General features: G+C 41.9%; 2 protein-coding genes and 1 pseudogene across 10 annotated transcripts; 1 reads left to right on the plus strand and 2 right to left on the minus strand.

Moving 5' to 3' along the window:
• Positions 1-6,736: 6,736 nt before the first annotated feature.
• STARD9 (StAR related lipid transfer domain containing 9) lies at positions 6,737-188,151 on the plus strand. 4 transcript variants are annotated; one of them, XM_058294016.2, is made up of 33 exons: positions 6,772-6,939; positions 10,336-10,405; positions 12,403-12,519; positions 78,686-78,802; positions 80,469-80,501; positions 80,591-80,652; positions 82,691-82,803; positions 96,958-97,027; positions 98,531-98,603; positions 106,661-106,728; positions 108,024-108,121; positions 108,505-108,717; positions 108,897-108,994; positions 110,275-110,352; positions 110,847-110,918; positions 114,022-114,201; positions 117,987-118,038; positions 118,341-118,478; positions 119,167-119,249; positions 119,395-119,498; positions 133,024-133,214; positions 133,701-134,166; positions 136,333-146,430; positions 146,613-146,810; positions 147,273-147,456; positions 147,849-147,986; positions 183,399-183,516; positions 183,706-183,827; positions 184,078-184,142; positions 184,316-184,518; positions 185,093-185,172; positions 185,395-185,553; positions 186,683-188,151. In XM_058294016.2, exons 1-33 carry the CDS (start codon positions 6,893-6,895, stop codon positions 186,782-186,784), a joined length of 14,010 nt encoding a protein of 4,669 aa, XP_058149999.1. In that variant the 5' UTR covers positions 6,772-6,892; the 3' UTR covers positions 186,785-188,151. The 4 variants fall into 4 exon arrangements, 3 of the variants coding, with proteins under 3 accessions (XP_071070238.1, XP_058149999.1, XP_071070237.1); XM_071214137.1 differs by lacking the exon at positions 96,958-97,027 and having other exon boundaries at positions 6,737-6,939; XR_011648416.1 differs by lacking the exons at positions 184,316-184,518; positions 185,093-185,172 and having other exon boundaries at positions 186,683-187,308.
• On the minus strand, positions 87,815-92,845 carry LOC139438186 (U3 small nucleolar RNA-associated protein 14 homolog A-like; annotated as a pseudogene).
• Positions 188,152-189,797: 1,646 nt separating the features above from the next.
• Positions 189,798-202,096, minus strand: CDAN1 (codanin 1). Of its 6 annotated transcripts, none has more exons than XR_011648417.1 (28): positions 201,996-202,096; positions 201,305-201,795; positions 200,876-201,082; positions 200,507-200,676; positions 200,262-200,366; positions 200,095-200,173; positions 199,537-199,657; positions 199,250-199,359; positions 198,760-198,849; positions 198,081-198,156; positions 197,390-197,586; positions 196,954-197,074; positions 196,684-196,830; positions 196,364-196,530; positions 195,730-195,817; positions 195,395-195,484; positions 195,156-195,210; positions 194,818-194,951; positions 194,607-194,710; positions 194,215-194,373; positions 193,792-193,855; positions 193,538-193,616; positions 193,258-193,359; positions 192,044-192,151; positions 191,844-191,907; positions 191,497-191,678; positions 191,105-191,212; positions 189,798-190,509 (listed from the first exon to the last, which is right to left on the minus strand). XR_011648417.1 is itself a non-coding variant. In XM_012528332.4 (28 exons), the coding sequence occupies exons 1-28, from the start codon at positions 202,083-202,085 to the stop codon at positions 190,384-190,386; spliced, it is 3,066 nt and encodes a 1,021-aa protein (XP_012383786.1). In that variant the 5' UTR covers positions 202,086-202,096; the 3' UTR covers positions 189,798-190,383. The 6 variants fall into 6 exon arrangements, 5 of the variants coding, with proteins under 5 accessions (XP_012383786.1, XP_012383784.1, XP_012383785.1 ...); XM_012528332.4 differs by lacking the exon at positions 201,305-201,795 and having other exon boundaries at positions 193,211-193,359; positions 200,876-200,921; positions 201,046-201,082; XM_012528330.4 differs by having other exon boundaries at positions 193,211-193,359; positions 200,876-201,079.
• Between the last annotated feature and the right edge of the window lie 226 nt (positions 202,097-202,322).

A 202,322-nucleotide genomic window follows, 5' to 3' on the forward strand; every position in this document is an offset into this window, starting at 1 on the left:
TTACCAGAAGACATCCCCTATAGGGAATGCTAAAGAGAGTCCTTCACACTGTAATAAAAGGATAATAGAAAGAAATTCAAAGTTATAAAAGAAATAAAGGACATTGGTAGATATAAAATCCTATATTATTTTACTTTTGGCTTACAATTGCTCCCCTCATACCCCGAAATGCCTTAACAGGCAAATTTGTAAAAAAAAAAAATGTTAATCTATGTTAATGGGCATACAATGTATAAAGTTGTAATATGAGGCAATAACAATATAGAGGGGGAGGGACAGAGATCTGTAAGATACAGAGTTTGTATACTATGAAATAGGTTGGTAGTAGTTGACCTACTTTGTTACTAATTAAAATGCTTATTACATTAAGATGTACATTGTAATTTACAGTGTTCACCACTAAGAAAAAATATAGAGAAAAGGGAAGAAGAAAGGAATAAAAATGCAACACTACAAATAAAACCCAACTAAATTTAAAAAGGTGGTAAAGGAGTAATTGAGGCAAAAAAAAACCCAAACAAGACATAAGAAAAAATGCTAAATGGCAGAAGTAAGTCCTTTCTTCTCAGTTAGTACCTTAATTGTCAATGGAATAAACTCCCCTTTTAAAAGACAGAGATGGGGGAAGTAGATATGGCTCAAGTGATTGGGTTTCTGCCTACCATATGGGAGGATCCAGGTTCCATCCCTGGGGCCTCTTGGTAAAAAAAAAAAAAGCATGCCAGTGCAGCGAGCCAGTGCCCGTGCAAGTGAGTCACACAGCAAGATGATGACACAACAAAAGAGAGATGAAGGGGAGAGTCACGGTGAGGTACAAAAGAAACCAGGAACTGAGGTTGCGCTAGTGACAGGGAATCTCTCTCCACATCAGAGGTCCCCAGGATTCAATCCCAGTGATTCCTAGAGGAAAAAAAAGGAGAAGAGAAGACAAAAAGAGAAAGAGACAGAAGATCACACAGTGAATGGACACAGACAGCAAAAACCAGCAAGGTGATGGGGGAGGGAAAAAAGGCAGAAATAGGCAAATAGAATGAAATAGCATCTGTGCTGTCTATAAGAGACTCACTTTAGGTACAAAGACAATAAGAGATTGAAAGTAAAAGGTGGAAAAGATACTCCATTAAAACAATAATCAAAAGAGAGCAGGAGAAAGTGGAAGTGAGTCAAAGAGATTGGGCTCCCATCTACCACATGGGAAATCCTGGGTTGGTTCCTGGGGCTTTCTGGTGAAGGTGAGCTGGCCCGCACAGCAAGCTGATGCAACAAGATGACAGAAAAGAAACACAGAAGAAAGGCAATGAGAGGGAAGCAGACTTGGCCCAATGGACAGGGCGTCTGCCTACCACATGGGAGGTCCGCAGTTCAAACCCCAGGCCTCCTTGACCCATGTGGAGCTGGCCCATGCGCAGTGCTGATGCGTGCAATGAGTGCAGGGTCACACGGGGGTGTCCCCGGCATAGGGGAGCCCCACACACAAGGAGTGTGCCCCGTAAGGAGAGCTGCCCAGGGTGAAAGTGCAGCCTGCCCAAGAATGGCGCCGCACACACGGAGAGCTGACACAAGATGACACAACAAAAAACCCCACAGATTCCCGGTGCTGCTGATAAGAAGAGGTCACAGAAAAACACACAGCGAATGGACACAGAGAGCAGACAACTGGGGGTGGGGGTGGGGGTGGAGAGAAATAAATTTAAAAAATAAATCTTTAAAAAAAAAAAAAAGGCAATGAGAGACACAACAAACCATGGAGCTGAGGTGGTTTAAGCAATTGAGTGCCTCTCTCCCATGTCGGAAAGTGCTGGGCTTGGTTCCTGGTGCCTCCTAAAAAGAAGACAAGCAAACACAGAAGAACGTGCAGTGAATGGAATCAGAGAGCAGACAGCAAGCACAAGTGGCAAAGGTGGGTGGGAAATAAATAATAAATCTTTTAAAAAAAGAAAAGAGAGCTGGAATGGCAATACTATTGTCAGATGACATTGGCTTTAAGTAAAAAATATTATGAGACTAAAAAGGGTTTATATACTGATAAAAGTTCCAACCCAGCAAGAATATGAGTATAAACTTATACCTCAGAACAGAGCTGCACAATGTATAAAGCAAAATAGACAGAATTGAGGGAGAAATAGATAGTTCTGTAATAATAGTTGGGGACTTGTATATATCATTTTCTTTTTTTATTTTTATTTTTAAAGAAGATTTAGTTTACATAAATGTTACATTAAAAGTATAGAGGATTCCCATATGCCCGACCTTCTCCCTTCCTACATTTTCCCACAATATCAACAACCTTCACTAGTGTGGTACGTTTGCTAAAATTGATGAACATATATTAAAGCATTGCTACTAACCATGGACTATAGTTTACATTATAGTTTATACTCTCTCCCACACGGTTTTGTAGGTTATGACAAAATATACAATGGCCTATATCTGTCATTGCAATGTCATGCGGGACAATTCCAATGTCCTGAAAATTCCCCCATATTATACATATTCTTCCCTCTTTCTCACCTTAGAACCTCTGGTAGCCACTGCCTTTATATCAGTGATAAAAGTTCTTCCTTTGCCAGAATAACAATAAGTCTATAATAGAATAATAATAAGTCTACTATAGTCAATCGTTTATTTCCCAATCTTGAGAATTTTGGCATGCTGATGCCCACTCTGTTTCTAATTGAGAGGGAGCCTAGGTCCCATGAAGCTACATACCATTTTCAATTTGATAGAACGGTTAAACAGAAAGCAAGTAAGGAAATAAAGGGTTATTAACCAATTAGATCATATATATGACATCCACCCCAAAACAGCAGAATACACATTTTTTTTAAGTGCACATGGTATATTTTCCAGGATAGACCCAACATTAAATCATGTATCAAATCTTTATATAAATTTAAATATATTGAAATCATACAAAGTATCTTCTCAGACCACAGTTTAAGAAAGGTAGAAATCAATGACAGAAAGAAAACAAGAAAATTTACAAATAGGTGGAAATTAAACAATACCCTGTTATACAACCAATGGGTCAAAGAAGAAATCACAGGAGAAATTAGAAAATATCTTGAGCTGAACAAAAACAAAATATGATATACCAAAAACTTATGGGGTGCTGTGAAGGCATGCTCAGAGTGAAATTTATAGCTCTAACTGCCTAGATTGACAAAGAAGAAAGATCACAAATCAATAACTTACCTTCACACCTAAAGAAACTAGAATAAGAAGAGCAAAGTTAACCCTAAGTTAGTAAAGAAAGGAAATAGAAAAGATTAGAGCAGAGAGAAATGAAACAGAGAATAGAAAAATAGGGAGAATATTTATTTATTTTACCCCCTTCCCATCCTCCCGCCCTGCTGTTTTTTGCTGTCTGTGTTGTCGGCTCTTCTCATTTTCTCTCCTCTAGGATTCACAGGATTAGGTTCTGGGGACCTCTGATGTGGAGAGAGGTTCCCTATCAATTGTGCCACCTCAGTTCCTGGTTTCTGCTGCGCTTCACCTTGACTCTCCCCTTGTCTCTCTTTCTGAGTCATCATCTTGCTGCATGACTTATTTGCATGACTGGCTCACCACGCAGGCACTTGCGTGGGCACTGGCTCACCATGTGGGCACGCTTTCCTTTCTTCTTTTTCACCAGGAGGCCCCAGGGATCAAACCCAGGTCCTCCCATATGGTAGGAGGAAGCTCTATCACTTGAGCCACATCCACTTCCCCAAAGGTTATTTTTTAAAAAGTCGGTAAAATTGACAAACCTTTGGTTATTCTTACAAATGAAGAAAGAGAGTGGACACAACCAAAATTGGGAATGAAAATGGGGACATTCATACTAACCTTACAGAAAGAAAAAGCACTAGAAAAGGGTACTTTGAACATTATATACCAACAAATTAGGAAATCTAGATGAAATGGACAAATTCTTTTTTTAAAAAAGATTTATTTATTTTATTTCTCTCCCTCCCCGCCCCACCCCAGTTGTCTGTTCTCTGTATCTATCTGCTGCATGTTCTTCTTTGTCTGCTTCTGTTGTTGTCAGTGGCACAGTGTTTCTTCTTGTTGCGTCATCTTGTTGTGTCAGCTCTCCGTGTGTGCGGTGCCATTTCTGGGCAGGCTGAACTTTCTTTCGCGCTGGGCGGCTCTCCTTACAGGGCGCACTCCTTGTGTGTGGGGCTCCCCTACGCAGGGGACACCTCTGCGTGTCACAGCACTCTTTGCGAGTATCAGCACTGCGTATGGGCCAGCTCCACATGGGTCAAGGAGGCCCTGGGGTTTGAACTGCGGACCTTCCATGTGGTAGATGGACGCCCTAACTGCTAGGCCAAGTCTGCTTCCCCCAAAAATTCTTAGAAACATACAAATCATCTAATCTGATGCAAAAAACCCCAGAAAATCTCAACAATCTATAGAAAATCTATAACAAGTAAAGAGATTGAATCAGTAATTTAAATCCTCCAAAAAAATCTACAACCAGTTGATTTCATTGCTGAATTCTATCAAACATTTAAAGATTTAACACCAATCTCTTCAGACTTTAAAAAAAAAAAAAGAGGAAAGATTACTTCCTTTCTCATTCTATGAGACCAACATCACTCTGGTACCAAAGCCAGATAAAGATATCACAAGAAAAAATTAGAGACCAATATCCATTATGAATATAGATGCAATAATCCTCAACAAAATACTAGCAAAATGAATTCAACAGTATATTAAAAGGGTTTACACCATGATCAAGTGGAAGTTATTCCAGGACTGCAAGGATGGTTTAATATAAGAAAACCAGTCAATGTGATGTACCACTTTAATAGAATGAAGGGAAAAAAACCACATGATCATCTCAATTGATGCAGAAGAGGCATTTAAAAATTCAATGTCTTTTTTTTTTATCCCCCCCTCCTTGCAGCTTTTTGAGGGCTGTCTGGTCTCTGTGTCCACTCACTGTGAGTTCTTCTGTGTCTGTATTTATTTATTTATTTTTATTTATCCCCCCCCCCACCTTTGTGGCTTGCTTGTTGTCTGTTCTCTGTGTCCATTCACTGTACTCTCTTCGTTTTTTGCTTGTCTCCCTTTTTGTTGCGTCACTTTGCTGAGTCAGCTCTCTGCAGTACTTGCGGGCCAGGCGGCACTCCAAGGTACTTGCAGGTCAGACAGCGCTCCACAGCACTTGTGGGCGAGACTGCTTTCACAAGGAGACCCCAGGACATGAACCCAGGGCCTCCCATATGGTAGATGGGAGCCCAACTGATTGAGCCATAGCCACTTCCCTCAACATCTTTTTATGATAAAAACACTCAGAAAACTAGGAATAGAAGGGAACTTTCTCAATGTGGTAAAGGGCATTTATGAAAAATCAACTTCAAATATCATACTCAGTGTTTAAAGACTGAAAGATTTCCCCCCAATATCAGGAAAAATACAAGGATGTCCTCTGTCATACTACCTGACACCCACTAGAATGGCTACTTTAAAGACAGACGAAAAAAACAAAAAACCCTGAAAATAAGTGTTTGTGGAGATTTGGAGAAATTGGAATCCTTGTGCATTGCTGGTGGGAATGTAAAATGGTGAAGCTGCCTTGGAAAGCTGTTTTGTGATTCCTCAGAAATTTAAACATAGATTTAACTTATGACCTGGCAATTCCACTCCTGCGTATATACTCCAAAGAATTGAAAGCTGGGACTCAAACAGATATTTACACAAAGTTGTTCATAGCAGCATTGTTCATGATAGCCAAAAGGTGGAAGCAACTCAGGTGTCCATTAACAAATGAATGGGTAAACAAAATTGGTCTATCCATAAAATGTGATATTATTCAGCCCTAAAAAGCAGTGAGGTGCTGGCACGTGCTATATTATGGATGTATCTTGAAGACCTGTTGGAGTAAAATAAGCCAGACAGAAAAGGACAAATATTTTACAACTTCTCTTATATGAAATTCTTCGAATCATCAAATTCATTGAGACAGAAAGAACAATAGTGACTACCAGAGGTGGGATAGGGGAAAACAGGAAGTAATTGGTAAACAAGTTTTGGTTTGGGATGATGAAGTCTGAAAATAGATAGTGGTGAATGTTACACAATAATGTCACCTAATGACATATGTAATGTCAATAATAATTGTCCACTTAAAATGGTAAAAATGTTTTTGTTATTTATGTTTTACCATAATTAAAAAGAATTAAATTAATTACTAACATGAAGGGCAAATGTTTGATTTCACTTTTGAAATAACTAGAATATGCAAATTCACAGAGGCAAAAAGAATCCAGGTTATCATGGGGCGTTCATGCTTAATGGGCTTAGTTTCTGTTTGGGGCGATCGAAAAGTTTTGGTAGTGGGTGAAGGTGATGCTAGCACAACACTTTTAATGCAGTTTAATACATGCGGAATTTAATGTTGCATACGTGACCACAATAAAAGTTAGAAATAGTGTTTTAAAAAATTAACGAACTTACTTCAATTTATATAACATTCACAAGACAGCTCGAGAAGAAAGGGAAACTAAAAGCTAGCGGTCTCCCGGGCTCCGCCACACCAGGCGGGATTTGGGACTACGTCCTTCCCGGCGAGGTTGGGGTTGGGATTGGCCGTGGCTCGGCCCGCACCGCCCAGACCAGCTGCTGAACGCTCTCGGGCACTGCTGCCCGGGGCGGGGCTCTGGAAGGAGGCGGGTGGGTGTGGCTGGGCGTCGTCCCACCCACGAGGCTCAGGATTGGCTGTGCCGGGCCAGGCCCCGCCCTGCCCAGGCTGAGGCGCGCGCTCGGGCGGGGCTGTGCGCTCGGGCGGCGCTGTGCGGGAGGCGCGTGGGGCGGGTGGGGCCGGCCTCCGGCTGTGGCTCAGGGCTGGGGCGGGGGATGCAGCTGCTGAGCGGACCTGCTGGGTCTGGGCGGTGTCCCGGAGATGGCGAACATGCGAGTCGCCGTGAGGGTCCGGCCTCTCAGCAACAAGTGAGTCTGGTGGAAGGGGGCATCTGAGGCGTCAGCTGAGCTGCAAGGAGCCGGAGGTCCCTGCTTCTTCCTCAAATAATTGTGGCGCGGAGGAATCAGAGACAAAGTGACCGGGATGGGTGGGGGCACCCAAGGTCTGGGAACCGAAAAGGTCTGGCTGGACGGGATTTAGGATCGACTTCCGCGTCCTGTCCCGGGGGGTGGCGGTTCCTGGTTACCTCCCCGGTGGGCTGCTTTGTGTCGGGGTCCCTGGCGTTTCGCCAGTCGGAGCTTCGGGGTCCGTGTCTGCGGAGGCACAGGGCTGGGCCTTTCCCACCGACACCTTGAACGGCTTCTGGGGAAGCGTCTTCGGGGAGAGGGCTCCGCCGTCTCTCTCTTCTTCGTGACTCTGGAGTACCTGTGAGGTCTGAGGCGGAATTAGATGTGTTCCTGGGTGCACTTTTCTCTGTGAAGATGCCGCGAAAGGCAGATTGCAAGGGCGTGAGAGGGAAATTGAGGCCCAAAGAGAGCGCGGTTTCGTCCTGTGCCCGACAGCTGTGAAGTGGGGGGCCTTATACTAACCCCTTCCCTCGACGTCGTCAGTGCCCATGTCCTCATAGGTGAGTCTGATCCTGAATCTTTTAGTTCTTGAGGCATCCGGTGTTTAGTCCCATAATTTCTTCCCTTTTCCACTAATTTTCTACTATAAATTTTGGAATGTCAGGCAAGGTTTCTCAGAAGGATTAGTATTTGAATCGTTTTTTAAAGATCGGCTGGAGTTCGCTGACAGGTGGAGAAAATAAAATGTAAAGAGCAAGAACATCAAGAGCAAAGGACTTAGGCTTTTAGGGAACAGAAATAAGTTCTGGTCGCGGAGGAGGTGGTGGAGGGCAGTGAGGGATAGAAGATAAAACTGGCAAGGTGTATTTGGGAACCAGAAGACACATATTAGAATAAATGGGAAGTTTAAAGATTTCCAGGGCATATGATGGATTGATAATTGGGCAGAAAGGTGAAGAAAGGCAATATCTCCCAGGACAAAGTTTGGTACAAATGGGGATTATGATTGTCCTAACAGGGGGATGATTGACATGTGATTGACAGAATAATGAGAGAGGTAAAGAAGGAGAGAAATGTAATGGCAGAAAAACCAAGGAAAACAAAGAAGAGAATAGGAGAATGCAAAGGAAGTACAATGAAGAAAAAAGAAAAGCAACCTGTGCCTGGACTGCTGTGTTTTGGGACATTTGGCTTCTGCACAACTGGATGTGGTGGCTTCAGGGCTGGGGGATTTTCATAGATGTAGTTGTTTCCCTGGAGGAAGTTCCTCTTTTTGCAAAACTGTTCTTTTAGGGAAAAGATTGTCATTGGGATAACAACTTTGACCACTCTTAACAGTAACTTCTCATTTCCTTGGGGAGAGGAACAAGAAACCTGTAAGAGCATAGATTAGATTAAGAAAATGATATTGGGGAGCAGGTGTAGCACAGTTGCCTGAGTGCCTGCTTCCCATGTACAAGGTCCTGGGTTCAATCCCCAGTACCTGCTTAAAAAAAAAGATATTGAAATTGGGTTATTTTCAGCCACTGTAGAGAATAACATATCTTATCAAACAAAGGGTGTGAGGAGAAAACGACTACAAAAGCATATTTACTTTTAGCTCAAGGTAAGAGCCTTGTGCAACAAGTGGTAGAAAGCCACCATGGGTGAGTAGATTGTAGCAGGTTGGAGATTCAGAAGCATAGATTTGGGAGCAGATATGGGTAAATACAGTGGGACCCCAGCTAAGAAGTCCAGACTACTCCCCTCTCTTCACAGATTCCTGAGGAGATGGCAGCTATACTTCAGAGGTTGTTAACTTCCACTCATCTGAATGTAGGGAATCTGATTATATGGTTTGTTCCAACTTTCAAATAAGTCATTGGCACAGACTCAGTTAAAATTGTTGCATCTGATGTTGTACTTGGGAAGAAATCTTAGAAATCATCTGGTCCAAGCCTCTAGTTTTGTATTTTTTTTTTCCCAGACAAGGAAGTGGTTCTGACTGGGGAATTGTCTGAGGTCTAAGAGTAGGGAGTCAAGATTTGGTTCACCAGACCACACTGGTGGTCTCCTTGAGAATACGGAAAAGTTGCACTTTCTCAATATAAGCTTTGTTTCCTCAGTAGGACTAGAATTGATCCTGTGTAAAATGTTAATATAGGAAATGGTTTTGATGTCCTTCCCTCTATCTCACAGTTGTTTCCCATGATCAGAAATTCCATGTCTCAATATGAAATGCTTGTCTATCCAAAATCATTCATCTTTAAGATAACATGTCCTATTCTACCACCACTATAGGCTCTGGAGCACTTTCCTCTGTCCTGTCAAAACTTATACTTTATGTTCCCTCTGCATTTTTTTTTTAAGTCTGTAAATAGAGATACCTATCTAAACGGTTTTTGTGAAGATTAAATGAAATAATACATTAAAAATACTTAGAGCCTGACTCAATTTAAGTGGCCAATCCATGTTATCTATATGATTTTTTCTTTTTAAAAATTTTTTATTGTGGTAACATATATAAAATTTACCATTTTTAAGTGTATAATTCAGTGGCATTAATTATATTTACAGTATTGTGTTATAATCACAGTTCATTAACAGAACATTTTCATTGTCTAAAATAGAAACTCTGTACCCATTAAGCAATGATACTCCATTCTTACTGCCCCCTGCCTCCCCTCAGCACTTGGTAATTTCTCTAATCTGCTTTCTATTTCTGGATTTGCTTATTCTAGGTATTTTATATAAATGGAATCATGTAATCCTTTTGTGTCTGCCTTATTTTTCTTGGCATAATATTGTCAAGTTCATCCATGTTGTAGCATTATCAGAACTTCATTTCTTTTTATGGTGAATAATATTCCTTTGTATGGATATACCCCATTTCGCTTTAATATTTATCTATTGATGGACACTTGGGTTGTTTCTACGTTTTGTCTATTGTGCACAAAGCTGCTGTGAACCTTGTTTACAAGTATCTTTTTGAGTCCCTATCTTCAATTCTTTGGGGGTATATTCCTAAGAGTGGAATTGCCACTCTTATATATAGGGTAATTCTATACTTAACTTTCTAATGAACTGCCAAACTGTTTTCCATAGTGGCTGCACTACTTTACATTCCTACCAGCAATGCAGGAGGGTTCCAGTTTCTCTACATCCCCACCAACACTTGTTATTTTCTATTTCTTAATAATAGCTAGGAGACTGTTTGATGTGATGCTTGCACCTATTTTTGGAGACAGACACTCCAGTTATGGGTATGGTAGTAGGGAGATATTTTGTCCCATTATTGCTGGTCACTTTCTCCCTAAGCTTCTCTTTTCTAAATTAAAAAAAAAAGTTTCTTCTGATATGGGTTTGGTCTTGTTTCAGGGAGACCAAAGATGGGGGAAGAATTATTGTGGAAGTTGATGGCAAAGTGGCAAAAATCAGAAATTTAAAGGTAAGCTTGAAATTGTTTTCCCTTTTGTTTCCACTGAGGCCCTACTATTATCATTGGATCTTTTGAGTGAATGTGTTCAGAGTAGGAGAGTGAAAGAGTAAAGGGAGTATAAGGGGAATTGTGGGAAGAGTGTGGACCAATCATAAGCAAGTATAAAAACAATCCAGGAAAGAAGTTTAGGGGATGTGGCTGCTGTAGCATAAGTTCTATCAAACATGTTGCAGCTGTTTTGACAACTGGTCACTAGCTGCAAAGGAAGTAAATATAACAGCATGGCTGTTAGCCCCACTGAGACCTTGACCTTGAAGTCCCTGTTGGTACTCTTTCCAGGCCAAGGGGAGGCCCCAGATAATTCCAAACAGGCCTCCCCATTGGTCCTGGATAACCCCAAACAAAAGGTCTTTGGTGGGGTAACCAATAGCAGCATTAGCAAGGGGAGGAATAATAGCTTAAAAGGTGACCACACAAGCCAAAGCCTGCTCTCTTGGCCTAGAGGAGCCTGCATCAAATCTTGGTGTGTATTTCCGTCCTTCTCTCACATTTCTCAGCAAGCTCTGTTCTTTCCCCCCATTGCCTAATACATTCTTTTTACTGGTCTGACTAGGAAGAAAAAAAAAAGAAAGTATGGAGCCATAGGTAGCTTAACTTAATGCTGGGGGCAGGGCAATCCATGAATATGTTGAATTCATTTGAACACCATTTAGATTTGTGCCAAGCTTCTCAATTGATATCACTTCATCTGGAGGCATTTTTGGCAATTTTAGCTCCTAGTGCAGGAATCATTTTGGCCATGTAGTTCAATTCTGATGCCAAAAGGGTTACTAGCCTGTCTGGTAACAAATTCTTTTTCAAAGATCTGGCTGAACACTAAGTCATAACTGGACAAACATTGGAACCTCCCCCCTGCCCCCAAACCCCATTCCAGTGCTATTTTTTTCCCATTCCATTATTCCATTTATCAGGCCAGCATAAGGGGACTTGGGGAGTGACGAGAGACAAGGGAAGCTGGCCATGTGATTACTTCTAAAGTCAACTTGCAGGTCCTGAGAGCTGAGGAAGCTAACTGGAAGAAATGAGTATTACCTGGACTCCAGGCCTCCAGCCATGCCCACTTCAAGTGATCTATTTCCTTTTGTCAGTAGGTCTTTGCTAAAAAGAGAATGGGAACTGCCAAACTTTTAACAGGAGCTCCTCTGGGATAAAGAACCTTTTATTCTTTGCCATCTCTTGTTTATATCTCTGTTGCCTAATCATTTCAGCTGCTTTATTCTGAGAGCTCATATTTTATAAGAATTTTATAAGAATTTATAAATAAATCCTGGCCAAGATTAGACTCTAATCTGCCCCTTACACATCTCCTAATTTCCCTGAGGTCAGTTATCCATTAAGAATATCTTGGTCATTCTGATAGCCTTGTGCTTCTGCAGTTTATGGTGGCTGGTGACAGGGATGATCTCTCTCTATCTAGGGTCTAAATTTTAAATAGTAAGCAAAGCATTTCTATGAATAATGCCATTGTTCCCAATACCTGAGGTTAATGTGGTTCCAAACTCTGGCTCTACCCTTATCTACCCTGGGCAGTTGGACTGGTCCTGGCCTTTCTGTCGAACCCAGTTTCTAATTCACTTGGGGTAGATAGCCCAGGGGCCTCTGTGAAACCCCTAGACCCAGGACTCCAAGTATCCTCTGCAGAGTTTGTTAGAGAAGAAATGGTAGTGATAGGAAGATGCCCAGAGAGGAAAAGTCTTTCTCACCCAAGCTATCCTATACCTCATATAGTTGGTTCATATGTAGGCAGACCAACACAATTAGTTCTCTGCAGCTCTATTTGCTTCTAATAAGATGGGACAAAAGTTATCTTTTTTCTTTCAGTTAGATATCAAAAACATTGTCATGACCAGTATAGGCCTCTGTAGCTACAACATAGGAATCAAATGCCTCTGGCCAGATTCTAACATTATAATAGAGAAGACACTGAATCCTATGTTCATTTTTAGGTGAATAATCGACCAGATGGCTTTGGGGACTCCCGGGAGAAGGTTGTGGCATTTGGCTTTGATTACTGCTACTGGTCAGTCAATCCAGATGATCCCCAGTATGCATCTCAAGATGTGGTAATATAATTTGTTACTTTACTTTCATTATCCTCAGTTCTTTATAACTGGATAATTATTGGGAAATGAACATGGAATCTGGGTCTTGGCTCTTAGGATATTTTGATCAGAAATTAATGATTTTTTGGTTTGAGAAATGGTAGGAGAGGCATCTGTTCCAGAAAGAGCAAAAGAGGTGGGAAAAGACTCCTTGTTCAGGACATAGAAGTTGGTTAATATTCATTTAGAATTGGGCCTTAGTATGATTCACATGGATTCAAGTTAGCATAGGTCGTGTTTTGCTCCTATGGTGGGTAGAGTGCTCACTTCAAGCTTGCTTTTATGTTACATGCATCAGAAGGACCCAGGAGGGAAGCGGACTTGGCCCAATGGATAGGGTGTCTGCTTACCACATGGGAGGTCCGCGGTTTAAACCCTGGGCCTCCTTGACCCATGTGGAGCTGGCCCACGTGCAGTGCTGATGTGCGCAAGGAGTGCCCTGCCACGCAAGGATGTCCCCCGCATAGGGGAGCCCCACACGCAAGGAGTGCGCCCTGTAAGGAGAACCGCCCAGCGTGAAAGAAAGTGCAGCCTGCCCAAGAATGGTGCTGCACACACGGAGCTGACACAACAAGATGATGCAACAAAAAGAAACACAGATTCCCGGTGCTGCTGATAAGGATAGAAGCGGTCACAGAAGAACAGCAAATGGACACAGAGAGCAGACAACTGGAGGGGTTGGGGGAGGGGGAGAGAAATAAATAAATAAATATTAAAAAAAAAAAGAAAAAAGAAGGACCCAGGAATCTTAGAGGCCGGTATCCTCTTTGAGCCTTATGCTTGCTCTTGTACTTCTAGGCTGAGCGTGAAAGGGTCAGACAGTATGAAAGTTATGTAGGAGGTGAATTCCATTGAATTTCTATGTAAGGATTGAGAGGACCAGCTAAGGCTTTGCCAGCTGAGGCTTCTGGATGTGAAGGCAACTTCGGTTCTGGTAGTTCTGCTTAGCTCTGTCACAAATTTCTGAGGCAGCAGTTCTGGTCAAGTAGGTCTTCAGAACTACTGTCTCTTTCTGTGAAGCAGCAGCATTGTTTTCCAGGTCAAATGTTCTGGCTTTAGCACTGTCGATGGTCATGTATTCAGTCCCCATCATGGCCAATAAACCTTGCTTTATTCAATTCTGTAGGCACAGACAGTAGCCCTCATGAGCCCCACTAGCCACTAGGGTACTCTGAGGAAATCCATCCCTGAAATTAGAAAAACTTTATTTGGCCTTTGGTGGGTCAGTATCATCATATTTACATATGAAAAAAAAAAACAAAAAACATTACAGGAATGTGTTCTTAGCAAATACCATTGGAAATGAAAATATTTTGGGGAGAACCTTGAATAATCATTGCCTATCACTGATAAACCTTTGAATAAAAAGCCAAAGTGAATTTTCTGCCAAATATTTTAGTCTTTTATAAAACTTTTTCTAATTATGCTGAAAGAGTAATGTCAAGTTTGAGTGACTTAGAGGAGAAAATACTGATTTTTTTGCTGATACAGATTTCTGAAGATGACTGAATAGTTCCAAACTACTGAAGTATAATTCCCCCACTCTTCTCTTCTGAGTGAAACATGTAGAAAGAAGACCCCAGTCCATGTGGAACCTGTCGTCTCTGTGGGTCCCTTCTGCTGTAGCATGAGCACTCACCTTCATTGTCACAGTGTGTTCGCTATGACTAGTCTTCTACCTACCTAGTCTTCTCTGTCCTTTGAAATATGAGGGCTCTGGCAGGTCCGGGCTTGTCTTATGGCTCTTGATTTTTAACTAGCACTTGAGTGTAAGTGAGGGATCTGGTTGCTGGAATTTGTAACTGTTCCACTGAGATCCCCCACAAAAAGCCTGGAAAAGAATTGCCCTAAAAGAGAGGATGGGACTCCTACAGCAGTTCACAATTGTGAATGTATTGTAACATAGAAGATAATGGGCTTTCTATTAGCAAAAACTATGAGCATTCTGGTTGATGTTTTTGGGCCTCCCAGGTCCTAGCATATACCTATAAGAAGAATTAACTATTTTGTGTAATATTTGCTAGGTCAGTATTCTGGGAGGTGTATGTGTGTTGTTAAAAAAAAATATATCAACAAACTTGGTTATGAATTTAGTGTGGAGCTCATGTTTTACATTTATATAGCGTATAAGTATATAAAAATAATCTAGTGAGTCCAGTAGGTCTTTCTTCTATTGCCTCATTTGAACTTTAATGGAAAGAGTTAATGAGATCCAGACAGGAAGCCTGTGCAGAAAGATAAAAACCAATGTCTCCTGAGGGTTATTCTGGCCTGTCTATTAATTGTTTGAGGTCCTCAAGGGGAGGAGGAGTCAGGTCAGGAGAAAGAAAGAAGGGAACCTCTGTCACAGGCTGGGGCAGGGCCAGAGGTTATGGAATGGTGACAGAATCAATATCCACATGATGTGGACTGAGGGTCTTATCACTTTAATTCAGAAATTGGAGCCCAGGCTTAACCCTAATCACTACAGCACTGAGGCCACCAGGGTTAGGAGAGGCAAAATGCCATAAAATCATAGGACTTGGAGTGGGAAAGAATTCAGATATCATTCATTTCATCCTTTCTCAAAGTATAGAAATCCTCTCTGCAGCATTGGTGAGCACATTTTTGAGAGTGTGTGTGTAGGATCAGTCTTTTTGAGGTATACTGTATATAGAGTAAAATTCATATGACATATGGAGTCATGTAGCTAGCACCACAGTCAAGATATAAAACAGTTCATTTGACCCCTACCTCCACCCCAAATTCCTTCATGGTCCTTTGTAGTGACACTCTTTCTTCCCTATCCTGGGTCCTGGAAACTACTGATCTGTTTTCTGTCCCTATAGTTTTCTGTTTAAGAAAGTCATATAAATGGAATCATACAGTATGTATCCTTTTGAGTCTTGGCTTCTTTTACTTAGCATGATGCATTTGAGGTTCATCTATGCTGTTGTGGTTATTGCATCTTCTTTTCACCTGGATACTGACTTGTTTAAATCTTAAACCATCTCTCCCAAAAGCAGTTTCATGGCTTTGGAAATGCCAATTCTAACTGCAAAGAGTGAGGGACCAACTGGAGAAGGAGGACAGTGCCTCTTTCATTCCTGGGACTCTTCCTGGAGTAAAGAGACAACTGCTGTCATTCTTAGAAGTATAGCACTGATTTTAGAATATCTGTATACTTGAGGGAAATTTTTTCCTCACTGCCCTTAGGGAGATTTTGAGCAGTGTCACAAGAAGCCATTTATAGATGGATAATGACAAGAATGTCACCTTAATCAGTTTTGGCTCTAGTCTTCTAGAATGTGAGAGCTTGAAGGGACCTTAGCAGACATATAGGCCAGGGTTTCCAATGTTAGCACTATTGATATTTTGGGCTGGGTAATTCTTTATTGTGGGGGGCTGGCCTGTGTGTCCTTAGCCTCTACTCAATATATGCTAGTAGCAAGTCCCCAATTGGGACTCTCAAAAATGTCTCTAGGGAAGTAGATGTGGCTCAAGTGATTGGGCTTCTGTCTACCATATGGGAGGACCTGGGTTTGATTCTTGGGGCCTCCTGGTGAAAAAGAAGAAGAGAAAGTGTGCCTGTCTGGTGAGCCGGTGCCCGTGTGTTGAGCCAAGTGCCTCTGCGGTGAGCTGAGGGCCTGCGTGAGTGCCCGCGTAGTGAGCCAAGTCCCTGCGTGGTGAGAAAGTGCCTGCATGGTGAGCCAAGTGCCTGTGTGAGCGTCCGCGCAATGAGCTGAGTACCGATGCAGTGAGCCAGTGTCCACGTGAGTCACTGAGCAAGATGATAACACAATAAAAGAGAGATGAAGGGGGAGAGTCAGGGTGAAGCGCAGCAGACACCAGGCTGTCATGGCTGTCATGGCTGACAGGGAACCTCTCTCCACATCAGAGGTCCTCAGGATCAAATCCTGGTGAATCCTAGAGGAGGAAAAATGAGAAGAGGAGACAAAAAGAGAAATAGAAGATCACACAGTGACTGAACACTGACAGCAAGAACAGCAGGGCAGGGGGAGGGGGAGGGGAAGGGGAAGGGAAAAGGAAGGGGGAAAATAAGTTAATAAATACATCTTTAGGGAAACGGACTTGGCCCAGTAGTTAGGGCATCCGTCTACCACATGGGAGGTCTGCGGTTCAAACCCTGGGCCTCCTTGACCCGTGTGGAGCTGGCTCATGCACAGTGCTGATGCGCGCAAGGAGTGCCGTGCCACGCAGGGGTGTCCCCCGCATAGGGGAGCCCCACGCGCAAGGAGTGCGCCCCGTAAGGAGAGCCGCCCAGCGCGAAAGAAAGTGCAGCCTGCCCAGGAATGGCGCCACCCACACTTCCCGTGCTGCTGACGATAACAGAAGCGGACAAAGAAACAAGACGCAGCAAATAGACACAGAGAACAGACAACCGGGGTGGGGTTGGGGGGGGGAGTTAAATAAATAAATAAATAAATACATAAATCTAAAAAAAAAAAAAATCTTTAAAAAAAAGTCCCTAGACATTGCCAATTGATCTAGGTTTACCCCCTCATGTTAGAGATACAGCCATATGACTTATATTGGGTTATACAGGCAATTAATGCCCAAGCAGGACTGTCTCAGGACTGTCTCATGTTCTCATGTTTCTTAATAGGTGGTCTTCATTATGCTGTAATGTGCTACCTTCCTCATTTCATACTGATTTTACAGCCTCAGAACATAGGTTCAAGATTAAAATTCCTTGATGCTTCTGGTAGTTCCCAGTCATTAGTAGTGACATATCTGATTAAACAGATCAAGTGTCAGTAGCCATGGGCCGCTAGAGGACCAGTCAGCTACCAAGCTGTACTGATAGGCTCAAGAGAATAACATATGACCACAATGGTAATAATAATAATAAAAATACTAGGAACTGTGTTTATTAATACTTATTGATGATTGGATAAAATTTTAAATGTTTATCATCTCATTTGGCTGTCCCCCAAAATATATTAGATCTATATTATTTACTCCATTTTATAAATAAGGAAAATGAAGTACAAAATTGTTCCAAGGGAAGCAGATTTGCCTTAATGGATAGAGCGTCCACCTACCACATGGGAGGTCCAGGGTTCAAACCCAGAGCCTCCTGACCCGTGTGATGAGCTGGCCCATACGCAGTGCTGATGCGCACAAGGAGTACTATGCCACGTGGTGGTGTCCCTGGGTAGGGGAGCCCCACGCACAAGGAGTGTGTCCTGTAAGGAGAGCCGCCCAGTGTGAAAAAAGCACAGCCTGCCCAGGAGTGGCACCGCACACAAGGAGAGCTGATGCAGCAAGATGACGCAACAAAAAGAGACACAAATTCTGGGTGCCGGTGACAAGAATACAAGCGGACACAGAACACACAGTGAATGGACACAGAACAGACAACTGGGGGGGGGGGGCAGGAAGGGGAGAGAAATAAATGGAAAAAATAAAATCTTAAAAAAAATAATTGTTCCAGGACCTGCCCCCCAATTACTTAGCCATTAAGTGATGGAGCAGGGATTCAATCCAAGACTGTCCAATTCTAAATTGCATGCCATTTCTTCTAAGCCTCACTTACTTTCAAAGTTTAAAGAAATCCCATTTAGTATAATACTGACCTGTTGGTCTCTTTAAAATATTATCTGATATAACCTTCAACAAACTGAGAAGTAAAGGACTTGATCCCTCTTGTATTTCAAGAAATTTAATGGAGTTCAGTGCCATGTCAGTTGGCCCTTCTTTGGAGTTGGTGTTTCTGTGTGATGGAGCTGGACTCAGATGTGATCTCTTTTCACAAGCCTTTCCTGTTATTTTACGAGAATTGTAGTTGGTGCTGGGGTTTAATATATACCCAGGGGATCTGAATCTCTGGACTGACCATATGATAGCCAGGCCCTGAGCCTCAACAGACTTCAGCTCCTACACTCTGGTTTATTGGACTTACTCACTCAGCTAACATGGAGTTGAAGAATGTCAACCACCACACCGTGGAGCCAAGAGTGCCTACAACAGAAAGCAGGAGGATTGCATCCAGCATCCATGTGGAATCTAAGCCCCCTCTTGACATAGATGTGGAATGGACACAACCAATCCAAGGTCCACAGGAGGGAGGAATAGAATATGGATTAGAGTGGACCTACTGATATTCTATTCATGAACTACTGTGGTTAGTAATAGAAGAAAATGTGGCATTGGTGTGGAGAAAGTGGCCATGGTGGCTGCTGGGTGTGGGGAATGGGAGGAAGAGATGACATGTGGAGGCATTTTGGGGATTTGGAGTTGTCCTCGGTGGCGCTGCAGGGACAATTACAGGACATTGTAGGTCCTCCCATGGCCCACTGGATGGAACGTGGGAGAGTGTGGGCTATGATGTGGACCATTGACCATGAGGTGCAGCAATGCTCAGAGATGTATTCACCAAATGCAATGAATGTCTCATGATGATGGAGGAGAATGTTGCTATGGGGGGAGGAGTGGGGTGAGGGGGGTGGGAGGTATATGGGGACCTCATATTTTTTTAATGTAATATTAAAAAAATGAATAAAGACAAAAAATTTTTTAAAAAATTTAGGTTTAGAGAGGTTACATGGCCTGCCCAAGGTCACACAATAAGAAATGTGTCTTGGATTTGAACACAGTAATATCTGAATGTAAAGTTCATATTCTTGCCTACATGACAGTATAAAAAGGAAAAAAAGGGAGTAGGAGAAAAGGGAGAGATGTGAAGTTGGGGAAGAGAAGAAAGGGGAAAGGGAAAGAAAAAGTATGAAAAGACTATAGTAGGTGATCACACCACATATCTTGTCTGTTACCCCATGTCTTTGGTGTCATCAGCTCCCCATTGTTAAGGCAGGTCATAATTGGTCTAAACTGTGTGTTCAGTCTTTGATAATATTTGGACTTGCAGTTGAGGCTTTTCTTCAAAATTCACCTATATTTTACCTGGTTTGAGTCTGTATTAAAGTTAATCTAAGGAAGCAGACTTGGCCCAGTGGTAGGGCGTCCGCCTACCACATAGGAGGTCCACAGTTCAAACCCTGGGCCTCCTTGACCTGTGTGGAGCTGGCCCATGCGCAGTGCTGATGCGCGCAAGGAGTGCCCTGCCACGCAGGGGTGTCCCCCACGTAGGGGAGCCCCACGCGCAAGGAGTGCACCCCGTAGGGAGAGCCACCCAGTGCGAAAGAAAGTGCAGCCTGCCCAGGAATGGCGCCACACACATGGAGAACTGACACAACAAGATGACACAACAAAAAGAAGCACAGATTCATGGTTCCGCTGTTAAGGATAGAAGCGGTCACAGAAGAACACACAGCGATTGGACAGAGAGAGCAGACAAGGGAGGGTGGGGAGGGAAGGGGAGAGAAAAAAAAAAGTTAATCTAGGAGCGCATGTGGCCCAGTGGTTGAGAATAGCATTTCACATGTACAAGGTCCCAGGTTCTATCCCTGCTGCCTCCTTAAAAAAAGTTAATCTCTTCCTCTGAAGTTAAACTTGGATTTGAATTTTGGCATCATCACTTATTAGCTGATTCACTTTGGATAAGTCACCTCTCTGAGTCCTAGTTTCTTCCTCCTTCAGAGGAAATATAAAGTGCCCAGCTCAGCCCCTGGTACCTAGAAAGTTGAGTGATTTCATGAGTGCTGTGGATTGGGTCCCTGTTTAATTACCATAAGCACAATAGTAGAAAAGTGAGGCCCATACTTTTTCTAAGAGCTGAACTAGATCTGAAAAATCTATTCTCTGAATTTGATTGTGTTCCCTTCTAGGACCAGCATCCTCAACTTGGAAAACTAACTTCCCTCCCTTTATTCTGGTCTGGAACATTTGTTGGAGCAGGAGTCCTCTGCTCAAGTGTATTGTATTTGGATTAATTCTATGTTTGTAAAACTTTCCATGAGGAGTATTACATCAGCTTTACCACCAAGGACTGTAAGAGACTGTTGAAAACAAGTGCAGACTGAGTCAACACAAACCATTTTCAGGAACAAAAAGCTACCCAGCATTTTGTGGAAAGCAAGTGTTCCTATTGTCCTGGGTTTATTACTTGGCTAAAACACAATTTTATCTTTGCCAGATTAAAAAGAAATTGTGTGAGTGGATTTCCTCCCCACAGCTTCGGAATCTAAAACTGAAATTATAGCAGTAATGTGATTGTGCTTGTTGTTGTTTTAATGTTTGTTTTGTTTCTAAAGTACTCTGAACACCAAACAATACACAGAATACATCCATTGCTTACTGTCAAAGAACCTGAAAGTATGTGTATGTGTCTATGTTACAGATTCTTTTGTATTTTTTCCTGTTCTCAACGTCAACTTGAGAATATTAGGAACATGCACACACTAAATAATTAAAGGGCTGGATTGCAGGAATCAAGAGAAAGCCTCTACTAGTGTAGTACACCTCATGGGCATTCTGCATGTGATTATTTAATGAAAGAATGCTGGTGCAGAGATGGGAAGACAGAGGGGTGATAATAATGTTCTGTAAGTACAGAACATGATAAGTTTTACAGTTTATGGAACATGGGAACCAGCAGGTCTTCAATTCCACTAGGATAAAATATAGGATTCCAAATTGAATTGCAGAGGAGTGTAGGTAATTAGGACACAAAGAGTAACTTGTGCAGAATTTTAAAAATCTGGTAGGTGGTAATTAAATAGTTTGACTTTAGAATTCCAGAATGTTAATATTGAAAGAAATGCTAGAGACCATTCTAGTCTGTTGTTTTAAAGATGGAGAAACGGGCACCCAGAGAGACAAAATAACAGTTACAGCAATGTTTTTTTTTTCTTTTTGCTAGTTCAGATTGTACTTGACATTATAGAAAAATGCCAGTTACTTATTCTAGTGATAGGGACCATGAATTACAGGAAGTTTCCAGTTGGGGCAGGAAGTGTGCTGCTTAGCAGAATCCTAAGGCATGATGTTGTTCTTTAGATCAGACCCATCTCTTATTCTGTATTCAGTCCAGAGAAAGTAGTTGTTCTATTGTCATGTGGTCATATGGAGGCGTATGGAGTGCCTATTGTGGGTTCTCCAATGTAACTAGGCTGTGATTAGTGACTTCTGCCAGAGAAGCTGCATTTCTTTCTGGGGTCCCAGTCCATTACAAGATGAAGAAAAGTGATCTGTTACCTGCTGCCTCAGAAAGTAAGGGGGTGAGGTAGAGAGAAGGAATATGACTTTTATTCCTCCTCTTTTTTATCTTTTGAACTTAGAGTATAGGTAAAGACTTTGGGGAAAGAGTAAAGAAGGTGAAACAGTTACTGAAACTGAGGAGGAACTTTGGAGGACCAAGAAAAGAGGGAAATATGAAGAAGAAATTAAGATGGGGAGGAATTTGAGCATTCACAGAGGGTAGATACTGTTAGGATTATATTACTTTTTACAGTAGATATTATCTCCATTTAAAGGATAGGAACAGACTCAGATGGTTTGAGTAGCTTCCTTAAGGTTACACAACCAAGTGATGAAAATAGCATTCAAACCCTTGACTCTGTGACTCCAAGGTCCAGGCTCCAAACGCTACCCCTCCACACCTCTCTTCATTCTTGTATTTCTGGTGCTGAACCAGATTCATTCACTCATTTAATTGTTGGATAGGACTCTACCTCTCTGAATCTGGCTGTCTGCTCTGAGAAGGCCCAACACTTTGCCCAAATTTGAGATCCACAAATGTCTGTCATCTTCCCTGTTTGTGCAGTACCATTCCCTAATGCATGTAAGCACTTGGGGAGTTGGGGAGCATGTGGGCGTCAAAGCATTTTCTCATGAATATTTGCAGAGTAGTGTACATTCCATCACTAGTGCTGTTTCTTCCCAACCAAGATGGAGACAGCAGTAGACGGGAGAAAAGTTTATAAGAAAAAGGCTTTTTGTGCAATAATTTAATGGGGCTCTGTGGGCCTGAGTGGGGGAAGGGATATTACCATGAGTGTTTCATTTCAGCATGTTCCCTCTGCCAGCAGCACAGCTGCTCCACTCCGTAAGTATGTCCATGGATTGGATTTTAAAGGAATAAGATCATTCTTTTGGCTTCATCTAACTCCTTTTTCCCCTCTCTAGAAACTTCATTGTGACTCTTTAAAGAGTAGCTTTAAGACTCATACGAAAATATGATGGACTGACATCCTTAACACATGATTTTGCTGCTGGTGCCAAATACTCATTAAAAAATGAACAATGGGAACTAGAAAAGGATTTTAAAATGCAAAAGCTGTTTCTTTTTGTTTGTTTTTTCCTGTGAGCCAAGGTAGCTTTTTAATCTTTACCCTTCTAATAGAGAGACATAGAATCTTATTCCTAATTTACTTTTCTTTTACTATTATTGAGGTTGAACATCTTTTCCTTTTTCTTGGCCATTTGTATCTTTTCTAAGAATTACCTCTTCATTTTTCCACCCCCCCTCCCATTGTTCTATTATATTTTTCATCTTTTCCTTACTTATTTTTTCCTTTAGTTTCTTTTTTTCCCTTAAATGTTTTTTCGAAATAATTTCAAACTTGCAGGACGGTTGCAGAAATACTATAAAGCCCATCAGAAAACTCCAACATGCCCTCCTCCCATATGCAGATACATCAGTTTTAACATTTTATCTGTTTTCTAAACATTTGTTGTCTATATCATGTACCGTGAACACATAATTCCTTGTACATTTCTTTAGAACAAGGATATGCACTTTTGTAACCACCTTAAGTATAGTTACTAAGATAAAAAAATTTATTATTGATATAAACCTCATAGTTTTTATTTCGTTTTTTTCATACATCCCAGCAATGTCCTTTTGAGCCTGGGGTTTATAGGGTACATTTCAAACTTATCATAGTCTCCCTTCAAATGAAAATATACCAATTCCTTTGTTAAATAAGATTGCAATAGAATACTTCTATTTCTCTTCTCACAGCCTTTATTCTCCTTGGTTATACATTTTACTTCTACATATGTTATAATATGGTAATATTTTGTTTAAACAATTATCTTTTTAAAATAAAATTTTATTGAAGTATTCATACATGAACATACATAATAAGTATATAGTAAAAGTTGTGAACTTAAAAAACACACATGCATATCATCACACAAGGTTCCCATACATCAACCCATCACCAGAACCTTGCATTGATGTGAAACATTTGTTATAAGCTATGAAAGAGCATTGTCAAAATATTTCTATTAACTATAGCTCATATCTTACATTTGGTGTATTTCCCCCCTACTACCCAATTATTAACACCCTGTATTAGAATTATACATTTATTATAGTTCATGAGAGAGCGTTCTCTTATTTGTCCTGTTAACCACGGTCAGTTGTCTACCACTCGATTCCCTGTGTTATACAGTCCCAGTTTTTGTGTAATCCATTCAGTGTCTACACTCAGTGGCTTTCGTTTTCATCACAGAGTTGTACTGTCATTACTTCAGTCAGTTTTAGAACATTTTCATTACTCTAAAAGGAAAGCTCCCATACACCTTTATACCCCCTATAATTGTCTCTTAGAATTGATTTATCTTCTTTGCCATTGCTGTAAAAATATTAAAATATTACTGCTAATTATCATCTATAAGTCACCTTAGTTGTAATTTTCCTGTGTATCACTGTGATCTTAACTCTTTGTAAAATAGCATTCTTATATTTATACTATTAACCACAGTTTTCATCCACCACCAAAATCACTGTTATACATATCTTAGATTATTCCCTACTTTCCTGTCAATTGACATTTCTGTCCACAAACTACCCCTTTCAGCCACAATCTCATTTATAAATCAGCAGTGTTATACTCACTATAATATGTTATCATCAACTATATTCATTTCCACACTTTTACAATAAAACCTTTTAAAAAATTCTACATACATTGAGCTTCAGCTCCCATTCTCAACTCACATTCTATTTCCTAGTATCCTCTACTTTAGAGTTTACCTCTGGGAATTTACTTATTGTATTTAGTTCGTATTATTGAGACCATACAATATTTGTCCTTTTGTGTCTGACTTATTTCACTCAACATAATATCCTAAAGGTGCAGCCATGTTGTTATATGCATCCCAATTTCATTTCTTCTTACAGCTGAATAGTATTCCATTGTATGTGTATACCCCATTTTGTTTAGCCAGTCATTAGTTGATAGACACTTGGGCTGCTTCCATATTTTAGTAATTGTGAACATTGCTATGAATACCAGTATGCAAATGGCAGTTCTTGTCCTTGCTTTCAATTCTTCTGAATATATTCCTAGTAACAGGATTGCTGGATCATATGGCAGGAATATTCAGCCGCTTGAGGTACTGCCACATGGACTTCTACAGAGGCTACACTATTCTACATTCCTACCAAACAGTGAAGGAGTGTTCTTACTTCTCCACATCCTCTCCAGCACTTGTAGTTTTCTGTTGTTGTTGTTGTTGATGGCCAGTCTATAAGGTGTGAAATGGTATCTCATTGTAGTATTGATCTGCCTTTCCCTAATAGCTAGTGATGTTTTGAACATTTTTTCATGTGCCTTTTGGCCATTTGTATTTCCTCTTTGGCAAAATGTCTGTTCAAGTCTTTAGCCCATTTTTAAGTTGGGTTCCTTGTCTTTTTATTTTTGAGGTGTATGATCTCTACGTAACATGGATATCAACCCCTTGTCAGATAATGTGGTTTCCAAATATTTTCTCCAATAGAATGTGTTGACTTACTTTGTTCACAAAGTCTTTTGAAGTACAAAAGTGCTTAATTTTTAAGTATTTTTTAAAATATTTATTTATTTCTCTTTCATACCCCTCCCCCACTGGTTGTCTGCTCTCTGTGTCCATTCGCTGTGTGTTCTTTTGTGTCTGCCTGCATTCTTTTTTTTAAAGATTTATTTTATTTATTTCTCTCCCCCCACACACTTGTCTGTTCTCTGTGTCCATTTGCTGCATGTTCTTTGTCTGCTTCTTTTGTTGTCAGCGGCACAGGAATCTGTGTTTCTTTTTGTTGTGTCATCTTGCTGCATCAGCTCTGTGTGTGTGTGGCACCATTCCTGGGCAGGCTGCACTTTCTTTTGTGCTGGGTGGCTCTCCTTATGGGGCGCACTCCTTGCATGTGGGGCTCCCCTATGCAGGGGGCACCTCTGTGTGGCAGGGCACTCCTTGCGCGCATCAGCACTGTGCGTGGGCCAGCTCCACATGGGTCAAGGAGACCCGGGGTTGGAACCGCGGACCTCCCATGTGGTAGACGGATGCCCTATCCACTGAGCCAAGTCCACTTCCCTCTCCTTGCATTCTTGTGGCACCGGGAATCTGTGTCTCTTTTTGTTGTGTCATCTTGCTGAGTCAGCTCTCTGTGTGTGTGGCGCCACTCCTGAGCAGGCTGCACTTTTTTTGTGTGGAGCGGCTTTCCTTGAGGGGCGCACTCCTTGCATGTGGAGCTCCCCTACACAGGGGACACACCTGCGTGGCATGGCGCTTGTTGTGTGTGGCAGCACCAGCGCACCACATGAGCCAGGAGGCCCTGGGTTTGAACCTTGGACCGCCCATATGGTAGGTGGACACTATCATTTGAGCCATGTTTGCTTCCCAAAAAGTGCTTAACTTTGAGGAGGCTTCATTTATCTATTTTTTCTTTTGTTGCTTGTAAAGGTTTAAGAAAATACTTCCTACCACAAGATCTTGTAAATATTTCCATTCGTTTTCTTCTAGAAACTTAATGGTTGTGGCTTTTATATTTAGGTCCTTGATCCATTTTGTGTTAATTTCTGTAAGAGGTATGAGATAGGGATCCCCTTTCTTTCTTTTGGATATGTATAGCCATTTTTCCCAGCACCATTTGTTGAATATACCATTCTGTCGCAGCTTGGTGGGCTTGACTGCCTTGTCAAAAATCACTTGATTGTGCATACGAGGATCTATTTCTGAGTTCTTGGTTTGGTTCCATAGGTGAATCTGTCTATCTTTATGTCAGTACCATGATGTTTTTTACCACTATAGTTAAGTACTATGCTTTAAAGTCAGGAAGTGAGAATTCTACAACTTCATTCTTCTTTTTAAAGATGTTTTGGCTATTCAGGGCCCCTTACCCTTCCAAATAAATTTGATAATTGGCTTTGCCATTTCCACAAAGTAGGGTGTTAGAATTTTTATTGGGTTTGCATTGAATCTGTAAATCAGTTTGGATAGAATTGACATCTTAACGATATTTAGTCTTCCAATCCATGGTTGTAGAATGCCCTTCCATTTATTTATATCTTCTTTGGTTTCTTTAACAATATTTTGTAGTTTTCTAAATATAGGTCCTTTATGTCTTTGCTTAAGTTCATTCTTAAATATTTGATTCTTTTAGTTGCTACTTTAAAACGAATTTTTTTTCTGACTTCCTCCTCTGATTGCTCATCAGTCTTGTGTAGAAACACTACTGATTTTTGCTTAATCTTGTATCCAACGGCTTTGCTGACCTTGTCTATTAGTTCTATAAGAATAACTTTGCTGAGGATTTTGTGGGATTTTTTTTAGATATATGATATCATCAGCGAATAGCAAAAGTTTTACTTCTTCCTTTCCTATTTGGGTAACTTTTATATTTTTATCTTGCCTACTTGCTCTAACTAGAACCTTTTCTTGTTCCCAGTCTCAGCGGGAAAGCTTTCAGTCTTTCACCATTGAGTACAATACTAGCTATGGGTTTTTCATATATGCACTTTACCATGTTGAGAAAGCATCCTTCTCTTCCTGTCTTTTGGAGTGTTTTTATCAAGAGAGGATGCTGTATTTTTTCAAATGCCTTTACTGCATCAATTGAGAAGATCATGTGGTTTTTCTCCTTCAATTTATTAATGTGGTTCATTACACTAATTGATTTCCTTGTGTTAAACCATCCTCACATACATGGGATAAACCCTCTTGATCATGGTATATAATTCTTTTAATGTGCTTTTGTTTGGTTTTCGAGTATTTTGTTGGGAATTTTTACATCTATATTCATTAGAGAAATTGATCTGTAATTTTCTTTCTTTGTAATATCTTTACCTGGTTTTGGTATTAAGGTGATGTTTGCTTCATAGAATGACTTTGGTAGTGGTTTTTCCTGTTCAAATTTTTATAAGAGTTTGAGCAATATTTGTATTGTCTTTGAATGATGGGTAGAATTCACCTGTGCAGCCATCAGGTCCTGGGCTTTTCATCTTTGTGAGGCTTTTGATATCTGTTTTGATCTCTTTACTTGTGATTTGTTTGTTGAGATCTTTTGTTTCTTCTAGGGTCAGTGTAGTTTGTTTGTGCGTTTTTAGGATTTTGTCCATTTTATCTACATTGTCTAGTTTGTCTCTCTTATTTCTGCGAATTTAGTGCTAAGGTTTCCCCTCTCCTTTCTCATTTATTTATTTGCATCTTCTCTCTTCTTTTCTTTGTCAGTCTGGCTAATAAGGGTTTGTCGATTTTGTTGATCTTCTTTAAGAACCAACTTTTGGTTTTGTTGATTCTTTTTACTGTGTCTTTTGTTCTCAGTTTACTTTTTCTGCTCTGATTTTTATATCTCTTCCTTTGGCTTGGTTTGGGATTAGTTTGCTGTTCTTTTTCTTATTCTTCTAGAAGTGCAGTTAGATCTTTGATTTTAGCTCTTTCATCTTTTTTAATGTAAGCATTAAATGCTATGAATTTCCCTCTCAGCACTGCCTTTTCCATAGCCCATTAGTTGATATGTGTTGTTCTCATTTTCATTTGTCTCAATATATTTACTTATTCCTCTTTTAATTTCTTCTTTGACCCACTCATTATTTTAGTGTGTTGTTTCATCTCCATATGAGTGTGAATTTTCCCTTTTTCTGCTCATTATTGATTTCCAGCTTCATTGCATTATGATCAGAGAAAGTGCTTTATATAATTTCAGTCTTCTTCCCTTTTTTTTTTTTTTGGGGGAGGTACTGGGGAATGAACCTGGAACCTCGTACATTGGAAGCAGGTACTCAACCATCTGAAGCTATACCTGCTTCCTTAATTTCAGTCTTTTTAAATTTATTGAGACCTGTCTTCTGACCCAACATGTGACTTATCCTGGAGAAGGATCTATGAGCTCTTGAAAATAATGTATATCCTGCTGTTTTGGGGTTTAATGCTCCATATATATCTGTTAGGACTAGTTGATTTATCATATTATTCAAGTGCTCTGTTTCCTTATTTATCCTCTGTCCAGATAGTCTATCCAATTCTAAGACAGGTGACTTGAAGTCTCCAACTATTATTGTAGAACATTTACTTCTCACTTCAGTTTTGCCATTGTGTGCCTCATGTATCTTGGGGCACCCAGGTTAGGTACATAAATATTTGTTATAGTTACTTCTTTTTTGTGAGTTTCCCTTTTTATTAATATATAATGACCTTCTTCATCTCTTATAACAGTTTTGCATTTAAAACCTATTTTGTTCAATATTACTATCACAATTCCAGATTTCTTTTGATTACTGTTTACATGAATATCTTTTTCCAACCTTTCACTTTCAACTTGGTTGTATCCTTACGTCTAAAGTGAATCTCTTATAGACAGCATAAAGATATTTTTTTGTTCATTCTGTCCATTTATGTCTTTTGATTGGGGAATTTAATCCATTAATGTTCAGTGTTATTATTGTAAAGGCATTACTTACTTCATCTATTTTATCCTTTGCCTTTCCATTGTTATGTCTGTTTCCCTCTCAGTTGCCTGCAGTGAGTCATGTGTTTTATTCAGGCTGTTCATCTTGAGGATGGGGGATGGGAATCATCCCAGGCACTGTGGCTAGTAACTAATGGTTTTCATTTCGGCTTCTTCATCTCTCTGTCTCTTGTCCTCCTTGGGGCTGCTCAGCACTCTCCTGGTCTGCGGAGCCCCAGGGCAGGCTCCTTGGACAACTTTTTGACCTCTGTTATTTTTGTAAGTTGAACCTTGCCTACCTATTCTAACTCCATCTTCCTGGAAGTTATCTATGTTTTTTTTTAGAGAAGTTGTGGTTTACAGAAGAATCAAGCAGAAATAATCAGTTCTCACAGTTTCCCTTATTATCAACACTTTGCATTACTGTGGTACCTTTGTTAAAATTGATAAAATAATATTATTACAATTTATACTATTAACTGTAGTCCATAGTTTAAGGTTCTTTTAAAGGTTTTTGTTTTATATTGTATATGCAACCTAAAATTTCCCAGTTTCAGACTTGTAGTTCAGAGGTGTTAATTACATTCACAATGTTGTGCTACCATCACTGTCATCAATTACCAAAAATTTTCCACCTTGCCAAACAGAAACTCTGTACCAATTAAGAATTAACTACCCATTCCCCAACCCTACCCTGACCTCTGGTACCCTATATTTTAGTTTCTGACTATGAATTTGCATATTCTAATTATTTAATGTAAGTGAGATCCTACAATATTTGTCCTTTTTGTGAAAGGCTTATTTCACTCAACATGATGTCTTCAGGGTTCATCCTAACATGATACTAGGTTGTTGCATGTACCAGAAGTTCTATTCTTTTATGGCTGAATAATATTTCATTGTGTGGATATACCACAGTTTTTTACCCAGTCTTCTTTTGATGGACACTTGGATTGTTTCCATCTTTTGGCAGTTGTGAATAATGCTACTATGAAAATCAGTGTGCACATATCTACTTTCAATTCTTTTGGATATATACCTAGAAGTGGGATTGCTGGGTTATGTGGTAATTCTATATTTGACTTTCTGAGGAACCACCAAACTGATCTCCACCATGGCTGTACCATTTTACATTCCTACCAACAATGAATGAGTTTTCCACTTATAGTCCTTTCTATTTCTTTGGGATTGGGAGTTGTCCTCCCTCCCCCATTTCATTTTTTTTTTTTTAAGATTTATTTTATTTATTTCTCCCCACCTCCTTGTTGTTTTTACTTGCTGTGTCTGTTCATCTTCTTATTTCTTTAGGCAGCACTGGGAACCAAACCTGGGACTTTGGATTGTAAGAGGGAGGTGCCTAATTGCTTGAGCCACCTCTGCTCCCTGCTTTGTTGTGTCACTCATGTTTTTCTTCTAGTGTCTTTTACTGCATGAGATCGCTGCACCTGCTTATCGTGCCAGCTTGCTGTCTTCTTTAGGAGGCACTGGGAACCAAACCAGGGACCTCCCAGGTGGCAGGTGGGAGCCCAGTTGCTTGAGCCACATCCACTTCCCCTCATTTCAATTCTGATTTTAGTTCTTTGCATCCTTTTTCTTTTCTTTTATTTGGTCTAGCTAAAGTTTTGTTGATTTTATTGATCTTTTCAAAGAATCTTTTGGTATCGTTGATTCTCTCTATTCTCTATGTCATTTATCTCCATTATAGTCTCTATTTCCTTCCTTTTGCTCACTTTGGGTTTAGCTTGTTCTTGTTTTTCTAGATCCTCCAGTTGTGAGGTTAGGTCTCTGATTTCTTCTTTTTTGGAAAGAACTAAAATCAGAGACTTAATTTTTTTTTTTTAGACCTATAAATTTCCCTCTTGGCACTGCCTTTGCTGCATCCCTTAAGTTCTGATATGTGGTGTTTCCATTTTCATTTACCTCAAGATATTTCATAATTTCCCCTGTGATTCCTTCTTTGACTCATTTGTTGTTTAAGAATATACTGTTTAATTTCCACATATTTGTGAATTTTCCATTTCTATCTCTTACTGATTTCTAGCTTTGTTCCATTGTGATCAGAGAAGATACATTATATGATTTCAATATTTTCAAATTTATTGAGACTTGTTTTGTGACCTAAGATATGGTCTTTCCTAGAGAATGTTCCATGTGCATATGAGAAGACTGTTTATTCTGCTGTTGCATGAAGTGTTCTGTATGTGCCTGTTATATCTAGTTGGTTTAGAGTATAATTCAATTCTTTTATTTCTTTATTGATTTTCTGCCTGGATGTCTTATCCATTATAGAAAATGGTGCACTGAAGTCTCCTACTACTAATATAGAACCATCCTATATCTCTCTTCAAATCTGTCAGTATTTGCTTCATATATTTTGGGGTTCTGTGGTTTGATGCTTATATATTTATAATTGTCTTTTTAAATTGACCCTTTTATCAGTATATATTGAATTTCTTTGTCTCTTGTAACAGTTGTTAGCTTGAAATCTATTTTGTCTGATATTAACATGACTATCCCATCTCTCTTTTGATTACTGTTTACCTAGTATAGATTTTTTTTCATTGGGTCATGCTTTGTTATCTGTTCTGCCAAATTCTGTCTTTTGAATGGATTTAAATGTACATTTAAAGTAACTACTGGGAGGCGGATGTGGTTCAACTGATAGAGCTTCTGTCTACCATATGGAGGGTCCAGGGTTCCATCCCCAGGGCCTCCTGACCCTTGTGGTGAGCTGGCCCATGTGTAGTACAGCTGCACACTAAGAGTGCTGTGCCACACGGGTGCCCCTGTGTAGGAGTGCCCCATGTACAAGGAGTGCACCGTGCATGGAAAGCCGCCCCATGTGAAAAAAGTGCATCCCGCCCAGGAGTGATGACGCGCATACAGAGAGCTGACGCAGCAAGATGATGCAACAAAAAGGAGACACAATTTCCCAGTGCTGCTGAATAATGCAAGCGGACACAGAAGAACACACAGCAAATGGACACAGAGAGCAGACAACCGGGGGGCGGGGGGACGGGGAGAGAAATAAATAAAATAAATCTTCAAAAAAATAAAAAAATAAAGTAAGTACTGATAATGCAGGACTTTCTTCTCATTTTACTATTTGGTCTTTGTAAGTTTTATTCCTTTTTTATTTTTTCCAGAGAAGTTGTGGGTATACTGAAAAATCATGCCTAAAAGTAAAGAGTTCCCGTATTGTTACTACACCCTGTTATTAATACCTTGCCTTAGTGTGATACATTTGTTACAGTTTATGAAAGAACATTTTTAATAGTCGTACTATTATAATCCATCAATTAAAATAGGGTTCAATGTTTGTATTGTATAGTCCTAATTTCTAAAAAATAATTAATTTCAGTAACATATATAAAACCTAAAATTTCCCTTTTTAACCACATTCATATATATAACTCATTTCTGTTAATTACATTCACAGTGTTGTTCTACTGTCACTACTTTTCATCACCAAAACTTTATAAATCAACCCAAATAGAAACTCTGTACAATTTAAGCGTTAACTCCCCATTCCCTATCTATACCTCGGCCCCTGCTAACCTAACTTACAGTCTATATTCTGACTCTCTGATTTTGCTTAATTATTTCATATCAGTCATAGAATATATGTCCTTTTGTATCTGGTTTACTTCGCTCAATATGATGTTTTCAAGATTCATCCATGTTGTTTCGTGTGTCAGAACTTTATTCCTTTTTATGGTTAAGTAATATTCCATTATATGTATATACCACATTTTAATTATGCATTCATTTGTTGATGGACACTTAGATTCTTCCATCTTTTGGCAATGGTGAATAAAGCCACCATGAACATTGATGTACAAATAACTGTTTGAGTCCCTGCTTTTAAATATTTTGGTTATATACCTAGGCAGTGGGATTGCCAGGTCATAAGGTATTTCTATACTTAACTATCCAAGGCACTGCCAAACTGTCTTCCACAGCAGCTGCACCGTTTTACATTCCCAGCAGCAATGAATGAGTGTTCCAGTTTTTCCACTCCAACACTTGTAATTTTCTGCCTTTTTTTATTTTTTGTTTTAATAATAGCCATTCTAGAGAGTGTGAAATGGTATCTCATTGTGGTTTTGGTTTGCATTTCCCTAATTGCTAAAAGTTGTTGAACATCTTTTCATGTGCTTTTTAGCCATTCATATATTCTCTTTGGAGAACTGTCTATTCAAGTCTTCTGCCTGTTTTTAAAATATTGGTTTTTATTGATGAGTTTTAGGATTTCTTTATATATCTGGATATTAAACCTTTATTGTATATATGGTTTCCAGATATTTTCTCCTGTGAGTAGGTTGTCTTTTCACTTTCATGATAAGTCTTTTGATGCACAAGTGTTTTTTTTTTAAGATTTATTTTTTCCCCCTTCCCCTCCCTCTTCTCCCAGCCTGCTGTTTTTGCTGTTTGTGCCCATGTGTGATCTTCTGTATCTATTTCTCTTTTTGTCTTCTCTTCTCATTTTTTCCTCCTCTAAGATTCACTGGAATTTGGTCCTGGGAACCTCTGATGTGGAGAGAGGTTCCCTGTCAGCTGTACCACCTCATTTCCTGGTTTCTGCTGTGTTTCACTTTGATTTTCCCTTTCATCTCTCTTTTGTTGCATTATCATCTTGCTGCATGACTCACTTGCATAGGCTCTGGCTTGCCGCAAGGGTCCTGACTCGCCACATGGGCACTTTTCGGGCACTCATGTGGGCACTTGGCTCTCCACACAGGCACTCAGCTCACCACGCGGGCATTGGCTTGTCATGTAGGTACTCTTTCTCCTTTTTCGCTAGGAGGACCCAGGAATTGAACCCAGTGCAAAGCCCTATCACTTGAGCCATATCTGCTTCCCCAAAAGTTTTTAATTTTGATGAGGTCCTATTTATCTGTGCTTTCTTTTCTTGCTTGTGCTTTGGATGCAATTCCTGAGAAACATACTTAACACAAGATCCTGAAGATGCTTCCCTTTGTTTTCTTCTAGGAGATTACAGTTCTGGTACTTATAGTTAGGTCTTTGATCTATTTTGAGTTAATTTTTATATATGGTGTGAGATTGGGGTTTCCCTTCATTCTTTTGCCTATGGGTATCCACTTTTCCCAGCACCATTTGTTGAAGAGACTATTCTTTCCTGATTGAATGGACTTGGCAACCTTGTCAGAAATCAGTTGGCCAGGGAAGCAGATGTGGCTCAACAGATAGAGCATCTGCCTACCATATGGGAGGTCCAAGGGTTCGATACCCAGGGTCTCCTGGCTTGTGTGGCGAGCTGGCCCACATGCAGTGCTGCTGTGTGGAAGGAGTGCTGGCCCACGCAGGGATACCCCTCTGTAAGGGTGCCCCCCATGCAAGGAGTGGCCCTTGTGCAAGGAGAGCTACCCCATGCAAAACTGCAACCTGCCCAGGAGTGGTACTACACACACAGAGAGCTCACACAGCCGGATGACACAACAAAAAGAGACACAGATCCCCAGTGCTGCCTAATGAGAATACAAGCGCACACAGAAAAACACACAGTGAATGGACACAGAGAGCAGACAACAGGGGGTGGGGGGAGACATAAATAAATCAATCTGTAAAAGGAAATAAAATAAAATAATTAAAACAAAATCAGTTGGCCAGGGGAGCAGGTTCAGTGTAGTGGTTTGAGTGCCTTCTTCCCTAATACGAGGTCCTGGGTTCAATCCCCTGGAAACTCCTTAAAAAAAAAAAAAAAAGCACTTGGCCATAAATTCTGAATGCTTAATTTGATTCTATTGCTTTATGTATCTATCTTTGTGCCAGTACCATGTTTTTTTAAAATATTTATTTATTTCTCTCCCCTCCCCCCCACCCCAGTTGTCTGTTCTCTGTATCTCTTTTGCTGCGTTGTCTTCTTTGTCTGCTTCTGTTGTTGTCAGCAGCATGGGAATCTGTGTCTCTTTTTTTGTTGTGTCATCTTGTTGCATCAGCTCTCCATGTGTGTGGCGCCATTCTTAGGCAGGCTGCACTTTCTTTCGCGCTGGGCGGCCCTCCTTACAGGGCTCACTCCTTGCACGTGGGGCTCCCCTACGCGGCGGACACCCCTGCATGGCAGGGCACTCCTTGTGCACATCAGCACTGCGCATGGGCCAGCTCCACACGGGTCAAGGAGGCCCAGGGTTTGAACCGCGGACCTCCCATGTGGTAGACCGATGCCCTAACTACTGGGCCAAGTCCGCTTCCCAGTACCATGTTGTTTTGACCACTGTAACTTTGTAACAAGTGTTAAAGTAGGAAGTATGAGTCCTCCAACTTTATTGTTCTTTTCAAAATTGGTTTGGCTATTTGAAACCCCTTACCCTTCCAAATAAGCTTGATGATTGGCTCTTCTGTTTCTGCAAAAAAGTCTGTTGGAATTTTGATTGGGATTGTGTTGCATCTGTAAATAATTTGGGTAGAATTGATGGCTTAACAATATTTAGTCTTCTAGTCCAGAAGTATAAGATGTCCTTCCATTTATTTAGATCTTCTTTGATTTTTTTTTTTTAGGTACTAGGGTGGGGGATTGAACCTGGGACCTTGTATGTGGGAGTTGGCACTCAACAACTGAGCTGTGTCAGCTCTCCTGAGTTGTTTTTTGTGTTTATTTGCTTGTTGTTTGTTTTTGTTTTTAGGAGATACTGGTGACTGAACCCAGGACCTCCCATGTGGGAAGCAGACATTCAAGCACTTGAGCCACATCTGCTCCCCTTCTTTGATTTTTTGTAGCAAAGTTTTGTAGTTTTTTGCATATAAGTCCTTTACTTCCTTAGTTAAATTTATTTTGAGATATTTGATTCTTTTAGTTGCTATTGTAAATGGAATTTTTTTCTTGATTTTCTCCTCAGGCTGCTCATTAGTGTGTGGAAATACTACTGATTTTTGAGTTTTGATCTTGTTCCCCTCCACTATGCTTAATGTATTTATTAGCTCTAGTAGCTTTGTTCTAGAGTGTTCAGAACTTTCTATATATAGGATCATGTAGTCTGCAAATAGGGAAAGTTCTACTACTTTGTTTCCAATTTGGATGCCTTTTATTTGTTTTTTCTTACCTAATTGCTCTGACTAGAACTTCAGGTATAATGTTGATTGAATAACAGTGGTGACAGTGGGCATCCCTGTCTTGTTCCTGATCTTAGAGGGAAACCTTTCAATCTTTCACCATTTTCTTTCTATTCCAGTTTTCTAACTTTTTAAAAACTTAAGAATCATTCTAGATATTGTCAAGTGCCTTTTCTTCATCAATTGAGATGATCATGTGGTTTTTTTCCTTCATTTTGATAATGTGGTATATTACATTAATTGATTTTCTTATTTTGAACCACTTTTACATACCTTGGATAAATCCCACTGGATCATGGTGTATATTTCTTTTTTCCCCCAAAGATTTATCTATTTACTTTATTATTATTATTTTATTTATCTCCCCCTCCCCTAGATGGTTCTCTTGTCTCTCTGCTCATTGTTTACTCGCCTTCTCCAGGAGGCACCAGGAACTGGTCATCCCACATGGGAAGTGAGTGCCCAATAGCCAGAGCCACATCCACTCCCTGCAGGCTGTGGTGTCTGCTGGCTTGTGGCATCTGCTCGTTTAGGCATCTGCTCATTGTGGTGGATGTGGCATCTAGCTCATTGCTATGGGTGTGGTGTTTGCGGTGTTTGCTCATCTTCTTTAGGAGGCACCAGGACCCAAACCCAGGACCTCCCATGTGGTAAGCATGTCCCTAACTGGTTGAACCACCTGTGTTTCCTATATTTCTTTTAATGTGCTGTTTGATTTGATTTGCTAGTATTTTCTTGAGGATTTTGCATCTGTCCTCCTGAGAGAAATGCCTGTAATATCTTTTCTTGTAGTGTATGGTAATAGGGTGTTATTCGCCTCATAGGATGAGTTAAGGATTGTTCTCTTCAGTATTTTGGAAGAGTTTGAGAGCAGTGGTATTAATTCTTCTTGGAATGTTTGGTAGAATTCACCAGTGAAGCCATCTCTTCTTGGGCTGTTCTTTGTTGGGAGGTTTTTAGCAACTGATTCAATCTCTTTTAACTGTAATTGGCCTGCTGAGATCTTCTCTTTCCTCTAGAGTCGGTGTGAGTGGTTCATGGGTTTCTAGGAATTTGTCCATTTCGTCTAGGTTGTCTAATTTCTTGTTATACAGTTCTTCATAGTATCCTCTTATGATTCTTTTCTTTATCTCTGGGGGTCAGTATTAATGTTCCCTCTCTCATTTATGACTTTATTTCTTTGTGTCCTCTTGCTTTTTTCTTTGTCAGTCTAGCTAAAAGTTTGGCAAATTTGTTGATCTTTTCTTTTCCTTTTTTTTTGGTTCAGTGATCTCTTTATTTTTTTTTTTAATGTTACATTAAAAAAATATGAGGTTCCCATATACCCCCCTTCACCCCCTCACCCCACTCCTCCCACATCAACAACCTCTTACATCATTTTGGCACATTCATTGCATTTGGTGAATACATTTTGGAGCACTGCTGCACCACATGGATAATAGTTTACATTGTAGTATACACTCTCCCCCCAGTCCATTCAGTGGGTTATGGCAGGATATATAATGTCCTGCATCTGTCTCTGCAATATCATTTAGACAACTCCAAGTCCCAAAAATGCTCCCACATCACATCTTTTCTTTCCTCTCGCTGCACTCAGCAACTGCTGTGGCTACTTTCTCCAGATCAATGCTACAGTTTCTTCTATTACTAGTCACAATAGTTCTATAGTAGAATAAAAGTAAGTCCACTCTAATCCATATTTTATTCCTCCATCCTGTTTACCCTGGGATGGTGATGTCCACTCCACCTCTATATCGAGAGGGGGCTTAGATTCCACATGGATGATGGATGCAATTCTCCTGCTTAGAGTTGTAGGCACTCTCAGTTCCCTGGTGTGGTGGTTACCTCCCTGTTAGCTGACCTGGGTAAGTTCAACGAAGCAGAGGGTAGGAACTGCAACACCGCTGAGGCCCAGGGACAGCCAGCACATGGCCAGTCCAGAGATTCAAGTTTCCTGAGTATACACCAACCCTAGCACCAACCACAGGTTCAGTAAAAGTGACAGAAGAGGCATGTGTAGAAAGGTCACATCTGAGTCCAACTCCATCACACTCAGGAACACAAATTCCAAAGTAGGGCCAACTGACACAGCACTGAACTCTAGAGCCATTTGTCATGACCATAGAATCTGTGGGTCTCTGTAGCTCTCAGGAGACCAGTACCTGGGGTTGTGTCTACTTTGGCTGTCTCTGGGGTCCTGCCGAGGCATGTGTAAGCATGACCCTTCTGATGACCTCCTGACTCTTTTGAAGACTCCTAGTCATATAAACTCATTAGTCTTTGCCATTTCTCCCGTTTATTCAAGGTCAAAAAGAAGTGTTTAACACATGATCCTACACGTAAGCTGAGATATTCTGCTGATCTGAGTTGACCCTTTTATTCAAGGTCTTTTTCTAGTTACATCACCAGCTGGTGCTTGGTAACAATCCCTTGGCACCAGAGATGCTCATCCCCGGAGTTATGTTCCATGTTGGGGGGAAAGTAATGCGTTTACATGCTGAGTTTGGCTTAGAGAGTGGCCACATTTGAGCAACATGGAGGCTCTCAGGAGATAACTCTTAGGCACCCTGCAGCTCTAGGCCTAGTTGAAATTTCAAGCACACAGGCCCATAAGTATAGTCATCAGTATCAAGGGCCCATCATTGGACCATCCTTCTTCACTGGTCTTTGCCCTTGCACTTGGGGGATTGTTGCTGTTCCACTGAGGAATGTGATAGAGCTCCTCTGGCTAGTAACTCAGCACTCCCTCAATTGTTTGTAACTTTCACTACTATGAAAATACCCAACATATATGCAAACATTTTTATATCCCTATATACGTGCCCTGGAGAACTCACTCCCAACCATATGCCTCCCATCAATAACACCCCATACCATTTTTCCTCCCCTGCCATAGTTGAACCTCTCTGTGGTCCAAAACTTCTTCAAAAATGAAGCCTAATATATTGCCAAATTCAATTAATAGGAAAATGAAAAATAATGATGGGTTTAAAGATGAGAAATAGAATATGTACTAATTTAGAAAAGCTAAAATAAAGTAAAAATAAATTGGGGCATTAAAAAATGAAAAATACTATAAAGCTTTGTTTTTGATATTTTACCTTTCATCACTGCAATAGGTGTTGCCCTGTATGTACAGTGGCAAGGCAATTTCTTTCATTTCTTACTCAGTGTCTACATTGTTTCTTTCTTTTTTTTTCTGATTTTTAATTTTGTGTTTACAATAGTTTTAGATCACAGTAATTGACATATACAATATAGGGGACTCCCATATATCCAACATCAAACACTTTTCCCCCTACCCTATCAATGATCTTTTACCATTTTCCTGTTATATTTGCTGCAGCTGTTGTACAGATATTGAAACATAGCTTTCAAACATGGTTCCATTTTGATTTGCATTATGGTTTATATTTTAGACTGTATAATTTTCTAAATTTTTAGTTACCTTATGTTTTACATTATGGTTTACATTTTAGCCTGTAGACTTTTATACATTTTTGGTATAATTTAACATGTCCTATATCCATCATTGCAAGATCTTGTGGAACACTTCCATTGCCCATCAGTAAGCCTGATTCCATCTATTCTATACCTCTCTCCCCTCCCCTCAGGGCCCACAGTGACAATCTTCATTACTTGAAGGACCAGATTCACAGATACTTGCAACAATGCTGAGGGCTTGACATACTAGACTGCCCTAACCCATTTGGAGCTAGTTCTCTTGAGAGACTCAGTTCCCTCTGTTTGAAAACATCAGGTCTCCCCAGGATGTGGGTACACCTTCGCACTCATTGTATGGGTCTCCACCCAATGATATAACACACTATGACAAAATGAGCACTCATGCACCCCCTAGAAGCCTGCTCTTGTGCCAGATATGATCTTTTCAAAGAAGCAATTTTTTTTTTTGTTAATGCTCTCTACTGTTTTTTTATTCTCAATTTCATTTATTTCTGCTCTGATTTTTTTGGTTATTTCTTTCCTTCTGCTTGCTTTGTGCTTAATTTGTTCTTTTCCTAGGTCCTGTAGCTGTGCAATTAGGTCTTTGATTTTAGCTTTCTTTTTTTTCTTTTAACATTATTTTGTACATTTAATAATTGAAAATAAAAACAATGAAAAACTAAAAAGAAAACACAGTTGAATAAAAACACACATTTCTCAATTAAATGTACTGGATACCTATAAAATTTTTTTTGAATCATACAATAAGTTACACAATACATTTGGTTTGTAGTAATACAATCATACAGTATTTGTCCTTTTGTGTCCTGCTTGCTTTGCTAAATATAATGTCCTCCAGGTGCATCCATGTTTTCACATGCTTTACGACTTCATTTCTTCTTACAGCTGCATAATATACCATCATGTGAATAGACCACAATTTGTTTATCCATTCCTCTGTTGATGGACACCTGGGTTGTTTCCATCTTTTGGCAACTGTGAATAATGTCGCTGTGAACATTGGTGTGCAGTCTTTTTTTTTAAGTATGCATTTAGGGCTATACATTTCCCTCTCAGCCTTGCCTTTGCTGCATCCCATAGTTTTTGTATGTGGTGTTCTTGTTTCCATTCATCTCAATAAAATATTTACTAATTTCCCTTGTGATTTTTCTTTAACCCATTGGTTGCTTAAGAGTGTGCTCTTTAACTTATATATGCTTGCAGTTTTCTAGTTCTCTGCCTGTTTTTTTTTTTAAGATTTATTTATTTCTTTATTTCTCTCCCCTTCCCCCCCACCCCTGTCTGTTCTCTGTGTCTATTTGTTGCGTCTTCTTTGTCTGCTTCTGTTATTGTCAGCGGCATGGGAATCTGTATTTCTTTTTGCTGCGTCATCTTGTTGTGTCAGCTTTCCGTGTGTGTGCGGCTCCATTCTGGGGCAGGCTGCACTTTCTTTGCACTCGGCAGCTCTCCTTACGGGTGCGCTCCTTGGGCGTGGGGCTCCCCTATGCGGGGGACACCCCTGCGTGGCAGGGCACTCCTTGCGCGCATCAGCACTGCGCATGGGCCAGCTCCACATGGGTCAAGGAGGCCGGGGGTTTGAACCGTGGACCTCCCATGTGGTAGACGGATGCCCTAACCACTGGGCCAAGTCTGCGGCGCTCTCCCTGTTATTTATTCCAGCTTCATTCCATTATGGCCAGAGAAGATACTTTGTATAAATTTCATCTTTTTAAATTTATTGTTTTGCTACCCATGTTCACTTATGAAGTATGTGTATCCTGATGATTTGGGGAGACTTATATGTATATGTCTGTTAGGTCTAGTTTATTGTATTATTCAAGTTCTGTTTATTGATCTGTCTATTCTCTCTACTGATGTAAGTGGCATCTTGAAGTCTCCAACAATTATTGTATTGGGGTCTTTTCTCCCTTCAGTTTTGCCAGTGTTTGCCTCATATGTTTTGGTGCGCCATGGTTAGGTACATAAATATTTATGGTTGCTATTTATTTCATTAAGTCTTAATATCCTTCTTTGTCTCTGTAACAGCTTTTGATTAAAGTCTATTTTGTCCAGTAATTAATATAACTACTCCAGGTGACTTTTTGTTATTATTTGCATGGGTTATCTTTTTCCATCCTTTCATTTACAACCTATTTGTATTTTTGGGTGTAAGCTGAATCTTTTATAAACAATGTATAGTTGGATCAGCCTTCTTTATGGTTTTTTTTTTCCTTATCTATTTATTTAGTTTTTAGATCATGCTTTTTTAAAATCCGTTCTGCTAATCTGTATCTTTTGACTGGGGAGATTAACCCCATAACATTTAGTGTTATTACTGTAAAGGCTTTACTTCATTTTGGTCTTTGTTTTTCATGTTTTATATCTTTTTTTGCCTCTCTTTTCCCTTATTAGGGAATATTATTAGGTATAGTTGATCTTTTGTGATATATTTGACTGATCCCTTTCTCATTTTTGTTTCTGTATATTTTAAAAATACTTTCTTTATGGTTACTCTGGTGTTTGTATTACACTAACTATATCTATAACCTACTATTTGAAAAATAATTAAATTCAATAGCATATATGTTCTCTGCTCCCATATCCCTCTATTCCACATTACCACTTTATAGTTTGTATGTTCATTAACAGGAAGTATGAATTCTTCTTATTTAATTTTAGTCTAAATTAAATAATAGAATTATATATGGAGGATACAATACTATTGGATTTCGCATTCACCCATTTAGTTACCTTTACTCAAGATACTCACTTCTTCACACTACTCCAAGCCATTCTCCACTGTCTTTTCCTTTCAACCTGCAGAACTCCCTTTAGCAGTTCCTGTAGAGTACATCTTTTGATGATTATCTCTCTCAGTTTCTGTTTTTCTGTGAGTATTTTAAACTCTCCCTCGTATTTGAAGAACAGTTTTGCTGGATAATGAATCTTTGGCTTTCAGTTTTTCTCTTTCAGTAACTTAAATATATCATACCACTGCCTACTTGCCTCCATGGTTTCTGATGAGAAATCTGCATTTAGTCTTTTTTCATTTTTTTCATTTTTTAATTTTTATTTCGGTTTTCACTTAGTCTTATTCAATACCCCTTGTATGTGGTAAGTTGCTTTTCTCTTGCTGCTCTCAGAATTCTCTCTTTATCTTTGGCATTTTACATTCTGATTAGTATGTATTGCAGAGTAGGTCTATTAGGGTTTATTCTGTTTGGAGCATGTTGCACTTCTTGGGCATGTGTATTTATGTCTTTCATGAGTTGGAAAATTTTTGAACATTATTTCCTCACATTTTCTTTCTGTCCCTTTCCCTTCTTTTCTCTTTCTGGGATCCCCCTTATGCATATGTTGGTATGTGCTGTGCTTTCACTCAAGTCCCTTAGATAGTGCTCAGTATTTTTCTATTATTTTTTCTATCTGTTCTTCTGACTGATTTTGATTAACCTGTCATCTAGTTCACTGATTCATCTCCCTGTTCAAATCTTCTCTTGTATGCCTCTTGTGTATTTTTAATCTCCACTATTGTGTCTTTCATTCCTTAATTTCTATTATGTTTCTGTAAAACTTTTTCTTTTTTCTTTTTGGTCAATATTGTCTTCTTCATATCCTTTAACTCTATATCCACCATTAGTTTATTTCTATCCATAATTTCCTTTATCATCTTGACTTGCTTTAGAAGATTCATTTTTGAACTTCTTTGATTAGTTTTTCTAAAGTCTGTGTCTTCTCTGAAGTTTTAATTTGTTCCTTTGACTGAGCTACATCTTCCTTTTTTTTAGTATGACTTGTAATTCTTTGCTGATATCTAGGCATCTGATTATTTTGTTGTGCTAATTCTGAAGGTCTATTTCTACCAGTTGCCTAGGGACTTATTATTGATTGGCTTTGTGTTAAGTCTTTTCTTTGATGCTTGTTCCAGTTTATTCTGGACCTTTAGAGTAGCCCGTGTTTACCTGCTCAAAATTTTCTCAGGTGTTCTGCACCTGATTCTTGCCCTGGACATGCAGTACAACTTTTAAGATTGTCCTTTTATGTGCACTTGTTTCACCACAAGGAGAAAGCTCCTTTCTCTGGAAATGCTGATCTGTTCTGCATGTTTATGTGTTGGATTTCTTCCTAGCATCTATGATTTACCTTCTCTCCCTTACTCAGTGCTCTTTGCATTACACTTTTTAGTTCTGGAACCCATCCTTCCTTATAGCAGTTTAATTTCCCCCTTCCCCCCCTTTTTTCCCTGTGAGGTTTGTCTGCCTCCATTTACTTCCCCATTAGGGTATCCTGTCCAGTCTCTGTTGTCCTCTCTAATTCCAAGCAAGTGGGATTCGTTCTTTATACCCATATGGTTACCTTACCAGAGGCCTTTAATTTTTATGACCCTTGATCCATTGTCTAGTGTCCTTTCCTTTCAGTTGGAAGAACTCCCTTTAGCATTAATGGTATGGCAGGTCTAGTGGTGATGAATTCCTTCAGCTTTTGTTTATCTGGGAATGTGTTAATTTCTTCCTTACTTTTGAAAGTAAGTCTCACCAGATATAAAATTTTTGGTTCACAATTGTTTTCTTTCAGCACTTTAAATATTTCATAACACTTCCCTCTTTAATGGAAAACAGAAATTGGTACTTTATCTTATTTTGATTTTCCTGTACACAACATATTGCTTTTCTCTTGGCAGTGTTCAGAATATTCTCTTATCCTTGGTATTTGGCAGTTTGATTGTTGTGTGTCTAGGCATGGTTTTGTTCAAATTCGTCCTGTTTCAGGTTTGTTTGGATTCTTGAATGTACATAGTCATGTCTTCCATTAAATTTGGGAAATTTTTTCTGCCATTATTTCTTTGACTGTTCCTTCTGTATTTCTCTTTCTGGGACTCCCATAATGTAGTACGCTTGATGATCTTTTAGGTTCTGTTCTCTTTTCTCTTAAAAAGATTTATTTATTTACTTACCCCCCCCCCCCCCCGGTCATCTCTCTATTTCTATTTGCTGTGTGTTCTTCTGTGTCTGCTTGTCTTCTCTTTAGTTAGCACTGGGAACCAATTCTGAGACCTTCTGGAGTGGGAGAGAGGTGCTCAAACACTTGTGCCACTTCAGCTCCCTGGTCTGCTGTTTCTCTTATGTTTTTCCTCTGTGTCTCTTTTTGCTGTGTCATCTTGCTATGCCAGCTTTCTGCGTGGGCCAGCACTCCTGTGTGGGCCAGCATTCCTGTGTGGGTCAGCACTCTGCTTGGGCCAGCTTGTCTTCACCAGGAAGCCCCGGGAATCGAATCCTGGACCTCTCATATGGTAGATGGGAACTCAATTGCTTGAGCCACATCCACTTCCCTGTTCCCTTTTTTTTCATTCTTTTTTCTTTCTTTTCCTCAACCTGAATCTTGTTTTTGCGTTTGCTGGTTCTTTTTTCTGACAGCTCCAATTTGCTTTAGAAATTCTTTAGGGAGTTTTCCATCCCAGGTATTATGATCTTCTTCTCCAGTGTTACTGTTTGATTACTTTTAAAAATTTCTGTCTCTTTATTGAAATTCTCATATTTTTCGCTTATTGTTTTCCTGATAGCCTTAGTTTTTTTCCTCATGTTTTCCTTTATTTCCTCGAACTTTTTTTTATTTTAAGGATTTATTTTTATTTATTACCCCCCCCCTTGTTGTTTACAGTTGCTGTCTGCTCTCTGTGCCCATTTGCTGTGTGCTTTCTGTGTCTGCTCATCTTCTCTTTACGAGGAACTGGGAACCAAACCTGGTACCTCCCATTTGGGAGAGAGGCATTCAATGGCTTGATCCACCTCAGCTCCCTGATTTGTTTTGTCTCTTATTGACTTTCCTCTTTGTGTCTCTTTGTTGCGTCAGCTCACTGTGCCTGCCTGTCTTGCCAGCTCGCCTTCTCCAGGAAGCACTGGAAACTGAACCCAGGACCTCCCATGTGGTGGGTGGAAACACAGTCACTTGGGCCATATCCTCTTTCCTCAAGCATTTTTTAAGAAGTCTTTGTTTAGTATGTCTAAAGTCTGGTCTTCATCCTGGATGGTTTCTGGATTTTTATCTTGTTCCTTTGGATGGGCCATCATTTCTTGTTTTTTTGTCTTGTAAATCTTTGTTGCACATAGTACATTTTAATATTTTAAAGAACTAATTCTCAGCTTTAGTCCTTGATATGTCTGTTCCTTAAGTTTGTATCCAGCTAGTGATTTGGCAGTGAATACCTTGAATGCCAGGAGCTAACAAAGCAAACCAATGCAAAAAGTATCTTTCATAGTTTTTGTAAATTGTGTGCTTTGGCTGGTGCCCTTCCTCAAAGTTTAACCCTCTTACCAAGAAGGCCAGCTTGAAGCAAATACATATTGCAATGTCCCCTGGGTCTTTTCTGAGCCTGTGTCTTATCCTGGGTTTGGGCTGTTTCATGGCCTTAGGAATGTACCCATTTCCAGAAATTCGAATATCCCCCATACTCCCTATCATACACTTTCATTGTTTTAGCTGTCCTCAAGCTGCTTCTGCCTTCAGGAAAGTTGTAGGATGACAAGCCAAAGAAGAGTTTTCTGGTTTAGTCTTTCAAGCTGCCACCTAATAGATTTGCACTAACATACAGGCACCCCAGTGTACACATTTATTCTCTTCCCTCTGGAATAGGGCTAGGGACCTACAGTGGGAGCACAGCCTGGCTCCATACCACATTGGGGATGGATAGTTTGTAGGAGAGGCCTGCAAGGGCTCCAGTGAGCTTCTCTCAATGTTTTTTAAAGCTGTGTTTTCTTGATTGGCACTCTCCCAGTCACTATAACCCTTTAACTGTTTTTTGGGGTTCTGAGAAAGGTGGCTCTGACAGTCTTTGCTAGTTGTTCAAAGATTCTGTGGGGTAATGGTACCCTGGAGCATCTTACACTACTGTCTTGATCAATGGGAAATCTTCAATTATCTTTTTTTTTAAAGATTTATTTTTTATTTATTTTTCTCCCCTTCCCCCGTTCCCCCCAGTTGTCTGCTCTCTGTGTCCATTTGCTGTGTGTTCTTCTGTGTCTGCTTGTATTCTTGTCTGTGGCACCGGGAATCTGTGTCTCATTTTGTTACATCATCTTGCTGTGTCAGCTCTCCGTGTGTGCAGTGACATTCCTGGGCAGGCTGCACTTTTTTCATGCTGGGTGGCTCTCCTTATGGGGCACACTCCTTGTGCATGGGGTTCTCCTACATATGGGACACCCCTGCGTTGGCAGGGCACTCCTTGCCCACATCAGCTCTGCTCATGGGCCATCTCACCACACGAGTCAGAAGGCTCTGGGTTTGAACCCTGGACCTCCCATGTGGTAGGTGGATGCTCTATCTGTTGAGCCAAATTCACTTCCCTTTGATTATCTTTTAAAGAGATTGAAATAATAAGGAAATATTTATCTTTGTAATTATATTTTATATTTATATTTATATTTATCTTTGTAATGATAAGTTCAGGTAATCTTTTTTTTAGGTCCATATTTCTAACTGGTGTAATTTTCTGTTTGTTAAATATGCTATTTAACTAATTTCAGCTGTCCTATTTTGAACAATGCAAAGATGGCAATTGTATTTGATTTATAACCCAGAAACCACGTACCTTAAGCATGGTGTCAGCAGATGATTTACAGTGGTTTGTGATTTGCTCTAGGGACTCTAACAGAGTAAATTTTAATTTAACATTTGTCACCTAAACCAAAGGCAGTCAGGTAAAATGAGAGTACACTGTGGCTTCTAGAGCATGGCCAGGTGTTTTTTTCTTTTATTCTTAAGGCAACTAAAGTCAGAAATCAGTCATTTATCGTGAAACATTTTGGAGCACTTCCAGTACTAGAACTTGGTTATACAACATGGTTCCTTTTTACTGTCTGCTGCTCCTTCTGAATAGCATTTCTTGGGACAGGATTTTGACTTCTTATTTTCTTTTATAGTATCTGAAGTCTGGATTGTTGTTACAGTAAGTGCCTCTAATTATTTGGAGGTTTACAGAAGCTTAACTTCCAGAAAAAACAGACTTTTTATAATTCTGGGCATGTGTGGGGATGAAAAGAATCTTTATATATCTTTGTTCTGTCTACTTCTACTTGGTTCCCCCCTGTTCTTTAAACCCATCCTTAAATCAACATCAAATCTGACGTTTCTCTTATTTGTAAAAGCTCATTAAGCACATATAATATGTGATTATTCTACCTTCATTCATTCATTCAACATACATTCATTGAAAAATATGCCAAGAATTTTGCTGAGCATTGGAAGTAAACAATGAAAACTGGACATTGTACATGCCCCGTAAAACCTCAACATTTTGGGGAGTAGACGTAGCTCCAGTGGTTGAGCGCCTCTTTCACATGTATGAGATCCCAGTTTGATTTCTGATACCTCCTAAAACAAAACAAACAAATGAAAAAGCCAACTCTCATTGGGGAGTGGCTGTAGCTCAGTGGTTAAGCACCTGCTTCCCATGTATGAGGTCCAATCCCCAGTACCTCCTAAAACAAACAAACGAACAAAAAACCCAAACAACCAACTCAACATCTTGAGAGAGAGATACTTGAAGAAATAATCACTGCACAGTATGGAGAATATTATAATAAATATTTTAATCAAGTGTTTGAAATCTTGAAGAGAGCAGGAGGGGGCTTTTACTGTCAGGGATGAGTGACTGTTATAAAATATGTAGTTTAGGGAAGTGGATGGCTTAAGTGATTGAGCTCCCACCTACCACATGGGAGATCCCGCGTTCAGTTCCCGGTGACTCCTGAAGAAGAAGAGCAAGACGGCAAACTGGCACAATGGGCTGGCGCAGTGAGCCGACACAAGATGAGGCCACCAGCAGACATAAAGAGGAAGCGCAATGAGGACTCAACAAAGCTGGGAGCCGAGGTGGCTCAGGTGATTGAGCACCTCTCTCCCATGAGGGAGGTCCTGGGTTCAATTCCCGGTGCCTCCTAAAGAAAAGACGAGAGCACACAGCAAATGAACACAGAGAATAGACAGCAAGGACAAACAACAAGGGGGGAATAAATAAATTATTTAAATTTAAAAAAATAGTTGACAACATGATAGCTCTATTCAGGATTGAACAGGATTTCAGCTTTGCAGGTTTGCCTTCAAAAGCAAGAGGCATGTTTATTCTTACTACTTGAAGGCAGTGCTTCACATAAATTGGTTTGACCACAGAGTTTTGTAAGTTTCCATAAAAGACAGTGAATGCTCAAAGCATCATATTCATAAATCCTAACTTGGATCTTCTTGGGTTTCATTCTAGACATTGCTTAGTTCTATAATAAAATAGATGCATGAGTCTTATGGTTGAGGCTGACCAATATTAACTTAATGCATTTTTTTATTATGGAGGGAGCTGGGTTCAGATGATAAAACTTTAGGGAAAACCTCTTTTCTTTTGCAGGAAAGGCATAGTTAAGGGCCTCATTTTTCAAGTATGAGGTAGAGGAATGTGAACTATTTATAGACTCATTTCTCCCACAACTAAACACAATAGGTGCCTGAAATCAAATGGTGACCAGATGTGCCTAGACATCCACCACTCTGTATTTAGAAGCTATAAAAGGCAGAGCCCCTGGGAAGCTACTCTCAGGACAGAAACAGTTATACTCAGGCCCACAAATCATTTTCTGATATACAGACACTACCGTACAGCTGATTGTCAGGAGTGGAAGAGGTAAACAGAAGAATGTGCTGTAATTCATTTTTCTTTAGAAGTTGGGGATATTCCTTTGTCAGTCATTTCATTGCTTGATTTGTTTCTGTAGACATTTAGAGAAGATACAAATGCTTTTTGGGGATATGTGCTCAATTGATGTAAGAGGAAGAATTATTAGAACTTCCATGCAGTTGGTAGTAATAGTTTTCTAACTGAGATGAGAAGAAATATGACAGGAATGGAAACCTTTAATTATTTTTTCTCCTTTGTTATTTCTTCCTTATTAAACCAATCTCATATTATTTGTGGTGGTGGTTTAGTGATATTTAAAACACAAACATATAGTGGGTTTTGGCTCGTTTTGCTTTTCCCTTTTCCCACAGCAGAGATTTTCAGAAAATAGAAACAACTTCCTCCTTCCATAATAATCTGGAAACATTCCCATAGAGTTTGGTGATTTAATTTCAGGATTTGGAAAAGTTGAACTGCATTTTGAAAAAATGTTCTTATGACCAACTCACTTAATGGGAAAGGAGAAAGAAAATAGCATCTATTAATTTCCAGGTCCTGACGTGGGTATTGTTTTATATTATCTCATTGACATCTCATAACAACCCTATATAAATTAGCATTTTATACAGACATGAAAGCTGAGGTTAGATAACTTGTCTATGGTCATACTAGTAGGCAGTGGAGCCCAGATTTAAACCCAGGTCTGTTCTGCTACCCGCTGCTACTTGCTGAATGAGCTCACCACTTCTGTCTATGTACTTGCCTCTCATATTTGCAGTATGATTTGAATTAGCCAGTCATAAAATGTTGGACTGTTAAATCTTTTTTTTTTTTTTTGAGGTTTGTGCCTTCCTTTTCCTCTTGCTATTTCTTTTTTTTTTTAATTAATTAATTATTTATTTTTTTAAATTACATTATGAAAAATATGAGGTCCCATTCAACCCCACCGCCCCCGCCCCCCACTCCCCCCACAGCAACACTCTCTCCCATCATCATGACACATCCATTGCACCTGGTAAGTTCATCTCTGAGCATCACTGCACCCCATAGTCAATGGTCCACATCATAGCCCAGACTCTCTCACGTTCCATCCAGTGGGCCCTGGGGGGATCTATAATGTCCCGTAATTGTCCATGAAGCACTATCCAGGACAACTCCACGTCCCGAAAACGCCTCCACATCTCATCTCTTCCTCCCGTTCCCCACACCCAGCAGCCACCATGGCTACTGTTCCCACACCCATTCCACATTTCCTCTGTGGACATTGGATTGGTTGTGTCCATTGCACATCTATGTCAAGTGAGGGCTTAGATTCCATATGGGTACTGGATGCACTCCTCCCGCTTCCAGTTGTAGACACTCTAGGCTCCATGTTGTGGTGGTTGACCTTCTTCAACTCCATGTTAGCTGAGTGGAGTAAGCCCAATAAATCAAAGTGTAGGAGCTGAAGTCTGTTGAGGCTCTGGGCCTGGGTGTCATATTATCAGTCCAGAGATTCGAATCCCCTACATATATCTTAAACCCAGCACCGACTACAATTCCAATAAAGTAGCATGCAAGTCTTGTGAAAAGAGATCCCCTCTGAGTCCAATTCCATCACGCAGAAACACCAGCTCCAAAGAAGGGCTATCTGTCATGGCAGTGAACCCCTTCTGCCATGACCATAGAACCCATGGGTCTCTTTATCCCTCAAAAGAACCAATACCTGGGGTTGTATCTACCTTATCTGTCTCTTAGACTCTGTTCAGTTGTACATAGGGGTATTCCTTCTGACAACCTCGAGACTCTTTTTTAGAGACTCACAGCCTTATAATCTCATTTCTCCTTTCCATTTCCCCCTTACATTAGGTCAAACAGCTTCCCGAAGTCATGTCATTATATGTAGACAGGTATATTCTGCTGTTCCGCATTGAATCTTTAATTCAAGGTCATTTTCTAGTTGCTTCTTCAGCTGGTATGTGGTAGTGATCCCTCGGTGCCAGGGAGGCTCATCCCCGGGTGTCATGTCCCACGCTGGGGGGAATGCATCGCATCTACACGCTGAGTTTGGCTGTGAGAGTGGCCACATTTGAGTAACATGCAGGCTGTCAGGAGGAAACCCCCAGGCACAATGCTACTCTAGGCCTTGTTCTTATTGCAGGTGTATAGGCTCAAAAGTGTAACCATTAGTATCACGAGCCCACTGTTGGGCCCTCCTTCCTTCCTGGTTCTTGCCGTTGCACCTGGAGGATTGCCGCTGCTCTCCCAGGGCCCACAACAGTGACCCCCCGGCCAGGAGCCCAGTACCCCCCCAGCTGTTGTTTTTGTTTCCACTATGAGTATATATAGACATTACCATATACCCTGGGCATATGCCCTGTATAACTCCCTGTCAACCATATATATCCTGTCAATAACATCCCATATCAGTATTCCTCCGCTGCCATTGTTGAACCACTCTGTGATCCAAAACTTCCCGTAAAGTGAATCCCAACATAATGTCAGCTTCAGAAGATGGACTGTTAAATCTTACATTTAATCTAGGACAGGACCCAAGAGTCATGAATAAGGAACATGAGTTCTCAAGCCTCTGCTTTGACTCCTTTCTCTGAGATATGGAGAATCTTCACCTTTTTTAGTTTTGTATCTGTACCAAGTGCTGAAGCAGGGGCAATTAGGGTGCTTTGTTGAATCCCTGACTAGTCCTAATTGACCCAAGCCATTCTCTGAGAAATAATAAATAACTCATACTTCATAGCAAATGGATATTTCATTTGGTGCATTCTGACCCAGGAGCCAGGTCTTGAAGGGCACTTTAAAAGTGATGAAACATAATTAGAGATGCCCATGTAGAAGTATGACGTCTCTCTACTAACCCTGAGTGCTACTGTGCTGCTTTTCCTTCCCAGCAAAGCTCAGCATTTCTTTTTTCTATGTAAGTCCTTTCTCAACTGTAAAGTATGCCAGGTGCCCAGTTTCATATTAGGGAAAGAAAGAATGAATGCAGAACTTCACACTAAATCCAGAAGAATCTTAATATATGTTTTTTTAAAGAATTTAATTAAACCCTGTATTGTTTTCTTAGGTTATCCTAAAATCCACCTGTGTAAATTTCCAAGTATATTTTTCAGCAATAATGAACCTCATCTGCTCAGTATCTTTCACATAGAAGCATTTATAAACCAGAGAGAATGACTCCATTAGATATCTGTCAGCTCCTTTAAGATTTTTAGAGACATATTAAATATATATCATTGAAAATCAGCCCTAAGTTACTGAGTGACTATCTGGGTTTGTGTCAGGCATTTCTCAGTTGTCACCAGCAGACATTTGTTGAGTTGAGTGCTCACTGCAGTCAGGTTCTTTTCTCTCATTTTATTGTTTGTCGTTTTTATTATTTTTTTTAATTGTCTTTTTTTTTTTTTTAAGATACATAGATCACAAATAATGTTACATTAAAAAATGTAAGAAGTTCCCTTATACCCACACCCCACCCCACCCCTACTCCTCCCACATCAACAACCTCTTTCATCATCGTGGCACATTCATTGCATTTAGTGAACACATTTTGGAGCGCTATGGCACCACATGGATTATAGTTTACATTGTAGTTTACACTCTTTCTCAGTCCATTCAGTGGGTTATGGCAGAATATATAATGTCCTGCATCTGTCCCTGCAATATCATTTAGGACAACTCCAAGTCCCGAAAATGCCCCCACATCACATCTCTTCTTCCCTCTCCCTGCCCTCAGCAATTACCGTGGCCACTACCTTCACATCAATGATACAATTTCTTCCATTGCTAGAGTCACAATAGTTTTATAGTAAAATACCAGTAAGTCCCTCTAATCCATGTATTTTTTTCTTTTTTTTTAGGAATAGTCCTAGGAATTTTATTTATTTTTTTAGCATTCTTTTATTTATATATATATGTTTTTAATTAAAGTTAATAGATCACAAGATATGTTACATTAAAAAACATAAAAAAAACAAAAAATATAAGAGGTTCCCGTATAGCCCACTCCCCACCCCCCACCACATCATTTTTGTAAATTGTAATTTTTTAAAGATATATGCATCACAAAAAAAATGTTACATTAAAAAAATATGAGGTGGCAGACTTGGCCCAGTGGTTAGGGCGTCCGTCTACCACATGGGAGGTCCGCGGTTCACACCCCAACCCTCCTTGATCCGTGTGGAGCTGGCCCATGCTCAGTGTTGATGCGCACAAGGAGTGCCGTGCCACACAGGGGTGTCCCCCACATAGGGGAGCCCCACACCCAAGGAGTGCACCCATAAGGAGAGCCACCCAGCACGAAAGAAAGGGCAGCCTGCCTAGGAATGGTGCCGCACACATGGAGAGCTGACACAACAAGATGATGCAGCAAAAAGAAACACAGATTCCTGTGCCGCTGACAACAACAAAAGCAGACAAAGAAGACGCAGCAAATAGACACAGAGAACAGACAACTGGGGTGGGAGGGAAGGGGAGAGAAATAAATAAATCTTTTTTTTTTTAAAAAAAAAAAGAGGTTCCTGTATTCTAATCCATATTTTATTCCTTCATCCTGTGGACCGTGGGATGGTGATGTCCACTCCGCCTCTATATCAAGAGGGGGCTTAGATCCCACATGGCTGATGGATGCAATTCTCCTGCTTAGAGTTGTAGGCACTCTCAGTTCCCTGGTGTGGTGGTTGACCATCTTCACCTCCCTGTTAGCTGACCTAGGTAAGTCCAACGAACCGGAGAGTAGAAGTTGCAACACTGGTGAGGCTCAGGGACCAGCTGGCACATGGCTAGTCCAGAGATTCAAGTCTCCTGAGTATACACCAACCCCAGGGCCAACCACAGGTTCAGTAAAAGTGACAGAAGAGGCATGTGTAGAAAGGTCACATCTGAGTCCAACTCTTTCACATTCAGGAGCACAAATTCCAAAGTAGGGCCCACTGACAAGGCACTGAACTCCAGAGCCATCTGCCATGACCATAGAACCTGTGTGTCTCCGTAGCCCTCAGGAGCACCAGTACCTGGGGTTGTATCTACTTTGGAGAGCCTCCGTGTTGCTCAAATGTGACCACTCTCTAAGCCAAACTCAGCATGTAAATGCATTACCTTCCCCCCAGTGTGGGACACGACTTCTGGGGATGAGCCTCCCTGGCGCTCAGGGATTACTACCAATCACCAGCTGGTGATGCAACTAGAGTTTATATTCTAAGAGACTTCAAAATGAATTGGGAGGACATCAGAAGGGGGCACTCTTATGCATGTCTCAGCAGGATCCCAGAGACAGCCAAAGTAGATCTTGTTTGTCTTTTGCGTGCACTTTGGTAAATGGCTGAGACCATCCTGAGAAGTGCGTTTGTACTAGTGCCGTTGGCTAAGGTGGAATCAGGCTTAGTTTACTTAATAGAATTGACTTGATATGAAAGGATGAGGCAGAGAAAGAGCCACAAGACCAATGTGGTTAGAGATCTTGTGACTCTTACACAGTGCTTCTCTTCTGCAAGCTATTCTTCAAGGTTCAAGAAGGGAAATGTGACTCAAGAGAGGAAGATACCCTGCCAGTGGATGCATCAGGCAAATGCTGCTCAAATCAACACAGAACTAATCTCTTTCAGTAGACTCTAGATTGCTGAGAATGATATGGGGTTCATCTTGGCTGGCTGAACCCAAATATGAAAGCAGAATTGACTCAGGAGCTCAGGTCATTTGTGTCTCCAGCTTTAAAATTGATTTTGATAGAACCATTCAGACTAAACAATACTAAAAACAGGAAATTTGCTCCTAGCAGCATGATTGCAATAAAACATTTTCCGCCTAGACAAGAATGAGAGTTAAAAACACAGGCTACATCCTCTAGTCTTGTTTTCTTCATATATAAAAGTATTAGCAACTTAACAATTTTATGTACTTGACTACTATCGGAGTGTTGCCTGATTGACCTATTACAAAAAAGGTTATGGTAGTGAGCCTGCATGAACACATGGAAAAATATGAAAACAGTGCTTTGAGGATACTGACCTCGTGATGTTCATCTTGGCCGAAGATCAAATATGTTGAAATTAGAACAGGCAGGGTTTAGGGGAAACTTAGAGAACAGCCATAAATTTAATTTTATTCAATACATTTATTGTGAGTATTCTGTATTCCATCCAAAGAGTATGCATTCATTTAATCAGTCAATGATTGCTGTTATGCACTGTGTTGTCCATGGGTGTGCCATGTTCCAGCTTCAGCTTTAGATGTGTGATATTCTCTTTCCTCTTTAAATATATCTCAAGAACCTGCTAGGGTTTGCTCGAGACAGTCAGCCTAGGGCATTCCTGGATCTAGAGATCCAATTCCTGGAACTGTTTCTTTTACAAAGTTTGCTGTTGAGGATAGTGGGGGGTAGACAGAGGGCGTTTTGAAAGAAAGGAGAAGGAACAAAGAGGAAGATGAATGCTTGTGGATGGGTCTTTCATCTCAGTTCAAGAGTGTCTCTCATCATGCTGCTTCCTAGTAGACCCAGTAAGGGTCTTGTAAAAATGATCTGAGGAAAGTCTTTGCCTTTCTTCAGACCCTGTTGGATGCCACAGTGCATCAAGGTGGTAAGGTTTGGTGGTAGAGGTTACTCTTACATGTAGTTTAGGAGTGTGCCTGATGAAGAAAGGCTGAAACACTGCTACACACTGTGTAAATAGACAGCAAGGGAAACCAGGGTGGTTCCTAAAAGTGCCTAAGAATATGAATGGATAGAAAGTCTGGATGTAGGTATAATTCCTCCACTTTCTATTAATAATTTGTTTGTGTGACATTGAGCAAAATCTGCTCCTTTCTGAACCTCAGTAATATCCCTGACTAACCAGTTAATTTCTGAGTCTAAGAAAGGGCAGACACAGACCAAACATAACCCTATCAGGCTTTCTCCTCAACCTTTCCTTCTGACTTCCAGGACTGTGTGTGGACTAGTTGAATGACCTTTGCTAAGACCGAAGGTCCAAGGTGATGCCCCTCATCTTCTCTCTCTCTCTGCTTTATTTCTTCTACTTTATGTAAAGTCTAAGGGGTTTGACAGAGCTGTTAGTACCCAATTAACTTCCTTACATCCAGCCTTGGGTGGATTTCTAGCTATGTGGATTGATTTTAGTTTGCCTCTACTATGTGTTAAACTTATAAAATATACTGAAATTTTAAAAAGTGTTTCTTTAACAAATTTATATGTATTGTAGAATATCTTCACAGTAGAGTAAATCAGAATGTTTTAGTTCGTTTTCTATTTATTACCTTATCTCAGTTTTGATACTGTTCAAATCGAGTACATGCCATATTTAAAGGTTGTATGTAGGACTATATTCCAGCCCAGCACTGTTAGTTATTACCCACATCCATGCAAAGCAGCTGGCAAGCTTAATGGGGAGTATTCTGTGTGCTTTGGGGTCATTCCAAGCATGATCCATCCCTATGTTCCACATAAGAATGAAATCTATGTATACAGAGGGGAGCCAAAGAGAAGATTGTAGAGTTTCAATTTTAAAATGGGGCAGAGTTTTATCCACCATGCTATAAAGGTTTTAGTTAAGACTGTGGACTGTAGAGCCAAACTGCCATGGTTTGAATCCTCCCCTCCTCTCCCCCCCGCCATTTACTAGCTATATGACTCTGGGCAACTTTCTTAACAGCTCTATGATTCAGTTGCCTTATCTATAATATGGAGGTGAAAATATCTACTCTTTTGGGTTATTTTCAGGAATAAATGATGTAACATGTATAAAGTGCTTAGAACATTACCTAGCATATCCTAAATATTGAAGAAATTGTTGATCTTGTTGTTGTTTTGACATCAGTTATGACACCACACTGGTGACTGCCAGAGCTTAATTTTTACTAAAAGTTTAACCCCATATAAGAGGATTTTTTTCTGAAACACTTCTTTTTAAAAATATATATTGTAGTAATTTATAAAACACAAAAATTTCCATTTTAAATAGTTTTCATGTATACAGTTCAGTGATACTAATTACATTCACAATATTGTGCTATCAACATCACCATACAATTTCAAACCTTTTTCATGACCCAAGACAGAAACTCTCTACCCATTAAGCAATAACTCCTCATTCCCACCTGTACATCCTAGCCTCTGCTAATCTATAATCTGCTTTCTGTCTCTACTAATTTGCTTATTCTAGGAATTTCATGTAAGTGAAATCATAAAATTTTGTCCCTTTTTCATTGGTTAAGGGCTCGCCCTAGAACTTCTAACTCTCAAAAGGAGTGCCAGCTGCCTGAAGGCAGCCCTCCAACGTCTAGACAAGGAGACATAAAAATTGATTTTTTTAAAATGCAGTTTTATTGATATATATTCACATTCCATATAATCCATACAAAGTGTACAATCATGGCTTTTATTATAATCACAGGGTTGTGGATTCATCACCACAAAAAATTTTAGAACAATTTCATTACTCCAAAAAGAAAAACTCCACAACCCTTAGCGGTCATCTCTCAATCCCTGTATCTTCCCAGCCCTACATAATCACTAATCTAATTGCTTCTTTATAAATTGATTTATATTTACATTTTATATAAATGAAATCATACAGTATGCAGTACTCTGTGTCTGGTTTCTTTCACTTAGCAACATTTTTTTTGCCTGCTATTAACATCTTGTAACATTAACATACATTTTGTTCAGTTTCAAAGAAAAACCATCTTATATGTGCAGTATTACTCATATTCATATTTCACTTGAGGTTTTACTATTCTCTACAGTCCCATGCTACATTTTTAGCTTTCCTTATACATGACCTTAAACTTTTTCTTTCAACCACTATCACACACATAAAATAGCATTGCTAGTTACAAATCTGTGTTGTGCTTTCACCTTTTCTATTCATTTCCAAAGAATAACAACCTTTTTACAGTTCTGCACAGATTAACCCTCAGCTTTCCATTCTCTAATCTCATTCTATTTTCTGATGATCTATATTCTAGTAATTTACTCCAGGAGTTTATGCAATATATTCAGTTCATAACAGCGCATTAGTACAGTATTTGTCCTTTTGTGTTTAGCCTGTTTCATACAACATAATGTCTTCCAGGTTCATCCATGTTATCATATGCTTCATGACTTTATTTCTTCTTACAGCTGCATAATATTCCATCGTGTGTGTACACCAAAGTTTGTTTATCCACTCTTCAGTTGATGGACACCTGGTTGTTTCCATCTTTTGGCAATTATGAATAATGCTACTATGAGCATAGGTGTGCAGTGTCTGTTCATGTCACTGCTTTTAGTTCTTCTAGGTTTATACCTAGTAGTAGTATAGCTGGGTCACATGACAAATTTATATTCAATTTCCTTAGGAACTGCCAAACAGTACTTCACAGTGGCCATACCATTCTACGTTCTCACCAACAGTGAATAAGCATTCCAACCTCTCCACATCCTCTCCACCACTCGTAGTTTTCCATCTTTTCAATAGTGGCCATTCTGATAGGTGTGAAATGATATCTCATTGTGACTTTGATTTGCATTTCCCTAATTGGTAGTGATGTTGAATGTTTTTTCATGTGTTTTTTCACCATTTGTATTTCTTCTTTGGACAAATTTCTGTTCATGTCTTCTGTCCTTTGTCAAAAACCAGTTAGCTGTAGAGGTGTAAGGGTTTATTTCTGGACTCTCAATTCTATTCCATTGATCAATATCTTTATGTCAGTACCATGATTTTTTATTTTAGGCGGTACTAGAGATTGAACTAGGACTTAATCACTTGAGCTACATTTGTTCCCTACCATGCTGTTTTGACCACTATAGCTTTGTAATATGTTTCATTGTCAGGCAGTAAAATACCTCCCATGTTGTTCTTTTTCAGAATGCTTTTGGCTATTCAGGTGCACTTTCCCTTCCAAATGAATTTGGTAATTGCCTTTTCCATTTCTGTGAAGTAGGCTGTTGAAATTTTGATTGATACTGTACTAAATCTCTAAATCAGTTTGGGTAGGATTGATATCTTCATGATATTTAGTCTTCCAATCCGTGAATATGGGGTATCTTTCCATTTGTTTAGGTCTTTATTGATTTCTTTTAGCATTGTTTTGTAGTTTTCTGAATATAGGTCCTGTACTTCTTTGGTTAAATTGATTCTTAGGTATTTGAGTCTTTTTGTTTGCTATTGTAAATGGAAATTTCCCCCCTGATTTCCTCCACAGATTGTTCAATACTAGTTGTTGTGGGAAACTGGCTTACCTGTTCCTTCTTGTAAATGTTACACATGTTTTATTGTAGATGTTGCAGTTGTTAGATGTTGGAGTTGTTCCCTATTATAGATGATGTTGCAGTTCTGATAACAAACAGCTGCTTGGTAGTTTCAAATAAATACAAGGTGGAAACTAGGGTCAAGGTTCTCAGTTCCAGGAGCTTTGAGTCCCCTGGTCCCATCTTTATCTCCTCTCTTGTGTGTGTCTCTCTCTGTCCTTTATTTTGTAAAGTTCTGCATTGCCTTCCCTTTGAGCCAACCTATTGTGAGCTAATTGCAGCAACTAGTGTACAAAAAATTACAGATTTTTGCATGTTTCTCTTGCATCCTGCCACTTGCTGAACTCCTTCATTAGCTCAAGTAGCTTTGTTGTAGACATTTCAGAATTTCTAAATACAGGATCATGTCATCTGCAAATGGTGAGAATTTTACTTCCTCTTTTCCAATTTGGATGCCCTTATTTGTTTATTTTTTTGTCTAATTACTCTAGCTAGAACTTCTAGTACAATGTTGAATAACAGTGGTGACAGTGGGCATTCTTGTTTGTTCCCTATCTTAGAGGGAAGGCTTTCTACCTTTCCCCATTGAATATGGTGTTGGCTGTGGGTTTTTCATATATGCCCTTTATCATATCGAGGCATTTTCCTTCTATTCCTATCTTTCTAAGTGTTTTTATTATGTTGATTGATTTTCTTTTGTTGAACTAGCCTTGCATACCAGGAATATATCCAGCTTTGTCATGATGTATGTCTTTTGATATGCTGTTGGATTCTATTTACAGGCATTTTATTGAGATATTTTGTATCTATATTCATTAGATTGGTCTGTAGTTTTCTTTTCTGATAGTATATTTATCTGGCTTTGGTATTGGCTTCCTTAAATGTGTTGGATAATTCCCCCCCCTTCAGTGTTTTAGAAGAGTTTAAACAGGATTGGTGTTAATTTTTTTCAAAATTTCAGAATTGGTAGAATTCACCTATAAAACCATTTAGTACTGAACTTCTCTTTGTTGGGAGATTTTTTTTTTCCTTTTTGAAAATTTTATTGAAGTATATCAGTCATACATAAACATACATAAACAATAAGTGTGTAGTAATAGTTGTGAACTTAGAAAACAAACATACATAACATCAAACAGGGCTCTCATATCTCACTCAACCACCAGTGCCTTGCATCATTGTGAAACATTTTTAACCAGTGATTAAAGAGCATCCTCAAAATATTACTACTATCAAAGTATTTTCCCTTAACCCACTCAATGATATTATTTTTCTATCATTTATATATAAACATACATAAACAATAAGTGAATAATAATAGTTGTGAATTTACAAAGCAAACATACATAACATCATACAAAGGTCCATTGCATCAACCCACCACCAACACCTTGTATTGTTGTGGGACATTTGTTACAACTTATAAAAGAATATTGTCAGACTCTTACTACTAACTATAGTCCCCATCTTATATCTGGTATATTCCTACCCCAACCCACAACACTATTATCCTTTAAATATATTTCCATGACAGAAATTGTAAACACACAAAACAATCATGCCCATGTGCAGAATTCCTACACAACACCCCTCCATCAACACACCACACAGGTGTTCCACCTGCCACAGCCCACAAGACAACATCATCAGACTACCACCAGGTGTATAGTGATATACTGACATATACTCCCCACACTCCCCCATCATCAACACAGTATATCTTTGGCATAGATGCATGCATATTACATTATTACTGTTAACCACAGTCCATAGGTCACTCCGGTTGTATTTTTTCCATGCTTCTCCATGTTCCCACCACCCTGCAATAGTGATGCACATCTGCTCTGGCTCACAAAGAACACTCTTGCATCTGTACCATCAAACACAATTCTCATCCACCTCTGGGTTAACTGTGCAATTCAGTCCCTAGATTATTCTCTAGCTTACTGTCAATTGGTATTTACATCCCTAGACTACCATTTTTAGCCACATTCCCATTTATAAACCAGCTGTTACTTATTATAATGTGTTACCATCAACTCTGTACATTTCCATGTTTTACAGTAAAGTTAATTAAAATTTCTACATACATTTAATATCAGTAGTCCATCTCAGTCCTCCTCTTTTCTCCTTTAAGCATCCACCACCAACTACCAGGTCTTGAAGATATTTTCCTACATTTTCTTCTAGAAGCTTTATGGTTCTTGCTTTTATATTTAGGGTTTTTATCAATTTTGAGTTAATTTTTGTATCACGTGTGAGATAGGGGTCCTCTTTCCTTCTTTTGGCTATGGATATCCAGTTTTCTCCATACCATTTGTTAAATGGACTGTTCTGCCTGAGCTGGGTGGGTTTGACAGGCTAGTAAACAATCAGTTAACCATAGATGTGAGGGTCTGTTTCTGAACTGTCAGTCTGGTTCCATTGGTCTGTGTGTCTATCTTTATGCCAGTACTATGCTGTTTTTTATCACTGTAGCTAGGTAATATGATTTGAAGTGTGGAAATGAGAGTCGTCCAACTTTGCTTGTTTTCATAAAACCTTTAGGCAATTATTTGAATTTGGATAAAGACAGGGGCAAAGTAACATGCTGTTGTTTTTCCTCACAAGCCACAGAGTTCACTTCGTTCACATGTGTATGAAATAAGATAGAAATAAGAAATAAATTAGATCTATTAATAAATGTGGCTGTGCTCTGCCTGTACCTCTGTTTCCACCTCATGCTTGGGCACTAGAAAGGATTGAGACTTGTGGAAGATTTTCCAGCTAAAAAATGAATGGTAGCTAACTCAGTGTTCTGAACAGAAATGTACTCCTCTGTATTAGCCAAAGGGGTGCTTATGCAAAATACCAGAAATTGGTTGGTTTTTATAAAGGGTATTTATTAGGGGTTGAAGCTTACAATAGGCCATAAAGCATAAGTTACTTTTTTCACCAAAGTCTGCTGCCATGTGTTGGAGCAAGATGGCTGCTGACATCTGCAAGGGTTCAGTCTTCTCTTCCTCTTAAGGCTCTGTGGCCCCAGCTTCTTCCAGTATTAGCTGTAGGCTGGGATAAATCCCGTCTCTCTCCTGGGGGTCATTTCTGTCTGGGCTCAGCTGCTCTGTTCTCTCCACAAAGTCAGCTGTAGGCTATCAGGCTCTCTAGGCTTTGTCTCTCTCCCCAGGGCTCAATTCTCTCCAGGCTCAGTTGTTATGCTCTTTCCACAAGGCTAGCTGTAAACTATCAGGCAAACAGCTCGTAACTCTTCCTGGGGTCTCTGCTGTGTCTAATGGAGGCTTCTCTCTTTGCTCAAGTATCTGCTTCTCTGTGTGTTTACTTCCTGGGGCTCCAGCATCAAAAACCCCAACTCTCTCCTCTGCCATGTTGTTTTCTCTGCCCCTTGGTGGGCAGGGACTTAACGCCCTATGATGTGACCCAATCGAAGCCCTAATCATAATTTAATCAATTAAAAGTGAAACCTCTGAAGTTAATACAATCTAATACACCCAGAGGAACAGACCAGTTTACAAACATCAATGAACAAAACATAAATAGTTTATTGGCCAAGAATTAGCTGCAGCTGAGCATAGAAATGTAGTGTAGTCTTGATTCAGCAACTCCTATCTTATCCCTAGTTATGTGTATTATCTCCCTTAATCTTCACAACAGATTTGTGATATAGATACAATTATTCTCTTAATTTTACAGTTAAAGGAACTGAGACTTATGAAGATTAAGTAAACAAAAACTGAGGGAGTTTTTCACCACTAGACTGGTCCTACAAGAGATGCTAAAGAGAGTTGAAAGGAAAGGACAATAGACAATAGATTGAAGCAGAATAAAGAAATAAAAGTCTCTGGTGAGGGTACATCTAAATGCCAGTACTTTTCTGTTTGGTTTGTAATTCCACTTTTTATCCTACAGAATATAAAAGGCAAAATCACAAAATGTAATGATAAATCACCAATTTTGGACTCTTAATCTGTAATTTGTGACAAGTACGCCATAAAAACGGTGGGATAGAGAGAGATAAGAACATAGTTTGTGCATACTATTGAAGTTAAGTCGGTATCAAAGCAAACAAGATTGTCCAAGATTGTCCACGATTTAGGATGTTAAAATTAAGTCCCAAGATAACTAAAAAGAAAATACTAAAGAATATGCAAGCTTATAGAGACAGAAATTATAGAGTACAGGTTGCCAGGGCAGGGGGTAGGGGGAGAATGGGGAATTAATGCATAATGGGTGTATGGGGAGATGGGTAAGTTTTAGTAATGAAAGGTGGTGAGGGTTCTGCAAAATTGTGAATGTAATTAATCCCATTAAACCTCTTGAAATCGTTGATGTGGGAAAGTTCCTATTATATGTATGTTCCCACAATTTTAAGAAATGCAACTAAAGAGACAATGACAATTAAATGCAAAACGTGATCCTGGATGGGATTTAGTGAGGAAGGAATAAGGCTCATAGGGACATTATTGGGACATCTTTAAAAACTAGAATATAGACTGTGAGCTTTATATTAATGTTAAATTTATTCAACTTGATAACTGCACTTAAGGAGGTTACAAAAGTGAATATCTTTGTTCTTAGAAAATGCATATGACAGTATTAAGTGTTCAAGAAGCATGATGTGTACAGCTTACATTCAGGTGCTCAGAAAATGGTTGGATGAATAGCTGGATAATTAGATAGATGGAATAATAAAGCAGATGTGGAAAAATGAAGAAATAATGTGCATGTCCTCCCGTTCTGTTCTCTGACTAAGATCTTAGAGCTTTTTCTAGCAAAGAACACAGAGGCTAAACAAGGACACTCTACCTTTGGAGTTGCTGTTTTTGTGTGATCCAAGGATCATTGTTTTTTTAAATAATATTCACTTTATCTAGCTCATTATTTTATCAAATCTGCAAGAATTTAAAAATTAAATCAAATGAACAAATATTTTTGATCTCTTACTGTAACAGGCTCCTTTACTAAGACTATACATTTTTGTACTTAATGTATATGTGGGTGTGTGTGCTGAAAATGTGTTGAAATCGTGTGCATTAGGAGCACCTAAATGATTGGGATTTAGAAGGAGTATTTTCAGTAAGTATGATCCATGCCCATTTGCTTAATGAATATTTTTGTTCTTTATTTTCTTAATCACTTTCTGGTAACCAACCACTCCTTCCTTTGTGCCATCCCAGCACTTATAACACTTTACTTCACTAATGTGCTTGGATGGTTCTGCCCTTCTCCTAGACTCTCTTTGCCTTTAGATTGGGACTACATCATATTTGTATCTTCAGTGTCTAACATTGTACCCAGCATATAGAGGCACTTTAAAAATATTAGAATGAATAAGTGAATTTTCTTTTGCCATCTTTATTTTTTTTTCATTAAAAAAAATTTATTGAAATATATCACTCATACATAAACATGCATAAACAATCAGTGTATAGTAATAGTTGTGCACTCACAAAACAAACATACATAGCAGCATACAGGACTCTCATAACTCACCCTACCACCAATACCTTGCATTGTTGTTAAACATTTTAAACTAATGATTAAAGAGCATTGTCAAAATATTACTATTAAAGTATTTTCCCCCAACCCACCCTATTATTATCTTTATATCATTTATATATGAACATACATAAACAATAAGTATATAGTAAAAATTGTAGACTTACAAAGCAAACATGCATAACATTATACAGGGGTCCCCTTGATCAACCCTCCACCAACACCTTGAATTGTGAGAAATCTGCTACAGATTATGAAAGAATATTGTCAAAATCTTATTACTAATTATAGTCCTTATCTTACATTTGGTGCATTTTTCACCAAATATATTTTGTAAATATATATTTTTTATGACAGAAGTTGTAAACTTATAAAACAATCATGCACATATGCAGAATTTCCTAACATCCATCTATCAATACACCACACTGTGGTGGAACACTTATTACAGATAAAATAATATCATCTGATTGTTACCACATCTATAATGTACATTTGGCACACATTCTCCATACTGCCCCATTATCAACACAGTACATCTTTGGCATAGATGCAAGAATATTACATTATTACTGCTAACCACAGTCCATAGGTCACTCCAGTTGTTTTTTTCCCATGCTTCTCCACATTCCTGCCACCCTGCAGTAGTGATGTACATTTGCTCTAGCTCACAAAGTACACTCTTGCATCTGTACCATCAACCACAATTCTCATCCACCTCTTGGTTTCCTGTGCCATTCAGTTCCTAGATTATTCTCTAGCATTCTGTCAGTTGACATTTACATCCCTAGACTACCATTTTCAGCCACATCCTCATTTATAAATTAGCTGTTACTCACTATTTGTTACCATCTACTCTATACATTTCCACACTTTTACATTAAAGCTAATTAAAACTTCTACATACATTAAATATCAGTAGTCCATCTCAGTCCTCCTCTTATCTTCTTTAAGAATCCACCACCTACCACCAGGGCTTCAAGATATTTTCCTACAATTTCTTTGAAAGCTATGGTTCTTCCTTTTATTTTTAGGTTTTTTATCCATTTCGAGTTAATTTTTGGGTAAGGTGTTAGAAAGGGGTCCTCTTTCCTTCTTTTGGCTATGGATATCCAGTTCTTTCAGCACCATTTGTTGAATGGACTATTTTGCCTGAGCTGTGTGGCTTTGTCAGGCTAGTCAAAAATCACTTGACTGTACATGTGAGGGTCTATTTCTGAACCATAAATTTGGTTCTATTTGTCTGTCTTTATGCCAATACCATGTTGTTTTTACCACTACAGCTAGGTAATATAATTTAAAGTCTGGAGATGAGAGTTTGCTTTTCCTTTTTAAGATGTTTCTGGCTATTCAGGACCCCTTACCCTTTCAAATAAATTAGATAATTTTGTTTTCAATTTTAAAAAGTGCTAGTGGAATTTTTATTGGGATTGCATTGAATCTGTATATCAATTTGAGTAGAATTGACGTTTTAATAATATTTAGTCTTCTAATCCATGAGCATTGAATGTTCTTCCAGTTATTATTTTTTTTTAAAATATTTATTTATTATTATTATTTTTTAATTACATTAAAAAATATATATGAGGTCCCATTCAACCCCACCGCCCCCGCCCCCCACTCCCCCCACAGCAACACTCTCTCCCATCATCGTGATACATCCATTGCACCTGGTAAGTTCATCTCTGAGCATCACTGCACCCCATAGTCAATGGTCCACATCATAGCCCAGACTCTCTCACGTTCCATCCAGTGGGCCCTGGGGGGATCTACAGTGTCCCGTAATTGTCCGTGAAGCACTATCCAGGACAACTCCACGTCCCGAAAACGCCTCCACATCTCATCTCTTCCTCCCGTTCCCCACACCCAGCAGCCCCCATGGCTACCGTTCCCACACCCATTTCACATTTCCTCTGTGGACATTGGATTGGTTGTGTCCATTGCACACCTATGTCAAGTGAGGGCTTAGATTCCACATGGGTACTGGATGCACTCTTCCCGCTTCTAGTTGTAGACACTCTAGGCTCCATGCTGTGGTGGTTGACCTTCTTCAACTCCATGTTAGCTGAGTGGAGTAAGTCCAATAAGTCAAAGTGTAGGAGCTGAAGTCTGTTGAGGCTCTGGGCCTGGGTGTCATATTATCAGTCCAGAGATTCAAATCCCCTACATATATCTTAAACTCAGCACCAACTACAATTCCAATAAAGTAGCATGCAAGTCTTGTGAAAAGAGATCCCCTCTGAGTCCATTTCCATCACGCAGAAACACCAGCTCCAAAGAAGGGCCATCTGTCATGGCAGTGAACCCCTTCTGCCATGACCATAGAACCCGTGGGTCTCTTTATCCCTCAAAAGAACCAATACCTGGGGTTGTATCTACCTTATCTGTCTCTTAGACTCTGTTAAGTTGTACATAGGGCTATTCCTTCTGACAACCTCCAGACTCTTTTTTAGAGACTCACAGCCTTATAATCTCATTTCTCCTTTCCATTTCCCCCTTACATTAGGTCAAACCGCTTCCCGAAGTCATGTTATTATATGTAGACAGGTATATTCTGCTGTTCCGCATTGAATCTTTAATTCAAGGTCATTTTCTAGTTGCTTCTTCAGCTGGTATGTGGTAGTGATCCCTCGGTGCCAGGGAGGCTCATCCCCGGGTGTCGTGTCCCACGCTGGGGGGAATGCATCACATCTACACGCTGAGTTTGGCTGTGAGAGTGGCCACATTTGAGTAACATGCAGGCTGTCAGGAGGAAACCCCCAGGCACAATGCTACTCTAGGCCTTGTTCTTATTGCAGGTGCATAGGCTCAAAAGTGTAGCCATTAATATCAAGGGCCCACTGTTGGGCCCTCCTTCCTTCCTGGTTCTTGCCGTTGCACCTGGAGGATTGCCGCTGCTCTCCCAGGACCCACAACAGTGACCCCCCGGCCAGGAGCCCAGTACCCCCCCAGCTGTTGTTTTTAATTGTTTCCACTATGAGTATATATAGACATTACCATATACCCTGGGCATATGCCCTGTATAACTCCCTGTCAACCATATATATCCTGTCAATAACATCCCATATCAGTATTCCTCCGCTGCCATTGTTGAACCACTCTGTGATCCAAAACTTCCCGTAAAGTGAATCCCAACATAATGTCAGCTTCAGAAGAGTCTTAGATCACCAAAATTCATATATACAATATACAGTATTTCCCCAGATCCACCATAAAACCTTTTCCCTTCCACAGCAATAATCTTTTAACTTATTCATATCATATTTCCTGAAACTGATGTACAGATTCCGAAACTATAGTTTTCAAACAAGGTAACATTTGTGCTTACTATGTGGTCCATACTTTAGGTTGTACAGTTTTCTAAATTTTTTAGTTATCCTATGTTTTGTCTTATGGTTTTCATTATTAGTCTGTCGTCCCCTATATGTTTTTGGTGTAATATTAGCTGTTTTATATTCATCCTCGTGTACTCTCACATAACTCCTCTTTTGCCCCCTTATTTACCTTTGTTCTATCCATTGCACGTCCATTTTCCCCTCCCCTTAGGGCCCACAACGCCTGCCAATCTAATGCCCTGGGAGCCGTCCTTTCTCACGAGAGATACAGTTCTCTCTATTCGACGGCATTAGTCTTCCCCAGGATATGGGTCCACCCCACCCAATGGTAGAACCCACCTTGGCAAAATGAGCCTTCAGCTATTCCCTCCGGAGTCCGTCCCGCATCAGACCATACCCCCTGAGCGTCCTAACCAGGTGACCCTCCTACTTATACTTTGATACGTTTTACTCAACATTTAGTTCTCAACAAACTTCTGGCACTCTCCCATGTTTGTATGTTGCCCCTCCCTCCCACCTATTTCTTGGACCATATTACCCCTCTTCCCATCCCCAGCCCCCCTCAAACCCAGAAAACCCCACCCGAAGGTAACCCCTTGCCCCCATTTTGTCCCTTCTTTGTGCTCATACTTACCCCCAGCTCATCACAGATTCCACCCCTACAGACATTAACTCACATCCTTCCTCCACCCCCTGATTTCCAGTAAGCCACTTTTCCAGACTCTAGCTCTCTGAGGCAGTTAACTTATTTCATATCATTGAGGTCATATAGTATTTGTCCTTCAATGCCTGGGTTGCTTCACTTAACATAAGATTCTCAAGGTTCATCCATGTTATCACGTGCGATTGTAGTGTATTGGTTCTTACAGCTGAGTAGTATTCCATTGTGTGTATATACCACATTTTATTGATCCACTCATCTGTTGATGGACTTTTGGGTTGATTCCAACTTTTGGCGATGGTGAACAATGCTGCTATGAACATTGGTGTACATATATCGGTTTGTGTCCTTGTTTTCAGATCTGATGGGTATATACCCAGCAGTGGTATTGCTAAGTCATATGGCAAATCTATGGATAATTTTTTGAGAAACTGCCAAACTGTCCTCCAGAATGGTTGGATCCTTCTGCATTCCCACCAGCAATGGATGAGTGTTCCCCTTTCTTCACATCCTCTCCAGCATTTGTATTCTACTGTTTTTTTCATGGCTGCCAATCTTATGGGAGTAAGATGGTATCTCATTGTAGTTTTGATTTGCATTTCCCTGATAGCTAGGGATTTGGAGCATTTTTTCATGTGCTTTTTAGCCATTTGTATTTCTTCTTTGGAGAAGTGTCTGTTTAAATCTTTTTCCCATTTTTTAAATGGGTTGTTTATCTTTTTGTTTTCGAGATATATGAGTTCTTTATATATGCAAGTTATAAGTCTCTTATCAGATATATGGTTGCCAAATATTTTCTCCCATTGTGTGGGTTACCTTTTTACTTTCTTGACAAACTCCTTTGAGGTGCAGAAGGCTTTAATTTTGAGGTAGTCCCATTTATCTATTTGTTCTTTTGCTGCTCGTGCTTTTGGTGTGATATTCATGAAGCCATTTCCTATTACAAGGTCCTGTAGATGTTTCCCTACACTGCTTTCTAAGGTCTTTATGGTCTTGGCTCTTATATTTAGGTCTTTGATCCATCTAGAGTTGATCTTTGTATAAGGTGTGAGATGGTAATCCTCTTTCATTCTTCTACATATGGCTATCCAGTTCTCCAGGCACCATTTGTTGAATAGGCCATTCTCTCCCAGTTGAGAGGGTTTGGTGGCTTTATCGAATATTATATGGCTATATACATGAGGTTCTATATCTGAACTTTCAATTCGATTCCATTGGTCTGTGTGTCTCTCCTTATGCCAGTACCATGCTGTTTTCACTACTGTAGCTTTGTAGTATGTTTTGAAGTCAGGAAGTATGATTCCTCCTATTTCGTTTTTCTTTTTCAATATGTCTTTGGCTATTTGGGGCCTCTTTTTATTCCAAATAAATTTCATAGTTAGTTTTTCTAGTTCCTTAAAGAAGGCTGTGTTGATTTTTATTGGGATTGCATTGAATGTGTAGATCAGTTTTGGTAGGATAGACATCTTAATAATATTCAGTCTTCCTATCCATGAACAGGGAATATTCTTCCATTTATTTAGGTCTTCTTTGATTTCCTTGAACAATCTTGTATAGTTCTCGATGTATAAGTTTTTTACCTCTTTAGTTAAATTTATTCCTAAGTATTTGATTTTTTTATTTACTATTGTGAATGGTATTTGTTTCTTGATTTCCTCCTGATCTTGCTCATTATTGGTGTATAGAAATGCTACTGATTTTTGCGCTTTGATCTTATAACCTGCGACTTTGCTAAACTCATTTATGAGTTCTAGGAGCTTTGTTGAAGATCTCTCAGGGTTTTCTATATATAGGATCATGTCATCTGCAAATAATGAAATTTTGACTTCTTCCCTTCCAATTTGAATGCCTTTTATATCTGGTTCTTGTCTCAGTGCTCGAGCCAGTACTTCCAAGACAATGTTAAATAGGAGCGGAGACAATGGGCATCCTTGTCTTGTTCCTGATTTTAGAGGGAAGGATTTCAGGATTTCGCCATTGTAAACAATGTTGGCTTTAGGTTTTTCATATATACTCTTTATCATGTTCAAAAAGTTTCCTTGTATTCCGATCTTTTGGAGTGTTTTTATCAGGAAGGGGTGCTGTATTTTGTCAAATGCCTTTTCTGCATCTATAGATATAGTCATGTGGTTTTTTTCTCTCAATCTGTTTATATGGTGTATTACATTGATTGATTTTCTTATGTTGAACCATCCTTGCATACCTGGGATAAATCCCACTTGGTCATGGTGTATAATTCGTTTAATGTGTTGTTGAATACGATTAGCAAGTATTTTGTTAAGTATTTTTGCGTCTAGGTTCATTAGAGAAATTGGTCTGTAATTTTCCTTTCTTGTGGTGTCTTTGTTTGGCTTTGGTACTAGGGTAATGTTGGCATCATAGAAGGAATTAGGCAGTGTTCCTTCTGTTTCGATTTTTTGGAATAGTTTCAACAGGATTGGTGTTAGTTCTTTCCGGAATGTTTTGTAGAATTCACCTGTGAAGCCGTCTGGCCCTGGGCTCTTCTTAGTTGGGAGATTTTTAATGACTGATTCTATCTCTTTGCTTGTGATTGGTTTGTTAAGATCATCAATTTCTTCTTTCGTCAGTATGGGCTGCTTATGTATTTCTAGGAATTTGTCCATTTCCTCTAAATTGTCATTTTTGTTGGAATATAGTTTTTCAAAGTATCCTCTTATGATAGTCTTTATTTCTGTGGGGTCAGTGGTGATATCACCTTTCTCATTTCTTATTTTGTGTATTTGCATCTTTTCTCTTTTTTTCTTTATTAGTCTCGCTAAAGGTTTGTCAATTTTGTTGATCTTCTCAAAAAACCAGCTCTTGGTCTTGTTTATTTTTTCAAGTGCTTTCTTATTTTCTATTTCATTTAGTTCTGCTCTTATCTTTGTTATTTCCTTCCTTCTTCTTCCTGTTGGGTTACTTTGTTGTTGTTTTTCTAATTCCTTCAAATGTGCAGTTAATTCTTCAATTTCTGCTCTTTCTTCTTTTTTGATATATGAATTTATGGCTATAAATTTCCCTCTCAGTACCGCTTTTGCTGTATCCCATAAATTTTGGTATGTTGTGTTATCATTATCATTTATTTCAAGGTAGTCATTGATTTCTTTTGAGAGTTCCTCTTTGACCCACTGTTTTTCTAATAGTGTGCTGTTTAATTTCCAAATTGTCGTGTGAAGTCTGGGTCTCTGTCCCTTGCAAATTTCCAGCTTGACTCCACTGTGGTCAGAGATATTGTTTTGTATGATTTCGATCTTTCTGAATTCATTAAGCCTTTCTTTGTGGCCTAGCATATGGTCAATCTTGGAGAATGTTCCATGTGCGCTTGAGAAAAATGTATATCCTGCTGTGTTTGGGTGTAATGATCTATATATGTCTATTAGATCCAGCTCTTCTAATATACTGTTCAAATGTTTTGTTTCTTTAGTGATTCTCTTTTGAGATGTTCTGTCCAGAGTTGATAGTGGTGTATTAAAATCCCCCACTATAATTGTAGATGCATCTATTCTTTCTCTTAGTTTTTCCAGCGTTTGCCTCACATATTTAGAGGCGCCCTTGTTAGGAGCATAAATATTTATGATTGTTCGATCTTCTTGACAAATTGTCCCTTTCACTAAAATATAGTATCCTTCTTTGTCTCTCACAATTGTTTCGCATTTAAAGTCTATTTTGTCTGATATTAATATAGCTACTCCTGCCTTTTTTTGGTTGTTGTTTGCTTGTATGATTGTTTTCCAGCCATTCACTTTCAACCTCCATGAGTCTCTGGGTCTAAGATGTGTCTCTTGTAGGCAGCATATAGATGGGTCGTATTTCCTTATCCAGTGTCCCAGTCTGAATCTTTTGATAGGTGAGTTTAATCCGTTGACATTCAGTGTTATTACATTTAGAGAGTTATTTATGGTAGCCATATTTTGGTTGGATTTGTGTTTGTTATATTTTGTTTGTATTATTTTATTTTCCCCTTCTATTTTTGTCTTTCTTGTTGCTTTTACACTCTCCTCCATCTCTGACTGTCCTGTTTTTTCCTTTCTTCCTGCAGAATTCCCTTAAGAATTTCTTGAAGGGGAGGTTTCTTGTTGATATACTCTTTCAGTTTCTGTTTATCTGTGAATATTTTGAACTCTCCATCATTTTTGAATGCTAGTTTAGCTGGATAGAGTATTCTTGGTTGGAGATTTTTTTCCTTTAGTACCTTGACTATATCATACCACTGCCTTCTTGCCTCCATCGTTTCAGATGAGAAATCAGCACTTAATCTTATGGAGTTTCCCTTGTATGTGATGGTTTTCTTTTCTCTTGCTGCTTTTAGAATTTTTTCTTTGTCTTGAGCATTGGATAATTTGACAAGTATATGTCTTGGGGTGGGCCTGTTGGGGTTTATGACCAGTGGAGTGCGCTGTGCTTCTTGGATATGTACATCTGTCTCTTTCAGTAGATTTGGGAAGTTTTCATTCATTATTTCCTGCAACACTCCTTCTGACCCCTTTCCCTTCTCTTCTCCTTCTGGAATGCCTATAATACGTATGTTTGAGCGTTTTGCATTATCATTCAGGTCCCTAAGTCCTATCTGGATTTTTTCTACCTTTTTATTGACCACTTCTACTATCTGTTTGATTTCCAATGCACTGTCTTCCACATCACTAATTCTCTGCTCTGCCTCTTCTAGTCTGCTGATATTTGCTGCAAGTGTATTTTTGATTTCTTGAATTGTGGTGTTCATTTCCATCATATCTGTTATTTTTTTGCGCATGTCTGCAATTTCCCCTCCAAGTGTTGTCTTCACGCTGTTAACCTCTTTCATTACTTCATCAAATTTGTCGGTGATAAATGTTCTGAGATCTTTCATTGCTTGTGCGAAGTCCTGCCCCCCTTCCTGATTTTCAGTTTGTTGATTGGATTCAGCCATGTTTTCCTGATTACTGGTTTGGTTTGTAGATTTTTGTTGCTGTCTTGTCAACATTTTTTCTTGACGGGTTTAATCAGTTCCTTAGCTTCTTTGTCTAGTCTTGGAGATTAATTAGCTGTTGTTTTTGCGTAAGTGTTATATCTTCTCTTTGTCACTTTGTTCTTCTTATTCCAATTTCTTATTGCTAGTTAAGCTCACTTTAAAGGAAAGTATTAGTGCTGGGGAAAGTCAATTGTGTAAGGAAGGAAAAAGTGTGAAGTAGTATTGGTGATATATGTTTACAAAGCAACAATATGAGTTCTGGGAGGATGGAGGTTAGATCATGTAAATTGTGTAGAGTTATAGTAGTAGGAAAGTACGTATAATGAGGTAGACGACTGAATATGGGAGGAATGTGGTACGTACTAAGAGGCTATTGTTTTCATGAGAGAGGGAAAGAGAAAAGAAAGGTAATAGTTTCAGGGACGAATACCAGATGGAAAACTAAACAAAGGTATTAGAAATTAAGAGTTAGACACTTTGTGGATCAAAGAAAGGGAGATGGAATATAGGAGAGATAGCAGATGGTGGAGGATATCAAGTTGTAGGGGAAAGGGGATAGTGTAGATAGGCTAAATCTATTCACAGAGAAATGAGGCAGTGGAGGGTGAGGAAACCCAGCAAATGTGAGGTATTTCCTGTAGGACCTACTGTATTGTTAAGGTAAAATAGTATAAGAAGAATATTGGGGACAAGAAAGAGAGGATTGAAAACAAAAAAAGAACAACAAGAACAACAACAACAACAAAAAATAAAAAATAAAAAAACAATAAAAAAACAAAACAAAACAAAGAACAGAAACCCCGCCGCCAGGCTCGGCTGGGCTCAACTGGGCTCCGGTCCCCCGCCCGCCGCGGCTCGGCTGGGCTCGGCTGAGCTCGGCTTTCCCGCCCGCCGCCCGTCGCGGCGTGGCTGGGCTTGGCCCCCCCGCCCGCTGCGGCTCAGCCGGGCTCGGCCGGACTCGGCCGGACTCGGCTTCCCCGCCCACCGCCCGCCGCCGCGGCGCAGCGCGGCTCGGCTCTCCCGCCCGCCGCCCGCCGCGGCACGGCTAGGCTCGGCTGGGCTTGTCTCCTTCGCCCGCCGCCCGCCGCGGCACAGCGCGGCTCGGCTCTCCCGCCCACCACCCGCCGCGGTGCTAGCTGCCTTGGCTCCGCCTACCCAAGGAGGGAGTCCTCCACAGGTAGCTGGGATCTCCGTGTATATTTCACAGATGGATCCTCTCTGTTACCTTCCCTCCAAATCGATGTCCAGACACCTCCGGACCAGGAAAAATCCCGAGACAGCCGGTCCCAAAGAGTCTCCGACGCCTCCCAGCCGATTCCCCCCAGGAGCTAGTAACCGGGAAGTTCACTCAGCCGCCATCTTGCCTCCCCCTCCTGAAAAGTCCCAAATTATATCTTATAGACCAGTCCTTTCCGTTACCTTCCCACCAAATCGATGTCCAGACACTTCCTGCCCTGAAAAAATCCTGAAAAAGCCTGGTCCCGGAGAACCTCCAGCGGTGCCCAGCTGCCTCTTCCCAGGAGAGACGGCAAGGCAAGCTCACTCAGCCACCATCTTGCCGGAAGTCCCTCTTCCAGTTATTTAGGTCTTTTTTTCTTTTAACATTAACTTGCAGTTTCCTGAATACAAGTGCTTTACATTTTTGGTTAAGTTTATTCTTCTTTGAGTTTTATCTGTCATATTTTATTTTCCCCACTCTTTTGACACTTTTGATTACTTTTATTGATACAATCTTTATTTCTAGACTCTTTTCGAGGCCTTTCTCTCCTGTATTTTCTTTTCAGGCTCTAGTAAACCCTTTAACATTTCCTGAAAATCTGGTCTCTTGGTTAGAAATTCTCTCAGCTGCTGTTTGTCTGTCAATATTCTAATCTTACCCTCATTTTTGAAAGACAGTCTTGCTGGATATAAGATTCTTGGCTCGAAGCTTTTTTCTTGTAGTATCTTAAATATATCAGACCACTGTCTTCTTGCCTCCATGGTTTCTGGTGAGAAATCAGCACTTAATCTTATTGGGTATCCCTTATATGTTATGCATTGCTTTTCTCCTGCTGTTCTCAGAATTCTCTCTTTGTCTTTGGCATTTGACATTCTGATTAGTATGTATATTAGTCAGCCAAAGGGGTGCTGATGCAAAATACCAGAAATCGGTTGGTTTTTATAAAGGGTATTTATTTGGGGTAGGAGCTTACAGATACCAGGCCGTAGAGCATAAGTCGATTCCCTCACCAAAGTCTATTTTCATGTGTTGGAGCAAGATGGCTGTTGACGTCTGCAAGGGCTCAGGCTCCCTGGGTTCCTCCCTTCCTGGGGCTTGCTTCTCTTTCCTCTGTGTGCTTAGTTCCTGCGGCTCCAGCTTAAGGCTTCAGCATCATACTCCAACATCAAGGCTCCAACATCAAAAACCCTCAACTCTTTCTTTTGCCATGCCTTTTATCTGCAAGTCCCCACCCACCAAGGGGCAGGTACTCAATGCTATACTGAATCCAATAAAATCTCATATTACCAGAGGAAAAGAACAGTTTAGAAACATGATCCAGTATTTCTTTTTGGAAATCATCAATAATATCGGACTGCTACAATATGTGTCTTGGAGTTGGTCTATTAGGATTTTTTTTTGATGGGAGTATGTTGTGCTTCTTGGACATGGATATCTGTGTCCTTCAGTAGGGTTGGGAAATTTTCTACCATTATTTCTTCAAATATTCCTTCTGCCCCTTTTCCCTTTTCTTCTCCTTCTGGGACACTCATGACACATATGTTTGCACATCTTTTGCTGTCATTTAGTTCCTTGAGACCTTGTTCAATTTTTTCCATTCCTTATCTGTTCTTTTGTATCTATCACAGGCCATTTTTTCAAGCTCACTAATCCTTTCTTCTGCCTCCTCGAATCTGCTATTTTATGATTCCAATGTTTTTAAAATTTCATTTATTGTGCCTTTCATTCCCAAAGATCTGCTATTTTTCTTTGTGCTCATCCAGTGTCTTCTTAATATCCTTTATCTCTTTAGTCATCTCATTGAATTTATTTGTTTGAACATCTATAATTAGTTGTCTCAACTCCTTTATGTCATCTGGAAGTATATCTTGTTCCTTTAACTAGGCCATATCTTCTTGTGTCTTGGTGTGGATTGTAATTTTTTGTTGGTGACTTGGCATCTGGTTTACCAGAGTATTTATTCTGAGTGCAGTGTTTCTCTTTAGTTTGGGGCTTCCTGCCCTTTCTCCCTTGCTGGTTGCGTAGTAGGAGCCAAGCATGTAGTTGGTGCTATAAGCTGTGGAGGCTCAAGCTGCCCTCATTGCCCCAGGGACTGATGAAGCTTCTCCCAACTTTCTCCTTTGCCAGGAATAGGACAGAGTCACAGCTGTGTAGAATAATTCAAGTTGTGCAGGCCTAGATTGTAGTTCCCCAGAGAGACTAATGAGGCTTTATGCCCCTTTCTCCCCTGCCTGGGGTAAGGATGGAGTTGTAGGTCTGGGTAGCAGTCTACGCAGTGCATGTCCAAGATGACCACGGTTGCCCCAGTAGACTTCTGATTATTCAGTGTGTGTCAGCCAAAGGTACCTGCAGTTACTTTGATAGGCTGGTGCAGGGCCAGTCAGCCTCCTACCTGCCAGAGGAGGAGCTGAAGCCTAGGCTAGTGCTGCATGCTGATCTTGGTTAAAGAAACCAGCTCCTCCTGTCACTTTAATTTTTGGTCCTGGCTTCCTTTCAAGCTAGGTGCTGGGTCAAAATAGTGGCTACTGGCCTCGTTCTGACTTGGACAGATTCACACCCTAGCTGTTTCTAGGGTTGTACCTTAGCCAGCTGAGTCTACTAATCAGTAGCCAGAATCAGTGGCCAGCCATCTCCTCCTCCCCTGTTTTTTGGAAATGGAGCTTCCAATTCCAGACATAGAATAGCTCCTGGGACTTCTTGCACTGCCAAAGTAGGACAATTACCAGCCTCCACGTCTTGGCGAGTAATTTCATGGAGAGGCTGGCACAGGTTCCCACAACTTCCTCCCTCCCAGAGGTGGGTCTGGGACTTATGCTAGACTTGTAATCTGATCTGGATGGAAAGAAGCCAGTCCCTACCAGCACTGTGATTTTCAGTCTGCCCTGCTTCCCCTCATGCCAGGCATGGAGTTAAGATGGCGGCTACTGGCCTCTTCCTTACTTGAACAGGTTCAGCCTTTAGCTGTTCTCAGGAGTATACTTTAGCCTGCTGAATTTACTCATTAGTAGTTGAAGCTGGTGCCCAACTATCTCTTCTTCCCCCGTTTTTTTGAAGTAGAACTTTCAATTCCAGCCTCAGAACAGCTCCCGAGATGTATGTGCTTCCAGTGGAGGGTGGGCACCCACCTCTGTGGCGTGGAGCACTCTACTTAAGAATCTTCTCTGCAGGTGGGCAGCCTCCTTCTTCCATTCCTTCAAGGATGTGGCTGGGTGCTCTTCTGGTCTCCTTGAGCCCCTAAACAGATGATTCAGCTAGCTCCAAATAGCTCTGACTGCCCTGTAGCAGGAGCTGACTCTAGGAGTTCCTCACTCCACTGCCATCTTGCTGGTTGTCCCTTCATTTTTTTTTGAAGCTTAATTGTTTCTTTTGAAATGGTGGAGAATTTATAGTCATGTATGTTTGTAATATTTTAAACTTTTTGTTAGTCATGTATGCTTAAAATACTTTCAATGTTTTTTACGTTCTAAATCTAATATTAGAAGGACTACAGTGATGTATTCTTTGCTTTGTTATTATAGGTGTTCCAGGATTTGGGGACTGAAGTGCTATCTGGAGCTGCCAAAGGCTATAACATATGTCTTTTTGCCTATGGACAGACAGGCTCTGGGAAGACATATACCATGCTGGGGACCCCAGTGAGTGATTTTGTAATATAATGAAATATCTTCCTAATGCCACAGTAATATAATGAAATTATCTTCCTAATGAATCTCGATTTGACTGACCTGTCCTTGCCAGTGAGAAATAGAATGTGAGTTCCATAGTCGGTCAACTTTAACAAGGTATAATGGGCTTCTTCTGTGTGCTAATTAAGAAGGGGTTTCTGAACATTATAGTTGAAAAGTTAACTTCAAAAAAAAAATCACTTCTTTTTTAGCCATCTCTTCAAAGAACTTTAATTTTTACAACTCCCTTTGATGAAGTAGACCTTGTCAGTCCTACTGAATTTCTCACATTATTTCCAAGTTCACTGCTTGAAGCTTTTTAACAGTGTGCATCTTTGATGTGGACAAGACCTGGACTGAATCTTAAATGCTGGCTAGGGTTGTGCAGGAATGGCATTATTATGGCTGTGTTCAAAAGCTGCATGTTTTCGACTTGTGTGTTAGAAGAAAGCAGGAAAGCTAGCTACTATGCTGGGGGCTTTCAAAAATGTATAGAAGCTTTTCTTTATCATGGAAAGTTAGGAAGGTGGGAGTCCTTAAGAATACATTTGTCTTAGGTTTAGAATTACCCTGGTAGGGAAGCGGATGTGGCTCAAATGATGGAGCTTTTGCCTACCATATGGGAGGACCTGGGTTCAATCCCTGGGGCCTCCTGGTGAAAGGGAAGAAAAGAAAGCATGCCTGCATGGCTCAAGCCAGTGCCTGTGTGAGTGCCCGTGCAGTGAGCCAGTGCCCTGTGCAAGTGAGTCACACAGCAGGATGATGATGCATCAAAAGAGAGACAAGGGGAGAGTCAAGGTGAAGCACAGCAGAAAGCAGGAAATGAGGTGGTGCAATTGACAGGGAACCTCTCTCCCTATCAGAAGTCTCCAGGATCAAATCCTGGTGAATCCTAGAGGAGGGAAAATGAGAAGAAAAGACAACACAGACAGCAAAAGCAGCAGGATGGGAGGAGGGGAAGGGGGGAATAAATAAATCTTAAAAAAAAAAAATTACCCTGGTGAGATGAATTGGTGGGGTGAGTGATAAATAGATGCTACATATGGATGTTCTCTAGGGCTTTTCCTCCTAAAGGTTATCACTGCTGCCCTGGGCTAAGCTCATTGCTTACTTTACTTTGTCCATGTTTAGTGTGATTTCACATATTTGAAATTAAGAAAATGCTCACCAAATCAGGGGTAAAGCACTTAATCTGAGTATCACTGGATCCTAGAGAAGAAAGAAGCGGTTTCTTTCAAAATGTGTATTTTTAACATCCATGTCCTCAGTCCTCCTTTTAGTGCAGGAATAGAAGGTAGAGTCCTGGGAGTTTACCACTGTGGTAAAGTGGGTCTATCCAAGAAGAATATAACCTTCATTGCATGAAAGCAAGTATCTGGGTTTGATAGCTTTTCCTCTTTTCCTTCTTATGGTGGTGGTCTGCCTCTCCTCTGCTACATTTCTCCCGTAAGTGTTCTCTTGAGAGCACTGGCAAATAGAAGTGTTCTACATACTTCAGTGAAAATACCTAAAGTGAAGAACCTAGTATAAGGAGTCCATGTGTATATCTCCCATGTTAAGGATTGTTCCTGGGTATTGGTGAGGGAGAGTATCACCATGAGTGAACAGTAACGCTTTCCTTTCTTCTGTTCTCCAGGCCTCGATAGGGCTGATGCCGCGGATATGTGAGGTATAGACCCTTTTTTGGCTGGATCCTCTCAAAGTAGGTCTCCTTTATATAATTTGTTTAATGAAACCCCAACTTTCTGGTTCATGCAGGGTCTGTTCGACAGGGAGGATGACTATGCCTCACTGCCTTCCTCCTGTAGGATAAAAGTAAGGTAGGAACCTGTCAAGCCCCTGGGCCTAAAATGTTTCTATTTCCACTCCAAATTTTGTCATGCTGAGCTGGCTTTTCTTTACTTCCACAATCACCCAGAGAGATGGAGAAAAGCTACACCAGAAATATCTTGCCTTATAGGAATTTGAGAAACACAATTAGGTCCTTGGGTTTTGGGAAACCTAACTTCCTATCTTTAGGCTTAATAATCAGTTGTCTCCTACGGACAAGCTTAGTGAAACTGTTAGGTTTCTCTTTCCTTCACTTTCTTTATAGTTTCATACTAGCTTTTGGAATTGCTCGTCCAGCCCCCTACTAAGTTATTCTTCAGGTCAGTAGTTACCCAACTCTAGTTCCCAGACTAGTGCTGATTATTTCAAGATAAAATTTTAGCCAGTCTGTAGGGAAAATGGTATAAGGTTACCAACTGCCCTTTATTCTAGACTATGGCCTTCCTACTTTTTTGTGTTCAAGTGTCCTTTTCTTTTTTTTTTTTTAAAAGAGATATTTCACATGCCATAAAATTCACCTTTTAAAAATATAAAATCAGTGAGTTTTAGTACATTCACAAGGTTGTATAATGATCACCTCTATCTAATTCCGTAGTATTTTTATCACCCCCAAAGAATACATGTCCTTTGTAAAAATTAAATTATTATAAAAATTACCTTTACAATTTTAAGTTTGCAAAATAAAAATTTGCAAACCAGTACTAATATATGTATGTATGCATGTGTATGTATATATATATGTATGCAATACATATTTATATATGTATATATTTTTAAATAGTGTTTTACTATCCATGAAATATGGGGACCCCTACTCTTTGAGACAGCTGGAGTTTCTGTGTCCAGGAATGAGAAGGTTAGGGAGAAAAAGTTTTATGAGAAGAATGTGGATTTGAGCTGGAACCATTTTTTTCTGGCTGCTGACTCCATTGGCAAGCATTGGTGTTCTGGTGGGGAAGACGTTTCTGTGAAGAGTCTACTATCTTGTTTAACAAATTCTTTACAGATTTTAATAATGAATTATAGCTTTCTTATTTAACAACGAAAGGATTCAAATGCCAGTAGATATCTGTAAGAAGGAGTATGTCTGAATCAGAATCCCAATCTAGAAAACAGATGAAATGAGAACTGTCCTACTTAGAAGTATGCGTAGGGGAGCGGATTTGGCCCAATGGATAGGGCGTCTGCCTACCACATGGGAGGTCCAGTGTTCAAACCCAGGGCCTCCTTGATCCATGTGGAGCTGGCCCACGCTCAATGCTGATGCGCTCAAGGAGTGCCACACGGGGGTGTCCCCTGAGTAGGGGAGCCCCACGCGCAAGGAGTGCACCCCGTAAGGAGAGCCCCCCAGTGCGAAAAAAGTGCAGCCTGCCCAGGAATGGTGCTGCACACACGGAGAGCTGACGCAGCATGATGCCACAACAAAAAATGACACACAGATTCTGGGTGCCACTGACGAAAATACAAGCGGACACAGAAGAATACACAGTGAATGGACACAGAGAGCAGACAAGTGGGGGGTGGGGAAGGGGAGAGGGAAAAAAAAAGGTAGGGTTGGGAACTAGAACCCTTTTCACTTAGTTTTCCTCATTGCTCAGAAGTGGCCCTTGAGATGCCCTCATAGAACAATAGAGCTCAAGGAACACATTTGAAAATTACTTAAAGAAACAAGCTATGATGCTATGGTGGCTTGAGCAAGGCACAACCTGGTAGTATAATACTCTAAGAACTGCTAAATTAGCCTTGTGAAGGCTAAACTTGAATCAGCATTGACATTACAAATCTAAAACTGTAAGTGACTGATCAGCACTGACATTGTAAACTTAAAACTGTAAATGGTGACAGGCAATGCTAAAAACACTTTTAGAAAGATTTAAGATGGGACAGTGGCTTGATCAAGGTCTCAGATTATCAGAAGTAGAAATGGAATAAGAACTAGGACCTTCTGATACTTGGCTTAGTGTTTTTCCCACAAGACTTCACCATTTTTCCAAATTAATTATGTTGCCTTTTTCTACTTGTTTCTAGTTTCCTGGAAATCTATAATGAACAGGTACGGGATCTCTTGAAGCAATCTGATCAGAAGAAGTCTTATACCCTGCGGGTCCGGGAACACCCAGAGATGGGACCATATGTACAAGGTGAGCCACTGTGGCCCTGGAAGTCTGAGAGCAAGCTGAAGCCTTAGAAACTTTCCTAATGTTCATTAGTTCATTCAACAAATGTGTTTTGTTTGCCAGATACTATACTGAATGGTGTGCCAGGTATTGTACTGAGTAGTGCCAGGTACTATACTGAGTGATAGATCTATACTAATAAAGTGCACAAGCAAACTTACAGTCTAGTGGGAGGTAAATCAGAAAACAAATACTTGATTATGAGTTGTGATATGGGCTAATAAAAAATATAAACTTGTGGAGTGATAGAAAAGAATATGGGGAAGTGAGGTAACCCATCTGCATGGGATGGTCAGGAAAGGCTTCTCTGAGGAGTTGATGTTGAAGAGACTTGAGGTGAGTATAGAATCGAATCAGGTAAAGAATGGTGCAGTGAGAGGAAGAGTGTTTCAGAGAGAGGGAAAAGCATGAGCTAGAGCCTGAGGGAAGAACTTGGTGTTTTCAAGAAGGCCAGTGTGATTAAAGTATACCATATGAGGGAGGAAGTGGTGTGGAATAAGTGAGGGTCTGCAGGTGCCAGATCTGGCAGGACCTAACTGATTCCTAGGTCAGTTGGTCTCCTTCCAGGTTACATTCTTTTCCATTGGTAGTGAGAGTCAGAGAGGGTAGGAGAGATGGTGTCTTATCTGCCTCCATGTCAAGCACTTATTTTTCAAAGTATTTAGTATCATGCATCCTATTTCATTAGGCTAGGTCCTGCTATTAAGTAGGAACAGTTGGATTCTTTTGTGGAGGAAGTTTTTATCTTTCAGGCCACTCATAAGAAGTAATATATATGATGCTTATGTTCTCAGAGCAGTATTATAATTTAAACCCTGACAAGAGAGGGACATGAGAGATCAAGAGCTGCTCTTCTCTGATCAAAGTATGGTCAATGGGTGACCCAGTGTGTGTGTCCAGCAACTGACTCTGCTACCTATGACTTTTCTGAATGCCACCATCATAAATGACAGATGGAAATACAACAAATATGAAACTTACTTTGCTGGGGGCCAGGTTGAGTTTCATATAGAAAACTGTTTGGACATGCATTTCTGCGTGGGTCAGTCCAGAGCAGTGCTTTGAAGGCAGACCATAAGTTGATGTAGGAGTATCACAACTTCTCATCTTAAAATATCTTTTGTGTGTGTGTGTGTGTGCGCGCGCGCGTGCGCTTGCATGTGTGTAGGGGAATAACTATAGGAAACCTCAGGCATAGATAAATGAAAATAAAACAAAGTCTGGAAGAATTTAAGGGACTCGCCTAAAGACACGCAACTAGTTGAGGCAGGGCTGGAACCAGGAACCCTGCCTAGGATTGGGAGAGAGGAATGGTACAGAATCTTGTACATCGTAAGTCAGGAGAAGACCTAGGATCATAGATTGTATGATCAGCATAGTACCTGAAACCTAGAGAGGATATGTACTCACTCAGGGTCATACAGCTTATAACATAGACACAAGGTCAGCCACAGGGTCAGTTCTAAAATCCAGGGCTCATGATATGAAGCTTACGACTCTTTGTTGTGGATACTGTTATGGAGTGAACTTTTTTGGGGATGGGGGTATTTGGTAGGAAATAAATTCTGAACCAGCAATGTCTCTTATGTATCCATGTTGTTCCATGGGTCCTTTATGCTCTGCTCACTTTTTTTCATTCTTCTCTCCATCTGCTCTTCAGACTGTATGATTTTGATTATCCTATCCTTTAGTTTGCTGATTTTGTCAAGCCTATTCCAATCTGGTATTGAGCACCTCTAGTGTATATATGTGTGTGTGTGTGTATATTTTTTTTTTGAAGATTTATTTTTATTTATTTATTTGCCCACTGCTTGTTGTTTTCTGCCCACTGTCTGCTCTCAGCTCTTGGCAGTGGTGTGGGCCAGCTTGCCTTCATCAGGAGGCCCCAGGAATCAAACCCAGGGCCTCCCATATGGTAGACTGGAGCCCAATCGCTTGAGCCACATCCGCTTCCCTTTAGTATGTTTTTAATCTGTTATTGCATTTTTTTTATCCCTTTAAGTTCTGTTATAATCCTTTTAAATTTTCTAATTCTTCTCTTTGTTCATGCCTGATTTTCTTGATACCCTTTAGTTCTGTATCCATATTTTCCTTTAGTTCATTGAACTGATTTAGGATATTTGACTGAACATCTTTGTTTCGTTGTTCCAGTGTCTGTACTTCCTCTGTTGTTTTTACTTTTTTCCCTTGAATGCACCATCTCTTCCTGTTTCTTTGTATGACTCGTGATCTTTTGTTGAAGTCTAAGCATTTGATTTTTTTTTTAAGATTTATTTATTTACTTTCTTTTTTTATTTATTTCCCCACCCCCAGATAGTTTTCTCTTCTGTCTGTTCATTGTTTGCTCACCTTCTCCAGAAGGTACCCGGAACTGAACCCAGGACCTCCCACATGAGAGGCAAGTGCCCAATGGCCTGAGCCACATCCGCTGTGGGTTGTAGTGTCTGCTGGCTTGTAGCACCTGCTTGTTGCAACGGAGGCAGTGTCTAGGTCATTGCAGCAGGAGCGGTATCTCCTTGTCTTTTAGGAGGAACTGGGACCCAAACGGGACCTCCCATGTGGTAGGCAGGCACCCAACTGGGAGCCACATCTATTTCCCCATTTGATTATTTTGATATGCTAACTATGGGAGTCAGTCTCTCCCTTTTGCCTAAGGTTTTAGTGTAGTTTGGCTGTGTGTTAAGGCTCTTCAATGCTTAGTTCAGTTTATATTGATCCTTCAGAGCAGCCTGTGACTAACGGTTCATTTTTTCTTTGGTCTTTCTGCACCTGCATCTTACTCTGGGCAAGTGCAGTAACTTTCAAGTTACCCTGGTATTTGTGACTGTTTCCCTCCCCTCCAAGAGAGAATCTTCTTTTCTTTGTTCCTCCTTTAGGAGTCCTGGGTGGTTGTTTTTGTATACTAACTTTCCTCCCAGGGGTCTGTGATTTACTCAATTCCTATCCTGTACTCTGGGCTGCCCTTTCACTCCAGCTTTCTGCCTTGAGTCCACTTTGTCATTTAGCAGCCCAGTTTCCCCTTCCTGTGAGGCTTTTCTTCCGTGAGTAACTTTCATGTTAGGGAATCCTGACCCACAGAGCCATATGGGGGTCAGTCTTCAAAGACATCCAACTTTTTGACTTAGGTGCACTAGCAATTAGGATCTGGGCTGGGAGTGTGTACAGCTTGCCAAATTTCCCCTGTGGTTCACTCTGATTTCCCAGGGGCTGCTTTGAATGTGAGTGTGGCCTGAGTGCTAAGGTTCCACCATGGGCATTGGGTCCCCATACCTGGATGTGTGTGGACTTGGAGTCACTGCTGTGGTGCTGTGGGTGGCTTTGTGGTCAGTGCCATGACAGGACGTTCCCAGGCTGGTGAACACTGTTGTCTGTGTCTTAAGAAGCTCAGATATGAGCATGGGGTAGTTGTCCAGACTGGCAAGTCTGCCTTGCTGTTCTCATGCCATTTTTCCCCTCCCCCCCACCCTGCTGTTTTTGCTGGCTGTGTCCATTCACTGTGTGATCTTCTGTGTCTTTTTCTCTTTTTGTCCTCTCTTGTTTTCTCCTCTAGGATTCACTGGGATTCAATCCTGGGGACCTCTGATGTGGAGAGAGGTTCCCTGTCACTTGTGCCACCTCAGTTCCTGGTTTCTGTTGTGTCTCATCTTAACCCTCCCCTTCGTCTCTCTTTTTGTTGCAACATTATCTTGCAGTGTGGCTCACCGTGTGCTCACTGGCTTGCTGCTTGGGCGTGCCTTTACGAGGAGGCCCCAGGGATTGAACCTTGGTCCTCACGTATGGTAGATGGAAGCCCAATCACTTGAGCCACATCTGCTTCCCTCTCGTGCCTTTTTTTTTGTTTTTAAGATTTTAAAATTTCTCTCCCCTCCCCCCACATCCCACGTTGTCTGCTCTCTGTGTGTTCTTCTGTGTCTGCTTGTATTCTTGTGAGCGGCACCGGAAATCTGTCTCTTTTTGTTGCGTCATCTTACTGCATCAGGTCTCTATGTGTGAGGTACCACTTCTGGGCAGGCTGCATTTTTTTTTTTTTACGCAGACCAGCTCTCCTTGTGGGGTACACTCCTTGTGCATGGAGCTCCCCTACACAGGGGACACCCCTGTATGGCATGGCACTCCTTGAGCACATCAGCACTGTGCATGGGCCAGCTCACCACCTGGGTCAGGAGGCCCTGGGTTTTTGTTTTGTTTTTTTTTTAAAGATTTATTTTTTTACTTTATGTCTCTCCCCTTCCCCGTCCCCCCAATTGTCTGCTCTCTGTGTCCATTCTCTGTGTGTTCTTCTGTGCCCACTTGTATTCTTGTCAGCGGCACCTAGAATCTGTGTCTCGTTTTGTTGAGTCATCTAGCTCCGTCAGTTCTCCCTGTGTGCAGCGCCATTCCTGGGCAGGCTGCACTTTTCTCGCACTGGGGGGTTCTCCTTACAGGGTGCACTCCTTGTGCATGGGGCTCCCCTATGCGGGGGACACCCCTGTGTGGCACGGCACTCCTTGCACGCATCAGCACTGCGCGTGGGCCAGCTCATCACACAGGTCAGGAGGGCCTGGGTTTGAACCTTGGACCTCCCATGTGGTAGGCGGATGCTCTATCAGTTGAGTCAAATCCACTTCCCTCTCGTGCCATTTTTTAATGTTTTGTTTTGTTCTTCTCTCAGGTCAGTGTTTTTAGAGTTATTCACCAGTCTTGATTGCCCTTCGGAGTTCTAAGAGAGTTGAATCTGTCTATTAGGGAAAACTCTCCTGGGAATGTCTTATGCTGCCATCTTGATGATGTCACTCATGTCACTCAACAGCCTTTTAAAAAAATTCTTTTGTTTTTTTTTTTGATAAAAAAGAAGTGCCGTTATTTCTAAAATGAGGGTTAACCACAATGTGCTAAGCCAGTTTTCAAAATGATCCTGCAGCTCAGAATAAAACTGGGCCAAATGAGAAGTCAGGGCTCCTGGTCCCAAGCACCAAGATGGAACTTCTCCAGCAACTCAGTCTATTGAGTTTTTCTCCAGCTGTTTTTTTGTGATGAATTGTTTTGGTTTCCTCTGTATGATAGAGTGGTCAGACCTTGAGGAAGACCAGTAGCCCACGTCCTCTGCCTATGTAGGCTTAATGATATGGCCTGGCTTGGTGACAACCTTGGGAGTGGTCAGCTTTTGGAAGGCTGTTCCACGTAGATCCTCTAGGGGTCTGGATGGTCCTTTCAAATTGCTGATGGTGGGTGAGTGGGTATAGAAGCACACACTCCTGAAGAGCTGCTGCATGGATGTTGCACTTTTCATTGATAATCAATTTGGCAAATTCTTGTCTTTTCTTGTAGAACCCCCAGGGGTTTTCATGAGAAAATGGCATCTTTTCTTGGCACTGGGTTTTAGGCCTGTGCCACCGCACTTGACCCAGCCAGGCAATGTCAGGTCCACATCCCTGGGCTTGCTTGCTTCCACAGCTTCCCTTTTTTCTTTCAAGTCTCTAATGACACCATCCCCAGCAAAAGCTTCCTTTATCATTTGCTTTTGCTCTGCCTCGCCTTTATCTTCCAACTCCTCTGTCATGTGGGAACTGCCAAAAACTTAACAGAAGGAGACTTTGTGATTAGGAGGCTCCTTAGATCAATCATTTGCTCCTTTTTCTTCTCCTTAGGGGCACCTGGTTGATCATTTGAGATCCTTTCTTATGGTTGCCCTTCTAACACAGGTGTGGGGAACTCCTTATTTTGAAATCACCTTTCTTTGCCCAGTTTTTCTAGCTCTTCCAGAATTTGTACTCTCTCCAGCCTCTGTAGCAACAGGGGCTCCTCGGACTCTTCCTGGACAGGTTTCTCTCTCTGAACTAGATGAATAGTCCCCACTGAGTTCACTTTGACTCCCTCAACTAGTGATTTTCCTTGTTGAGATTCCAGGACAGTGCCCTCAATTCAAACAGCACCTCCTGGGTGCTAGGATCTTTTGTTTCTTGACTACCCAGCAACTCAGAATCCTGGTTAAGCTCAGACCTTTTTCTAAAGACTCACCTTTCTGCAAATTCTTTCAACAAAATCTCTTCTTTGGTTTCCGCTGGTCTTTCCCTCTCCCTCATTTTCAGAATCTTCATGGGCCAATGGCTCTGGCAGCTGTTCAGGGTACTTCTGGACTTGGCCTCTTCTGTATCACTGGTCCAACTTCTGAGCATCCAGGGATTCAGTCCATCTGTATTCATTTGTACTTCATTTACTACATCAGGGACCAGGAATCCATCTTCTTCTTCAACTCCCTCCTCTTCCTCATTCTCAGATGCTGCCTGGAGTTCCTGTGTCAGTTCTTTGTTCTTGGCCAGTTGTTCCTGCTTAGCTTGGTGAACCTCCAGGTCATATCTGGTCATAATTACCCTTGGGTTGGCCCATTTCTCACTCTTCTGGTGCTTAAGCCTCATTTGCTCCATTATTCTGGCCTTTCAGATTTTCTTCAATTTTTCTAATGCTGCAGTAGGATCACCCATAATTTCTCAAAATCTTTTAGAGCTTTCTTGGTCTTTCCTTTCTTCAGAACTTTGTCATAGTTTTTGCTTTTGATTTTCTTCTCTCTTCAAGCCTTAGCCTCATGTCAGACTGTGGGCCCAGGGTCCTCTGAAGTTCTGCTCAGCACATCTTAGCCTCTTTCAGGCTTTGAGGCCTTTTTCACTGGAGTCAGTATGGCCTTTATTTTTAGTAGATACTTTTTTTCTCTCTCTATTTTTTTTTAAATGTTACATTAAAAAAATTGAGGTCTCCCTATACCCCCCACTCCCCTCACCCCACTTGTCCCATATCAACAACCTCTTTCATCATCATGGGACATTCACTGCATTTGGTGAATACATTTTGGAGCATTGCTGTACCACATGGATAATGGTTTACATTGTAGTTTACACTCTCCCTTAGTCCACCCAGTGGACCATGGCAAGACATACAACATTCAGCATCTGTCCCTGCAATACCACCGAGGACAACTCCAAGTTCTGAAAATGCCCCCACATCATTTCTCTTCTTCCCTTTCCCTACCCTTAGCAGCTACCATGGCTACTTTTTTCACATCAATACTACAGTTTCTTCCATTACTAATCACAATAGTTCCGTAGTAGAATATCAGTAAGTCCACTCTAATCCATACTCTATTCCTCTATCCTGTGGACCCTGGGATGGTTATGTCCACTCCACCTCTATATCGAGAGGGGGCTTAAATTCCACATGGATGATGGATGCAATTCTCCTGCTTGCAGTTGTAGGCACTCTTGGCTCCCTGGTGTGGTGGCTGACCTTCTTCACCTCCCTGTAAGCTCGCCTGTGTAAGTCCAATAAATCAGAGGGTAAGAGTTGCAATTCTGCTGAGGCTTAGGGCCTGGCTGTCACATGGACAGTCTAGAGATTCGGGTCTCCTGACTATACACCAACCCCAGTGCCAACCACAGGTCCGGTAAAAGTTAAGAAGAGGCATGTGTAGAAAGGTCACATCTGAGTCCAACTCCATCACACTCAGGAACACAAACTCCAAAGTAGGGCCAGCTGACATGGCACTGAACTCCAGAGCCATCTGCTATGACCATAGAACCTGTGTGTCTCCGTAGCCCTCAGGAGAACCAGGACCTGGGCTTGTATCTACTTTGACTGTCTCTTTGACCCTGCTGAGGCGTCCGTAAGCACGACCCCTCTGTTGACCTCCTGACTCCTTTTTGGGGACTCATAGCCATAAAAACTCATTTGTCTTGGCCATTTCCCCCTTTTATTTAAGGTCAAAAGCAGTTTTTAATACCTGATATTACATGTAGGCTGAGATATTCTGTTGGTCTGAGTTGACCCTTTTATTCAAGGTCTTTTTCCAGTTACATCATCAGCTGGTGCTTGGTAGTAATCCCTCGGCACCAGGGAGGCTTATCCCCAGAGTCATGTCCCATGCTGGGGGGAAGGTAATGCATTTACATGCTGAGTTTGGCTTAGGGAGTGGCCACATTTGAGCAACCTCTCAGGAGGTAACTCTTAAGCACCCTGAAGCTCTAGGCCTAGTTCATATTTCAGGCACACAGGCTCATAAGCATAGTCATCAGTATCAAGGGCTCATCGTTGGACCATCCTTCTTTATTGATTTTTGCCATTGCACTTGGCGGATTGTTGCTGTTCCTTAATAGATACTTTTAATCATGCACTTCTACAACTCTCTGTCATGAAGGACCAGTTTTGGTTTTTTTAAATTGTCAATCTGTGGCATACCAGTACTCTTTTAAAATAAAATAAAGACTTATCAGAAAAATGAAAAAAAGATAAATTAATTACAAGTCCTAATTTTTCATTACTAGATTCAACATATATAAAATTACTCTTTTGAGTTGTTATAAAAGTTTCTAACACTCTCAATTTCTCTACTTATCACAAATCAATAACAGTTTGATAACTGGTACCAGTTTGTGGATCAACTTGAGTAACACTGCCTTGGTTCATTAAGGAAATTCCCTTTTCTTTTTAGTTATTGAAGAGTTTTTATTTTTTAATATCAAAACAGTCAAACTCATAAGAAAGTCAGTATAAAAGTACTGTATAAAAATTACACTGTAAAATACCAAACCATTTTAGAGTAAACTTCCACCTTGATGACCCATATCCCATTAATATTTTAGTGCATTTTTCCTATGAATAAGAATATTCTCCTATGTCATAACACAACTATCAAAATCAGGAAATTAACTTTGATATATTACTTCCGTCTAATCCTTAGACCCCATTTAAGTTTGAATAATTATCCCAATAATTGTCCAGTTGAGAATCATTAGTTGTGTTTAATTATGGTGTCTCTTTAGTCTCCTTCAGTCTGGAAAGTTCTTTGGTTTCTTTCCTGGACTTTCATTGTCTTGACACAATCAAGAGGTGTGCAATTTGATTTGTTCCATTATTCATGATCTTCACTTCGATCAGTTGATTATGGTGATTTCTGTCAGGCTTATTCACTCTGAAATTATGATTTTTTCCTTTGTAATCAACAAATATTTTGTGGAAAGGTACTTTGAAACCATGTAGATATCCTCTTCTTCATCAAACTTTTAGTTAGTTAATCTGTTTATTTATGTCAGTATGTTTCATTCAATGGTTTTTTATCAGTTGCTATTATTTTTTATCTCGATGATAAGATTGTCCCAGGTTTATTCTTGAGATTCCCTTCAAGTGGACTTCTGTGACATCCTTGCTTTCCAGCATGAGAAAATATTCCAGTCTCATCTTGTACTTTCCCTGCATCAGCCCTGGAATCAGCCATTTCTCCCTTTTGTTTGAGAATGGTAAATAGAAGCCAATATCTGGTGCTAGGTGTGCTCGTTGCTTTTGAAATATTGTAATTCCTAGTTCCTCTCAGTGGACAGAGCTAGGTAATATATGTCTGTACCAGTACCTCCAATTCTACTCCAACACAACAGCATTCATTCTGGACTTCTCCCTTTCCATAATTGCAGTTCTCTTATCTAACAGTGAGAAATACTAACTTGATGAGTTCCTCTATGTAGCAGTTTGATACTATTTATGAATTCCAAAAAAAAGATATTGATTTTGCTTGTAAACTGGTCTGTTCCTCTGGACACTGTTGCCTTTGATTGTATTAAATTCAAAGATTTTACATTTGCTTGATTAAATCAAGATTAGGGCTTTGATTTGACCACATCACTAGGGCATGACTCACGGTGGGGTCCCCACCTCCTTGGTGAGCTGATAGAAACAGACATTCACTCAAGAAGACACACAGAAGAAGGCACAGGAAGAAAGAGCTCCATAGACACAGAAGAGGAGAGAACTTGGTCATTTCAGTCCTGCCATGTGACAAAAAGGAGAGGCTCAAACAGCTAAAGCCCCAGGGAGGGCTAAGCCATTTGCCTGATAGTTTGCAGCTGAAGAGACCAGAGCCCTGAGCAGCTGAGAAGGCCTGGAAAGAAATAAGCCCTCCTACCTACAGCTGAGATTGGAAGAAGCTGAACCTAAGGAGCCTTAAGAGGAAGAGGAAGGCTGAACACTTGCAGAGGTTGACAACCATCTTGTTTCAACATGTGGCAACAGACTTTGGTGAGGAAAAGCCTCTTATTGTACCTGAGTTGGACTTTTTAGAGCCTTGTAACTGTAAGCTTTTATCCCATATAAATGCCCTTTATAAAAGCCAACAGATTTCTGGTACATTGCATCAGCACCCCTTTGGCGACCAATACACCTTATATGTAATCATTCTCTCTTACCACTACTGTCCTTTTTCTTACATGGATGCCTGCCTCTCCCTGACCCCCCATGCTGGCTCACCTCACCACAGGAAGTCCTCCTCACTATGCCCAGACTCCAACACTTTGAGCTAGGTTGTCTCTCCCTCCACCAACCATGTGGGTACCTTCGTTACCTGACTTGATATTTTTATCCCTGTTCTGGGCCACCTCCCTGGCCCAAATGGAAGCCCTCTTTACACTACATGGGCTCTTGAACCTGTGCTGAGCCGGTCTCTCAGTTGGGGTGACCTCTTCACCTCATTTGAGCTCTGATTTCCCATGGCAGGCTGCCTCCAGGACAGCCTTCTCACCCAGCAGCTTTGGTACCCTGTGCTGGGCTTCCTCCATGCATAGATACTGTCCTCAGTCTACTTAGGTGCTGACTCTGTGCCTCGCTGCCACATGCATTGTCACTCTCCTCACTCTACTCTCATGCCAGGACTTCCCTCTATATGGGTGCCCTTTTTACTCTGCTCAGGTTCTAACTCCCCCATACCAGGCCACCTCTGCATGGACACATTCTTCTCTCCCCTTAGGCTTGCACACCTTGTTCTGGGTCACAAAGGTCCCCTTACTCTGATGTGGTTGCCTACTTTCCTTTGCTCCACTTAATGACTTTAGGACAAAATTGTTCAGGAGAGGGAAAGGGTACTAAGAATTTTTTAATATTACAAAGACCTTTTCTATGCCTTATGATTTTTTTTTTTTAAGATTTATTTATTTATTTAATTTCCCCCTCCCCCGGTTGTCTGTTCTCTGTGTCTATTTGCTGCGTCTTGTTTCTTTGTCCGCTTCTGTTGTCTTCAGCGGCTCGGGAAGTGTGGGTGGCGCCATTCCTGGGCAGGCTGCACTTTCTTTCGCGCTGGGCGGCTCTCCTTCCGGGCGCACTCCTTGCGCGTGGGGCTCCCCTACACGGGGGACACCCCTGCGTGGCAGGGCACTCCTTGCGCGCATCAGCACCGCGCATGGGCCAGCTCCACACGGGTCAAGGAGGCCCGGGGTTTGAACTGCGGACCTCCCATGTGGTAGATGGACGCCCTAACCACTGGGCCAAGTCCGTTTCCCTATGCCTTATGATTTTTGTCCACTATCCTGTTAATGTTGTGAATTACACAGATTGATTTTTTAATGTATTATCTGTCTTACATTCCTGGAATAGATCCAACTTAGTTGTGATATATATTATCGTTTTGATATATTGCTGTATTTGAATTTCTGATATTTGGTTTTGGATTGTTTCCTCTAAGTTCAAGAGTGAAATTTGCCTATAATCAGCATTTCCCTTATCGTCTTCCTCCTGTATTTAAAAAAAAAAATTTATTGTGGTAACATATATAATAACACAATTTCACATTTTAACCATTTTCAAGTGTGCAATTCAGTAATATTAATTACATTTACAATATTGAGCTTTCATCATTGCCATCTATTATTAGAACTTTTTCTCACCCAGAACAGAAACTCTGTATCCATTAAGCAATATTCTTCCACCCCTTTCCCCCCTCCCTGCTGGTAACCTGTGATCTACTTTCTGTCTCTATGGTATTTGCTTATTCTGGGTATTTCATAAAAGTAGAATCATACAATATTCATCCTTTTGTGTCTGGTTTATTTCACTCAACATGATATTTTCAGGGTTCATCCATGTTGTCACATATATCAGAACTCCATTCGTTTTTATGGATGAATAATATTCTATTGTATGTATATACCACATTTTGTTTATCCATTCATCTATCAGTGGCCACTTGGGTTACTTCCACCTTTTTGTCAATTACGAATATTGTATGTGCTCTTCCTCTTCCTCATTGTCCTCTTTACCTCATTTTTCTCTCCTCCTCCTTTCTATGTTGTCTTCCTCCATTTCTCTATTTCCCATTTAAGGTAGGTATGTTTAGGCTGTTTTGTTTCCTAAAATGAGCTGTGAAAGGCTCCATCCTTTTTTTTTTTTTCTAAAAAGGTTTTATGTAAGATTGGGGTTATTTTTTCTTTAAATATTTGGTAGAATTTGCTGGGCAAGCCTTCTGGATCTGTAGTACTTTTTTTTGTGAGATTTAAAATTAGGGGTTCGATTTCTTTCATATTTTCTATTTTTTATTGTATCAGTTTTGAGGTTCTCTAAAAAGTCATACATTTCCTCTAAACTTTCTAATGTGTTTGCATTAAGTTGTTTGTAACATTCTTATTATCTTTTTAATAAATGTAGGGTGAGTCTTAATTTCATTCCTAACATTTATACCTTATCTTTTTTCTTGTTCAGTCTAAGGGTTTATTAATTTTTTCTTTTCAAAGAATCAACTTTTGGTTTTGTGGAGTCTATCCATTGTAAGTTTCTTTCCTACCTGTTAACTTCTGTTCATAATGTTTTTTGTTTTCTTCCTTCTACTTTCTTTGAGTTCAATTTGCTGATATTTTTTTCACCTTTGTAAGATGGATACTTCGATTGTTGACTTTCATCCTTCTTTTCTAGTATATTTATTCAAAGCTATAAATTTCTTGCAAGAAATGGCTGCATTGCAAATGTCTAAATGTAGTATTTTCATCACCTTTTGATTTGAAATATATTTAACTTCTATTTCTTTTTTGATCCATAGGTTATTTAGAAGTGTATTTTAAAATTTTCAAATATTTGGGATTTTCTAGTCATGTTTTTGTTGTGGGTGTCTAGTTTAGTAGTATTGAATTCATAGAACATACTCTATGAATTCACTTAAAAATAATACATAGCAATTTGGTTTGTAGCCTATCATATGGGCAATTTTTATAAATTTTCCATGTATACTTAATAATGTGTATTTTGCAGTTGGTGGACAGAGTGTTGATATATTACCATTTATTAAGTTTGCTATGTGTGCTGTTCAAATCTATAACTATTGATTTTATTTTCCTACTTATTCTATCAGATACTAAGAAAGGGAAGATAATATTTCCTGCTGTGATTGTGAAATTTTTTTCTCCTTTTTAATTCTGTCAATTTTTGCTTTATATACTTTAAGACTTTATTATTAGGTGCTTTCAAAATTAGAATTGTTAACTTTTCCTGATGAATCGAGCCTTTTATATTATGAAGGCTACACCTTTTTCTCTTGTAATGCGTTGCCTTAAAGTCTATTCCACTTGTTCAAGTATTACTAAAATAGCTTTCTTTAGCTTAGTGTTTGCATGTTTCATCTTTTTCTTTCTTTTCAATTCTGTATCTATATGTTTAGATGTATTTCTTATTAAAAAAAAATATTTACTTGTGTTTTGCTTTATTTTATCTAGTGTCTTTGTTTCATCTAGCTCCACTTCACCTATCTAAATCCTGCCTATTCTGCCATAACCAAATTTAAGTTTTACCTCCTCCGTGGAGCCTGTCCTGACCACTCTGATCAACTCTGTAGCATTTATTATCTCTTCTATTCCTGTGGCACTTGGCCATGTTGTCTTGCATTGTATAATGTCATGCGATTGTAAACTGTGGGAGAATAGGGTCATGAGTGCTATGTATTTTGCATGCTGAATTGAGCCTACCACTTTGTGGGGTATATAGCACCTACCTATCTCAGGAATCGTGTAAGGGACAAATGAGGTAATATATAAGAACTTTTGTTATGACCTATATAGGAAAATTATAATGGATTATTGTTGTGAGCATGCCAGTATATATGAATTCCTGACCATAATCTCTGTGAGGGGAAAAAACCTATGTTCCCAATGTCTATCATAGTACTAGACAGTAGACTTCCAATAAATATTTGTTGATTTATTATTTGAATGAATTTAGCCAAGTTCCCTCATTCTTGTCTATCAGTTGATAGGACATAGGAATGACAGAGTTAAAGACCTACAGCAAAAGGTTAAACTTTATCAAAATTTTATTTCTTTTCTCCCCCGCCCCTCACAAATCTGATAGGTTTATCTCAACATGTAGTTACCAACTATAAGCAAGTAATTCAACTCTTGGAGAAGGGAATAGCAAACAGGTAACAGGTTTGTTTGTTCCTATCATTCTTTAAGCCTCTTTCTCCTATCCTGTGTTCTCATTATTCCTCTTGGGTATGTATGATGATACTTATAATTGTCTGTCCTCAGCTTTCTACATCTGTGAGCAGGAAGCCCTTCTCAGAACAGTAATGTTCCCAGGGTAAGATGTGGTGACTAAGGTTTAGTGCTCTTTTCACTAGTAATGAAGCTGGAGTTTGTATGGATGTAGTAATATTAGGCAGTAAGCCCAGAGTTCCTGTATAACCTTGTTTTATAATACACAGCTTTTGCTATTTTGACCAAAGAAAAGTCTTTCATGTCCTCAGGCTTAATAGCGATAAGGACGAATATAGTATCAGATATTTTCAGAAAATCATTTTTCTTCTAGTTTTATATATTTGAAAAGGTTACCCAAAAAAGATCATTTTGGATCTGCTATGAAGCTAAGGACTGTATACTTTCAGGAAAGTTATTTAAATTGTAATAAAAATCTATATTATTAATTACTATAAAATATCCAGCACATTACTAATAAATTCCTGAAAACAATTCCCTTTTTATGGAAAAAAAAAAGCATCTGGAGTCTTCTATTGACCCTATTAATAGCAGGTCCAAAATAATTGGACATAAAGGGAAAACTTTATACTTAAAAGTCTACTCCTGGACTTTTCAGAGAAATATCTCAAAGGTGCTTACTTTTGGTTTTCAGGGTACCCTGAGTTACTTGATTTCTAAAAGTGCTAGACTTTACCTTTTCCTCTTTATCCTGAATCATGAGACCATCCTCTAGATTTGACCCATTTTTTAAAATTCCCTAGCCCTTCTAAGAACAGAAACCAATGGGATGGTCTTAAAATGGAAATGATTTACTTAGATTTAGATAAAGGGAAGACTCTCCTGACTTTAAAGGATTATCACTGGCATGGGTTTGCATTGGAATGAGAGACTGTGAATTCCGGATTTAAGCATGGCTTTGATATAATTCAAGATGTCGTGTTTCAAAGGTCTTTTGGCACAAGATCAATATTCTGTGTTTAATCACAATTCACTTTCTCTGCCTTTAAGTCTTCTTCTCCAGGAAGTTCTTTACTTCTGCTTGTCTTATTAATGAGTCTGTCTTGGAGACATTCTTCCAGATTAATGGCACTATAATATTCCCTTTTTCACTCTGATTTTTGCTTCTGTTGCCTAAAAAAATGTTTTAATGTAATTTAGAATGAAGATGCACTTCCTTTTTTTTTTCTCAGATATCAATACATAATTGAATGTAATTTGTAAAAATAAATAATTTTAATTAAAATAAAAAATAAAAAAAAATACATAGAATACTGCTTCCTACTCACTTTGGATTGCTTTCCTAACCGAACTGAACTAAAAACGGGTCTTTTATCTTTCTTATCTGTAAACTTCAGCACTAGCATTTCTTGTGTATTCCATGGATCCTTAAGGATTCACCATGCATAAATAACCCCTGACTTAAGTGTCTTCTCTTATATACACAGAATCACAGCAGCCACCCACGTTCACGAGGCCAGCAGCAGATCTCATGCTATCTTCACTATCCACTACACGCAGGTTGGTTACCTTTTATATTTGATGAAATTACTTCCTCTCTTTTGATCACTTTTTGTCTTCATTCTGTTTCTTTTCCTTTCCTCCTACCCTTCCATTAACAGGTCCTCAAATTGGCCTAATATTATAGAGAGGACCCAAATACAATCTATTAAACAATACACCTAGAGGCATTTTCATAAAGACTATGGTAGGTTGAATTGTGTTTTTTCTTTTTTCTTTTCAAAATTAGTAAACTTTATTTCAACTTCAAAAAATAAAATAACAGACAAGAGGCAGCTTAACAAATTATGGAAGCATTACTTTAAAAAATCCTATCCAGGCGTATTAATCTTATTTAATCCTAAGAACAAACTCAGATGTTTCTCCATTGTTCAGAAAGATGAATATGTGAGCATAGATTGGTTAAATGACATGACAAAGGTCTCCTTGTTAATGAAGAAAATGAAAAAAAAAATGCTAGATCATATTCACATCTCATACAACTAAATCCCATAGTCTTCTATTTTTTTAAAAATATGTTTTTATTACAGGAGTTTTGAACTTACAAAACAGTCATGCACATGTGTAGAATTCCCATATGACAACCTGTCACCAACATACCACAAAATTATGGAACATTTATTAAAGATTATGAGATAATACCATCATACTATTACCACTAACTATGGTTCATAGTGTACATTTGGCATATTTTTTCTATAACCCACTATTATTAACACAGTATATCTTTGGCATTGATGCAAGAATATTACAGTTTGCTGATAACTATAGTCCATAGGTTATACTGTATTTTTCCCATGCTTCTCCACATTCCCATCTCCCTGCAATAGTGATGTACTTTTTTTGTAGTTCACAGAAGGACATTCTTGCATTTGTATTATTAACTACAATTCTTATCCACCTCTGAGTTCACTGTGTTATTCATTCCTAGATTATTCTCTTTCTTTCAATTGATGTTTACATCCCTAGACTACCCTTTTCAGCTACAATCCTATTTGTAACCAAGCTGCTACTCACTATAATGTGTTACTATCAACTCTGTCCATATATTCTTTTATTTTTTTGATGTTTAATGTTGATATAGTACTTTCTTTGCCTTTGCTGCAAAAATATTACAATATTATTGTTAACTATAGTCTGTAATTTACATTAGTTGTATTTTCCCCATGTATCACCATATTCTTAACACCTTGTAATAGAGGAACATTCTTTTATTTATATTATTAACCAAATTAAGTAAATTGTGTTCTTAATCCACATTCTTGTGGTCATGAACCCATTATAAATAGCATCTCTTGAAGATGTTATTTTTAGTTAAGGTATGGCCCAAGTGGATGAGGATGGATCTTAATCCAGATTACTGGAGTTCTTACTAAGCAGAATAAATTTAGTAATAGCGAGAGAAGGCCACAGGGAAAAGCAAGAAGCTGAAAGTCATGAACCCAGAAGGGAAAGGAGAAGACACCACCGTGTGCATTGTCATGTGACAGAAAAGTCAAGGCCCCAAGGATGGCCAGCAGCCAGTCGAGAATGCCATAGTCTTTAGGAAAAAAGCATCGCCTTAATATTTGCTTCAAATTTTGGACTTCTCCTACCCTCAAAACTATGAGTCAACAAATTCCCATTGTTTAAGCTAACCCTTTTATGGTTTTTCTTAGCACCTGGGAAAGTAAGACAAAAACTAATCTGATATATTCTACTTATATTTTATTTTTAACATTTTGGAGCACTTTCACATCTTTGTGATCAGTATGGGCATTTAGAATGAAAATCAAGATTGAAATGAAAGTAAACATTAAAAAGTAAAAGATTCACTTCTATTATGATGGAGTATTGAGGTTGACAAACACTATCTTCCAAAAGCAGTTATTATAAAGCTGCACGAAACTGTCAACACAACAATTTCTATGCTATAAAAATAGACCAGAGGCATGTAACAAACTGAGAAACCTTTATTCCTGAAAATTAGTAAATTTTGGGTAGAGACAGACCAAATGTATATGTGTTTATCTTGGGATATTCCCATCCCCACCTGTACCCCACCTCTGTTGGTGGAGTAGTTCTGTCAGGGAAGAGAAAGCTGTGAAAACCAGCAACTTTGCTGTTACCACTACTAGAGAGTTTCGCTTGATTTTGGAGCATTGTCATTTAAAGTGGTGATCTCAGTGGCAAGGGAACAAGGAGGGCCAGGGACTCCACTAGTATGATTTTAGGCAAGACATGGACTGGTGGACTAGCTGGGCATTTAACAGGGAGTTCTGTGAGATGATACAGCTATAGGGGTTGTAATAATCCTGGGTTGACCAGAAGCTATGCATATACACAGCAGAGTCTGAATGGGCCCAAACCACCAACATAGCCCTGGGTAACAGAGGAGATGCAAGAAGGCCCTGTGGCTAGTGAATGCTGGGGCAGACTTAAAAACAACCTGAACCTCTAATGCATTCCCAGCCTATGCATAGACCCATCAGCAGAAAGTAGAAGAGTAGAAGTCTTAAAGGCTTAAGGTGTTTGATCAAAACTTTTGACCAATATTTGTCTGAGCCCTGAGCTACATAGACAGAGGGAAACCTCTAGGAATCCAGGCTTCAAATTAAAAACAAGTAAAGGAAAAAAACGAAATAGAGACATCCTTGGTTGCATATTGTGGGTGAAACAGACTTTACAGATTTAATCTAGGCAAGTTACTAAACAAAACCACCATCCACTACCAACCATAAAGGGAAAAATCAGAATCCAGATTTGCCACGATATATTATCTAAAATGTCCCAGTAAATAGTCAACCAAAAATTATTAGATATGCACACTGCCCCCCTTTCCTCCAAAAGAGAAAAAAAAAGAAAAGAAAGCATTGCCCATTCTGAGGGGGAAAAAATCAGTAGAAACTGACTCCATGCCCAAATGTACGATTTAGCATACAAATGCTTCAAAGTAGCTAATATTTATATGTTCAAAGAACTGAAGGAAACCATATTTAACAATTAAAGGCAAGTATGATGACAATGAATAAGGAATTTCAATAAAATGATTGAAATTATTTTTTAAAATGGAAATTCTGGAGTTGAAAGTACAACTGAAATGAAAAATTCTCAGGTGGTATTCAATACCAGAGTTGAGATGACAGAAGAAAGAATTAGTGAATTTGAAGATAAGTCTATAGAAATCACCCCATCTAAAAAAGAAAGAGTAAAAAGATAGTAGAGGGGAGCAGGTTTAGCTCAGTGGTTGAGCACCTGCTTTCCACGTACAATGTCCCAGGTTCAATCCCTGGTATCTCCTTAAAAAATGTAGAAAAATGAACAGAGTACAAAGACCTATGGAACAAAATCAGCTGTGCCAACATATGTGTAATGGGAATCCCAGAAAGAAAGGGGGGGGGGCTCTAAAAAATAATTGAAAAATTAATGGCCAGAAACTTCCCAAGTTTGCTTAAAAATATTAATCTACAAATATGAGAAGCTCAAGGATTTCAGGTCAAATTAACTGAAGAAGATAAAGACCTAGACACATGGTATTCAAGCTGTCGAAAGCCAGAAACAAAGAGAAAATCTTGAAAACCAGCTAGAGAAAAATCACTTATTATATATAGGGGAACAGTTATATGGTTAATGACTGACTTATCAGGAAGAATGGACCCTGGAAGGCAGAGTAGTGAAAGAAAATGAAACTGTCAACTAAGAATTCTATATGCAGCTAAACTAGCTTTCAAAAATGAAGGCAAAATAAGAACATTTCCATATTTTAAAAAGACTGAAAATTCATTCCTAACAGAGGTACTTTACAAGAAAAATAAATGAAATCTTTTAGGTTGAAAGAAAATGACACCAGACAGTAGCTCAAATCCACAGGAAGAAATGAAAAAATGCTGGAAATAGTAAATATATGGGTAACTATGACAGACTATAGGATATACTTTTTCACATTCATTTTCCTAACATTCTTAAAAGAATAAATACATAAAACAATAATTATAACACTATATAATTAGGTTTATAAAAGACATATATGTATATGACAGCAGCACGGAGGAATAGGGAAGAAAAGGAGATATATTGGGGCAATGTTTCTCTCTATACTTTACCAGAATTAATTTAGTATTATTTTGAAGTATATCATGATAAGTTAAGATGCATATTGTGATCCCTAGAGCAAAACAAAATAGTTTAAAAAGTATAGTTGAGGGAAGTGGACTTGGCCCAATGGATAAGGCGTCAGCCTACCACATGGGAGGTCCGCGGTTCAAACCCCGGGCTTCCTTGACCTGTGTGGAGCTGGCGCATGTGCAGGGCTGATGTGTGCAAGGAGTGCCCTGCCACGCAGGGGTGTCCCCCTGCCTAGGGGAGCCCCACATGCAGGAAGTGCGCCCCGTAAGGAGAGCCGCCCAGCACAAAAGAAAGTGCAGCCTGCCCAAGAATGGTGCCGCCCACACAGAGAGCTGACACAAGATGACACAAGGAAAACAAACACAGATTCCCAGTGCCGCTGATAAGGATAGACACGGTCACAGAAGAACACACAGCGAATGGACACAGAGAGCAGACAACTGGGTGGGGGCGGGGGGGGCAGGGAGGAGAAGAGGAGAGAGAGAAAAAAAAGTGTAGTTAAAAAATCAAGAAATCAACAGAGGAATTACAGTGGTACAGTGAAAATATTTATTTAATACAACAGAAGTCAGTGAAGGAGGAACAGAAGAATCAAAAGACGTAAGATAAATAGAAAATAAATACCAAAGCAGCAGTAAGTATATTAAGTGTAAAGGGACTAAGTGGTACAAATTGTCAGGTTGTATAAAAGCAAGACCCACCTATATGCTGTTTGTAACAAACACACCTTAGATTCAAAGACACAAAGATGTTAAAGGTAAAAGCATGGAAAAATATATACTATGCAGACAGTAACCATAGGAAAGCCACAGTTCTACAGTAATGTCAGTTCAAAAAAATTAGATTTTAAAGACAAATACTGGAGAAAAAGAAGGACCTTTTATAATGATAAAGTGTCAGTACATCAAGAAGAAATAACAATATAAATGTATGCACTCCCAATAACAGAGCCCATAATACATGAATGAAAATGGACAGAATTGATAGAAGAAGTGGATAATTCAATAGTAGTTGGAGATCAATACTCCCACTTAAAAAATTAATAGAACTGTCCAAAAATCACCAAAGGTATGTAGAAGATTTGAGGAACATTATTAACCAAGATGTCTTGACATTTATAGAACACTCATACCCAGTTTCTACAGAATACATATTTTCAAGTGGACATGGAGTATTTTCAAGAATATACCATATTCTGCATAAAGTTAAAGTAATCAACTCAGTGTATCATTAACCTTTAATCAAATAGATCAAGTAGAGTGTAGAAACTCACACATGTATAGGCAACTGATTTTTTTGTTAGAGAAGCTGTAGGTTTACAGAAGAATCATGCAGAAAATAGATTTCCCATATACCCCACTCACACACAGTTTCCCCTATTATTAACACTTTGCATTATTGTGGTACCTTTGTTACAATTTATGTAACATTATTATAATTATACTATTAATTATAGTCTATAGTTTACATTAGGGGTCACTGTGTTATACAGTCCAATATTATTTAAAAAATTTTTTATTTTAGTAACATAAACAACCTAAAATTTCCCCTTTAAGCCACATTCAATTATATAATTCAGTGGTGTAGATTTCATTTACACTGTTGCGCCACCATCATGACCCTCCATTACCAAAACTTTTCCATCACTCCGAAAAGAAACTCTGTGCCAGTTAAACATTAACTCCCAACTCCCTATCCCAACCCAAGCCCCTGGTAACACGTATTCTAGTTTGATTTCTATGAATTGCATATTCTAATTATTTCATATCAATGATATCATACAATATTTGTCCTTTTGGGTGTGTCCTATTCCATCCAACATAGGTCTTCAATGTTCATCTGTGTCGTTGTGTTGTATCAGAATGTCATTCCTCTCTATGGTAGAATAGTATTCCATTATATGTGTATACAACATTTTAATTATCTGTTTATTGGTTGATGGATACTTGGGTTGCTTCCATCTTCTGACAGTTGTGACTAATGCTGCTATCAACATCAGTGAGTAAATGCTTGAGTCCCTGCTTTCAAATCTTTTGAGTATATACCTATTATAGAAGTGGGATTGCCTGGGCATATGGTAATCCTCTTCTTTCTGAGGAACTGCCAAACTATTTTTCACAGCAGCTATATCATTTTACATCCCACCAACAATGAATGCATGTTCTTAGTCACATCCTGTCTGGCACCTATTATTTTCCTTTTTTTTTAAATAGCCGTTCTTATGTGGTGAAATGGTATCTCATTGTGGTTTTTATTTAAGTTTCCCTAATGGCAAATGATGTTGAACACTTTTTCACATATGTAAGCAACTGATTTTTAACAAAGTGGAGAAAAGAGAGTCTTTTTAACAGTGGTGGTGGAACAGTTTGATGTCCATATGGGGAAAAACAGAAGGAGGAGAGAGGGAGGGAGAACTTTGATCCATACCTTACACTTCATCAAAAATATTAAAAAATTACCTCAAATTGGATCAGAGACCTAAATATAAAACCCAAACCTATTAAACTTCTAGAAGATAACTTGGGAGAACCTTTGCAACTTTAGATTAGGCAATTTTTTAAAAAGCTATGGCATTAAAAGCACGATTCTTGAAAGAACTAATTGAAATTTGTAATTGATCAAAATTTAAAATTTCTCTTTGAAAGACTGTTAAGAAATGAAAAACTACTTGTATCCAGAATATATAAAGAACTTTCTAAATTTAGTAATAAAAAAACAACTAAAAAATATGGGCAAATATTTGAACTGCCTCTTTGCTAAAGAAGATATACAAATCACAAGCACACGAAAAGATGCTTAACATCATTAGAGAAATGCAAATTTAAACCAATCAGATACCATTACCACCTTTTAAAATGGCTAAAATTTTAAAAAGTGATTTTACTAAATGCTGAAGATGTGTCGAAGCTGGAATTCTCATACACTGCTGGTGGGAATGTAAAATGGTACAAGTTTGGAAACAGCTTAACAATTTCTTAGAGTTAAAAATACACACTTACGAGGTGATCCAGCCATTCCGCTCCTATATATTTATCCAAGAGAAAATTAATCATATGTCCTTATAAATATGTATATACAAATATTCATAGCAGTTTATTTCTAATTGCTCAGAACTGGAAACAACCCAAATGTCCATCAATAATTGAATGGTATACCCTTAAATGTAATACTACTCAACAGTAAACACAAATGAACTATTGACACATGCCTCAACATGGATGAATCTCAAAATAATTATTCAAAGTGAAAGTAGCCAGACATTATATGATTTCATTTATATGAAATAGCCTTAAAGGGCAAATATACAGAGATAGGAAGTTGATGAGTGGTTGCCTGGGGCTGGGGGTGGGACCGGAGATTGACTCCAAACAGTCTTGAGGGAATCTTGGGGGGTATTGGAAATATCCTAAAACTGGATTTTGGTAATGGATGTTCAGTGTTAAAAATTTTCCAAAAAACAAACATCAGGAGAGAAAAAAAAAAAAAGCAAAGAACACAGAATAGAAAAGGAAAAGTAGTTTTGCTCTTGGGGGTTGGTTGTCCCCAAGACAGAGTGCCTGCCTTAGCAAGTTAACCTCCTGTGATTCAGTTTAATGGGAGAGACAAGCCTCAATTAGGGGCCCCTCATCTACTCTGGGTCTCTGCTGATGAGTCAGAACACCTGGAGGGGTGTCAAGCATTTCCTGAAATTTCAGGGGAAGATTGTACTCAGGATTTCATGGGGTTTGCCAAACTTACTCTGTGGAAATTCTGAAATCATGATCCAGGGCTTCCTGATGGTATGTCAGACATTGAGTGCCCATCTGGTTCAGAGCACATTTGAATATGCATTTCTTGAGTGAATTGTCTAAAATTCCAAAATATCTTCATGGTTTGGAGGGTGTCTAAGGCGGGGCGGGGGGTGAGGAGACAACGTTCCAAATGACATGCTTTAAATGTGTTTTCTCTCTTAGGCAATCTTTGAGAACAACCTTCCCTCTGAAATTGCTAGCAAGATCAACCTTGTGGACCTAGCAGGCAGGTAATTAGGATCTCAAAGCCAGGGAGAATTGCTCCCTTGACAGTTACCTTCTTCTTGCCCATTTTACAGGGAATAAGTTTGTTCCAACCTTTTTCACATTTCGGTCATCTTGAGAAAATTGCAAAAGAAGCAAATCCTTTAAATGCTAGATTAAGAAGTTATCATTTTCCAGGGACTGAAAGATGCTCATTAAAAACACCTAGGAACATTTTAAAATTCCCACTGCCTAACCTGTACCCTGGATCAAATTAATCAGGTTATTTATGGGGTCAGGGGAGTGCAGGCATCAATATTTTTTAAAGCTACCCAAGTGATTCCAGTGATTCCAAGGTTGAAACCCACTGCTCTAAGTGGAAGTAACTGAGTTAACACATCTTCCTTTGATTTCATATTGATTTTGTGCCGCTCTGTATATTATTGGGGGAAAAAAAGTCTTCTTAAATATTTTGGAGTTAGCGCCTTTTAAGTATTCAAAGGAAGTATGAATTATCGCTACATATAAATTCAGAAAGAAGAAAGTCTTGGAGATAATGTTAAAAAAAGTACAAGATTAAATAAGGCAAATATTCTTATTTTTAAAATGCTAAATAATTAGTATAATACAGCATTCCCTTAAGAACTAAATGTAGGGGAGCAGGTATGGGTCAAGTGATTGAGTGCCTGCTTCCTACACAGGAGATCCCAGGTTTGGTTCCTGGACCTTTCTAAAAACAAACAAACGAAAGAACCAACTTAGGGGAGCCAATGTCAGTGTTTGTGTGCCAGCTTTCCAAGATTCCCTGGCCCCCAGTACCTCAAAAAAATATAAAATAAAAACAGTAACAACAACAAAAACTAAATGCAGTCTGGAAGAGTCCATATCAGCTGATTGGAGGTGTAGACTTTTAATATTTCTCATTTATTTAAAAAATGAGTTTGGGACAATTGAAGTTTAATCACACAGGCACCACACATCAATAACGTGCATTTAAATAAATAAAGAAGAGAAGAAAATATACCAAAAATGTATGCTAATATCATTAGTGTAAATTAGCATTTCATTTAGCTTAAAGTGCTTTGGCAACCAAAATAAAAACGATTGTAATGCTTTATTTGATTTTCATTGCCTAAGGAGCAGAAGCATGCGAGTTCATTATGAGATGGTAACACTATCCTGGAAGTGGGTATTAAAGGGAATTTATGATGATTGTCTTTTACTACATAATATATAACAATGGATAGTATTTTCAACAGTAGTTTAAAGAATACTGTCTTCCTGTTTGCTTTTGTTTTTGTTTTCCTTGACGGTGTTTTAGTGAAAGAGCAGACAGTACTTACTGTAAGGACCGAATTACTGAAGGAGCCAATATCAACAAATCACTCGTTACTCTGGGAATTGTTATCTCCACCTTAGGTATTGTGCTGATAGTCTGGAAAATCACAGTGGGAGGGAGCCTTGGGAAAAAAACAGATTTTCATTTTTTCAAAATGGGGGTGGATTTACAAGGTTACCTTCTGGTACGGGGCATGAAAATGGATATTTGCTTGAGATTTTTGGAGCATGACATGACCGTCATTCCAGCACTAGCTTTTCAAAATGAGAGAAAAAAATTGTGGACTCAAACACTGCATTCTTAGGAGTCCAAAGTATAATCCAGGGCTCAAACTTAAAACATCCTATTATGTGCAGAAAAATTAGGAAATATACTTCATTCTGTGCTCTTAAACTACATATTGTTTGAATGCACTTGCTTCAGAATTCCTTCTTTTTTCCATTTTTATTTTTTGTCTTTTAAGCCCAGAACTCCCAAGTATTCAGGAGCTGCCAGAGCCTCAATAGCACAGCCAGTGGTGATGGTGGTGAAAGTGGGATTCCTAGCTCTTCTTCTGGGATCAGCCGTGGAGGGGGGACCTCCCAGAGGCAGTCCTACATCCCATACCGGGACTCTGTGTTGACCTGGCTGCTGAAGGACTGCCTTGGAGGCAATTCCAAAACCATCATGGTTGCCAGTGAGTGGAATGAAGCTGATTCTGTGTTGGGACTTCTCAGAGAAGAGGGTTGTAACTACCCAGGGTTCCTCATTTCATCAAAGGTCTTTCATAGCATGTGCTATAGCAATAAGGCAAGAGGTTAAGGGCTGGGTTGGAAGGGCTTGCCATTTTTTTTAAACTTTCCCCTTCTACCTCAGCTGTGTCTCCTGCACACACTAGCTACAGTGAGACCATGAGCACGCTGAGATATGCATCCAATGCCAAAAACGTCATCAACAAGCCACGGGTGAATGAGGTGAGACCCTCAGCTAAAGTCTTGGTCTGGTATAGCTTCTGCAAAGTTCTCTTTATTTTTTTCCCTCATTGATATTTTCTTTTCATACTTACCCCAACTTGTCAGACTTGTTCTCAGAATGATGAAAAAGTGAAATTCTTTCTTTCAATGTTATATTATACCCTTCTTTCATCTCTCTACTGACTTTATTCAGTAACCTTTTATAATTATTTTAGCTGTTTCTCTAAGGCCATTCCTTTAAACATTCCTGGTGCACCATTGCCACTCTAAGTAAGGTTATTTAAAAGTATCTGTTTGCACTGCTTTTATTTTGAATTTATATTTATTTGTGCCTGTGTTTGAGTTTTCCTTGCAAATTGCAATGACTTCTGTGTTTAGGGTTAAAAGGGGGGAATATAAGGAATTCCTTAGTTTTGAAAGTTGAGTAATAATGATAATATTCCAAATGTTCCTTATGTCTGGTAATTTGAGGAGAAAATTCCAGGGCAGCAATCACAAACAAGTGACCGGACATATATACCACTTCTGTAGACTGTTTTGTTTTTTTTTTTAAAAGATCTATTTATTTATTTAATTTTCTCCCCTCCCCTGGTTGTCTGTTCTTGGTGTCTATTTGCTGTGTCTTGTTTCTTTGTCCGCTTCTGGGCAGGCTGCACTTTCTTTCACGCTGGGCGGCTCTCCTTACGGGGTGCACTCCTTGCGCAGGGCACTCTGTGCGCGCATCAGCACTGCACATGGGCCAGCTCCACACAGGTCAAGGAGGCCCGGGGTTTGAACCACGGACCTCCCATATGGTAGATGGACGCCCTAACCACTGGGCCAAAGTCTGTTTCCCTGTGGGCTGTTTTTAAAAGGCAGTGTAATTAGGCATGTGTTAAGTTTAGTTACAATACGGGAAGCTTAGCACCTACTAGTTATACCTGCCCTGGCATTTGTGTACCTACCTGATCTCCTATGCTAGGGCAGTGATTCTCAGACAGTGATTCAGAAGCACCTGGATGGGTTTATTAAAACCCAGATTTCTAAGCCCCAGCTCCCCAAGTTTCTGATTTAGTAGATCTGGAGGGGGCCCCACAAGTTTGCATTTCTAACAAATTCTTAAGTGAAATTGGTGCTCTGGTCCTGGGATCACACTTTGAGAACTACTGTTCTAGAGTTTATTCCCAGGGAGTCTTCCTCCACTTCTTCCAAGCTCATGTCCTAAATCAGTTCACAGCTAAATGGAGGAAAGTCTGGGGACCTGATACCAGTCAGTAGTGACTATGTTCTCTGTGTTTCAGGATGCAAATGTCAAGCTGATCAGAGAACTCAGAGAGGAGATTGAAAGATTGAAAGCCGTGCTCCTGAGCTTTGAACTGGTGTGTGGACAATCAGAACTTCTCTATATGCAAGTGGGGTTTTCCTCCTGAGCCCTTGAAGTTTACCAGGGTCTGTTTTTTCTGAATAGAATCTGGGCATGGTTGCATTTCAAGTTCTCAGTTGAGTGACACTAGTGGAACAGAAGCAGGAACAAAGACAGGAAGAGGATTACTCTAATTATTCTATGTTGTTCTGGACAGGGCCGGCATCCCCTCACTGCATCATCACTGTTGTCCAAAGGGAATTTGCCTGAATTGCCCTTGTTTCATGTCTGGGTAGATATGGGGAATGGGACACTCCAAAAAAATTTCTTTGAATTCTCACACCTTGTACCAATCTGAACCCACCTACTTAGGCTTCTGAGTTTATTTCTGATTTTAATGATAAAGTACTTTATCTGCCCTTTACCTTCCTTTATAAGAGTAAGAGTGGGATCCACCTGAACTTCAGATCAGAAAAATGCTAAAGCATATTTCCTTCTTTCTTTGTGCAGCGGGACTTTAGATCATTGAATAATGAAAGGGATGAAAATCTGAAGGATCTGGTTCTCCAGAATGAATTAAAGGTAGGTGAATTAGGTGGGATTGATTGTGCTTTACATCACCCTGGGAGCAGGTCTGATCTCCCTCCTGGGCCAGGGTTACTTCCTTGTCAGGACAGAGGGAATGAATCTAGTTTAAGCACAAGTTTTGTTTCCACTGAGCCTTGATTGGGCTTTCTGACTTTGTTTTCTTAAGGGATCATGATAAGTTCTTTTGGATAGTGACTCGAGTCTAGAAAAAAGATTTTCAATCAGTAAAACAATTAACAAGCATGCTTTTATTGAACACCTAATGACTGCTCAGTATGATGCTATAAGCAATATAAAGAAGTCCTACCTCAAGTGACTTGCAGTCTAATTGGAAATACATTTAGAGAATGGTTAAATGTGATAAACTATATGGTTTAGATGAAGGGCTTTTAGGGAAGGAAAAATTATTACAGTTTGGATTTTTCAGAGCAGACATCATGTTGCTGGGGCTGGAAGACAGAATTTGAACTAGTAGAGAGGATGTGTTAAATAGGGGTAAGGCATTGTGAGTGGTGGTGGGGTAGCATGAGCAAAGCCACGGGAGGGGGAGAGTGATTTGGTGAGAGAGACTAAGTGGAGGCTCATAGTACAAGGAGGATTAAACTGACTAGATGTTCATCGTAGAGAGTAGTGGAGGTAAGGTTTAGATTAGGTAGAAGCAGGTTTAATCATAGATTCTCAAACCAAGTTGGTAACATAATAAAAGAATATTTGGGGGAAATTAATATAACCATTGAATGTAGGATGAAATGAAGGGAGGGAAGACTGGAAGCAGAGAGGCTGAGTAGGAAGGAGGCTGCTATTGTATGTCAGGTGAGAGTCAGGACTAGGGTACTTCAGGAAAGTAGGATAAATGGTGGTTTCCAGAGATACTTAAAAGGAAGAAGTGGCTGCTTTTCAGTGACTGATTAGATTTAGACCCAGCAACCAAATGTCCCAATTTTCAATATTTTATACATCATCCTTATGCATTGTTAAAACATCCTGACTGTTAAAACATTTTGTTACCCAAACTAAACATCAAGGTTATATCTCCTATCCAGAAGCTTCTCAAAATTTCTTTGTTTAACCATATGTTCTAAATTTTAATCCTTATATACAAGAGGAAGTGAAAGAGCCAACAAGCATTCCAAGCTCATCTTTTAATAGATTTCTGTAATGGATAGAAACGCATCATTATCATTTTTATGTTATGAAGGTGGGCAGACCTTGACTCGAATCTGCTGCTTATTGACCTTAAGACCTTAGGTGTAGGGTAGGAGTAAATGATGAAAGCAGATGGGAGGGGAAGGCATGCTCAGCAGCACCTCCAAGTGGCTGTGCCAGGTTGGCTGAACTGTGAGGCAGGGTGCCCTCCGTTCACCTTTACCATGGGTACCAGTCCAACCCTTTATGTGATTTCACTAGTTTTCAACATCAACTCAATGATTATGAAATTAAAGACAGTGTTTCTGGGGTGCATAAAATACCTTTACCTAAACTTGGCATATTTTTTTCCTTAAGTATTTCCTTTGTGTGAAAGAAGAACTTACCTGAGTCCAGTTCCTTTTTCTGAGCTTCCTTAGTTCTTTCATTCCCAGGATAAGCCTCTTGCCTAAGCATTGGTTTCACCAAAAGGAAAAAGGACCCACATACTACACTGTCTGGTCATATCCCCCTCCCCTCTGTGGCCTTCGCGTAATTCTTTTTTTTCTTAAAGATTTTTTTATTTATTTCTCTCCCCTTCCCTGCCTCCCTCCCCCCCCGCCCTCAGTTTTCTGCTCTCTGTATCCATTCGCTATGTTCTTCTGTGTCCGCTTATGTTCTTGTCAGCGGCACTGGGAATCTGTGTCTCTTTTTGTTGAGTCTCATCTTGCTGTGTCAGCTCTCCACGTGTGCAGCGCCACTCATGGGCAGGCTGCGCTTTTTTCGTGCTGGGCGCTCTTACGGGGTGCACTCCTTGTGTGCGGGGCTCCCCTATGCAGGGGACACCCCTGTGTGCCATGGCACTCCTTGCACACATCAGCACTGCACATGGGCCAGCTCACCACGTGGGTCAGGAGGCCCTAGGTTTAAACCTTGGACCTCCCATGTGGTAGGCGGACACCCTATTCATTGAGCCAAATCTGCTTCCCTTTGCTTAATTATTTATTTATTTGTAAAATTCTGTTCCTGTCTCATAGTAAGTATTGAGTATTATGTTGTTACTGTTGTTATTTTATTTTTACATGACCTTCCAGATCAGCTCCATAATCTTAATTCTACCTGCGGAGATTCCTTTAAGTGCTTTGTGGGTCTTCAAGCCATGTACAAGGTTATATTGTATCTCAAGATACTGCGTGTTGGGGGAGAAATGTTAGATGAGAGCATAAAAGGATTCTCAAATATGGATTACATAGAAATGAAATAGGAAAGGGAAATAGATGATTTCTTAACATCCAAATTAATTTTAAAAATAATTTTTTAAAAAGAGCATTTATATTTATTCCTAATTATAAAAGCAATACATGCTTATTCCTGAAAAATTTTAAATAACATTTATTAAGGGGGGATTTCTATTTATAAAAGTAAAATTTACATTGCATGTCCTCCCATGGCCCACTGGGTGGACTGGGGGAGAGTGTAAACTACAATGTGGACTATTGACCATGAGGTGCAGCAGTGCTCAGAGATGTGTCCACTAAGTGCAATGAATGTCCCATGATGACGGAGGAGGTTGTTGTTATGGGAGGAGTGGGGTGAGGGGGTGGGGATATATGGGGACCTCATATTTTTTTAATGTAACGTTAAAAATAAATAAATAAAGCCAAAAAAAAAAAAAAGTAAAACTTGCTTATTGAAGAAAACTTGGAAATCAGATCTAATTAATTATTTTTATTAGAGAAATTATAAGGTTACAGAAAATCATGCATAAAATTTAATGCATGAACTTCAGTGAACTTTTAAATCTTGTTTGGCTCATGGTTGCAGGTGTAAGGGTTTCTGTGAAGCTTTGGATAGCAGTAACAGTGAAGCAAGTGAGAAGCTGATACCAAGAGGAAACCAGGTCAGGATGACTTCTGACCTTTAGTCTGCTGCCCGTGCAGAGGGCCTAAGATCACCTCCCTTATCTCTACAGATAAACCAACTAACTAAAGACTGGACCCAGAAGTGGAATGACTGGAAGGCCCTCATGGAACATTACAGTGTGGACATTAACAGGAGGAGAGCTGGGGTCATCATTGACTCTAACCTGCCACACCTGATGGCCTTGGAGGATGATTTGCTCAGCACAGGTGTTGTGCTCTATCACCTCAAGGTGAGGAGGCTGGTGGACTCCCTTTCTTCCTGAACTACTGGCTCTAGTGGTCAAGGAGGGAAAGGCCAAGGGCAGCAGCCATGTTTCTGTGACTTGAGATATGCCACTGCGTTGCCTTCAGTCTTGTTCTCAGGTCCAGCTAGCCAATTGTAATGTTTTATTTTTGTATAAATAGAGCAGAAAACTGGAAATCAGAACAATTATTATTTTTTTTTTTTAGAAGGTACCAGGGATTGAACCCAGGACCTCATACATGAGAAGCAGGTACTCAACCAGTAAGCTACATCTGCTCCCCTCTTACATAACTTTTATTCTCTGTCTTAAGTTCCCCATTTTAAGATGAGAATGATGCTTCTGCTATTACTTTTCTGACTTCCCAAGGTACAGGAGTATAGTTCTAGAGAGTGAAATCTTAACCTCAAAACACCATCAGTACTTGTGAGCTCTATGAGTACAATGCTCAGAGAGGTTATCAGAGGCTAAAGGGGGAATTCAGAAGATCTAAAACCATTTTTTCCCATTACCTTCCCACTTCATTTGACCCCCAGTTCAACAAAAATTGTCCCTCCCAATTTTCCTTCTGTAAGATTGGTCTAGGAAGGAAGAGAGGCAAGAGAAAGAAGATGAAAGAAGCGTAATGCACAGGGGAGGGTCCAAAGAACTGGGAGTTTGGGGGGCGTTATGCATCCACCTAGAAAAACCAGAAAGAAGTTCCAAAAAGGACCTGGCTCATCTGGTTCTTAGTCACCTGAAGGCTAACTCCTCATTTCTAAGTGAAGCAGTTTGAGCATTAGTGACTCATGGTAGATAGAAACTTATAGCCTGCCTTCATCAAATATGTTTGTCCTACTGAGGGAGGACCATTCTATGGATGGCAGAACATTTTTCACATGGCCAAAATCCCTATGTGCACTGAAAATTCAACTTTCATTCTCATAATTGTCCCCTGCTGACATTTAAGATGAGCTTAAGAGTTTTTGGGGGGAGGGAAGCACACTTGGCCCAGTGGATAGGGCGTCTGTCTACCACAAGGGAGGTCCACGGTTCAAACCCTGGGCCTCCTTGACCCATGTGGAGCTGGCCCACGTGCAGCGCTGATGCGCGCAAGGAGTGCTGTGCCACGCAGGGGTGTCTCCGCATAGGGGACCCCCACGCGCAAGGAGTGTGCCCCGTGAGGAGAGCTGCCCAGCGTGAAAGAAAGTTCAGCCTGCCCAGGAATGGTGCTGTACACACGGAGAGCTGACACACAAGATGACACAACAAAAAAAAAGAAACACAGATTTCCGGCCGCTGACAACAACAGAAGCGGATAAAGAAGAGCACGCATACAGCGACTGGACATAGAGAGCAGACAATGGGGCAGGGGGCGTTGGGGGTGAAGGGGAGAAAAATAAATAAAAAATAAATCTTAAAAAAAAAAAAGTTTGTGGGGGATATGTAATGCTGCTGTTACCCCTGGAGAACTTATGTTTGTAATGCCTCAGTGAGTGCATATGGGTAGTGAGATGTTAGCAAAGCTCATATGTTTAGTTATGTGTTTTTAGGATAAGCCCTCAGGGAAGTTGTGAGAGACAGCCTCTCAGAAAGAAGTTAAAGTCCCTTATTCTCTGGCACATGAGGCACACATTACCTCACTGTAAATGCCTCAGGAAGAAGTGGCTCCCAAATCAAGGTTACCTCAACAGCCGATGCAAATTCCAAAAGGCTGCATAGATCCTTCCATTAGCTAGAAACGTAGGAAGAAGTTGGAGGTCAGGAAGAAACCAAATGGGTTAAAAAGGTCAATATTTGAGTAGAATTGACCTGATACATTATTGATTGCATATAGAATGAGCAGATGAAGCTAGAAGTCAACTAGTAGAGCTTCGGGTAGCAACAGCAGGTTAAAGGATATGACTGGTAGATTGAATTCATAGTCATGGAGAAGTGACGACCTTCTCTGAAGACGGGGTGATTATCATTGCTTAGACAGCATACCCAGGGTAGTGAACCTCCTTGGTGCCTTTCCTGTGGGCCAGGGAACTAAGATTTCAGGCTAGTTATAATCCTGGCTTCCTGCTTTTTGTGTTCCTATTTTTTTAAGATCCTGGTTTAGGTAATAGTATTACAGTAATGGCCCAAGATTCCTTGTATTTTTATTTATTTTGCTAACTTGGTTAAAAGATCCAGAACTTGTCCTTGGCAATGCCTTGGAAGATATTTTCCTTTAGAGCACCTTGGGAAGCAGTGGTGGGATGGGAAGGGGGTAGAAGGGAAGGATGGGTAGAGCACAGGTTACTGATATCCTCGACTTCATCCTCAAAATTTCTTTTATGCCATCTAATTATGAGACAGATGGAGCAGCAAGCGTAGGAGCCAAACTTGGTCCTTATTTTCTGAGTTGTCATCACCTTTATTTGGTAGTTTCTGTCCTGCAAATCAAGACATTGTGATTTACTGTGGCCTTTACCCTTTTGGAGGGAATGTGTTTTATCATCTGCCTTGTTTTCAGAGCTTGTCTCTGAACCTATACGAGCTCTGGCCTGTTTGAATCATTCTCTGATTATGTTTGATGGTGTTTGTGGAGGCTAGCACCCATTAATTTGTATGAGCTGCAATGGCTGAACAGGAAAGCCTGGACTCTGGCTGTGTGTGTGTGTGTGTGTGTGTGTGTGTGTGTGTAGGCTATAGGCACAGAGGGGAGCACAGTCAGACCAGATCCTCATATGTGGCTTTGAGGATTCTTCCTTCTCACAGGCTATTTCGTATCGGGGTTGGCGGGTGGGGAAAGTGCAGAGACCTCTCTACTTGGGCTCCTGACATTGAAGCTTAGTGGAGAACTCTGTGGCTACTTCAAAAACATGAGTTACTGGGAAGGTGGGATGGAGGATAGAAAAGCAGGGACTTAGGACCTAGATAGATCTGAATTTGAATCATCACTCTTATTAAGAGTATGGGTTCCTTGTACAACTTAGCCCTATGACCTTCAGATTCCTTGTCTATAAAAAGAGAAATAATAATTTCTACATTTTAGGTAGTTAAAGGATTAAATAAAATGTCTATAAAGCATAATGTCTGGGACATATTTAATATTTAATCAGTAAGTGTTAAATATATATCTAAAATTCAGTACCTCCATTGCCTTGTTGCTGCCTTCCCCAGAGCTATGTGATCTTAAGTGGATTTGCCATAATCCAAGGGCCAAAACTCTTGTCTTCTACTAACCTAGTAATCCAATCACACTAAAGTTTCCCTCTCCTCTTATACTCTCTTCTAGCCCTGTTTAATTCTAGATGGTACCTTTTCTCTTATTTGTGCTTTATCCTTCTTAGAAAATGGTAATGTTAAATTTCATTTGAGGACAAAGAAGGTAAAAATCCTGTGCTTCCATACATCTTCATAAAACATTCATCTCTTTGAGACTGATTGGACCAAACTTAGACCACACTACCCTTAACTGCTTAAGGGAAAGCCATACTCGTGCACCTACATACTCAGACTAGAGAATTTCTGGTTGATGGGTCATGGCTATCCCTGACATTAGGCTACAGGAAAGAATAGAGTTACCAACATTTGTTGTACTTTGCCAATAGCAGATGCTGCTTTGTCATATACATTTTTACCTCCATCTTCTCAGGGGCTTCCTGGGCTGCAGAGTTCATGGGTAGAAGGGTCAGGGAAGCCTGGACCAAAGTTGGCAGGTGGTACAGAGAAGACTGGGATGAAAATGGAGAGGCAGTGACAACATTCAGACGTGGGCTCTTGCTTTTTATTCTCATTGACATACATTTGTTTTTTCTCTTTAGGAGGGAACAACAAAAATAGGAAGGATTGACTCAGATCAGGAACAGGATATTGGTAAGTGACAGCATGTGAGTCTGAAACTTTTGGCAAGTATTTGTTCCCGACAGGTTTCTTCAGAAGAATTTGATGATGTTCTGAGAGGAAAGGAATCTTTGAAGTATTACGGATCTGCTTCTCTTTTCACTATTAAGTGATAGAAGGAGATTCCACATAGTGGGAGGAATTCAGCTCTCAGAGGAGTAAATGACTCTTCTCTCCTGTCAGGATGTGAGATCTCTCAGATGTGGTTTCTGATCTCATAGAAAGAATGGAAGTGGGTGTTTCTCCCACCCAAGTGATGACAACCCCTTCTGCAGTCTTGCAGGGTCAGTGGATCGAGAGAGACCACTGTACTATCACCAGCGCCTGTGGGGTAGTTATTCTGCGACCTGCCCAGGGGGCTCGCTGCACAGTGAATGGCCGGGAGGTCACCGCTTCCTGCCGTCTGACCCAAGGTAGGACTGTTATAGCCCTGCTTGTTCCTAGGATGAGTGATGGAACAGCTCTTCTCCCATGGCCAGACTTAGAAAGCTCAGTGAAGCAGGCTTTAAAGATGGACCATCCAGCCTCTGTGCCCAGAGATCTCTTGATTTCCTACTATGATCTCTTTTTCATAAACAAAAAGCCCCAATCCCAGAGCTCCAGAGCCCCAGAATGGAGAATGGGCTCTGAAATTTTTTACCTGTGTTTGTTAGCTCTATGTCCTTAGGAAAGTCTTGGAGCCTCAGTTTCCTCATCTGTAAAATGGGGATAATAATCAGATCATTATGAAGATTGAATAAGCTAATTCGTGTAATATTAACAAAGTACTTGACACTTTGTAAACACTCATTATCATTATTACTGTTACTATTGCTACTATTTTTAATCTAGTCACATTCTTCCTGGTCCTTAGAGCTGAGCCTGGTTACTCCAATGGAATTCATCTTACTTTCCCTTGGAGAACTAAAGCTCTTCCTGCTTATTTCATTAATCTACCATATATGCTGTGAAAAAATACATCAATTAATATATATCTTAGTGACTCACTAAATTACCAGCTTGTTAATGGCAGAACTTTGTCTCACAGGGTAGTGCTCTGCATGTGGTAGGTACTCAAAATATGCTATGTTGACTGAATTTTCATTTTTGATTGTGTTACAGGAGCAGTCATAACCCTGGGCAAAGCACAGAAGTTCCGATTCAACCACCCAGCAGAGGCTGCTGTTCTGCGGCAGAGGAGGCAGGTGAGCAGGGCTGTGTTTTCTAGGTGTTGCTAGCTTCCCTTTTTCTTTCCCTGTTTCTACTTTTTTGGGGAGAAGCTTGAGTTTTGTCTGGTTTGGGTGGGGGATGGGGAGTGGTGGTAGCTGCCTCACTGTGCTTTCTTTCCAGGTCAGAGAAGCTGCTGGTGGCAGTGGCTCTTTGGAATGGTTGGACTTGGATGGAGATATTACTGGCTCCTGGTTGGGTCTTTGCCCTTGGCTTTGGAAGAAAAGGTGGGAAACATTTGTTCTTTAGTGCTATGGAGCCTACTGGTTTTGCTTCTTAGTCCATTGCAACATAAAATGGGGAGGTGATTAGGGTAGCAGCCAAGAGCTGAATGAGGACTGGCCTCTGAATTGACTTGGGCAAGTTATTTGAAGTTGCTGAACTAGCTGCTTGGTTTGTCCTTGGCAGGGAGATGGTCTTGGCTTTCTTTTATTTCCTCTTTTTTGAATGTTATTTATCATTGAAAGAGGTATATTGTATGGCATTTCCTCTGGCCATTTTCCTCTGTCAATAAGATTTAAATGTGATGTGTTTATAGAGATGCTTGCTATTGCTTCTGAACTTGCCCCCCTGTACCCCTTTAAATTCTGACCTGCCCATGTGCAAGCTCATCATGTGTGTCAGTTAGCTTCCAGGACTTAGGGCTTCTGAGTTTTTAAAGATAGTGTGTTATTGAAAATCCTTTTTTCCTCATAACCAAAGGTCTAGTACAATAAATAGAGGAGCAGAAACTCTAGGAATAATATGAAAATATCTTGGGGTTCTACCCCCTCGCCCTGCATTGTGACTATGAGGCAGTGAGTCAATTTCATACATGATTTGTGGCAAGTTCTCATGGGAGGCCTGCCAAGGGCCAAGGGCGGGTGCAAATAGAAGTTTAGGGAGGATGATACCAGTGTTGAGTGTTTTATAGTGAAGTCATGAAAGGAAGCCTTAATGCATATTGTTTAAGGTGAAATTTATATTAGGAAGAGGCATCAAAGACCTGGTTTTCCTAGATTTCAGAGGTTTACAAAGAATGACAATGCAACCTAAGGTACAGTGGTTGGGGGAGAGATGCACTGGAATAGGACAAAGCTGGTTCACGTACTGTCTCTATTAAATGAGAGCTGTGTGAGCCTTAGGCAAGTGCTGAGCTCCTGAGACTGTTTCCTCACCTCTAAAATAAAGCTACTACTGTCTCTTTCCCAGGTATCCTTGTCACAGGATTAAAAGAACAAATATATATGGAGTGCTTTGTTCAATACCAGACATACTCCATAGCTACCCTGCTGGGTGGGTGGGCAGCTGATGGGAGAAGCTTCCAGGAAGGCTGCCTTCCTTTCTTTTTCCTCTTCTCCTGTCTCAATCCAGTTGACCCATTTATCCCAGAGAACACTATGGTTCTTTTCCTGCCTTTTGAAAGTCTTCTAAGGTCTCCAGTCCCATGTGCACTAACATGACCTGTCAGTAACACCAATATTGTGCCCTTTCTTTCAGAAAGGACAGAGAGGAATTTCAGAATCAGGGCTTCTCTTACTTGGTGCCTCCATTATTCAGCACCAGCTCTGGGAGCCAGCTACCACAGTCAGCATCTGTGTGCCAGCTTCTGGTTGAAGTGGTGTGGTGTGGGGTCCAAGCCTGTGATTAGGCAAAGGGGACCGGGGAGGGGAACCCTTAAGAGTAGAGAACAATGCACATTGTCAAGGGCTCCAAATTTGGATTTATTCATCTGGAGGACTATACACGGGGAGCCTGCAAAACCAGAGCTAACTCCAGAGCCAGAGGAAATTATCCAGGTGGCCCTTCTTTTCTCATTGCGGCAATGATCCAGACTAGAGAGCAATTTGTCCTTGAAAACTGTTTGTTGTCTGTGTTGTTGTCATTTTCCCATGTGGGACTCTTGGGGCTTAATTTTAAGTGCCTAGAGCCTGGGAGACAGTGTTGCTACTGCTGCTGCCACTGCTACCTTAGTGACTAGACACTGCTGCATTCTGCTGCAGAAGCTCTCAGACCCCAAAGCAGCAGGGAGGACTGAGAGGGGGAAGGGCACAACGGAGTCTTGGTAAGCAGATGACCAGGCAGGTCCTAGGGGATGCTGGTGCCACAGAGGATGAAGAACAGTCATCTGATAGAGACAGAGGTCTCTGGTTGGCAGTTAACTGAAGACTTGCCCTTGATAATCTATCTGTAAACATAATAGCATAAGGTTGGTATTTTCTATTTCATTTGCTCTTTGGGGACTTGACTGATGTGCTTAGCAGAGGAGCAGCTTTCAGTCTGACAGTGTGTAGCATCTTCAGTGAAAGTGTTGTGTCTGCAGTGATAATCCCAGACAGCCTATCCTTAGCTGATCCTGTTGCTATCATGAAGGAGACTTTTGGGTCATCATAATCTGACTGGCTAGCTGCTACTCTCCTAGGGAAAGGAGGGAGGGAACTTTCACCTAGGGAGAAACAAATTATAAATCTGAGGGATGAGGAGACAGGGAAGAAGGGAATTGAGTAATCTCAGGGAATTCAGAATAACACACCCACCCTTCCCAATCCCCATGAATCTGGTAGTCTGTGGTTTGTCTAAGGCCCTCAGATGGGCTTATGTTTGTAATTCAGCCATCCTTGGTCAGGTGTAATTTGGAACAGTAATACAGGCATGACACAGAGTATGACATGTTTCCCATTAGCTCCTTTTTCTATTTGTGTGTCATTTACTGGTTTTCTATTCCACTTGCTTTCCTAGCCTTCTTCACATGTGACAAAGGGTGCCTTTCCTTTTTTCTTTTTGTTCCATTGTGTGTATTTGGACACATACTTGCCCACAGCCACAGCAGTCAGCACTGATCCTCCCCTGCACACTCTCTCTAAAGTATCTGAGCATGTCCTCGTCCTTGGACCCATTGCATATTGAGTCACCTCACAGCCTCCTTCCCAGCAAAGACACTGAGGCTGTCAGTATCCGCCCATTCACTCCCACATCCATCTGCTCACTCTCCCACATATCCATCCTTCACTGTTCTCTTAAGGCAGCATTAAGAAATCTTACTCCCCTAAGAGAGGGGCAGCAAACTTTCTATAAAAGGCTAATAATATTTTAGGCTTCCCCTTTGCTGGGGAAGCACAAAAGCAGCCCTAGACAGGAATGGGCATGACTGTGTCCCAATAAACAAAACTTTAGGCTGTAATTTTGTGGACATCTGCTCTGAGACCCTCTGTGATTGCATTCTGCTCTACAAAGTGGTAAGTCTCCTAAGAAAAGTGAATCTCTTAGAGCACACTGCTCTTATTGAACTTTCCCAGCCGCTCCCCTCCCAGTGCCACTCTGGAGCTCACATTAAGATTGTCTCTTTAAAAACCTGCATGACAGGGTTAGAGCTACACTGGTAGAAATAGCATTTGAGGTCTTTGTCTGGAGAAAGGTCATGTGTGACCCTAGGGAAAGGCTAGAATGTAAACCAAAACTATCTCTTTCCAGAGGAGGAAGCATGAGTAAAATCTAGAGTTCTTTTTAAAGATTATATTATAGAAAATTTCAAATACATAGAAACTGTCAACTCATTGCTAATTGTTTTAGTTTGCTAAAGACTGCCAAAGCAATATACCAGAAATTAGTTGGCTTTTACAATGGGTATTTATTCACTTGTAAGCTTACAATTCTGAGACTGAGAAATATGTCCAAATAAGGTATCATCAGGAGATGCTTTCTCCTTGAGCTGCAGCTGTGGGCGACCAGACAAGTGGCAGGGCACAGTGGCGACCTCGCTGGTCTTTACCTTCTCCTCCAGCCTCTGTTGCTTTCAGCTTCTGGTTGTCCCCAGCTTTCTCTCTGCTCCTGTGGCTTTCTCTCTTCCAGGTTTCATTGATTTCAGCTTCTGGCTTCCAGGGCTTCCTCTTTCAGCTTCTAGGAGTTTTTCTCTCTTTGTCTCTGTATATTTCTCTTGTTTATGAAGGACTCCAATAAGAAGAATAAGACCCACCCTGGGTCATGCAATATAGTCAAAGGCCCTTGACTGAAGTAAATGTACTCAAAAGATCTCACTTGCAGTATAGGTTTACATGCACAGGAATGGATTAGCTCTAAGGACATGGTTTTCTGGGGTTTAAACTATCAAATCCAGCTTCAAATTGTCACACTAATCTTATTTCATTTTTACCTTTACTCACTTTCCCCCCACTCCTCTTTTCTGGATCTAAAGCAAATCCTAGACATACCATTTTACCAGTAAATGCTTCAGTATATATCTCTGAAAGATATAGTAGAGTCTAAAACTCTTGGACTCTTTTCCAGGCTTTTTGCACTGAGAATACCCCTCAAGTGGAGACCATCTCTCCTCTAACTCTCCTGACATACACAAGGTGTGATGTGCATAAAAATTCTCTCTTCTTTGAATTGACTGCCTCTTGCCATCAGATCACAGAGGGCTTCTGTTTCAGGGAATGGTAGTGGTAACCTCTGAAGAAGTAAGAGTTTCTATTCCCAGAGTTTCTGGTTCCTCTGTCTACTCAATATTTCCAGCAGATTTTCAACAGGCACCCTTTTATTCTTTTTTTTTTAATTTTTAATTTTTTATTGAAGTATCTCATTCATACATGAACATGCATAAACAATAAGTGTATAGTAAAGATTGTGAACTTGCAAAATAAGCATACATAACATCATACAGGGGTCTCACACATCACCCCTCCACCAACTCTTTGCATTGTTTTGAAACTTTGTTACAAACTGTGCAAGAGCATCATCAAAATATTACTGCCAACTATAGTCCTTATCTTACATTTGGTGTATTTTTCCCCCAACCCATACTATTTTTTCTTTAATATATTTTTGTTACAGATGTGTAGATTTCCCATTCAACTCCACACCCTGGTGGAACATTTGTTACAGATTATGAGACAATATCATCAGACTATTACCATAGCATACATTTGGCACACTTCTTCCATACACCTCCATTATCAACACAGTACAGCTTTGGTATTGATGTAAGAATATTAGAGTATTGCTGTTAACCACAGTCTATAGGTCACACCAATTGTAGTTTTCCCATGTTTCTCCATATTCCCATCACCCTGCAATAGTCATGTACATCTGCTCTAGCTCACAGAAAGACTGTCTTTCATTTGTACCCTTAACAACAATTCTCAACCACCTCTGGGTTCACTGTGTTATTCAGCCCCTAGATTATTCTTTAGCTTTCTTTGTATCAACACTTACTTCCCCAGACAACCTTTTTCAGTCACAGTCCCATTTATAAAACAGTTGGTACTCACTATAATATGTTACTATCAAATCTATCCATCTCCACACTTTTACCGTCAAGTTAATTAAAACTTGGATACATTAAGCATCCATAGTTCTTCTCAACCCTCCTCTTATCTCCTAATAATCTATACTCTAGGTTTTAATTCTATGTGTTTATTATTTATATTTAGTTCATATTAATGAGACCATGCAATATTTATCCTTTTGTGTCTGGCTTATTTCGCTTAGTATAATATCTTCAAGACTCATCCATGTTATCACAAATGTCCCACTTCCATTTCTTCTTACTGCAGCATAGTATTCCATTGTATGTATATACCACATTTTGTTTATCCATTCATTGATGGATGAACATTTGGGTTGTTTCATCTTTTTACAATTGTGAACAATGCCGCTATGAACATTGGTGTGCAGATGTCTGTTTGTGTCATAGTTTTTAGTTCTTCTGGATATATTCCTAGTAGAGGAATTGCTGGATCATATGGCAGTTCTATATTTAGCTCCTGAGGAACTGCCAAACTGTCTTCCAGAAAGGCTTCACCATTTTACACTTCCACCAACAGTGAAGGAGTGTTCCTGTTTCTCTATATCCTCTCCAGCACTTACTGTTGTCTGTTTTTTTAATAATGGCTATTCTGTGTGGTGTTAGATGATACCTCATTGTTGTTTTAATGTGCATTTCCCTAATAGCTAGTGATATGGAACATTTTTTCATGTGCTTTTTGGCCATTTGTATTTCTTCTTTGGAGAAACGTCTATTTATATCTTTTGCCTATTTTTTAATTGGATTGCTTGCTCTTTTATTGTTGAGTTATGTGATCTCTTTACAGATAATGGAAATCAAACCCTTATTGGATAAGTGGTTTCCAAATATTTTCTCCCATCAACTGGGCTGCCTTTTCACCTTCTTGATGAAGTCTTTTGAATTACAGAAATGTTTAAGTTTGAGGAGGTCCCATTTATCCATGTTTTCTTTTGTTCCTCGTGGTTTTGGTGTAAGGTTTAAGAATCCACCACCTACCACCAGGTCTTGAAGATGTTTCCCTACATTTTCTCCTAGGAGCTTTATTGTACTTCCTCTTATATTTAGGTCTTTGATACATTTTGAGGTAATTTTTGTATAAGGGTGAGGTAGAGGTCTTCTTTCTTTCTTTTGGCTATTGATATCCAGTTCTCCCAACACCATTTGTTGAATAAACTGTTCTGCCCCAACTGGGAGGGCTCAACAGGCTTGTCAAAAATCACTTGGCCATAGATGTGAGGGTCTATTTCTGAACCATCAGTTTGGTTCCATTGGTCTATGTGTCTATCTTTATGCCAACACCATGCTGTTTTTACCACTGTAGCTAGGTAATATGATTTAAAGTCTGGAAGTGAGATTGCTCCAACTTCACTTTTCTTTTTTAAGATGTTTCTGGCTATTTGGGGCCTCTTACCCTTTCAGATAAATTTGATAAATTTTGCTTTCCATTTGCTTAAAAAATGTTGATGGAATTTTTATTGGAATTGCATTGAAACTGTATATCAGTTTAGGTAGAATTGACATCTTAATGATATTTAGTCTTCCAATCCATAAGCATGGAGTGTTCTTCCAGTTATTTAGGTCTTTTTAAATTTCTTTTAACAATGCATTATAGTTTTCTGAGTACAAATGCTTTGCATTCTTGGTTAAGTTTATTCCTAAATATTTGATTCTTTTAGTTGCTATTGTACATGGAATTTTTTTCCCTTCTTCCTCCTCAGATTGTGCCTTATTAGTGTATAGAAACACCACTGATTTTTGCATATTGATCTTGTATCCTGACACTCTACTGAAATCATTTATTAGCTCTAGCAGCTTTGTTGTAGGTTTTTTTGGGACTTTGTAGATGTGCAATCATATCATCTGCAAATAGTGAAAGTTTTAATTCTTCCTTTCCAGTTTGGGTGCCTTTTATTTATTTTTCTTGCCTGATTGCTCTAGCTAGAACCTCTAGCACTATATTGAACAACAGTAGTGACAGTGGGCATCCTTGTCTTGTCCTTGATCTCAGTGGGAAAGCTTTTATTTTTTCACCATTGAGTACAATGTTAGCTGTGGGTTTTTCATATATGGCCTTTATCACTTTGAGAAAGTTTCCTTCAATTCCTATTTTTTGTAATATTTTTATCAAGAAAGGTTGCTGTATTTTGTCAAATGCCTTTTCTGCATCAATTGATAAGATCATATGATTTTTCTTCTTTGATTTATTTTTTTATTTTTTATTTTTTTTTAAGATTTATTTATTTATTTTAATTTCCCCCCCTCCCTTGGTTGTCTGTTCTTGGTGTCTATTTGCTGCGTCTTGTTTCTTTGTCCGCTTCTGTTGTCGTCAGCGGCACGGGCACGGGAAGTGTGGGTGGCGCCATTCCTGGGCAGGCTGCACTCTCCTTTCACGCTGGGCGGCTTTCCTCACGGGCGCACTCCTTGCGCGTGGGGCCCCCGCACGCGGGGGACACCCTTGCGTGGCACGGCACTCCCTGCGTGCATCAGCACTGCGCATGGCCAGCTCCACACGGGTCAAAGGAGGCCCGGGGTTTGAACCGCGGACCTCCCATATGGTAGACGGACGCCCCAACCACTGGGCCAAAGTCCGTTTCCCTTCTTTGATGTATTAATGTGATGTATTATGCTGATTGATTGTCTTATGTTGAACCAGCCTTGCATGCCTGGTATAAAACCCACTTGATCATAATGGGTAATTCTTTTAATGTGTTGTTGGATTCAATTAGCAAGTATTTTATTGAGGATTTTTGCATCTGTTTTCATTAGAGAAATGGGTCTGCAATTTTCTTTTTTTGGTTTTGGTAGTAGGGTGATATTGACTCCATCGAATGTGTTTGGTAATGTTCCTTCTTGTTCAATTTTTTGGAAGAGCTTGAGTAAGGTTGGTATTAAATCTTTGAATGCTTGGTAGAACTCACCTGTGAAACTGTCTGGTCCTGGGCTTTTCATTTTGGGGAGCTGTTTGATGACTGTTTCAGTCTCTTTACTTGTGATCAGTTTGTTGAGGTCTTTTATTTCTTCTAGTGTCAGTGTAGGTTGTTTGTACAGTCCTAGGAATTTTTCCATTTCATCTACATTGTCTAGTTTTTTAATATAAAGTTGTTCATAGTATCCTCTTATGATGTCTCTTATTTCTGTGGGGTCAGTAGTAAGGTTCCCCTTTTCATTTTTTATTTCATTTATTTGCATCTTCTCTTTTTTTCTTAGTCTATCTAAGTGATTGTCAATTTTGTTAGTCTTCTCAAAGAATCAACTTTTGGTTTTGCTAGTTTTCTCTATTTTTTCCCTCAATTTCATTTATTTCTGCTCTGATCTTTGTTATTTTATTCCTTCTGCTTGCTTTGAGATTAGCTTGCTGTTCTTTTTCTGGTTCTTCCAGCTGTGTAGTTAGGTCATTGATTTTAGCTTTCTTCTTTTTTAATGTAAGCATTGAAGGCTATAAATTTCCCTCTCAACACTGCCTTCCAGCATCCCATAGGTTCTGATATGTTGTATTTGTCATTTGTCTCGAGATATTTATTGATTTCTCTTGAAATTTCTTTGACCCGCTGATTATTTAAGAGTGTGTTATTTAATCCCTCTATATATGTGAATTTTCCCTTTATTTTCCACTTGCTGATTTCCAGCTTTACTTCATTATGATCAGAGAAAGTGTTTTGTATAATTTCAATTTTGTTGAATTTATTGAGATCTGCTTTGTGTCCCAACATATGGTCTATCCTGGAGAAAGATCCATGAGCACTCAAAAAAGAATGCATAGCCTGCGGTTTTGGGGTGCAATATTCTGTATATATCTGTTAGGTTTAGTCCATTTATCATATTATTCAAGCTCTCTGTTTCTTTATTGATATTCTCCCCAGATGTTCTATCCAGTGCTGAGGGTGGTGTATAGAAGTTTCCAACTATTATTGTAGAGATGTCTATTTCTCCGTTTAGTTTTGCCAGTGTTTGCCTCATGTATCTTGGGGCATCCTGGTTAGGTGCATATATATTTATGATTGTTATTTCTTCCTGGTGAATCATCCCTTTTATTAATATGTAGTGTCCTTCCTTGTCTCTAATAACAGTTTTTCTTTGAAAGTCTATATCACCTGATATAAATAAAGCTATTCCAGCTTCTTTTTGTTTACTGCATGCGTAGAATGCCTTTTTCCAGCCTTTCACTTTCAATTTATTGGTATCCTTAGGTCTAAGGTGGGTCTCTTGCAGACAACATATAGATGGCTTATTTTTCATATCCATTTGCCAGACTGTGTCTTTTGATTGGGGAGTTTAATCCATTAACATTCAATGTTATTACTGTAAAGTCAGTTCTTATTTCATCCATTTTGATATTTGTGTTTTATCTGTCATTTTATATTTGACAGTTTCAGTTACTGTTACTGATACAGTTGTCATTTCTAGACTCTCTTCCAGGCCTCTCTCTCCTGTCTTTTCTTTTCAGGCTGTAATACTCCCTTTAATATTTCCTGCAAAGCTGGTCTTTTTTGTTATAAACTCTGTCAGTTTCTGTTTGTCTGTAAATATTCTGATCTCCCCCTCATTCTTAACAGATAACATTGCTGGGTATAATATCCTTGGCTGGCAGTTTTTCTCCTGCAGTATCTTAAATATATCATACCACGGCCTTCTTGCCTCCATGGTTTCTGATGAGAAATCAGCACTTAATCTTATTGAGTATCCCTTATATGTTATGCATTGCTTTTCTCTTGCTGCTCTCAGAATTCTCTCTTTGTCTTTGGCATTTGACATTCTGATTAGTATGTGTCTTGGAGTTGGTCTATTTGGATTTATTCGGATGGGAGTACGTTGTGCTTCATGGACATGGATATCTATGTCCTTCAATAGGGTTGGGAAATTTTCCACCATTATTTCTTTAAATATTCCTTCTTCCCCTTTTCCCTTCTCCTTCTGGGACACCCATGACATGTATGTTTGCATGTCTCTTGCTGTCTTTGGTTCCAAGATCCTGTTCAATTTTTTCCATTATTTTCTTCATCTGTTCTTTTGTTTGTTCGCTTTTGGAGGCCATATCTTCAATCTCGCTGATCCTTTTTTCTGCTTCTTCAAATCTGCTGTTATATGCCTCCACTGCTCTGTTTTTTTTTAAAGATTTATTTTATTTATTTCTCTCCCCTTCCCCCCCTCCCCAGTTGTCTGTTCTCTGTGTTCATTTTCTGCGTATTCTTCTTTGTCCACTTCTGTTGTTGTCAGCGGTATGGGAATCTTTCTTTTTGTTGTTGTTGTTGCGTAATCTTGCTGTGTCAGCTCTCCATGTGTGCGGTGCCATTCTTGGGCAGGCTGCATTTTCTTTCGCACTGGGCAGCTAACCTTACGGGACGCACTCCTTGCACGTGGGGCTCCCCTACACGGGGGGCACCCCTGTGTGGCACAGCACTCCTTGTGTGCATCAGCATTGCACGTGGGCCAGCTCCACATGGGTCAAGGAGGCCTAGGGTTTGAACCACGGACCTCCCATGTGGTAGACGGACGCCCCATCCATTGGGCCAAGTCTGCTTCCCATCTCCAGTGTATTTTTAATTTCATTTATTGCACCTTTCATTCCCATATGGTCTGCTATTTTTCTGTGTATGCTTTCAAATTCTTCTTTGTGCTCGTACAATGTCTTCTTAATATCCTTAATCTCTTTAGCTATCTCATTGAGTTTATTAAGATTTGTTTGAACATCTAAGATTAGTTGTCTCAACTCCTTTATGTCATCTGCAGGCTTATCTTCTTCCTTTAATTGGGCCATCTCTTCCTGTTTCTTTGTATGGATTGTAATTTTTTTTGGCATGTCCACACCTGGCTTGCTAGATGTATTTATTCTGGGTGCAGTTTCTCCCTTTAGTTCAGGGATTTCTTATCTTTTCTCCATTGCTGGTGGTGTATTAAGAGTCAAGGATGTAGTTGGTGCTGTAAGCTATCAAGGCTGAAGCTGCCTACGTTGCCCCAGGAAGTGATGAAGCTTCTCCCACCTTTCTCCTCTGCCAGGGGTAGGGACAGAGCTGCAGCAGTGTATAATAATCCCAGTTGGGCACAAGACTGTCTGTAGTAGCCCGGAGACACTGATGAAGCTTCACACCCTTTCCTCCCCTACCTTAGGCAGGGATGGAGCTATAGTTTTTGGTCAGCAATCTATGGTGTGTGGGTCCAAAATGACCACAGTTGCTTAGGTAAGCTGATGTAGCATCAGACTCTCTCCCTTCCAGGGGTGGGAATGGACCCTCTGGAGTGCCCAACAGTCTAATCTCTGTGGGCCAAATATGCCTGCAGTTGCCCTGAGAGACTTAGGGAGTACTGTCCCTTCTGCCCTTTAGGGGATGGGAACAGAACCACAAATGCTCAACAGTTCAATCCTGTAGGCTGAAAGTACCCACTGGTGCCCAGAGAGGCTGAGGAAGCACCAGCCCCCTCCTATCCTATTGGGTGGTGGTGTTGGTTCTATGGGCATCCAACAGTTCAGTCCCTTTAGGCTGAGAATACCTGCCATTGCCTGGAGAGGCTGAGGAAACACCAGCTCCCTTCTATCCTCTTAAGGCATGGGGTTAGATCCACAGGTACCCAATAGTTCAGTCCCTGTTGGCTGAAAGTACCCACCATTGTCCAGAGAGGTTGTGGAGACACTAGACCCCTCCTATCCTATTAGGGGTGGGGGTGGATTCATAGACATCCAGTAGTTCAGTCCATACAGGCTGAAGGTCTACTGTTGCCCAAAAAGGCTGTGGAAAGACCAGCCCCCTTCTTTCCTATTGGGGGGGTGAGGGTGGGTCCACAAATACCCACCAGCCCAGGCTGTGTGGGCCAAAAGCACCTGCAGTTACCCAGAGAGGCTGGGCAAACACAGTCCGTCTCTTGTCCTATTGGGGATGGAGATGGAACCATGGGTGCCCAACAGTTAGGCTTGTGCAGCCCAAAACTGTTGCCCTGAGAGGTTGAGGCAATACCAGCTCCCTCCTATCCTGTGGGGGGACAGAGGTGGAGATGGGCTCAAAGGCACTCAACAAATCTGTGTGGGCTGAAAACTCCTGCCATTGCCTGGAGAGGCCGAGAATACCCAGCTCCTTTCCTATTCTCTTGGGGTGCAGGGATGCAGCCCCAGGTGTCTAACTATTCAGCCTGTGCCAGCAGAGATCACTTGCAGTTGGCTGGAGAGTCTGGTGCAGGTCCCCCCAGCTCCCTCTCTGCTGAAGGTGTGGCTAGAGCCTAGGCTAGGGCTGAAGTCCGATCTTGGTGGAAAGAAGCCCGTCCCTAACTTCACTGGATTTCAGTCAGCCTGGCTTCCCTCATGCTGGGGGGGTGGAGTCAAAATGATGGCTACTGGACTCTTTCCCACTTGGATATGCTCAGACCCTAGCTGTCTCTAAGATTATACTTTAGCCAGCTGAGGCCATCAATCAATAGCCAAGGTCAATGGACAACTGTCTCTTCCTCCACCAATAAACTCCACCATTTATGGAATAAACTCCAGCCACAGAATAGCTCCTGGGGCCGTTTGTGCCCCTAGAGTAGGATGGGGACCAGTCTCTGCAGCGTGGCTTGCAGCTTCCCAGAGAGGTGATACAGGTCCCCCTAGCTTCCTCCCTGCCAGAGGTGGGACTGGGGTTTAGGCTAAACCTGCAATCCAACCTGGGTGGAAAGAAGTCAATCCTTACAAGCACTATGATTTTCAGTCAGCGCCGCTTCCCCTTGTGCCTGGGGCAGAGTCGAAATGGTGGCCACTGGCTTCCCTCTGACCTAGACAGGCTCAAAGTTTAGTTGTTCCTAGGATTCTACTTCAGCCCACCGAATCCACTAATCAGTAGCTGAAGTCGGTGCCACACCGTGTTTTCCTCCTGTTTTTATTGGGAGAAATGGAATTTCCAACTCCAACCACAGAGTAGCTCCCAAGGCGGCTTGCACGGCACGGGCGCCAACCTCCGCGGCATGGAGTGCTCTACTCACGATTCCTCTGTGCAGATGAGTAGTGTCCTCCTTCCACACTGTCAAGGATGTTTCAGGATATTCCTCTGGTCTCCTGGGTCCTCCAAACAGGTGCTTTAGGTAACTCTAGGTGACTACCAACTGCCCTGTTTCATGAGCTGACTCCAGGAGCTCCTTACTCTGCCGTCATCTTGGCTCTACCCCGCCTTTTATTCTTTTTTAAAGAACAGAGCTTCTTAATTTAGCTAAAATGGTTTCTTAAAAATCTGATTTACCTTCCTTGTGAGTTCCCTTAACCAAAATGAATTCATGTTTCTGCTAAACCCATAACTTTAAAAATGTGTTCATCTTGTGACTGTTCTCCCTTCCTGTACTGTGACATCATGAGCTGCCTGTGACACAATGCCTGTTTGTCCCAAGACCTGTGAAGGCAGTTGCTGAAAATTCAAAGCTCTCCCTGTCCTCTTGAATTCAGGAGCTCTCTCGGAAAGGCTTAGACTGTCACCAGTTTGTTCTGAGCTTGGTTTGCACGTCCCCTCAGCTAATCCCTGATCCCTCTGTGATAGGAGAGTGCCAGAAGAGTGGAGTGGTGAGGATCCCAAGCATCAGAGGGCTGGAGACACATCCCAGAGGGTCCAGATTCAGCAGCAGCAGTGCTATGTGGAGGATTTGAGACAACAAATCCTGGAAGGACAGATTAGAACTGAGCAGGAACTGGAATTCGATCAGACTCACATCAACCAGCAGATTAAAGACGGTAGGTGTCCACCACTTAAGGTGTCTACCTCATCTTCTAATCTCTTCATTTTCCTGCTTCTCAAGCCATCTGTGTTCTCTCCTTTGTTTTCTTTGTGCTATGATGGAATCTTTGGCATTAGGTGTTCTTTTCCTTCCCTAGAGACAGCCACTCATAAGGGGGCTGGAAACAAGAATAAGGGAACTAACTTCCTTATTATCCCTTGGAATGATGGCCTTCCTATATACTCCTTCTCACTCACACATTTGGCCATGCTTTACTGCCTGTCCTAGCATATGCCCACTGCTGCGCTAAGTCCTGGGAGTCCTCATTCCCTAGCCCTGTGAACCCTTCCCAGAGGGCCATGCATCCCTCATCCCACCATATCACCCTGGCCAGCTCTTTCACTCCGTTCACCAGTGCAGACATGGAGGTGTCTAAGTCCAGGCAGCCAGGGGCAGAGAGAGGGAGGTGCTGACATTGTCTGTGGGTGTTTTCCATTATCAGACGAGCAGTGGCTGCTTAAAGAGACCTGGCTGGCCAGCTTGCAGCAGCAACAGCAGGACTGTGTAGCAGAGGAAGGACTCAAGGCCTCTGTGGCATCTGATGTTCAGCTTCAGACAGGTTCTGAGGTGCAGCCATCACCACTGGTCCGAAGCCAGAAGAGGGCAGTACAACTGCAGCTGCTACGGAGACACGCTGTTCGGGCAGCAGAGCGGACTGTTGGGCAAAAAAGGAACACATTCCAGCTAGAGAGAATCATTAAGAAACCGAGGCTGCTGGAGACCCAGAAGACCCTGGAGCAGCTCAACGCATTGTGCTGGCTCCAGGATGACGGCACCCAGAAGTCCCCAGACCAGATTCCCCGTGCTGATGTTGTGGTCCCAGGGTCTCGGCGTAGAAGCAAATCAACAAATTTCAGCTGTTTGAACTGCCGAAGGCTCTGCCGCCAACACTTGCCCCAGCCACACAGGTATGGCCGGTGTGTGCCACCTGGAAGCACTTGGGAGCCTCTGACTATTTTAGGACTTTTGACTGAAATTTGCATTCTTGTTGCCCAGGCAGTGTTCTTTGTTTCCCACTGTTTCAGTTTCCTTAATTTGCGAAATGAAAAGATGTGCTTACTCCTCCCTTCCTCATCACTTTTTCCCTTTCTGCTACTTTCTTCTTTCTCCATAGTTTATATCTTCCAAGAATCTGGCTTTTCCCCTTCTCCCTCTCAGAGAAATGGTATCTTCTGAGGAAGGATCTCTGCCTCTTTTTTTACCTACTCTTTAGTCCCTGACTCTCCATATATATCTCCTTTTATAAGTTCTACCAACACCTCAATCTTATCATGCCTCAAACCAGACTTTATAATTCCTACATGTTTCCTCCCTCTTCATCCCAACCCAAATCACCATCTCAAGTGAGCTTTCTAATCTCATGTCCCAGCTGGGGTAGTGGGTAGTGGAATACTACCTTTCTGAAACCCAGATTCAATTTTAGGCTCTTCTTTGTTTCTTTCCTTCTTCACTCATGTTCCAGCAAAGTGATTGTTACTTTTTGCTATTTATGTGTATACCACACCTCTCAAGCTTCTTGGGCAGAGGACTGTGTCTTACACCTCTTTATATCCTCAGGGCCTAGAGAAGGCCTTGCCCATAGTAGGTGCATGCTTTTATTGGTGTTTTCTCACTTCTCAGATCTTCAGAGAACTAGGCAGGCTTTTTTTTTTCTTTTCTTTCTTTAATTTTTTTGTTTCTAACACAACGGTATTGAGAGAATAGTATACCTACCACTCACATTTAGCTTATCAGGATTTATCACATTGGCTTTATTTCCCTAATTGCCTTTTTTTGGTGAAGTATTTTAAAGCAAATCCCAGACATATCATTTCAATCCTATATCCTTAAGTATGCACATCTAAAAATTATGGACTTTTCTTAAAACCACAATATCATTATAATACCTAACAAAATTAAGATTAGTTACTTGATATAATCTAATACCTAGGTCATATTCAGATTTCCTTAATTGCTTCAAAAATGTCTGTTGTATAATCAGGATCCAAATAAGATTTATATACCGTATTTGATTATGTCTTTTAAATTTCCTAATAATCATTCATTCTGTTGTTTTATTTTAAATTCAGTTTTTCATATAATTTGTTGAAGAAACTGGGCTGATTTTTTTTGGCATAATGTACCACTTTATACATTTGTCTGTTTGATTCTTTGAGTATAATTTAAATTGCTCCTCTATTCCTCATATTTCCTTTCAACTAGAGGTTTTCTCTAAAGGCATGATTAGATTCAGTTCAGTCTTTTTATGATAGAGAAATTAAGGAACAGATCATACCTGGGGATTCTCTGAGAGGCAGGGCTGTGGTCCACAATTTCCTTCTGTTCTTATCATATTTTTTCTCTGACTCTGAAGAAGTTAGGCGATGGTGACATTGGCCTAGTTTTTAACCTCTTTCAGAGCAGATTAAGTGGAACTTTATAGTCCCTCTGTCAACAGAAAATAGGGGGTCTCTTACTTTCTCTGAGATGGTGTATTAGCCAAAGGGGTGCTGATGCAAATACCAGAAATTGGTTGGTTTTTATAAAGGATATTTATTTGGGGTAGGAGCTTACAGATACCAGGTCATAAAGCATAAGTTACTTTCCTCATCAAAGTCTATTTTCATGTGTTGGAGCAAGATGGCTGCTGATGTCTGTGAGGAGTCAGGCTTCCTGGGTTCCTCCCTTCCAGGGTTTTGCTTCTCTCTGGGTTCTGGGTTCCTCTCTTCCGAGGGCTTGCTTCCTCCTGGGCTCCAGGTTCCTCTCTTCCTGGGGCTTGCTTCTCTTTCCTCTATGAGCTTACTTCCTGGGGCTCCAGCTTAAGGCTTCAGCATCAGACTCCCTCAAAACTCCAACATCAGAAAACCCCCAGCATTAAAAAGCTTCAACTCTGTCCTTTGCCATGCCTTTTATCTGTGAGTCCCCACCTACCAAGGCTCGGGGACTCAACACCCTAATGATGTGGCTCAATCAAAGCCCTAATCATAACTTAATCATACCCAGGTACAGACCAGATTACAAATATAATCCAGTATCTATTTTTGAAGTTCATAACTATATCAAACTGCTACAGATGTCTTTCTTTGTCTCCACAGTGTTTTCCTGAATTGGGATCCCTCCACCGTATTACCATTTATACCTGACCCTCCTCACCAAATATCAGAGAAAACTCTATCAGAAAAACACTTGCCCAAGGCTTCTTTTTCCCTTCCAAGTACAGGGAATCTCAATGAGATTGACCTCTGTTCCTTAGGCCAGGAACAGCTCTGTACCACCAGGGCAGCCTTGGCCAGGAAGGGAGCCTCAGCTCCAGGTGCCTGCCTCACATTGAGCCCTAAGTCTGCCAGCATCCAGGAAATGGAGAGTGTGGGTAAGCACTTCCAAGGCTCGGCATCTCTGAGTCAATCAGCTAGCAAGCTAAAGCCAAGGAATGAGCCAGAGGTCCTTACCCCTACCACCTGGACCAGTCGGGCTAAGGGAATAATGGACTCCAGCCACATGCAAGGAGAGTGGCAAAAAGAAGGGACCTTTCAGACCCACAGGACTGCCAAGAGAGTTGGTTGTAGTTCCTCACATCCCCATGGACCCAAGCAGGCAGCTGGGCACAGAAAGACAGCTAAGACTTTCCAGAGAGAATTCAAAACAGCATCTCTAAACAGAGCATCAAAAAGGCAGCAGAGGGTACTGGCAGCTAGGGTCAGAGTCTTTGCCAAAAAGTCCTCTCATTTGCATCATGGCAACCCTTTGAAGAAGCAACACAATGTAGAGGACCCAGACACTATGGCCCCATCCATAGATTCCAGCCTAGTAGTGGATCATGCAAGAGAAAATGATTTATCTGACACAGATAGCAATTACTCAGTGGATTCTCTCTCTTGTGTCTATGCCAAAGCTCTGAGGGAGCCTCCAAAGACAGAGGAACCCCAAGAGAAGAAGTTGTATTTCCCAGAGCCGGAGAACTCTGAAAGTGACAACAGCCAAATATCTGAGGACTCACTGGCTGAGAAGGGGTACCAAACACAAAAATACAACCCAGAGGACATTCATCCCACCAACAGCCATGACCACCTCAAGGCCAGAACTAGAACCTCTGTGAGGGGCTTTACCATACCCTTAGACAATGGACCATTTGCTCAAGCTCTTAGGAGCTTTTCCTTGGATAGCCTGATTGATGCTGAAGAAGAAGCAGGGGAAGATCAGCAAGAAGAGCCTTTACTTGGTTTAGCTGATGAAGTGCCCACAGAAACTTTTTGGCACCTGCAGAACTCCAGTATGCCTATACTGGACCAGGAGGCAGTGTGTAGACTTGATGCCATCAACCCAGGAACAGGAGCTAGGCTGGATACCATCCAGCCAATGAGTAGTTCATTTTACCTTGATCCCCAGTTCCAGCCCTGTTGTGGGCAGCCTGAGCCAGAGATGGAGGCATGCTACTCCAAACAAGCCAACTCTCTCCAAGGCACACAGCTTTCAAGAGGGAGCCCACTAATATCCATGGATTCCTGGTTTTCCTGTGACTCAAGGATCAATCCCTGCAGCCCTCCAGGAACAGTAGGTTCTTTATGTCCAAGTCCTGATGTCCAGGAATTTCAGTCCTCTGGTTGGGAGAGGCCTGGATACTGGCTAAATATGGAAGAACCAAAGCCACCAGATGAAGAAACAGTCTTGCCATATAGCTTTAAACTGCTCCATGGCCGTGCTGAGTTACCCTGCAATGCAAGAGATATGTCCACTACTACTTCTGATACATCCATGCTGTCATTCTGGGAGAGTCACGAGTTTCTTCCACCAAGAGCTGATGGCACCTTTCAGGGAAGTGGTATCCCTGACATGTCCCAGCAGGATGACTCTGAAGCATCAAACAAGTCGAGTGTGTCAAGTGTGTTGGCTGCCTCTGCTGCCTCATTCACTCATATAGACAGGTCCTGTGAAAGGGACTGGTCTGCCCTTCAGCAAAAGTTCCTCTTTGAACTGTCTTATCCTAGTTTGAAAGCCATAGGAGAGCCTGGTCCAGCTTTCCCCTCCCTTGAGGAAGACTCTGGTTCTCTGACCCAAGCTTCTGGGAAAGGAGGAGATTCTCTACTTGGGAGATGTAGCAATCTGGATTTTAACAATTTTTCCCTCCATCTATCCAAGATTAGGCATTTGAGAGCAGAGAAAGAACAGGACAGTTTGAGGGCCACATTAGAAGATCCTTCAGATTTCTTTAGAACTAACGAGAAAGAGGTGATTTATAATGGAACTTCTTCAACAGACTTAGCATCATTGGCTTCTGGAACTATCAATGCACAAGTCTTTGCAGAAGAGAGCAAGAAACTAAATTCCATGATAGAAACATGTGAAATCAAACAGAACAACCTGGAAGAGTGCTCTCAGGGTAGCAGGGAACCTGGGTTGATAACTTCCTCTGATGAGTGCTTCTTCCTGAAGAACACTTGTCCCAGAAATGGCACCGTCATAACCACAAAAGAAAACCTTTGGTCCCAAGGCCAGGCTCCTCGGAAGAATATTGCCCATCAGCCAGGGCAAGTAAGACACAGTAGCTACCATCTCCTGCAGGAAGAGAAAGCAGATTACCAGGAGAACTCCAAAGAAGTATTTGAAAGAGACACAAACTTTTCCTTTTCCTTTTCATCAGATTCAGAGCCCTACCTCCATTCTGCTCCTTGGGATCCTTTCCCATCTTCCCTGCTGCCACCTCCCTTGGAAACATTCTATGTGACCAAAAGCAGGGATGTACTGACAGAAACTGCTTTAGAGATTCCGGCTTGCCGAGAAGTAGGGGTGCCTTCCCTGCCCCTGAGGGAAGCTTGGGCCTTTGGTCATGGCCACCAAGTCCTTCAGGATGCTTATTTGAAGAATAATTTGTCAGGGCTGTTTCAAAATCAGAATTCTAAGATTGCCGCATCTCTGCAGGTTGCAGCAGAGAGGCCAGTTGATTTGAACACCAGGGAAGTTACAGGAAAAGCAGGGAAATGCCCTGGAAATATTAAAGAAGAAAGCCATAATTCAGTTTATTTTTCTGTTTCTCAGAATGGACATTTTATCCTTTCTACCAGCACAAAAGTATGTGAATTTGAAAATCAGATTGGAATTTTAAATATAAAGCATAGTCTTCTGGCACCCAAGAATAGAGAAAAGAGCACCGCTCAGTACTGTTGTAATGTTTCCTCAGACAATTCTGGATCTGGGAAGCCTCTCCTTGTCTGTGAATCTATGGAAGGTGGAGAAGAAGAGCAAGGTCAGAATGCAGTCCTAAGGCAGACCCAGGCCTCTCATACAAGTAGACATTGTCCTCCTGGGACCATGTCTGATTTTATCCATAAACCCTTTCATTTAGACCTTGAGAGAGGCATACCAGGGGAAACTGCTATTTCTTTGAAATACAGATCAGTAGATCACAGTGTCAGGAGCCCAGTGACAGTGGCCCAGGATGAGAGCCTGTCCCACAAGTGGGAAGGGAAGAATGCAACTGGGAATCTTAGAAAAGCTCTTCATCCCAAAGACAGCTCAGAAGAGCTTAAACTTCTAGGTACAGACTCTACATATGAAAGATTCCAGTCAGTCACATCCTCTGAGGAAAGAAACCTCAGTGAGTACAAGACACCTGGAAAGTCACAAGAAATGTTAAATCCCCAAAAGCCTTCTGGAAAGAAACAGAATAAACGAGTTAATAATGCTGAGGAAATGGCTAGGCTAATTAGGAGTGTGGTGGAGCTGGAAAATGGCATATTGGAAATTGAATCCAAACAGAATAAGCACCTGCTTGCTTCCCACATACCGCAAGGCAGTAAGGAGAACTGGAAGGACCAGGAGAGGGCTGCGTATGCCCTGAAGCCAGGCAGCTCTAGAGAACCCCTGTCCTTCAAGGATCAGCCACCACCTCCAAAACAGAAAGATGATGTTGTTTTTAGGGATAGTGAAGCTGAAGAAATGAAGGAGCTTAACAGTTGCATCAGGAAAGATCCTCAGGTCCAGAAAGTAAACCTGAGCCCTTTCAAGAGAAGGGAATATGTAGATGAGAGTAAATTTGTGAGAGAGCACAATCACCGAGCTGTATTAGACACATCCACTGGGGACACTTGTGATTATTTAGGGGTATGTTCAGCTCACAGGGAGCCGACCAACACTTCTGTTTATTCAAGGAGAATGAAAGCATTGTGTCGAGCTCTGCCATTGCAGCCCAGGTCAGAGAGGTCTTCTGAAAATGAGGATGAGTTATTCAAAGGGCAGCCTTGTGGCTTGGGAAGTCTTGAGGAACTGGAGGCTATGAAAGTTGCTGAACACATAAACAGTGCTATGCAAGAGAAGCCAAAAGCTCCAGGCAGAGTTGCAGAAATGGTTATGCAAAGGGGAGGGAGCCTACAGGAGGAAAATAAAATGGTCTCATCAGCTCAGGTATTTCCTAGTCCTAGCCAAGTTTGTAGGAGTCAAATTTTCAGCCAGGAGACTCTCTGCCCATTGCTGAGTATGACAGACTCTTCTATAGCTCCTTCTCAAGGAGACCTGTGTAACGCCTTGCCCTTGAGTTCTCCAAGGCTGCCAAGAAGCCATCTTCATGTACCTGATGCTACAGGCATCTCTTCAGTTGACTGTGTGCTGGATCCCACAATGAAAATTCATGACAGCCCCTTGGTAGCTGGAGTAGGGGATCAGGACCAGAGTGAAGAGACCAAAAACCTCAGCCCTCAGGGAAATGCTAAGGACAGCTCCCCTGTGGCTCACTCTTCTTGGTGTGGGTCTGTGATAACCAAGACAATGGGATTTCATAGTCAACCTAGTGCACCAGAGAGCATTCCCCTGGGGACTGAGGACAGGATATCAGCAAGCACCACCACTCAAGACCAGGGAGGGGACCTCAGAAGCACCTTGATGGGCTCGAGTACCAGCGAAGGCTTTGTTCCTGAAGCAGAGGCAGCTGTACAAAGAGAAATAAAAAGAACCCTGAGTGAGGTGTCTAGCCAGCTTGAAAAGAGGGCCAGTTGCCCCTTAGAAGAGGGAAACTACCAAGTCAGGGAGACAGGGCAAAGAGTAGAGAATAATACTGAGGACTTCAGTTCTATCAATGACATTTTCTCAGCACCTGTTTCCCTGCTAAGGGTACCTAATCCAGAGCCCAGGATATTGGAGCCCCCTACCCACACATCCATGTACCTGGTTATGTTGGAAGAGACTAGACAGGCAAAGGCCCAGGGAAAACAATTAAATGACTTTATGGCTGAAGGGACAGTCCTTCCTTACTTTGAAACTTTACTAGAGCCTGAATGTTCTTGGGTCCTTGAGAGGACTCAGTGTAAACATATGGACCAGTCAGAGTCAGACAGGGCTGGAAATGAGGGTGAAACCCAGGAATTTCACATGCCATCTCCATGTGCTGAGCCAAGACATTTGCCAACAGATGAGAGGAAAGTCCTTCTGACTACATCTCTCTCTGCAGACAGCTTTCAAATTCTGCCCAACACTGAAACAAACAAAGGGGCATGGTACCCCCTACAGGCTTCCTCCCATGCTGTCCCTACTCTAGGCAAAGACCATTGTACTGGGGAACTGAAACATATCCTGGGAGTGGGTGAAGAATTTGTATGCCATTCTGTTTCTTCCAAAATTATAGAGAGAAAGAAAGAAGCAACCAGAACACCTTCTTTTGCTGGTCTTTTGGGCTCAGGCAGTCTACTTTCTTTAACAGCTGTGGAGGAGGACAGGAGAGAAGTACCAGAGAAAATAGTGCCTGCTTTATCTTCTCAGGCCCCCTCTGATGTTCTTGGACTGGTTCCACATAAACGAAGTCAGGCAGCCCCATGTGAGACTGCAGGGGCCGTGCTCCTTGGCCATCAGGAGAGCAGCCTAGAGCACCAGGAAACTAGAATTCTGGACACCACATATGGAGGAAGTCCAGATAACTTCTTAATGACTTCACAACCAGAAAAAACTTCTTTTGAAAGTCAGTCTGTGATCTCTGATGTTCAGAATTCTGCAGGTCTCTCAGGGCCTAAGCATGGCCATGTCCAATGCCTTGAGTTATCCACAGGCTCAGAAGTGAAGGCAAGTCCCAAACAAGATATCCTGTCTGGAGGCCTGAGAAGGGTTAAGCTGGAAGATCCCTCACAGCAGTGTGTGAAGTGGAAGGGAAGTGGTGGGTTTGGGCTGGCAGAAGGTCCCAGGGCTGGCAGCAAACGTCCTGGGCCAACACCATTCCCAGATCAAAGACCTAGCCCAGCTCCTGAAGGAATTAGAGAGGAAGCCCCATTCATTCTCTCACAGGAAACTCAAGATTACATGATCTCAGGGAGCATTGAAGACATCAGGACTCTCAGCCCATCAGGTAGGCAAGAGGAGTGCAGAACTCTTCCTTTGCAACTGCTGTGCAGTTCTCAACCCATTACTTCTACCAGTTCCTCCCATTCTTCCAGTTTACTATATTACAGAGATGGTGACCTGGAGAAGGGGACCTCCAGGACTGCCCCAGGCACTATCCACCCACCCTACATAGTACCTTCCAGGATCTGTGGCATGAGTGAAAGAGGAGAGAGCGATTCCAGGGAACGTAGCCTCGAGTCCATAGGCATTAATACGGAATCTGAGCCAACAGATAGCTGTACTCTGGAGCCCCCAGAGACTGCTGCTATCTTAGCTTTGTCTCAAAGCTGCAGCTCCCATTTCGTGCCTAATGTGAGGACAAGTTCCTCCAGCCACTCAGGACCTAGGTCAGTAGGGTGTTCTGAGAAAATGTGTTTTGAAAAAGCCAGCACAAACCTTGAGGCTGTCCCTTTACCTAAAGGCACGTACTCTGAGCCACTGAGGACATTTCAGAACAGCCGTGTAGGTGGCCAAAGTTCACAGGTGTCTCAAATCAAACCAGAACCATCTTCAACAAATGGGGGGCCAAACACCATGAATTTAAGTGAAGAATCTGTTGAGAGTGAGCTGGTGGTGGAGCCACAGCATGGATGTTTAGAAAATACCTTCAAATGCCTTCCAGAAAAGCCACAACTTTCCCTGGAGTCCAGGGATCACAATTTCTTGGATCCTCAAGCCAGGTTTGTAGAAAGATTAAAACACATCTACAGTACTCGGGCTGACAGTCCCTGGGAGGAGGAGGAACAGCAGAGAGAACCTGCCTGGAGTGGGAATCCTCTACCCTCAGATGAAGAGGGCTTGGAGAGTTGTCAGATTAGAGATCCCAGGACAGAGGAGAAGGCTGTGTCCAAGCCAGAAAGGTTCTCATCAGACTTCAAAGATTCAGCCACTGTGCTCTTGGGACAAAGTGGCCCTCAACTTCCAGCCAAGAGGCTGGGCCAGCCCAACTCTGGTAGGGAGCAGCCACCTCTCCACCACAGGTACTCAGCTCCTGTGATTGCCATCTTTTCCGGCCACAGACACTCCCCCAAGACATTTCCCAGACCACAGTTCTCTGTGGTCAGCTCCTCCCGGTCTCTTCAGGAGTTGAACTTGAGTGTAGAGCCTCCTTCCCCCACAGATGAAGATAATCAGGGGCCTAACAGATTTTGGAACCCACATCCCAGGGATGACTCCTCAGCAGTGTTGGTGGGGGAGACATCTCTGAAAGCTGAGGACTGCAATCAGAAAGCCTCATCTAACCTGAATGGTAGAACTGCTGATCACCGGCCCCTGAAACCTGCCACTCCTCCTTACCCCACGTCTTCAGCTCTTTCATGCATGCCAAACCCAGATTTCATGGCCAGCTCGATATATGGTACCCTAGAGCAAGCCTGGGAGGAAAAGCCAGAGAATTTGAGTGGCCAGGCTAAGCCAGAGGAATTACTTTCTAAGGCAGACAAAGGAATGTTGCACTTTGGCTCCAGTGACATCAATCCCTGTATCCTGCCCTGGCATCCGCAGAGGCCTGGACGTATTGGCTGGAAGCAGTATGTGTTTGGCAATGCAGTCGATGTCTCCTGCAGCCAGGCATCCCAGGGTCTGATACCATCAAATGTAGCCCTGCGCTCCAGCATGGACAGTGCTTTAGAAGACCAGAACTTCCCATTCCACTGCCACCTCAACACCTATTCCAATGCCCAGGACCTGTCAAGCACACATGACAGCATTGAGGATATCCGCGATTCAAATAATGTTTGGAAGGTATGGGGTTCCTCATTTCCTTTGGGGCACCCCCACATCATGACAGGCACTGATGGAGCAGCCCCCATGCACAACCCTGACAACAGACCCCAGTTCAAGGCCCCGCCTGATAAAGCAGGCTGTCTGAGGAGCGAACCCCCCTTGGCCGAAGGAAATGCCGCAGGTCCAGCAGATGAAATTATGCTGCTGTATCCACCAGAGGCAGTCCACTCTGTGGTGCAGGCCAGGAAGGACACGTTTGAGCAGGGCACCCAGACCCTAGGCTGCAGGCTGCACCAGAGCTGCACTGACTTCTCCTTTGCCAACTCAGAAGACAGTACAGCATCAATCTCTGATTTGGCCTCTTGGACTAGCATGCACAGCCTGTCTCTCCATCTCTCACAGCTCCTCCACAGTACCTCAGAACTGCTGGGGAGTCTCTCCCAACCTAGTGTGACTGAAAAGGAGCAGAACACCAAGAAGGAAACCCCAGATGAGGCCCCACAGGTCCTCATGATGGACTGCTATACTCAAACCCCTCAGGATGAGGGTAGCCAGACTGACTTGGCCTCACCTCCTCTGCCTCTGCAGGCTCCAGAGGCCAAACCTCAGGAAGTCAGTGTGATCCTTGAAGTGCTGGACTCAGACATCTCAACTGTGTCTCAAATAAGGAGAGATTCCTCAGTGGCACTTCAGGAGAGAGAGTTGAAAGAAACAACACAGGGAACAGCAGGGCCCCTAGATCTTCAAGAAGAAAGCATCCAGTGCAGGCCCCAGAAGCCTCCAGAACCTTCAGCCTCCTTGAGGCTTCAGAAAGCAGTACTTGGGCAGAATCTCCTTTCTTTGAGCCCCCAAGCTTCTCATGCTTTCCTGCCTCCTCCAGAGGAATCCTCTTGCCTGCCCGTCAGGAGGCTGAGCCTCAGCATCTCTCACTCCCCATCGTCCATTGGGGAACCTAGGATTCAGATGAAACAGGGTTCTATGAGTGCCTTGTTGGTGGATAGGGCCTCCTCCCCAATCCTCACACTTAGTGCCAGCACCCAAGAGTCATGTTTTCCCTCAGGCCCTTTGTCTCTCTCAGGCACTTCAGCTCATCCCCTTGAAGGCCACCAGAAGCTTGACTGCAGCCCAGACCTTCCTCTTGGTGTCCCAAGGCCTCCAAGGGATAATTTTTCTCAAATCTCTGAGGAGTCAGCTGGCTCCCAGAGAGTTGAGGCTCTGTTTGGAGCAGGAAGAAATCCTTTAGAAAAGAGTGACGCGAGTTCCTTCCTTGAGTTAAGCTCTGTAGGCAACCTGCAGCAGACCCCCCAATTCCAAGTTAGTTTCTTAGGACAACCCTCTCAGCAGCTTCAGCCTAGGACCACCCAGATAGTTCCCACCTGGGTACAAAGCAGACAGCTGCCTCTATCACTGAGGAGCAGAAGCCAGAAGCTGGCCATTAGCTCTGCACCTGAGGGGGTGGCTTCCCCAGAGCGTGGCCCACTGAATAGTACAGGGCCAAGTCGATGGCACGGCAGGATGGAAAATGGGGGTGAGAATTCAGCCCTTAAAATGAAGTCACAGCCCACTCCAGACCTTTCATCTTCATGGGCAGGCCTCAGACACTTCAGCCCCTGTCCTATCTCTGAGTTGACTGATACTGTAACACGCCAAGGTTCTACCTTGGGCCCCCTTGGGGCCTGCCAACCTGAGGGACTATTGAACCCTACTTCCCAGGTGTGTATAGCCCCTGAACCTCATCATCAGAGCTTGAGGGACCTCCCGATGCATAACAAATTCAGGAACTGGTGTGGAGTACAGAATAGGTCTTCTGCGGGGGAAGGTGTGCCTAAGGATCTGGGGACTGGATGTGATCTCAGCACTGGAGAGCAGGTAGAGATGCCCCCACACCTTCCTGAGGGTAAGAGCCAGGATCCTGAGTGGTCCCAGGGGGATCAGGTCCCCCTGCAAGTTGGGGCCCAGAACCTCTCACTTAACATGGAACTCACAGAAGCAAGACTGCACCACGGCTTTGGGAAAGCAGATGCCCTGCTGCAGGTGCTGCAGAGTGGGACTGGGGTGGCACTTGATCCTGATGAACCTGCTGTCTCCACCTGGAAGGAGCTCTATGCCCGGTAAGGGCCCCCAGCCTGGATTGGGAGTATGAGGGGTGGGCTGAAAGGAAAGACCCCAAGAAAGCTAGTGGAAGTTGTTCCCTCTGCTCTTACTCAGTTCTAGAATCTTTCAGGGGTCAGAAATCTTAATATGGAGAATGCTGAAAGGCTAGTTTCAATGAATCAATCACATTTTATCTTAGGCAAATAAAAGCCATTGAGACCCTCCGGAGAGAACGGGCTAAGCGACTTCAGAACTTCTACCTGCCACAAAGCCTCAGCCATCAGAAACAACTTAGCCTACTTCCCAGCATGGATTTCCCCACCTATGACCTTGACTTACCTAGCCGGCGCCGAAAATACCTGCAACAACTGAGGAAGGATGTTGTAGAGACCACTAGGCAAGGGCAGACCCAGAACCTTTAAGGAAACAGGCTCTGTGGGGTAAAGTGATTGTGGGAAGCTAGGGCTGGAGTTTCTGGCATTCTGGAGTGTGTAAACCACAATTTCCTTTGATGTGTGAGATTCCAAAAGCTGGTCTTACATGCCTGTGGGTAACTGGAGGGGGATGTGGGAGATGGGGAAATGGAAAGAAGTAAATACAGGAAGAAGCAGAAGTGAGGGAGGTGGGAGGGGAAAGGATGGATAGAATAGCTATGACATGCAATTTAAAGCTACAGGCCTGAGCCTCAGAATGGCATGTTTCTTTCTTGAGGCATAAAATCAAAATCAAGTCATAGCGGGTAAAGGGAGGATGAGTCTTTCAAGAAGGTGATATTAAGTTAATCTGAGGTGGGCAGGCTAGGGTCATCACCCACCCATCGAGTTAGAAAGCATCTTTCCACTACTGTGATCTTCCCCAGGAGCCCAGAGGCTTCCTCAAGACCTGCTCACCCACCCTCTGACATAGCGCTGATGCTGCAAGACTATCAGCGGGCCCGTGAGGAAGCCAAGGTGGAGATTGCCCGGGCCCGAGATCGACTGCGGGAGAGGACTGAACAGGAGAAGTTAAGGATCCACCAGCAGATTATCTCCCAGCTTCTGAGGGTGGGGAATGGGGTTTGCCTCTGTTTTCAGGGTAGACTTGGAGCTGGGGGCAGACCTCAGGCTGGGCTGGCTCTGAGTCTGTAGCTGCCTCTGAGTCTCGGGGTGTATCACATTTGGAAGAGGTCATGCGACCCTTGTGCCAACTCCTATCTATTTCTCTCTGTCATCCTTGTCAGTGTAGCTCCTGTCCCTGGGCCGGAGAATGGGAAGAAGAGGCCTTGAGATATAGTGGGGAGTATGGGGAAGTGTGAGGAGCGATGGCTTTGGGGAGGGATGGAGGTACTGGGGAGGTGATGGGAGCTGTGGAGGTGAGGAGGAGTGGTTTTGGGGGGTGGTGGGAGTGTATAGTGAGAGTCCATTAGAAGCTGTTTGATACTGCTCTGTCTTCCCAGGAAGAGGAGAGATTACACACTCTGGCGGACGCCAGTCCATTGTGCACCAGCTCCAATGGAAGCCTTTCCTCTGGAATCACCTCTGGTTACAATAGCAATCCAGCCTTGTCAGGCCAGCTCCAGTTCCCAGAGATTCTGGTGAGTAAGCAGATACTGGAAATGGGTCAGGGGCCAGACCAATAGAGGTAAGGGTGTGGGCAGGAAGTTCTGACTTGTGAATGCCTTCCCACATGTGCTGTGGCCTTGCATCTTAAGTTCTGTCTTCTCCCTCCCTCTGTTTGTTCAGTCATTCAACAGATGTTTTGTAGGTACTATTTTAGGCATTTGGCATATAGCAGTGAGCAAAACTGCTCTTGTCCTTAAACAGGCTATCAGAGGAGATAAATATTGAACATCTTATTTTATAATTATGTAATTATTGCTACATTAAGTTCTATGAAGAAGAGGTGTTAAGTCAGCCCAAACCAAGGGACCTGACCTAGCCTGGAAGGTCAGTAATGCATTCATACAGAGACTAGGAGGATGAAAGGTAGTTAACTAAGTGAAAGCTTAGTGGTGGTGTTGGGAGAGATGTGGGAGGTGACAAACAGCCTTCCAGGCAGAGGACCCAGCAAGAGAGGCCTTGAGGAGGAAGAGTTTGAGGAATTAAAAGAAGGCTAGTGTGGCTGGAACATAAAGAGTGAGATGGAGAATGACAGGAGACATGAATGTGTAGAAAAGGCCAGATTATGTAGACTGTATTGAGAATTTTAGTTCTTTCTAATCCATATGATCCTATTATTCCCCAGAAGTGATAATAAGTGGCTGAAAAGCTTTTAAGCAGGGAAATAAAATAACTAGGTGGTAAGACAAGAGGCTGAGAGCAGATATGAGTAGACCCATCAGGTGACTATGGTCAAGTCCAGTAAGAGATGATGAGTGCTTTGTTTAGGGCACTGACAGTGAAGATGAAGATGTGTGGGTATAATGAAGAAAGAACATCTACAGGACTTGGTGATTGATTGGATGTTGGAGGAAGGGAGAGGGAGGAGTTGAGAATAACACGCGTATCTGGTTTGAACAGATAAAGGGATGTTGATGCCAATGAGACAAGAAACATGGGAGGAGGACTGGGTATTTTGGGAAAGAATATGAGTTTAGTTTGGACTTGTTGAGATGAAGGTTCCTGTGCAAAATCCAGGTGGATCTATCAGGTAGGCAGTTGGAGATACAGGTCTAGAGCTTAGAAGTAAGGTCTGGTTGGGATGTAAAATATGAAATTTTTTATAACTTCACATGGTTAAACAGAAACAAACAATAGCAAAGGCAAGTGCATCCTCAGTTTCCTATTTGTGCTCCCGAGAAGTAATTATCCCAGTTTGGTACATATTTTCAGAGATATTCTCTGCATGTATGTGTGTATGTGTATGTATAAGTGTGTATATATATATATATATACACACAACTTTTCAAAGCTCATTAATGGAAACATATTGTCACTACTTTGTCATATCCTATCAGTTATTCTAGTACTGACTCATTTTTTTTTTTAGGAGGCATGGGGGATTGAACCCAGGACCTCGTACATGGGAAACAGACACTAAACCATTGAACTACACCCTCCACTGACTCATTATTTTTAGCAGCTTAATAGTGTTTCTTTCTTTTCTTTTTTATCTTTTTAAAGTTTTATTCTAGTAACATATATAGGACCTAAAATTTCCCATTCACAGAAATAATTCAGTATTTTTAGTTACACTAGCCACATTGTGCTGTCAACACCACCAAACATTTCTAAAACTTTACAGTCAGCCTAAACAGAAACCTGCACAAAGTAAGCATTAATTCCCCATTCTCTTCCCCTAGATGAGTACCTGATAACCTATATTCTAGATTCTGACTATGAGTGTATGTATTCTAATTGTTTTATATCAGTGAGATCATGCAATATTTGTCATTTGGGTCTGCTTCATTTTACCCAACATTTTATCTTCAAGGTTCATCCATGTTGTTGCATATATGAGGACTTTATTCCTTTTTACTGCCAAATAATATTCCATTGTATGTATATCCTATGTTTTGTTTATCCATTCATCAGTTGATGGATACTTGAGTTGTTTCCATCCTTTGGTAATAATGCCTCTATGAACACTGGTGTGCAAATATGTGTTTGCGTATTTCCTTTTTTTTTTACTTTTTCTTTCTTTTTTTTTTTAGGTGTCAGGGGTCAGGGATTGAACTCAGGACCTCTCATATGTGGGAAACCTGTGCTCAACCACTGAGCCACATTGGCTTCCCTGAGTTGGCTATTTTGTTTGTTTTGCTTGTTGTTTGTTTTTGTTTTTTTCAGGAGGCACTGGGAACTGAACCTGGCACCTCCCATATGGGAGGCTAGTGCTCAACTGCTTGAGCCACATCTGCTCCAGTACCTGCTTTTAATTCTTTTGTATATACACCTAGTAGAGGGATTGCCGAGTCATATGGTAATTCTGTACTTAGCTCTCCAAGGAACCCCCAAACTGTCTTCCACAGCAGCATTTTACATGGCCACCAGCAGTGACTGAGTTTTCCTGTATCTCCACATCCTCTCCAACACTTGTACTTTTCTGCAGTAGCTATTATAGTGGGGGTCTAAGAAACCATTGTATAACCCAAGGTCCTGAAGATGCTTCCCTATGTTTTCTTCTAAGAGTTTTATAGTTCTGGTTCTTATATGTAGGTCTATGGTCCATTTTGAGTTAATTTTTATGTATGGTATGAGATGGGGGTCTTCAACCTTTGTGTCTATGGATATCCAGTACTCTCAGCACCATTTTTTTTTTTTTAAAGACTGATTTATTTATTTAATTCCCCCCCTCCCCCGGTTGTCTGTTCTCTGTGTCTATTTGCTGCGTCTTGTTTCTTTGTCCACTTCTGTTGTCATCAGTGGCACAGGAAGTGTGGGCGGCACCATTCCTGGGCAGGCTGCACTTTCTTTCACGCTGGGCGGCTCTCCTTACGGGGCGTACTCCTTGCGCATGGGACTCCCCTACGCGGGGGACACCCCTGCGTGGCACGGCACTCTGTGCGCGCATCAGCACTGCACATGGGCCAGCTCACCACAGGTCAAGGAGGCCTTGGGTTTGAACCGTGGACCTCCCATGTGGTAGACGGACGCCCTAACCACTGGGCCAAAGTCCGTTTCCCCAGCACCATTTATTGAAGTTATTCTTTCTTAACTGAGTGGATTTGTCAGCCTTGTCAAAAATTGGCAAATAAATAAATAAATAATTTAAAAAATCAACTGGTCATAGATGTGAGGGTCCATTTCTGAACTCTTAATTTTATTCCATTGGCCTATGTTTCTGTAATTGTACCAGTACCGTGCTGTTTTGACCACTGTAGCTTTGCTCTAAGCTTTGAAGTTAGAAAGTGTGAGTCCTCCAAGTTCATTCTTCTTTTTAAAGATGGTTTTGGCTATTTGGGACCCCTTACCCTTCCAAATAAATTTGATGATTGGCTTTTAAATTTCTGCAAAGTAGGCTTTTGGAATTTTGATTGGGATTGCAGTGAATCTGTTAATCATTTTAGGTAGAATTGACATCTTAACAATATTTAATCTCCCAATCCATGAACACAGAAAGTCCTTCCGTTTATTTAGATCTTCTTTGATTTCCCTTAGCATTTTTATAGTTTTCTGCATTTAACTTTTACGTACTTGGGTAAATTTATTCCTAGATATTTGATTCTTCTAGTTGCTATTGTAAATGGAATTTTTTTCTTGATGTCCTCATTAGCTTACTAATTACTGGTGTACAGAAACACTACTGATTCTTGCATGTTGATCTTCTACTCCATCACTTTGGTGAACCCGTTTATTAGTTCTAGTAACCTTGTAGATTTTTCAGGACTTTATAGGATCATGTAATTGGTGAATAGTGTAATTTTACTTCTTCCCTTCCTATTTGAATGCCTTTTATTTCTTTTTCTTGTCTAACTGCTCTGGCTAGAGCACCCAGTACAATGTTGAATAACAGTAGTGGCAGTGGACATCCTTGTCTTGCTCTCCATCCTGGTGGGAGAGTTTTCAGTCATTCACCACTGAGTGTGTTGTTACCTAAGGATTTTTCATATATGCCCTTTATCGTGTTGAGAAATTTTCTTTCTTGTTTTGCTTTTTTAGGAATTTTGTTTTATTCCTTTTTTCTAAGTATTTCCATCAAGAAAGGATGCTGGGTTTTATAAAATGTCTTCTGCATCAATTGAGATGATCATGTGATTTTTTTCCATCAGTTTTGTTAATGTGCTGTGTTACATTAATTGATTTTCTTATGTTGAACCACCTTTGCATTCTTTGGATAAGACCACTTGATCATGGTGTATAATTGTTTTAATGTGCTGTTAGATTCAATTTGCAAGTGTTTTGCTGAGGAATTTTATATCTATCTTCAAAAGAGAAATTGGTTGGTAATTTTCTTTTCTCGTAGTATTAATAGGGTGATGCTGGCCTCAGGATGAGTTAGGGATTGTTCTCTTTTCTTCAGTTTTTTGGAAGAGTTTGAGCAGCATTGGTATTAATTCTTCTTGGAGTGCTTGGTAGAATTCACCTGTGAAGCCATCTAGTCTTGGACTTTTCTTTGGTGACTGATTCAGTCTCTTTACTTGTCATTGGTCTGTTGAGGTCTTCTATTGCTTCTAGAGTCAGTGTAGGTTGTTCGTGTGTTTCTAAGAATTTATCCATTTCATCTAGGCTGTCTTAATTTTTTGGCTTACATTTCTTCATAGTATCCTTTTATGGTCCTTTTATTTCTGAGGGTCAGTAGTAATATCTCCCCTCTCATTTCTGATTTTCTTTTTTTGTATCCTCTTTTTTTTTTTGTCAATCTAGCTAAAGGTTTGTTAATATTGATCTTTTCAAAGAAACCATTTTGGTTTTATTTTTGGTTTCTATTGTTTTTTATTCGCTATTTCATTTATTTCTCCTCTAATCTGTTATTTCTTTCTTTCTGCTTGCTTTAGATTTAGTTTGCTATTCTTTTTTTTTTTCTAAGATTTATTTATTTTATTTATTTCTCTCCCCTTCTACCCCCACCCCAGTTGTCTGTTCTCTGTGTCTATTTGCTGTGTCTTCTTTGTCCGCTTCTGTTGTTGTCAGTGGCACGGGAATCTGAGTTTCTTTTTTTATTGTTGTTGCGTCATCAGTTCTCTGTGTGTGCAGCACCATTCCTGGGCAGGCTGCACTTTCTTTCGCCCTGGGCGGCTCTCCTTACAGGGCGCACTCCTTGCGCGTGGGGTGGCCCATGGCGTGGCGCGGCACTCCTTGCGCGCATCAGCACTGCACATGGGCCAGCTCCACACAGGTCAAGGAGGCCCGGGGCTTGAACCGCGGACCTCCCATGTGGTAGATGGATGCCTTAACCACTGGGCCAAGTCTGCCACCCTTTTTTTTTTTTAAAGATTTATTTTTTTATTTATTTCCCTCCCCCCCCCCAGTTGTCTGTTCTCTGTGTCCATTTTGCCGTGTGTTCTTGTTTTTATCTGCTTCTGTTATTGTCAGCGGCACGGGAATCTGTGTTTCTTTTTGTTGTGTCATCTTGCTGTGTCAGCTCTTCGTGTGTGCGGTGCCATTCCTGGGCAGGCTGAACTCTCTTTCGCGCTGGGCGGCTCTCCTTATGGAGTGGACTCCTTGCGGGTGGGGCTCCCCTACGCAGGGGGCACCCCTGCATGGCATGGCACTCCTTGCGCGCATTAGCACTGCACACGGGCCAGTTCCACATGGGTCAAGGAGGCCCAGGGTTTGAACCGCGGACTTCCTATGTGGTAGACGGACACCCTAACCACTGGGCCAAGTCCGCTTCCCTTGCTATTCTTTTTCTATGTCCTCTAGTTATATAGTTAGGTCTTTGATTTTAGCTCTTTTTTTTTTTTTGTCTTTATTTTTTTAATATTACATTCAAAAAATATGAGGTCCCCATATACCCCCCACCCCCCTCCCCCCACTCCTCCCCCCATAACAACAACCTCCCCCATCATCATGAGACATTCATTGCATTTGGTGAATACATCTCTGAGCACCGCTGCACCTCATGGTCAATGGTCCACACCATAGCCCACACTCTCCCACAGTCCACCCAGTGGGCCATGGGAGGACGTACAATGTCCGGTAACTGTCCCTGCAGCACCACCCAGGACAACTCCAAGTCCTGAAAACGCCCCCACATCACACCTCTTCCTCCCACTCCCCACCCCCAGCAGCCACCATGGCCACTTTCTCCATACCAATGCCACATTTTCTTAGTTACTAATCACAATAGTTCATGAATAGAATATCAGTAAGTCCACTCTAATCCATACTCTATTCCTCCATCCTGTGGACCTTGGAATGGTTGTGTCCACTCCACATCTATATCATCCACATGGATGCTGGATGCAATCCTCCTGCTTTCAGTCATAGGCACTCTAGGCTCCCTGGTGTGGTGGTTGACCTTCTTCACCTCCATGTTAGCTGAGTGGGGTAAGTCCAATAAACCAGAGTGTAGGAGCTGAAGTCTGTTGAGGCTCAGGGCCTGGCTATCACATGGTCAGTCCAGAGATTCAGGTCCCCTGGATATACATTAAACCCCAGCAAATTTCCCTTTCAGCACTTCTTTTGCTGCATTCTATAAGTTTTGATATGTTGTGTTCTTGTTTCCATTCATCTCAAGATATTTACTGATTTCCGATGTAATTTCTTCTTTGACCTACTGATTAAGGGTGTGATTTAATTTCATATATTTGTGGTTTTCCAGTTCTCTGCCTGTTATTGATTTCCAGCGTCATTCCATTATAATCAGAAAAGATGCTTTGTATAATTTCAGTCTTTTAAAATTTATCACGACTTGTTTTGTGACCCTACCTGTAGTCTGCCCTGGAGAACGATCCATGTGTGTTTGAGAAGGATATGCTGCTCTTTATGGTACAATGTTCTGTTAGGTCCAGTTCATTTATCATATTGTTCAAATTTCTGTATCCTTATTGTTCTTCTGTCTAGATGTTTTGTCTATTGATGAGAGCGGTGTATTAAAATCTCCAATTATTATCGTAGAGGTGTCTATTTCTCCCTTCAGGTTTGTCAACATTTGCCTCATATACTTTGGGGTACTATGGTTAGGTGCATAAATATTTATGATTGTTATTTCTTCCTGGTGTATTGACACTTTTATTAATATATAGCATCCTTCTTTGTCTCTTTAACAGCTTTTGACTTAAAGTGTATTTTGTGTGATATTAGTATAGCTACCTCAGCTCTTTTTTGGTTAATATTTGCATGTTTTTCTTTGTCTGTCCTTTCACTTTCAGCCTATGTGTATCTTTGGGTATAAGTTGAGTCTCTTGTAAGTTGGATCGTGATTTTTTTACCCATTCTGCCAATCTGTGTCTTTTGATTGGGGAGTTTAATCTATTAACATTCAGTCTCTCTCTTCCTTTATTGCATCCTCCTACCTTGTGTGGTTGATCTTTTGTGATGTATCTGACTGATCCCTTTCTCAATTCTGTTTCTGTATTTATATTTTTAAAAATTTGTTTAGGGAAGTGGCTGTACCTCAACTGTGTGTCTGCCTACCATTTGGAGGTCCAGGGTTTGATACCCAGGGCCTCCTGGTCTATGTGGTGAGCTGGCCCACGCGCAGTGCTGCTGCACACGAGGAGTGCCGTGTCACACATGGGTGTTCCCCACATAGGGGTACAAGGAGTGCACCCTGCAAGGAGAGCCGCCCCACGCGAAAAAAGCGTAGCCTGCCCATGAGTTGTGCCGCACACACAGAGAACTGATGTAGCAAGATGATGCAACAAAAAAAGTGACACAGTTTCCCTGTGCCACATGACAAGAATGCAAGCGGACACAGAACACACAGTGAATGGATGCAGAGAGCAGACAATGGGGGGAAGGGGAGAGAAATAAAATAAAATCTTTTAAAAAATTAAAAAATGAAATTTATTGGGAAGCGGATACTTGAGCTACATCCCCTCCCTGCTTGTTTTGTCTCTCATTGTGCTTCCTTGTTGTGTCTCCTCATTACGTCATCTTGTTGCAGCGCTGGCCTTCTTATCAGCTCGCTGTCTTGCTCATCTTCTTTAGGAGGAACTGGGAACTAAACCTGGGACATCCTATGTTGTAAGCAGGTGCCCAGTTTCTTGAGCCACATCTGCTTCCCTGTTTATATATATGTATTTTTTATCTCCCCACCCCCATGGCTGTTTTTTGCATGCTGTCTGCTTTCAGTGTCCATTTGCTGTGCTTTCTTCTATGTCTGTATTTATTTATTTATTTTATTTCCCCTCCCTCCTTGCAGCTTGCTTGCTGTCTGCTCTCTGTGTCCATTCACTGCGCACTCTTCTGTGTTTTTGCTTGTCTCCCATTTTTGTTGTGTCACTCTGCTGAGTTGGCTCTCCACAGCTCTTGGCACCTGCAGGCTGGGCTGCACTCTGCAGCGTGTGGATGAACCTGCCTTCACAAGGAGGTCCCAGGGCGCAAACCCAGGGCCTCCCATATGGTAGATGAGAGCCCAACTGATTGAGCCACAGCCACTTTCTTCCTATGTTTTAAAAATACTTTGTGGTTACATTGGGGTTTGTATGATACAGCCTATATCTATAACCTGTTAATTTGAACGACACCAACATAGCTTCGATAGCATACATGTTCTCTGCTCCTGTATGCCTCTGTTTCCCCTCTTTATGTTGTTTTTATCCTCCTTTATCTCTTCATATTTTATGTGTCTAATATCAGGAAATATGCCTTTTTTGTATTCAATTGTTTCTGACAATTATAAGAATTAAACAGTTGAGTTGTATTTTGAGGATATAGTATTATTGAGTTTTGCATTTATCCTTTTTGCTACCCTTATTGAAGATTTTCATTTCTTTACACTACAGCAAGCCATTCTCTCTTGTCTTTTCCTTTCAAGCTTCAGAATTCCCTTTAGCAGTTCGAGGAGGGCAGGTCTTTTGGTCATTAACTCTCTCAGTTTCTGTTTATCTGTGAATATTTTAAACTCTCGTATTTGAAGGACAGTTTTGCCAAATAAAGAATTTTTGGCTTGCAGCTTTTCTCTTTTAGTATCTTAAATAAATCATATCACTATCTTCTTGCTTCCATGTTTCTGATGAGAAATCTGCACTTAGTCTTACTGAGGACCCCTTACATGTAGTGAGTCACTTTTCTCTTGCTGCTTTCAGAATTCTCTGTCTTTGGCATTTGACATTCTGATTAGTAAGTGACTCAGAGTAGGTCTGTTTGGAGTATTTACATTGCTTTTAGACATGTATATTTATGGCTTTCATAACACTTGGGAAATTTTTGGCCATTATTTCCTCAAATGTTCTTTCTGCCACTTTTTCCTTCTCTTTTCTTCCTGGGACACACATGATGTGTGTATTTGTGCCCACCATGCTGTTACTCACATCCTTGAGATTCTGCTCAATTTTTCCTTTTCTTTTCTCTATCTGTTCTTCTGTCTGTATGATTCTGATTGTCCTGTCTTCTAGTCCACTGATTTTTTCTTCTGTCTTTTGAAATCTGCTGTTGTATGTCTCTAGTGTATGCAATTTTTAAAAGATTTATTTATTTCCCCCCTTCCCCTCCTCCTGTCTTGCTGATTTTGCTCTCTGTGTTGTCTTCTCTTCTCATTTTCTCTCCTCTAGGACTCACCAGTATTCAATCCTGGAGACCTCTGATGGGTCAGGAAACAGAAAGGTTCCCTGTCAATTGTGCCACCTCAGTTCCTGGTTTCTGCTGCACTTCACCTTGACTCTCCCCTTGTGTCTCTCTCTCTCCTTTTGTTTTTTTAATTTATTTCTCTCCCCTTCCCCCCTGCCCCAGGTGTCTGTTCTCTGTGTCCATTTGCTGTGTGTTCTTCTGTGTCCGTTTCTATTCTTGTCAGTGGCACCAGGAATCTGTGTCTCTCTTTGTTGCGTCATCTTGCTGTGTCAGCTCTCCATGTGTGCGGCACCACTCCTGGGCAGGCTGGACTTTCTTTCACGCTGGGCGGCTCTCCTTACGAGGTGCACTCCTTGAGCTTGGGGCTCCCCTACGCAGGGGACACCCCTGCGTGGCACAGCACTCCTTGCATGCATCAGCAGTACCTGTCGGCCAGCTCCACACAGGTCAAGGAAGCCCTGGGTTTGAACCGTGGACCTCCCATGTGGTAGGTGGATGCTCTATCTGTTGAGCCAAGTCTGCTTATCCCCTTGTCTCTCTTTTGATGAGTCATCATCTTGTTGCAAGACTCACTTGCATGGGGCACTGGCTCACCACGCAGGCACTTTAGCGGGCACTGGCTTGCTGTGTTGACATGCTTTCCCTTCTTCTTTTTCACCAGGAGGGCCCAGGGATCGAACCCAGGTCTTCCCATATGGTAGGCGGAAGCTCTATCACTTGAGCCATATCCATTTCCCTCTAGTGTGTTTTTAATCCCCACAATTTCTGTTATATTTCTTAGTAAACTTTCAAATTCTTCTTTATGCTCTCACTTTGTCTTCTTTGTATCCTTTTTTTAAAAAAGATTTATTATTTTTAAAAAATTTATTTCTCTCCCCTTCCTCCCCACCAGTTGTCTGTTCTCTGTGTCCATTTGCTGTGTGTCCTTCTGGGTCTGCTTGTATTCTTGTCAGCGGCACCGGGAATCTGTGTCTCTTTTTGTTGCATCATCTTTCATGGTCATCTATCTGTGTGCACGGTGCCACTCCTGGGCAGGCTGTGCTTTTCTCACACAGAGCAGCTCTCCTTATGGGGCGCAGTTCTTGCATGGGGGCTCCCCTACACGGGGGACACCCCTTTGTGGCACAGCACTCCTTGTGTGCATCAGCACTGCGTGTGGGCCAGCTCTTTTCATGGGTCAGGAGGCCCTGGACCTCCTGTGTGGCAGGCGGATGCTCTATCAGTTGAGCCAAATCCACTTCTCATATCCTTTAATTCTATCCATCTTTTTCTTCATCTCCATGAATTGATTTAGCAGATTTGTTTGAACTTCTTTGATTAGTTGTTCCAAATTCTTTCTCTTCTGAAGTTTTCATTTGTTCCCTTGACTCAGCCATATCTTCTTGTTTCTTAGAATAGCTTGTAAAATTTTTTTTTCTCTGATTTGGGCATCTGATTGTTTTGGCGAGTTAACTCTGAAGGTCCATTTCTCCCTCTTGTCTTGGGTTTTATTGTTTACTGGCTTTGTGTTAAGACTCTTTTTTAATGTTTGGTCCACCTTATCCTGGACCCTTCATGCAACCTGTATGTAACTGTTCAGATTTTTTGAGCTCTTCTTTTTATTTATTTATTTATTTTATTTAATTAAATTAATTAATTTATTTATTGACTTCTCTCCCCTTCCCCCCACCCAACCCTGGTTGTCTGTTCTCTGTGTCTATTTGCTGCATCATCTTCTTTGTCCTTTTCTGTTGTTGTCAGTGGCACGGGAATCTGTGTCTCTTTTTGTTGCATCATCTTGTATCAGCTCTCCGTGTGGGTGGCACCATTCTTAGGCAGGCTGCACTTTCTTTTGCACTGGGCAGTTCTCCTTACGGGGCGCACTCCTTGCATGTGGGGCTCCCTTATGCAGGAGGCAACCCTGTGTGGCACGGCACTCCTTGCGCGCATCAGCACTGTGCTTGGGCCAGCTCCACATGGGTCAAGGAGGCCCGGGGTTTGAACCGCGGACCTCCCATGTGGTAGACGGATGCTCTAACCACTAGGCCAAGTCCATTTCCCATTTTTGAACTCTTTTGCATTTGATTTTTGTCCTGGATATGCGGTAAAATTTTTAAGATGGTAGCTTTTGTGCAATGGTTTCACATACAGAAATAAAGCTTCCTATTCTCTGTCCCTTCTCTGAGAATCCTGATATGTTCTGAATGTTTTTGTGCAGGATTTTCTCCCCAGCTCGTATGATTTGTTTCAATACCCCTCCGTCAGTGTCCCCTTTTCCTTACACTTTTCAGTTCTGGGACCCATCCCATCTTATAGCAGATCAGTTCTAGCTCTTGCTTTTTTTCTGTGATGCTTTTCTGTTTTTCTTCCTTGTTAGGGTATCATGCCCTGGGTACTCAGATGGGATCAATCCAGAAAAGTAGGTCAATCCAGAAAGGTCCATTTTGCATCTAGGTGGTGGTTCAGTGAACATAGACTGGAATGAGTGTGCATCCTTCTTGCCAATAATTTTCTTTTGCAGCCAGGCTCTCTCTCTCTCTCCCTTTTTCTCTGGGGGACTCTTTTGTATGCAACACTTCTTAGTGGCCTGTAGTTTCACCCTGGTTCTCTGTGGCCTTGGGTCCCTGTGCCCGGCTATGCATGTGGTTCTAACTGGCTGCTGTGTGTGACTCTTTAGTCTGCATCCACGGCAGGAAGGACCTTGGCCGTGCTACCTCTGCGCAACTCCCAAGCTGCGTGGGACTGAACGAAAGGGAGGGATCCAGACTGGTGTGTCCAGGAAGAGTATATCCTACCCAGTTTTGGAGATTACTTTTCTTTTTCTCCGATTCAGCATTCGTGAAGTCCTTCTCCAATCTCTGTTGTTCTGTTGTTCTTTTCCAGGGGATGTCTTACATCACCAGGTTGATGACATCAACTCCTTTTTTTCCCTTTTGTATGGCATGTTTTTTATTTATCTATTTTTATTTTTATGTATCTTTTAGGAGGTACCAGGGATTGAACCTGGGACCTTGTATAGGAAGTAGGTGCTTAACCACTGAGCTACACCCACTCCCCTATTACATGTTTTTGAATCTGATTTTTTTATGGACAAAATATTCATATAGTAGGATAGGATATATATGTGTGCGTGTGTATATATATATAAAATTAGGGAAGCGGATTTGGCCTAATGGATAGGGCGTCCGCCTACCACATGGGAGGTCCACGGTTCAAACCCCAGGCCTCCTTGACCCGTGTGGAGCTGGCCCATGTGCAGTGCTAATGCGCACAAGCAGTGCCCTGCCACACAGGGGTGTTCCCTGCGTAGGGGAGCCCCACATGCAAGGAGTGCGCCCCGTAAGGAGAGCCGCCCAGTGTGAAAATGAGTCCAGCCTGCCCAGGAGTGGTGCCACACACATGGAGAGCTAATGCAGCAAGGTGACGCAACAAAAAGAGACACAGATTCCTGGTGCTGCATGACAAGAATAGAAGCAGACACAGAAGAAAACGCAGCGAATGGACACAGAGAATAGACAACTGGGGCCGGGGGGGTGGGGAGGGGAGAGAAATAAGTAAAAATCTTAAAATAAAATAAAGTAAAATTTTGTAAGGGAAGTAGATGTAGCTCAAACGGTTGAACTCCCACCTCTTGTATAGGTAGTCCCAGGTTCAATCCCTGGCCTCCAGGACCTTAAAAAAAAGAGTATATAGGGAAATACCCATCTCTTACCTCATCTATGCAGTCTTTCTCTCATATCTCACCCAAGGAAGCAGTCTTATATTCTTGGGTATCCCCCAGAGTTTCTTTATGCATAACAAATAAAGGATATTATGCCACTGTTCTGTGTCTTCTTTTTTTTTTTCACTTTAGTATATCTTGGAGATGTCCCTACATGAATACATAGAGAAGTTTCTCATTGTTTTTCATTGTTGCTTAGCATTCCATTGTATAGATGCAGTGTAATTTGCACCCAAATTACTTTGTCCTTCAATTTGGGTAGTTTTCAGTTTTTTTGCCATTATAAACAGTGCTACAATAACTTTGTGCATATATCTTTCATTCATGTGTAGATATATCTGTTGGATAAATTCCCAGAAGTAGATTTGTATAAAGAGTGTATGCATTTGAAATTTAGATAGACATTGTCCAATTTTCCCTCGCAGAGGATTTAAATTTTATTCTCCCACCAGCAGTAGGTGAGTCTACCCTTCCCTACACCCTCACCAAGTGTGTTACCAAAATTTAGTTTTTGAAAAAAAAAACAAAAAATTTAGTTTTTGTAAAAATATAGTCCTCATTTTTCTCATGCCCTTAAGAATCATGTGTATTTCCTCTTTTTATGAGCCATCTGTCCATATCCTTTGCTAATTTTTTTCTTATTTTCTTTTTTTAACCAATTTCTGGAGTGCTGTATTTATTAGAAAGAGTAGTTTTTTAACTGATATGAATAACAAATACTTTTCCCCAAGTTGTCTTATCTTTTTACTTTGCTTATTGTGTTTGGACCCATAGAGATAATTTTGTTTTTTTCTATTAATGAGTTTTCCTTATTATAGCTTCTAGAATCTGAATCATATTTAGGAACACATTCTCCATTCAAAAGTTGGAAAGGGATTCTGCTATGGTTTCTTCTAGAACATCTATAATTTGTATTTTTTATATTTAACTCTTCAATTTATTTGGTGTTTTTTCTTATATATAGAATGAGCTGAGACACACATATTTTGCAATATTAAAGAAGTATCCATCTATTCCTATTTTATGGAGTATTCTTACCAAGAATGATTTTTTTCAGAGTCTTGGGAAAGGGTCATTTGACTTTTTTTTTTAAACTATTCTTACATTCCTAGAATCAGTTGTATAATACATTGTATACTTACACATATGATGGATTATTCTTTTTTTTTTTTTTTGAGGTCCTGGGGGCCAGAAATTGAACCTGGGACCTTGCATGTGGGAAGCCAGCACTCAACCACTGAGCCACATTGTTTTTCCTGAGTTGGTTTTATCATTTGTTTTGCTTTGTTGTTTGTTTTTGTTTCTTCAGTAGGCACCAAGAACTGAACCTGGGACCTCCCATGTAGGAGGGAGGTGCCCAATGGCTTGAGCCATTTCTGCTCCCACTTATTGTGTGTCTCATTGTGTTTCTTCTTTGTGTCTCCTTGTTGTATCATCTTGCTGCATCCTCTTGTTGTGTCAGCTTGCTGCACCAGCCTGCTTAATCAGCTCGCTATATTGCTCATCTTCTTTAGGGGAGGCACCAGGTACTGAACCCAGGATATCCCATGTGGTAGGTGGGTGCCCAACTGCCTGAGCCACATTTGCTTCCCCCATTTTTTTTTTTTTAATTTTTAAAATCCCCCCACTCCGCAGCTTGCTTGCTGTCTGCTCTCTGTCCATTTGCTGCATGTTCTTTCTGTGTCTGCTTGTCTCCCTTTGTTGCATGATCTTAGCTCTCTGCAGCGCGTGGGCCAGCTTGCCTTCACAAGGAGGCCCTGGTACACAAACCAAGGGCATCCCATAGAGTAGACGGGAGCCCAATCAATTTAGCAACAGCTGCTTTCCCCCTCCTGTTATTCTTTTAATGTGCTGTTGGTGACTATTTGCTAATATTTTATTTCAGATTTTGTATCAATATTTATGATTTTTTCTTTAGTTTTTGTTTTTGCAATTTATTTCATGTTCTGATATCAGTTATACTCCTTTTAAAGAAAATAATGTGTTTCCTTCTTTTTCAATGTTTAGAAAGTTACAAAAGTACTGGAAGCTTTATACCTAGTAGATTGGCATAAAGTAGAAAGCCAGATGTTGCCAAATATTGGCAGTACATTTTCATACATTAAAGAAACACTTATGTAGTTTATAAGGAAACACCTATGAAATTATTTATTAAAGCATTATTTGAAACAGCAAAGAGTTGGCAGCCCTTAGATCTCTCATAGAATATATAGTAAAATGTAATAAATGTACACACAAAATATTATCTTGTAACCTGAATAACAGATTAGATGGAAAACTAGTTAAGTACAGTGTGGAAAAAGTATGAAACAGAAAGAGTGAGATAACACAATGCTGTTTGTATAAATTAAAACTATATATATACAAGAAAAAGAAAAAGCACTATATATACAGAACGCATTCACTTTTTGCAAGAACACATGCAAACAGAAAGATATATCTTAAACACATCAGAATGATTGAGGGTGGGTAGGAGAGGAAAATGGTAACTGTCTACTCTTGTAAGGTTGGTGTAATTACCCTGTGACACTGACAAGGCCTGGTTTTGTGTGGGGGGGGGTGGTGGTGGATAGTTCTACAAAACTTTCTTCTTTGGAAGGCAGTCTGTTGAAATCAGTGATTGGCAAACTATGGCCCTTGGGCCAGATCTGACTCAGCACGTTTCTGCAAATCAAGTTTTGTTGGAATGCAACCACATTCGTTCATTCAAGTCATCTGTGACTGCTTTCACGCTACAGCAGCTGAGTTGAGAAGTTACAAAACAGAGCATATGGCCTGCAAGTCTTAAACATTTACTGTCTAGCTCTTTACAAAAAAATGATGGTTCTTGTTTGGATTTTCTCTCTTCTGGAGTCAGTTTTGATTCTGCTGTGTTAATTTTTGCTTTTATTTTTATTAATCCCTTTCTCAAGCTCTCCTTTTATTTTGTTTCTTTTCCTGCTTTTTGAGTCATATGTATCATTCATTTAAAAGAATTTTTATTCTGAAATAAATTGAAACTTACAGAAAAGTTGTAGAAGTAGTAGAGGTCCCATATTCCTATCATCCAGCTTTGCCCTAATGTTAACATTTTATATAACTCTAATAAAATTGTAAAAGCCAAGAAGTTAACATTGGTACAGTGCAATTAAACATAGCCTTTGTTCATATTTCACCAGTTTTTCTACTCATTTCTTTTTTCTCTTTCAGTATCCAACCTAGGATCACATTATGTTTAGTTTTCATGTCTCCATAGACTCCTCCAATCTGTGATAACTCCTTGTGTCATGGTCATTTTGTAGAATGTGTCCGCTACTTTTTCATGTTTAGATTGAGGTTATGCATTAAAAAAAGATTGATGATTGATCGATTGATTTCTCCTCCACCCTGATCCCCATTTTGCACTCACTGTCTGCTCTCTCTGTTCACTCTGTCCATTCACTGTGTGTTCTTCTGTGTCTGCCTCTCTTCTTTTTAGGTGGCACTGGGAACTGATCCTGGGACCTTCTGGAGTGGGAGAGAGGCACTCAGTCTCTTGTGCCACCTCAACTCCCTGGTCTGTGGCATCTCTTATTGTCTCTCTTCTGTATCTCTTTTTGTTGTGTCATCTTGCTGTGCTAGCTCTTGCTTCACCAGGAGACCCTGGGAATTGAACCCTGGACTTCCCATATGGTAAGTGAGAGCCCAGTCACTTGAGCCACATCTGCTTCCCGAGGTTATGCGTTTTTGGCAAGGATACCACAGAAGTGATGTGCCTTTCTGTTTGGGTTACCAGATAAAACAAAGACAAATATAGCATGCTCAGTTAATTCTGATTTCAGAGAAACAGTAAAAAATTTTCAAGTATAAGTATGTCCCAAGCAATAACCTTGTTCTCAGTGTATCAGATTCTTGATTTCAATATGTCCTATTACTGGTGATGTTAACCTTGATGTTAAGGTGGTATCTGGGGTCTCTCCTATGAAAAGTTTATTATTTTACCTTTATAATTAATAAGCATTGTGGGAGAGATACTTTTAGACTATTCAGATGTTCTCTTTTTCCTCAAAATTTTGCCCACTAATTTTAGCATCTATTAGTGTATAATTTCTACAGAAGTTTTACTGTGGTGTTCTAATAGTGATTTTATATTCCCCTCATTCCTTCTGTATTTATTTATTCAATTTTTCTGTAAGGAAGAAATCTCTCCACCATTTATTTTATTTATTCAACTTTTTTTCAATTTGCACTTACGGATATTTATTTTATTCTATGGGTTATAAGCCAGTGCTATTCATTTTTTCATTGTTTAGATTGTTCCAGCTTTAATCATTTGGAGCTCTTTCCCATTGGCTCCTGTACCTTTTTAAAAAATTATTCTTTTTAAAATTTTTATTGATTGATTGATTGACACCCCTGCTCCCTCTCCTCCCCCCGCAGCTTGTGTTGCTGTCTACTCTCTGTGTCCATTTGCTGCGTGTTCTGTGTCTGGTGTCTCCCTTTGTTGCATCATCTTGCTGCACCAGCTCTCCACGCGGCATGGTTCATCAGTTCTCGGCCAGCTTGCTTTCACGAGGAGACCCTGGGACGCAAACCCAGGGCTTCCCATATGGTGGATGGGAGCCCAGTCAATTGAGCCATAGCCACTTCCCTCCTGTACCTTTTCGACATGCTCTTACCTTTTAAATCATTTGCTTAGTGCAATTCAATTTTTTTTTGGTTATAATTCAGTGGCTTTTAGTATATTCAGAGAAATGTGCATCCAATCCATTTTATTTTTTTTAAATACAGTTTTTTATTTTTTAAAGAGATACATAGATTACCTAAATGTTACATAAAAACTATAGAGGATTCTTATATGCCCCGCTCCCAACCCCTCCCACATTTTCCCAATTAACAACAGCCTTCATTAGTACAGTACATTTGTTACAATTGATGAACACATTTTGGAGCATTGCCACTAAGTGTGGATTATAGTTTACATTCTCTCTCACACAATTTTGTAAATTAGGACAAAATATATAATGGCCTGTACCTGTCATTGCAGTGTCATTCAGGACAATTCCCAAGTCCCAGAAATGTCCCCATATTACACCTGTTTTTCCCTCTGCCTCCCCTCAGAACCTCCAGTGACCATTGCCTCCACATCAATAAGTTCTTCCATTGCTGGAATCATAAGTCTTTAGTAGAATACCAATAAGTCTGCTTCAGTCTGTCATTCATTCTCCAATCCTGAGGGTTCTGGGATGGTGATGCCCACACTGCTTCCAGTTGAGAGGGGGCTTAGGTCTCATGGGGCAGATGGATGGAACTGTCTTGCTTGCAGTTGCAGACTGCAGACTCTGTCCGTTACTTAAGATGGTCATTGTCCACTCACTTTTAGAGCATTGTCATTATACCCAAAAGAAGCCCCTCAACCCTTACCTGTAATACCCCTGCATTTTATCTTTTAAGAAGATAAGATAAATGTTCTTGCATTAGGTCTATGAACAGTTTTTGTTTTGTTTTTTATTAGAGAAGATGTAGGTCTATAGAAAAATAATGCAGAAATACAGAATTCCCATATACCCCCCATAACACATAGTTTTCCTTAGCATTAACATTATTAACATTTTGCATTAGTATGGTACATTTGTTATAATTGTTGAAACAATGTTATAATTACACTATTGACTGTAATTCATAGTTTCTATTAGGGTTCACTGCTTGTGTCATGCCAGCTTATGTTTTTAAAAAAATTTTATTCTAAAAACAAAATAAAAACAAACTCCGCACAAAAAAAGAAACAAAAATAGCAAAAAAAAAAGAAACACAAAGAACCAAACAGGTATTCTAGTAACACATATATACTGTCAATTTTTCCCTTTTAACTACATTCAAATATGTAATACATTGGTTTTAATTACATTCACTTTGTTGTGCTACCATCACCACCAACATCCATGACCAAAACTTTTCTGTCACCCTGAAGAGAAACCCTGTACCAGTTAAGCATTAACTCCTGATTCCCTCCCCTGATCCCAGACCCGGCTAACCTTCATTCTAGTTTCTTACTCTCTGAATTTGCCTATTCTAATTATGCAATATAAGTGATCATACAGTATTTGTCCTTTTGGGTTTGGCTTATTTCACTCCCCATGATGTCTTCAAGGTTCATCCATGTTACATATATCAAACTTCTTTCCTTTTCATGGCTGAGTGTTATTCTGTTGTATGTATATACCACATTTTATCTGTTCATCTATTGATGGACACATTGGGTTGCTTCTACCTTTTAGCAATTGTGACTAATGCTGTTATGATTATTGGTTTGAAAATGTCTGGATGAGTCCCTGTTTTCAATTCTTTTGGGTATAATGCCTAGAGTGGGATTGCAGCTCTTACAGTAATTCTGTACTTTCTGAGGAACCTCCAAACTGTTTTACATAGCAGCTGCACCATTTTACGTTTCCACCAACAATGAAGGAAGGTTCCTATTTCTCCATCCTCTCCAACAGTTGTTGTTTTCTGTTTTTTGTTTTTTGATTTTTTGCTTTTTTGTTTTAAGAGTTACCATTCTAGGAGTATTTCATTGTGGTTTTGATTTCCATTCCCTTAATGGCTAATGATGTTGAGCATCTTTTTGTGTGTGTTTTGGCAATATGTTTATCATCTTTGGAGAAATGTCTATTCAAGTCTTTTACCTATATTTTAACTAGATCATTTGTCTTTTTGTTGTTGAGTTGTAGGATTTCTTTATATATTTTGATTATTTACCATTACTGGATATGTGACTTTGAAATATTTTCTCACATTGAGTAGGTTGTCTTTTTACTTTCATAATACAGCCCTTTTGTGTGTGTATATTTATCCATTCACATTTTTTATTTATTTAAAAAATTTACAGCACTTGTGGAAAGCCAGAAGACAGGACACTTGCCCATTTCTTCCCACCTCTTTCAGCCCAGTGAGCAGTCCATATAACTTTGCCAGATGACACTCGGTGGTCCTGAAGCCAGACTTGTCAGACTGTCCTTCTCTTTGCAAACAAAGCATTTTGATGAGACATTGATTACCCTATTTTTCTAATCATTTGAACACTGAAAATTTTAAGACATCTGGATCTGTACCTCGGGTATATAATAAGGTTTCATTTTCCTTTCCCTATATTTCATTTACATTTCATTTATTATATGTTATAAAACATGAACATTATAAAACAGGAGGCAACTTATTACTATTAATTTAAACTAAGTGGATGATCTCAATTTTTAAAAATTTAGCTCAGAACCTGCAACTTTTTCATCTAATTCTATTCTCTGTATTTTATGAGGTTAGCTATCCTACTGTATTATAAAATAAAAAGCAAATAAATGCAATTGTAAAAAAAGAACAATAAATGTCTGAAAATCACAATTAAGTCTTTTTCAAGAATGAAAATACAAAAATCCGTCTTTGCTCCCCTCCATCCCTAACACCCTTTTGAAGGAGAGGCAGAGTCGGGGGGAGCTATGGAAAAAAGATTTTAAAAAGAAAAGAAAGAAAGAATGTGCATTGTTCAGTATAGTGCATAAGCTTTTAAAAATTTTATAATCTGGTAAGGAAATTTACCAGATTATAAAGGAGGGAGATTAAAATGTTGCATTTCCCACAAAGGTTTCAAAACATTTTGGTAATTCAGGTTTTGGTGGAAGACTGTGTCGGAATATTGCCTCTGTTAAGTTTCTACTAAGAAGCTAATTCAACTCTCCACTCAACTTTATTTCCAGGAAAAATCACTGTTGGTTATCTTAAACTCCAAAATGCAAGTAGCACAGCCCAGGGCAGCTTATGTGTATACCATCACATAATATAGTCCTTTGAAGCACAAAAACTTTTTTTCTTTTTTGCTCATACTTTGAGTGTAAAGTTTAAGAAAACATTGCTTAATACAAGGTCCTGAAGGTACTTCCCTGTTTTCTTCTGGAGTTTTACAATTCTGGTTTTTCTATTTAGGTCTTTCATCCATTTTGAATTAATTTGTGTATATAGTATAAAGTTGGGGTCCACCTTCATTCTTTGCACATAGACATCCAGTTTTCCCAGCACCATTTTTTGAAGAGACTATTCTTTCCCCATTGAGTGTACTTGGCAGCCTTGTCAAAAATCATTTGGCCATAGATGTGAGGGTTTGTTTCTGAATGCTCAGCTTGGTTCCATTGGTCTGTATGTCTGTCCCTGAGCCATGCTGCTTTGATTATTGTGGCTTTGCAATCAATTTTAAGATCAGGATGTATGAGTCCTCCAACTTCATTCTTCTTTTTCAAGATGGCATTGGCTCTTTGGAGCCCCTTATCATTCCATTATTTTTTTCCAACTTGAACAATGAAAATTTATTAACCTACAGTTTTGAAGTTGAAAGAAAGTTAAAATTAAGGTGTCAGCAAGGCAGTGCTTCCTCCCTGAAGACTGGCATTCTGGGGCTGGCTGCCAGTGATCCTGGGTCCTTAACTTGTCATGTGGCAAGGCACACTTTCCATATAATTTTTTTTAACAAATCAATTTTATTGATGCATATTAATAAAGTATAAATCCATCCAAAGAGTGCCATCAGTGCTATTTGATATAATCACATATTTGTGCATTTATCACTTCAGTCATTCTTAGAGCACTTTCATTATTTCATTGATAATAATACTAAAAAACAAACTCATTTCTCAGTCTCTCTATGCTTCCCCTGTCATACATAGCTGCTATTCTTTTTCCTTTTCTCTAGTATATTTGTATTTGTATTTTGTAAAAGTTTTATATATGCAATATCACCCATATTCGTGTTTTACTATCTTATCTAGTCCCATGTTGCAGTTTTTAGTATTCCTGAAGTAATATACATGACCTTAGATTTACCCTTTCAGCCACTGTCATACCCCTACAATAGCACTGCTAGTTACAAACACCATGATGTGCTTTACCCATTTCTATTCATTTCCAAAGATTTACAAATGACCTTTTTACCAGTTCTACACAGATTAACCATCAGCTTTCCATTCTTTACCCTCCTTCTATTTTCTGGTAACCTATATTCTAATTATTAACTCCATGAGTTTACACAATATATTTAGTTCATAATTGCATAGTCGTACTGTATTTGTCCTTTTCTGTCTGACTTGCTTCACTCAATATAATGTCCTCCAGGTTCATCCATCTTGTCATATGCTTTACAACTTCATTTCTTCTTACCACTATAAAATATTCTGTCGTGTGTATACACCACAATTTGTTTATCCATTCATCAGTTGATGGACACCTGGGTTGTTTCCAACTTTTTTTTTTTTTTTTTTAAAAGATTTATTTATTTATTTAATTCCCCCCCCTCCCCTGGTGGTCTGTTCTTGGTGTCTATTTGCTGCGTCTTGTTTCTTTGTCTGCTTCTGTTGTCGTCAGCAGCACGGGGAAGTGTGGGCGGCGCCATTCCTGGGCAGGCTGCTCTTTCTTTTCACGCTGGGCGGCTTTTCTCACGGGCGCACTCCTTGCACGTGGGGCTCCCCCACGCGGGGGACACCCTTGCGTGGCAGGGCACTCCTTGCGTGCATCAGCACTGCGCATGGGCCAGCTCCACAAGGGTCAAGGAGGCCCGGGGTTTGAACCGCGGACCTCCCATATGGTAGACGGACACCCTAACCACTGGGCCAAAGTCCGTTTCCCCTGTTTCCAACTTTTGGCAGTTAATAACATTGGTGTGCAAATGTCTGTTCATGTGTCTGCTCTCAGTTCTTCTAGGTATATACCTAGAACTGGTATTGCTGGGCCATGTGGCAAGTATATATTCAACTTCCTTAGGAACTGCAAACAGCCCCTCCACAGTGACTGTACCATTCTACATTCCCACCAACAGTGAATAAGCATTCCTTCTTTCCACATCCCCTCCATCCATTTACAGGTTTCCAAATTTTTAAAAAAGATTTATTTATTTATTTATTTATTTTTAGTTTCTCTCCCCTTCCCCGCCCCGCACCTGTTGTCTGTTCTCTGTGTCCATTTGCTGCGTCATCTTCTTTTTGTCCGCTTCTGCTGTTGTCAGCGGCACGGGAATCTGTGTTTCTTTTTGTTACGTCATCTTGCTGCGTCAACTCTCCATGTATGCAGCGCCGTTCCTGGGCAGGCTGGAATTTCTTTCGCGCTGGGCGGCTCTCCTTACGGGGCATACTCCTTGTGCGTGGGGCTCCCCTACGCAGGAGACACACCTGCGCAGGAGACAACCCCTACGTGGCACAGCACTCCTTGCAAGCATCAGCACTGCGTGTGGGCCAGCTCCACATGGGTCAAGGAAGCCCGGGGTTTGAACCGCGGACCTCCCATGTGGTAGAAGGACGCCCTATCCACTGGGCCAAGTCTGCTTCCCCCAACTTTTTAATAGCAGCCAGTCTAATAATTGTGAAATTATATTTCATTGTTTTAATTTGCATTTCCCAAATTGCTTGTGATATTGAACATTTTTTCATTGTTTTCTTTCCACTTGTATTTCTTCTTTGGACAGTTGTCTTTTCAAGTCTTTTGCCCATATTTTAATCAATTAGTTTGTCTTTTTATTGTTGAGTTATATGATCTCTCTGTATATCATGGATATTAAACCCTTATTAGATATGTGATTGCAAATATTTTCTCCCACTGAGTTGGCTGCCTTTTCACCTTTTTGACAAAGTCCTTTGAGGTACGAAAGTTTTTAATTTTGAGGTCCCATTTATCTGTTTTTTCTTTTGTTGCTTATGCTTTGGATATAAGGTTTAAGAAACTACTCCCTACTACAAGATCTTGAAGATGTTTCCTACATTTTCTTCCAGGAGTTTTATGGTTGTTGCTTTTATATTTAGGTCCTTGATCCTAATTTTTTAATAAGGTGTGAGATAGGGGTCTTCTTTCTTTTAGATATGGATAGCCAGTTCTCCCAGCAACAATTGTTGAATAAACTGTTTTGGCCCAGCTGGGAGGGCTTGATAGCCTTGACTGTAGATGTGAGAATCTATTTCCAAATTCTTGATTTGGTTCCATTGGTCAATGTGCCTGTTTTTATGCCAGTACCATGCTGTTTTTCCCAATTCGCTTTAAGTCAGGTAGTGAGAGTCCAACTTAGCTCTTCTTTTTAAAGATCTTTTTGGCTATTCAGGGCCTTTATCCTTCCAAATAAATTTGATTATTGGTTTTCCCATTTCTGCAAAAAAATCTGTTGGGATTTTTATTGGGACTGCATTGAATCTGTAAATCAGTTTGGGGAAAATTGACATCTCAATGGTATTTAGTCTTCTAATCCATGAACACGGAATGTCTTTCCATTTATTTAAGTCTTCTTCAATTTCTTTTAGTAATATTTTGTAGTTTCTGAATACTGGCCCTTTATGTCCTTGGTTAAGTTTATTCCTAAATGTTTGATTGTTTTAGTTGTTATTTAAATAGAAATTTTTTTCTGATTTCCTCCTCAGATTGCACATCAGTAATGTATAGAAATGCTATTGATTTTTGCATATTAATCTTGTATCCTGCTACTTTGCTGAACTTGCCTATTAGTTATAGTAGCTTTTTTGTGGCTTTTTCAGGAGATTCTATATATAGGATCATATCATCAGCAAATAGTAAAAGTTTTACTTCTTCCTTTCCTATTTGGGTGCCTTTTATTTCCTTATGTAGCCTAATTGCTCTGGCTAGAACCTCTAGCACAATATTGAATAATAATGGTGACATTGGGCATCCTTGTCTTGTTCCTGATCTCAGTGGGAAGGATTTCAGCCTTTCACCATTGAGTACAATGCTAGCTGTAGGTTCTTCATACATGCACTTTACCATATTAAGAAAGCTTCCTTTTATTCCTATCTTTTGGAGTGTTTTTATCAAGAAAGGGTGCTGTGTTTTGTCAAATGCCTTTTCTGCATCAATTGAGAGGATCATGTGATTTTTCCTCTTCAGTTTATCAATATGGTTTATTACGTTAATTGTCCCTTTTATTAATATATACAATGATCTTCTTCATCCCTTAAAACATTTTTGCATTTGAAATCTATTTTGTGTGGTATTAGTATTGCTATTCCTGCTCTTTTTTGGTTACTATTTGCATGGAATACCTTTAACTTTTAACCTGCTTGTGTCCTTACATCTGAGGTGGGTCTCTTGTAGACAACATATAGATGGCTCATATTTTTTTATCCATTCTATAAGTCTGTCTTTTGATTGGGGAGTTCAATTCATTACATTCAATGTTATTATTATAAAGTATTACTTTATCTATTTTGTCCTTCTGCTGTTTTCATATCATTCTATCATCTGTTTTCTTACCCTTTAGTTTATCCTTCCTAATAATCTTCATTTCTAAACTCTTCTCCAAATCTCTTGCCCTTATTTTTTCCTTTCAGACTACAGCACTTCCTTTAGTACCTCTTCTAATTCTGGTCTTTGGTAACATATTCTATCAGTTTTTGTTTGTCTGTTGTGACTTAGAACTTACTCTCATTTTTGAATGACAGTTTTGCCAGATACAGAATTCTTGTCTGGCAGTTTTTTTTCTTTACATACCTTAAATACATCATACCACTTTCTTCCTAACTCCATGGTTTCTGATGAGAGATGGACACTTAGTCTTAAAGAAGTTCTCTTTTATATGATACTTTGCTTTTATCTTGCTGCTTTCAGAATCCTCTCATCTCTGATATTTGTCATTCTGAAAAGTAGATGTCTTAGGGTAGATCTCTTTGGATTTATTCTGTTTGGGATGCATTTTCCTTCTTGGATATTGATATTTATGTCTTTCATAAGGGTTGGGAAGGTTTTGGTTATTAATTCCTCAAATATTCTTCCTGCCCTTTTTCCATTCTCTTCTCCTTCTGGTACATCGATAATGTGAATGTGCATTTTGCATTGTCACTCAGTTCCCTGAGACTCTGTTCCATTTTTTCTCTTCTCTTCTTTTTTTCTGTTTTCCTGTCTTTTCCAGTTCAGATGTTCTGTCTTCAAAATCACTAATTCTTTCCTCAAGTAATTTAAATCTACTCTTATGTGCCTCTAATATATTTTTAAAAAGATTTATTTACTTTACTTTTTACTTTTTACTTTTTACTTTTTAATTTTTATTTCCCCCCTCCCCCAGATGGTCCTCTCGTCTGTCTGCTCATTGTTTGCTTGCCTTATCCAAAAGGCACTGGGAGCCAAACTTGGGACCTACCAATGACCTGAGCCACATTTGCGCCCCATGGGCTGCAGTGTTTGCTGGCTTGTGGATCTGCTTGTTGAGGCATCTGCTTGTTGTGGTGGGTGCAGAGTCTAGCTCATTGCGGCCAGTGCAGCGTCTAGCTAGTTGTCACTCTAATGTATTTTTAATCTTATCCATTGTGTCATTCCCATAAGGTCTTTACTTTTCTTTTCAGGCTTTCAAATTGTTCTTTTTGTTTACCCAGTATCGTCTTAATATGCTTTATTTCTTTTGTCATATTTTCTTTAAATTCTTTGAAGTAATTTAGGAGAGTTATGTGATTATCACTGATTAATTGTATTAAATCCCATAGTTCTTAAGGATATTTGGTTAGTTCTTTGGGCTGGGCTATCCTTTCCTGTTTCCTAGTTGGCTTGTAATTTTTTGCTGATGTCTAGACATCTGAGTATGTTGGTGAATTTACTCTGATGGTCAATTTCTCTCTCTTGATAATTTTTTTCCCCATAGCTTTTCTTTGTATTTGGTTCAACTTATTCTAAGTCTTTTAAATTGCCCAGTTTAAGTTATCAAAATCAGGCCAGAGGCTCACTAGTGGGGCACAGATTTTCTCCCAGGGGTTAGTTAGATACAGATAGAACTGCGAACAGTTTTTATCCATGCAATTTCCAGACTGGCCAGCAGATGGCACTTGTCACACACCTTTCCACAGACGTGTTTCAGTCTGGGCTTTCCTGTGTTCTTTGTTTAATCTCCAAAGGGGAGATTCAAAGCAGGCTTTGCTGGCTGAATTCACTGAAGAAAAGCCCCCTTACTCCCCCTCCCTTTTCTCTTGAAACAGTTGACAGGGAAGAAGATGTCTATTTCCCTCTCAATCAGCTGCAGAGAGCGGGGTTTTACCTCTACTTAATATCTTGGGGTTGGGGGAGGGGAGCCCTTCCTGGCCCTTGCAGGGGCTTGATAACTCATGTTTGTCATTTTGGCTTCTTTGTCTCTTTGTCTCTCACCCTCCCGGGCACTGTGTAGCACTGTCCTGGTCTGCTGACCCCCAAATCAGGTCCCTTGGACAGCTTTTGGCTATTTCTCCATTGTTATTGTCAGAGCATTGAGCTCTGCTTGTTAGTCCTACACCCTCTCCCACAGTTCTTTCATATAAATTTCATGATTGGTTTTTCCATTTGTCCAAAGAAGGTTTTAAGAATTTTGATTGGGATTACATTGAATCTTTAAATAGTTTGGGGTAGAACTGACATCTTAAAAATATTTAATCTTCCAATCCATGGTCATGGAGTGTCCTTCCATTTATTTAGGTCATTGATTTCTTTGTTTTTTTTATTTTCTGTATACATTCTTGGTTAAACTTATTTCTAGATTTTTATTTTCATTACTATTCTATGTGGAATTTTTTTTATTGATTTCCTCTTCAGATTGTTCATTGCTAGTGTGTAGAAACACTACTGATTTTTATTTTTTAAAGATTTATTTTTTTATTCATTTCTCTCCCCTTCCCCCCCCCCCGGTTGTGTGTTCTCTGTGTCTATTCGCTGTGTCTTTCTTCTTTGTCCGCTTCTGTTGTTGTCAGCAGCACGGGAATCTGTGTTTCTTTTTGTTGCATCATCTTGTGTCAGCTCTCCGTGTGTGCGGCACCATTCTTGGGCAGGCTGCACTTTCTTTCACGCTGGGCGGCTCTCCTTACAGGGCGCCCTCCTTGCGCGTGGGGCTCCCCTATGTGGGGGATACCCCCGCGTGGCACAGCACTCCTTGCACACATCAGCACTGCGCATGGGCCAGCTGCACATGGGTCAAGGAGGCCCGGGGTTTGAACCACAGACCTCCTATGTAGTAAATGGATGCCGTAACCACTGGGCCAAGTCCGCTGCCACTACTGATTTTTTAGGTTCCTCTTGTACCCTGCCACTTTGCTGAATTTGCTTATTTGTTCTAATAGCTTTGTTGTAGATTTTTCAGGATTTTTAGTGTATAGGATCATATCACCTGAAAATAAGGAAGTTTCACTTCTTCCTTTCCCAACTGGATACCCTTTCTTTCTTTCTCTTGCTTAATTGCTCTGGCTAGAACTTCTAGTACAATGTTGAATAACTTGTGACAGTGGCCATCCTTGTCTTGTAGATCTTAGAGGGAAAGCTTTCAGTCTTACACCATTGAATATGATGTTAGTGGTGTGTTTTTTGTATATGCCTTTATCATGTTGAGGAAGTTTCCTTCTATTCTTAGTTTTATCTGTTTTTATGAAGAAGAGGTGCTAAATTTTGTCATTTTCCTTTTCTGCATCAATTGTGATCATGTTTTTGTTGTTGTTGTTCTCTTAATGTGTATTACATTAATTGATTTTCTTATGCTGAACCACTCTATTCTACACCTGGAATAAATCCTATTTGATCAGGTTATGTACTTCATTTAATGTACTCTTAGGTTCGGTTTGCTAGTATTTTGTTGAGGATTTCTGCTTCTGTATTCATAAGGGATTTATTAGTCTGTAATTGTCTTGTGATATCTTTATCTGGCTTTGGAATTAGAATGATGTTGGCTTCATAGCATGAGTTAGAGCCGTTCACTCCCCTTCAGTTTTGAAAGTTTGTGAATATGATTGGCATTAATTCTTCTTGGAATATTTGGTAAAATTCCCCTGTGAAACCATCTGTTCCTGGGTTTTACTTTGTTGGGAGGTTGGTTGGTTGTTTGTTTTTCAATCCCCCCTCCCCTTGCAGCTTGCTTGCTGTCTGCTCTCTCTGTCCACTCACTGTGCATTCTTCTGTGTGCCTGTATTTATTTATTTCCCTCCCCCCCCTTATGGCTTGCTTGTTGTCTGCTTTCTGTGTCCATTCCCTGCGTGCTCTTCTGTGTTTTTACTTGTCTCCCTTTTTTTGTTGCATCACTTTCCTGAGTCAGCCCTCCATGGCTCTTGTGGGCCAGTGGCCCTCCACAGTGTGCGGGCGAGCCTGCCTTCACAAGGAGGCCCGGGACGCGAACCCAGGGCCTCCCATGTGGTAGACGGGAGCCCAACTGATTAAGCCACAGCCGCTTCCTTGTTGGGAGGTTTTTGATTACTGATTCAATCCCTTTATTAATTATTGATCTTTTGATATCTTCTCTTTCTTATTGGGTTAGTGTAAGTAGTTTGTGTTTTTCTAGAAACTTGTTAATTTCATCTGGTTTCTCTAATTTGTTGGCTTACAGTTCATGGTATTCTCTAATAATACTTTTTATTTCTGTGGAGTAGGTAGTAATGTTCTTTCTTTCCTTTCTGATTTTAGTTGTATACTCTTTTTTTGTCAGTTTACCTAAATATTTGTTGATGTTATTGATATTTTCAAAGAACCAACTTTTTTTTTAAAAAATAATTAATTTATTTAATACCCCCTCTCCCCCGTTGTCTGTTCTCTGTGTCTATTTGCTGCATCTTGTTTCTTTGTCTGCTTCTGTTGTTGTCAGCGGCACGGAAGTGTGGGTGGTGCCATTCCTGGGCAGGCTGCACTTTCTTTCGTGCTGGGCGGCTCTCCTTATGGGTGCACTCCTTGCGCGTGGGGCTCCCCCACGCGGGTGACACCCCTGCGTGGCAGGACACTCCCTGTGTGCATCAGCACCGCGCATGGGCCAGCTCCACACGGGTCAAGGAGGCCCAGGACTTGAACCGTGGACCTCCCATGTGGTAGACGGACGCCCTAACCACTGGGCCATGTCTGTTTCCCAGAACCAACTTTTAATTTTGTTGATTCTATTGTTTTTCTATTCTCTATTTCATTTATCTCCCCTCTAAACTTCATTATTTCCTTACTTCTGCTCTTTGTGGGTTTAGTCTGCTCTTGTTTTTCTAGATCCTCGAATTGTGTGGTTAGGTCTCTGATTTGAGATGTATATTCTTTTTTAAAAAATTTCTCTCCCTTTCTACCACCCCCATTGTCTGCTCTCTGTGTCCATTCGCTGTGTGTTCTTCTTTGTCCTCTTACATTCTTGTCAGCAGCACCAGGAATCTGTGTCTCTTTTTGTTGCGTCATCTTGCTGCGTAGCTCTTCATATGTGTGGCACCACTTCTGGGCAGGCTGTGTTTTGTTTTTTCACACAGGGCAACTCTCCTTACAGGGCGCATTCCTTGCATGTGGGCCTCCCCTATGCGGGGGAGACCCCTGCATGGCACAGCATTCCTTGCGTGCGGCAGCACTGTGCATGGGCCAGCTCACCACATGGGTCAGGAGGCCCTGGGTTTGAACACTGGTGGATGCTCTATCAGTTGAGCCAAATCCACTTCCCTATATATTTTTTTAATGTAATCATTTAGAGTGATAAATTTCCCTCTCAGCACTGTCTTTACTGCAATCAATAAGTTTTTGGTATGCGTTTTTATTTTTATGCGTCATGAAAATAAAATTTAATGATAATAAAGTTTCAAAATTGTGATTTCATCTTTGACCCATTGTTGTTTCAGAGTGCAGTTAAATTACACATATTTGTGAATTTTCTATTTCTCTGTTACTGATTTTAAGCGTCATTCCAATATGTTTGGAGAAGATACATTGTATGATTTCAGTATTTTTTAATTTATTGAGACTTGTTATGTTGCCTGACATATGGTCTATCCTGGAATGGTCCATGTGCTCTAGGGAAGAATGTGCATTCTACAGTGTTGGTGACATGTTCTATTTATTTCTGTTAGATCTAATCAGTTTAAGTTTCATTCAAGTCTTCTTTTCTTTATTGATCTTCTGTCTAGATGTTACATCTATTATTGCAAGTGCTATATTGTAATTTCCTTGTATTAAGGTAGAACCATCTATTACTCCCTTCAAATCTGTCAATATTTATTAAATGTATTTTGGGGCTTTGCCATTAGGTGCATATATATTTGCATTTGTTAGGTCTTATTGAATTGACCCCTTTATCAGTATGTATTGACTTTTTTTTTCTTTTTAGGAGGTGCTGGGGATTGAGCTCAGGACCTCATACATGGGAAACAGGCACTCAACCACTGAGCTACATCTGCTCCCCAATGAGAGTTGGGTTTTTTGTTTTTGTTTTTAGGAGGTACCAGGGATTGAACACAGGACTTCATACAACATGGGAAGTGGGTGCTCAACCACTTGAGCTGCATCTGCTCCCCTAGTTTGACCTGGTTTTGTCTCAAAAATTTTTTACTTAAAATCTATTTGATCTAATAGTAGTACAGCTACTGCAGCTCTCCTTTCATTATTACTATTTGCATAGTATAATTTTTTCCCATCCTTTCACTTTCAAACTACTTGTCTTTTAATTTAAGGTGTCTTGTGAACAACATGTAGTTAACTCATGCTTTTTTATCTATTTTGCCAACCTCTGCCTTTTGACTGGAGACTTTAATTCATTTATATTTTAATTAGCTGATAACGAAGGGTTTTCTCCTTCCATTTTATGGTTTGGTCTTTGTAAGACTTATACCTATTTTATCCTTCAGTTCTTCTGTAAATGCCTACTTTCATTTTGATTTTTTTTCTTGTAGTATACCATTTTGAGTCCCTTCTTATTACTTTCTCTATATATTTCCCAGATATTTTCTTTGTGGTTACCATGGGGCTAAAGTATAACACCTTAAATCTATAACAATCACGTTCACGTGGATAACACGTTAACTTCATCAGCATACGCATACACTGTTCCTGTACCCTTCCGTCCTCCCACCTTTTTGTTGTACCATGTTTTATCTTCATACATTGTATGTCCAAAACTAAAAATTTATCATTCTTTTTTATGCATTTTCATTTTAGAACCTGTAGGAAATAAAAAGTAGAATTACATTCTAAAAAATATAATAGTTCTGGCATTTATAATTACCTATGTAGTTACCTTTATTGGAAGTCTGTACTTCTTTGTCACACGATCCTCTGTATAGAGTCCTTTCCTTTCAGGTTGAAGTATCGTGTAGGGCAGGTCTAGTCGTGATGAACTTCCTCAGATTTTAACTGGTAATATCTGAATCTCTCCCTCATTTTTGAAAGACTGTCTTGCCAAATATAAATATTATTTGGAAAATGTTTCCTTTCATTACTTTAAAAATTTTATGCCACTGCCTTCTTGCCTGCACTGTTTCTGATAAGAAATCAACATGTTATCTTTTTGGGATTCCCTTATATACATAACTTAATGTTTTTCTCTTGTAACTTTCAGTACATTCTTCTCATCCTTGGCATTTGATAGTTTGACAATTGACTGTATCTCTGGGCACGATTCTCTTTGAGTTCATCCTGTTTGAGGTCTGCTGAGCTTCTTGAATGTGCAATTCATGTTTTCATTAAATTTGGGAAGTTTTCTGCCTGCCATTATTTCTTTGCATACAGTTTCATCTTTCTGATAATTTGTAAGCCTTTTTCATTTTGTTTTACTTTTAGTTCTTTTAATAATCATCTCTGATTCTTGTGCTAGATTAAATGGACTCATTGCTCACTTACAGTCTTTGCCATTGTTTCTTTTTTCTCTAGTAATTCTTCACAAAAACCATGGGACTATATTTTCAGGGTCTCTGAGTTAATATTTACAAAATTTTTAAGAATATAGAAGCTTGGCTCAGTATAAATTTCTTAATTTGATAAACAATTTAATAACTCTTTGCCTATGTGTGGGATTCTGTAGATAAATTCCAAGAAGTGAGATTACTAGGTCAAAGGTATATATATTTTAATTGTGGTAAATATTGTCAAATTAAAACAATTTACATTCTCAAATAAAATCATACAAGAGTGTTTACCCACTCTTTTCTTAACAGTGTTTTCAAGATCCGCCCCCCCCTTTAATCTTTGGCAGTCTCATAGGTGGAAAATACCATTTGAGTTTTAATATTTGCAGTTTTCTTTTTATGTCTTACTTAGGTTTGAGTGTCTTTTCAGATATTTAAGAGTCCTTTGTCTTTTGTTCTGGCTTTATGCTATGCTCATTTTTGTACTGGGTCATTTGTCCTTTTGATTATGAAAACCTCTTTATATTAAGAAAATTATCCCTTTTCTGTCATTTGAGATGCCAGTTTCTATTTCTAATTTTTTGTTTGTTTTTTACATTATGATATTTCTATATGGAAATTTAAAATTTTATGTTTTCTATTTTTTTAATCAATCTCTTTCTTTTATGGCTTACTGATTTTGTGCCCTGTTTAGAAAGGCATTTCCTCAGTATGAGATTACTTTTTAAAAATTTATATTTTATTGTATTAATATTATCCTTCCTTTCCCCACCCCCAAAGCTTTGATCTGTGAAATATTAATTTTGCCGTGATGTAGGAGATGGGTCTCTGATATAACTTTTTTTTGTTTTTTTTTAATAGCTACCCAGTTATCTCAGTGGTACTTATTGTTTAATCCATGGGGTTTTAATTTTGAATGTCATCAGTGTAGCAATAGGAACAGATGAGCTCGATCCCCTCGGAGTATATTATAGAGTGAGAAAGGCAGGTCTAGGCTTGACTCTTGGCAAGAATTTCAAAATATCAATTTATGGCGAGGAGGATTAGCCAGCAGAGGATGCTAGGAGGGTCACCAAGGCAGTGGGAGCAGGGCAAGAGGAGCGGGAGAGTCCAGCCAAACTGGAGGCTGCTGTGAGAGCCCTAAGGTGAGGGCTGGGAGTGCCCCAGACCCAGCCACCCGCGTCAGGGTGACTGCAGTTTTGTGGGCTGGTGAGACCAGTGTTGGATTCGAGTGGATTCAGAAATGAGATGTGGGGTATGGACGGCAAACAGGGACAATTGTTTTAAGAAGTTTAACTCTAAATGGCAAGAGAGCAAAGAAGATTATGGTTGAGGGAAGTGGCATCAAGGGAGGTTTTAAAAGCTGGGAGAAATTTTTGCATGTTAGATACTAATAGAAGCAATCTAGTGAAGGAGGGAGAGGTGGAGGAAACAAGTGAAAAAAGAGATGGTCCGTCGTGTAAGTTTCCTGAGAAGGTGCACAAGGTCTAAGTCAGGGGAAAGACCTGCCTACAATAGGAGAGACCACTCTTGCAGCAGGAGGGAAGGAAGAGGATGGAAGCAGAACTGTCTTGGTTCACTTGTTGTTGCCTTAAAGTATCCACAGGTTTAGGACAGAAGGCAGAGGTAGGACGGTGGGTACCTGTGAGATCCAGCAGAGGCCAGGAGTCATGTCATCAAGAAACTGGCTGAGGTGAGGGGGGGTAATATGTTGCAGATACAGGATTTCGCCCATTTAGGCCTAAATTAGACCGTTGGCTACCTGGGGCAGGGGCCAAAGGTTAAGCTTTTGTCCCCATCCCCCTCCTATCTGGGCTCTGTCTGCCACCTACCCAGCTCCAGCCATGGCCTCGTATCCGTGGCCACAGTGCTGCAGAGAGCCTTCTGCTCCCTGGGCTGGTAGGCAGGCAGAGTACCCAGTGCTCTTTTTTTTTTTTTTTAAGATTATTATTTTTTTATTTCTCTCCCCTTCCCCTGCCCACCCCCCAGTTGTCTGCTCTCTCTGTCCATTCGCTGTGTGTTCTTCTGTGACCACTTCCATCCGTATCAGAGGCACCAGGAATCTGTGTTTCTTTTTGTTGCGTCATCTTGTTGTGTCAGCTCTCCGTGTGTGTGGCACCATTCCTGGGCAGGCTGCACTTTTTTTGCACTGGGCACCTCTCCTTACGGGGCACCCTCCTTGCGTGTGGGGCTCCCCTAAGAAGGATCCCCCCTGAGTGGCAGGGCACTCCTTGCGCGCATCAGCACTGTGCGTGGGCCAGCACCACATGGGTCAAGAAGGCCCGGGGTTTGAACCGCGGACCTCCCATGTGGTAGACGGACGCCCTAACCACTGGGCCAAGTCTGCTTTCCCCCCAGTGCTCTTAGGCCCTATTTATTTTGATCCCTGTAGGAACTCTCCTAAAAGTAACTTTTGGTTCTGAGGCATGGAGGGTGAGGAGAAATTGTCCAGGGACTGATTTTGGTTGATGTTCATCTCTTGCAGGCACCCAGCCTCCTATAATGCAAATAGAGAAGATTTTTTCAATTGCGCCATTATGTTGGAAAGTGTTAGATACAATTAAGAGGCAGAGGAGATGATTCTGTTTGCTTTCTCCTCCTTCCTTTCTGTGCTCCAGTCCTGAACATACTGTTTTCTGCAGGGGGACACGAACTCTCCTGGTCCCAGGAAGCCCTGGAGAGGGGATGGGTGGGGCCGTACTGCAGTGAGCAACAAGCACCTGTACCTGGCCGGGTCCACTTGGAAGAGCTCAGCCTATGGTGAGTGGTGGGTTGGGGCCATTAGCCACCTACCTTGTTTGGAGACGTTGAAGGCTACTGCTAGATCCTACGTAGTCACTAGTCTGAGGGTTTCAGCCTCCCAAGTCACTGTCCTTACTGGAAGGCGCTTGCTTTTCTGAGGCCCTGATGCTCAAGGTCAACTCAGAACCTCCCACCTATTTCTTGTAGGCCACAGAGCCTCCCTGGGCAGTTGCTGCTATTCTCCATCCAGCCCGTCTGGCTTGGGGCCCTGCTGCTCTTCCTCCTACCAGGACTTAGCCAAGCACATCGTGGATGTCTCTATGGCTGATGTGAGTAACCATTCTCCCTCTTTCTCAACCTTCCTTTAACCAGACCTGCTAGATAGGCGTGGGTAGTAGGAAGGAAGAAAAAAAAGGAGGAGAAGGGAGGGAAGATTAGGGCTAGTAGGTCTGATCTGGTTTCTTCAGTGGCTTTCTACCTTGAGAAAAGGGGAATTCAGTAAAGACCAGCTGGGTTGACTAATGTAGGGGCCTGGTTTGTGCTGTGCACACTGATTTGGGTGTGGCTACTCTGTTCCAGGTAATGGCTGCTTGTTCAAATAATCTGCACAACCTCTTCAGCCACCAGGCAGCAGCTGGCTGGAAGTAAGTGTCTTTGCACAGTATCTTGGTCCTAACCCTTTTCTCCTTGGCTTCTCTTTTCCTTTTCATTCTTTACCCTAGAGTCCTCGAGACCTGCACCCTGCGCTCCTCCTTTGTGACCCCTGGAGCCTATCTTTTACCTCCTCCTCTTTCCTGTCCTTGTTGCTTTCTCCCAGATATCAGGGTGAGGAGCAGGAGGTGCAACTTTACTACAAGGTGTTTTCTTCTACTCGGCATGGCTTCCTGGGGGCAGGTGTGGTGTGCCAGCCGCTGCCTCAGGTGTGGGCAGCTGTGAGTGACCCCACCTTGTGGCCTCTGTATCACAAGCCCATCCAGACGGCAAGGCTGCACCACCGGGTGGCCGACAGCATCAACCTGGGTGAGCGCCGGCAGGCCTGTGGGGCCAGGGAGCACCCGGAGCAGGGTGCCCGAGCCTCTTGGGAGGCCTGTGGGGCCAGGGAGCACCTGGAGCAGGGTGCCCGAGCCTCTTGGGAGGCCTGTGGGGCCAGGGAGCACCCGGAGCAGAGTGCCCGAGCCTCTTGGGAGGCCTGTGGGGCCAGGGAGCACCCGGAGCAGGGTGCCCGAGCCTCTTGGCAGGCCTGTGGGGCCAGGGAGCACCGGAGCAGGGTGCCCGAGCCTCTTGGGAGGCCTGTGGGGCCAGGGAGCACCTGGAGCAGGGTGCCCGAGCCTCTTGGGAGGCCTGTGGGGCCAGGGAGCACCCGGAGCAGGGTGCCCGAGCCTCTTGGGAGGCCTGTGGGGCCAGGGAGCACCTGGAGCAGGGTGCCCGAGCCTCTTGGGAGGCCAGGTGCTCATTCTGTCCCTAGATGACTCAAGCTCAGGAGCTGCTGGTGTCAGGCCACAGAAAGATAGGGTGGTAGCAGGGCTCCTGGGCAGGGAGGGGTTAGGATCCCTGTCTGTCTGTGCCCCCTGACCCCTCAACCCTGATCCTGCAGTGTATTTGGTGTGTGACACCACCCTGTGTGCACTGACGCAGCCGCGGGATTTCTGTTGTGCCTGCGTGGAAGCTAAAGAGGTACCTGCCCTGCTAGTGGTGAAGATCTTGTGGGAACACTTTTGGGCTGGGATGTTGTGAGAAGCAATCTATGGGAGTCATGTTCCCGGAGGGAAGGGCTAGGACTGGGGTGGGAGTGGCTTAAAGGCTGGCCCAACGTTGCCTTCCAGGACACTGCATGTGAGCCTGTCCCAGCTTTGTGCAGTTCACATAGGCATGACTCACACGTCTTTCTGTCCTCAGGGGCACCTGTCCATAATGGCAGCTCAGTCTGTGTATGACATCTCCATGCCAAGACCTAGCAGAGAAATGGTACGTGGAGAGATCCTGCCCAGTGCCTGGATCCTGCAGCCACTCACCCTGAAAGGGCAGGAGATCACCAGAGTCATCTACTTGTCCCAGGTGACACACCCCCTGCAGTCAGCCTCGCAGTAGGCCTCAATTTAACCCAACAGCCTGATGAGTTTTTTCTGTCCAGCTGCTTAACATCCCCCAGTGACCAGGAACATCGGCTAAGGGGAAGTCCTTTGAGAGGTGGAGACTCCGGGGCTTCGTGGGTCAGCAGTCAGGGGAGTCAGTGGGGAGTCCAAGAGAAAGGACTGAGACAGTGTATCAGCCTTTGCCGAGGCTGCTCTTAACAGCCCAGCCGCTGACATCTGTGACTGTTCCTTGCGTCCTTAGGAGACGGATGGGCCATAGCAAAGTAAAAGCAGCAGCCTCAGCAGAGCAGCAGGAAAGGCTCATTTTGTTTGGCTCTCCACTGCCAGTCCCCTGACTTGACCTCTGTCATGGGAAGGTCCCAATGAAAGCTGGTGCTTAGAAATGAAGAGCAGCACCCAGGGGCCTGTAAGTGCCACAACAGCAGGCAGTCTGAGGAGCTTCACTTCTCAGGGCAGCCTGCAGAGGCTACTTGCGGCTGCAGCATTCCCTGACCTGAGGAGCTCTCAGGTCTGTTCAGTTTTTTTTTCTCTTCCCCACTCCTGCACCTGCCCTGCTGTTTTTGCTGTGTCCATTCTCTGATCTTCTGTGTCTCTTTCTCTTTTTTGTCTTCCCTTCTTGTCCTTCTCTAGGATTCACCGGGATTCGATCCTGAGACCTCTGATGTGGAGAGAGGTTCCCTGTCATTTGCACCACCTCAGTTCCTGGTCTCTGCTGTGCTTCACCTTGACTCTCCCCTTCTCCTTTCTTTTGTTGTGTCGTCATCTTGCTGTGTGACTCATTTGCGCGGGTACTGGCTCACCATGCAGGCACTCGGTGCTGCGCGGGCACTCGCTCGCCACATGGGCACTTGGCTCTCCGCGTGGGCACTGGCTCACTATGCTGGCCCTCATGTGGACACTCACGTGGGCTCTAGGCTCACCGCACAGGCACTGGCTCGCCATGCAGGCACGGTTTCCCTTCTTCTTTTTCACCAGGAGTCCCCAGGGATCGAACCCCAGTCCTCCCACATGGTAGGGGGAGGCCTTATCACTTGAGCTACATGTTTCTAGGTCTGTTCAATTTTAACACTTTGCTGTCTTCTTTATTTCAGGTAGAACTTGGTGCTCCAGGTATCCCCCCTCAGCTCTTCAACTCCTTTATCAAACAGCAGCCACTGGTTGTAGCCAGGCTGGCTTCCTTCCTTGGTAGTTAGCATCTCACTGTCACGAGGGTGCTGCGGAGGTGCAGACCCGGGATGCTCCAGAGAGAAGCTGTGGCAGCTTATCACCATCTGTATCCTGATGTAAGAAGAGCCAAGGCGACCTGCTGTAACCTGCTGGGCAGGCAGAACTCAGCCTAGCGTTACCGGCAAAGCCCAGTCAGCCCTTGGTTACAGCCAGCACCTGGCCTTCCAGGGGGTAGGAAACTCAGGTCACCTTTCGAATTTCTCGCCTTGAATTCCCACCTCACAGCAAACAGCCACCCATCCTGCAGAATTGGGGACAGCAGTGCTTTGGCAAGGTGCTTCCTTAGTCCAGCCAGCCCTTGGACTGGTAGGGAAGCAAGTAGCCCTTGGCAGAGACTCTGCTCTGAACCTGCCTCCAGCGCTCAGCTCCGCCGTGGGATAGAATGTTGGCTATACTCAAAAAAAGGCTTGAAAAAAAAACAGCTGCACAAACCAGACACGTGATTCAAAATCTTTTCTCCCTTTTAAAGTTTTGCAAAATGTTTCATTAATTTTTGCTTTGCTCTCCTTCCTTTCCCTCATAGGAAAGGACATTTGGGTCTGTGTATCATAGTCAGGAGAGGTGAACACTGCCATTAAGGAGCCATCTCTCTAGAGCTCAGTGAGTGGGAAGGGCCTGTCAACGGCACTGCAGCCATTCCGAGAAGGAGATGGGACAGCTCTGGGGTCAGTGTGGGGGCCTCCCTCTTTGAAGAGGACTCAGGGTAGCAGCCAGATGCTGGTTGCTAACGGTGCGGGAGGGATTTTTAAAGAGATAAAGTGTCATTTAAAGGTGGAAGAGATCAGAGAAACTCCTAGTCAAGTGGTTTGTTAGGAGGAAGCACTGTGCCACTTTACTTCACCTCAGGCCGTCTCAGGCTCAGCCTTCAGTGGTCTCGAGCATTCCAGGCTGAGACTGAGCACCGCCTGTTCTGAGATGGGCGTGGAGAATACGCTGTTTGCTTGTACCTCAGCCTGGCTGGATTTGAGCTCTGAATAAGTGATAGTCACCTGGAAGTGACAGGGAGTGGAAGAGATTCCCGTCTTCAGTTCTGGTGCCAAAAGCCTTTGAAGAACAAGGGTAACTATATTAGGATTGAGAAGATGTGGTAAAAGGTAAACTTCTATATAGTGTAGCAGAGATTTATTTTTCTAAAAGTGTTGGCAGGGTTTGTTTTTCTGTTTTTTTAAAAAATATCCTGTGACCTCAGAATAATTCATTATTGTTTAAAGATTTTTAAAAATTCCTTTTAAACTTTTACTTTTTTGGGTAATATTTGATATATGTGACACCTTATTTATGTACTCCCCTTACCCCTTTTCATATAAATCTCTTAAGATCTACTGAGCAAAAAGTTCTGAACTTTTCTTGAGTGAAGACTATCCCAGAATAGCCTAAGTATGTGTTTAAGCAGGTAGAATTCAGCCGGGAAATCCTGATGGCAGTACCTCGCCAGCTGCAGCACAAACATGAACATGAGGGAGGGTTCTCCAGCAGTTACCTGCCCTGCCTGCCAGCAGTCACAAGCCACTCGAAGGGCACGTTTTTAAAGGAAGGTGCCTGGTGTGTACCTGTGGTATGGGAGTCTGAATTTTTGGGTATCACATTAGACCTAATATGAGTCAGCGATCTAAAGAGTAACTGAAATTGATTTGTAGAACAATGCAAATGTATGAAAGATAACCCAGAGATCCAGCTCTTAATGATGATAATGAAGTCAGATCTTGGTCTGGCTCAGGGGTTCTCTATTGAGTTGTGCATCAGACACGCCTGAAGGACCTGTAGCTATCCATATTGCTGGGCTCCTCTCAGTTTCTGATTCGGTAACTTACTATTCTAAGTTCCCACGTGATGGGGCTATTGGGACTACACTTCGAAAACCACTGGTTCAAACAAGTGGTAGAGAGCGGACAGGTTGGGTTATAAAGGAATCTAAGTTACTAGTTGAGCTCTCCTTAGGGGACAGTATTAGGACACAGCTGCCTGAATCCCTCATCCCTGTGTGATATTACTGCTTAGAAGAAAGGTCCCGAATTTGGACAGTGCTAAATGGCCATTTGGATTCCCAAGAATTTGGCTTTAAATTCAGGGGGCTTTGGTCTGTGTTTATGGACCATCCCTTCAACTCCCACTTGTGGCTAAAGACTGTCCTCTCCACCCAGCTTACCTGTCCCATCTCACACATCAGCTGAGCCGTTAGGCTGCTGCTTACCATCTGTTCTTACCAGCTTTCCGGGGCAGGGGTTTATTGCACACCTTGTTCTGTATGTAGGAGGGAAATGATAAAATTTTTTGTTTCCCAGGCATTCAGAACTTCCTGTAGTATAAATTGGATTTAAAGGAAAAGAGATTAGAAAATTGGGTTCAGATACAGAAACTAGTTGACAGGGATGAGGCTGGGGGGCGAGGGAAAGGCAAAGGCAGAGGCCACCCAGGAGTAAGAGGCACAAAGTGGTGATGGAGAAACAGTCCCGTTTTCCCTTCCCTTCTTTCCTATGATAGTATCTACTGCAAGTAGCCTCCAGCTTTGCCAGAGGCTTAACCTTCCTTGGGTTACAGACCACTTTGACTGGTAGGAACAGTAAGGTTTTACAGGTCACTTCAGGGGGTTTTCTGTCTTCAGTTTCTCAGCAGAGCCTGCCCAGGTCAGGGTAAGACTGCGCACACTGCCAAAATAGGAAAACGATGTATTGAGGCAATACTTTCTTAATCAAAATCAATGGGTCATTTATAGACATGGTCTCAGTAACTTTAGTCCAGAACTTGACCCAGAGCCAAATCAAATACTCCCAAGAAAACGAGTAGGGAGTAGCCTATGACCAGGAGGCTTTGCACATTATCCTAAATCTTAGCAACGTGGGCTCTGCTGCTCTGCTAGGGTACGGCAGCTCAGCTGGCAATCTACAGAGCCCTGCTCCCAACAGAGCCACTACTACAACCCCACCCTCTCAACGCTGACTCCCAGCAAAAGCCCGCCTGTAAATAACTGGACATCAAACCTTTGGTAAAGAAAGTTTATTTAAAAAAGCTCTGATGTTGACCTGTGCTTGGTCCTTGAATTGGGGGAGGTACAGGGGTAAAGTCAGGTTGCAGGCCGGTGAGTCCTGTCTTATCTGTTATGCCTTTTAAGGAGATGGCAGTCCAGCTCCTGGTGGTAAGAAAACGTAGACTCCCAAATTTAATTTTCCTCATAAGTTAAGCAGGCAGTCATTTGCCTCTGTCATGATTTCCCCAAACCACGAAGTTCTGAGATGCTGGGATAACATTTCATTTCATATCCAGGTTATAAACACCAGCTCTTCTATTCCAGGACTGAAGTCATGAGGCATTTTCACCATGATCCTGAAGGTGACCTCTCCTCCCTCTAGGACACTGGTGGCAAGCCTATAGGTGTTGGTGGGATGCCAAGCAGCCACACACTTCTTCACATCTGAGCAGGGAGTCCGACTGCAGAATCGGCCATTCCCTAATGTACCCTCAGGGAAAAGGCACCGGCAAGAGTCAGAAGTGAGCGCTTGGGTGGCACTGGGCTCTTGGCAGGGATCCAGGGTTCTGCTGAGACCCCTTGCAGGGTCTCTCCTCAGCCCTAGCTCTGAGCTAGCACAGTCCCCCGGTTTGGCTGCACCAGCTCACATGCTCTTAGCTGGGGTTGGGGCATGTGGGATTCAGCTAGAAACAGGTTGAACAGTGTTGCTAATTCTTCAGAGAAATCCTGGAATGAGAATGAATAAGGTGATAGAGAAGGCAGACAAAATTTTGGATGGTTCTTCCTTTCTACTGAAAAGCAATCCTAAATATCTAATGCCAGCTACCAATGAGTAGACAACTCATTATTTTTTCCCTGTTTTTTTCTGCACTGAAATGAACTTGAAACCTTGTTTAGGGCAAGGAGACTCAGGCATGACTGTCCAGTGTCATCCTGAACAAAGTGTATTCTCGGCTCTGCTGACAGTTACCACCTATTGAGTGCTTATGTGCCAGATCACTATGCACATTCCGTCATCATGACAAACCCTATGACGTGAGATTACCTACTCTGCCCCAAATCACAAAAGCCTTAAGTGCCAGCCAAGCAGGCTCATTAAGCCATGCTGCTTTCCAGCCCACAGCCCGCCTTCCCTCTGCCCTTTCTCCAGTGGCTCAGGCCGGCTCAGGCCTTCATACAGCAGCCACTCCAATGTAAAGGCCCCAACTTCAGGCATGTGACAAAAATCTACTCCACTCTGGAAAGATCCTAAGAATGCCAGGCCCCATCACTTGCTTCCATAAATGACCTGTTTGCATGTCAGAAGATGAGGGCGCCTTACCCCTGGCCACTGGGCTTCACGGAGGCTGCCCAGGCAGGCCTCTATTGCCATCCGTCCCATCAGACCTCTCTCTACCAGCTCCCGGAGTAAGAACAGCAGCAGGTCCCACTGCAACACACCAAGGAGAATGTCACAGTTGCTGGGAGGAGGACAGCACTGTGATGGTGACTGATCCAGATTTAGATCTGTTATAGGGCAGAGCTGCTGAGGAGAAGAGACCTGAGAGACATGAAGGGAGTCCATCTTTTCTGGTGTCTTTTCTGGCACATGATGATCACAGGTGCCAAAAAAGGAGGAATTAGAGAAAATGCAGATGGTCATGAAATAACTGCGCTGAGCGGGGTGGGCATAAGAACACGGCTGGTTCCCCTTCACCCACCAGATTGACTCACCTCCCTTGGCCGAGTAGCTGCCAGTAGCCCCACATTTCTTGGGCTCAGCAGCAGCTGGAGTGGAACTGGCACCTGAAAGTCTTCCTTCCACAGGGAAAGCAACATGTAGAGAAGCCTTCGAGCTTGCCCTTTTTCCAGCCTGTGCTGCACAGGAGGTCCGAGGACCGGGATTTGGTCTGCAACTGTGAGGAGAGAAAAGCTGTGCTTTAAAAATGAAGGCAGGGTCACCTGGCTGGCCCCTGGGAGGAAGGAACAGAAGAGGGTTCCATGTTTCTAACCTTACTTGTACCCCACCCTGAGATTTGGGGCATGTGGTAAGAGAATGATTTGAAAGGAAGGAACCATACCCAGGAGGGAAGCTAACTCCACAGAGCACTTTGCCAGATGCTGCTCAGCAGGTGGGCACAGGAACTGTGGGGAAAAGAAGCAGAGCCTGGACGTCACCACATCCTCAGAGCAGCAGCCCTCAGCCAACGGGTTCTGGCTAGTAGGCGCTAGACAAGGACACACAAAAACAGCCTTCGTGTGGCAGGACACCATGGCTCACCTGGCGACACCGTAGCGTCTGGCCCAACTGGCCTAGAAGTAGCTCCAGGTGCTCTGAGGAAACTCCCTCCTCAGGATCCCGGGGCCCCGCAGCCAGGGAGAGCACGTCCTGCAGAGAGCAGGAGAGCGAGCAGAGTGAGACTGCAGACAAGACGGGGGAACCAGGGAACGACAGAGAACTTGGCTTGGAGCAGGGGATCAGCCAGGGTGGAGAGGCAGAAGAGATAGGACCCCCATGGCACCTGTAGCCCTGGCAGGACAGCACAGCTGGGAGAAGCAACCATGTGGGCAGTGAGGAGGGCATGGCCGGAGCGGGGAAGCTGAGGACCAGGGTGCTGCCGGGCAGGACCTGGCTGGCAGCTCTGCAGACAGAGCACTTGACTTGGAGCAAAGCTGTCCCTAACCAGGTCACAGAGGAACTGATTCTTAAAGCACTTAGGGAGACCTCTGGCGGTCTTAAGATTTCCTATCCCTCATGCTTTTCTGAGCATCTTCTCAGGAGTTGAGGTTCAGTAAAGACATCCTCTGCATATTAACAAGTATCAAATGACCATTTAGCCTTTTCTTCTTCCCCCTATTAACTAATCCACATTTTTTAGTCATTCCTTCTTAGTCCTTTTCCAACTTTGCTGTGACAGTAAGAAAGCAGTTCCAGACAACATGCAGATGACCAGTCACAGCTGTGCTCCACTAAAACCTTATTTACAAAAATAGGTGGTAGCTGGATTTGGCCTATGGGCTGTTATTTGCTGGCCCCTGCTCTAGATTGTTAACTCTTTTTTTAGTCACATTACAAGAAATGATAGTTTTACTCTTAAACTGCCTGTAATGAAATGAGCATCATCTCCCATAGAAAATATTTCTGAAGTCATATCCAAATATGTAAGAGACTCTTCTGCTCCATCACTAGACATCTGGGTGGTATGCATTTCGTTAAAAATTTTCACATTCTATCCTTTATCCCCTTTGGGTGATTCAAGTTAGGAAAATCACTCAACTCAGTTCTGCCCTACCTAACCCCACTCAGTAAAACTGAAACAGGAACTAGCAGCACAACACAGAAAGGTTCTATTTGGAAGTACTGGAGCTGATGTTAGAAAGGAAGGAAACCAGGAAAAGAGCAAGGAAAGGGAGGAAGGAAGCCAAAGGGAGTACGGTAGCTGTGTACTTTTATCTCGGAGATGAGGTGCGAGGGGAGGGGAGCATGGTGCTCACAGGCTCGAGAGCAGCCCCTCCGCTCGCCCCGGGCAGCCGGTTCTGGACCCTGGGCTCGAAGCGTGCGGCTCACTGCCGCCTTCACCTCTCTTCTGATCAGCGCTGTTGGTCAGAAGGACAGAAAAGGGATCAGTGCAGCAGCCCTGTGCGGGCTCGCCGTGCCAACCCATGCCCTTCACTGTTACCAACAGGCTCTGAGTCCCGCTCCCCAACACTCCTCCACTCCCTACCAGTCCACTAGTTAGATACTGGCTCAGCCACTCCCCTCTCGAGGCCTCACCTGTGATGTTGGCCGATAGCCAGGCACAGGCTTTCTCTGTTGCAAGCCCCACAGCAATGTTCTCTGCGCTGCTCAGAACCTGCGATGCAAGACTGCAGCGTCAGGGCCTGGGGCAGGCTGGTCCAATGAAGAGGGCTCAAACTGCTCTGGCTACCTGGGTCGGATCCACCTGGCGTGCACCAGCCTGACACACAGACACACACCTAGTGCAGTTCCCACCCAGGCGCCCAGGGACCAGCGGGCTGTCTACGTACAGCTGCCGGGGTCTCCTCTGGGAGCAGCGCCCGCACAGCCTCAGGGCTCTTCTTTCGGCAGAACCTGAAAGGAGGTGAAGGAAGAGGTCAGCACTGTGCAGGTATTTCAGCCTGGCTCACACAAACAAATGCCCCTGACTGCCCTGAGCACCTGTGCCGGGAGGGCCCTGTCTCAGAGGAAGCCCTCAGCCCCATCCCACATATCAGGAGCAAGGGAAACCCAACTATCTACTGGGCAGCACCACAGATTCTGAAAATTCAACTTTTGGACTGTATGAAATCCAAAAAAATCCAGAAAACCTGAAGCCAAAGTACACAGAAAAGGGGAAAGAATGCAGAACAAAAAAAGGGGAGAATGGCAAAAATGGTAAGAAACAAGGAAGGGGAGACAAGAGGGTCCACACATAGGTTGGCATTTCTTACTCCCGCCCCTGGGTCAACGCCTGGGCTCCTTGGGGACACAGCTGGGAACACAAGATCTCCAACAGCTGGGTTGGATCTCCCCCTTCCTGTCCCGGTGTCACCAGCTGCTCTTGGAGAAGTAATTCTGCCTGCCGCACCAGATCTGCCACCAGCGTGACCCTACAGCAGGGACAGCAAGGTTTGGAGGTAGTTGGAAGGGCTAAATCAGAAAGGGGCTGCCAACTGAAGGAATCTAGCCAGAGCTCCCTCCAAAGAATGGCAGCATTTTAGCCCTGTGTCCCCTTCCCCGTCCACACTGACCTTCCTCAGGAAGGTGTTAAGGGGCAAACGGTGTGGGAATGAGCCTGGGACCCTCGACACCTCCATTCTCCACCCCCTCAACCCACTCTTACTTAATGTGTTTGACACAGTTGGAGCCTATTCTCTCTGCCACGAATTCCACAGTCCTGCGCAGGGAGGGTGGCTGGTTGTGGAAAAAGGCTTGGGCGAGCTGAGCCTGAGGAGAGGCAGAAGTGGTGCAGTGAAGGCGGCCCGCAGCCCTGGAGCGTTTTCCAGTCCCCTCCAGGCCAGTATGCGGCCTCCTCCCTTCACCCTGCCCTTTACCTGCAGCCCCTGGGCCGTCTGGGGAGGCTGGGCTCCCAGGCCGGTGGTTGTGGTGGGGGTGATTTTCCGCACGAAACCCCCACTCCGCCCACTGCTGCCTGATACCCATGAAGCCAGCAGTTTCCGGAGTTCTCCTGCATCGGGGAAGCCCAAGTTCTTAATTCCAGCCCCTGTGCCTACAAGCATCCTGGACTTTAAGCATTTGTGGAGTAAAGAGGCTTAGGCACCTGGGGAGTGCCTAAGAACAGAACAATGTATTAGGGCGGTTAGGTCCATGGGGTGCCTTTTGGGTAAGGAACAGGATAAGGACGGGAAACTCCAGGAGACCAGACACTTACCAATGTAGGGGCAGCAGGTATAGAGCAGCTGCTGGTCCACCACAGGCATGCTGTCCTAGGGGCGAGAGCAGGCCACAGCTGTGAAGCAGGTAGCTGCCCATCCTTCCCAGCGTGCCCAGAAATTGGACGGTCAGTTACAACGATCTCTTAGCTTGGCCCTGCTGGACCTTCTGGGACAGCCTGCCTCCTTCATTCCCCAGATGCTCCATAGCTCTCTCTGGCTGGACCCCAACACTTACCAATCCATGCTCTGAGGCTACCGTGTCCATGTTAAAGGCACTCAGCTGACCTTCCTCCAGAAAGAACAAGTCCTCAGGGACTGTGGGAATCTGGTAAGAGATTAGGGCAATCAGAGCTCCAGTCAGCAACTCAGAAACTCCTCACAGCTTCCATCCAGGGCTCCAGGGATTAGGCATCAGATTCGAAAGCAGCATTGCTCTGAAACCACGGCTAATTCCCACACGTCTCCTGAACTTTCACCCACTGGCCCCTCCCTTGTTCAGACTCCGATTCATTCGTCCCATCTCCAGCCACAGGAGCCCCCACCCTCGTTCTGGAACCTGACTCTCCCAACCTGGAAAAGCCAGCCCAGGACAGCAAGCAGCAGCAGCTTGTTCAGGAAACACATCTCCCCTTTGCTCTCCTTGGATAAGACCAAGCTCCTAAAAGATAAATGGAGGTATGAACTGAATTTGTACCCAGAAGGAAAAGGAATGGAGCAAAAGAAAGCTATCAATGAGAGGGTGATTTTTAAAACCACACCAAAAAGGGACCCAAGATCTCACTTCCCATTCATATCTGTACTCCTCAGCTGGGCCAAAGTGGAAATAGAAAGAACAGGGCTAATGAAAGTGCATATAATTGCCCACCCTCTTTGTGGACCAAATCCTGCTTTCCTTTGAGGTTCAGCTATGACTAAGGTTGGACTATATAGAAAGTACAGACTGTTCCTCCTCCTCTATTTATACTCCTTTAAAAATTTTTATATATACCACATAAAATTATGCATTTTAACCATTTTCACATCTATAATCTGGTGATATTAATTACATTCACAATGTTGTGCCACCACCACCATCCATTACCAACTCTGCACCCATCAAGTGGTAACTCGCCATTCCCCTTCTGCAGCCCTGCTCATCTTTATAACCTGCAGGATCAACAACCCTTCTTCTCAAGCTTTACCCTGTGCTCTTCTTTCTACTCACCGATGTAGGTGTAGCAGGAGACAGAAGATGCTCCGGTAATACTCCAGCAGGGGAACAATGTGGTCAGCAAAGGAAAGGAACTCCACCAGCCAGGGCACGGTAAGCACTGCCCGCCGGGCCTGCAGCCCCTGCCACAGGAGGGTCTGCACATCCAGCACTGGAGGGACCTGGGGGGGCCGGTGCCCAGTGAGAGGCAGGCCCCCAGGATGGACGGGGAATGCCCTCTACCCTGCCTGGGTTCCAGAGCAGTCAATGAAACCACCCACCTTCAGTGCCCTGCTGTTGCTCCCAGGACCTCCTTACCAGGATCCCCCACTCACCTGGCTCCTGAGGGCCAGAATGGAGTCCTGAAGCTCACGAGTCGGAGGTGGTTCAGGCCCCCGATATGGCAGGAAAGCCACAAAGCCCAAGAATTTAGCCAGAAGCCTCAGGCTGAGCAGCACCACAGCAAATTGCCTCCGTTCACCCTGCAGGGGTTTGAGGGGAATACAATGTCTAAGAACAAGGTTTCTAGAACAATTCCAAATCTGTTACAGAGTGCTTGCCTCCTACAGCAGAAACCCATCATCTCCCTTGTTTGGTTTTCTCACCTGCCAGTCCACATCTGACTCCCCATCCTCATCACCGGGCTCGTGCTGAGGCAGGGCAAGGCCATTGAGCTCCCGTATCTTCAAGCTCAGACTGTCCATGAGATGCTGATTGAACTGGAAGCTGGGGGGCAAAGAGGAGGCAAAAAAAAACCCAGACAAACAGAAAAATGCTACTGGAAGCAGTGGAGGAAGAACCACAAGTGAGAAGAGGTGCTCCAGATAGAAAGGATCTATGGCGCAGAGAGGAGGCCAAGGAGAAATGAAATTACCTATGTGAAATGGTGTAAGGAAGCATGAGCTGGAGGGACCCCAGAGACCACACAGTCCCATCCTGTTAATATTCCACGCAAAGGAGGCACGATAACGGCCTGCCTTTCTGGGAAGACAAACCTCTCCCGGCCTCTATTCCCTCCCCCAAGACAGAGGGGACCTTCACCTGCTGGCACTCAGGATGAAGTCCCTGAAGAAGCCTTGACAGCCTGGGAAGGTGGGGGGTGGACAGGGTCCACCACTGCTCTGTGGGGCCACGAGTCGCTCCTGCAGGCGCCGCAACCGCCCCAGCTTGTCAGCTCCAAGTGCACTTAAAACATCTGGCGCCTCCCCCAAGGCCCCAGGACAAGGGCTCTGACACATCTGGAGTGGGAGAGGGAGGAGAACCACCAAAAAACCAGTGAGACAGAAAGATGGAACAGATAAGGAAAACATAATGCCAGCCCTGGGTCAGGTGCTTTAGGTACGTTTTTAAAGGTAAGAATTAGATTCTCCCTTTTACAGGTGAACAAATTGAAACTGTAAGATTACGTATATGTGTAGGGTCACTCGATGACAAAGTGATAGAGCCAGGATATGAAACTAGCCTGTGCCCTTTCTAGCACAGCACATCAAGGGCAAGAGGGTGGGAAGAGGCTGAGAGAGGCAGGGGGCCCATGGTGTCCAGGGCACATAAAGGGCTCCCTTGTTCCTCCCTAGTCGCCTGAGTTTCAACGACCACCTGAGAAACAAAGCCTGTTCAAACTTTAGCCCTGGACCTGCCTGGGTGTCTGCCCTATCCCAAAGTGCCAGTCGTTACTTGGTTGCCTAGAATACCTAAAGATCGTGATAAATTAATCTCCTACTGGGGCTATTACCTGTAGAAGTTGCTTTTGGAAAAGTCGAACAAAGTGGCTATGACTGCAAGCTGCAGAGAGTTGACCCATCATGGTTCTGAGGAGTAAGAGACAGTAATGGAATGAGAGGAAAAGAAGGATAAAGCTCTGAAAGAACAAGCAAATCCTTGAGTTTATCAGTCCTGTAGCAAGGACCTGAGCAGACCTCTGCCACTGCTGGCCTGCCAGGGATATGGCAAAAGGAAAGGAACACTTCCTTGGGCGCCACGCTCCATCGAGGCTAGAGCTATGCTCAACCACTCAAGAAAGAAATCCACCCCTCACGTTTTCAGTTCACAGTGAGCATCAGTGGAGGGCAGGACACTGGCTGGGATAGTCTGTGTTCTGGTTACCTGCTACGCAAAGTTATCAGACTTGCCCAAACTAGGAAGACTGAGAAAATGGGGGTTGGAATGGGTCTAACCAGTGGCTTGGACCAAAACCCAAGCAACCTGGATTAAGAGATGTGCACTTTTCTGAGCATCTGCAATCATAGAACAAGTATGAGGTACTTCTGAGTGGAAGGAACTAGAGAAACAAATGTGCCCCTTCTGAGTGGAGGCAGAGTGGGCAATAACTAGAGAGATTGAGGAGGAAAGAAGGAGTGGGGGAAAGCTTCTCAGAGCTGGAAGAAAGAGAGGTGACCTGTAAGAGCACCCACCTGATCCTGCTGCCCAAGCCTTTCTCAAAATCCCAGCCAGGCTCCTCGTGGTGATCTTCCCACTCTCGAAGCACCTCATAAAACACATCCCTGACAGACAAACAAGGTCTGATGAGCTGCAGCACAGCTGCCTCTGCTTCTTCATTCCCTGGAACATCTTTCCTAGCTCAGAAGAACTGAGGACAGATTATCCATTGAGCTGTTCCTTAACCTCTCCCAAGTTATCTAAATGATGTGGGCACTCTTGTCTGAAAACCTGTGACTAAAGGCATACATCTGTGAGATGGCTGGCTAAGGTTGGGGACTCATCTGTGGGCAAGAAAGAGAATGAAGCTGAGTGGCCCTGATGATTGCTGGCAGGAAGGGCCTGGTGGGATGAAAACACCTCCTGGTAGTGCCAAGCTCCCAGTTTCTATGACAATGACACAGCTGCCCATTCCAGAGGACATATCACCTCTATCCTTCCCCCAAGGTTCCCTTTTCTGATCACCTCTGTTTTTTAAAAGTGTGAAAGGCTCGGTCACTGGAGAAATTAGCACGATTGTCAGTTTCTGGCTGAAAGGAGACAGCATGAGTAGGGGGTGGCATCTGCAAAGAGACCTAAAATATGGCAATGACATTAGGAACTGAAGCCCACGGGCTCAGAAAACATCAACCCCACATCCCTGCCCAGAGTTAGCCCACATAACACTTCAGTGGCATGAGCTGGGCTGCCTGAATTATGGAGATGGGAAGGGTCAGGTCCAGGCTAGCAGGCAGCTAAGCTGGGGACACAACCTTGGCAGCACTGCCCTCATAGGCAGCTCGGAGGCGGCCCTGCAGAGCTGGTGAGAAGCACAGCAGTCGGTCATTCTCAGCCAGCAGTTTCAAGGTCCCTTTGTCCAGATAGGAAAGAATCCTGTAGGGACAACAGATGTAACTGACAATGGGACCCAGATTGTATATAGGAAGCTAGCACCTGCAAACCACGCAGAGCACCTCTGGAGCATGGAGCAGGTTCAAGGCCCAGGTATGTAAGGCAGGGAGGGTCAGAAGCCAAGGATCAAAGATGAGGATCAGGCAAAGGGGAAGGAATGAGACCTTACGTAGCAAGGAGCAAGAGAGCAGTACAGGAACATTCCACATAAACTCAAAGGTCAGGTGCCGAGACCACAGGAGGCAGTGTGATTCTTTTAGGGGCTAAATTCACAGCCTTTACACAAAATTAAGGGTTATGGGTAGGCAAAGGTCCAGAGTCACTGCACCTGTGTTAAACATAAGCATGCATCCCAAGTGGCCAGAGAGCCACTGGACAGTGGGAAATAAAGCTCAAATGCTTTAGTTGGGGAAACTCACTGAAACTGATGCTCCAAAACCTGTACTGCAAAGAAGACGCAATCATGGACACTCTGGAACAGTGGGCTTTCCAGAGAATCTGGAAGGACAGTAGCACATTATCAGTTGTGGGTTTTTCAATCTTTAGAACCCATTCAAAAGGAGGCTTACCCACCAACCCAGGGCACCTGGGCTTGGTTCCAGGTCATCGTCCTTGGCAGCCACCATCCTCCGGACAGTAAGGAGTTGAAGGATGAAGAAAAGCTCCAAGAAGAGGTTTGGTACCAGGTTCTCTGGATGTAAAAAGAAACCCCAGGTATTGGGCAACATTTGGAGCCAAGGCTCAATTCCACCTGCATTATCAGTTCTCTTACCCTGAAGTTCTACAAGTATCTACACTTTGCTACACAAAGCTGCCTTTGCTTTCACTCACCAGCTATGCACGAGGAATAGACAAGAGCTATCAATTCCAGGCGCCGACGAGAAGAAACTCTAGCAGGATCAGCGGGTTCAGCTGTGAGGCTTCCTGTTCGGCTGGGCAGGGGAGATCCCAATTCTGGGATGGGGCAGGCCAGGGCAGGTGACTGCTGCAGCTGCTTAGAGCTAAGAGGATGGAGAGATGTCATAAGCAGTCAGTCTGGCTTCCTTTCCACAGTCATACTCAGGTCCCTCCAGAGAAGTCACTGATAGCCCAAAAAACTGACTCAGAGTCCCCAGGGTGGGGCAAATAAATCTCCAGGGACAGCCCTGCTGATTTCCCACAGGGAGGAAGCTGACACCCCAGGGAGCGGCAAGACCATACCGCTCCTTCCTGAGCATCTCCCGCTCTTCCTGCAGACTTCTGCACCCTGGGGGAAGGCCAAGGCCCCAAGGGCTAGTGTCCAGGGCTGAGGACTGGGAACTGGGGATACAGCTGATTGGGGGTGAGGTGAAGCAGGTCTTGGGCTTGGAGAGTGACCGCTCTTCGCTCACCGGAGTTGGGTTGATCCTGCGCGAAGGCTTCGTCCTGCTGAGAGTAGCCACAGGTTTCCCTCAAATTCCTATCTTCAAACATAATCCACCACCAACACAACAGATCATCTGCTTGCAAAAAACCCTTCACCACTGTAGCTACCTCAACCCCAACCTTCTAGCCTTTCCCACTCTACTCTGCAGCGCCTGGCCCTGATTTATTGACTTCCCTAGCGGAGCTTTCGTGCCACCCATCTCTTAGGAGAGGGCTGATTCTCACCCTGCAGGGCCGGGGGGAACCGAGCCTACGGGAGGGAACTCCTCCAGGTTGCTGAGGTTTGGTGGATCAGAGAGCGGGAGACTGGGGCTGCTGGGACTGCCAGAGCCCCTAGGCCTCCGGCTCCCGGCCCAGGCAGGGCTCTCCCCTCCGACCCCCTCCTCCGGGCCCCCGGAGCCGCGGCCTCCTCGCTCGCGGGCCGGCCCCGGGCCCCGCCTCCTGCCCCCGCGGCGGGCCAGGGGGGCCTCCGCGGCGGCGGAGCTCGGGGGCTCGGTGGGAGGGAAGAGCTGGCTGCGCGCCCCGCGGCCGCCCCGGGGCGGGCCCCCAGGCCTCCCCGGCAGGGCTGCCGAGGCGCCCGGGGCCTTGGCGGGGGTTGGAGGACCCTGCGGGAGGACGCGGCTGCTCTGCTCCCTTAGGAAGTTCAGCAGGAACGGCACGAATTCCTTCCGCAGCGGCTGGAGAGCGGTCAGCGCGGCCGCCTCCTCAGGGTCATCCTAAGGGAGAAGCAGAGGTGGAGGAGCGCGAGGGTCCGCTGCCAGCCGCGGGCCGCGAGCAGCCGGGCCCGGGGCCTCCCTGCTGGAGCTCACTCGGCCCGGGCTGGCAGCGAGGACCCGAAGGCAGGGGCCCGCTGAGGGTGGTGTCTCCTGCGGGAGGCAGATTCAGGTCGGGTTTAGGGGCGTGTCGGCGCTGTTACCTCCGAACTCTGAGTGCTGCGCGCGATCCACCGCACGGCGGCTGCCACCGACACCTCCTCTCGCAGCAGCGACTCCAAAACGGCCGCCATCCCGGTCGGGGCGCTTTGGGCAATTGCGCAGGCGCGGGCGCGCCACGGCCTGCCGGAGAAAGGCGGGGCCGGCGCGGAGGCCGCCCGCGGAGCGCGGAGGGGCGGGGCCGCGGAGCGCGGAGGGGCGGGGCCGCGGGGCGGGGCTCTCCCCAGGCCTCAGTTCGGCTCTCCTCAGGCCTGAGGTCGAGGTCAAGGCCAAGGCTGGATCCGCAGACCCCGCTAACAGGCCTGGTGTTG

Source organism: Dasypus novemcinctus, chromosome 3, assembly GCF_030445035.2.
Source record: "Dasypus novemcinctus isolate mDasNov1 chromosome 3, mDasNov1.1.hap2, whole genome shotgun sequence".
Lineage (NCBI taxonomy): Eukaryota > Metazoa > Chordata > Mammalia > Cingulata > Dasypodidae > Dasypus > Dasypus novemcinctus.

Excerpts from the sequence above, each read along its gene's own strand:
- STARD9 (XM_058294016.2), top strand. The coding sequence starts at position 6,893 with ATGGCGAACATGCGAGTCGCCGTGAGGGTCCGGCCTCTCAGCAACAA. Across the intron at positions 118,039-118,340 it reads AGATCAGGAACAGGATATTG|TCTTGCAGGGTCAGTGGATC; the intron begins GTAAGTGACAGC and ends CCCCTTCTGCAG. Across the intron at positions 147,457-147,848 it reads TTATCTCCCAGCTTCTGAGG|GAAGAGGAGAGATTACACAC; the intron begins GTGGGGAATGGG and ends CTGTCTTCCCAG.
- CDAN1 (XM_012528331.4), bottom strand. The coding sequence starts at position 202,085 with ATGGCGGCCGTTTTGGAGTCGCTGCTGCGAGAGGAGGTGTCGGTGGCA. Across the intron at positions 200,677-200,875 it reads GAGATGCTCAGGAAGGAGCG|CTCTAAGCAGCTGCAGCAGT; the intron begins GTATGGTCTTGC and ends CCATCCTCTTAG. Across the intron at positions 194,952-195,155 it reads TACCTGCTGCCCCTACATTG|GAGAACTCCGGAAACTGCTG; the intron begins GTAAGTGTCTGG and ends TCCCCGATGCAG.